Source organism: Neovison vison, chromosome 2, assembly GCF_020171115.1.
Source record: "Neovison vison isolate M4711 chromosome 2, ASM_NN_V1, whole genome shotgun sequence".
NCBI lineage: Eukaryota > Metazoa > Chordata > Mammalia > Carnivora > Mustelidae > Neogale > Neogale vison.
This window is the reverse complement of record NC_058092.1, coordinates 100,871,273-101,124,049: the sequence shown is the minus strand read 5'-3', so window position 1 is coordinate 101,124,049 and position 252,777 is coordinate 100,871,273. Positions and strand designations below refer to the sequence as shown.

General features: G+C 45.7%; 4 protein-coding genes across 7 annotated transcripts; 1 reads left to right on the top strand and 3 right to left on the bottom strand.

Moving 5' to 3' along the window:
• The first annotated feature begins 16,534 nt into the window (after positions 1 to 16,534).
• Positions 16,535 to 25,896, top strand: TRIM45 (tripartite motif containing 45). The gene is made up of 6 exons (XM_044239002.1): positions 16,535 to 17,337; positions 18,989 to 19,722; positions 21,281 to 21,410; positions 21,995 to 22,109; positions 23,970 to 24,096; positions 25,279 to 25,896. Exons 1-6 carry the CDS (start codon positions 16,850 to 16,852, stop codon positions 25,425 to 25,427), a joined length of 1,743 nt encoding a protein of 580 aa, XP_044094937.1. The 5' UTR covers positions 16,535 to 16,849; the 3' UTR covers positions 25,428 to 25,896.
• Positions 25,897 to 34,230: 8,334 nt separating this feature from the next.
• Positions 34,231 to 76,510, bottom strand: TTF2 (transcription termination factor 2). 4 transcript variants are annotated; one of them, XM_044238999.1, is made up of 23 exons: positions 76,473 to 76,510; positions 76,286 to 76,388; positions 73,590 to 73,676; positions 62,908 to 62,974; positions 61,088 to 62,053; positions 60,677 to 60,791; positions 60,193 to 60,375; positions 58,732 to 58,856; positions 57,266 to 57,347; positions 55,456 to 55,575; positions 54,371 to 54,521; positions 50,682 to 50,790; positions 48,109 to 48,293; positions 47,228 to 47,381; positions 46,857 to 46,948; positions 45,949 to 46,031; positions 45,422 to 45,558; positions 44,461 to 44,631; positions 41,836 to 41,894; positions 40,637 to 40,787; positions 39,856 to 39,938; positions 38,089 to 38,163; positions 34,231 to 35,666 (listed from the first exon to the last, which is right to left on the bottom strand). In XM_044238999.1, the coding sequence occupies exons 1-23, from the start codon at positions 76,498 to 76,500 to the stop codon at positions 35,522 to 35,524; spliced, it is 3,471 nt and encodes a 1,156-aa protein (XP_044094934.1). In that variant the 5' UTR covers positions 76,501 to 76,510; the 3' UTR covers positions 34,231 to 35,521. The 4 variants fall into 4 exon arrangements, 2 of the variants coding, with proteins under 2 accessions (XP_044094934.1, XP_044094936.1); XR_006383218.1 differs by lacking the exon at positions 39,856 to 39,938 and having other exon boundaries at positions 35,584 to 35,666; XR_006383219.1 differs by lacking the exons at positions 39,856 to 39,938; positions 40,637 to 40,787; positions 41,836 to 41,894 and having other exon boundaries at positions 35,584 to 35,666.
• Positions 76,511 to 95,842: 19,332 nt separating this feature from the next.
• On the bottom strand, positions 95,843 to 132,561 carry CD101 (CD101 molecule). The gene is made up of 9 exons (XM_044238998.1): positions 132,480 to 132,561; positions 123,181 to 123,561; positions 121,446 to 121,862; positions 117,091 to 117,477; positions 113,285 to 113,668; positions 112,175 to 112,579; positions 109,175 to 109,585; positions 105,532 to 105,927; positions 95,843 to 98,068 (listed from the first exon to the last, which is right to left on the bottom strand). The coding sequence occupies exons 1-9, from the start codon at positions 132,520 to 132,522 to the stop codon at positions 97,833 to 97,835; spliced, it is 3,060 nt and encodes a 1,019-aa protein (XP_044094933.1). The 5' UTR covers positions 132,523 to 132,561; the 3' UTR covers positions 95,843 to 97,832.
• Positions 132,562 to 142,918: 10,357 nt separating this feature from the next.
• Positions 142,919 to 226,566, bottom strand: PTGFRN (prostaglandin F2 receptor inhibitor). The gene is made up of 9 exons (XM_044238997.1): positions 226,324 to 226,566; positions 187,739 to 188,107; positions 183,651 to 184,064; positions 178,716 to 179,096; positions 166,387 to 166,812; positions 161,144 to 161,563; positions 152,482 to 152,589; positions 148,007 to 148,312; positions 142,919 to 146,509 (listed from the first exon to the last, which is right to left on the bottom strand). The coding sequence occupies exons 1-9, from the start codon at positions 226,370 to 226,372 to the stop codon at positions 146,343 to 146,345; spliced, it is 2,640 nt and encodes an 879-aa protein (XP_044094932.1). The 5' UTR covers positions 226,373 to 226,566; the 3' UTR covers positions 142,919 to 146,342.
• Positions 226,567 to 252,777: the final 26,211 nt, after the last annotated feature.

The window sequence follows — 252,777 nt, the reverse complement described above, 5'->3', positions numbered from 1 at the left end:
ATATCCAAAACAAGCTCATTTTTGTGAGAGACTATCTACTTAAGTCATTCAAGTTAGAGATTTCAGTCTTTGAAAGCTTTGACCCCTAAGTCTTAATTGGTCCTCAATTTTTATCAATTATACTGCCCAAATGCTTCTATATCCTTACTGTTCCACTGTTCTTTATCCATATTGTTCCTTAGTTCAGTATCTTTTCTCAAGTGAACAATTGCTCAGCCTCTAAACTAATCTTTCTGCCTACAGTTTCATTTTGATTTTTGAATTTTGATCTGAGAACCAACCCTTTGAGACATGGTAGATGGGAATACAAGCTTAACCTCTCCTGAACAAGAGGGAAAAAGCAAAACTTCTTTAGATCCAACTCACAGCAGAAGAGTGACAGAGCTGAGAAACAAAGGAACAAGTCTTTCCCGATCAATGTGGCATGCTGCTGGGGTTTGATCCAATGATTCTGGCAGAGTTCTAGGTATTTTCTTGAGAGGAGATGGGAAGATGTTCTTGATGAAAGATGGGAAGACAGAGGAAAAATGGCTACTCAACTGAGGGGTTAAATTAGCCAGGAATCTATTAGGACTCAAGATAGGTGACCCTCAGCTTTCCTTAATACGCAAAAGAACTTTCTTATGTACACACTCTAAAAATTATAGGCAAATTTTAATTTTTAAAGAAAAAAATTACTTCTAAATCTACCCCCTGGTAATGACTACCGTGTCTGTATATGCTCTTCTAGTCTCTTCCCACTGCATACGTACGTATTTTATCTAGCTGTAATCACAGTCTTTATCTAGGGTAAATATAAAAGAATTATGTATCTCAAGATGTGGTAAGTTGACCTGGGGCACCTGGCTGGCTCAGTCAGAAGAGCATGCCACCCTTGATCTCAGGGTGGTAAGCTCAAGCCCCACATTGGGTTTAGAGATTACTAAAATAAATAAACCTGACCTTACCTAATTTCATGCATTTCCCTTGAGGACTTTTCAATCTGGTGTATATTGCTCATTAGAGAGTAACTCCTAACTGTGAAGGGTGACGTTGGAGCCTGGTTATACCTACACAATTTTACTCAAAAAAAATAGTGCAGAATTTGGTCAAGTTCTAGCCACTTAATATCACTGGACCCCAGATATGGGGGAAAATGCCTAACATCTAGGATATAAACAAGAGAATCTCCTATCTTCATAGCACATTCTGGCTCTTACTGGCAGCATCTTTAAAATGGGGTTAATAATACCTACTTTCTGGGTATTTTGGTGGCTCAGTTGGTTAAACAACCACCTTCAGCTCAAGTCAAGATCCTGGAGTTCCAGGATCATGTCCCTCATCAGGCTCTCCGCTAAGCAGGGAGTCTGCTTTTCCCTTTGACCCTCCCCCGTGCTTCATGCTCTTTCTCTCTCAAATAAATAAAATCTTTTAAAAAATAATAATACCTATTTTCCAGGCTTTTGTGAAGAATTAATTATGTGAAATTACATTGTAAGCTATTAAAAAATGATAGAAATGTAAGGAAAAACTATTAGTATCACTCCTAAGTCTGTATCTCTCACTAAACTCCAAATTCCTTAAGAAATGATACCCTTACTTCCTATCTTTGTGTATCTCCCCTCTCCACCCCTCAGAATGCTATTGTAGCAGAAACTGAGCTCTATTGGGGCTCAGAGAAACAATTTTTCTCAGAATTCTCAGGGACATCTCACCAAGAGTTTTAAAGGGGTAATAATAGGGATCTGGAAGCTATTTTTAGTATTTATATAAGTCTAACCTGATATTATACTGTTATCAGCAGTAAAACTTTACAAGCTAAATAAAACATCAGTGTCTTCCCTAATTTTTCTTGTTTTCCCTTGTAAATGGAATTTTATAAAACAAATATGCATCTCATAGAAAAATTAATTGTTGCTTTATTTAATAAATATTGTGTGAGGCCCTGTGGTAACTGCCAAGGAAAAAAAGACGAATAAAAGAACCCTCACCTTTATGGACGTCACAATCCAGTGAGGGCAGACAAGTTCAATGTGCAAGTATATTATACAACAAGCACAATAACAAGGACAATCACAATAAAGGGAAATGCAGGACAGTCAACCTAAACTTAAGTGGGGCTGGGCAGTCACGAAAGGCTTTCTGGAGGAAGTAAAACCTTAAAAGACTTCTGGGAGTTATCCAGGCAAAGGCTGGGTGTAAAGGAAGAAACGGAGGCCACACAGTATTTCCAGGCAGAGGGAGCAATGTATGCACAAGATCAAAGGTGACAAACATGTCACCAAGAAATTTTGGTTCAACAGGGCCCCTTGTGTAGAATCAGAGTATAGGAGTGGGTAAAGATTAGGATGGCATTTTACCCTGGCTTTTATTTTGAAAATTTTCACACCTAGGGGCACCTGGGTGGCTCAGTGGGTTAAAGCCTCCGCCTTCGGCTTAGGTCAAGATCCCAGGGTCCTGGGATAGAGCCCCACATCGGGCTCTCTGCTCAGCAGGGAGCCTGCTTCCCTCTCTCTCTGCCTGCCTCTCTGCCTACTTGGGATCTCCATCTGTCAAATACATAAATAAAATCTTTAACCAAATAATAATAATAATAATAGTGCAGTGAATATCTATATACTTTCACCTAAATAATCCAGGGAGTGTTGAGGGTTGGTGGGGAGAAGGAGAGATTAAATGAATGAATGAATGAATGAACAAATGAAGAGGCAAAATGTTAATAATTGGTGATCAACTGGTGGTAGAGATTTCTAACACTCTTCAGATGCTCCCTCTCTCCCAATCTGTAAAGGTAAATCTTCCTACAGCTTTCCGCAGTTTTTTTCCTTCTCTCCCTACTTGGGAAACTTTGAAGACTAACTTAACTGTTAACTAACTTAACTGTTCATAAAAACATTCTGCTGTAATGTGAAAGCTACAGTAATTTCTTATCCAGATAAACCAGTATTTCTCAACATGTTTTATAACCAAACCCCTAAGGAACATTTTCAGACTTTTTTTCTAATTGCCTCTTAGGAAACTATATATGCAGATATACTGTATATTTGGCTTTGTAATGTGTGTGTGTGTGTGTGTGTGTGTGTTTATTATATACACATGCTACATATATTATGTATAAGTAATATATATGCTTATATACTTAAAAGAGTAAGATTTGGGGGGCACCTGGGTGCTCAGTTGGTTAAGTGTCTGGCAAGTGTCATGGTTTCAGCTCAGGTCATGATCTCAGGGTCTTGAAATCGAGCCCTGCTTTGGGCTCCCTGCTCAATGGTGAGTTTTCTTGAGATTCTCTCTCTCCCTCTTCTCCTGCCCCACCCACCCCTGCTCTCTCTCTCTAAAATAAATAAGTCTTAAAAAAAAAAAAAAAAAAAAAAAGGAGTAAGATATTTCCATACCTCAAGAACCAATTTTTGCCCACTTGTGGGCAATAACACTCCTACTGAGAATGCATGAGATAAAGAGATATAACATAGAGAGGCATAAATCAGATTATAATAGAATGAATTTCCATTCCAATTAGTTTTTGTAAACAATATTAATGTATTAGTCACTTACATACATGTAAAGCAAGATAAATTCAAAGATATCTAACAAAAAATAAGTTAATTCCTAAGGCTTTGTGTCAGGTCTTCTACAAAAACTTTTTTTATTATAAACCACAGACACCATAATTAATATGCTCCAAAGAACCTAGTGCAGTGATAAAGGACCTAATTCTTCAATTGTCACCTTCCTGACAAAATGAGTTAAATAGCGTAAGTCTCTGTTGGGAAAGGTAGGGGGAGGACCATGGCAATCCCAAGTAGCTTGGGGTCAGTGGAAGAACCAACCCAAAGCAGACAAGTCCTAGAGAAGGAGAATGCTCTTTGTAGGAGGCAGCAAAACTCAGGCAGATGTTGGAATAAGAAGACTGTTTTGGGGGCACCTGGGTGGCTCAGTGGGTTAAGCCGCTGCCTTCAGCTCAGGTCATGATCCCAGGGTCCTGGGATCGAGCCCCGCATCCGGCTCTCTGCTCTGTGGGGAGCCTGCTTCCTCCTCTCTCTCTGCCTGCCTCTCTACCTACTTGTGATCTCTGCCTGTCAAATAAATAAATAAAATCTTTAAAAAAAAAAAGAAGACTGTTTTGAAGATAAACTACCAACAGCATCATTTTACCAAGGTCACAGCAGCTCTGTCCAGTAGAAATCTAATGTAAACATTGTATACAATTTTATTTTAGAAACCATATTAAAAAAGTAAAAAGGAACAAGTAAAAATAATTTTAAAAGATTTTATTTTATAGATTTTTATTAAAATATTATCACTTTTAGATAAATAAACTGTAGCAGATTCACTTTGGAATAGCATCCAGTGTGAAAAAGAAATAGGCTATCAAGCCATGAAAAGATGTGAAGGAACCTTAAATGTCTATTTCTAAGTGAAAGAAGCCAATCTGAAAAGGCTACATACTGTATGATTCCAATGATATGACATTCTGGAAAGGACAAGATGATAGACAGTAAAAAGATCAGGGATTGCCAGGAGTTTGAGGAGAGGAAAAGGTAAGTAAGTAAAGCATGGGGGATTTTAGGAGAGTAAAACTATCCTAAAATGGTGGATACATGTCATTATATATTTGTCAAAACCTACAGAATTAACAACACCAAGAATGACCCTTAAAAACTGTGGACTTCGGTGATAATGATGTATCAGTACTGGTTAGATCATACCAAATCTAACTCCCTGGTGCAGGATGTTGATGGTGGGGAGGCCATGCATGTGTGTGGAGACAGGATATATGAGAACTCTCTGCACTTTCCACTCAGGTTTGATGTGAACCTAAGACTACTCTAAAAAATAAAGTCTGTATTTAAAAAAAAAAAAAATATATATATATATATATACACATATATACACACACACATATATTTATAATATGTATCATTTTAACATGCAACCAATATAAAATATTACTAATGAATTGATTTACCTTCCTTTTCGCATTACAAATCTTTTACAACCCACATGTATTTTACATTTCACCATTTCTACTTTGGATTAACCGCATTTCAAGTGCTCAAAAGCCACACGTGGGACAGCACAAGTCTAGAGCAGGGGCAGCACCAAGCCCCACTGGATACTTACACAATACTTAGATTTGCTCTGCAAGTACAGTTTCCAATGAAGCCTCTGAATCCTCTTTCCACCCCAACTGCCCCCTCACAGCTCACCTCTTATAGCTATTTACAAGCACCCTCCCTACAAGCCCTTTCCCCAGGCCAGCCCTCCAGATATTATCACTCTAGAGATCTTCCTGATTGGACTCTGTCTAAAAGAGAGACACTGAACACTGAAGAATATAAAGGATTTATCACATCAGAGTTGCCTGAAAACACCATGTACTCCTCTCATTAGTAAAAGGAGAAAAAGCTTTCAGGTTCTGCACACTGTGCAAAAAAAAAAAGAATTTATTAAAATGCAGTGCAGATTTAAGTGCTACCTAGAAAATAGGTACTTAAGAAAGAAAGAGTTGCTATCAATGTAGAAATAAAGAACTTGGCTTTGTCATCTGGTGGGGATTATATATATTTCTATACAACTAGGAGCATTAATGTATAGACTTCTCTATAAGCCATGATATATTATAAACTGCTCATGCTCTAAATGCTATTACCAAGATGTGGGTGCACTTCAGCTCAGAAAAGTTAGCTGTCATTTGAATTAAAAAGGCACTACATTAAATCACAGTCTGCCCTTTTATATTCATCATTTTCAGGTTCTGTCTCTCAGAGAAGGGAGAAAAAAAGGCATTTATTTGCTTATCATTTTGAACAGCTCTTCCAAAAGAGGGGAAAAGAAAAAAAAAACCAGAAAGTGGCCTGTGTGGTCCCACAGAATCCTGAGAAGCAAACCAAGTGCTATAACACGGGCTGCATATGTATACGTTTTATTTATAGTCACAGAAGTCATTATTAAATGCCCAGCTCCCATCTCAGTCCTCTTTGAAATGAAAGAGGGAATTTTATTTTTATTTTTATTTTTTTAAATATTTATTTATTTATTTATCTGACAGAGAGAGATCACAAGTAGGCAGGCAGAGAGAGAGAAAGAGAGGAGGAGACAGGCTCCCTGCTGAGCAGAGAGCCCGATGCGGGACTCAATCCCAGGACCCTGGGATCATGACCTGAGCTGAAGGCAGAGGCTTTAACCCACTGAGCCACCCAGGTGCCCCAAAAGAGGGAATTTTAAAATAAAACAAATAAAATCGGTATTGCACTGTGTATGGTATTCTTCTTTTTTTTTTTTTTTTTTTTTTTTTTTAGTATTTTGTTTATTTATTTGACAGACAGAGATCACAAGTAGGCAGAGAAGCAGGCGGTGGGGGGGGCAGGCTCTCTGCTGAGCAGCGAGCCGGATGTAGGGCTCGATGCCAGGACCCCAAGACCATGACCCAAGTTGAAAGCAGAGGCTTTAACCCACTGAGCCACCCAGGTGCCCCTGTGTGTGGTATTCTTAAAATTAAGACTTCTATATGAAAAGTAAAAATATTTTCTATCGTGACAGCTAAATGTTTTCAAATAGGTATCAAAATAATCTTAATAAAATTTAATAAAAGGACATGATATCTGGGATTCAATTGGAAATATTCTAACAAAGAAAAATGATAATTAAAGTTGGGGGAGGGAGGCCTGGGTGGCTCAGTCAGCTGAACAACTGCCTTTGGCTCAGGTCATGATCTCAGGGTCCTGGGATCGAGTCCCACATTGGGCTCCTTGCTTAGCAGGGAGCCTGCTTCTCCCTCTGCCTGCTCTGCCAGCTCTGCCTGTTCTGCCTGCAGCTTTCCATGCTTCTGTTCTCTCTCTGACAAATAAATAAAATCTTTAAATAAATAAATAAAAGTTGGGGGAAATACCTGATAAAAAATGATACTGAATGAGAGATAAGTGGAGGTTCATTATACTCTCTGCACTGTGTATGGCTTATGTCTAAAGTTTTCCAAATAAAAAAGTTCAAAATTATTGGTGATAAGTTTTAAAATATGTAAATATCTTTTTTTTTTTAAAGATTTTATTTATTTATTTGAGAGAGAGAAAGAGAGACAGCAAGAGGCGGAATACAAGAGGGGGACTGGTAGAAGCAGGCTTCCTGCTGAGTGGGGAGAGTCCAAAGAGGGGCTCGATCCCAGGACCCTGGAGACATGACCTGAGCCAAAGGCAGATGCTTAATGACTGAACTACCCAGGGGTCCCAAATATGTAGATACCTTTAACAAAAGAAATTGTTATCTGGTTATTTCTGACTCAGGGCATGGCATAGGAGATTTACTATTTACTTATGTTCTTTTAAATTAGTCACCTTTTTATCAAACATTATTTTCTCAATTAAAAAACCTATATAAACTCATATGCACACACACACATTCACACACACATTAGTGTTTTGTTAAGTGTAGAGTACTCTACACTTCCTGAAGAAACTGGTTATGCATTTAGCTTTGCACCTGATTAGTTGTGGGTCCTTAAGCAAGTTACTTCTGAGACTTATTAAGAATAAATTTAAATGAGAAAATATATTTGAAAATACCCAGCACAGTGTCAGGTACAATATTGGTGTTTAAACATTTAACACATAGGGAGAACTAGATTTACTATGGAGATATGGCCACGCCTAACGTTTGAGGGGCCATGAGCAAAAGGAAAAAAAGAGTCATATGCCCATATTGTTTTTCTTTTCTTTTCCACCCAAGAGAGGACACCCCAACAAACTCCATCAAGCTCCACCACCCCCAACAGCTGCCCTTTGACCACTTCTGAGGCCAAAGTGAAGGGGGTGGAGTGGGATAATGTACTTAGTATTCCTTGTCCCTGGGTGAGGATATGACTGGAGAGGGGCCTAAGTAGGTCCTTCCAAAACAAAGAGCTCAGGGCAGTGGCCAGGACTAAAACCTGTACTGATTAGAGACCAGGTGTTACACCAAACCACTCAACAGAATAGCAGACAGAACACATGGGTTCATGCCCCAGTTCTTCCAGAAATTTCATGTGACCTCAGGCCATGTCTCTACCTAGCTGTGCCTCAATTTTCTCATATATCCATTCAATAAATATTTATTGGGCTCCAACTATGGGCTAGGCATGCATCTAGATACCATGAATACATAGAGTATACAAGAGACAATAGGCCTTGCCTTCAGAGACTTACCATATGAACAAGCTAAGATATCTGAGGCAAATGTATTCCAGACAAAGGGTCTCCTCTAAATTAAATTTTCCTGATTAATCTTGCAAGTTGACATGTTCATTAAGCACAAATAAGAAGAAATAAGAAAATACAAATCAGAAAAACATAGCATAAGTTCAATTATAATGCAATATTATAAAGAGTGCAAAACATCTTTTTTCTTCCTTTTTATTAACCTTTTTTAAAAAATTTTTTTAAGATTTTATTTATTTACGAGAGAGAGGGGGCAGGAGAGCTAGTGAGAGAGCAAGCACAAGTGGGAGGGAAAGGACAGAGGGAGAAGCAGACTCCCCACTGGGCAGGGAGCCCAAAGTGGGGCTCTACTCCAGGACCCTGGGATTATAACCTGAGCTGAAGACAGACGCTTGGCTGAGTCACCCAGAAGCCCCGTTTTTGTTGTTGTTGTTTTTAAATTTTTTTAGTGTAATTGACACATACTGTTATGCTAGTTTGGGGTACAACATAGCCATTTGATAAATTTAACTATTAAGCTGTGCTCACCACAAGTGTAGCTACCATCTGTCACCATACAACACTATTACAATACCATTGACTACATTCCTTATGTTGTGCCTTTTATTGCCGAGACTTATTCCCTCCATGACTGGAAGCCTGTATCTCCCACTCCCCTTCCCCTATTTTGCCTACCTCCTACCCCCTACTCTTCTGGCAATCACCAGTTTGTTCTGTGTGTGTACAAGTGTGATTCTGCTTTTTGCTTATTTATTCATTTAAAACATGCCTTTTAATATCTGTTCTCTAATACACCAGTATGAGCACTCCACAACTGCTGCTCTAATTTTAATCACAAGAATTATCACCATATGCCATACAAAATCCAATCTCTGAATGTGCCATTTTCTTTATATTACCCAGCTTATGTATATTTTATGTGGAAGATAAATTTATATAAAAGATAATGTAATCACAAAGCATTTATCCACATTAATTTTTTAGTAAATACGTTAATATATCAGGCGCTTTATGAAACATCTATTTCAAAAAAATTAATAATGAGCTTTATTATTTGATAAACATAAAAAGGGAATTCACAGAAAAAGATAAATAAAATATGTAATAAAGTATGGCCTAAGAATAGCTTATATTTAGGCTAAACTAGCTAATATTGAGTGCAGCTTTTTGACTCTATCAATTCTGGAATGTTTGGGGTCAGGACAGAGCCTCTGGTCAGACAAGGAGTCGTCAAGTGAGAAGAGCTAGAAGATCTTAAAGAAAGAATTCTTTCTGAAAGCGTGAGGAGTTAAGTAATAATGGAACTTATATCTTATTTAGTTCCAGTTTGACCTGAAAGAAGTTATACAAGGAGAGTTCCAAACCTCAGATCAGTCTAGCCGTTTCATCCTACACCTTCTCAAGGCTGAAGAGTTGCCCACTTAACATAAAATACCACTTCTGAGGAGCTACTTATACTTGTTAGATCTCACAATTAGAAACATCTCAAGGTACAGTGAATTCCTAGATAAAACGCAAAGCAGCCATAATGCAACATAACCAAGTTTTCTCCTGCCCATCTCAGTTCAACACAAGCAAAATAGAAGTGTGCACGGTCCTAGCTCTCTAAGTAGTATAGCAGCTATACTATACTGATATATACACTTCTATTTTGCAGCTACTTCCGTGCACACTTCTATTTTGCAGCTACTTCCACTAGATGGCACTAAAGAATCTTTTAGGAATCCGGCTCTTTCAAAAAAAAAAAAAAAAAACCTGGATGGGGCAGTCAAAAAAAAAAGTGTGGGTGGAGCAGTAGAAGAAAGGAGGTTGAGTAGGCCTGCAGAGGTAGAGCGCTAAGGGAAGTCGCTATTAGAACACAGCTTCCATAAAAGGAGGGATTTTTGCTTGTTCTACACAATGATATATCCTGGCAATCAAAAGTCCCTGCCCTCACTACTATTCTAGGAGGGAGCTAGCCACGAAGGCATTCTGGGAAAACACATTCCAGGTGCTTAAAGAATATGTGATAAACAAATGAAGGTCCTGAAGTGCCACGGAAGATGATGATCAAATTGGGAGTTTCAGAAAGATCTCTGACAGGATTATCGAGAATGGACTAGAAACAGAGACACCAGTTAGTAATCTAAACAAAATATGGTAAGGACTTGAACTTGACTTGAAAGCAGGAATAGTGGGGATGGATGGGAAGGAGTCAATTCAGAGATATGGTGTGGATAATAATGATAACAGTAAAAAGAGCCCTTTATATCAAACGCGGGCTCTAGAAACACCACCTTCAAATCTCACAACAATCAAGGGAGGATGAAGATTTTTATTAAATAGGGCTGAGGAGCCTGGGAAATACCAACATTTCAGAGCTGGGTGAAAGAAGTCATGCTCTGCAGGGAGAAAGACAAGGAGTCGTCAGAGGGACAGGAAGTGGAAGGAAAAATCAAGAATAGTGTTATAGCAACCAAGGAAAGAGAAAGTTTGGTTGTTGTTGTTGTTTTTAAGATTTTATTTATTTGACAGAGAGATCACAAGTAGGCAGAGAGGCAGGCGGGGTGGGGGGGTGGAGCAGACTCCCCACTGAGCAGAGAGTCCGATGTGGGGCTCAATCCAAGGACCCTGAGATCATGACTTGAGCTGAAGGCAGAGGCTTAATCCTCTGAGCCTTCCAGGCACCCTGGGAAGAGAAAGTTTTAAGAAGAAATCTGTCAAGGTCACAAGCAGGGGTGACTGGCTGGTTTGGTTGGTAGGGCCATTTGGTGTGACTCTTGATCTCCAGGTTGTGAATTCCAGCCCCCGCTGGGCACAGAACTTACTTAAAACAAAATATAACCACAGCCAATTCTGTTTGATAACAACTGAAAATTTTTGAAGTAAGGAAGCAAGAGGGATGGTGAGTGAGAAAGAGGTGCAATGGTGACACAGCTCTCTGGTTCACTTTCTATGTACTCACTCCGTCTCTGGTGGGGCTAATCGATACGCTTCATTCTTTTTTTTTTTTTTTTAATATTTTTATTTATTTATTTGACAGACAGATCACAAGTAGGCAGAGAGGCAGGCAGAGAGAGAGGATCTCTCCACTGAGAGAGATCCCCACTGAGCAGAGAGCCCGATGCGGGGCTCAATCCCAGGACCCTGGGATCATGACCTGAGCTGAAGGCAGAGGCTTTAACCCACTGAGCCACCCAGGTGCCCCGATCACTCTTCATTCTTCACAGGTCCTCCTGCCTTCCCATCCTTCCTGCCTTTGGTGCTTTTCACTATCTTGGGCTACGAGGGTGGGCTGAAACTCTTTAGACACCCTGATGGACCTGATCACATTCATCAGTCCCATTCCTCTGATCCTGCGACTTCGGTACTTCCCTATACTATTTGCCACCTGCGGTCCCCAGAAAGATGAAGCAGTATGTGAGCACGGGAACACTGAACTGATTCTGGGACAGGAGAATCCTTAACTAATGCTCTCCTGTGGCTTCACTCTGTTTCACCTATGGTCTGCACAGCCCATAAAACTCTGGTTTATTCTCCTTTATTTGCAATCATCATTCCCTGCCTCATCAACAATAAGCCTTTATTACAGGGCATTAGGTTCATCGCTAAGTGTTTCTCATCTTCATACAGAGACAATGTGTTTGTGCACATGTGTGTATACATACATATATGCACCCATATAAACATACATATACATGTATGTACATACATATATGCACCCATATGTTCATATACATATATACAAACTAAATAAACATGCTTAACACTATCACACAAACTGAAAAGAAAAACATATAGCAAAAGAGTTCCTGGAGCTCAAGTCTGGAGCCCTGAAGTAACAGGGAGTTTCAAAGAGGTAGTGTAAATCAGGCCTGACATCAAAGGAGGGGTAGGTTTAAATAATATAGGTGGAAGGATTCTGCAGACAAAACTGGCAACAAAAGAAGTCTGTTTGGCAATATTTAGGGGACAACTAAAAGGCCAGTTTTGGGATATATTAGGGAATCAATATTCTATCCTGTGGAGATAAGGAGCTAACGAAACTTTTAGAATGAAGCCTGCCTTGTAAGCACATTTTTCCAATTAATTTGGGCAAAACTGTAGGATTGATTGAAAAAAAAAAAAAAAGGGAGGGCAGGGATAATTCGGAGACTACTACAATACCGGAGGTGAGGGTGTAATACTACAGGTAAGGGTCCTGTATCATTGAAAATTCTATGCAGTGAGATGTTGGCAGTACGGATGGAAAGAAATTGGCACCTGCCTGGATATGGGAAAAAGAGAAGGGAAGCCAGGAGCACTGTAAGGTTTCAAGCTGGAGCAAAGGGGGAAAAATGATATCCTTGAGAGAATAAAATAGGAAAATTCAGAGCACACAGTTTAGTGAGCAAAAAAGTTCAATCAAGTTTAAGGTAGGTGGGCCTGAAGATGATGGGGACACACTTGGGTGCAGATTTAAAATAGATAGTTGTCATTGGGGAGGGTATGTGCTTTTGGGTAAATTGGAAGGGGAGATGAACCATGAGAGACTATGGACTCTGAAAAACAATCTGAGGGGTTTGAAGTGGCGGGGGGGGTGGGAGGTTGGGGGTACCAGGTGGTGGGTATTATAGAGGGCACAGCTTGCATGGAGCACTGGGTGTGGTGAAAAAATAATGAATACTGTTTTTCTGAAAATAAATAAATTGGAAAAAAAAATAATAATAAAATAAGTAAATAAAATAGATAGTTGTGACCAAAGCTCAGGGGAGAAAGTGTGGATCTGGGAATCATCTGTGTAAGAGGGCATGTAGAGAGAAAAGGTAGGGTATAAAAAGGATGAAAGGGAACCAGTGAGGAAGGAGAGTATAAGAAGCAGCCCAAGAGATCAGAAGGCCAGGAGAGTAGAGCATTTCAGAAGTCAAGAAGGAAGCAAGCCTGAAGGATGAGGAAGTATGTAACAATGGTGACTACTAGAGACTGTATATTGAGAAAAGGCCAGTGACTTGGTCACTTGTAATCTATAAGGAAAACTTTCAATAGAAAAGAGGAGTTGGAAGTTAGTTTATTTGAGGGAGGAAAAAAATGGGTGATTGATGGTGATGACCACAGAAAGCAGGACTACTCTTCTGAGAAATGTAAGGGTGAGAGTCACAAAAGTCAGTAAGTGGAAAGCCAGCTCAGTCAAGGGAGGATCTGCTTCCTCCTTTAGGATTTGATCGTAACTCTTGGCAGAAAGAACATGCTAGTAAAGGAGTGATTAAAAATGTAGGAGCAAAAAAAAAAAAGGTAGGAGCAGGGGCGCCTGGGTGGCTCAGTGGGTTAAAGCCTCTGCCTTCAGCTCAGGTCATGATCTCAGGGTCCTGGGATTAAGCCCCACATTGAGCCCCGCATTGGGAGCCTGCTTCCCCTCTCTCTCTGCCTGCTGCCCTGCCTACTTGTGATCTCTCTCTCTGTCAAGTAAATAAATAAAATCTTTAAAAAAAAAGAAAGAAAGAAAATGTAAGAGCAGCAAGGTTTTGAAGAGCCACGAGAGGCTGGAATAGAGTTGAGGAATGGAAGAAAGGCAGTCAGGATGGGTATGAGAGGAGGTGTGACAAACCACAGATTTGTGGGGGCGGAGAGGAAGGGCAGAGGGAGAGCCCCAACAGCCAGACTTGGATCTCACAACCCTGAGATTATGACCTGAGCCAAAATCAAGAGTCAGATGCTTAATCCACCCATGCCCCCTGATAAACCATAGATTTTTAAGTAGAAAGTGAGAGAGTTCTCCAGATAGCCCTGTTTTTCTCACTCCATTAAAGGCAGTTATCTGCTGAGTATATAAGTGATTAGATGCTCAAGAAGAAAGGAAAGGAAGGTCAGGGTCAAATCTTAAACATGGCATCCCAAATAGGAGTTCAAGTCTCAGAGGTGTTACCTTGGGCTGCCCACCAGACCTCTCTGCGACTCCATTTCCTCACAGAGTTGTTAAAAGATTAAGTGAAATAATGCACATGTAAATTCTAAAGCACTTCGTAAACAAGAGAATCTTGGAACATCTACCATGGGAAATGTGACAGAGCATGAATAAGAGATGAAGCCAAGCATCACCCAGCATCAGGTGAAGCTGAGAGCAAGAATATATAGCAAACACAAGTCTGCACAGTTTTTGTGACTTACTCTGGCACACCCGAGTGTAGAAAGCAGATTCTGAGTCAGGGTAGGTGAGGAAAAGGAGGAGGAGGAGAAGCTGAAGAAACCTAGGTAAGGAGTATTTTAAGACCTTGGTAGGCATATTTATTCTGGGGAATCACATGTAATTTTTATATAAAAGTGGCATTTGGGAGCACCTAGGGGCTCAGTCAGTTGGGCGGCCAACTCCATGACTTCGCTGGGGTTGTGATCTTGGGGTCCTGGATTAGAGCCCTACACTGGGCTCTGCGCTTGGTGGAGAGTCAACTTAAGGATTCTCTCTCTCTCCCTCTGCCCCTTGCCCCTCAAGCTTGCCAGTGCATGCTTGCACACACGAGCGCACGCACAGTCTCTCTCTCATAAATAAGTGAATCTTAAAAATAAATTTTAGGGGCATCTCGGTGGCTCAGTCAGTTAGGCATCTGCCTCCAACTCAGGTCATGATCCCAGGGTCCCGGGATTCACCCCCATATGGGCTCCCTGCTCAGCAAGGAGCCTGCTTCTCCCTCTCCAGCTCCCCTGCACTTGTGTTCCCTCTCTTTCTCTCTGTCATAAATAAATAAAGTCTTTAAAAAATTTAAAAATAATAAATTTTTTAAAGCATTTGACTTCATTGACATGTGCATTTTGGAAATGGCCAAACATTTCAATTCCTGAAAGCTTTTAGAGCTTTCGTATTTTAGAGTCATGTTCTACCTTGTTTTGTGTTTTGGAACTCCCTGTATTTGTAAGCTTAGGCTCCAGGCCCTGGGCCTATGGCAGGAGATGAGTAATGGGAGACCCATCGGGTCCAAATCAAGGAAGGAAGGTGACAAAACCAGCAGGGAGAGAATCAGGCATACTAGACAGGCTGAAGCAACCGGAAATCATAGGAACAGTGGAGGATAAGGAGCTAGAGTGTTACCATTTCTGGAAATTTCTGGAAATTGACACCCGGGTCCCAGGTGTGGCCAAGCCCCCACAGGGCCGAACGAGGAGACTCCTGGTACGGACACTTAGAGAAGGAGACAAAGAAACTGTCAAGGCTGCCTGACGCGTTCATCTTCGCCATCCAGTCTGTGAGCCCACAAAGCGTTCATCCCTCGTCGGCATCCTCCACTCTCCCACGGTGACCAGTCACGGGCCCTCCGCCATGATCAAAACGGCAGGACAAATGTGCTCCGTTTCCGGTATACAGAACTGTAGCGTTCTGGGGGACCAACCCTTACGCCCTCAGAACTTCCGCGCCCCTGGCCCCGAAGGGAAACAACGGCTTCTCCAGCCCCAGCCACCGAGGAGCCGAGCTCCCCAACCACCATGCCTCGGTTCAACGGTCAACCAGACGGGGCCCCAGAACCAGGGCCTCAGGGCCCTTGCCCCGGGAAACGAAGCTCTTGTAGCCGGCACTCTAGGCTTGAGGGATTCCTGAACTAAAATAAGCTGGGTAGGCCCCGAGGGGAGCTCCGGGATCACGCCGGCTGAGCAGAAACGTCGGTCCTCACGTCGGAAGCCTCCGGCACTAAGAAGACGCCTGGTCCTACAACTCCCGGCAAGCTGTGCGCTGAGCTCGGGGCGCCAGCCACCAATGGGAAAGCCCAGGCTGGTTCGTGGGCCCAATCCGAAGGCGCGAAGGAGGTCGTCCCCGGGGCTTATCAGAGCGGATTTTTAAGGGGTCCTCTGGCCTCTCTGGTCGCTACAGCGATAGAGAGAGAGTCCCCGTAAAAGGGTGACGCTGGCTATACTGTGCCGCTCACTGCCAGCCCTGCTCTTCTCCTCCCCTCCGCCCGAGCTCTCAACATCCCGACCCTGGCCCTCAGTTTGGTCCCTCCCCTCCCGGTCGTAGTGGATAGGCGAAGATGTGGAATTTCCAAGCCTTATTGGGTGCTGCTGGTGTCACTCTGGTGGGGGGCAGGGCCCCCGGCGGCGAGGGCCGCCCTTCTCGGACGGTGATTGGACTTCCCTATGTAGACCCGGACTGGGATTGGTGCGAAGAGGCCAGAGCCTCCGGGCACCTTGGGCCCGGGTGTTGGGGAGGCGGCGGCCACCGAGAAGCCGGCGGGACTCGCAGCTCCCATGCACGCCGTCTGCGGTCCGCGCAGGGCCGGGTCGAGGGAAGGAGGAGGAGGCCCCCCCACCTCATCACGCAGAGGCGGGGGAGGCGCTTGTCGCGTGTCGGGCGCGGGGCCAGTAGGGCGGGCGGCGGGAGGGGGGTGGTAGTGGAGGGAGTGAGAGGCGCGGGGGTCCGGGAATTGGCGGCGGCAAGACCAGCTCAAGACTAGACCTGGAAGCGCTTCCGGGGAGGAGGACTTGGGGGGCACCGAAGGGCGTGGGCGCGTCTGGTATGGGATGCCATGGAAAGGAGGGGGCCCTCCTAAGTAGATCTGCGGGTGGTTCCTTTGACGACTCCTCTTCTACCATTTTGCCCTGTGAATTGCTGAAGAGAGAGTCCCCATGGTCTCTGTTCAAATTCTGGGAACTTTCTCTTTGGGTGGGCTTAACCACCTACTACTTCATTATAGAGCTCTCCACCGCCTTTTCTGATACTGGGCACAAACGTGGGGATTATGTCAGAAAAGAGGAAGCCGCTGCTGGGTTTCCTAGGCAAACTCCCCAGGGGGACCGCATTGGGGAACTCAGGCAAGACTCACTGCCCTCTGTGCATGGGGCTTTTCAAAGCCCCCAGGCTCTTGCCTTGTTTGCACACAGTTTGCACCACGTGTCTGGAGCAGCTGGAACCCTTTTCAGTAGTGGACCTCAGAGGGGGAGACTCTGACACAAGCTCTGAGGGGTCAATATTCCAGGAACTCAAGCCACCCAGTCTGCAGCCACAGATCGGCATCCTCTGTCCGGTATGTGATGCTCAGGTGGACCTGCCCATGGGTGGAGTGAAGGCTTTAACCATAGACCACCTGGCCATGAATGATGTGATGCTGGAGAGTCTTCATGGGGAAGGCCAGGGCCTGGTGTGTGACCTGTGCAGCGACAGAGAGGTGGAGAAGAGATGTCAGACCTGCAAAGCCAATCTCTGCCACTTCTGCTGCCAGGCTCATAGGTAAAGATGGGATACCCCTCCCCACCCCACCCCCCAGGTGTGGCTTAAGAGCAGAATACAAAGAGGTATCAAACCAGAAATCCCCTGGTGAGCAGATGAGATGGAAAACTCTCTCAAATGCCGTGTAAGGTCAAAGACCAGTATATGCTGTCATAAATATTCTGGAATGGTAGTTAACTCCTGCAGTCTTACATAATACATCTCGGAATAATAGAAGCAAAGGTTTGCATAGTCCTTTTCAGTTTGCAAAGCACAGTCGCAGTTTCCTTGGATCATCAATCGTTTGTATGGTGAAAATTGTAGTGGGTGCTGGATAAACAGAGAAGAATGCACAGCCTCTGGCCCCAATCGCATTTGATGCCTTGCAACTCTTACAGAAAAGCAGGCGCTGTTTTCCCTCCCATTTATTATTTGGGGAAACTGAAGCTCAGCAAAATGTGATTTGCCAAGGCACCACAGCCAGTAAGTAGCATATAACAGAATCCAGTTTTTAAATCCAGGTCTTCTGACCACATTCTGTGCTCTTTCTAGTAATCCGTGCTGCCTTCCCAGTATAAGGGCTGTTTGGCCGTACCCCATCACAGCCTTGCCTTGGACCCTAGAGTGATTCTGGAGCTGGGAGCTGGACTTATCATCGGGGTGCAGATTTTTGTCTTTTATGGCATTTGGTGAACAGCTGGTCACATGAATCACTCTCTGTCCCTTCTCCACCCCCACCCCCATTCCAGGACATCAGATTATAAAATAGCCAAGATTTTAGGATTATCTTAAAATAGTTTTTGAATTCTGCCTTCCATTTGTTTTCTGGTCTCACCAACAGAACAAGTTAGTAATCTTCAGTCTTTCTATTTTTAACTTGTAATTATGACTGCCTTGCTACCAGCTACATGGCTGACCCTGTTTTCTCCACAGCCACTCTTCTGGTACCAGAATAGTCATGTGAGCTCCGAGTTGCTATCATGCTACCGGGGCATCTTCCCACAGTCATCGGGTTTCCTGGGGATTCCCCTGAATCTCTAGAGGGTCACCGGAAAGGGGAATTAAAAGAGAACTGTGAAGACTGACCATTGATTTCAGTCTTTCTAATAATGCCAGTGACTTGGGGAAAATTCTAGCGTGCTGCTTTGGGTGATGCAGGCACTGGTCAAAGGTAATGCTTTACCAAAATCTCAAGTGAAAGTGGAGGGAGACTCTGTCGGGGCCAGCTGGACACTTTAATTGCTGGGTCTTATTGCTGTGCCACGTGGCACAGTTTCTGTCTCTTGGTGCTGGGTTCCCACCATGCTCTCACCTCTAGCTTGCTGAAGGAGTAGGCCATGGCTCTTGTCTCAGCTTGCCAAACTAATGCTTCGGAGAAAGTTCCAGGCCATAGGCTTTAGTGTTGCAACCTTTGGCAAAGTCCCGTCCCAGGTCAGAGAGCCATAGTCTACTATCATTTTATTCAACATAATAGTCTTTTTTGAATAGGTGTTATTATTTCCTCCCCGCACAGATGAGGAGGAACTGGAATCAGAGGATTACATGGTTAAGTAAGAGGTCAGAGCAAGGGACTGAACTCTAATCTGTTTGACTTCCAAGCCATGCTCTGAAAACTGCCAGACTTGCCCAGCAGAACCAGCCCCTAATTGCCTGTCCCTGACTCTGTCCCTAGGCGGCAGAAGAAAACAACTTACCATACGATGGTGGACCTAAAAGACTTGAAAGGTTACAGCAGGATCGGAAAGCCCATTCTGTGTCCTGCACACCCCGCAGAGGAGCTGAGGCTGTTCTGTGAGCTCTGCGACCGGCCCGTGTGTCGGGACTGCGTGGTGGGGGAGCACCGGGAGCACCCCTACGACTTCACGAGCAATGTTATCCACAAGCATGGGGACTCTGTGCGGGAACTCCTGAAAGGCACCCAGCCCCACGTGGAGGCGCTGGAGGAAGCTCTCCTACAGATCAAAGGGGTGAACACTGCCCTCCAGGAGCGGGTGGAGGCTGTGGCTGCCGACGTGCGAACGTTCTCTGAAGGCTACATCAAGGCCATCGAGGAGCACCGGGACAAGCTGCTGAAGCAGCTGGAAGACATACGGGTCCAGAAGGAGAACTCCCTGCAGCTGCAGAAAGCCCAGCTAGAGCAGCTGCTGGCAGACATGCGGACTGGCGTGGAGTTCACGGAGCACCTGCTGACCAGTGGCTCAGACTTGGAGATCCTCATCACCAAGGGGGTGGTAGTAGAACGGCTCACAAAGCTGAACAAAGTCGAATACAGTGTCCATCCTGGAGTAAACGATAAGATATGCTTCTCTCCTCAGCAGAAAGCAGGCCGGTGCCGTGGCTACGAAGTTTATGGGGCCATCAATACCAAAGAGGTCGATCCGAGCAAATGTGTCCTTCAAGGAGAAGGTAGGAAGGCATTTCCCGCTGGCCTGGAGAGGGCGGTGGCGAGGACATGGTGTTTAAGGAGGTGTGGCTTTTTCAGCTGGGGTCCTCATCCAGCTAGGAAGAGTTTCCTACCAGCCAGTTTACTGAGGGCAAGAACCATAGTGATTGAAAGGACAGTGACACCCCCCCCCCCGCCCTTTCTTTCTGTTTCGTTCTGGCCAGGGTACAGTTAGTATCCCATACAGCAGTGAAGGGTGACCCTTTTCCAGTTGAGCGAAGCAGTTACTAGCAAGGACCTCCAGGAGCATGCTGTTTCTTTTTTTTTCTTTCTTTCTTTTCTTTTCTTTTTTTTTTTTAAAGATTTTTCTTTATTTATTCAACAGACAAGGATCACAAGTAGGCAGAGAGGCAGGCAGAGAGAGGGGGAAGCAGGCTCCCCGCCGCGCAGAGAGCCTGATGCGGGGCTCGATCCCAGGACCCTGAGACCATGACCTGAGCCGAAGGCAGAGGCTCAACCCACTGAGCCACCCAGGTGCCCAGAGCATGCTGTTTCTATCAGATGGTAGAACAGAGACAGTGCCCAAAGACGGTAACAGGATAGGCCGGGGTGAAGTCCTGCCTGCCTACAGAGGAGCATGGCAGGGCCGCAGGGGGCTTGGATCATTCTGAAGAGTTTCAGAGGAATGGGGAAGACAGGGTTGGAGCATACTTTCATCTGTGCCCTTCTTGGTTTATGCAAGCCACATCTTGACATTTGAAAGATTATGGTAGGCATTTCATTTGGTAGGGGGAGAAATAATTTCCTTTGACTCTCCTGTCCCGAAAGGACCCTTCTGTTCCTAAAAGCAGTTATTCAAACACAGATATGTCGGAGATCGGTTCTGATGGGCAGACTGGACCATGGATGCAGCCTGACTCTGGCACGGGAATTCTTAACCTTTTGGAGGTCTTAGGTCCCTTCGAGAATGATCTCTCCCCAAGAAACATCCACTAATTTGGGCACCCCACTTCAGGAGATTCTTTGACCCCTCATAAGCTTCTGCAGAGACCACATGGTAGTTTATGAGCCCCTCGTTAAGAAGCCCTGTTGCAACTGCTGGGCCGGAAGCTGCACCTAGTGACTATTTTCCCAGCAGCTTGGCCCAAGTGCTTCCCAGCAGCTTGGCCAAGCCGATCAGCTGTACCCCCCGACCAATTCAAGCATGATCTGCAGCTCGGACGAGATAGCTTTGGGCTTACAAGCTTCCCTCACAGGGTCTAGAGGTTTTCTGCTCTGACTACAGAGGACCATCCCAAGTCTTTTCAAAGCTCCCTTAGGGCTGCAGTTAAGGTTCAGGATCCTGGGTGATCCAAGAGCAGCAACTGGCTGAGAGACAACCAGGCTTGCCAGGAGGGACTCCCAAGAGGTATGCTCTGGGGGCAGGAGCGGGAAGAAAAAAGAAAGGGAGCAGGATGATTACAATAAACAGGAAGCAGGACCTTTTGTTCTAAAGAGAAGAAGGAAGATGGTGTCTGATCTGCAGAGGCAGGCACCCTGTCTGGCCTTTCAGGTGAGGACTGAGTGTTTGATCTTCCGCAGATCTCCACCGAGCCCGGGAGAAACAGACAGCCTCTTTCACTCTGCTGTGTAAGGATGCAGCTGGAGAGAGCATGGGTCGGGGAGGAGACAGCGTGCAAGTCGCAGTCATCCCTAAAGATAAAAAAGACAGGTGTGTATTACATAGCCAGGTGTCAAGGGTAATAAGCAGTGATGAAACTGGACACTTAAGGCCCCTTTGTAGCTGGGGAGGTGTGCCTGCAGTAGTTACATCCAACTCCCCCTTCCGTGCCCCCCAGATGCTATTAAAATATGTGATATGACCAGTTGGAGCAGAAGTGTTTTCTTCTGCGGTTTTTATGCCAATGCTCCACTCTCTCCCAAAAGTCTGCTCCCTGACCCAACAGGCCCCTTCTCAAAGTTCAGCCCCACTCTGCTACTCCATTGGGCTGGGAGTATATTCGTGTGTCTCCTGGAATCAGAGGAGGGAGGACAGCAGGAGGGTACAGCAAGTCCATTAAGGAGAACACAGTGATGCTTTCATGGAATTCCTCTGTACGTCAGATTAAAGCAGCATTTATATTGCTTCCTTCCTGTTGTGAAACTAGTTTTTGAGACCAGTGGAAGGGACGTCCTGTTTGGAGGACATTTCAGATGAATGTGGGGCAGAATGGTGTAGGGCTTGCACCTCAAGTGGCAGGTGGCTGCAGCAGGCCTGTGAGAGTGAGTGGTTTTTTGAACCCCATCTGCATTCAGTCCGGTCAGAGCGCTGGTGCGAGATAACAAGGACGGGACATACTACGTCTCCTATACCCCCAAGGAGCCGGGTGTCTATACCGTGGTGGTCTGCATCAAGGAGCAGCATGTGCAGGTGAGTAGGACCTATGCCTGGCCCTGGCCTCCCTTCTCCCTGCTTCCTCTGGCTTCTACCATCTCAGGTTGTGGAGACATGACTTGGGGGATCGGCTGTGTGGAGGGATTGCATGGGATCCTCTTTCTTCCTTCTCTTCACTTGAGAAATGATGCAGATTTTGCTGGTGACCATAAGAACCCTGTGCCTATTCCTCCTCCTGGCTGTTGGGCTTGTATTTTGTCATTCTTCCCGTTGGAAAATTCTTTCTTTGGGAAAGATACCTTCATCCCAGGGGGCATTCTGCCAAGGGACAAGCATACACATTCAAGTGATATCCTTTAGCTCAGGATTGTTCAGACTGTAACCAGACAGACTGGAACGCACTGGAACACAACTGGGGAGACTTATGCCCTCTCCCCTCAACTGACCAGTCGTCTCTCTGCATGACCATCTACCCTCGTAACTCTTTCACCTATTTCCGTATGTGCTCAGCTCTTAACACCTCCTCAGACAAGGATGACACTTTCTGGTCTAAAGATTGTGAATTTTTTTAAAAATTGGGCCATACTCAGCAGGTCCAACAGAATCCTTAGTACTCATAGGTTTTCCCCAACCAGAAAGCAGCACTGACAGGGATGATGAAATATCATAGTGTCATGACGTGTTGGGCTTGTGGTGTGTGCAGGAAGGGAGGGGAAGACTCCTATTCAGCAGCCACTTGCCGCCCATCTAACTACATTGGCCGGAGTGGGCTACTTGCCTCTGCCTACATTCTTGGGCCTTTGTTCCAGGCTGTTCAGGCCTAGGGATCATCATGCAGTTGGACTAAGGAACAAACGTGCTGAGGTACACAGTCCCTATAGAGCAAAACCAGAACTTAAACCCATTTCCTTGAACTCCAAGGTGTTTTTAAAATGGATCGTAAATTCTTGGAAGGAGAGATGGAACACTTGAAAGGCTTCTGAGGTACCAGATTCTGAGTTTTGTGCTTCTGCAGACAGCATGTTTCTCAGCCAGGGAAAGGCCTATGAGCTCCCTTCTTAGCTACTGATTGTCTAACACAGGACAGAAAGTGGAGAATGGAAGTTGTCCTGGAAGGAGAGGGTCAGGTAGGAGAGTTTTGAGTTTGAGGATTATTAAGCTCTTCACCTTTCTGCCTGTGTCCTCACAGAATGAGACTAGGTGGATGGGGAAACAAATGTCCAGGATGGAGGGGAGGGAGGAAGGGAGGGAGGCTCAGTGTGCGAGAGGAGGAGGTGTGTGACAAGGCATTGGAGAGAGGATCACGGAAACGGCGTAGCCTTGTGGTTGTGGCATTCTACTAACGAGCCCCAAGACTTCCCTAGAATGGAGAAGATGGTGACACCAGTGACACAAAACACAGCTTTTTGGGCACCTGGGTGGCTCAGGTGGTTGAGCAACTGCCTTCGGCTCAGGTCATGATCCCAGACATCCAGGATCAAGTCCTGCATCGGGATCCCAGCTCCTTGGGGAGTCTGCTCCTCCCTCTGACCTTCTCCTCTCTCATGCTCTCTCTCACTCCTCTCTCAAATAAATAAATAAAATCTTTAAAAAAAAAAAAACACAGCTTTTTAAAAAATTTATAAATTATATTTATTTATATGGGCTTATTCATGTATCAGGCGTGCTCCATGCTAGAGGGGCCACACAGAGCTCTTGGCTCTCATGCATTTGTACATGGCGTCACACAGCTTAAGCACCCAGCCAGGCACTGGTCCCTCATCCGTTTCCCTCCTGCTGTCCTCAACTCTCCAGAGCCAGGCCCTGTGACTGACACTGCATTTAAGCAAATGGGATGCTCAGCACATCCCTGTTGACTCATAACGTGCTGTTCTTTGCTCTTCCTCAACTTTGAAGGGCTCACCGTTCACCGTGACCGTAAGGAAAAGGCATCGTCCACACCCGGGCGTGTTTCACTGCTGCACATTCTGCTCCAGCGGAGGCCAGAAGACGGCTCGCTGTGCCTGTGGAGGCACCATGCCAGGTGAGGAGGAACACTCTCGAAAGTCTCGCGGCAGTGCGGGGTCAACTACCACACAGCCACTGGGTTTAGGAGACTCAGACTTAGGCTCTCTTGCTAGGAATATAATCCATGCATATCAATACACCACAGTTCTAAAAGTTTGCTTAAAGCTTCTCTGTTCTGAAAAGTGAAATAATAAGCTTTAAAGTTCTGAGTTCTTGCAGTTCTAATCTAGTTCACCAGTCTTATGAGCCCTGTGCTTCTCCCTGGGATGTTCGATTTCCATCTATACCCTTTCCAACAGCCTGGCAGGGTAAAAAAAAAAAATCTAAACCCACTCTGCTTAGAAATGCTAAGCAAGTCAAGGATGGGGAAGTGGGTGATTACATCAGTTGACCAGGTCTGGCTCTTTTCTTAGGGGAAGGAGGGTCGACTCGGGCAAGAGACCTTTTTTTTTTTTTTTTAATTTTTAAAATTTTTTTTATTTTTATGATTTTATTTATTTATTTGACAAACACAGTGAGAGAGGGAACACAAGCAGGGGGAGTGGGAGAGGGAGAAGCAAGCTTCCCGCTGAGCAGGGAGCCCAACTTGAGGCTCGATCCCAGGACCCTGAGATCATGACCTGACCTGAAGGCAGACACTTAATGACTGAGCCACCCAGGCGCCCCTCTAATTTTTTGTGTAGCCCAACACAGGGCTTGAACTTAGGACCCTGAGATCAAGACCTGAGCTAAGGTTAAGTCGGATGCTTAAACGACTAAGCCACCCAGGTGCCCCCCTAATAATTTTTTAAATAGTATCCTATTGTGTCCTTACTCTCGTGGTGGGCCTTAAGATAGGCTCATGCACCCTTTTGCATAAACACTTTAGGAACTATCTTCTTTATTTTAGGAACTATCTTCCCATGTCTTTTATTTCAATTACTTTACAGTTAAAACCTAAACCGGTTCATCTCGAGTTAGCAGAATGTTAAAACTACGCTCTCAGAACTTCAGCAAACCTTAATTGATGCGCTGTCTTCAGTCCTCAGGAGGCCTCCTCCTAGACAAGGCGCCAGACAGCTTGTTTCTCTTGCCGGGTTTTTATTACATGTTTTCACATCCATGAGTCCACGTGTTGCCAGAAACGTTAAGTTTCCATGGAAAACTGCTGGACTTTATTCTTAATGGTTGTCTTCTGTCTCCTCTTGGTACCACATAGGTGGGTACCTAGGCTGCGGCCATGGACACAAAGGCCACCCAGGGCGCCCGCACTGGTCATGCTGTGGGAAGTTTGCCGAGAAGTCAGAATGCACGTGGATGGGTGGGCAGAACGCACCGAGGAGTCTACTCAGGACTGTGGCCCTCTGATGCCTTCCTGAGCACGTGGTCGACCCGTTAGCTGCAGTCAGCACAACTTCCAATTACCAGAGGACCCCAGACCTTGATTAATTCTGAAGAAACGGATAGAATTAAAAACAAAGTGCCTTATCTAACACTCTTGAGTTCCAGTCCTTTCTTGTGAGTCACTCGCTGATGGTATGTACGGACGGTTGAGCACCAGAGACCACGCTTCTCTCCTCGTGATGGTCGGCAGTGTTCATTCTACACCGAGGCCCCCTTCTCTTGCGCAGGAATGGAGCACTCTATGCCATTGGAATTTTGCGATCATGCAGGGCATCTAGTTCCTAACTTTTGGATATGTAACTCGTTTATTTCTCCCAGAGCCACATGTTTGCTGTTTCCCTCAAAGAATTAAGACTGCCTTTCATTGGGGGCGCCTGGGTGGCTCCGTGGGTTAGGCCGCTGCCTTCGGCTCAGGTCATGATCTCGGGGTCCTGGGATCGAGTCCCGCATCGGGCTCTCTGCTCAGCAGGGAGCCTGCTTCCCTCTCTCTCTCTCTCTCTCTCTCTGTCTGCCTCTCCATCTCCTTATGATTTCTCTCTGTCAAATAAATAAATAAAATCTTAAAAAAAAAAAAAAAAGACTGCCTTTCATTGTATCTACTTTTTCCTAGCACACTTTAAATGGTTCATAATGAGATCTTGCCATTGGGGTGGAGGTTCCCAGCTTCACCCCAGGCCACGTCCATCTCATACTCTTCAGGCTAGGTTAGTATTTAATCAAGGGCAAACAAGCAGAAAGTAAATAAAGGGAAACAGTATGAAATACCACCTCAGAAATTGGTTACGGTTCTACTCTTGCCAGGCAGTCTAGCTACTTTCATCCTCCTCACATCTCCCCACCTGCTGTTATTTACAGAGGAGTCTTTACTCTGGTCTGTAAAGCTAGGAAGTTCTGTCGAAGCTCCGAGTCCTGGAGCGAGCCTGCTTAGCTGTTAGAGGCCACAGAGAACTGTGGGAAGAGGAAGCACACAGCGTTGGTGCGTCAGGCCTGCCAACGGCTTCACTGTATATACTTGGTGTGACCTTCTAGGACTCTGGATTTCAGCATGTATTAGATATAATTACTGAAATCTGCATTTCAGGAGCCATTAAAAAGCAGGTGACTCGTTTGAGCAGTGAGTTGGGTCAGGCAAAGGAAGTGAAGCAAGCAGACGAAACACAAGGACTGTCCGTCATCGCGGGATGCATTTCTTTCCTCCTCAGGGCTGCGAGATAGCTACATCACAGCCGTAATCCTGAAATAGTGACGGTATTCCCACCCTTGTCCAGGAAGATTCTCTTCGGTGTTCTCTAACCCAAATCTGATCTTCCCACAAGACCGTGATAGCCCTGTGACCCTCTCAAAGTGTTAGCTACTTGCTTTTCCTCGCTTCTTATAACCACTGGGCCCCACATCAGGAGGGTGGCCCGTGAGCTGATCATTGCTGCTTTAGGATCAGTGCTGCTTAGCCAGGAGGCATCTTTCCCCACAAGGGATATTTAGTCAAGACTTAGGGACATTTTTCCTTGTCTAGCTGGAGGCTGGTGCCGCTAGCATCTGTTGTGTAGAAGTCTGGAACACTGCTCAGCTCAAGGCAGCCTTCTGCAGCAAGGAATGACCCAGTCCAAAAGGTGCACCGTGCCTCTGTTGAGCAGCTCTGTTCCAGATCATTACCTCTCTTTTTTCAAAATCTGGCCAGCCTTGAGCCTCATACCTTTCTACAACTTGCTGCCCCTCCATGGTCCCCCCTCATTCCTTGATGATTCTAGCCTGAGCTTGCTGCCACAGCAGAACCATGCCTCATAGTCTCAGATTAATTCAGTATTCACATAGGCTTCTTAATTCCGTGTTCCTTTTCCCCTGCCTTAGCTATACAGTCAGTCATCCCCTCCACCTGGCTGGGTTCCAAACTGCACCCTCTTTATCGATTCCATTTCAAGCATCCCATGACCACAAGCTGCCCCATCTTTACGGCTCACCCACGAGAAGAACCCAACCCTCTTCTGGAACACAATGCAGTGATTCTACCACCTTCTCATGGTTCCCCTCACGCCTGCATGTGCTTTCCTTCATTCTCTCTCAGATTCTACAGACCCAGCATCATAATCACTCTCTTGCATGTGGTCTCCCTATCATTTTTGGTAAAACCCCCGGTTAGATCCAACACTCTATCTAACCCAACTGGATGATCCTGGAGAAAAACACGAGCACGAGGACTTAGCCTTGCTTTAAATCTACGACCACAAATTTCAGTGGGCACCTAGTTGTCTGACATCTCCCTTGTCAGTTGGCTCCCCCCTCTGCTAGACAATTAGTTCATACTCCGCTCACAAACTCCACTTTCTACCCCACTTCTCCCCACTTATGACCTTGCCTCCTATCTCACCTAGAAAATAAAAGGATTCAGAAGAGAATTCTCCTACCTTCCCACCACATCTACGGATCTGCCTATATCCTTATCAAAAGCAAAACTCTGGGGCACCTGGGTGGCTCAGTGGGTTAAGGGTCTACCTTCGACTCAGGTCATGATCCTGGGGTCCTGGGATTGAGTCCCTCGTCGGGCTCCCTGCTCAGTGGAGTATCTGCTTCTCCCTCTGCCTGTTCCTCCCACTGCCTGTGCACACATGTTCTCTCTTTCTCTCAAATAAATAAAATCCCAAAAAACAAAACAACGAAACAAAAAACAAACCTCTATACTTGTATGCTAGACCTCATTGCATCTCCACAACCCAGGAACATTGCTCCAGGAATACCTCAGGAACATGCTACAATATTTCCCCCTCTTAAAAAAAACAGATTGCCCTTGATTTTTGTACTAGTCTGCTAGGGCTACCATGACCAAACACCACAGAAATTGATTTCGCTCAGTTCTAGAGGCTGGAAGCCCAAGATGAATGTTTCTCTTGAGGCCTGTCTCTCAGCTTACAGGCAGCTGCTGCCTCCTGTGCCCTCATGTGGCCTTTCCTCCGTGCAGACACTTCCCTGGTAGCTCTTCTCATAAGGACACCAGTCCTACTGAGTTAGGGCCCACACCCATGACCTCATTTGACTTCAGTTACCTCCTTATAGGCCCTGTTTCCAAATACTGTCACACTGGGGATTAGGGCTTCAGTCTATGAATTTGGGAGGAACAAAATTCAATCCATAACATGTTTCAATGCTCCATTTTCTGCTTCCCTTTAAAAAAACTTCAAAAATAATTGTTTACTAGCTCTACTTCTCCTTGCATCCTCTTAGGTCTAACCCCATCAGGTTTTCTTCCTCACCCCTCCACCGCTTCCTCACCTCTACCTCTCGTCAAGGTCCCCAGTAATGCCCACATTATGGAACCCAGTGATCTGTTCCCAATGTTTCCATCAACTGTATTTAACACAACTGATCACTTTCCCTTCCTTGAAACATTCCCTTCGCTTGGTTCGCATGGCATCACTCTCCTTCATTCTGTCTCTGACTTTTCCTGACTCTTCATCTTTGCTAGTTCCTCTTCCTTTCTCCCAATCCAACGTGTTGGGCTGCCCTAAGGAACCATTCCTGCATTTCTATGTCCTCCCCCTCCCTAGATGATCTCCTCCTCTCCCGACTCTAACTACCACTTAGACATGAAAACTCTTACGTTTATCTCCCACTCCAAATTCCAAAGGATTATATCCGATAGCTTAACACCTCCACTTGGAGTCATCCCAGGTGCCTCAAATTTCAGATGTCCACAACATAACTCCCAGTTTCCCATTCCCACCTGCCTACCCTAGCAAACTGCTTCTCCCGCAGTCGGCTCCACCTCTTTCAGAGCTAAGTCCAAATCTATTCTTACAGGTGGTAGGTGGAGTCAATGGCCTGGCAAACATGTTTGACTCCCTCCTCACGTACACATCCAGTCCACGGGTGAGTCCACTTGGCTTTCCCTTCGAAATACATCTGCTGAACTCTGCTCTCTACCTCCACGGCCACTGTTCTGGTATAAGACACCCAGATCTCTCCCCCACCTCCTACCTGGTCTCCCTGCTTCCACCCTTCCCCTCCTGTGTCCTCTTCTCCAATCAGGAGTTGGAGAGATCCTTCTGAAATACCTCAGATCACGTCACTCTCCCACTCCACACCCAACATCTTCCCATTGTACTCAGAAAAAAGCCAGCGTTTGCATTAGCATGTAAGAGCCTGCACCCTGGCTCCCTGTTCTCTCATTTCCTCCCCTCTCACCCCTAGTCACTCTGTTCCAGCCCAACCTGCCTCCCTGGGCTCCACAAACCCTCCACGGCTCTGTGTAGCAGCCTTTACAATCACTGCCTCACCATCTGGAATGCTCTTCTCACAGATATTTAATAATTGTCTCTCTTTCTCCTCAGGTTTCCACTCCTACATCAAACATCATCTGTCAAACATCATCCTATCAGAGGGTCCCTAACTACCCTGTATAAAATATCAACTCGTCACCTCAGGGCTCCATATCCCCCTTCACTCGGCTTCATCCCCACCTCACATACATTTCTATTTGTTTAATGTTTGTTCTCTGTCAGCTCCATGAAGACAAGGATTTGGCATTTATTGACTACATTGTTCCTGGCACATAGTAGAGGCTTAATCAATATTTTGTGGAATGAAAAAAAAGATCTCATTTGGCACAAGTTTCAGTTTGGCTGTCCTTGGTATCTGTTTCTATATGCAAGACTTTGCTTCCCCCAAACGCCAGATTTGTCATTTAACCAAATACCACTTGAGGAAAAAAAAAATATCAGCCTTTCTCTCAAACCTACTGGATAAATTGTACACACTTTAGGGACCAGCCTTGAATTTTCCAATTACCTCAGACATCCAGGGAATTGCTTTGCCGTGGAGAAGCTTATTGTATTACATCATTTTCCCCATGTGTCTTTTAACAAATCATGTTTCAGAACCAAGGATAAAAAGATTTTCATGTATTTCAGTTGGAAAAAGGTTTTGGTAATTGTAGAACTCTACTGTAGATGAAGCTCTGTGCAAAAGAAAATTTCTGTCAGACATCCACGTTCTGGCAAATGCCCTAGCCTTGAAGCAGTATTCATGGTAGCAATTCCTTTACAAACACTAAGATAGTTTGTGTGGGAGGAGGTGGGTGGCTTGCTCATTGGCCTGCCGTACAGTGGGGTCCAAATTCAATTCTAATGTCCTACCAGCTGACAGACCTGGCAAAGTTAAGAGTGATCTGCAGAGATTCCTGAGGTGAGGGGAAAAAAAAAGAGAGAGAGAGAGATCTGCAAAGTGTTCCCAGCGTCACAAAGTGCTTCAGAAATCACCCTTGAGCTGTGAGCAGTGAAGCATCAACATCAACAAGGTACAGTGTCATGAGGTAAGTTTTGTCTCTGGTGTTACAGGTAAAACAAGAGAGCCACAGATTATCGCCTCTGTCCTCTGGGATGTTGTCAAGGGATAAACACCTTGGCTGTCTTGGATAACAAACACACACATCCACCAGGTGGCCCGCCCACTCTGATCTCTGAAATGCAGTCCTCACTCCGCTTTACCCCAGAGGATGCATGCCTGCTGAGTTTGTCTCCAGGGGAGGTTGGGTGAAGTGACTGCTAATAGAAGCAGGATGTAGAAAGGCATTTCCGTCTGCCTGGTTAGCCTTTCGGTACTGACTTCAATTCCCTCACCGCTTTCCCCGTCTTCCCTAACTAGTTCTTGTTCAAGCTCCTTGTTCCAAGCCATCCCAGCGACCACGCCTCTCCCAGCAGCCCTTGACACCTCCACAGCCATTCGGGAGACTTTAAGCCTCAGGGAGGACAGGGATGATTCCAGGTTTCGCTTTGACCCTTTGGCTTTCAGTGCCCAGCAATGCCTGGCATGTTTAATATCAATTTTTGAACTGATGTACAGATGATTTAGCAGTGCAAGTATTCTCCCCATCCTACCTTGCATACATCATCTCTACCCTCCCTCAGATTAGCTAAGGATTCTGGGTAAAAGGACTCAGGCCAGGACAGAGGTGTGTAGCTGTGCCGGGTTCCCTCCCTGGGGGTGAGGTTCTTCCTTACTTCAATCCCCACCTACTGACTCTGGGGGGTACTTGGTGCACTCACTGACCCTAATTTCATTTTTATTTCTGAAAATATTTTCATCTAGGTGACATGCTTAGGAATTCTAAGTTCTTATTATAATTCTTGGCGTTGCCAGCTATTTTTAAAATTCTTTCTGCCTTTTCTTAGGACAAGATGCTAGACAGCAAAGAGCAGAACAATCTCCCCCTTTGTAAACCCAATTCTCTCAAGGCATCACGGTCAGTATCAAGATTCCCAGTGACCACGGAGGTCATACTGAGCACTGATGGCTCTACGACTGTCCTACTAGCGCAGAAGAGTCTGGCTTCACCTCTGAGCCCGGCTGAAATCCGCTTCATTAGGCAACAGAGACAACCACAGAGTAAACAAGCTGGAGGTCCCACACAGCTGTTTGCAGTCCCGCACACAGCCGCTAGAGAAAAGGGTCATACTCCACGCAGATGGCATCCTACCTGCTGCTGTTCGTGACTGCATGGAAACAGGAGTCCTTGGCGGGATTTTTAAAGGGCTCGGTTTTCTGTCCAGCCATGACATGCACTGCACACCCTCTGTGATCAACACTGCTAACGAGAAGTCAAACCGTAAACCTGCCACGGAGGCAGATTTGTCACACGAGAAATCCCTGGTAAATTGGGTGCTCCGTGGGGTTGTGCTTCTGGATGGATGCTTGCCAGCTGGCTTTCAGCTGCACCCAGGCTGCTGTCTTCCTCTCATATGCCCAGACCCGGTCCCACAGCAGTAATACACGTAATACACTTCTAAAGCCTCAGTGACATCCTGTCCCCACCCGAGTCTGGTCCAGTAGGCAGGCAGCTGTAAGAAAATCCTCCAAGTTAACAGTGTTTCTCTCCTAAACAGTGCGTGGGATGCACATGTTCATCGAATATGCCTTCTGACGTGACCAATGTCCATCCCCTCAAACGGGCTGCAGTGTATAGAGCAGTTACCACATTCCCAGTGGAGCCTGATGGGATATATACTAATCCATACACCTTACAGATCAAAGAGCTGAGCCTCGTGGGGAACCTGTAGCTAGCCTAGTATCAGACAGTCATTCCAGGGCAGAGACAGGCTTTGTACATCCTTGCTGGCCTAGGAGCCACTGTTTTCCAGGGACTGTACCTTTGCCCTGTGTGTTCATCTTAAAACCTGCAAGAAAGGGCAATCTTACTTCTTTGTTTCCTGATCTCATCACGGACCTTATTATAGTTGCTGGGTTCTAAAAACAATGCCCACCTTACAAATGGGGCAACCAAAGTGCAGAGAAGTTAATGATCTTTGTCAGGTCTACATCCCCAGCTAAAACGAACCTGGAACTCAACTGAAGACTGAGTTCTACAGGAGAACTCTTCCTATGGGCCATATTGTCACCTTTGTCGGTCTTTAAACCTTGTCCTGAGAAAGGACCTTTTCTTACCCAGGCTCTGATGCCTCGGCCCACAGTGTGACTGGGTTAGCTTCAACTCCCACCCCTGACTCAAGGTTGGCACTCATAGTTCCATCAAGGAGAACTACAATCCTTTCTCACAGAAATTAGCAGATGTGTTTTGGAAATGATTGCTAAGGGGACGAAGGAAAGAGGAACAGCTTCCCAAAGCATACAAGTCCCAAGAGCTTTTATCAGAGTACCAACTGCTATCTGACCAACCCTAAAATCTCAGTGGCTTAAAACAATATTATTTCTTGATCATGTGATAACGCCCTGGGTGAGCGGAGGTGAGGAGGGAGGCACACATGCAAGCTTTATTCCAGTCATTTGGAAACTGAGGCTTACTAGTCTGGCAAAAGGTCCATGACCCCAAAGGAGGTTAAGAATCCCTGATCTAGGGACACCTGGGTGGCTCAGTTGGTTAAGCAGCTGCCTTTGGCTCAGGTCATGATCCCAGCGTCCTGGGATCGAGTCCCACATCGGGCTCCTTGCTCAGCAGGGAGCCTGCTTCTCCCTCTGCCTCTGCCTGCCATTCTGTCTGCCTGTGCTTGCTCTCTCCTCCTCTCTCTCTCTGATAAATAAATAAAATCTTAAAAAAAAAAAAAAAAGAATCCCTGATCTAGTGGTTTCTCTAGGGCCTTGTAGGTTTCCATTAGTTCCCTGGCATGTAGTGGGCTGATGAGGGAAGAAACAGTGTGAAGAATCACTCGTAAAGTTGGAGGGGAGGTTAAGAAATGACTTACATTACCTCTCTCCTTATCCCATTGACTAGAACTCAGTAATACGGACCCATGTAACTGCAGTGAACGCTGGGAAATGTAGTCTCTCTGGGTGCCCAAGAAGAAAAGGAGATGGGGTTAGCAAACACTCATTATCTCTGTTACACTGTCAAGCACACATTTATTGGATTATACCAACCATAATGCAAATACTAAATGATACAATGCTAAATGAGAGAATGACACTACATGCCAGAAATACTGTCAATTTGTAAAAATGCAAATACAGGCATACCTTGGCTACTGCAGGTTCAGCTGCAGACTAATACAGTGAATATCATAGTAAAGTGAGTCAAAAGAGTCTCTTGATTTCCCAGGCATATAAAAATATTTACACTATATTGTGGTCCATTAAGTGTCCAATAGTAGAATGTCTAAAAAACTATCTATCTTAATTTAAAAATCTTCTATTGCTGGGGTGCCTGGGTGGCTCAGTTGGTTGGATGTCTGACTCTTGGTTTCAGCTTGGGTTGTGATCTCAGGGTTGTGGGATCAAGCCCCGCATTCGGCTCCATGCTGAGTGGAGTCTGCCTGAAATTCTTTCCCTTCCTTCTGGCCCTCACCGTGCTCGTGTGTGTTCTCTCTCTAAACAAACACATAAATTTTTTGAAGAAATTCTTTTATTGTGAAAAATACTATCATCTGAGCTTTTAATGAGTCGGTGGAGGGTTTTGCCCCAGTGTCAGTGGCGGCTTACTGGTCAGGGTGCTGGCTGCGGTAATCTCTTAAACGATGATGATGGTGAAGTCTGCCACATCGAAGGACTCTTCCTTTCATGAATGATTTCTCTGTAGCATGGAATGCAGTTTGATAACACTTTCCCCACAATGGAAGTTCTTTCAAAATCAGTCAGTCCTCTCAAACACTGCCGCTGCTCTGTCAATGAAATTTATGTGATGTTCTAAATCCTCTGGCATTATTTCAACAACCTTCACAGTGTCTTCACCAGGAGTAGGTTCCATCTCAAGAATCCACCGTCTTGGCTCATCCAAGAGCTCCTCATATGTTCAAGTTTTATCATGAGATCGTGGCAATTCAAATATAATGATGAAGAAGCCACAAACACTGTGAAAATTACCAGAATGGGACACAGCCACAAAGTGAGCCGGTGCTGTCGCAAAAAATGCGGTGTCAGCAAGGCGCGATGAAGGGAGGTCTGCCTGTACTGGAAAGGTGCCACGTAGTAAATTGTGTTTCACAAGCAGCACATGATACTCTAGCAACGGGAAATTATGGAACACCACGAATGAAACAAGAACAAACACTGGATGGTTCGAGAATACCCAAACCAGACATCTGTTCATGGATGACGCACCTCCTTGCCCCGAGGCTGGTGTGGCAGAACTGTCTGGCCAGAGACAGCTGCAGAGGCCCGGCCTCGGGGTCCACTCTCCGCCCTGCCCTGCCCTGAGACATGTTAGAAGGAGCAGCCTCACTGGTAAGAGAGAGGGAGGGCCAGCCCTGGAAAGGGCAGTGACAGTGGACTCCCAGGAACTGAGAAGAACAAGGCAACAGAGGGCTTTCTCAGTCTGTACTGAGGCTTTTGTAACAACTCCCCTGATGTTGTTTCCAAAATTATCTAACTCTAAGGCACATTCTTTTTTCTGAAGTAATTCTTTGGTTTCTACGTTACCCTTAAATAAGTTGACTCATCGACCTGACGACCCAAGTGCTTAATGTGATAACTAGCATCCAATTCCTTGGATAAGATGGCAGCTCCTACTGTGGAGGGCCTGGCACTTGCCAGTAAAATGAGAAGCCGAGGAGGGCTTATATCAGGTCACTGTTCCAGACTCTACCACAAACCTGCAGCGGTACAACCCTGAGCCCTAGAACTTAGATGCCAAAAAGGACTTTGAGGTCAGCCAGAGTGAGCTTCTTGACAGATGTGCCAGATCCTGATAGGACCTGTTTGGCCAAAGTTTTCTTCTTCTCTTGGAGGTGTAAGATCTTCTCTTCTACTGTTCCCTCACAAATAAATCTAAAAAAAAAAAAAGATAAATAATCAGAAACCCAAAAAAGCATATTTAATAACATAATCAAACTTGCATTTACGCTTGAGTTTTTACATGAGATTTCTTTCTTAAGTTGTCTTAAGGTTTAGTTAAAAACTCCACGTTTATGAGAGCCAAACAACCTTGACTGAACATGTGCCCATTTAAAATGATGTGGCTCAAATTATTTTTCATTTCTTTCTGAAGCTAAGGTAATTGGGAACGTGCCAAAATAGGCAAACGCTATCCCTATCCAAAAAAATGCAGAGATCCAGCTGTCACCCAAAAAGCTCAACCTTGATCAAGTCCGAAGGCCCTAGAGCTTATCAAGTTCCTGCCTTGTGTGCTGGTTTAAGTACAGTGTCTTATTTCTTGGCAAATTCATACTGAGAACAAGTTTTACCCCCTGAAGAAATGCCACTATACACATTCCCTCATTCAGCAAGTACTGATTGCGCATTTACACTATTGCCAGGCGCTGTGCTAGGTGCAAGGATGGAGAGATGCATGCAGTCCAGTCTTGTGCTCTCAAAGAGAACACAGGAAGACAGGCATGAAAATACACAATCACATAAGTTGGAAGTGCTACAGTCATACGTCCAGTGTGCACAGAGTAAAAGGAAACATCTCCAGAGTTCAGGGAAGTCTCTGTTGAAGACCGAGTTCGTAATGTGTGGCCTGTAGGATGAGCAAGGGTTTGCCAGACGCAGCATAGAGTGGGCGTCCCAGGGAACAGGAATGGAAAAACCACGCCAAATTTAGAACAGGATTATGTCAGAGGAAGATCAGGTGGTCCAGTCTGGCCAGGGCAAAAGTCAAAAGGACTCCACCATGTTACAGAGCAATGACAGAAGCTCTGGAGGATGGTGGGAGTCAGATCATGAAAGGCTCTGCACTTCATGCGAAGAAATTCAGACTTGAAAGAAGGAGACAGCAGTGTGGATAGGAAAGAGGAGATGGTTTTGAGACATTTCAAAAATAAAATGAATGGACTTGGTTATGTGAAAAGGGAGAAAAAGGGAGGGACCCCATCTGTGGCTCTAGGATTGGATTCAGGGATCCTATTCATGTAGAGGCAGTCTTCAGAAGCATCGAGAGATCGGAGGTGGTATCTCACTTCAGTCTGTGACATTCTGAGTTCCTGGAACGTGTCATAGTACTTGCTCCATAGTGAACACTCGGCAGGTATCAGATTTAGAAGCTGAATGAGATGAGTGCACGAGTGAATGGATAATGGATACACACTCAGATTCAGAGGGTTAGCAGGGATTTGAGTATCGAGGTCTGATGCTGTAGGCCTTGGGGATGCAGGTTCAGACTTTTGGACTTCCTGGAGCAGATAGGATTACTAGGGGAGGACCATACAGGGTGAGGAGAGAGCTAAGGACAGGGTAACCAGCAGGATCGCTGTGGAATTCACGGGTGATCTGTAACAAGAGTGGCTTCAGTGGAGCAACAGGGGTGAGAGGCTGAGGAATGAATCTGAGAGGTAAGGAAGACAAGACAGTCCGCGATTGCGAATTCTTCAGGAAACCCAGCCCTGAAAAGGAAGGAGAAAAAGGGGTCCGTTGCTAAAATGGATTATTGCATTAACTCTGGTTGTGGTTCTTAAAGGAAAAAGTCCTGAAGAGTGGAACATTCTATAAAAATCGCTGGCTTGTGCTCTTTGAAAATGTCAATGTCATAAGACACAAAGAAAGACTGACGTATGGTCCCAAATTAAAGGAGACAGAAGACTCATGACAACTTAATACTACACAGCCTCTAGGATTTTCCTTTGCTGCAAGGGACCTCACTGGGACAAGTGGCAAAATAGAATAGTCCACAGCTCAGATAACAGCACTCTATCAGTGTTAATGTTCTGATTTTGAGCCTTTTACTGTGGTTATGTAAGAGAATGTTCTAATTTAAAACCGCACCCTGCAGTATTTAAGGGTAAAGGAGCACCACGGCTGCAACCAACTCTCAAGTGGTCAAGAAAGAAGTCTACATGCATACAGACACGTGCTACAACACAAGAGCAGTTTCTGGTATTATTTTTACAAACAAGATTTTGGGGGATATTATTCTTTTAAGAACTCTTACATCCTTTTCTGCATGCCCGAAGTTACCTCAATATAAAAGTTAAAAGCAAAAAACTAATAAACAAAGGGTGGGGAGGAGGGTACTTTCCCTAACCCTAACATACAAGCCTTTTCTTCTCTTGCAGGGACCAACCAACCCCAAGGTCACCCCCAAATCGCTTGTGTTCCCTTCTGGACTGTGAATACCAAGGGCGCCGTCACTCAGGAGCATCACTAGTCAAGCGATTGCCAAATATTTTACATTCTGTTAAAACAGGACCCAAGAAAGACTGGCACAAAGGGAAAGCCTGTGAAGGGGCCTAAGCCCCAGCAGGTCTTCACTTACTTATGCACAACAACATCTTTCTGCTGCCCGACACGGTAAATTCGGTCACAGGCCTGGTCTTCAAGTGATGGATTCCTATGAAAAGAGAGGCAAGACTCAAAGGGGCTGCCACCCTGGACTGGGTGGTCAAGGGCCCTGGGCAGAGGCGGCCTGCAGCTGTTTCTGGATGGTTCTGCACCTACAAATGGGGTTCACAGTTTTCAAGGGTCAGAAAAAAACCAAATAAACAAAAAGCGCACAGTGTAGAATGCGGGACAGAGACCCATGGGGCCTGGGAGGTCTAAAACAGTTACCATCTGGCCTAAAATATTTACAGAGAGCTTGCAAATCCCCGTCCTTGGCTATGCTGGCCCCAGAAAGGTTAGTGTCAGATACCTTCTTGCCCTCAAATGAGGAACTCAGGTCAGTTTGCCAACAGAAACTCAGCACCACCACCAGCTGACTTTAAGTAATACAGGTGAACCAGTGCTCCAAGTCAGTCACTAACCAGTTGGATGAACTTGGGCACCTCACCTCAACCCTCTGTACTTGAGATTGCCGCTTGGAAACATGATGGCTACCTAATGAGAGGAAACAGCTTTCTCTTTTTTTCTGTAAAGATTTTATTTATTTGAGAGAGTGAGAGACAGAGAGAGCAAAAGCTGGCGGGAGGGGTAAAGGGAGAAGCACTCTCCCTGCACTACGTAGGGAGTCGATGTGGGGCTCAATCCCAGGACCCTGAGATCATGACCTGAGCCGAAGGCAGATGCTTAACCGACTAAGCCACTCAGGTACCCCGGAACACCTTTTTGATATTCTGGGATTCAACTAAAGAGACTTAATTTCTTTCCTTCTTTATAGATGCTATCAACACTAAATTAGTTTCTCATCTTATCTCTTTAAAACCTTGGACAACATTCCTCCATTTCAGAAAACAGCATTTCTTTATTTTTTGAAGATTTTAAGTAATCTCCATACCCAACAGGGGGGCTTAAACTCACTACCCTGAGATCAAGAGTCGCACGCTCTACTGACTGAGCCAGCCAGGTGCCCCCAGAAATCAGCATTTAACTCCCACTCTGCTCTCCTCCCTCAAAAATATCAGGGAGTCCTAAGACCTAAACACATTCTCCCAGAAGATGGTACTGGGTTGGCCTGAATGTGCCAATCTGGGCCGCCTGGAAAACCAGACGAATATGCAGCGATCTCTGCTTGGCATAACTGGAAAACCCCAAACTGAGACTAATTAGGACATTTTTCTCCTACCAACACATACACTCATTTATCTTATTTCCAGGAAATTTGCGGTTACACTCCCAATGTTGATACAACTCATGCAGCCAAGGGCCTTGTGTTAAGCATATTCCTAACATGACTAGAAAATTCCTTCTCCTTTTCCTTTTGGAGTAAAGCTTCTCCTTCTTTTCCAGGGCTGAGATTTCCTTGGATGTCCACAAATGGCGTGAAATATGGTATTCTGAAGAGGTAAAACTGAGAGATGTGGCTCTTAGCCAGGAGAAAAAGACTTCTTCCCAGTTTCCATGGAAACAGATGTAAGATTAACAGTAAGGTAAATGCTATTTTAAGCAGTCATTTGAAGCCTGGCTTGCTCAGGAATTCAGGGCCATCAACAGCCCCACACCCTGTACAGACCAGGAATTGTGCACAGGTGTGCAGCCGAGGCAATGGCCCAATACAAAAAGGACAGCCTCTCCATAAGAAGTCAGCAACCCCCCTGCCCCCACCCAGCTATGCTAAGACAAGGCAAGATAAATCCAGAGTCATTACCAGTGCATGTCCAGAAGAAAAAGGTGGTTTCCTCCAGTCAGGTTTAGACCCACACCTCCAGCCGAGAGAGATATTAGCATAACCTTCAAAAGAAAGCATGGCATTCCCTTGACACAGATCTGATCTAATACACCTCTCCCTCTGTCTCTGGTTCAAACCCAAGATCAATACAGATAAGTACGACGTTCCTATCAAATTTCCCTCTGCTGTCAAAAAAACCTTAGAGATGCACTCCCCTCACCCTGAAGAAAACTGTTCACTTCTGATGTCTTTGTGACTCAACCGCAAAACATGAATTGTACGCCTGCCAAAATACACAAACGCTGCAATTCAGAGCACGAGGGGTGCCTGGCTCAAGGCACTTTCATGGAACTTTCCATTCATCAGATTCTGTCCACTCCCACGGTTTCTGCACCCTCCACTCTCCTGCCGCTGCTGCTCTTCCTGCCTCCCCAGGCCACCAGTGCTTTCCATATTCCCTCTGCCCTCCAGATCTCCCCACACTTCCTTGTATCCAACTCCCACCTACCCTTCAAGGCTGGCCTCATCCACAGAGATCGCTTGAGCCAACGAGCTCTGCTCTTCCTCTGCTTTTAGCCCTGGTATTTTATTTTCTTCCAAGTACCTGTATACTTCGATACGTACCCCAGTAAATGTCTAATAAATTAAAAGTACGGGGAAGGATCAAGGCAACAAATGTGTTTACACTGCAGTTCTCGCCACGTAACAGAACAAGGTGCTCTCTGTGCTCTGACGGAGCTCTGGTGTGACCAATTCATACCTGGGGGCCCCTGGAGCTGTTAAAGGCCTCCACCAAGTCCATCCTCTGTTTGGGGCTGACAGAGCCATCAATGGTGGCGTAAGTCAGGCCGTGCCTCTGAAGGTGCCTCGCTACGACCTGCAGCATGCTGGTCCACTGGGAGACCACGACGCTGGAAGGAAGGAGAACACAACATCAGCACGCTGCCCACCCCCCACCCCAAAGAGATGAAACAAATTCATCGGCAGGGTCTCAACGCCCCTGTTACTCAGTCATCAAATGTGGATCCAGAAAGGCCTTCTGTCCCCTGCGGGGCAAAGGCACATGTTTAGGTCACATCTCAAGGTGAGGATGCTTCCAGTTGTTTCCAGATCCAGGTTGTCATTTGTCTCATGCTGGATGAGATCAGAATACAGTGGTGGTCAGTCTAAAATAAGAGCTGCAGGGGCACCTGGGTGGCTCAGTGGGTTGAGGCCTCTGCCTTCGGCTCAGGTCATGATCCCAGGGTCCTGGGATCAAGCCCCGCATCGGGCTCTCTGCTCAGCAGAGAGCCTGCTTCCTTTCCTCTCTCTCTCTGCCTGCCTCTCTGCCTAGTTGTGATCTCTGTCAAATAAATAAATAAATAAATAAAATATTAAAAAAAAAAAAATAAGGGCTGCAGCTTCCTATCATCTGGAGATCTGGGGTCCTGCAGGAAGGGATGCACGGGCCGCCCTCCCTTTGCCAGCCCCTGTAAGCTACTGGCACGTCTCTACCCTCACACCTTGTGCTGTGTTTCAATTAGGGTTGTAAGTTTTAAAAATCAAAATACTCCACATATACAAATGCAGATCCCTAACACACATGTGAGGCTAACAACGAATGGATCCATGCACCCAGCTCGAGAACATTCCCAGCACCTTGGGGCTCCCTGCTGACCACACACCTCACCCTGCCTTTTGCACCTGTCAGTCCCCTGCTTTTCTTTGGGGGCTTCGCTACTTTTAAATACTTCTCCAGATGCTTCGCTCACTCTGATCCTCTAGGGACTTCCTTCTCAATCAGTGCCACAAGTAATTTAACTAGGAATCATAGAGAATGTGTGCTGTAACCTCAGTGCTTTCTGCTGAGGAGGATTCAAGGTTCTGGATTTATAAAAAGCTGAGAGTCAGAACTACCAGCAATATCAGAGTTTCTGGACTCATCACAAACAATAACTTGGATAATAAAATAACATTTACCTCTTCTGGGACCCTGAATTTCCTCGGATTGCCTCCAATTCCACCAACAGAGATGTAATCTGGGAAATGTTATTCAGTATATGTTAAGTTGCAGCAAATTCGCTTTTCTCCAGCATCCCTCATCTGAACTTCTGAATGGCCTGCCTCCGGTCTGACCCCACTCTAGGCCACTCTCCTCTCTGCAGCCCAAGGACTGTTTCTAAAATGCCAGTATGTCACTTTCCTCCCCTCCCGCAGGGCCTTCCCACCGAGGACCGAACCCAAGCTCCTGATAATGACCTACCAGCTCCGTGCTGCTCTGGCCTCAGCTTAGCCCCTCCTCAAATGATGCTCCTGTTATACCAGAGTTCCTCCTCTGCTAAGCCATGCTTTGTCTCATCTTTGTCCACTCTGTTCCCTCTGCCTGGAACACCCTTCCATGTCAGATCAACATCACTTCTTAGGGGTCCTCACTAATCCCAAAGTAGGGTTAGGTGCCTACTGCCTCCCTGCTACTAGGGCTCCCTTTGTTTCTAGCACTGTCTTTTCCACACTACCCACTGCGTCTTAATCATCTCTTGCCCTCATGGCCTGAGGTGCTGCAAGGAAGCAGAGCAACAGAGGACTGGTTCATTTTGGTTCGTTCTCCTAGCGGCCAGCACAGAGCCAGAGCAGAGAAGGTACTCTCCTAACATTTGCAGGAAGAGAAAATCCAAGAGCTTTACCCAGTTTAAGGCCCACTCCAAAGGCTATTAAAGAAGAGACCCACCCACCAGTCTGAGCGACACTTGCTAAGGTTTCCCCCAAAGGCTCTCCGGGTATTTATCAAACCCCCTCAGTGCCCATCTGAGTCCACAGAGAGCGGTCAATAAGAACCGTGCACATGAGCATGAGCTGGGAAAGCAGCTGGATTCATCCCTCCCAGCTGCTAATGCAAAGGACCTTTTGAAAGCCTCTAGGGTCCCTGGAGTTTGTCCCTGGGATGGTGGAGGAAGAAGAAAATGACCAGGAATCGGGAGATGAAGAGAGCTCTTCTGCTGTACTCCTTCGGGGCTCCTGGTGAAGAGCGGAAACAAGGGGCCACCCCAGATGAACTCTGAGGCACCCTCAGCGCTTATGTCTTGTACTGCCCTTGTTTGGGCGCTCACCTCTAGAGGCCCCTACTACCTACAAGGCTGCCTTCCAATCTCAAAAAATGTGCTGGACAGGAAGTGAGGACAACACTGGACCATTCTGAATTCACAGGGAGAAAGAAAGCAGGTACATGAGGTGCCCAGCATCTTGGCAACCTGAGGTTGTGGTAAGTGCTTGGACTGCCTCATAAAAAAGCTAGTGACAGGTATTTTGAGAAAACTTCAGTGGGAGAACTGAACTGATGGTCCATGAGCAGGGGTCCAACTCCAGGAACATTCTACATGAGGTTAGGTGTGCGCTGCCAAAACTCCCTTCCCTGAGTAAAACAACCTTAAATGGTTAAGGGGCTCACATTAAAACACCCTGTGAATAAATACTACCCAAGTATTAGAAGAAGCACACAAATTATGAAGACTGGAAGTTTTAACCCGGAAATTTACTCTGAAGGTGCTACGACAGGAAGTTTGTCCACATACGGTGTCCTTCCTGTGTTTCTCTCAGTTACTAGTGGTAAAGACCTCAGCAGATATTGTGAAAGTTTAATCAAAAGTAATTCTTAAGTAACACCATTCCCTGGGCAGTAACCTCATTTCTAGTTACATTTAAAAAAAAAAAAAAAAAAAAGAACCTCTTGGGGCGCCTGGGTGGCTCAGTGGGTTAAAGCCTCTGACTTCAGCTCAGGTCATGATCTCAGGATCCTGGGATCGAACCCCAAATCAGGCTCTCTGCTCGGTGGGAAGCCTGCTTCCCCCTCTGTCTCTCTGCCTGCTTGTGATCTCTGTCAAATAAATAAATAAAATCTTTAAAAAAAAAAAAACTAAACTAAAAAAAAAAGCCTTTGACGAGAAGCTGAGGCTGGGAATGGCAGCTTCAGACAGCAGCCGAGAGAGAGGGCCTCGCCCCACTCTCAGGATACGCAGACTAATGGTGCATACTCCAAACCAGCCAACAGAAAGGCAGCCCTCAAGTTACAGCACATCTCAGCCTCCCTCTACTACAATGCTTCAGCCTCGAAAAGCTTTAATGAAAATAGAACAAAATGACTAATGAAGATAGAAGGCAATTTAGGAAATAATACTCACAGATGGATGGATGCCTTTCAACAAGTCTAAGCAATTGGTGCTCAGATGTATTACACAGTCTCTGGGGTCAAGCCTTTGTTGTTTTCCTTTAAAGCTTTCCCGCAACAAATTGCTCACTCACTGAGGCCCTGTCACTGGTGTAAACCTGATAGGCAACCTTCCCAGTGATCCATGACAGAAAATGTGCCTTGCTGCCAGGGCTGGCCCAAATCACTCTCTGAGAGCCCACGAGGTAATAAGACTTGTTATACTCGTGAAATAAAATAAGAACTTAAGACTGGAGGGGCAACTGGACCAGCTCACATCTAATAGTTCTAGCCTCGCCATTCAATGGCTGTGCACACTTGGACAAATGTGTCGCTCTCACAAATGGAAAAAAATGTGTGAGAAAATCCAAGTTTTTCTATCAGAACAGAGGTGACAAAAGTACCTTGCTGCTCGCTCTTGTGTTCTCAAAAAGCTCTGCCTTGAACTGTTCACCGTTAAGGGAAATGATGGGAGATGCCTCCCTGTCACAGAGTTCAGACAATGTCATGGCACCGAGCTGCTCTTCCAGAGAAAGGGCGAGGTCCTCGCTTTTCAGTTCTGCCGGGTCCAGGGCCTGAGGAGAATACAGGAAGGGGACAGGGTGGGGGGTGCAGATGGACAGTTGAGAAAGCAAGCCACATTATTTGCCAACAAAGTGAGGACTGTTTAACATTTCACACAGCAAAATGTCTCGTAATTTATCACTGGTATTTCCTCAGAGAAACCCTGATTAAAATATAATCTTGCAAGTTTTTCACAAGATGAAAGATAAATCAAATGATGGAACTTCTTAGAGATTTGCCAGACAGATTACATGATCATTCTGTTTTCCCAGCTAAAGCAGTATAGTTAATTAAGCTATTGATAATCAAAACACATTACCACAGCTCCTCTGAAAGAGTAACAGACTCATCTTAATTATGGATGTGCCTCTAGCCAATGTTAAGGCAACTTTTCCAACTGTATTTTTTCCAACTTGAGTTTTCATGACTAGCCTTAAAAGCCCCTGTGCTGCCTGAAGGCAGAAAAAACTAGTAGCTAAACTGGCTTTATGACATCCTAAAATACCAAAGTATCCATGAATGGTTTAGCAGAATGACATTTTCCATTCTAAAATTAAGTTTATTTACAAAAACAAAACCAATACAAGCTGTTCTCAACACTATGGGAATAATCTCAAAATCAATAAAAACTAATATAAAGTAAAATAAAGAAGCTTCCACTTCTCTGTCCCACCAGAAAAACAGAAACACCCCAAAATGCCATTCCCCTTGATCCGGCAGGCTGGACCCCAGTTACAGAGGCCTGAAACGGACCTCTCCGGCAGCCGCTGGGGAGGGGAGCAGATGAAGAGCTCTTCTTACCGACTTCAGCAGAGACAGGTGACAGCAACACTGGCGAAGTCTCAGCAACTGGGTCAACAGTACGTGGGGGGTGCTGGATCTTGGCAAGCTTGCCGCCACCTGGGGCCCAGGCCCAGTGGATGCAAACTCCTGGGCCACTTCCAAGAAGGGACACAAAGCACATGGAATAGGACAGGGTTTACAACGGAAAAGCGGGGAAGAATCACAAACTGAAGGAAGCTGTTTTGATCTGCGATTCAGTAACAGAGCTATAACTGACCTCTCTACCAAGGAAGCCACACAAAATACTGGTTTTCTTTATGGACCTAGGTGCATTATAATCACGTGGATTTCAAGAGTAACTTTAAAAAAGTTGGATCAGCAGGTCTGGCGATAGCAGATCGGCTTATTTAGCTTTGGTCTGAGTTCCTAGCTAAGGTCAAGTCTCTGATACCGGGCATTCATAATGTCCCACAGCCGTGATTTTTACCAGATCTAAATCCACATCTCTGTTACTTGTGTGTACTTATGAGTGTCCCACCGCTTACCTTTACTGAATGGATTATCAGGGCTTCTTCCAGACTGGCTGCCCACACCTTCCTGTCCTCTTAGATAGGATCGCAGAGCTGACCTGCCTCAGATCGAAAGAGAAAATGCACATGGAATGTTTGCTAAGACCAAAGAGGTTTACTAGTGGTCACTGCTTAACCGTGCTTGAAGCAGGATCTTGACTAAGACTTGTTTAAATAAAGTCAGGCTTGTGGCAAGCACTGGCAAAGGTAATAAAAATTAATTATTTTAAAAGCCAAATCATTTTTTAAAATAAGTGTCAATAAACACATTAATATTATAAATATTATGTCTGATGATAACTATTAATTTATAACATATTATAATGTTAATATTAATTATATTGGTTTATATTTATCAATAAATACAATAATATTACATCAGGTATACAAGGAGAAGAAAAAATTCACATTGGAAATGAAAGGCATCAAGCAGGAAAGGGTAAATCTGGAATTTCGGGAAGGACAAGAGATTTAGAGGAAGTACAAAGACACATGACAAGAAGGATTACAGAGTCGTTTGTTGTTTTTAAGTTCCAATGAGATGCTGAGTAACAGGTCGAAGGTCAAAGAGATGTTCTTTCCCAACATAGCCCCACAGAACCAGACACACCTGGTGTAGAGAGACCACACTGTTTGGCTTCTATGCAAGGAAGCCAATGAAGAACAGGTTCAGTGTGTATACAAGACAGAGGTAAGCCAGGGAACAGGTGAAGGGAGAGAAAGGGAGATTTAAAAACCCAAACAAACAGAAAAAGAAAGGTAAACATCCAAGTCATCAACAACACTATAAATGCAGTCTGAAGAAAGTGGACCCTTAACTCACACCCAAGCAAGGACAGGAATCACACAACAATAAATGTGAGGTACTTCCTCTATGCACACACCTTGATCTTGCCAAAAGGACACTGTAAACATTCTCTTCATCTTCAGAAAGCTTTAAATGGTGCACTTGAAATTTACGCTGGGGCAGCATCACCTGAAGGAGAAGAATTCAGCTACAGAAGTCCTACAAATGACCTGGGCATTACAGAGTACATTCCCCATGGCGGACCCTGGAAACCTAGTCAAGCCCTAGGTAGCTCTCTCACCTGCCCTAAAAACAGGATGACTATGATACATGACCACTAAGGCCCCCTCACAGGGAGACAGGACACTCAGAGGCTCCGGAGCAAAGCAGATGGCTGTTCAAGCCAAGGCAAGGACAGGGCAGCCTCCTTCCCTGGCCTTCCCCAGGGACAGGGACAAATGAGATTACCAAGGGCTGGCCAGTGGAGTCCAGCTGGTCTTTTGTTCTCCTCAGCAAAAGGCTCTTGGTTAAAATACTTAACCGTTCTCCTCCTTTCTTTGAACCATTGTCAACCTGGCTCTTCCACAGTCGGAAATCATCGAATGGAGAACAACGGAGAAATCTTTTTTTGTTAAGGAATAAGAGGGACAGTAGGAAAAAAGAATTAGCGAATGGTTTAAGGAGTAAATAAGGGTCCAAGTAAATAAGGGTCCAATGAGAAACAAATCCAATTTTCTGTTATATCTGTCATCCAATCATTTTTTAATAGTGAATTTCATACTAAAGCTCTGCAAGACACATCAAAAGAATCTAAGTTGATAACAAAACCACATTATAAAATGTGAATTTTCCCATTAACGATATCTGTATCATCACAAAAGGACATACAACCAATAGCTGGAATTTATTCCTAAAGCTTCAAAGGCCAGCAAAGAAATTCCGTATTCTCTTATGGGCTGACTTGAATAAAAGCAAGGGCTTTAAAATCAGCATTCTTTTCGGTTTGCTTCAAATAAATAGCAGGCCTGACCCTAGGCCATACATTTTAAAACAGAAAAAGCCCAAAACATTCACTGGTCTGAAGAAAGAGGGCTTCTGTCTCCTTTTAATCCATCCTATATTTTTCCATATATAGGGCCTGGATAGAATCTTAGTCCTGCATCTGCCAGGCCATCAGCCGATTATCTTCTCATAATATGAATTCATTTGCCTTTTAAAGGCCGAGAAGCTTGCCATCCCCTACGTGAGATAATCTGGCATGTTCTGGAGCATTATCGTGAGATATGCAATAATGACCAAGGGTTAACTGACTGGTTCGCATTTACAGAATCCCGAGGAGTTTTACTCACTTCAGTAGTGAATACATGTCCAACAAGGTGTTCTGAATGGGGGTTCCAGTGACAGCCCAACGGGCCCGGGCCTGGAGCCTGCACACAGCCATGGAAGTCTGAATTCGTGGATTCTTCACACAGTGAGCTTCATCTAGTATGATTCGAGCCCAGACTATTCGAAGCAAAGGTGTTTTTGCAGTATCCTGGAAGAAACCCAAGTGACATCATCAACAGTATGGAAAAATGTACATGTCTTCAAGGAGAGGAGGGGGAACAATGAACGAGTAGTGAGGGTTCACTCTCGCCGTCCAGTTTGAGGGCTCAGATTGGGTATACTGAAATGAGAATTAAGCTGAAGAAACCAAAAGTGGAGACTCTCAGTGGGTAGAAATAAACAAGTTGACTCAAGGGCTCCAATCCTTGAGTTTAAGATGCTTGAGAGTAGGGGCACCTGGGTGGCACAGTCAGTTAAGCCTTCAACTCTTGGTTTCGGCTCAGGTTGTGATCTCAGGGTTATAAAATTGAGCCCCACATCAGGAGTCTGCTTGAAATTCTCTCTCTTTCTCTGTCTGCCCCTTGTGCTCACTCTCTTTCTCCCTCCCTCTTTCAAATAAACAAATCTTCAATTTAAAAAAAGATGCCTGGGGCTCCTGGGTGGCCCAGTGGGGTAAAGCCTCTGCCTTTGGCTCGGCTCGGCTCATGATCTTAGGGTCCTGGAATCGAGCCCCAAATCAGGCTCTCTGCTCAGCAGGGAGCCTGCTTCCCTCTCTCTCTGCCTGCCTCTCTGCCTACTTGTGATCTCTGTCAAATAAGTAAATAAAATCTTTTAAAAAAAAATACTTAAGAGTAAAAATCTTTTAACTTGAGTTTTCAAGTTACAACTCCAAAGTGAGCAACAGCTGTGGGTCAGGACTGCTCTAGGTGTCGAGCCTGGAAATTCACCCATTTGAATCAAATATTTACTAAACTGACAAAAAAGTCACTATAAAAAAATTCACTGCCAAGTCTACTTTATAACGTAGGGTATGAAATCAGCCATAAAGGACAGTTCCTAGCCTTAAGGAGTTCACAATGGAGCGGGAAGAAAAACAAGCAGAAAGATTAATCACAGGCGATGTTTATGTATGAAGCCCCACTGGGTAACCCAGTAGATCCTGGAGGACTCTCGTCAGTGTGGGTCACTGTTGTATCCCTAACACCTGAAACAGCAGCTGGCACATAGCGGATACTCAGTATCCCCTGACTGTGTGGAGGGCGAGGACATAAATAAGCTCAAGGTGCTAAGAGAGGCATTTAAACAAAGGATTAAAGGATTCTTGAAGGTGAAAAAAACAAGCCAAATTAACCTGGAAAAGGCATGGAGGCAAAGCCTTCCATTCAGAGAGAAGGAAAAGGTACAGAAGCCATGACAGAGCAGGGCAGACACACATCCCGGGGTACTGAGCATGTGAGGATGCAGGGAGGGCTGGGCCGTAGGAGATGAGGGACCCGCAAGCAGGGCAAGGTCATCAAAAGCCTCATACATCACGTACAGGAACTAGGGTCTTATCCTGAAAGCCGTGAGGAACCACTAAGGGATGGGAATAGTTAATTATCAACCAGAAGTCAGAGTTGCTGTGCTGAAGAAGCATTCTTAGAGACTTCTGCAAATATGGAGATCAGACAAAAAATAAGAACATGCAAAAGATTTGTTCTGGGAACAGCGCTGTATTTTCAGGAGAAAAACGCCCCACAGTAACTGCGCAAAAAAGCCTCCATGCTGAGTAACTGAGAGGACCCTGGGCGTCCTTGGGAACAATCAATCAGGGTTTTGGCCTGGTTATCATTTAGCCTCAGGCCCCTTTGTGGCCTTACCGTTTGCAACCTCTTTCCCTGGGAGGCAGAAGAGAGGCAGGCAATTACAGTTTAATACAAAAATACTCGTCCTAAAATACTGGTCTTTGGGGGGCCTGGGTGGCTCAGTGGGTTAAGTCTCCGCCTTCAGCTCAGGTCATGATCCCAGGGTCCTGGGATCGAGCCCCACATCGGGCTCTCTGCTCGGCAGGGAGCCTGCTTCCCTCCTCTCTCTCTGCCTGCCTCTTCGCCTCCTTGTGATCTGTCAAATAAATAAATAAAATCTTTAAAAAAAAAATAAAATACTAGTCTTCACAGTAAATATAAAAAATATCCTACGAGTACACCCCAGAAGACTCTACGATATACAGTGCAACAGGTGGGGCTCCCACAGTCAAGTGATGGCTAGAATAAAAGGAAAGGAAGAGAGGAAAGAACTTTCCCCTTCCATAGATGGAATGTTTAGACCACTCCTGACCTCATAGGAAGGTACCTTTGCTGTGTGTGATGCTATGGAAAGACTGGTTAAACTATGAGGTATGGGAGAGCCTGAGTGGCTCATTCGGTTAAGCATCTGCCTTCGGCTTGGGTTGTGATCTCAGGGTCCTGGGACTGAGCCCCACGTTGGGCTACTTGCTCAGCGGGGAGCCTGTTTCTCCCTCTCCCTCTGCTCCCCTTGCTTGTGCTCGCTCTCTCTCAAGTGAATAAATAAAATCTTATTAAAAAAAAAAATTATGAGGTGTGGCTCCCAGACTCACCTTCCCCACACTTGGGTTTGCAGTGGGGTTCACTCCCTCTTCTTTCTGCGTAGGAATCTCCTTGGCCAGAAGGTTATAGGTAGTGATCACGATGTCGTATGTAGAGAGGCTGCACAGATAGGACACAAAGCAAAAGGTAAACAATCGGGCGCCTGGGTGGCGCAGTGGGTTAAGCCGCTGCCTTCGGCTCAGGTCATGATCTCAGGGTCCTGGGATCGAGTCCCGCATCGGGCTCTCTGCTCAGCAGGGAGCCTGCTTCCCTCTCTCTCTCTCTGCCTGCCTCTCTGCCTACTTGTGATTTCTCTCTGTCAAATAAATAAATAAAATCTTTAAAAAAAAAAAAAAGGTAAACAATCCCTCCATGACTGACAGGAGAGGTGGAGAGGATCCCTTTATGAAAATGCCCATGGCTGGAGGCACATCGGCAGAATTCATTAATTCATGTCCTTAATCCACATATACATGGTTCAGGAGAGGTAAATTTTACTCATTGCCTCATGTTTTATCTCTGATCATTTTTATAGTCTGCTTACTATAGCTAAATGGCCTACCTATTCCCATCACATGAGTCAGAAAGAAAAATCTCTAGCTGGAGTCATATAAAGCTGGTTAGGATCTGGCAACAACAGGAGTAGGGTAGGGTTAGGAATTAACATTTAGTAATGCTTTGAGCTAGATCGATGCTGAAGTCCCAAGGAAGCAAGAAACCCTCAAAGCACTGTTCATCTAGATCTGATCTTTTGCCTTATCATCCTATAACGGATTTCTGAAAACCCATTAATCCAGCCTTGACATTTGGGTAAAAAAATACATGCTGTAAACTTTGGGTTTACCTTGCCTATGCTCTTTACATGTAAAGATTCTTATCAAAAGGCACAATCTTCTTTCCAATGAAACTTAATACTGTGCACCTGGGAGAATGTCCATAAATACTTTGATAAAAATGATCTGCCTAATTCAGAGGGAGCACTGTTTACACGCTGGCTTAGCATAACATAGAGAAGAAGAATTACGAATGACTCTAATCAGTCAACTGGTACATTCTGAATACAAATGACGTATGACTAAGTGCAAATCAAGTAAGGTACAATTTATTTTTAACAACTATCTATTACAGCGTCGTCTGTGTAAGGGTCTGCCCCTCCCAGAGGAACTTGCTTGTGGACCCTGAATGTAAGGGTGGGGCAGACTGAGTGGAGACATCCAATCAGTGAGGCGTATGTATAGCCACTGGGAAATTGGAATTCAAATGGCCGCCTGTGTGGGGGCGGGGCTCAGCCACCCTCATAAAGGTTGCTCTGCCAGGCTGTCAGCTGCTGCTGCAGGAGAGCGATGGAGTTGGCGGAGAGCAGTGAAGTCAGCGGAGAGCGGTGGAAGTCGGCAGAGAGCAGGGGAGTCAACGGAGAATAGAAGAGCTGTAACAGCTCTTCTAAGAGCTACAACCGCGTTTGCAGTCTCCAGCCTCCCGCGGCCCCGAGCCGCCGCCTGCAGTCTCCAGCCGCCTGCAGCTTCCAGCTTCCGGTGGTCCTGCCTCCTGCGGCCCCAAGCCGCCGCCCGCAGCTTCCAGCCTCCGGCGGCCCCGAGTCGCCGCCTGTAGCCTGTAGCCTCCGGCAGCCCTGCCTTCAGCAGCCCGGCAAGCTGCCGAGACCCCAGCAGTCCAGCGGTCCTGATGCCTACAGCCCCTGGACGCCAGCGGTCGGCGGTCCTGACACCTGCAGCCCCTAGACGCCAGCGGTCCCGAGGCGCAAGCAGCCCTGAGATGCCAACGGCCCCTAGACACCAGCAGCCTCGCCGCAAAATGCCTCGCCACCCCGAACCACAAGTGACCTTGTCCGCAGTGGTGGCTTCCTCCGGGTGGAAGCCTGGTCAGAGTAGCATCGTGGGGAGCAGAGTCTGTGTCATCCAGGTTGTCCTCCTTGTCATTGTTGCTTCTTCGTCATTGGGAGTGGCCTCATCCAGGAAGTGGTCTTGTCCAGAACAGCCTCTTCTTGGGAGCGGCCTTGTCCGGGGAGCAACTTCATTGAGCAGTTGCCTTGTCTTGGGAGTGGCCTCTTCTTGGGAACAGCTCCAATCATGGAGCAGCCTCATCTGTGGAGCAGCAGCGTCATCTAGAGTGGCCTCGTCCAGAGTGGCCTTCTTGGAAGTGACCTTGTTGGGATCATCGTCACCGCCTTTTCGTAAGAGGTAGCTCTGACCGGTCGTTTGATTCCTGATGCTTGGCGCGAAATAAAGTTTTGCTTGACCTTCGCTTTGTATCAGTCTCGTTCCTTTGATCACGGACCCTAACAGTCTGGGTGGCTCAGTCGGTTACGCATCTGTCTTGGGCTCACGTCATGATCCAGGGGTCCTGGAATTGAGTTCTGCATCAAGCTCCCTCCTTGGCAGGGAGTTGGCCTCCCCCTCTCCTTCTGTCACTCCACCCTGCTCATTCTCTCTCTCTCTCTCTCAAATAAATAAATAAATAAAATCTTTAAAAAAAAAAAAAACTATCTAGAACAAAGGCCAGCCACTGACAGTACTCTGCTGGAGAAGGGACACAGGCCTATCATTGATGCCCTGACACCTTCCGTCTGCTAGAGTGACCCTCACTCGTGAGAGTGGGTGTAAGACCTAAGGCCCCAGCTTTTGCAACTCACCTCTAAAAGACTACCGCTCTGTTCTTTGGGAGATAAAATAATCTGATAGGACAGGCTGGGGAGATTATTTAGAAGCAGAAACAACTCCGTTCTTGATTAGATCAACAAGTATGCAACCCAGACCATCATATTATAATTAAGAACAAAAAACAATTCCTTTAGGGGTTCCTGGCTGGCTCAGTTAGTGAAACATGTGACTCTTGGTCTTGGGGTTGATGTTCTTGGGGTTGAAGTTCGAGCCCTACATTGGGTGTACAGATTACTTAAAAATGAAACCTTATATTTAGACCAAAAAAAAAAAAAAAAAAAAAAAAAGAAACCTTAAGGGGGGGGGTTATGGACATTGGGGAGGGTGTGTGCTATGGTGAGTGCTGTGAAGTGTGTAAACCTGGCGATTCACAGACCTGTACCCCGGGGATAAAAATACATTATATGTTTAAAAAAAATTTTAAATTTAAAATTAAAAAAAAAAAAAAACACCTTAAAAAACAAATCCTTTAAAGCCAAAAGGCAAAGACTAGGACTAAAATTATCATCTGGGGAAACATTTTCCTTCCTCCTCCCCAATCCTCCTCCTTGAGGAGTTCAGTTGGGCCTAATTCTAAACTCTTCAATCTAAAACTTCTTAAGATGATTCCAGCCAGTCTACACCAACTAATCATTGATATTCTACCACGATGCTCTGTAAGACTGGGCTGGTTGCACTCACATGAACGGAAAAAGAATATGAATTTGGAATCAGAAATTCCACAAGAATGCAGTCAGTGTGGCAGACCCCTGTTCCAGGGCTCGCTGGCCGAGAGCTCAGCAGCTCAGGCTACCTCGCACAGCCGCTCTTGCTGAGGAGGGTGACAAGAACAAAAGAACACCATTCTCTTCAAAGATGCATCTCGTAGCACAGGTGACAGACGCTGGGTGGTGCCAGTGCCTTCGGTCTTCACAAGAACCATGAGTCCTGACTATCTGAGAGCTTGGGGGGACCAGGAAGGCCAATAGGGCCGCTCAAGCCAAGAGGCTGAGGGCTCGCACCCACTGCCGTGTTTCTGCACTTACACTTTTGCACGTTGATCCCGATTGGGCCCGTGATAGAGATAGACTCTTAGCATGTTGTTGCTCACACGTTTCATCACCTCATTTTTCCAGTGATGGATCAGGGAGGCAGGACAGATGATCAGCGTTCCACGGGAAGTGAACTCACAGGAGTCTTGAGGGGAAAAAAAAAAATCAACACCTCATTGCTCTCACTAAATAGTCTTAAACTCCTTCAGGGTACCTCCTCTTCCTCTTGACTTTTATTCCTTCAATCAGTATTTTGAACAGACTGGTGCTCTTATTTCCACACACAGCGCAGAACAGAATGGGAAATGACTCAAACCGCTTCTTTATTTTCCCTTGTACAAAGGTTAGACAGAGAGTAGCTAGAGGGAGAGGAAAGGGTGTGGTCCGTAGCCTCGGTCTAAAAAACCCAATGTGCTTCCACGGTAGTTAAGAGATAGAAGTGGGATCTTTTCCTACCTTGTCCTGAGTTGATGCGTTACAGGGGCTATTATTACTTTTTTCTGGAAAGCATAACTTAATTACATCCATGCTATAACACAAGTACAAAACCCCTAGGACAGGCCATGTGTGATGTGGGGTTGCTGACATGTTACACATAGGACCTTGAAAGTACTCAGACAGTTATTTTATCTTAACAGCAGCAGCTGTGGTAAGACAGAAATTGTCTACAATTGGGAAACTTACGGAATTTCAGAAAACTTGGAAACAGTTTCTGCTAAAATCAGAGGTTGTGACGGACCTTCCTTTAAAAAATTATGTATTAACTCATTTGACCCGGTCCTGTACCTATGTCCTTAATGTTAACAAGAATCATCATCGGAGCCATTCCAGAGGCTTGGCTTTCTCTATACACTTTTTTTGAATCACAGGTCAGGTTATATTTATGGCAAAAGAGGAAATGATCACTGGTAACGAGCAAATTCAGCCTCAGAAATAATGCCAGAGGACAGAGTCTAATACTGGTTTTCTGATCGATTAATGACACAGGACCAAAAGTATTCTTTCACAGCTAAAACATGCCCACTCACCGCTGGCTCAGACAATTTAGGAAAGAAGAAGCTATGAAGACATTTGTATACCATCTCTGGAAAGCCAAGTCAAGGCTGTGTTTTTGTCCTCTTCTTTGTTCTTCTCTTGATTCTTCTGGGACAGGATGAGTGCAATCATGGTCAGGGTTTTCCCTAATCCCATATCATCCGCTGGAAAAACAAAACCGAAGTCAGAAAGTTTATAACTTAGAGCAAAGAATCACATCCACTTCCACAGAAGAAACCAACTGGTAGACCTGAGTCCTTGATGAGCAGCCGCTGCTGGTTCAGGCACTATTATTTCTGACCCTAACAAATCCTTGACCTTGGGAACAAGGAGGAACCCTCGCCCCTCTTCCTCATTATCAAAATCAAAGACATTTACCATGACCTTTGCAAAACTCAAAGTTTATTATTTAGACCTCACTCCTGTGTGCGTTGTACTGTTACTTACCTAACATATTCACTGGCTGGCTGTCTCAGTCTGCTGACACTGCCCTGTCTTTTTTCACTCCACAAATCAGAAAGATCCAGCAGATGGAGTTAATTCAAAACAGTCCTCCATTTCCTTAACTTATTCATCAAAGAGGAGCATAAACTAACATTTCTCAGACACTGTCATTGTGCCCATCACTGAACCTCTCTCTTTGAATTTGCTGTATATACCCTAAAAAATATTCTCACCCTCACTGTAACAGTTTAAATAATCATTCTGACATATGCAGAAGTAAAATGTCCCAGCAAGGGTTCTGGCTCACATTCTGGCTTCGAACTCCAATGCAAGCAGGGTTCCCACGACTCCCAGAACTTCTTAGGGCAGCTCACTGTGCCTACACTCCGTGCACAAACACTGTGGTTTAAGCCGAACACCTGCTTTCCTTCGGGAAGCCTGGCATTTCAGGACGGACGAGGCCCGAAGTTACCGGTGTGACCAGCTCCCAGCAAACACCTGGGGCCCAAACTCCCATGCTTAGCAACATCTTATGCATGTCATCACCCTGTGTGACTTCACTGGGAAAGGCCTCTGGAAGCTTCCACCTGGTGTTCCCTGAACTTTGCCCTGTGGTTTTCCCTTTGCAGATTTCAAGTCATAGCACATCAAAATAATTTTATTTTTTTATTTTGCAAGAAATCCTAGCCATGCGTATGACTATATGCTGTGCCTCCTCCTTGCACCCTGGAGGTGGTCCTGAGGAGCCCTGTCACAGCCACTTACTTCCTAGCCACTATGGCCACCTGTCATGTTTTCTAGAAGCTGAGCACCTTGGAAATTTTTAGTTTGATGAGTCTCCAAAGCAGAGCATGGAAAACTTGCTTTTGAGGGTTCCCTGCACCTAAGTCCCTGGCAGTGTGTCTTGCCTTGGGAGAACACACGTACTCCCACAAGAGCTCAATTTAGATGCAAGCGACTTGAGAAAAGAGGCTCCTGTGAATCCCTTTCTGCAGGAAGGGGTGGAGACGGGAGTCTCTGACTTTGGAGTGGCAATGCTTTCCTTTAGAGTCTAACGGAGCAAAGCAACCATGAGAGTTCCCACAAGACACACAGGTTTGTACTTGGCTTTGGCCATGCTCCTAGACATCTGGCCTCCAGCCTGCCTCCCCACACGTCCTCGAAACTCTCTGTGCCACCAGAGAATGAATTCCCCCTCTGCTTAATTAGCCACGTCAGCTTCTACCGCCTGCAGCCACGACCTGCCTGATCCTCCAGCCGCGTACTCTTGACCATGTTGCTTTACGATCCTGCACTTCAGTTTCTTCACCTGTAAAAGGGAGGCAGCATAGTGCCCACCCCGGAGTTGTCGAAAGGATCAAATGAAACCATACCATACACATGTTGCTCTTAGCGTAACACCAGACTCACCCAGAATTCCTCCGTGTGGCTTCTGACTTTCCCGCCATGACAACCAGGCCAATGCCTGCTTCTGGTGCGGTAGCAAAGGGACCTGACAAAGGAAGAACCAAAAGCTGAGTATAAATTCCTAAGGAGGGGCTGGATCCCGACTCCACTGACTCCATGCTCTCCTCTCCTCTTTTCTGTAAGCGATCCTACCAATAATCCAGCTGTCATGGGCTGCCCACAGCATCTTGGAGGTCCCTGACTCCACCTCTCACCTCCAGTGGCCAAATGTCCTGGGCTGCCCAGGACAGACTTGCCCCTACTGGCCAGCATGTCTATCAAGAGTGTCCCCAACCCTCTCAAGTGAGTCTCCCTCTGTCTGCTTTAATCAGCCAGGCAGTTTCTACTGCTTGCAATCAAGACCTCTGACCGGCCACCTTCCTTTCACTGATGAAGCCATTCTGATGGTTCTTCCTCATTTTCTCTCTTAAAATATGACTCTCCTGGGGCGCCTGGGTGGCTCAGTGGGTTAAAGCCTCTGCCTTTGGCTCAGGTCATGATCCCAGGGTCTTGGGATCAAGCCCTGCATTGGGCTCTCTGCTCAGCAAGGAGCCTGCCTCCCCCACCCTCTCTCTGCCTGCCTCTTTGCCTATTTGTGATCTCTGTCAAATAAATAAATAGAATCTTAAAAAAAAAAAAAAGTGACTCTCCTCTCTGCAGGCAAGGTTCCCCTTGCACCATGAGTTGTAAATTTCAATAGCCTTTCGGCGAACACCCACTTCCAGTCTTTTCTTAACTCCAGTTCATCTTGCACTCTGTGACAAAAACCACCTGGCTTGAGATTCTAGATGATTTCGTCCCATCTCTGGAGCAAGTCTCTCTGAGCTGCTTCCCTGTGCCACACCACACTGCCAGGGAGACCCCCACTCAAGGACGTCACCCGCTCCCCACCTTCAATTGCTGGTCCTGCTCCCGGCACCTTCTCTCTACCCAGAGTGTTTGGCTTCTACCCTCTCTGCTTCCTTTGGGCTTGCACCTCTGTGAAGGCACAGGGCAGGCAGCAACAAAGAATGCTTGACCTACAGAGATTTCTTCCTTATTCAGTACACTGTCTGTGGTCCAGTACAGTGCACACTTTACCTATGTTCCTGTGTCCTTTTCTGTTTCACGGATGTTGTAGATGCACTTCCCCCCCACCAACCAGTTAAGAGCAGCAAATCCTCTGTATCAATAAAGGGGTCTTCTATTGCTACTGACCTACAGAACCTTATGGTTAAAAAAAAAAAAAAAAAAAAGTGGGTGTTGTTCTTTTTTTTCTCAGTGCTAAACAGAAGGAGAAAACACTCCAAGGGAAGCTACGAAAGCATTATGTGTAGGAAAGATCCATCAGGAGGGCGCTCCACCAGGCAGCCCCCAGGGTCTCCCTATCCATAGTGCAGGGACACTCTTGGAGGAAGGACATGCTGCGCCTCGAGTCTCCCCCAGCTCACCTTCAGCCCGGCTGGGTCCTCCGCCATGGCTGTCTCTCCGGGCCGGGACTCAAGTGACGCATGCAGCTCATCGATGGCTTTACTGATGATTCTCCACGTAGCATGAGGGCCATCCTGTGCAGGGCCTGCAGACAGACAGGTGGTATGGAAAGGTGTCACAAGTGCTGCAATCTCGCAACTCACGATTCGCCAGGGAACCGATCTGCACAAACTACAAATTCTCACTCCCAGATTTTCCTTTCTCACAGGCTCCACAACCCCATTTTCCATTTGTTTAACCACACGCTTCCAAAAATCAAGAGCAAAATAACAGAAAACAGATGAAAAAGAGAGCTTGGAGTATTTTTGGCGGGCTTTTTCTTCCCCCTCCAGTTTTGAAGAGGTGGCAGAGGAAAACGTAACGCCACCATTATTTTAGGAAGAAAAGCTCCTTGGGGCTGGATGTAAAGAAGGGAAGCCAGCAACAGGGAAGGCTGGGCTAGTGGAAGTCTGTGGACTTTTAGGGAGACAGAGGGACACCCCCTGATGTGCACGTCACACGCTGACTGCGCCGTGCCAGGATTTTGAGAGAAAACGAGCGTGCACATGTGAGCATGCAAAGTAGGGGCGGCCTACCCCCAGAGAGACAGAGACAAGCAGACTCCCTGCAGAGCACAGAGCCCAATGCAGGGTTCGAGCTCACGAACCTGACGCTCAAGAGTCTGACACTCAACCGACTGAGCCCCCAAGCGCCCGAAACAAGCGCATTTTCTGTTTTTTAGGCCACCCTCAGTTGTATCCAGCTCCTAGTCTATTTCTTACCCCCGTTAACGATCGCTCTTCCACTTTCTCCCTTTCCTTCCCTTTTCGGTTTCCTTGCTTCCTTCCTTTTCCCCTTCTAGATCGCTAGGGCCCCTCAGCTGGGAGAGAACTAGCCTTTAGCTTTTCCAGTCACTGACAGCCAACCAGACCAGCAAGCTTGGGTACTGTCTCCTCATCAGCAAACCAACCCATCCTAAGACATACAACCTAGTTACTTCTGAGCCACAGTTTTCTGGAAAGTTCAGGACAGAAACTCATTTAAATAGGGTATCACTGCTCTTGGTGGGTCTTTGGTCATCAGGTTGACTTCTGCTGCTTCTCCACTTGGCCTTTATACACGGGGTGCAAATGTGCCCACTGGTGTGCCTACCTCACTGTGGAGTAAGTCTGAGTTTTCATTCACAAAACATTTACGAGAGGATTCCCACATGCCAGCCCCTGGGTTAACTGATTACGGCTCGTGACCAAAGTCAGTGAACACAGCAGGCACAGAAATCTCAACATTGTGCAAGCTCAGCTAAGCATCACAATCTGTATCACGTGGGCAACTTAAATCTCCAGAACGGCTTCTCCCTTCACACAGGCAAAGAGACCTCTCCTAGGCAGCATTAAACTTGTAGGAGTAGCCATTCACACTGGGCCCAGGCCCTTGGATCTTACCACCATAGCCATGACTGGATCCCCCAGCAGCTGCTGGGCAGGCAGCCTTCCATCCTTGAGAACCCAGAGGCTCGAGATCCTGACCCTGCAGGGGCTGGGGAGGCACCCAGGGAAGGGACTCAGTGGTAGATTTGCTGAAGTTTCTCTGTTGCGGCACTGGAGTGTTACTCTTCTCATTGGTGTCTGCTCAAAAATCAAGGAAAGAACAGGCTATAATTCAGGAAAGCAAAGGAACTGTATGTGGGAGCGGAGGTCAAGAGGGGGTGGGATCACTACCACTCCTATAAGCTGGGGAAGACCTCAAGGGCACAGCACTGAAAAGTTCTTAAACGATGGAAAAGAGCTGAGTCCACAGGAAATGAAGGAAGCTTTCATAAATCACAGGGGTCATTTTGAAAAGCTCAGAAGTAGATAATCAAATGGACAGGTAAACGGAGCAACAGATTCTTTACCCCACTGAGTTCTGGGGTGTAACCCATTTTACCTGGCTCTGGGGAGAGGGCAAGAGCACCAAGGGCTTCCTCTAACTCCTGAATTTGCTTGAGCAACTTCTGACCCTTGTCTGGAAGAGCCTGGATGTTCACTGACTTCAGTGTGCTCTGAAAAACAGATCCTGTAAGATGATCTCTTGTCTCAATTTGTTAGAAAAGTAGTTTCAGAATAAAGTAATCTAAAATGTGTAAACACTGCAATTAGGGTCCTTTGAGTATATGTGTGAAAACCTGGGTTTGGTTTTGTTTCTTTAAATCCACAAATATAAACCCAGGAAAAGACAGAACCTAACTATCCACCTATAAAACCTTTCTCACACTGACACAGTTGACTTGCCTGTAGCCCCCACCAACCACTGCTCAGACCTTAAACACAACGGCCACGGTGGGTCAGGAGTAATTACCTTCTTTTGCTTCAGTTGTGTTGTGAGGTACACACGCTGGGCTGCTGGATCTGAAGACTCCGCCTTCCTGGAAACACCTGAGGCAGACGTTTTTGTTTGCACACTCTGGCCAGGAAACGGGAGGCTCTCCTCCTTCTGTGAGTCCAGAGTCAAGTCAAAGAACAAGGGAGGCTTAGAGGAAGTGAAAACGGCATTATTCTCCTCACGGTCACCACAACTGGAGGCCGCCTCTGGCCTCTGTCCTGGGGAGTGGACCGTGGCCAGTGGTGCACACCGTGCAGCTGGTCCTCCCAGAGCAGGCCCATGCCCAGGCTCCGACTGTCGGGTGGTCTGAGAGCATGAACCATCCCTTGCCTTTGTTTCTCTCACCTCCTGGCTCTTGGGGTGCTCTTTGCTGACCTGTTCTTCTTTCTGGGGCTTGCTTACTGGGTTCTGACTGTGAATAATCTCAGGCAAAGGATTGGTTCCTTTTTCCCTCAGAGGCTCTGACGTTTTTTGGACATGATGACTCTCAACATGTGATTTCTCCCGAAGAGACCCACATGGTTTTCTCGGCTCCTCACCATGGCACTGCTTGGATTTAACCTCAGAAAGGTTTCTTGTGTGAGTCCCTTCCCTCTCCTTGGCTTCATGCTGAAACTCCGTCTTCTCCCCTTGCTGCTGCTCTTGAGGTATAGGCTGCTTCTTCATTCCCTCCACCAGGCCAGAAGAGAGATCTTTCTTCATCCAGCAGTTGGATTCAGGCTTCCGTTCTTTCTTTTGATCCACGAGCCCATCTCCCTTTTCCTTTGGCTTATTAGCCACCTTTTCCTCACATTCGCCTTTGCTGAACTGCTTCCAGAGAGATGGTGCTTGATTCTTGTCCAGCACCTTGAAAGGGTTTCTCTGCTGGGTGGAAAGACAATGAAGAGGCTCCGAGGCATGCTGAGACTTGTTGGTTACAGAATGTTCTCTGGAACAAGGCTCCTAAAAGAAAAAAATAATAATAACTTTAATATAAAAACATTAATGCAAGCATCGTATCTAGAATGCCTTTTTTTTTTTCCAGAGGAAATGGAAACAGTAGTCCGATATTTCTGAACATTCCTGGGACCATTTTTAGCTCTCAGAAGGACTATGTGCCTAACTCATGAAGTATTCGTTCCTGAACAGTACTTTTGAAGCCTGGTTCCTTCTCTGTCCGTGACCACTGCTTTCCTGGGTCTCAAGGACAAGCACTGACGCAATCAAGTGCTTTTGCAGTTCCAATAGCCACAATGTATAACTTTCACAAAAAATTATTCTCTCGAGATGAACTGATCCTCAAACGTATACAATGTCCTATGCTTGGAGTTTGGCTTTAGGACAATTTCACTATAGGAAGCCAGAGTGACAAGACTGAGCTACATTTCGACCAACGAAAGTCTTGCTGCTTCCCTGCATTGAGCCTCTCATGCTCTGGGCATCTCTCAGTCTCTCACGTTCTAGGAGCTTACGAATAACACGCTATTTATACCAACATCAAGAGATACAGTCTATAACAAGATGCTGAAGTCGATCAAGTAAATCCAAATTTTTTCCTAAATAGAACAGTGACTCCATTTAAGACCTTGATTATTTAAGTGAAACAGGAGGCAAATGAGTAAATCTCCAGTATAACTAAGAAGTCCTTTGAATTCGAAGACCCAATAGAGTCTATGTTGCTTAAAGAAAGGAACTATTTTTCAGAGACAGTATGATGAAGACCAACCAGTTTATACTGGACTTCAAGGTCTTTTCCGGTGACACCACAGATTAATCAGTCTTGGGAGAGCAGGCTGGAAGACGGGAATAACACCTACCTGCCACGGGATACTTCCGCACCATTGCTTCCCCGCCGCCTTACTTCTAACGCACTGGAAGAACAATCTAGTGAAATATAAAACACAATCAATCAAGCTGTGGAAATCCATCACAATGAGACAAACTACTTTTTCATCCAAAAAACATCTTACAACTATTTGGTGCTGGTTTTGAAAGGTCACTTGAAACCAATTACTCCTATATTTACATTTAGAAATTCTCTACTGCACGAGGTATGTAGACTAAGAAATGGAAGAAAAGAAGCGTCATGGAAACCAGGTTTATCCTTTTTACTCTGCAAAGAATGACTAAAATAGAAACATGATCAGCAGTGGCTGCTAAAATCAGAAAAAAAGAGAGAACCAGACATTAGGTATCCCTGATGGGAAACCATGATACGACCTATACAGTAAAACAAAACAAAACTAAGCCAAACCAAAACAAACAAAAATTAACCCAAATCAGGTCAAACCCCCAGATTCAATTACCAATTTACGGAAAATACAAACAACAGGAACACACAGAGCTCGGGATGTGACCTGTAAGATCCTGACCATGAGAAATGATCTATGACAAACAACTGCCTTCCTTCAAAACATAAATTACAAGGGAAGGGAAAAAATGGAGAGAGAACTTCGGAGACTTCACAGACACATCAATCAATTCCAACTGTGAACCTTATTTATTGATTTAAACATATAAACAGATAATCATTAAAAATAAACTATGACATCTATGAAGCTCCTGGAAATCTGCACTCCAACTGGTTAAAAAGAGAGAGAATCCCTGTTTTAGAGCCATACAGTGAAACATCTACAGAATAAATGATGTTATCTGGGACCTGTTTGAAAATATGGCAGGAGATGGCAGGGAGGAGTGGGTAGAGTATACACAGAACAAGACTGGCATGAGTTGGTAACTGTTGGAGCTCATATGTTGTAACAGTCTATCTTGTCTACTTGTATATATTTGCAATTTCCCATAAAAAAAAAAAAAAGACTGTACTCAGACATACATTCCAATACAAGACTGTCCCCTATACCAGTAAACACAGCCTACAAACCCCTCCACAGAAATGGTTATGCTGCTCCATTCACAAATGAAACCATGAATGTGCTCTCTGGCATGCCAGATTTTGCATGTGATTCTCCCTCCATCCAAAGAATGTCGTCTTCATTCCTATTTGCCCACCACATCCCCCATCACCAGTTCTCAAAGTCCTACATGTCCCTCAGAGCCCAGTTCAAGCCATACCTCCTTTGCAAGGTTTTCCCATATTGCTTTCCCTGTTCATCCACTGTATTGTTTCTGTATTTCTATTGTATTGAGTTGTATTATACTCGTATCTGCCTGTCTGCCCGACATTTTCAGCAACCAGAAGGCTATAACCATATGTGATCTCTTTATTCGCAACTATGCCTTGCCTTTTGTACATACCTGTTAAGTATCGTGGAATTAAATAGAGTGAGCTGATTTTTTCCTTACCCAAAATGAGTCTTCAAACACATTTAATAATCAGTCAAAGAAAAGCAACTTTTAAATATCATTTTACTTAATTGTTTAACTAGGCAACAAACTCAACCAGAAAGTATAAAGCCATGAAAAGGATCATCTCACAGTAACCTATTCCCAGTTCCCATCCTTTCCAAGTACCCATTCCTATTAGCTTTCTGTTTACCTTTCCAGAGATTTTAATATATTCAGATCAATATAAATATATGAATCATAATTTCCTTTTCCACACAAATGGATAGCATTGGTATACATTATACTAAATACACGGCATTTTTTAACAATGTAGTCAAGATTTTTCTAGAACACATAAAGGGTTCACACATATATATGTGCATATATTTTATGTGTATATATATATACATATATATAATATGTATGCACACATATATATATATTTTTTCCTACAGCTGCACAGTTTCCCCCTATTTAGAGCTCCATTATTTATTTATTAAGAACCCTCTTGATAGATGTTTGGTTGTTTCCAATATTATGCTACTAAAACAATGTCACAATGAATCTTAATGTATCTGTAGGGTAACTGCTTATTTCTCATATTGTATACTAGGGCCTTCTCGGTTTTTCTTGATCAATTACCTTCTGGATTTTATTTACTGCTGTAATCTGACTCATTAAATTCCATTTTTACCTACATTAATCCTTTCTTTCTTCTTTCTTTCACCTTAATCTCTTGCTCTTTTTCTAACCTCTTAAATTAGTCACATGATATACAACATGAATCATGACAGTCCAAGTCCCAATTCAAAATCCCCAGATGTCATTACCTCACCTGGACATAAAAGCAAAGATAAGCCTCAAATGAACAAGTGTTCCAATCAAACTGAAAAGAAAATAGGTCCAGCCCCCCCAGTATAAACTCAACAATTTTCCTGTTCAAGCTCACAATTCTCTGAAAAAAATTTGCTGGTCTCTTTCTTTAGTTTTTCTCAGTGCAATAGGATATTATATTGAACATGTGTAATAAAATTTCCGAGATGCTTCAAATGCATAACAATTTAAAGTACTGGCAACTATCGGACAATGCCACTCCTTATCTAAGTGAATCAGGAATAAATTTCTGCTGTTATTTTAAGTGTATCAAGTACTTGAAATCTTCACTGACTAGAACATTTCATAAATCGTATCTATTTGAAAGCCCAAGTGACTGCAGACTTTCAAAAGGGCAGGACTTAAGAGACCAAGAAGGAACAAAACAACACATCTCTGATTTAACAACTAAGCATCTACTATGTTCTAGGCATGGTGCTAAAAATGCCTGTACTTGTATTTTTATTAAAACCAATCTGGGTGGGCTTCTCTGTTTTTAGGATAAAAAGTTTGTTATCTTTATTAAATTGCAAATCAACAAAGAAAGCAACGGAAATATATTCTCAGAGAAAGCAAATATTGATTCTGCCACAAAGAAGAATGTAATTTCTGCAGTATATTCATTATCTCCCAGGATGTAAGCAATAAACAATAATAATGAACACAGCTAGAGGACACCAGACCTCTTCAATGCTCCACGAGAAGGCATATCCTCCCTTCCTCCTACAGGTTGATTGTCCAACCCAGATTTACACTGTCAGGCACATTCACTTTAGTCAGGCCAGGATTTCCTTGGGCCCCAGAGTCTTCTCCCATTGGTCAGAATCCCAGCCTCACTACATTTAGCTCTGAATCCTCAGATAATTCATTTGATTAGCCTCTGTGCCAGTTTACTTTTCTCTAAAATGGCAAAAAAAAAAAAAAAAAAAAAAGTACCTACCTTTTATGATCACTGTGAAGACCACATGCATTAATACATGTAAAGATAAGGTTTAGACCAACGCCTTTTCTAAGTAGGACCTAAAGCCCTGCAGCTGAGGGGTGAAGGATTTGGCAATTCTGGCCACATCAAAGTTTTAAACTTCCGCCTGCGGGAACCACTAAGGAGCATGGCTCTCCTCTACCCTACGGCCATGAAAATAAAGTTTTAAACTTCCATGTGGTGAAAATACCATTAGCAAGATTATAACACAAAAGGCAAAGTGGGAAAAGTGTGACACTTAGAGCTAACAGCCTTCACATATGAGGATTCCTTCCATTACACAGCACAGTGTATGATACTCTACCATATAAATACACTACAAGATGTACTAGCTTTAATGAAGGGGGCTCTTCGTGGGGGTGGAACTTCATGTGCTTCTGCACGGCCCTGGCTTAGACCCAAATTTCTATCATCTGCCCAGAAAATCATCACTGGGCTACATCGTCTGCACCCCAATCTTACCCAATAACCAACCACACAAGGAATCTGCTAGACAAAGACTCAAATGATATTAAAAATAAAATAGATTTTTTCAATTTAAATTTTAAATTTATTTGAGAGAGAGAGAGTAGAGAGTGAGAGTGTGCACGAGTGGGGTCGGGGGGCAGAAGCCGATTCCCCACTGAACAGCAGGCCCATCCATGGGGCTCAATGCTAGGCTCGATCCCAGAACTCAGAGCTCATGACCTGAGCTGAAGGCAGCCACTTAACCAACAGCCACCCAGGCATCCCTAAAAATAAAATATTTTGAACATCCCACAACAATCAGTTATTTAAAGAATTAAAACTTATTTTACCTAGTTACAGATAAAGAATACTTCCTTTTATTTTGATTCTAGATCTTTGAGAAGTTGAAAGACAAAGGAGAGGAGGGGGAAATGGAAAAGGAGCAAACAGAAACTCAGGAAGCTCAATGAAATGTCCACACTTGATTTGTAAATCAAAGTGTGTGTATCACATCATTCAAGTCAGGGCAAGAGTTCCTTCCTCTGGTTCTACTGAAGTGACTGTTTCCTGTCCCTAAACAGATGGCCAAGGCTGAAGGGCCAGTCAAATGCTGGTGAGTGCCACCATCTGGTGTTTAAGTTAGAGAACTGCACACAAATGCAGCTACATGCCAAGGAATGAAAAATGGGCATCTTTGCCTCATCTGGGCTTATACCTCCTTCCCATTACTTGGCTACACCTGTCACCTAGTTGGGTTAAGCTTCAAACGTGCTGGAATTAAGTCAAAGACACAAAGTACTTTAAGTTCAGTTTTCAGAACAAAAGGTTGTATTCCCTGAGGTTATTCTCCAGAGTACAGGGGTCCTGGCCAAAAGCCCTTACTGTCTGCTAGGGAAGTCATCTACTGACGTACTAGACGTATCTAATTCTGTTAAAATTTCCAGTCTGGACTATGTATCAGGGTATTTGACTGTTTCTTGTTTTTTATTTATTGTGTGTTGTTGAACTGTATTTTACTATGCTAAAACAACCTCTTAAAACCTCCAGTAAGTACCTCCTAGTAATAATGTTCTAGACTTGGGCTAAAAAAAAACACTGACATACTTTACTTTTCCATTTTATTTTTTTTAGAGGGGGGAGGGGCAAGAGAGGGAGAAAGAGAATCTTAAGCAGGCTCCACGCCTAGCAAGAAGCCTGACACAGCACTCCGTCTCACAAGTCTGAGATCATGACCTGGGCCAAAATCAAGAGTCAGATGCTTAATCAACTAAGCCACCCCAGTGCCCCTTTACTTTTCTATCTTAAAATAATGATCACGTCTCAGCCTCAACTACCTAGTATGAAGACTATTCACGGTAACTTCTCAGAATTCCATCTTGAGCCTAGACCTTTCTTTGGAGCTGCACTTCCTTCTCTAGCTGGTCTCCTATATATGTAAGACGTGACTAGTTCAAAGCTGTCTGTGTTGTCCACACATCCCAGTCCTCCACTGATACTACCTTTCTTTCCTTGTCTTGCTTAATGGTAAACTCAGCACCCATAGATCCCAACTTGAGCAGCATTCACTGAGCACTCACAGTGAGCCAAATGCCGACTGCATGCATCAGACCCACGACCTCACCGAATCCTCAAACCCAGGGAAGTCGGGACCGCCAGGGTCACTGCTCCTGAGGGGAAAATGAAGGACACAGGTACAAGCTTAAATGCCCTACCAAAGCTTTTCACAATCTAAGTACACCCAACTCCACTGCCAGTGCCTCAATCCAAGCACACCTCTCACTCAGAGACTAAAGGGGATGGATGCACCTAGAACGGGCAAGACCAAGGTCTGAATCTCAGCAATGCCACTTCACAACCCTGGGACCTGCTTCCTTTCCTAACCTCTCTAAATGTTAGTTGTTGCATTTTCCTATCACAGAAGAGTCTATGGTGGTAAGTGATACTGACTATGCCATTTACTAGACATTTAATAGCACCCCTATACCGTAAGTCTCCTTGCCTCCACCATCTTCCTTTCTGACCAACCTTCTTCAACCATCTGTCTTTTATTAATGCAATTGGAGCAAACATTCTTCAGCGGCTTCCTACAACCTCAGTCTTCGCATATGGTAGAGGGGCACCCCCAGCAGCATGTAAATGGTTTTAGGTGTCAAGACATCCTGACTTCATGCTCTAGAGGCTTACCAGCCCCACTGTACCAACAACAACAACAACAACAAACAGTCAAAAGGAGAAAATTTCAGAGCACCTGGGTGGCTCAGTTGGTTGAGCATCTGACTCTTGGTTTCAGCTCAGGTCATGATCTCAAGGTCATGAAATTGTCCCTGTGTGGGGCTCTGTGCTCAGCGGGTAGTCTGGTTGAGGTCTTCTCCTTCCACCCCTTCCCCCACTCCCTCTCTCTCTCAGATAAATATATCTTTAAAAAGAAGTAAACAATTTAAAAATACCATTTATAATAGCATCAAAAACCGTAACACTCTCTGAGGATTAAATTTAACAAAAGGAGTAGAGTACTCTACAATGAAAACTATTCAACAATGCTGTGGGGAAAGAAAGCCATAAATATACCATGCTCATAGACTGGAAAATCAACTTTAATGTCAGTTCTTCCCAAAAGGATCTATACAGATTCGGTATAATACCGACCTAAGGAAATGCAGAAGTTGATGCTACATTTTATATGGAAATGACTCAGAAGAGCCAATCTTGGAAAAGAATGATGGAAGACTCACACTATCTTACCTGCTTGTGTCACGATAGGCAAAAGGACCAACAGAACAGGTTAACAAGTTCAAAAAACAGATCTGTAACATGGTGGTCACTGATTTTTTACAAAGTGCCAAGTACTTCTATGGGGAAAGGGAAGTCTTCCACAACGGTGCCAAGACAACCAAATAGTATATTCACTCAGTAACATATGGAAAAATAAATGAACTATTCCTATCTCATAAAATAGCCAAAATTATTTGGAATAGATCACAAATGAAAAAAAAAAGCCATTAAAAAAATAAACTATAAAGTCTCTGTATCATTGCAAATAGAAGGAGAGATAAAAAGGTTCCAGGACAGGCACCTGGGTGACTCCGTGGGTTAAAGCCTCTGCCTTCGGCTCAGGCCATAATTCTGGAGTCCTGGGATCAAGCCCTGCATCAGGCTCTCTGCTCAGCAGGGAGCCTGCTTCCCCCTCTCTCTCTGCCTACTTGTGATCTCTCTCTCTCTCTCTCTTTCTCAGATAAATAAATAAATTTTTTTAAAAAAAGTCTAAAATTTTTTAAAAAGCTTCCAGGACAAACAAAAACTAAAAGAGTTTGTAAACACCAACCCAGCTCTACAGGAAATATTGAAAGGAGTCCTCTAAGCAAAGAGAGAACCTAAAAATAGTAGACCAGAAAGGAAAGAGACAATATACAGTAACAGTCACCTTACAGGCAATACAATGGCACTAAATTCGTATCTCTCAATAGTTACCCTGAATGTAAATGGGCTAAATGCCCTAATCAAAAGACACAGATATCAGAATGGATTAAAAAAAAAAAAACCATCAATATGCTGTCTATAAGAAACTCATTTTAGACCCAAAGACACCTCCAGATTTAAAGTGAGGGGGTTGAAAAACAATTTGCCATGCTAATGGACATCAAAAGAAAGCTAGGGTGGCAATCCTTATATCAGATAAATTAGATTTTAAGCCAAAGACTATAATAAGAGATGAGGAAGGACACTATATTATACTCAAAGCATCTGTCCAACAAAAAGATCTAACAATTTTAAATATCTATGCCCCAACATGGGAGCAGCCAACTACACAAACCAGTTAATAACAAAATCAAAGAAACATATCGACAATAATACAATAATAGTAGGGGACTTTAACACCCCCCTCACTGAAATGGACAGATCATCCAAACAAAAGAAAGGCCTTTAATGACACACTGGACCAGATGGACACCACAGATATATTCAGAACATTCCATCCCAAAGCAACAGAATACACATTCTTCTCTAGGGCACATGGAACATTCTCCAGAATAGCTCACATCCTGGGTCACAAATCAGGTCTCAACCAGTACCAAAAGATTGGGATCATTTCCTGCATATTTTCAGACCACAGTGCTCTGAAGCTAGAACTCAATCATAAGAGGAAATTTGGAAAGAACCCAAATACATGGAAGCTAAAGAGCATCCTACTAAAGAACGAATGGGTCAACCAGGAAATTAAAGAACTGAAAAAATTCAGGGAAACAAATGATAACGAAAACACAACTGTTCAAAATCTGCGGGACACAGCAAAGGCAGTCCTGAGAGGAAAACAGTGTTTAGTAGTGTTTATAGCAGCAATGTCCACAATAGGCAAACTATGGAAAGAACCTAGATGTCCATCAACAGATGAATGGATAAAGATGTGATACACACACACACACACACACACACACACACACACACACACACGAATACTATGCAGCCATCAAAAGAAATGAAATCTTTCCATTTATGACGACGTGGATGGAACTAGAGGGTATTATGCTGAGCGAAATAATCAGAGAAAGATAATTATCATACGATCTCCCTGATATGAGGAAGTTGAGAGGCAAAGTGGGGGGTCTGGGGAGTAGGGAAGGAAAAAATAGAACAAGATGGGATCGGGAGAGAGACAAACCATAACAGACTCTTAATCTCACAAAACAAACTGAGGGCTGCTGCGGGGGGCAGGTAGGGAGAGGGTGGTTGGGTTATGGACATATGTGCTATGATGAGTGCTGTAAAGTATGTAAACCTGGAGATTCACAGACCTGTACCCCTGGGGCTGATAATACATTATATGTTAATAAAAAAATTTTTTTTAATTTTTAAAAATACCAAAACTATAAAACCTCTAGAAGAAACCCTTGGAGAAATTTGTGATCTTTGGGCAGGCAAAGATTTCTCAGAGAGAACACATAAAGCACAAAGGACAAAAAAAAATGATAAAATGGACTTTATAAAAATGAGAAACTTCTACTTTTCAAAAGGGAGTTAATGAAAACCAAAGACTTGGAGAAAATATTTATTATACATGTATTTGCCAAAGAACTCGTATAGGGAATATATAAAGAATTCTTCCAATTCCATAATAAAAAGACAACACAATTTTTTTAATTAACTAATTTATTTATTTTAATAAACATATTATGTATTTTTATTCCCAGGGGTACAGATATGTGAATCAGCAGCTTTACACACTTCACAGCACTCACCATAGCACATACCCTCCCCAATGTCCATAACCCAACCACCTCTCCCAACCCCCCTCCCCCCAGCAACCCTCAGTTTGTTTTGTGAGATTAAGAGTCACTTACAGTTAAGACAACACAACTTTTAAAATAAGCAAAAAATCCCCCAAAGTTACCCTTTATGACTCCATTGATGTAACATTTCTGAAGGAACAAACTTTAGAAATGGACATCAGATTCCTGGTTGCCAGAGACAAGGTGGAGGGAGTGAGAGGCAGGGTAGAGGAATTTAGTGATGAAGGAACTGTCCCATATCTGGACTGTGGTGGTGCATACAAAAAACCACATATGATTAACTGTATAGAACTAAATCTACACACACACACACACACACACACACACACACTACTACAGGGAAAACTACCTTCACAAATAAGATCAGTGGACTGAATAACATCCTAATTGTAATATTATATACTATTTATGTATACTTTGCAAAATGTTACCATGAGGTAAGAAGTCTACAGGGGCTCTTTTTGTACTATTTCTTATAAATGCATGAGAATCTACAATTATCTCAATAAAATTCTGAACGCGCCCGATCTCGTCAATAAAATTTTCAATGAAAAAAAAATGACCAAAAGATTTAAACTGGTACTTCACCAAAGAAGATATACAGAAACTGTGATAATCACAAAATAGAGCTCAACTCAGCAATAATGAAGAATTATTGATACACACAACCATGTGGATGAATTTCACAGATACTGTTACATAAAAGAAGCCAGACATAGAAGAGTAACAGTGGTTGCCTATGGTGGAAGGGGAGGATTAACTAGAAGGGAGTCCAATGGCACTTAATGGGGTAATGGAAATATTTTTCTATTTTGACTGAGGCTTGGTTATATCAATTACTCAAACTCAACTGTTGAACACTTAAAATCTATGCATCCTACTGTATCTACAACCCAATTAAGAAAAACAGCAGTACTGGCATTTAAGTGCCATATGAAGATGGTACTTAAATGCCAATATGGGGGGGGGTTGATCTGGAATATATACATTCTGAACTGCAGAGTATCATATAGTGAACATCATACCTGGCCTCTGCCTCCTGACCAGCCTTATCTTCTGAAATCTCTATTCAAACACACGCTAAATTATTACCCAACCAAATGCTTGCAATTCCCGGTTCCTACCTAAATCTGTGCCCTAATGGAAGGTATTGATCCTTCTCTTGCCCCTACTGAATTGCTACTAACCTTTCAATACTCATGATAAATATCATATATATATACAGATTTCCCTGCCTTACCTCGGAGTTTTCATAAAATAGAAGGGAAACTAACATTTATTGATTACTTAACATAGTTGAGACATTTTTAGACATTACTTCATTCTATGACTAAATAGGTAAGTTGACAAGTCACAGCAAGTTAATGACTGTTGGAAGGCTGACAGCACTGGCTACTGAAGAGCTGGAGAGGGAGGAAGGAAAACCAATTGATCTGAAACTAACCAGATCAACCACTAGCTCAGCAGTGAGGAAAGACAAGCTCAGAAGGTATTCAATACACACAGAAATCCTCTTTGTTAAAACTCGTTTTTACAGAATAGTCAGTTCTAGAAAACATACCTGGCTGTAACTCTTCCAGGGAAAGAAAGAAGTAAATACATGAAGATTTTCCCTTTGGATACTTACCTATATTCTTCCTTGCCTGGCAGTAGAAGCAAACCCTGAAGCCCTACGACACAGTCCTCATGCAATAAACAATGAGAAACAGGAATACTAGAGGGGAGGGAGGGAAAAAAAAAAGGAAATTTTGTTTTAGGAGATAATAGAAATTAGCATTCTAAAATTCAATCCAATCTATGGGTTTTCTTTCTTTATTTTTGAGAATGTGGTGTGTGTGTGCGTGCGCGCGTGTGTGTGCGGGCCCTCGCAGGCATGCACAAGGGGGAAGGGCAGTGGGAGAGAGAGAATCTCAAGCAGGCTCTACACCTAGTGTGGACACCGACCCAGGACTCATTCACATGATCCTGAGAGCATGACCTGAGCCAAAATCAATAGCCCAATGTTTAACTGACTGAACCACCCAGGCACCCTTAAGCCATCGGTTTTAAACATAAGAATGCATGTATGACCTCCACTAGGTTTGTAAATCCCGTACATTTGTACATCTATGCACATCCCTCTGGGGAAAGGCTCCACAGCTTTCAATTTCCTTCCCTCTCCCCTAGACAGGATGACGATAAATACACCTTTCTCCTGATGACTCAACAGCTCAAAACTACATTGTGTTTGTGACCTCTATGTTGTGAGACACTCACAGCTGAAGCATCTAAGACTGGCTGTGAATTTCCCCAAGTTCTTCCATCATCTCTCATCCTAGAACAATCTGTTTAGGGGCAGGCTCTCCTAACCTGCTTCATGCCTGGCCTAAGTTTTCTAACTCTCCTTTTCCAGTTTATCATGAGCGAATGTATATAGAACATTTGAGGCGACACAGTTTTGAGTGAAGACCTAAAGTGCTCTCATATGTGGGGCGCTTGTTTCTTCCTTTGCTTTGCTTATATTGTGGTTATCAGACATATTCCAAATTGGTCAAGTTTATTAAGTAACTGTCAAGTCAGATATTATATTGTACTAGTTTGATAGCAGTGCATTTGCATAAATGATATTCTATATAAAGGTATCTTTTTTTAAATGATTCTATTTTCAAGTTACCTCTGCACCCGACATGGGGCTCGAACTCTCAACTCTGAGATCACATGCTCCACCAACTGAGCCAGCCAGGCGCCCGAAAGGTATGTTTCTTTTAACATAAAGCTTATTCTTACGCTACGATTAATGCTTAGTTCCTTCAAGTCTGAACATGCTTCCATGTTTCATGAGACTTGAACAAGGTACAGGGCCTAAGGAATTTGGTATAGAAATTAGAAATAAATAGTAAATCCTGACTTAATGATATGTTGTTGATAGCTTAACTGGCTTATCCCTTCTATCTTAAGATCTGACACTGCTTTTTTCAAAACCATTTCGTATTTAAGTAAATTGGGTCCCAGTAATTTTTTTCCAATAAAATGACAACTAACTAGAAGACTAAGAAAGTATTTTTTCTGAAAATTTATCTGCCAAATCTGAAGACAGATTCAAATTCCTTCGCTTAGTTTCAAAGCACAACAAAGACACAAATCATCTACTCATGTAAGGGAAACATAAGTTAATACATACAAACTAAAAAATAATTTATTTTCTAGTATTGATATCCACTTTATGCATTACAGCAGATGGAGAGAATTCATGTTTTTCTACCAAATTGAGTAGAGAGCAAGAAAAATGTTTAATGTGATTAGGTTTAAAAATTCACATAAGCTGTGGACCTTATTAACACTTTATGACAACAGTATTACTTTCCTCACTTTAAGGAGATGCTTAACATTTCTGGGCCTCGGCTTCCAATTTTGTAAAACCAGAATGCTGATCAGATATCTGATTTTCTTTCAGCATTAATCCCGAAAGTAACCTGTTTCTTTGGATTATCAATCTTACACCTTAAATGCAGAGAATCCTTTTTTTTTTTTTTTGAGAGAGAGAGAGAAACAGATAATCTTAAGCAGGCTCCACACCCGATGCACGGCTCCAAGCGGGACTCTACCTCAGGACCCTAAAATTATGACCCCAGCGGAAATCAAGAGTCAGATGCTTAACCAACTGAGCTACTCAGGCACCCCCAGAGATCCCTCTTTTAAAAAGGAGTTGACAGGGGCGCCTGGGTGGCTCAGTGGGTTAAGCCTCTGCCTTCGGCTCAGGTCATGATCTCAGGGTCCTGGGATGGAGCCCCACATTGGGCTCTCTGCTCAGCAGGGAGCCTGCTTGCCCCTCTCTCTGCCTACTTGTGATCTTTCTCTCTCTGTCAAATAAAATAAACAAAATCTTAAAAAAAAAAAAAAAGGAGTTGACAATCTGACCACCAGCGAGTTTTAACCTCAAACATTTAAAAACAAATTCGGCCTGAAACTAGTGCAAAACAAGAACCACTTATTTTCTACTACGTCTGCATGTCCTCACGTAGCAAGGAGCAGCAATGTCCTAGCAGAAGGCCTGGCAAACAAGAAGAAACCCAGAGCGGGAAAGGACCAGAAGGTTCCAGATGTAGTCGAACCTCCATTTTACATGTGGGCGAAATGGAGGCCCAGAGAGGGTGATTAAGCTGCCCAGAGCCAAAGAGCAAGCAGGAACGGAGCGCCTCCTGAAGACGCCACGCTGTCCCGGGACCACCAACTACTTAAAGGCCCTGGCTGCAGAGACCAGGGTCCCCACCTCTCCTAGTGCCAGTGGCGCAGGGCGGAGGGGAGCTGGCGGTGGCGGGCAGTCATGCCCAGATCGAGACTTACTCGGCGGCCAGCACGTAGCTGCAGGTATTAGCCGGGCACACATAGAAGCTCTTTCCTTTATTCGGGCCATCACGGACGCCGGTCTTGAGAAAGCAGACGCTCCCTGAAAAGAGGAGGAGGTTGACAACGATTACGCCAAGCTACACCGACACACCCCGGGAGCCCTTAAAAGACCCGGGCCCCTTACCATGCTCCGAGCACCTAACCACTTCCATGAGCGCTCGGGTCTCCAAATCCACGGAGCCAGCCCCCAACGCCTGCTTCCGCCTTTTACCCCGCCCTCCTCGCTCAGGAGCCAATCAGCATCCACCTTTTGCAGGCTCAGCCCCCATAATTCACCGCGCGGGACCTTCACCAACCACTTTCGCGGGCGCCCTGAGTTTAAATAGTGGGGCGTGGCTTGGGTGGCGGGATGGTATTTTGGAGGATGGGGGGGCGTTCCCGGCGAGGGGCTTTCCGGGGGAGGGGCTTCGCTTGGCAGGTGCGGGGAGCGGACCGGGCGAGGCAGAGGCCAGGGAAGACCCCGGTTTATAATTGAGACCCGGAGGCGGCACTAGAAGGAGCGCGCGTTACACCCGCAGAGGGGCCCTCTGCAAGGAAGGCTCCCTTCTCCCGGTGGCGGACGGTGCCCGGAGCTTCGCGGTGGTCTCCGAGCCCCAGCCTGGGGCTCCGTCCCTTGGGAGGCAAGCCGGGAGAAGCTGCTGCCGCGAGAAGAACCTGTGAACTTGCAGGGCTGGGGTGCGGTGGTGTGCGGGCTCCTGGGCGTGTCCCTTCAAGCTGCACGGTGAACCGAGAAGTCTGGGGGAGAGCAGGCGTGAACACTTCCGCAGGGAACCCCCCGCCCCAGCAGTCCTTTAAGTTTGGCTTGGGCTTTAGACTTAACACAGTGCTCACGCATCCCCCTCTCTCTTGACTTGACGGCCTGGTGAGATGGGCAACATGATAAGGAAGGCCTCGAGAGGTTCATAGAAATTTGAGTGACTCAACCAAGGTCACAGAATTAGTGAGTGGGCGATTCACGGGTGCCCAGGGGACTGCGCAGCTGCTTCCTGTGTGTACTGAAGGTTCTCTAGGCCCTCCTGGTGCAGGAACCCTGAGTTGTACAAGTCAAAGTAGAAACAGCAGGGAAGAAATAGATAACCTTTAATGAAAAGTATTCTGTATTTTTTGTATTGTTAAACTTGTCTTATTAGTATGCTTTTGTGTTAAAAATCGAGGCTGAAGATAAATAAAAGGGAACTGTATTTGAAATGGTAATCAGAGCTATTAGTAAAAAGGGAGGAATAGAAATCAGAGACTTATTGCAACAGAGATGGATTCATATTACAGCTATTGAGGACCATATGCCCAGACATCTGGTGTGGCACATGCAACTGTTCTTAAGGGACAGTAGGACAGAAAATCTGTAATGTCTAGGAAATCTGGGTTATATGATAAATATAAGTGGTGGGGAGACAGGAGGCAGAGGCTCCTGGAAGGGAGATAAACCCGAGGTGTCATTATTAATTAAACAAGTACTTATCAAACAGCTTTTCCTGTGCCCAATGTGAGCGAGGTGCTTGGGAAACAGAATTCATTTATTCACCCACAAAGTCTGAAACAGTTCCTCTAACCACAAGGAACTCAATATATGAGGGAGGCTGAGTGAACGCATAGGGAACACTTAAACAATAAAGTAAAATAGTATTTAAATGTCAGGATGAGTGGAGTTGTAAACTCTGTAAGGCTAGGTAAAGGTGTGTTTGGAACCAAAGTGGAGGTAGTTTGTACATAACTACCTCTCTGAAACACCTATAAACTTAGAGATAAGGCAGGAACAAAAAACAAATAAATAAAGGCATTTTCTTTTCTTTAAACCCAGATTACAATTCTGCATTGAGAGATTTTTGTGTACATATCTTCTCAATGCTGTACTGGGAGACGTAGAGCGTGAGTACTGGAGCTGCAGGATGAGGAGCGTGGTAATTTCATTATTTCTTGAGTAAATAAGCCTGGAACAAAGGAGACAAAATCAGAGTCTCTTAAATATCCCGTTTTCTTCTGCAGGATGTAAAGCAGTGTTTCACATCCAACCCCACGGAAGTGTGCACAGCCAAATTACAGAAAGGGGGAATATTTCTTCCATAAATTTGGGATATGCCAGATGAAAATGTTCAGGTTCCAGGCAGTTTATCCCACCTAACGATATCTGTAAAGAGTGAGAAAACAAATAAGCTGATCCTTGGGTGAAATGCGGCCGTAATGTTGGCATAAACTGTAATGAATTATGTAATATACGCTTTTCAAAATATACATTAGTGTACATGTATTAACTTTTATTCTTAACATATAGGTTTAATTTATATTCTAATTAGCCTGTAGACCCCTGGAGAGAATGTGTTTCATTGACCTCTCTTTGGAGAGAGAGTTTCACTTTGTTTTCCTTTAAAGCTTGATTTATTCAAAAGGAATGCCTCTGCTAGGTTCTAGAGCCAGATGGTTTAAATCCACAAGGTAATGATCCAGTAAATTCTTTCCCTGTGGGTCTGGTCAGATGGAAAGTATATGATGGAATTGTTCTAAAACTGAATTGTAGTAATTGCTGCGTAACTGTAATAAAGTTACCAAAACTTCGACAACTGTATATGTTAGGGAATTCTATGGTATCTAAATTATCCCTCAATAAAGCTGTTAAAAACAAACAAAAAACTTAATGTATGAGTCATGCCAGAACATCTGCCTGGAAAACAAAAGCTAAGATCATCTCGGTATTTTGTCATCCTAAGGAAATAGAATAGGTGAAGGAGTAAAATAGTAGACACTCATTAGTTTCGGATAGTGTGCTCCTTATGCAGCCTAGTCCTCTGACCTATGGAATAAAATATCAAATGATGCAAACACTCATTGGAAATCTTGTGAAAATGAAAGAATTCTGTTTCCCTCTGGTCAGCATTGTGCTGGCTGGCATACAGTAAACAGAGCAGGCCCCTGTAAGGTACTAGAAGTGAGAGGATCAGCTCCAAGTCACCTTTTGATGTCCTTGTCACTCTCTGTATTGTTTAAAAATAATCAGTGAGGGACACCTGGGTGGCTCAGTCAGTCAAGCCTCTGCCTTCAGCTCAGGTCATGATCCCAGGGTCCTAGGATCGAGCCCCGCATGGGGCTCCCTGCTCAGTGGGGAGTCTGCTTCTCCTTTTCCCACTCCCCACTTTGTGTTCCCTCTCACTATCTCTCTGTCAAACAAATAAAATCTTTAAAAAAAAATAATCAGCGATCCCGAGTTATTTGTAAAATTCCAGCTTTTTTGCAGTCTTTGGCTTTACTCGGTATTTTAGTAATTAAATTGTTCAAATGTGTTTTTCCAATCAGCTGGTAATTCTAAGAAATATATTTTGTTTTCTGAACTTCTTTCAGGGGTTTGGCTTAATTTGGGGGATGGGGTGGGTTAGGGAGAAGTAAGTACTTTGGAATGTCAGATAAAGGATATTTGTCCAGGAGGCACACAATTACTGGTGCGAACCATCACAGCACACTCTTTTCTGACACGTATTCTGAGATAAGTGTTTTCACATGCATTTTCACACTTGGTTCTCACACTGACCTTGGCAGTGAGTATTCTTTGATCCCCATTTTAAAGAGTAGAACCTCAACACCACGCTCCTAACGGCTAACTTACAGAGAGCCTCTGCTTGAACTTCGGGACCATGTGGGCCCATACATTAATCTCATTTGGGCTCAAAGTCACAAAGCTGACTGACACCAGGCAGATCAGGGGCTGGAAGCTATTTCTTGAGATTCCCAATCCAGTTCTGGCCCCTACAGTTTGTGTTTGTTTGTTTGTTTTTTTGAAGCATAAATTATTCAGCGATCCATTCAGATATTTAACCTACACACAGCAAGCATTGAGATATTTGTGGTATACAGACAGGGCTCAACAAATCCAATGTTTAAAAAAAGGGGGTCGCGGGGGGGCAGGCGTTGGGCAAGCCAAGTGGCTCCATTTTGTAAAATGACCACGAGGTGGCGGCATAGGAACATAAAAACTAAACACAAAGCTCTCTTCCTGTGCTGTTTCATTCTTTTTGTCTAAGGGTATGTAATGGTAACTCAATCTCCTTCCATATTGTGCCTTTCAAAGATATGACCGTTTTAAATCCATCCTTTGACATAGGCACCGTTGCGATGACATTATGTTAAGGATAAATCTGGTTATCATCTGAAAAGCCAAGAGACTTTACAAATTCTTTTGTTGTGCCCTATTTCTTCTTAGGCTCCAAATTTCACTCATCTTAAAATAGTGTCCCCAAAATGTTCAAAGCACCCTCTCCTTCATCTACTTTCTGTGTGTTTGGTAAGTGTACAATTCAATACTTTTTCAGTAAACTTATGAAGTTGTGTAGTCATCATCACAACCCAGTTTTAGGACTTTTCTATTGTTATGCCCCAATAATGGGTCCGTGATTAAAGGAGCGAGACTGATACAAAGCGAAGGTCAAGCAAAGATTTATTTCGCGCCAAGCTTCAAGAATCTCACCGAACACTCAGGGATGCACCTCTTACAAGAAAGGGCAACCCTTCTCTGGTTCACAGATTAGCTTTTAAGGGCAAAGGCCATGCGGTCGGGCCTGGCCACACACAGGTGGCCAATGAGATTGTAACACACACAGGGAACTCCACAGTGATGCTAGGTGACCAATTGAGTTACCATTTACCCTAGTAGACATTTGAACCAGCCTATCACACCTTGATTGGGATTGGCGCCCAAAGGGCGGGGCCCATACTCCTTGGTAACCAGGGAGAGAGTATGCATCCCCCCACTGATCCGATGTCTCCACCTGGCCTGACCCACCTTTGTATCTGGGCTTTGTTACCTGGAGCTGGTTTCCGGGACTTGTCTCCAAGTAAATCCCCTGGGGGAAGGAGAGCAGGGACAGTTTCTAAATAAGTCCTTACACTATCACCCCCAATATGTCCCGCAAACCTGTGCATAGGAATCCTCACTAACACTTGCAGCACCAAGCAACCACTGATCTGCTGGGTCTTTATAAATCGCCTTTTCTGGACATTTCCTGTAAATGGAGTATACAGCGTGTGAACTACCGCCTTGTCTTCTTTCATGAAACACAAAGCATTTGAGTTTCCTCCGTGTTGTGGCACGTATCCATACTTTATTCTTTTTATTGCAGAAGAGTATTCCATGGTATTCATTCATCAGCTGATAAACATTTGGGTTGTTTTCCCTTTGGGGTCATTAGGAATAACGTTGTTATGAACGTTAACAAGTGTCTGTGTGGGCATTTGCTTTCATTCCTCTCAAGCGCATACCAATGGCCAGAATTTCTGGTCATGTGGTAAATTTAGGTTTTTTTAAGATTTTACTCATTTATTTGACAGATAGAGATCACAAGTAGGCAGAGAGAGGGGGTTGGGAAGCAGGCTTCCCGCAGAACAGAGAGCCTGATGCAGGGATCCAGAGCCAAAGGCAGAGGCTTTAACCCACTGAGCCACCCAGGCGCCCCTAGGTTTCACTTTTTAAGAAATCGCCCAACTCTTTTCCAAAGTGGTTGAACCACTTTATTTTCCCCCAAGTAGGGTATAAGCATGCCGCCTCTGCACACCCTCACCAGCACTTGTTATTGTCTGCCTTTTTTTGTGATAGTCATTCTGCGGGTTGTGAAGCGGTATCTCCTTGGGGTTTTGATTTGCATTTCTTAATGACTTTTGACCATTGAGCTCCTTTTCATGTGCTTATTAAGCCATCATCTTCCTCTTTTTTAGTGGTTTTGAAAGGCTTTTTCCTTTAAAGGTTTTTGTAGGAAAGTTAAACTAAAACCCAAGTAAAAATGACATCAATCTCCTAATCCTAGGAGATCAAAGAAAGAGTTATAGTTTGTATAATGCTAAGTAACACAATTACATATATTATGATCATAGTCATGTGAAAATGCTTGACTACAACAAACTCTTAGCTTTTTCTTTTCTTTTCTCCCCCCCCCCCAAAGGGATGGAGAACCCCTGAGCATGGGATGGGAAAGGGGAAAAGGGAGAGGGAGCAAGAGAGTCTTAAGCAGGATTCCTGGCCAGCACAGGACTGCACAAGGGTTACATGCAGGGCTTGAAGGGGGGTGAAGGCGGGAGTAAAGGATTGCTGGATCTCAAGACCCTAAAATCATGACCTGAGCAGAAACCAATAGTCAGATGCTTCACCGACTGAGCCAGCCAGGTGCCCCACAACAAACTATTAACTTTTTTTTTTTTTAAGGTTTTATTTATTTATTTGACAGAGAGAGATCACAAGCAGGCAGAGAGGCGGGCAGAGAGAGAGGATGAAGCAGGCTCCCTGCTGAGCAGAGAGCCTGATGCGGGCCTCGATCTCAGGACCCTGAGATCGTGACCTGAGCCGAAGGCAGAGGCTTAACCCACTGAGCCACCCAGGTGCCCCAAACTATTAACTTTTAAGGCTATACACTGTATGGCTCTGTTCCTACGGCTTTGAGAGTTTGGGTTGGATAGGATTTTTATTTCATGCAACTCACATGTAGGATTGGAAAAAAAAATTCCAAATGTCTTTACATTAAAAGCAGATGGATAGGAAAAAATAAGGAGGGAATGACCCAAGCAATAATCGTGCTAATTTAAGATGGTAGGATTATCGGTGTCTCTTCTCTTTTGTCCCATTTTTCTGGGCAGCATGTGATGCTGTTAGCCTGCCCACGGAAAAGCGGCTGGAGAACCCACATCTCCACACCTCAACGCAGCTCCTCTTAAAAACTCCTTCACTTCTCAGTCTTGCTAATTAGTCCTGACTTTCCTATAATCCTTTCTTTTTTTACTTTCTTTTTTTCCTCTCGCCCACATTTTGGTATCTTGCTTCAAACCTTACAGCATAATTATCTTTTCCCCAATTCCCTTCATTCTATATTAGTTATCTTGCTGCTTAATTCCAGCTTTATCCTCAACCCAGATTCCAAATAACATTAGAAAGCAACGACACTTCTTACTTGTTCCCTAAGACCCTTAACGCTTCACAAGTTACAGACATCCTAGTCCCAGGACCTCGGTGACTGTGCCCTGGTGTCACCTTGAGCTGTGTTTCTTCACGAATAACAAATGGCACTGGAGTAGATTCCAGGTTCTTCAAGTGGAGAAGGAGAGCAAAGAATCCACTCTGAAGACTTTTGCCATGAAGTTTTGAGCCTCCCCAGGTGCTGGGATCTTCAGGCTTGAGCAACTCTAGCAGAGTCCTGGCAAGCTCCCCCTCCACTTCCTTGTTGAGCTGACCTAGGGGCTGGGGCAGAACAGCCTCTGTTTCCTGCTGCTGTTCTTGTGTACTAGATTGTTCTTACAGAACTTATCAACCTCTTTTTTTTTTTTAAAGATTTTATTTATTTATTTGACAGACAGAGATCATAAGTAGGCAGAGAGGCAGGCAGAGAGAGAGAGGAGGAAGCAGGCTCCTCGCTGAGCAGAGAGCCTGATGAGAGGCTTGATCCCAGGACCCTGGGATCATGACCCAAGTCGAAGGCAGAGGCTTTAACCAACTGAGCCACCCAGGCGCCCCACTTATCAACCTTTTAAAAACGTGAATCTGATTCCATTACTCTTTGCTTAAAACAATTCAGTGGCTCTCCACTGAACTTAGAAAAATCTTTAAATCCTCATCCTGTCTCATGTGCGGGGGGGGGGGGGGGATGTGACCTTGACCCTGTCTGCTTCTCTCTCTCTCTCTCACCCTCTGCCATTCTTTTCCGTGCCCCCTAGGTTCCAGCCATCCCAACCAGCTCTGCTTGCCTCACTGTGACCAGCTTTGTCTTATATTAAGGCTATTGTTCATGTTGTACTTTCTGCCTGGACTGTTTTTCTAGTTCTTTCAAAACCTAGCCCCTAGGTCTTCAGGTCTCAGCTGAAGTATCACCTCAGAGAGAGTTTCCATGACTACTTAATCTAAGAAGATCCTTCCTGGCTCTTCCCCACCTCAGTACCATTTGCTTTCTGCATAACATTGAGTTAGCTTTCTGCTGTTTCCTGGTTGATGGTCTGTCTCTTCCTCATAGATTATATACTTATGTGCCAAGAAAGCAGGGACAAGTTAGGTTTTGTTCCCCCACAGTATGCAGAAATTCAATACATACCTGGTAAGTGAAATTAACTATGCCATAGAGCAGAAGGGACCTCGGGACACCTTGCGTGCCCCCCCAATCTTCTCCCACATCACCCCTAATGGCTTTAGCGAAGGAACTTCGCGTCGCAGCAAATTCTTTCTTAGAGTATATCAAAATGACAGTTAATTCTAATGTATACGGAGGAGGACTCTGTCTTTCCATCTGAACCTTCCACTTACTAGTAATCCGGAGTTACATATCATACACTTAATTCTTCTCAATGTCACTTTCAAATATCTGAATACGGCTCTCTGCTCCTCCCCGCATCCCTCCTATTTCTAGTCCTCAGAGAGTCTGCTCCAACTGCTGCAATCATTTCTCTCCCCTCTGGACCCCTTGCCTGCACTTTTCAATGAATGTTTGCTTCATTTGAGACATCGCAGGTAGAATTCAATATGAAGAATCCTGTGGGATAATTATCTCCTTTATTTTGGATATGACCATGATACACATGCAATATAAAGCAGCAAAAAAAAAAAAAAATTCTCTCTCCTTTCTAACAAATATGTCATGCTAGTAATTCATATCAAATGTGCAGTCAACCAGAACCACAGCTTTCATTTTTCACGCATGAACTCGCATCTCCGTTACCTGGCGCATCTAATTGCCTGAACTTAACTCTGGGTTCTATCTTTCATCCTGTTAGTGTGGCTCCATCATTCTAAGCTGTCTAGATCTCTTTGAATCTTGCTTCCATCAGCTGACCTATTGGTGCCATCTCCTGACTCCGTGTCAACCGAACAGTTGACAAGCCAATTCCCTTGGACGCCATCTGAGTTGCCAAGAGAAATGCTGAACTAGGCAGAGCACTTGAGCACAACCCGGAGAGCTCTCCTCCGGGCAAACACAGCGCCCGAGGTGCCCTGCCTTGGGGGTGGTCCTACCGGCCTGCATGGAGCAGAGCGCCAGGCTGTTCTCGCGCCGAGAGCCTTGCAGCAGCTCGCGCATGCTCTGTACCTGTCCCTTGACTCACCAGCGTGCAAAGCGGAGCGGAAAAGGAAATGAGGTTAATGTGGGCGATTTTTTTCTCGGTGAGCGGCACCGGAAGCAGCCTGGAAGCTGCCGGAGGTTGTGGTTCTTCAGGACAGAGGCCCTCGCCGGGCACCAGTCTAGTGATTCGTTCAGCCGCACCATCTCCCGTCCTGTCGACTTGCCTGACAGCATCTGTCACTTCCCACTTCTTATCTAATCTGCCACCTCCCTGCTGGTCCTCTCTCCAGTTTCCATGCATTTGGATGAGGGCCAGCCGGTTCTGGGTGGTGGATTTGCTCCCGTCCCACTATGAGGAGAAGGAGAGTTGGTAACCCTTTTGATGGAGATCTGAAGCTGGCCTTCCTGGGTAGCCCAGGGCATCGCCTTCAAAAGATGGAGCTCTTCCTCGCTCTTCGTTTCTCCTTTAGAGCTTTCCCACGCTTCCTTTCCTGGACCAGCTTCCACCTTACTCTAAGCAGAAGTCCTCTGCACAGCAAACAGAGCGTCTTGTCCTCTAGGGTAGCAGGGAGACAGCGAGGCCTGTTCTCTGTGCCGAGGGGCTTGCTGACTCTCCTGGCATCTGGAAGATTCTTCCTGTAAGCAGGCAGCCTCCTTCCTTCTCCCAGTCAGCAGGTGCCTTCAGACCCTGCTGGTGCCCCATGGTGGGGATGTGACCCACCCACCTGAGCCCCAGAGAAGAGCTTGGGTGGGGCTGGGGGCTGTGAAGTTGTGCTTTCAGTGGTTTCTTGTCTTTTATTTCCACTTTCCCACTCCTAAGCTAATTGCCTCGTTCTCTCCAATTCCTCTTTTGCTCCTGCTTTTCCCACTACCCCTCCTGCCAACCCTCAACACTTCTCCTTCAGTCCAGAGGAGACAAAAACAGCATTAAAGAGGGGCTGCGGAAGAGGACTCACCCAGGCTCTGCGTATGCCAGCCCGGAGCTCTGTATGCATGTTTAAGCATCTCTTTCCAACCTCACGCTTTTTTCCCAGATGACACATTTCCTGCCCCTTTCCTACTTGCCTACATCTGACAGGACAGCTGGAGCATGGCGAAGTGGAAGGTGGGGGAAATTCTGCCCACTTGAACAGCTTTGCTGTTAAGCTGTATACCTTACCTGAGTGTGTGCATGTGCAAAAAACAACAAAAAGAAAAAAACAAAAACAAAACCAAATAACTTACTCCCTCTGAACCCTCTGAACCATGCTAACAGGCATGGAGACCACGGTTCAACTCATTAATTACACCATCAGTCCCTCTATGGACTGAGTTGTGTCTCCCCAAATTCATGTGACAAAGCTCTATTTCCCAGTGTTGATGGTATTTGGAGGTGGGACCATTGGGAGATAATCAGGTTAAATCATGTCCTGAGGATGAGGCCCTCAGGACTAGGATTAGTGCCCTTATAAGAGATAGCAGAGAGACTCTCTTTGTGTGTGTGTGTGTGTGTGTTCTCTGTTTCTCTTTCTCTGTCATATGAGGACGTAGCAAGAAGTTGGCAGTCTACAATCTGGGAAGAGAGCCCTTGCCAGCTGGCTGGCATCTTGATCTGAGACTTTTAGTCTCCAGAATGGTGAGAAACTAAAGTTCTGTTGTTTAAGCCGCCCAGTGGATGGTATTTTGTTATGGCAGTCTGTGCTGACGAAAACAAATTCCCAAGCTAATTATTGCTACCTACCATAACATTTGTTTTCCAAATGTGCCATTTGCACTCAAATCTACATGCAAATTGAATTAGTTAATTAATACAGGTATAAAGTACCTCAGGATAGGAGTCTCTAGTGACTCCATTCCCCATTAATTCCCATATATTTATATATCTTCACTTGGAACTGCTGGATTAAACTATCCTGGCTCTTCATTTAACTATAAAGCACTCAGACTATTTTGTCCAAATGCTCCTTTTTCCTGAAACTTCATACTTATCTTTCTCTAAATTAGGCTCTTGGGCTGTGGACCCAAATAATGATCCCGTTTTGTAGCAAAGCCCATGCTTGCATTCCATGTCCATACCCAGTTCTGTCCACTATCGTGTTAAGAATTAGAATGTCAAATGCAGGTATCTGGTTTCCTTCTTAGGGGTAGAAAGGATTAGAATGTCCAGCTTGTCAGTGATGATAATGGTGATACCTAAGATTCAAGAATTCCAACCCTCATACATGCAGATCTCTTTAACCCTTGCAACAGGCTCCATGAAGTAATGGGCTTCACCTTGTATGGATGAGGGAAGTGGGGCAAAGGAAGATTAATTGGCAAAGATGACACAGCCAGTGATGGATGTCAGGCAGTCTAAATCCGGAGCTCACTGTCCTGACTTAAAAACTGGATATTTTCATTGAGCATACTATCTAAAAGGAGCAAAGAGTCAAAGTGGAGAACCCCAAGAAGGAGAAGTTTAGCAGCCTCAATTTTATCTCGATGCCTCTTACTTCCCAAAAGGGTCCATGTACTGATGATTTCTTTTGTGTGAGACAATTACTAAATATCACAGTCCTCATTTAGCCTGCTGTTGCCAGAGGAGGAGTCTCTTGGTTTACTGTGTTTGAATGACCCATACCCTGAATACCTTCCCTCCATCAAGAAAAGTTTCAAGCGAGGAATTTAGACCTGAAACTTAGACTTTAGAGTTTGGTATGTGTGTGTTAGGACCCAAAGTTGGACAGAGCCAAAACTCTTCAGTATCAAAGCCAAGTCTAGCCATTCCAGACTCCTGTACTATTGTTCCAGCTTTGCTTTAATAGTGATAGTTTTTTTTTAAGATTTTATTTATTTATTTGACAGAGAGAGATCACAAGTAGGCAGAGAGGCAGGCAGAGAGAGAAGGAGGAGGAAGCAGGCTCCCTGCTGAGCAGAGAGCCCGATGCGGGACTCGATCCCAGGACCCAGAGATCATGACCTGAGCTGAAGGCAGCGGCTTAACCCACTGAGCCACCCAGGTGCCCTAATAGTGATAGTTTTTGAGCAGCATCCCCATTTGTCAGCTCTAGGACTAGAAGGTGTTTGGTCCACATACAGTAATAAAGGCCATTCTGACATCAGCGCCATCTTATTGGGCTGGTCCTATCTTGGGTACTGGGAATAGAAGATCCTCAAAGAATTTTCTGCTGCCAGCAGGGCAGTACAAATAGCTGCCATCAGACTATTAAATACAAGTTTCCCTAAAGACAGACTCAAGAACTTGTAGCATTTGCCTTCAATCATGGGAGCCCATAACAAAAACATGCATTGGGTTGAATGGACACCTGTGGGAACCAGGGAGGAACCAAATTCCTCCTCGCGTTTTTTAGAGCAAATGGGCACTTAGCATGTGATAAAGCAAGCACCGATCATTATTTTTTCTATGCCAGTGGTCCTCCTGTTTCACCTTGTGTGTACAGATCTTTGCTCAAAATGAGACGGTAGAGTCCTTACAACTAGAGGAAGCACACTGCGATAGATTTGCTTTTGGAGTTAATGCACCTGGGTTTAAATACTAGCTCTGCCACTCATACTTAAAGGCACGATGTTTAACTGCTTTCTCTGGTTTATGGTTTAATCTCAGCTTCACAAGTTTGTCATAAAGATCCAGTCCTCATAACTCGTGATGGTTGCTCAGTATAGAGAACATGAACTCCTTTCTTCTTTCCTCTTCGAGGGAGTGGATGATTCCCGTTGTTTCTGCATTCCTAGCTCCTACCATATGTCTTGGCACCTGCAGAATATCAGAAGATGTTTGTGGAATAAATAAATCTTATAGCCCTCTATATTAAAATCCCTCACTCTGGTTGGTCATCTAGTTGGTTCTCAAATACTTTTTTTTTTTTTAAGATTTTATTTACTTATTTGTCAGAGAGAGAGGGAGAGAGAAAGGGAGAGAGAGAAGGGGGAGTGCAGGCAAAGAGAGAAGCAGGCTCTCTGCTGAGCAAGAAGCCTGACGACTCAGGACTCGATCCCAGGACCCCGGGATCATGATCTGAGCCAAAGGCAGACGCTTCACTGACTGAGCCACCTAGGTGTTCCTCAAATACTTTTTGAAAGAGAGACGTTATTTTAAAAATGTAGGTTTAAGTTATTTACACACAGTAAGTTATATATTATTATATTTATGTAAGTTGTATATTATATATAGATATTCTTCAATCTTAAGAAAATAGCTTTGTAAATTTTTATATGGGTATACACCCATGAAACCACTACCTAGATAAAGATAAAAAACATTTCAGTTGCCCCAGAAGTTCTTCATGCTACTTCCCAGCCAATACCCGTCCCGCCAGGGGAGCTGATTGTTCAGACTTATGTCACCATAGACTCCTTTGCTGGTTCTTGGACTTCAAATAAATGGAATAATAGAGTGCATACCCTTTCATGTCTGGCTTCTTTTACTAAAAAAATATGTTGTGCTATTCATCTATGGTGTTATGTATGTCAGTAGTTTATTTTATTTATATATTATTTATTTATACTGTAGAATACTGTATTATAGAATATAATACAGAATGTTATACTGTATTATAGAATACTGTGTAGTATTCTACAGTATAAATAAATTCTGTATCCATTCACCTATTGATGGACAATGGGTTGTTTCCAGGTTTTAGGAATGATGGCTAAAGCTGTGAGTATTTTTATATGCATCTTTTAGTGGATGTAGGTATTCATTTCTCTTGGGTAAATGCAAGGAGCAGAATTGCTAGATCATAGGGCAGGTATATGTTTACCTTTATCAAAAACTACCAATCTATTTTACAAAATAGTTGAACTATTACACTGTTACCAGCAACATATGAAGTTCTGGTAACTCTAAGCTTTTATCTGTGTTTGATATTTGATATTATCTTTTACATTTTAATTATCCTGATGAGAGAGAGGTCTCATTGGTGTCTTTGCAGGTTGCTGATGAATGATGATGCTGACCATCTTTTCAGATGCTGTGTCCTTGGAGCTGCACAACTCAAATCTCCCTTCAAGAGAACCTTCTGCAGGAAACATAGCTGACTGACAGCTTCCAGCAGCTAGATCTTGACATCCGTCACCATGCTCATGCCTACGCCACATTTTCCCAGTTCTGCTTTCCGTCAAAGACTAAGCATGGCCAGGATACTAGAGCTAGGCCATTTCTGCCCAGTGGAGCACTCCTCCAACAGCCAAACTTTGTTCAACAGACTCCCATCAATGGCCCAGATTATCTCAAGATTACACTGAATCCAAAGTTCTTCCTACCTAATCCTTCTTCCTTCCCTCTTTCTTTTTATAGATGTCCAACCTGCCCCAGTCCGGCTCTCCCTACCTTCTCCTGCTCCACCCTCTTTTCCTTCATAAGCATTTCCCTCAGTAGACCCCCTGCATTTCTAATCCCATCTTGGCAGATGTTTCCTGAAGCCTGAACTGATACATATGATTACTGACAGTTCTGAAAACTCTCTCTTGTAAAATCCCTTGTTCAAGTCCTTTACTTATTTTTAAATTGAATTTCAGACCCCTACTCCTTTAAAAAAAAAAAAAGGGATGTATAGGAGTTCTGTATGTATTCTGGATGTAAGTCTTCATTAGGTATGTTTGGTGACTATCTTGCCCCCATCTATGCCTTGTATAATCACTGTATTAATGATGTCTTTGATGAACAGAGATATTTTATTTTAGTGATGTCCAATTAATTTTTTTCTTTTGTAGTATGAAACATGAGGTAGATGTCAAGGTTCATTTTTTTTCATACAATTATCCAATTGTATTGGCACCACTTACTGGAAGAATGATTTCCCTACTGCAATGGCACCCATAATGGAAATTAGGTAAATGTACATATGTAAGTATATTTCTGGATTCCATTCTCCTCCGTTGCTGTTTATACCTGTACCTATAACACACTGGTTTTTTTTAATACTATCACACTTTATTTATTTATTTATTTTAAAGATTTTATTTATTTATTTGACAGAGAGAGATCACAAGCAGACAGAGAGGCAGGCAGAGAGAGAGGGAAGCAGGCTCCCCGCTGAGCAGAGAGCCCGATGTGGGACTCGATCCCAGGACCTTGAGATCACGACCTGAGCCGAAGGCAGCGGCTTAACCCACTGAGCCACCCAATTTATTTTTAAAGTAATCTCCATGCCCAACATGGGGCTCAAACTCATCACCCCGAGATCAAGAATGTTCCACCAAAAGAACCAGCCAGGTGTCCCATAACAGACTTTTTTAAATTATTATAGCTTCATAGAACTTCTTGGAATTTGAGAGCGTAATTCCTCCAACTTTTTCTTTTTAAATATTGTCTATCCTAGATTATTTATATTTTTGTTTATTATTAGAATGAGCTAGCCAATTTCTAAAAATTACCTGGGATTTTCATTAGGATTCCATTAAATCAGGGTTTCTTTTTTTTTTTTTTTTAAGATTTTATTTGTTTATTTGACAGACAGAGATTACAAGTAGACAGAGAGGCAGGCAGAGAGAGAGAGAGGGAAGCAGGCTCCCTGCTGAGCAGAGAGCCCGATGCGGGACTCGATCCCAGGACCCTGGGATCATGACCTGAGCTGAAGGCAGCGGCTTAACCCACTGAGCCACCCAGGTGCCCTAAATCAGGGTTTCTTATCCTCAACACTATTGAGATTTGGGGCCAGGCAATTCTTTGCTATGGGGAAAGGTGTCTGTCCTGTGCACTGGGGGAAGTAAGCAGCATCCCTGGCTTCTACCCACTAGGTACCAGTAGCAATCCCCTACCCCAGGCTGTGCCACACAAAAACATGCTTCCATAAATTGCCCAAGGTCCTTCGGAGAGCCACAACTGCCATGCCCTCCCTCCCCCACTGATAACCACCACATCAACTCTATAGAACAGTTTGGAGAAAATGGACCTCTTAACAGTATTGAGACTTTCAATCCACAAGAATGGATTATCGCTCCATATAAAATTGAAGCACACACTTTCAACACCCTGTACCATTGTGACCTTAAAGGCATAATGAATTTGGATTTTCATTTACTGGTTGTTTAATGACATATGAACTTATTCATACCTCCTATCCAAAGTGGTCTTCCATCTCTGCAAATGGTTTAATGTGATAATTAAGCTTCTAGTCAAAATACCACTATTTGAAAGTCAGAGCTGATCCAGAAGGAGCCTTGGATTTAAAGATGACATGGTAGAAACTGCAAATATCTAACAAGTAAAATAAACATAAAAGCAAGGATCAAAAAAGTAAGGTAAGGGTGCCTGGCTGGTTCAGTCAGTGGAGCACATGACTCTTGATCTTGGGGTTGTGAGTTCGAGCCCCACATTGGGTATAGAGATTACTTAAAAATAAAATCATAAAAAAAAAAAAAAAAAAGATAAGGCAGGGGCACCTGGGTGGCTCAGTCTGTTAAGCATCTGCCTTGGGCTCAGGTCATGATCTCAGGGTCCTGGGATGGAGCCCCGTGTAAGCCTCTCATGGGGCTCCAGTTCAGTGGGGAGTCTGCTTCTCCCTCTCCTTCTGCCCCTCCCCCTGTTCATGCTCGCTCTCTCTCTCTCGCTCTCTCTTGCTCTCACAGACTCTTTCTCAAATAAACAAAATCTTTTCTTAAAAGAAAGATAAGACAAAGGGAAAGCCAGGTAAGTGAAAAGATATTAACTCTCTTACCAATAGAAAATCAGGTAAACAAATATTTACTAAACAGAAAAAGAATCCCATGTTATCATTATATTTATTTATTTATTTTTTTAAAGATTTTATTTATTTATTTATTTGTCAGGGAGAGAGAGGGAGAGAGAGCAAGCACAGGCAGACACAGAGGCAGGCAGAGTCAGAGGGAGAAGCAGGCTCCCTGCGGAGCAAGGAGCCCGATGTGGGACTCGATCCCAGGATGCTGGGATCATGACCTGAGTTGAAGGCAGCTGCTTAACCATCTGAGCCACCCAGGCGTCCCTTATCATTATATTTAAAACATATACATTAGCTACCTCTATGAACTTGATGTGATACTTGAATCTTTCTGATAATTTTTTTCAGTCCTCAAACCTCACAAAATTGATTTTATTTCTGTTAAAAGAATTAGGAAAATGGAGATTATTTCCTGAGGTTGGCTGCCCTGCTTCGCCTTGGTACTGTCCCAGGCCTCCCTCAACCCCTACCCATCATCTATGCTGCTGCTCTTTCAATTCTCCTAAAGGAGAGCTGCTCCTTCCATGCTAAATAACATTCAAGACCACCACTGTCCACCAAATAAAGTCCAAGTTTTGATGCATGTTCAAGATCTGTTCTCTTGCCCCTCCTCACTCTAACCTTTCCGTATGTACTATCTCTCCTTGCTCCATACATCTGACACTTAAATCAAACCAAAGCTATTCTACATACTTTGCTTTTCATGGAGCTCTCTCTGCCTCCAGACTACTATTTATCCCAACTTCTCCCCTGTCAAAATATTTCCCGACTTGAAAGCCTAGTTCAAACGACATCTTCTTTGTGAAGTTGTGTCTGATTTCTCAATTGCCACAGCACTCTACTGCATTAGGGGTAAAAAATTAATAGCCAGTCCAAGTCCCAGCTGAGCCGGCAGGGAATGCAAACTTCCCCCTGGCCAGTCTGATGAGTGGGCGGACTCCCCAGAAGTACAATTTGCATGACTCAGCAGCAGGGGAGACCGGAGGCCTGGGAGGAAGATGTGCTAACAGGTTCCCAGGAGCTGAGTGGGGGCGGGGAATGGAAAACAGTGTGATGTCTCTCTCTCCCAAACTGGGCCCAGACTGGGTGGGGTCTGGACCCTGTGGAGCAAGGAGGTACTGGGCAAAAGCTACAGGACCTGTTTTTACAGTCTCTGGAGACATGGGGGCACAAGCAATTTTGAATTCGTTTGCAATCCTGAGTGCGACATGAGGACAGAGTGAGAGGTGCTTTTCCTTGCTTACCATGGAACACCGACCAGCTTTGATACCTCGTACACTCCAGCATCCTAACCGCAGTGGGAGCCCAGAGATATGAAGAGAGCAGCAGGAAACCATGCGGGAATGGACTTGTTTGTGAGCTCATATGAATTCCCAGAATGCTATGGAATCCCCAGAAATACTAGAAGAACGCTTTATAGATGGCCAACAACCTGTGTAAGTAGCTTGGGGGCCAAAGTCTATAGAATTTGATTATCTTTTATTTAATTGCTTTTATGTGCAGACAGGTGAGGCCTGAAAAAAACTTGGCTATGCCCATATGCACTTATGACTTGAAACGTTTTAAAACTTATCTCCATGTAAGTGTCCGATTCTATGCTCCACCACCATGCAAGGTGGATATTATCATCACCAGATGTTCCCCATCGCTGTGACTTTGAGCATAGTGTCTACTGTGGGAAGACTCTAGGATTGGGTACCAGCAGACCTACATCAGGGCTCTTTCTCTTCTACACATGGCTGGATGATCCTGGATCAACCCAGACCCTCTAAGCATCCCTGTCTCTCCTGTAGGACATGGTAACAGTCCCTTTTGCATGGGGGTGCCCTGAAACTCTGAGACGATGAACAGCTTCTATGCAACTGTAAGAATGTATTATGGCCTTGACTTTCTACCATTGTATCCATATTCTGCCATACATCAGCTATTTCCTATACATTATCCATAGACTAAAAAGAATGAAAACAGCCTACATATGCCTTATACACCACGTCATCTCGTCCTGCACAGAGCAGGAGGGCCTCCAGGGTAATGAGTTTTCCATCTCTAGGAGGAGTGTAACAGAGGATTCGAACTTCACAACAGCTTGCACCAGACACCAATCTGGAGGGCCTCAGATTATTCTTCAGTTAACTGGGTATATAACAGATACCCGTAAAATAGGCCAAGGGTCCCAGGAACACAGTGCATGGTTAAGACAGACCATAGCCACTAAAACAGGGCAGGGTTGGAAAACTTTTTCTGCAAAGGGCCAGAAAGTAAACATTTTAGGCATAGAGTCTCTATGGCAACGACTCACCTCTCCTGTTTTATGATGACAGCAGCCTGGGGTAATATGCAGGCAAACGGGAGAGGCTGTCTTCCAGCAGCTCCTGTTTTACAAAAAGGGTGGTAGGCTGCTCAGCCTGCGGGCCATAGGTAGCCAACTCCTGAGACGGTTTTGTTCTGTTGCCGAGGAGTACTGAAAACCCAAGACGCTGAAAGGAAAACCAGGTGCTTACATAGAATGGAAAAGTTGAAATCAGTGAATAAAAGTCAAGTTCTCCACTGAGTGTTAGAGAGTAAAATGGAACAAGTACATCATTGGAAAGAGAAGAGGTTTCGCGTAAAAACGTCGATTGAGGGACGCCTGAGTGGCTCAGTTGGTTAAGCGGCTGCCTTCGGCTCAGGTCGTGATCCCGGCGTCCTGGGCTCGAGTCCCACATCGGGCTCCTTGCTCGGCAGGGAGCCTGCTTCTCCCTCTGCCTCTGCCTGTGCTTGCTCTCTCTCCCTCTCTCTCTGACGAATAAATAAATAAAATCTTTAAAAAAAAAAAAAAAAAAACGTCGATTGATTTGGGTGAACACAAATTTTATTCAGTTTGGAAAAGAGAGAAGACGACTTTGGGGTTTAGTTGCCTAAAAATTCGTGATGGGCCAAAGAGTGCAACGTGGCTTCTGAGAACACGTAGCGTGCTGTATGAAGGCACAGGATCCAGAAGACACAAGATGATGATCCCAGGGGACTAGAGCTGTGTCTGGCTGCATCCCCACTGGATTCCTCACACCTATCCCAGGCCGGGCACAAGGTGGTGCTCCCTGGGTGCCAAGCTTGGCTCTGGGTGGCACAGTTGGACATCTGCGTGTCTGCTCTAGTGCCTTGTCTGGGCTGGATCCAAAGGTGAAGAAACAGCTGGTGAGCTCTGAGCCGAAAGGCAGGACCCAGGTGAGCAGAGACGGAAGGAGTCAGGGGAGAGAGGACTCCAGGCAGAGGGCAGCACTAGAATCCGTTCTCATTATCTGATGGGTTTCGATTCTGCTCCCTTTTCCTTCAAAATCCCAATTAAAATACAGGTTTCGGGGGGGGGCAGGGCGCATCACACTTTCGAAGAAGTCTTACCTTTAGCTTTGTTTTCTGAAAAATATGCCACCCTCCCTTTGAGAAAAGAGACAAATGCATTGACACATTTAAGGAAACACTTGGGATATTTTAAATGAGCCAATAAAGGGAGATGAGCAGAAGGGACATAGAGGTCTACACTGGGAGTTCTCATAGCCTCCGATGCTCCCCTTGCAAAGGAACTAATTATGTTTGGAGAAGACGTGTGCTTGATAAAATAATTAAAAATAAATTGCTCTCCTTGGAAATGCAAATTAGCGAGTGTTAAAGCAACCCTGTTGGTCATATAGATAATAAATAGATGGGTTTTCTCAAGTCTGTTAGGCTGCACTGATTGATTTCCAGTTCTGGCTCCAACAGGCCCAGAGCGGCTTCTGAAACAAAGGTGAGGAGATCTCAGGCCCACTGGGAACCGGTGTTGTATCCTGAGGGCCGATGTTGAAAATCTTAAGCCAGGACACTCCCGAACCGACTATGCCTGGCCTAGAATAGGGGACCCCTGAAGAACCACACTTGACCCATTGCTTCCCACGAGCTCCTAGCCGCTGCTGGGGGGTGGGGAGGGACGGGGCAGGGGCACTGTTCCTCCTGCTCCCTCGATAACTACCACAATGCCCTGAGCTACTACTAATGCTGTCTGGTCACAGAAAATAAGGCCTTGGCTCAGAGCCAGGACCCAGATGGATCTTTTGGCATGGGGAGGAAGGGGAGGTATGAGGCCTTGGGGGCTGATCAGACCACTGTTACTAAAATAGAAACTCAGACTACAAAATGCTTTACAGCTTCATGGAAGGACCAATATTGATCAGGGATCCTCTACACAGAGTTTGTTCTTGCAAAGCATTCATAGATGGGATGAGGGAATGATGGGCGTTCTGCTTTGAGGGAAGTCACACTCACCTTGCAAGACAGATGGGATATGAATGAAGGGCACATCCCTAATACCCTTTTGCCTTGCTGACATCAGGGCCCTTCCTACACCTGTAATCTGGGGGCAAAGGATGCCCAAGGGTCAGCGTGACTGGACCACTTGGAGTGCTCTCCTGGGAGTCAGTGACATAAGGGAGGGAAAGGTAGAGGGTACTCTCACCGAGGCTTTACTGTAGGATCTCACCGAATACCCAAGAGGCTGTGTGAGGGAGGTTCTCTCCTTACAGACAGGGACCCTGAATCTCTGTGAGGTACTTCCAGTGAAAAACAGGGTAAATTGTCTAACTCCTGGGAGGATACAAGGGGTAGATGAGGGCAACACGCAAAGAAACACTTCGTGGTGTGGGTCCCACAAACACGCTCAGTAAACATTCCCTATGATTCCTAGGTAACTTGCCCAAGGTCATAGACACCAAGAAGGACCCAACCTGGATTCATTCACATTCACAAGTGGCTCAGTTCAATTCCAAAGCCCACACTTTCCCTGGGGCCGATGGGAGCTTTCTGGATTCAATGGTCTTCGTCTTCCTCGTCCCTCTGGTTTATTGTCCAGTCTCCAGTCCCTTTCAAGTTCATCCAAAGGGACTTTTCTTTCTGTGCTTTTAGACTCATTGCCGACAACTTCCTGGCCTTGTGGCAGTAGCAGAAGAGAGAAATAAGCAGAAGAATCAACAGAATGCAGGGGACCGTCAACAGGAAATAGAGGAAAGATGTCGATGAGCAGATCCTGGAAGGAAGTGTGGGCTCTGCAAGAAAAGGAGAACGACCAAGAAGATAATCAGTCTCCAACTTCCCTGCAACAATCAACCATAAACACCTGGGGGATTTATTGTTACAGGCACATACGGGCAAGAACCGCGGCCCCCTCAAATCATAGGAGGGCAGAAAGAGGGAAGCAGTGGGGAGAGGAGAAGCCCAGAATGGTGCTTTTCCAGCCTCGCCGCCTTCACCCAGCAAGTTCCAACCACTGGGGTTCCAATGACCTACTTAAAACCAACAGCCTCGAAGAAAAAGCCAAACAAAAAAAGAAAACCTCTCCTTTAATCTTCTATCCTCAGAAAAGAGATCTATAATTCAGCCCTCGTTCTCAACTCTGTTGCTGGTCCTGAATTTTTAACTGAGTTATTCCCGCTGCTGCTTCTTGCGTGCGCGTGCACACACTCTCACAACGTCTTGTCTTCACACGACAGCACCCAGGGTGAGCAGCTCCCTCCCTTCCTGACCCTCCAGATGGGTCTCCCCTGGGACACCCTCCTTTGGGCTCCTTTCCTGCATTGCTCTCATGATCGCCTCCCTTCGGCGCACGCACACACACACTCTATACCCGAATCCTCTGGGTCCTTCTAACCCAGCTCATATGACCCTCTTCTTCCCCAGGGTTATCTTCCTGCCTCAGGCATGGTCTTCCAAGGTCCTCTTCTCACATATCCCTTGGTGTAGACCTCTTTTGTTCCCCCTTAACCATCTCCTTGGGTTCATCCACCGTGATTGGAGTCTGCCTGAGAGTGTCATTTGTCCCCGTGTCCCCTGCAGTGTCCCACACACGTGCAAGAGAGCTTTCGCTGATCTGAACTGAATGGGACTGACGGCAACCGGGGGCAAAGGATACTATATAAAGGCAGCCCGAAGCACATGACCGTCAGGCAGCTGCAGCCCGTGGGGAAGCCCCATCACACACAGACACACAGCACGCACGTGCCTCCCCAGAGTGATTCCCGGCCACGTGCCCAGGGAAGCAGAGGGACAGGACTGCAGACTTTCCCAGATTCCAGGAAGCAGCTCCCGGAGTTCCTAGTCCAAGGACTGGGTTTACAGACCCTCCATGCAAAGAGACACAGGCTCAGAGAGATACTAGCTGCTAGATGTAGTCTTCCATCTACATGTATTTACGACAGGATATTTGAAATCCGGGCTCTTCCGGAAAATCGGATGCTAATAGTAGTTGTGTTTTTATTGGAAAATTGTAACGACTATAAACACATTCTTCTTCAAAGGTGAAGTTACAGGATTCAAGGGATTATAGATTCTTAGAGATGTAAACAGCTTTACAGGTCATTTCCACCAACCTCTGCTGCAAGAAAATCCCTGTTTCCCGCATTGCTGATGCATCTTGCACCAAGAAGAATGTCTCTTTGGTGGAAGTCAAGAAAGAATCTAAACATTTGTCCAGCTCCTGCACTGTGAGCTCCTGAAGGACGGGGCCTACATCTGATGCATCTTTTTACCTTGTACAGCACTTGGTCTGTGGGTCATCAATGGAAACTGATGAATGAATTAATTGCATGAGTACATGGCACCCACAAAAACGCAGGGGTGGCAGCCATCATGTTGCACAGAGTAAAGATCATCACTGAACATTAGACCGGCCGCAGCGCTCGGGACTCACAGGTTGCTACGGGGTTTGTGGCCTGGATTTTCTCTGGTCTCATTTATATTCTCCAGCCTAATTTTGGTTTTCCTTTTTGAAAGGATGGACAATGATAAAGCTGGATTTTTAAATCCTTATCACCCCCTCTCTCTGTAGCCTACCTGACCCTTCTTTCCAAGGCCCTGCTTGCCTACAATAATTCTCCCAGCTCTTATGTGAATGTATTTGAAGGCACTGGGATAAGGAGGAGTTATAGATAGAGATGCTGAAAGAAAATGGAGCTGCAGGCAACGGTGGGTAGGAGTACGGGGTTTGACACTTCGCACTACTCATACACAGGGTAGGGACTGACTACCATCCCCAAGAGACCTGGGTTCACATTCTAGCTCTTCAACTTACTGATATTGACATTAGACAAATTACTTATCCTCAACAGTGATTAGTTTCCTCATCGATCCAATGGGGATAATAATTTCTAGAGTTGTGATGAGATAATGCATAATAAGTTATTTAACAGACTGCCCAGCACACTTGTTGAGTCAGCAAGAAGTAAATGTTAGTTGGAAGGCTAGTGAGGATGCTAGGATGTTAGGAAAAATCATGGGCAACTTCTCTCAGGAGATGGGACAGAAAACAGGGCTGGACCAACTGAGTCCTCACCCGGGTCACCCACCTGGTCATGTTCTCCCACAGGCCAAGACTCTCCCTTAAATCTCTGGTCCCTCTATCTCCACGACTGGGTGACAGTCCACTGAGAGTCTAAGGACTACTTAGTAGGAGACTCTGACTTCTCTTCCCAGTCATGGGTGTCAGAGAACTGGAAGGTGAGAGTCTACCTTGGTCTCACCGTTGTTAGACGATGGTATGATCAGGAGGGCTGGCATACAGAAGGGGGAAAGAAATCTGGTACTTGTTTTTTTCTGCCACTGAGACTCTAACCTTCAGCATGAAGGCACTGCCAGAGGGCTTGACTGTCTTAATGGGGAGGAGGCTACTCTGTTTGGAGCAATCTGCCATCAAAGGATGGTAAAGTGTGCTCTTCACAGTGCAGAATTGGCCAACAGCTAGCGACTGTCCGCTCCAGTGCTTCTAAATTACCTCTCCTGGGAAGGCAGGGTTTGCTCTGGATCCCACGATCACCATTTCGAACCATCTGCCTCTTACCCCTATTGGGATTGGAATTAGTGACATTCTAAACCGTTAAGGTTCGGCATTTTTAATCAATCCAAGTAAGTGCCCCATGCTCAAAGTACAAGTTCTGCAAGGCAGGGCCAAAAATGGAATGAGACTCCTTCATCACCGGCTCTAGTTTATAACTGTCTTCCACCCACGGCCAAACATGCCACGAGGAGCACTCCTTTTTGCTAGCACTTCAGAAATATGCACTTCAGCAGAAGAAAGATACAAGATAATGATGGGGGCTATCAACTCCTCCCCCACCTCCCACCAAGACTTTGGCAACTGTCTATGCCAAGTGTAGCCATATGAGAGAGTTGGCTCCTGTCCAACAATAAAAGTAGGGTTAGGGAACCTGATGCGAGTGCATCCCGGAACCAGTGGTGCCTGACAGCATCCTGTTTCCTTTGAAGACTTGCTTGCTCCTTCTTTCATCAAGCATTTGTGAAGTGCTACATGCCAGACATTGTTGGAGGCATTAGGGTAGCATGGGTAAATCCTATGGTCATTCCAGAAGCTTCAGTGCAGTAGGGGCACATATCTCCTTTGAAGGTTCACTTTCTAAGTATATCCTTACACAAATAGAAGTTGGGGAATAGGAACAAACACCATATAATTACAACTAATCCAGTCCCCAGGAAGCCTTATAGTCTTGCCTGTTAATTAATCCCAGCAAATTCTGTAGAATAAGACATTTATGTCTGGGTTCTGAGGGTGAGATAAAAAGATGAAGATATCTCCAGCCCCTACCTTGGCATGGTCAAAGAGAAGAAAGTAAGATGGAGAAGAAGATGAGAGGTCCATTTCCCCAGGGAATTCCTCTTAATTTTTTTCTGACTTCATTTGAGCCACATGCCCCACAGTTTCATTAGGTGGTCCTAAACTAACCAACCTGACATTGTCACATAGAGGTGGTGGAAAACCACCAGAGAAGTGAGAATTGCTAGCATGTTAGATCTGACCTGGACTTTATTAATACATAAGCAGGTCCTTAAAGGAGTGTGATTACACAGTGATTCGGTAAGACCTTGAGCATCTCTACTTGCCAGGCATTGCGCTGTGTTAGGAATGAGACACTCAGTCTGTGCCTTCTCAGAATGTACAGTCTGACGGTGCGGATAGATGTTAGCCAGGTGTGATGACTGAGAGAACAAGGCAAGTCACAGATCGTGGCAGTTATACTCGGAGGTAGAGGATTCATGGATGTTGACCAGAGAAAGATGACATGGGAGAACATTCCAGACAGGAGGTGGTCTGTGTTGATGCAAGTGTTGGACTATTGGTCTATTCTGTTCTGATCTTTCCCTTTGTCCTTGCCACTGCCTCTTTCCCCTCCAGAATGTAAAGGTTCTCAAGTCTCTACCACCTCCAAACCAACACGGAACAAAGTAAAAGTTCATTGACACCTCTCGCCACTTGTTATTTCCTTTCTTGTCCTTTACATCAAAGTTCTTGAAAGTGTAATCGGTATCTGCTGTGTCCACTTTCTCACTGCAGTCTGAATTTTCTCATTACTTGTCTACAATGGTCCTATAGTGTGAAATCCAAAGGATATTTCCCCATTCTTATCTTCATTGATTTCTCTGAAATAGTTGAGTCTGTTGGCTTTCCCTTCCTTCGTGATACCCTCTCTGCTTTTGGTTTCTACAGTACCACTCCTACCTCTTGGCTACTCCTTTCATTCCCCTTTACAGGCTCCTCTTCTGCACTGATCAACAGTGATAGATCTCAGGAGTCCCTCATGGGACACCATTATTGGCTATAAGTTGATGCCTTCTAATCTACAACTCTGGCAAAGATCTCACTTGGAAGTCCCCATGTCTATTGGGTAGAACTCTTCTGATAATTTACTCGTACTCCAAACTCAATTCCAGCCCAGTTTATTAAAAATTGAACTAATTTCCCCTTCAAACTTTTCTCCTATACCCACTAGAAATTTGATATTCATCCTTGGTTCTCCCCTTCTGTTCATGTACCCTCCACATATATCTAATCAGTGTCTAAGTCCTGAAGATGATGCCTCCCAACACTGAATGCCTGCCCTTCTCTCAACCCTTGTGTGTACTGCCTTAATTTGGCCTTCATCTTGTCTCACCTGGGTTCCTACAATCAATTTCAAATGGTTCTCCCTTCTCTGTGTCTGCCTCCCTTCCAGTTCATCTTTAACACAGCTCCAAATGGGAGCTTTCTAAAATGCAAATCTCATGCTGTCCCTCCCCTGCCTGAACTTGTTTGCTGACACTCTATAACGTTCATGAATAAGTTCACCCTCCCCTTTGATATCCATACCCTCTCCATCTCACTAACTTCATCTCTGTCCCTTGTGCAACAGCTTTTAATATCATCTTGCATAGTTTTTCCTTTTCCTAAAATATCTTCTCTTCCTTTTTCTTGCATACCCCCAAGGAACTTCCTGGAGCTCCTCCCCACACAGCCCTTTATCCCAGCCCTGCCTCTGTTCCTTCAGCCCGAGGCTGCTGCTTTGATGACTGCTATCATTGTGGACTTCAAGTCCCCCATCGGAATCTGAGCTCCTTGGGAAAAGACTCTGTAATACACATTTTTGTATTTTCAGATCCTCACATAGTTACTTATTGAACAACTTAAAATATTTTGTCACATATATGGATATATCCATACGTGTGTGTGTGTGTGTGTGTGTGTGTGTGTGTGTGTGTGTATAGCATGTTTGGTGGCATAAGGGGATAGAGAGTTAACATTTCTTGACCACTTACAATATTTATTCTAGGAACCATATTACTTTATACACATTTGTATTATTATCCTCACTTTATGAGTAAGCTGAGGTTCACAGAGGTTAAATAACCAGGGTATGAGTTTGTAGGTAGGTGGCAGGGCTGTGATCTGAGCCTAGGCTTGTCTGATTCTGAACCCCAAGATTTTTCATACCCGCTCCTCCACTGCCTCCACAACTCTGTAACTCCCAGAAAGGAACAGCCAGGTAGAGGAAGCGAGATACTGTAATTGAGGATTTACTTGGGAACCCTTAAATGTGGTTATAAAAAACCCTCAGCTGATTGTGGCACAGGCTTTCAAGCTTCTTCAACTGTAAGGAATACAAAGATGACCTAATTTTTAACATTTTCTTTCCAGAGTTCATCTTTTTTAAAACCTTTCACCTGATTTATAAGGATTCCACAAAGATTAACAGTATATATACATATACTGTGAAGGATCCCATCTGTCTCAGAGGAGATGTGCTTTTTAGTCACAGAATAGGTACATTTTATACTTGTTATCTATTTATGCTGCTACCAAAACCCGCTGATGCTATAGGGTCTGCGGATTCCAGTGAGAAAACAGGTATGGAATGTGCTCAGGGTTGTGGGACTTCCCACAATTGTTAGACTAGAAGAAAAGCCAAGAGGAAGAAAAATTCTCTCTGGACACTTGGGAGAAAAGTTCTGCTGAAGAATGGTCAGGGGAAAGGATGACGGAGCCCCAGGGAACAAATCAGGTAATTGGCTTCCTCTCCAGAAGCTTGGCCGGGGCTGGGTTCCAACTAACCCTACTTCAAAGAAGTTGACACCTTTCTGGGCAGCACATTTTCTCCATGCTAAGGAGCGTCACCCAAGCTAGCTGGTGTTTTAGGAATTGACCTTTCATTGATCTTTCTTACCCTTCTTGGTGTAGGACACCGAGACCACATCTCTATGTCTCCAGTGTCCCTTTCCCAGTGTAAGTTCAGCTAATAGCTCACTTCTCAGCCTCACCTTAAACCCTGACATAAAGGAGCGGCTCAGAGATGAGCTTGGCTACATCAGGCAGCGCAGTGATCACCAGGGAAGATTCACGGGTCTGGCTGGCAAAACTGTTGCTTTCACGAACAAATGCTTCGTGAATGTCTATTACATGCTCGGCACCAGGTTGGCTAAAAGGATGCTCTCCTCTCTTTCACAACCACCTATTCCACATCCCACCTGAAGCTGTGCACTGAGTAGGATGGTCTTCCTACATAGAGAATGGCCATGCTGTGGCCAAGGTCTTTCAGGAGCCACCCTCCTTGTTGACCCTGTAAATGAGTTCTATGGGGCACACTTCCTCCTTCGATGCCTTGCAAGCTGTCATTAGGAGACACACATCAAGTGACTATCATTATCAAAATCCTGCTAATCTGTTGAACATATAGAGTGATAAGAAGCTTGGCACTTATTCATTGAGAAAGGTTTCGTTTTGTTTTTGAGGTGGGGAGCATTTAGATTAGTTGACTTGGGTTCAACCCAATGAAACCTCAAGTCACTATACCCCAATCCCTCACTCTGACTCCCACTGCAGATCTGAGCCTTCTGAGAGTGGAGAATCAGCCAAGGGGTAAGGGTGTCTACTGCGAACATTATTTTGTTCTTTGAAAGGGTACGAAGTTGATGGCTTTTTTGTGTGTTTGTTTGTTTGTTTGTTTGTTCGGGAGGGTAAGGGGGGGAGTGGGCCAGATGCCCCTGACATTTAAATGTCAATGCCAAAAACTCTCATAGACCTTGTCGGTCCAAATGAAGAATGGAAATTGGCACTGAGAGAAATGGCAGAGTCACTTCATTTAGGGAATCTGTAAATGGTTTTCAGCAAAACATAACTGAGAGGGAAAGCATAAGAGAGGAGACAAAGATTCTCCTGACCACGGACCAGGACAGATTAGCCCCTTGTTACCTGAAGGCAGCACTGTGAGCACCATATGCTGTGACTCGTCTGAGGCTTGCTTGACCCACTTGCTTGGGTTGCCGTGCAACTGCCACTCGGCCACTCTGCACCAGTAGAGTCCAGCATCCTCCATCTCTACCCAATGAAGCTGCAGGACAAACTCTGTGGAGGATAAACGGTAACAGACCAGAGGCCTCCTGAGCTCCTCTTCGCCGTACTCCAGCAAGCCATCATGCTGCAGGTGCACCAGCATTTTCGTTCCAGAATTTTCCCTGTTCCGGTACCACATCACAGAGAACAGGGAAGCTGAGCTGCCAGGACTCTCCAAGCTGCAGCGGATGGCCACCTTGCTGTGCTCAGTAGCATTCTCTGTTCTGTACTCTTTGGACACACGTACTTTACTTCCTAGGAAATAAAACGGCAATATGTTCGAGAAGAATCCAGATATTTTGTTCGGAGACTGCGTCTGAAAAATGTAGTTTTCACTGAGGAGATGCCGTCTTACAATCCTTAGACATCAGGTCATTCATCTGTAACATGTTTTTCCTTGACCTCTGTTCCTCCTCCACATTTGCTAGAACATTCTGTGCTATGACTCAAACAGGCCATTTTCCTTCTTCAGCCTTATCTCTTGTCTGCTGAAAACCTGCCCCGGAAACCTCCTAGCTTCAGTGGGTGTTCTGCCCTGCTGCTTTTACCCCTCCCCGGTCAACTCTTTCCTCTGCTTCCCAGAGGGATCCTTCAAAACTTCCAGCCATCCTCTCGAGCTGTGTATGGCACCAGTGCCCCTCGTTCTTAGCAGATTACCCTCCTCCCATACGCCCACATATCATCTCAGTTCTAGACGCAAGGAAAGAGGAGGCTATCAGAGAGAATGAACATGTTTATACAAGTGTTAGACTCCCATTCAAGGAGACACTAAATTACTGGATTAGACTAAGCTGTTTTTTTTATTATGTTCAATTAGCCAACATAGCATTAGTTTTTGACATAGTGTCCAACGATTCACCAGTTGACTAAGTTTTAAACAGATTTTGACGTTTACTTTTTTAAACGTTCCCCTCCTAACCAGCAGGTGAGAACTTTGAAGGCCAGAATAGTCACAAACAAAATATATAAATTATAGTACATACTAAATTTTCGACTCTACTACAAACATATTTATTAAACTGTCTTTAAAAGAATGACTTCAGGGGCACCTGGGTGGCTCAGTGGGTTAGGCCTCTGCCCTTGGCTCAGTTCATGATCTCAGGGTCCTGGGATTGAGCCCCACATTGGGCTCTCTGCTCGGTGGGGAACCTGCTTCCCCCCTGCCTCTCTGCCTACTTATGATCTCTCTCTCTGTCAAATAAATGAATAAAATCTTAAAAAAAAAAAAAAAAGAGTAACTTAAAGAATGACTTCAGGGTACCTGAGTGGCTTAGTCAGTTAAGCATCTGCCTTTGGCTCGGATCATGATCCCAGGGTCCTGGGATCGAGTCCCCCATCGGGGATCCCTGCTCAGCGGGAAGTCTGCTTGTCTCTCTTCCTTGGTCCCTCCCCCTGCCCATGCTCTCTCTCTTTCAAATAAATAAATAAATATCTTTTAAAAAATAAAATAGGGGTGCGTGGGTGGCTCAGTGGGTTAAGCCGCTGCCTTCGGCTCAGGTCATGATCTCAGGGTCCTGGGATCGAGCCCCGCATCGGGTTCTCTGCTCGGCAGGGAGCCTGCTTCCTCCTCTCTCTCTCTGCCTGCATCTCTGCCTACTTGTAATCTTTCCCTGTCAAATAAATAAATAAAATCTTTAAAAAATAAAATAAATAAAAGAATAACTTTATCTGATCCTGGATTTGTTGCTGTTATTATTACCACCTTGACTCTCTCCTTCCCTTCATGGCAAAGTATGTGATATATTAGTTTATATGATACTGTCTCTGCTTCATCATCTCTAATTCCTCCCTACTGGACTACAATCAGTCTTCCAGTCATGCTCTGGCTAAGATCCTCACTATGGGCCCAATTTCTTAGCTCAAGACACTTTGTTTTGTTGTCCTCTCTGTGTATTTTATCCCTGAAGTCCATTTTCTTCTTAAGTCCTCTCCTCTTTTGATTTCAGAGAAAATGTCTCTCCTACAATTCTGACCACTCCTTCGCAGTATCTTTCCCTGGGGCCTCTTCCTTAACTCACACCCCACACCAGGGTGCACAGTTGGCCACCCCCACCCACAGATATGTTTTGTTTGACACCCTCAGAATTTGAAAAGAACTCGGATTCGTTGCGTACATTCTCAAATCGAGCGATGTCACACGAGAAAGATTTTAGGTATTTCTTGATACACTAAAAGATCAGACAACACTGAGCCCACATTTATGGATGGGACGTGTTTGCTAGCTTGAGCTAAGGAGTGGCTGCCTCCTTAAAAAGGGTGCGCATACACTGTCAAGATCTGGCTTGGGCAAATGGGAGAAAGGGCTGCCAGCCATACAGATGGAGAGTGTAAAAGTATGCACGGGTCTTGTGGGATGGCAAGGATGATAATGCAATTTGGGAGCTGCTGAGTGTAAGAGTCTCAAGGGCATCCAAGTAGAAATGTACAATAGCCAGCTGGGTAGAAAGATTTGGAGCTAAACATCAAGACTGAGAGCAATTTCATCGAAGGTGGTAGTTGAAACCAAGGAAGAATTGAAGAAGTTCTGAAGCAAGCAGAGAATAAGAAGACAAAGGGGCCCAGGATCTGTCCCTGAGGAACACATTTAGCAGGGAGAAGAAGGGCCTGAAGAACATGGAGAAGAGGAAGCAGAGCAGCCGGAAGAGATCCCAACGCTAAGCTATTGTCTTGCTCTGCTGCCCCCAACAGAGAGTAAGCTCCTTAAGGCAAGAGCTGTGCCTTATTCCTCTTTGTATCTCTAAACGTTCATTATAATCTTATTTTTGGATGTTACGTTGCAAATAAAATTTTAAGCACCACTTATTTGCATTGTGCTGTTGGATCTCAGCCAGTTCCCAAACCTTCGCTGTGACATTCATTTAATTTTAATAAACATTGGAGGTGACCTAACTAACACCGAGTGATCTAATGAACCCTGCCCACATTTCAACCACAGCACTCCTAGACCAATGCAAATGGATGGAACTTCTATTACATCTTTAAAGATCTCCTGAGGAAGAGGAGACTCCCTCAGTAAGCCATTCCAACAGTTAACTACTCTTATTCGCCTTATGTTTAGGCAGCCAAATGTTGAAAAGCAATTTCTCCACACATCCCTATAGAGTTGTACAGTTTCTGTTCACAGTGGGAGAAATATGCTTCGTATTACTCTTTCTTTGCCAAATTACAGTAGAGCCCCACTGGAATGACACAGCTTGTTATTACAGAGATCTAGAGATAGGACACGCTAGGTAGCTCCAGAGACCAGGCTGCCAGGCTGATAAGCAAACCAAAGGGATCTAGTCCCCATCCAAGCACCTTGAAGCCACAGACTGATTCATCTTAAGTGATACCTGCTTTCTCTGCTGGGCTACCAGGTCCTGCATTCATTGTGTAGGTGGACACTCTTCCTATGACCCTGGGTCATAGTTCTACCTTCACATAACCACTCTAGAGAAAAGCTGCCCAAGAAAAGATGGAAATCCTATAGAAAGACATGTAAGAATACACTTGCAAGGTTTACCTGTAGGCCTGAGTTTCAATTCTGTCAGACCCGACTTCTTTTCTCCAAGCTTGTGCCAAGTGCCATTTGTAGACAAGAGCCATTCCTCCACAGTGCAGTGGTACTTGCCCTGATCGCTGTCTTCCACATTCAAAATGTGTAGCTGAAACAAGTCTTGGGAAACTTTTTCGGGGTAGAATTTTTGTTTTCTCCTTTGGGTGTGAAATTCATCCCCATATTTTACAACATTGGTTTGGTCCATTTGCAGGATCCTCAGCCAGATTGCGTTAGTGGAACTGGGAAAGAAGTACCAAATGACGGCTAACTGAACGTCTCCAGTGGACTGGGACAAGATGCTACATTCTATGTTGGTGTTGTAGTTGATGAGGATCTCTCGGACTTGACTGCTTGAGTTCACTTGCAGCTTGCTCTCTAAATTAAAAGAATGGTGACAGTAACTTTTGTTACTTCACTAGAAAATAGAATTTTAAGGTAGAAGGGACATTAGAGGTCAACTAAGGCAATGCATCCTACATTCATTGGATATAGGCATTCCCTCCTACACAGTCCCACTAAATGCCCACAAAGCCTCTGGATAGCTCACCAACTAACAAAGCAGCTTGTTCCATCTTTGGACATCACTGCCACTAGAGAATTCTTTCTGATGTCAACTTGGATTTTACCACTCTGTACCTTCCAGTCACTGGTCCTGGTTCTACCCTTAGCTGGCAGAGTAGGATAGGGAACATGGGGCAGGATGGAGTGTCATACAGAAAACCAAGCTCTTCCACATGGTAATGCCTCACTAACAAAGCCTAGACATTTTCTCTTCTGTCGCATTTTATAAATCAGTGAGAAAAAGTGGCCCTATTAATGCTTTGTTTGTGTACTCACTCTCCAGAATACTCCTGGATTTACAATTTGCTGACATGTCCTTGCTTGTTTTTGCCTTCAAACATGGGTAAACAAGAGGTAGTTGTAGGTGGGCTATTAAAATTGTATGTCTCTTTGAAGCCAGTTAATGGGAATCTCATACAGATATGGAGTCAGCTATCCTTTTACTCTAGCAGTTTTTCTGCTCTATCAGAAAGAAGATTGCTACAACTTGCTTTCCAAACCTTATTCTAACTTCTTGCTGTTATCGCTAATTCTACTTTTGTAATGGCTTCTTGAAGTTGCCAGGAGGTCTCTTTCCTCTTCCTTCAACAAATACGTATTAAGCACACACTGGGTTATGTGCCAGACCATTCCAAGCTCTGTGGATACCTCCCATCAGCAGGTTCACAGTCTAGGGAGAAACTAGTACAGGCACAGAGGTTTACAGATTACAACACTGTGTCAGCCAAATGTGACACAGGTATGCAGAAATGGCTGTCAGAGCCCAGGGCAGGACTATCTAACTCAAATATGGCAGTGGGGAGAGGCTTCCTGGAGCAGAGATCTCCAGGCTAAGTCTTAAGAGTTAATAGGAATTCGTCTGGTGGAGAAAAGTTTAAAGAGTTCACACAAAACCCATGACTTGAACAAAGACTAAAAGTGAGGGAGAACATAGAGTATTTGAAAACCTGCAAGCTCAAATTCAAGATGGAAAGTAGAAGATGATGCTGGAAAATCATAATGTAAAGACATAAATGTGCCAGGTTATAAAGGATCTTGCAAGCTGTGCTATGGGAGTTTGGATAAGGTGGATATGGAGGCGTTGTGGTTTCTCACCTGGGCCACTGGTGGATTGTGTATACATGGAGAACAGTGTAGGAGGAGTAGCTTTGGAAGAATAAAAATAGTGCATTTATGTTTGGACTTACTAAGTGTAGATATGCCTCAGAGCTAGCTGCATAACGAGTCTGGGGATCAAGAGGAGACTTTCAGGATAATGGATTTGAGAGACGTCACTATATAGGTTGAACCAGGGGGAGGAATAAGCCCACTTCAGGAAACTGTATAGACTGAGAAGAAAACAAGCTAAAGCTGAAACACAAAGGAATGGATCTGTGAAGGAGAAGAACTCTGCAAAAGAGAATGAGAAGAAACAGAGTGTTAGGAAAGAAACCAAGAAAATCTTGTGTCATGAGGCCAAGGAAAAAGAAAGTTTCAAGAAGAAGGGATTGGGTTGACAATTTTAAATACCACGGGAAGGAGAAAGCAATTAAGGCAAGAGTTAATTAACAAGGAGATTATTAAATGTCACTCAGCAGCAGAGAAAATAATGGCTGCCACCATGTCTGACCATCCTCTTGGTACATCAGGCACTGTCCTGGGCACATTACATATATCACCACCTTTACAGTGCACAGCTGCAATTTAGGGATGAAGTACCTAGACTAGGACAGACTGAGTGACTTGCTCAACGCTAAGCCACTCACTGGTGCCTGTCAAGTGGCAATGACTTCAAAGTCTCTTGAACACAATGTCTTTAGAGAACAGAAGTCATAAAAGAAGATACGTTAACCCAGCGTGACTTTGCCCAAGGTTGTGTCTTACTTTTTTACCTCTGCTGTTTTACCAGCTGATGAGGTAAATTCTATTTGACAATAATCAGATATTCTCTCTTTACATTAACATGTTAAATCAAGAGGATAAATGTATTCTAGTGGAATTGACATTATCCTTACCAGTAGGGGAGACATTGCAAACATTTAATGATCAGTAAGGCACAGGCAGTGACCAATCCAAAGAATGCCTCCCTCCCCATCAGAGCTGGTCCAAGAAGCCCCCTGTTGTGCCACATGATACCTTTCACTTGCTGGGTAGTGGGGACTTAAGGAAAGAGGGGGATGGTGCCTGGAGCAACAGTAACTAGTAGTCGGTGTGGAGGTATGTCAATGTTTTAACAACAAGTATGGCTGTCCCATGTGTATTAACTTCATGTTAGCCTGGATATCGGTTTTATTCAGTGCTAACTTATACAGTCAAAACATGGGGGAGGAAGGTATTTTATGTTTTAATTCTGTAACTTGCCCCAAATAAGAGAAATGTGTTTGTTTGATTTTAAAGCAAGGATTAATTTCCAGTGGTGTTTACCTGGTAAAGCGATGGCTATCATCAGTGAGTGAGAGAAGGCAGAAGCTCTTGCGGAGCTGCTTGTGCATAGGGAATTTCTGACATAAACTTCGACTTTACACTGATAAACTCCTGCTTCTTCCTCAGTGGCATCATGGATTAGGAGTTGAGAATGAATCGAGGACTGGAGAACTTTTGTCTTCTTTTGGAACTGAGCTAGGTCTTCCCCCCACTCAATAGTGCCATTATGGGTGACTCGAACAAGTAGATGAAAGACTTGAGATCTCGATGGCTGGAACAGCCACGTCACAGTGAGTGGCACCCTGAGGTTAGCGTAGTCAGCCTCCACTACGCAGGACAAGCCAAAGGTCTTGCCTAATTCTACTTTGGGCTGACGGCTCATCAGCTTAACCCGTAAACTTGACTCTGTGGGCAGAAACACACGGGAAACACCAATGCCAATATGTTTATCAAATCAAAGTTCTCCTACCTACCACCTCTTCATATGGAACCATGCATTCATACATGGGGAGTTCCAAATATTTGGGGCTAAAAGTTGACTCACGGTACAATCTGTCCTGAATTCTGGCTTCAATTTTCCAAAGTTGATCCTATTCTGAGAGCGTTCCCAGCAGGAACAACAAACAGGCAGTGTTTCTCCAGCCTGCCGCTTAGACAGCTGCTACCAAGTAGGTGGAGTGCTCTCCCCTCCCCAGCCCTACCCCTGGATGGTGGGCCTCCCCTGATTTCCACTCGTGGGCTCAGCGTCTCTCTGGCGCACAGGCTTGAAGAGATTCTGCAAGCCCAGAGCTGCAGCTATAGAAGCCTGGATGTACAAAACTCACGTCCACGGGCACAGGTCCTCTATACGTCCACTCTAGCTCATAGGCTTTTGTGTTTAGCTCCGACCAACAACCAACAAGTGGCACCCTACACATGATCCTTATAAAGAGGAGTAAACTTTAGAGACTGGTGGACAGACAAGGCAGCCAGAGACTATGCTCTGTGTCCTGGGGTGCACGTGCCACAAGGAGGGGTTTCGGGATGACGCACAAATTCCACTGCATCCCACCGTCAAGGAAGGTACTGCTGATATATTTAAGTTTAGAACAGGATTTCTTCGACACTTACCCAGAGACTTGACAGTGACTGCCAACTTCTGAGTCCAGCTCCGACCTCCGGAGTGGCTCTGGGTGTCCTCAGACACTCGGCACTCATACACACCGCTATCTGTGATGCTGGTGGGGCTGATCTCCAGCTGGAAGGTGGCCCAGTCCATTTTCTCCAGCCTCCTGGGGCCCCGGTTGTTGAGTTGCTTGTAGGAGGCCCCCAGCTGCACGGTACCATCTTGTTGCATACTGGCCACCAACTCCGGCTGCGCCTGGCCTTGTGGGAGGTGCCACCATTCCACGGACAGGAGACTCACAGCCCCATCTGCCTTGCAAAGAAGCATTAATGCCTCTCCTTCCCACGTGGCTTCCTGCTTGTTCTTGGTGGATAAGACCACATTTCTTGCTATGGGTTACAGATTTGAGAGGAAAAAGAAGTATTTCAAGTAAATGAAAATTTTACTAAAACACAGTGAAATCTCTTTAATTAGGCTTTGACTGGTTTGTGACAAATCAGATCAGGCTGTTGACTGTTCTTACCACCCCCAGAAAAGAGATTTGCTAACCACTTAACTAGTGGCAATAAGACAGCAGAAAGAATATCAGGAGCACTTATTTACACTTAAACAATTTATAACTTGCCTTTATTTTTAGTGCTTTGTTAAATCAGCCCTTCATTAAGAACATCTAGTTGGGAAAACATCTGATAATATTTCGTTAGATTAATTAGGGTGGGTGTACGAGCCTAAAAGTAACAAAGCTGTGTTTATTTAAATTTTTCGTCTTTTAGAATTTTATATTTCATAGATCAAAATGACATTGCTCTCCCTACTTATTTTTCCCCTAATTAGTATGTGTTGTGAATAGGAAAGGAGTATTGGTAATTAGATTTCTTTTCAAAAACTACCATTAGGGGTACCCGGCTGGCTCAGTCCATAAAGCGTGGGACTTTTGATTCCAGGTTCATGAGTTCGAGTTCTACCCTGGTTGTAGAGTTTATTTAGACAACAACAGCAAACAAAATACTGCCATTAAAAACAATTACTAGAAAAGAAAAAACAACTACTTGGGGGAAAATACACAGATAGATACATTTCCCTTCTTCAAATCACATGTTCTCATACATACACTATTGGTTGAAAGGAGATCCTTCTTTTATCTGAACTATAATGTTAAATTACAAAATATAAATGGCTCCCAGATGGGAAACTCAGAATGTATAGAAATGCAAACACTCATTCAACAGATACTTCCCGTGCAAGGCTTTGTCCTGGGTGCTTTGTGGGCAAAGCAAAGAGACCTCAGTAGCTCATGCATCTCAGGTTTAAGGCCAAGGTCCTGGGAGTCAGAATTTATCTTGGGCAACACAGTTGTCCTCCCGGACCCTTGATTTTCTTTCCTGTATATACAAATGTAATAGTAGCACCTACCTTATCGTACTGCTGGGATGACTAAAAGTGGTACACACCCAAGGGTTTAGCCTGGCTGGCAAGGGTAAATACCCAGTAAAGGGAGCTATTAGCATTGAGAGGTACTTAGTGAAAGTGAGGTAGTTCAAAGCCAAAAGATAGAAAACAAAATAGAATTGGGATGAGAAATCTCAATAGGATCTAAATGAATTTGCAAATTGTTTTTCCCTGCTGGGGAAGAAGCTGGGTCTTCTCTGGCTCTATGTATATACGTAGATAAGGTACAAAGGCAGAATGAAGCCTGATGTCCACAAGTACATCCAATACATGTATTTAATATTTTAATTATCTAATAATACAATTAAATAATTAAATGATAATTATTTAATAATTATTAGTTAAATAATATTTAATATTCTATATCTATATCTATATCTGTATCTGTATCTATATATGCAAACCTACTTCCAGATTTTGGGTAGTGAGGGCAGGATTATACTTAAAGTTCTTTTCAAGTTAAAAGTAGACTCAAACTGAAGTTTAGAAAATAAAGAGGAAATTATTACTCATAATCTCACTACTTGAATGTAACCATTATGGTTAGTTTCAACTAACATCAATTTTTTTTTAAAGAAAAAAAATGAGGTCTCCTTAGTTCTTTACAGTCATTACTGCCTCTTGGTAAGAAGTAATAATCTTATCAAGTACATGTAAGTTACACATTCACAGTGGTAGTGAGTACCCCCTTCTGTTTAAAATATTCATAAAATATGAGTTTCATGATAAAACTGCTCAGACTTTGGTTTGACTTTCAAAACCGAATGCTCAACAGAATCTTTAATAAATTTGCTAATAACTTTTTCTGTTTCCCCATACGAGGCCCAGTTTGGACTCCAGCCTACACAAAGAACTATATTTCGCTTTGGAAGACCATCCTACGGACAGGCTTATGATCTGAGGACCACAAAGCACACCTTCAGGTCCCCTCTGGCACAGATTCCCATATGCCAAATTTAAGAAAGGTTTACAGATACGTTTCAGCAGAGACTGAGATGAATGAAGCAAAGATTACGCTTCATGTAAATATGTAAACCCACCCACACGGATCTTCCTGAATCCTAGAAAGTCAGACCAAATGTTTAGTGTGAAAACTAACACCAACACACTTCCTGGCGTGCCATCCTAGGCCAAGGCTTGTGCTTCTTCGTTGCTCGCAAACGGGGCAACAGAGAAGAGCATGAAAGGGAAATTGATCTATCTTTGGAGATGCCACCAATGAGCAAGTGAAAACGAGAGTATCTTTATTTTTAGCTGGGTTTTGTTTTGTGCTCTTGGGCAGTGGATGCTTCTAGGCTTTGAGTATCACACCCAGCCCCGAGCATCCTAACATATGTTGTAGATTTGTCTGTTTTCTCTGCACACAATAAACACGGAGCGTTCACCACGTTTAAGGTTGTCCAATCTTCATAAACTTGAAACAAGAGCGGAGTGGCCTTCCATGTCCATGCCTATGGTAGCTACGTGGACCTGTTTGGACAGGCACCTCGCATGATAGCAAAATGCAGGGAATTGAGTCTGCCTGCTATCATTTACCTCTTCATTTCTTATTCTGAGTCAGGCTTTGATGCAGAATTAAGACATACTCTCATTCCCTCTATCAGGTTTAAGCAAACCGAGGATGGACAAAAGACATCTAAAAGATGATTGCGGGGCGGGGGGGGCACAACGCAGGTGCTTCATCCACAGGAAGGAGGCAAAGTGTCATTCTTTCCTCTCACCATACTCGCGTCACACAGACGACAAAGAGAAGACGGGGGTTTCATTAACGCTGGTGCTTTCCGCGTGGAGAAAAACCCAACATACATAAATGAGGACTGATGGCAAATAGAATCAAAGAATCTAAGACAGCAAGAGGGGACTTCAGGGCAATCTAAATGTATGTCATTATTTTATATTTAAGGAAGCTGAGATTTAAAGAAGTTAAGCCTTGGATCTGTGGTCACAGCCTGTTTAACGGTCCCGGAATAAGACCTAGGTCTTCAGCCAGTTTGATGTCTTCTCTTTTTAAAAAAAATTTTTTTAAAAGATTTTATTTATTTATTCGACAGACAGAGATCACAAGTGGGCAAAGAGGCAGGCAGAGACAGAGAGAGGGAAGCAGGCTCCCTGCTGAGCAGAAAGCCCCATGCGGGGCTCCATCCCAGGACGCTGGGATCATGACCTGAGCTGAAGACAGAGGCTTTAACCCACTGAGCCACCCAGGCGCCCCTTGGTGACTTCTCTTAACTCCACCTCAGAGTGATGGGACTGACACTGGACTCTCCAAGGGTGTGTCTGCTGTGTCCAGGGAGGCAGCCTGGCCTCACCAAGGGCGGAAGCAGAGAGCAGTCCGGGCAGTCCTGGCTCTGACTTCACATACCTGCTGGCTTCCTCAGATGCACGTGGCTGTCTGGGGACTGCTTGCTCTGAAGCACCTGCCAGGAGCCCATCGGAGCTCTTGCCACCTCTGCCACGGCGCAGCTGTAGGTGCCTTCGTCCGCGGGTCCCACGGAGAAGATCTTGAGATAGAAAGCTTTGGGGCTTAACTTTGAAACCAGGAGCTGTCCTTGACTTGCTCTCTCTCTGTAGTCGCCTTTCAGGTCCAGAACACCCCCAGCGTCCATGCGGGCCATCTCATTACCATTGAAGAACCAAATGCTCTGAAGCCATGGGTCCCGGCCACCACCTACGACGAGGCAGACCAGTTCTAAGGAATTCCCTGCGGTCCACACGCTCTCAGCTGAAATGTCGATGTGAAAATCTCTCACTAGGAAACAAAAGCAACACAGGTGTTTAGAGAAGCCTCGGCATCCATCCTTTCAGGACCACAGAGCGATAATACCCCCTGTAAGGGTAGTGTGGGGATTGCATTTCATGTGGGAGTCAAGCTCTGAAGAGGAAGTCAGCCAAAGCAATGCCTAGAATCAAAAATGTCCTTGCCTATTCCTTCAGTCTTTCAGGAAGAGCAGCGCACATAGCTTTTCTGATTGCAATCCTATTAAGCAAGATGTATGCATAGAAGTATAAAAAGTAGAGTATCTTTTTTGAATAAAAAAATATAAAATATTTTATAATATGTTGAACTGCTATAAACTGTGACTGCTTTGCTCTCTTTTTTGGGGGGGCTAAGACTATCCAGTGGAATTTTCCTAAGTTAAAGTCATGTGACGTGACGTATGATAAATCCACAACTAACTTAACACCTAATGATGAAAAGCTAAAAGTCTTTCCTCAGGAAAAGACATGGACGTCCACTCTCACTAGTTCGATCAGACATAGTACAGGAAGCCCTAGCCAGAGCAGTTCGTCAGGAAAAAATAAATAAAGAACATTCAAGTCCAAAAAATAAAGAAAAATCATCTGTTTGCAGATGATGTGATCTTATATATAGAAATCCCAAAAGCCTCCACCAAAAAACGGTTAAAACTAATGATTTCAGTAAAGTTGCAATATACAAAATCAATATACAAAAAAAAAAAATCAGTTGCATTTCTATGCACTAGTGACACAGTATTGGAAAAAGACATTGAGAAAACCATTTCTGCAGATGGCCAATAAACACAATGAAAAGATACTCAACATCACTCATCGTCAGGGAAATGCAGATCAAAACCATAATGAGACATCATCTCACACCTGTCAGAATGGCTATTCTCAAAAAAGACAAGAAATACCAAGTATTGGAGAGGATGTGGCAATAAGGGAACACTTTTATATTGCCGATAAGAATGTAAATTGATGCAGCCAATTTGAAAAGAGTAGAGAGATTTCTCAGAAAATTAAAAATAGGGGGCCTGAGTGGCTCAGTAGGTTAATGGCCAACTCTTGGTTTTGACTCAGGTGTGATCTCAGGCTCTGTGCTCAGCACTGAGTCTGCTTGTCCCTCTCCCTCCCCCTCTTCTCCTGTCCATGAGATCTCTCTCCTTGCCTCTCTCCTAAATAAATAAATAAAATATAAAAAAAAATTAAAAATACAATTACCTTATGATCCAGCTATCCCTCTTCTGGATATTTATTCAAAGAACATAAAAACACCAAAAAGATATATGCACCCCTATATTCATTGCAGCATTATTTATATTAGTCAAGATATGGAAGCAGCCCAAGTATCCATCAATGGATGAATGGATAAAGAAAATGTGGTATATATATACACACACACAAAGAATACTATTTAGCCATAAAGAAGAAGGAGCTCTTGCTATTTGCAATAACACGGATGGACCATGAGGATATCATTCTAAGTGAAATAAAGACAGAGGAAGACAAATACTACATGATTTCACTTATATGTGGACTCTAAAAACCAAAACAAATGAACAAACAAAACAAAAATAAACTCTGTATAGAGACAGAGAACAGGTTTGCGGTTCCCAGAGGGGAAGGGGGTTGGGGAGTGGGCAAAATGGGTAAAGGGGATCAACTATATGGTAATGGATTGTAACTAGACTTATGGTAGTGATCACATGGAGTGTATACAAGTATTGGATTAGTATTGCACACCTGAAACTTATATACTGTCTTATACTAATTTTATCTCATTTTTTAAAAAAAATCTCACTTGCAATAATGTCAAAAAGAAGAAAATACTTAGGAATAAATTTAACCAAGGAGATGAAAGACATGTGCTCTGAAAACTGTAAAATATTGATGAAAGAAATTAAAGGTACAGGTAAATGGAAAGATGTCCTGTGTTCCTGGGTTGGGAGAATTAATAACACGTGTTGGTGAGGATGTGGAGAAATGGGTGTGGAGGACATGCTCCGCTTTCGGGGAGGTAACGTTATAGAAATGGTGTGGAGGTTCTTCAAAAACTAAAAATAGAACTACCATATAATCCAGCCATCCCTCTTCTGGGTATATAGCCAAAGGAAATGAAGTCAGGATCTCAAAGAGACATCTGCATTGCCATGTTTATTATTCGTGATAGCAAAGATATGGAAACAACCTAAGTGTCCACTGATGGATAGATGAATGAAGATAATATAGCAAATATATACACATTGAAATATTATTCAGCCATGAGAGAAAAGGAAAGCCTGCCATTGTCAACAACCTGGATCACCCTGGAGGACATTAGGCTAACTGAAATAAGCCAGACACAGAAAGACAGATACTGCAGGGACTCCCTTATATGTGGCGTCTGAGACTGCTGAACTCATAAAAGCAGAGAATAGAATGGTGGTTGCCAGGATCTATCTATTGGTCAAAGGGTACAGAGTTTCCATTACACAAGATAAGGTCTATAGATCTATTGTACAGCATGGTGACTGAAGTTAATAATACTATGTTGCATACTTGAAATTTGCCAAGAATAGATATCTTAAGTGTTCTCACCATACAGCACAAGCACACGCCCACTACACACAGAAAGTAACAAGGTGAGATGGTGGATATGTTAATTAGCTTGATCGTGGTAATCATTTCAAAATGCATATGTGTATCAAAACATGCACACCTTAAATACATACAATTTTTGTGAAAATAAATAAGAAAAATAAGACTGTTTTACATAAAAAACTGTTCTCAAAGAAAGAGGAAAAGCACATGTGATAGGTCCTCACAGAACTCACTGAGTGTAACTTGGACCCTTAAGAGCAATAGGACAATTTCTTTTTTTTTTTTTTTAATTTTATTTATTTATTTGACAGAGAGAGATTACAAGTAGGCAGAGAGGCAGGTAGAGAGAGAAGGAGGAGGAAGCAGGCTCCCCGCTGAGCAGAGAGCCCGATGCGGGACTCGATCCCAGGACCCCGAGATCATGACCCGAGCCGAAGGCAGCGGCTTAACCCACTGAGCCACCCAGGTGCCCCAATAGGACAATTTCTTAATGAAAGAGAGTAACTCTCCTCCTAGGAAGGAAGGGAGAAGGAAGGAAAAGGAAAGGAAGGGAAAGGAAGGGGGAAGGGGAAGGGGGAAGAGGAGAGGAGAGGAGAGGGGAAGAGAGAGAAGAAAAGAAAAAAGAAAAGAGAAGAAAAAATGAAAGGAAAAAGAAAAGAAGCCTTGAGTGATCCACCATTGGATAACTGCTTTTAGTCTGGATATATATGGCTTTTGCAACCTCTTCCTGTTGGACCATAGCCCATGTAGAGAAACCAGAAATGACAGCTGAGCCTTCCCGCTTGCTTTGATGAAAATGCCAGTGGATCATGAAAAGTAACACTATCCCAAACAGGAAATAGGTCAGATGGAAGGAAGTCCTGGCAGTGACTAAGACAAGGCTCCACGATGGAAACTGCTAGAGCTACTCTGAGGCCCAGGGGTCTGTGGTGTGGAGGCTTCCGAGAGACACACCTGCTTCGAGCACCAGCTCCACCTCTCACCAGCAATTTGCCTGTCTGAGGCTCAGGTTCCTTGTTTTAAAAATGGGGAGTCAACCGCTTGTCCCATAGGGCGAGGACTAAATTAGATAATATAGATAAAGTAGGAAATGTAGAAAAAGTGCTTATACAGGGCTTGGCAAGGGTGGTAACAAAACCATTTTCAGGCATGCCTTGCAGAACCTACCTAACCATTCAACCATCTTATCCCATAGAAAACCTGCTATGGACAGACCCAACACCAAATGTCCCTCTTCTTACTTATGCTTCCCAGATGCCAAAACCCAAATGTATTCAAACTTTCTAAATGTTTTTTTTTTTTTAAGGCATGACTGAAGATCAGAAAAACACCAAAAAGATACCCCATCAATACCCACTATCAACATACTAACGAGTTTCTTGAGAAGATCATTACCTATGGGTTGGATCCTCAGAGCGGTGTGAGCTGTCCGCTTTCTCGCGATTGAAGTCCAGGTTTCATCTGGATCCTGAATCCATTCGGTGGCCTCACAGAACAGCTGGCCTTGATCTGAGGGCTGGAGGCTCCCTATGGACAGCCTGAAGGTGGCAACCCCAAGCTTGCTGAGCCGGACGTCACCAGCCGCAAACCTCTCTGTGTACGAGGGCCCAGGTATCAACAGGAAATCTTTGGAGAGGGAAATAATCTCAGTGGTTTGGTTTCTTTCTCCGTCCTGCATCAGGTACCAGGTGACAGAGAGATGAGTGTGCTGAGCTGAGGCTTTGGCTGCTTCGCAGGTCAGTTCTAATGATTCACCTTCCTCCTTACTGAGAGTCTGGGAACTCATGGTGGCAGAGAGGGTATCTGGAATAACTGGAAGCAAAGGAACAATGATAACTGACTGGCCCAGTATCCTGCCAGACAAGCCTGCTCGGAAGGAGATGGCGCCCTACCCACCATCCGTAAAGCACCTACTTGGAGTTGCTTTTCCACTAGCCACAGGCTTTCCCTATGGCCAAGGGGAACATCGGCATCTGTATACACAGTCTGTGGAACTTGGCGAAACTAATGGCTTAGTGATGTACTGACCCTGACTTTACGTTTTTAGCTTAGGCAGTGACCAAATTAGCTACTCAGACACAGAGTATTTAAAAGGGAAGAGCACTGGGAGCCAGAAGACCTAGATTCTGGACCTAAATCTGTCCCTATTTGACTACAGGAATTGGAGCAAGTTGCTTCATTTCCTGATGCCTTAACCTGCTTCTTTGTGAAGTTCTGAAATAATCTCTTATAACCGCTCAGAGCTCAAATGCAGCTCTTACCAAAGTTTTGATAACCATCCTACTACCCTCTAACTGTGTTCTTCCTCAGAGGAAATCACACAGCCTAAGCTTATGGGAAAGCAACACTTAGATTCGATCAATGAGTATTTACTGAGCAGCTTCCCAGTGCTACCCACCGTGCTAGGGGTTGAGATCATGATTCTGCCAGAGCTCGAGGTGAGGAAGGAGTCGTATAAGCAGCCAAATACCACATACACTGGGGGAGTGCTAATAATAGTGATGTGAATAGAGCATCAGGAGGAAACAAAGATGGGAATATATTGCCTGAGACAGGACGGATTTCACAGAAGAGGTAAGAGCTAAACTGGGTCCACAAGTACATGTGGGTTGGCTAGATTGTAAAAGGGACGCCAAGGTATTCTAGGCAAAGGGGCAAAATGGTAATTGCAAGGACTATGAACCTCTCTATGTAAATCTGCTTGAGATGACTAGCTTGGGAATATTCATTTCCAACTGAATGACTTATCACTTGACCTTATTAACTCCAGCTCTCTTACCAAGTTAACGTCCTGCCCCCAAGAAGAGACAGGACATGGGAAGAACTCTCAGAATTTTGTTTGATGCTGTTGCTACGATCACCCCATGGCTAGCTATGGACCAAACCTTCGGAAGATCACATGCTATCTAAATCTTGGCAGTGGGCCAAGTTGACCAGAAAGACGAACTGAGTGTTTGAGAGAAGGGGAGATGCCAATGTGTGACCCATCTGCAAAATACCCAGAGGGCTTCCAGGTTTCTCTTGCCAAAGCGAGGACATGACTCAAAGCCACGTCACATGGCACAAGGTATTGTGATGGTGGGGCTCTGGCTTCTGGGGGCTGCTGGATGCAGGCGGGCCCATAGCTTACCAATTAGCCTAGTCTTCGCGCTGTAATTGCCATAGTATCTTTCATCCGTGTTCGGTGTATGACACTCATACTCGCCAGAATCCTTCAGCTGGGGCTCTGAGATGTGCAAGAAGACTGAGTTGCCCCGGACCCTCTCCACATAGATCTCCCCGCTTCGCACCCGCTGTGCGTACACCACATAAGAGAAGCTGGCATCCTTGGTGCTCACGATCTGGATTTCTTGTTTCGGGGTTTTAGGCAGGTAAACAGACCACTGGAAATTCTGCTCAGCAGGTCCCTGGTGGCCCGTGACATTGCAGCCAATGCTGATAGGGTAGCCCGCGACCCGAAACAGTGGTCCTTTCTGGATGGTTACCTCCCTCTGGCCAAGGCTGAGCTTAGCTTGCAAGGAAGAGAAAGAACGGGGAATAAAAATAGATTAGCGCTCCAGTCCCCAGTGTGCCACCTTAATTGCAGCGCCCTGTATTAGAGTTCTAGCAAATGAGATCACAGGTTATTAGCTATAATCAACTCAAATGTTCATACACCTCCTTCAGGTTGAGAAGCAGTGGAATGGCTTGATGAGTTCCTGTTCTTTCATAACTTCAACTTCCATAGTTAAGTCCTAATCACGTTAAAAAAAAAAAAAAGGTGAGCTTCAACCGAATGATAACTATTATAACTAGTATAACACCTAGTGCCTGGTGTTATCTAAGGGCACTTATTTCAAAGTCAGTATGAGGGGCACCTGGTGGCTCAGTCGTTAAACATCTTGCCTTCAGCTCAGGTCATGATCCCAGAGTCCTGGGATCGAGCCCCACCTCGGGCTCCATGCTCGGCGGGAAGCCTGCTTCTCCCTCTGCCACTCCCCCTGTTTGTATTCTCTCTCTCACTATCTCTGTCAAATAAATAAATTAAAAAATCTTAAAGTCAATACGATGCACAGTAATTCACCTTTTACATTATTTTATGGGACAATTCAGCAAATTCTTCCTTCTGACTCTCATTCCTGGCCACCTGTCGGGCCGTTCTCTCCGAGATGGCTGGAGAGGGGAAATCTACCCACAGCCTGTGGTGCCACACTTTCTCGGTCTTGCTAGTTCGTTGGAACTATTTGTAGCTCCTGGCCACGTCTGATGCAGGACTAGCTAAAATTAGCAGCAGAAGAGGCAGCAGCACTTCCTTTCTATACTGTGGAGGGTTTTTTGTTTTGTCATTTTTAAAAGAACCACTACAGCTTTATTGAAAAGCTTCATAAAAGACGGCCTGTCAAGTCTGCCAGAATCTGGGCTCAAAGGCACCTTAGTTCTTCTCTCACCAAAAGCATTCAGTTGGGATGACGATGAAGTGTTTCCTGTTGAGACAAATCTCAAGTATTCAGTTGCAAGGAGAAAACATTCACAAATGACAAAATTTTCTTTTGACGTGCATGTGTTCAAAATCAGACACTTTGCAGAAATGAAAAATGCATGTGTTTATGGATTAGGCTAATATTAAAGGCTAGTTTGTGTGACAGAAAGAGCAAAGAGCAAATGACAGAGTTGCCCAAGGGTGAGCACGATCTTTCACTAGGGGCCTGGGTCCCAGTGGAAGGGGAAGAGGAGGGGAAAGACCTCAGAAGAGTCCCACACGGAGCAATTGCTGGCATTGTGGGATGAACAGAACAGAGCTCCCAAGAAGACATGGGGAGAGGGTGCCTGGGTGGTTCAGTCGGTTAAGCATCTGCCGTCAGCTCAGGTCATGATCCCAGGATCCTGGCATCGAGTCTCAATTCGGGCTCCCTGCTCAGCAGGGAGTCTGCTTCTCCCTTGCCCTCTACCCCTCCCCCATGCTTGTGCTGCCTCTCTCTTTCAAATAAATGAATAAAAATCTCAAAAAAAAAAAAAAGAAGGTAGGGAGAAAGCAGAATATCTGCTGAATTTTGCAAATCCACAAGAACAGCAAGTAAAGGAAACCAGGGTGGAAAAAAAGTGAAAGAAAGGAAAAATGACCTTAGAGAGATCATGTAAGGCTAAGGAGAGGAATTTTGGAATGGAAACAATTCTGAGAGAAGAGGGACTACACAAAAACCAGGGAGAAAGTTTGAGTGGTCATTTGAGGCAGTGCACTAAAAATTGCCTATTGAATGCTTCATGCAAAACTGGAAAACAAACATACATCCAACCAACCACACACATTTCCAGTAACAATTAAAGTATACCAATTTATTCGTAATTCCCAGTTCATGTGATATATTGATATTATGCTCTTTTTGTAATAAATCCTGAGGGATAGAAGGAAAAAATGTAACTTACTACTTACCAATTATTGAACAGAGAACTTAAAACATTTTCAGCAATGCCAGTTAGACATATATCTCAGAGAAATGTGTGTGTTGGGCACCAGGCTACGTATGGAAAAATACCCATGTCAACACTGTTCATTGTAGCCCCACTGTTCATCGTAGTAGTCTCATCTTGAGACTACTGGTATGTCCACCAGCAAGAATAGACCTACTGTGGCATATCCATAAAATGAAATATTACACAGAAATGAAAGCGAAAGAATCATAACGGGTTATAACATGGATGATTGGGTTTAATGAAAGAGACCATATGTTGAGATTTTTTTTGACGCACTACAGAATGATTCCAGGATTTATCAACTTAAAAACAGGCAAAACCACACTGTATCATTTAGTAAATGTGAACAGAAAACCACTTAAAAAAAGAACAAAAGCTAGGAAGTGGTTATCAGGGGAGGCAGGACAGTGATTGTGTGTAGGGGGCATGGTAGAGATCTGGAGGGGGCTCATGGCACAGTGAGTGGGTACTTCTAGGGTCCTAGCGATCTTCTGTTTCTTGACCTGGATAGTGATGACATGGTTTTTATTTTTTTAACTTATTTCCTACACTCCATGTTTATGTTTCACTAACTTTTATTATGTGTTATATTCCACAACAAAAATGTTTTTAGAAATAGGGTTTCTGAGGTACCACTTTAGTGGTATGTTACCACAGTGTTATTCTGGTCGCTAGGCAACACTTTTCAGTATCTTCCATGGCATCAGGAGATGGGTACCATATCTGAAACATTTTACTGTGTAAACTAGCACCCTATCTTCTACTGCCTTATTTGCCAATTCAATAAATACTTATTCAACAACTTATAGTATTTCTGATGCTTCAGGAGCTAAGACACAAAGATGAGTTAGGGATCGTCTTTGACTTTGTGATTTTATAATTTAGTCAGATAGGATGGTAGTCCTCTCTCTGTAACAGGGAGATGATAAGAGTGCTTTAAGGAATTTGAGGGAAGGAGAGATTGCATTTTGAGGGGAGGGAAACAGGAGAGATTTAAGCAAGAGACCGTTTGAGAAGTGGAATTTTAAGAATTGGAAAGATTATGATAATTCATGACAAGACTGTATGAGTAGGAATCAAAAGAATTGTTTAGGAATTAGGGAGTGATAAAATGGATTGGGGGGGTGGTGCCTGGGTGTCTCAGTTGGTTAAGTGACTGCCTTCAGCTCAGGTCATGATCGTGGACCGAGGATCGAGTCCCACGTCGGGCTCCCTGCTGAGCAGGGAGTCTGCTTCTCCCTCTGACCTCCTCCCCTCTCACGCTCTCTCTCTTTCTCATTCTCTCTCTCACATAAATAAATAAAGTTTTAACAAATGGATTAAGTTTACACACATGAAGATGAATAGAAGGAGGTAAGGCTGGACAGGAATTTGGGGCCCAAAGCATGACGTTCTTGACTAGCACATCTTAAAGTTTGGATTTGACTCATCAAGTGATGGAGGATCCACTGGAAATGTTGGAAAGGTCTTAGGAAAATCAATCTGACAGCTGTGTAGGATGATGGAAGTTAGAAATAAACATTAGGGGGGCGCCCAGGTGGCTCCGTTGGTTAAGCAGCTGCCTTCAGCTTGGGTCATGATTCCAGGGTCCTGGGATCGAGCCCCACATCAGGCTCCCTGCTCAGCAGAGAGCCTGCTTCTCTCTCTCTCTCCCCCTCTCCCTGACGCTCTGCTTACTTGTGCTCTCTCTCTCTGTCAAATAAGTAAAATATTAAAAAAAGAAAGAAAGAAACATTAGGAAATCATGGTAGCCTAGGAGAGAAATGATTGCTGCAATCGGAATGCAAAGAAAGCGACTAGAAGAGCTACTACGGAGATAAAATCTAGAGAGTTTTTTAGTGACTTGGATGCTCGGAGGTAGAAGAGGTGGATGGAGGGATGGAAGGCTGTTAGAAATCGAAAATGATGGCAAGTTTTGTGAGGCTGACTGAGAGAATAATGATTCTCTTAATAAAAGTAAGGGTATCACAGGGCACCTGGGTGGCTCAGTCAGTTAAGCGTCTGACTCTTGCTTTCTGCTCAAGTTATGATATCAGGGTTGTGAGATCAAGCCCTATATTGGGCTCCGTGCTCAGCACAGAGTCTGCTTGGGATTTTCTCTCTCCCTCTGCCCCTACCCCCTGTTCTCTCTATAAGGAAATAAATAAACAAACAAAGAAATAAATAAAATCTTTAGAAAAATAGAAATAAGGGTATCAAGAAGAGACTGTTGTGTTCAAGGGTAAGGGAGAAGATACTGCATTTGATTTTGAAAATACTAAATTTGAATACCATAAATTACATAGGAAGGATATCCAGCAAACATTGGGAAATAACATTGAAATAACATATATTCTATATATGTGTTTATAGATATAGAAAAGTATAAATAAATAAATTTTTTTAAAAAAATTTTTTAAAGATTTATTTATTTATTTGACAGAGATCACAAGTAGGCAGAAAGGCAGGCAGACAGAGTGGAGGAAGCGGGCTCCCTGTTGAGCAGAGAGCCTGATGCGGGGCTCGATCCAGGACCCTGGGATCATGATCTGAGCCAAAGGCAGGGGCCTTAACCCACTGAGCCACCCAGGTGCCTCAATAAATATGTATTTTTACTTTGAGGTCTACTCAACCCTTTGAAAATCTTTGTAATCTAGTCCTTTTAAGAAGTCTGTGATATTCCCACATTTAGCAAAGTCAAACTTGTAAATGGCTGAGCCTGACTTGAAACTAGATTTGCAAATGTGAAATCCCTGGCTGTCTCCATCGCTTCTCACCGCTTCCTGTGAATGCCTGTTTATAACCACAGAAGGTTCTGGGCCACAAGCGCAGATTAGGTCAGTTATAGCACTAGGCAGTGTGAGGGAATAGAAGGAGGAGGGCTAAAGAGAGATTCCTAGAGGGTCTCTCTATTTAGGGGATAGGATGAGGAACACACCTACAGAAGGAAAAGTGAGGGAGATAGGAGAGCAGACAGGACATAGTAGCTTGGAAACCAGAGGACGGAAAAATGTTCCACAAAAGGGTTTGTCTGGGGGTCACCTGAGTGGCTCAGGCAGCTAAGCAGCTGCCTTTGGCTCAGATCATGTCGCAAGATCCAGGGATCAGCCTCACTTTGGGCTCTTGCTCAGCAGGCAGCCTGCTTCTCCCTCCCCCTTCCCCTGCTTGTGTTCTCTCTCCCTCTCCCTCTCTCTCTCTCAAATAAATAAATAAGTAAATCTTAAAAAAAAAAAAAAAGAAAAAGAAAAAGAAAAAAGGTCTTGTCTGCTTGCTGAAAAGCTGCTGTGAGGGCTAGGACCCTAAAGTCAGGGCACAGTCCTTTTAGTTTGATGAGGACGGTATCAGGGGAGATCTTTGTAATAGAGATTTCAACAGAGCGGAGGCCGAGGATTTCAAGGATAAGAAGCGACTGCAAGAGGTGGGAACTACTTCGAGAAGTTTTGTGGAGGCAGGAAACAGAAGAATAAGGTGGCAGCGGGCAGTGGCAGCTGAGAAGGGAGAAGCAGGGTGGGCCGGCCAGGTGTGCTTAAGGGCAGAGGAGCTGCAGAGGGGAGATGGACCGTGAATGGAGGAAGGCCCCACGGAGGCACGAGGTCACGAACACGAGCGGGAAGGTACCGCTTTCTCAGAAAGGTGAAGCAACAGCACGGAAGTATCACAGGTATTTTTGAATGGTCGACAGAGGTCACTCAAATGGCTGTGCACTGGGGCCATTCGCTGAAGCAACTATTTTTATAAAGACATTCTCTGTGGGAGATGTTGTCCCTATCTCTCCTCCTCAGCAGTAAAATACTTCAGAGAACTGTTCTGTTGCTTTCTCTTCCTAATGGAACCCTTTGCGTAAGCAGCTCCAATTCTCACTGACTGACGGATATACAGCTGAGCCCTGACACACAACACCGGGGCCAGGCTTTTGAAACCCAAACAATTCTTGGATGATAATGGGATTTTCTTTTTTTCCAAAAAGATCACTGGGATTGCCAAATTTACCATTACAATATTATTTAAAGGGAGGATGTTAGGTTGATCATATAAAATGGCCCATAAATGACCACTTTTTGAAAGGATTTGTTTATTTTGACAACGAGAGAGAGAGAGAGAGAGAGAGAGAGCACAAGCAGGGAAAGTGGCAGAGGGAGAAGCAGACTCCCTGCGGAGCAAGGAGCTCAATGTGGGGCTCGATCCCAGGACCTTGGGATCATGGCCTGAGCCGAATCCAGACACTTAACCGACTGAGCCACCCGGGTGCCCCTATAATTTACCATTTTTGATACACAGAAATAGCAACTTCAAATGATTCCGCATTATACAAAACCTACCCAGAGAATATCAAACACAACAAGCAACATCTTACACATACACATACAAAAACCTTATGCCCTTGAAGGCAGAGAACTTCCAACCCCAAACAATTTCTTCTATGAATACAGTCTCTGTAAGATGAGAAAAAAATGGGTCTCTCCCTAGGTCCCTCCCATATTAGTGGTTTTTCTATGGAAGGAAGCTAGTCAGGGTGAGGGGAGACAGGTCTAGATCAGGGAGGCCACGCTGAGGTGCTAAGTCCATGAGCTCGTTCACTGATAACATTAATTCATTGAGTGCTGTATTCTGGCAGAACTAATCAGTCTTTATGTTTATTAAAAAATTAATCCAGGGGGCACCTGGGTGGCTCAGTGGGTTAAAGCCTCTGCCTTCGGCTCAGGTCATGATCTCAGGGTCCTGGGATCGAGCCCCGCATTGGGCTCTCTGCTCAGCAGGGAGCCTGCTTCCCCCTCTCTCTCTGCCTGCCTCTCTGCCTACTTGTGCTCTCTCCGTGTGTCAAATAAATTAAAAAATAAATAAAAAAAATAATAATAAAAAAAAATCCAGGGGTGCCTGAGTGGCTCAGTGGGTTAAGCCTCTGCCTTCGGCTCAGGTCATGATCTCAGGGTCCTGGGATTGAGCCCCGCATGGGTGGGGGGGCAGGTCTCTGCTCAGCAGGGAGCCTGCTTCCTCTCCCTCTGCCTGCCTCTCTGCCTGCTTGTGATCTATGTCTGTCAAATAGATAAATAAAATCTTTAAAAAAAATTAATCCAGACAAAGTATACCTTTGCTAAATAGTGCAACCATTCAATTGATCAGCATTCAACTTCTTCCCTTATTTATAATTTTGCCTCCATAATTGTCAGGACAAAGAGCAGGCTTCCAAAGTTCTTTCAAGTTGCTTCCTGATTCATATGCCCTTCACATAAAAACCATGGTTCTATAAAAAATGAGTGCTTTAAAGGGAGTCAGCACTTAGAAGCAAGAAATACAGGTCCAGTTTGGATAATTGTCTATGTGGGTTAAAGAAAAGCTTCCAGCTTCCCTTTTTTGAACTTGGTTACTACTTGCCTTCACCCTGGGCTTCCAGTCTGCTCACCAGAATTAAAAAAAAAAAAAAAAAAAAGAAGTGTGTGAAGGAGAGAATTTGCAATGTCTGACTTGTTGCACAATACACACCCTGTTTTCTACTCTACACAAGCCAAACACACAGTCCAAATACACAAAGCATGTTTACTTAAGAATCACCCTCTAAATACATACATACATACATACATAAAATTTAAAAATAAACAAATAATCATACTAAACAACTGAACAGGACAAATTGGAACGTACCAGCCACCGGACCTGCCCAGCCAAGCCAGTCTGGTGAGCATCCATCCACCCGGCCACTAACCTAGTCTCATAACTAGCCCCACAGGCCCCCTCTCACCCCATCAGGTCCCAGACCTGATCCGTGCCTCACACGATCTACCGTCTGCTGAGACATGAGCCCCATTCGGCTCAAGCCGATGTTTACGAAGCACACCATTGTGCTGAAGGCTGTCACTTCTTCATGTGTTAGCCACAGCTCTGGCCACACTGCTGATTAAGTTCACTTAGTTCCCCTAACTTCCCACTCAGGTCCCCGTATGAACTCCGTCTAGTCTCCACATCAGTTCTTAGCCTGAGTCCACACTCAGGATTCAAGGTCCATAAAGTCAAATTGGGAAAAAAAAAAAAAAAAAAACCCTACATCTTTATTTTTCACTCGTCTTAATGAAAATTTAGCATTTCCTTCCATCATGAAGGTAGACAACAAAGCAGAGATATGTTCATGTTACATTACTGTTGTTGAAAACATCTTGAAACATGATTCACATTCATTACGCCTTCAAAGTTTGGTGGTTAACAGACCACCTCTAGATCTTGAGATGGAACCGCCAAGAAGCCAGTAAATGACTACATCATCATTTAAAACGATACCGATAATTGCATTTAAGTATGATGGATTTCCCTTATAATCCTATGCATTTTATTTTAAGCATTTTAAAAATTATCCTAAGGTGGGATTTATAGGCCTCGCCACTAAAGGAACCCATAACACAGGAACCCATAACCCATTCCCAGCACAGGTCATCTGTTGTATTCCAAATCTCCCCATTCCTCCACGGTTATATGTTTAAGTGCTCCTGGGCCAGCTAAGACCCTCCATGTGCCCTTTAGCAGAGCCCGGTGAATCTTTCAGCCCCTTCTCAGTCCTCAGATCAATTCCCACTTCTCCCAGGGATATCCAGAACCTTCTTTTAGCTTTGCCTAAAATTTCTAAGTGCTCTCATAACTTTCCCTTCCATCCATCCACATTCCCAAAGCAAATACATCAGACAAGACATGAGGTCACCTCTCAGTCTGGGCAGCCTAGGCCTCCACAGATGGGTCCAGGAGGATAAGGTAAACTCAGGGCAGCATAGACAAATGTGAACATCGGTGGGCCCAGGTTCACGAACTCAACCAAGCACCGCATCTCTCTAGAACTCAAGTGCGCTGAGGTAAACCAGGACACTGTTCTTGGTTAAGTCAAAAATTAGTGCCTAAACTCAAAATGTGTGGCACAATTTTTGCCTTTAAATACCAAATTGTCCTCCTCCACCACCCAACAGCCTCCTGTTGACAAGCTCCTGGGACGACAGAGACATGCAGAATTATGACACTTACTCAGAAAGAGAAAGAAAGATGCCACATGTGGGATGTGTGCCATTTGGCCCAGTACAGACCTTTCCTCGTGGTGTCACTGAAGTTGCTCAGACACTGAGTGACAAACGCTGTGCTCTCGCTACAAAGGTAAAGAGGAAGCCAATGGTGTGGTTTGCAGCACAATGGGAAACACAGATGGCTTGCAAAGAGCAAAACCGTTTGCATCATATGGTTCTTTGCTAATCATTCGAATCTGGGTGAGAAAAGTGAGTGATCTTTATGGGTAAGTAAGTGTATACGGATGAAAATAAGAAAAGATGGGCCTCATCCTGGCTAAATGTGCATCATTAGGTCATGTAGTAAACCGGATAAATAAAAAAAATCAAGCAGAAATGTTCTCTTCTTAATGCCTCCCTCTCCTTTCCCTTGGGAAAAAGGGTCAACATGAATGTGGGGAGATACAAGGTGGTAGTAATGACGATGGCCTCTTGAGCCAGGCTGCCCAGGTGGGTATGCAGGTTCTGTTTTCAATAGCTGGGTGATCTTAGAGAAGTTACTGACCCTCCTCTGTAAAACGGAGATACTAATAATATGTACCCCATCAGGCTGTGTGGGTTGAATGAACTCATTCACATCAAGCACTTAGAACAATACCTGGTACATAATAAGTGCTCAAGGAGTATCAGCAGCCATCATGTGACATTTAAGTGTGTCTTCATCTGCCCAAGATGGGCCTGGCACCAAGGATGGCGAGTAAATACCTAAATCTAACAGGTGCCACTGAACCCAGCCCAACTCAATCCTACCTAATCCTGGAAGACAAGACCATACAAAGAGGAGCTCATCGAAGACAACAGATTTCTAGGTCAAGGCTACATCTAGATGGGCCAATAATAAACTGGTGTGCTTTGGGCCACAGTTTCAGGCATATTCCCACTCCATCCACCCACCGAATCATTTTTTTAGTACTGCTATGTGCTGGGCACTTCGGTAAATTCTGCACCTGTGAAGATGTTAACAACCCAGTCTTTGTTCTCAGGAAGCTTCCACTTCATCAGAGACCCACAGTGCAATGTTGCAAGCACAACCATCAATGTAGCTCCTAAAAGGAGTGAGAAAGGTTGGGGGAGAGGAGGGAAGGGCAGGATGGGCTGGGTTGGGCCAAATGAGACAACTAGGGAGGAAGAGAGGCAGTTACAGCTGGGGAGAAGCAGCCTAGTGTGAATAATGATGCACAAGCCACTCCCTCCTGTTTGAGTGAAGTTTGAGGTTGGTCTACAAGGTTAAGCTGGGGCAGATCTTACTGGGCCATGCATGCCAAGCCTAGGACCTTGGCCTTTATCCCACAGAAAAGGGGAGATCTGAGATCTTCTTCTTCTTCTCCTCCTTCTTCTTTTTCTTCTTTAGGAGGAGAATGGCCTGATTGGATTTTTCCTTTTGAATTGAATTCCATGTTGTGTATTGCTAACTAGTTGAAAGATGAGGGAGAGAAGCAAGGCTGGAAGCAGGAAGGCCAGTTACAGGATTTTTGTAGTTTCCCATATAAGCAATGATGAGGTCCTGAGTTAAGTCATTTAAGATATTGCAAATATCGATGCATTTGGAATTACAGGGTAGCCTCTCCGATCTTCTATATGGGATGGTGAAGGCAATCAGGAGCATGACTGGCTCTCACACAAGGTAAGTTAGGTGAGGTGGCCTAGGAGAAATACGAGTGAAGAGGGACGGACATTTGAAGGAGGGAGAGAGCACAGCTGATTCGAGGAGAAAGGGAAATCAGGCCAGTCTTCAGGGGAAAGGTAACATTTTGAGACAGTTCTTACTTTCCCCATGGCCATTATAGTAGAGTAGGGTGACATTCAACAAATTCAGGTCTGGAAGCCTCTAACTTTTACCCCTTTTCAAGTTTTCACTTCCTTCCCTTTTGGTTTTATTTATTAGTGATGATACCTAAAAATTAACCCTCCATGGTCAGTGAAACTACAAATACTAATGTCTTTAGTGAAAAGCTCTGTACTTCCCTTGTCAAGGTACTATGCAAGACTTAGTGGAAGATGAGCCATTCCTTCCAGAAACTTGAAAATTAGCTTAATAAACAACCACAGATCAGAAACAGTAGCCAGTTGGCATGAGCTCTCTCATGTGGGCCTCTCCACAGTAACACTTGAGTGCCCTCACAACATGGCGGCTGGCTTCCCCCCAGATGGAGTGATCCAAGAGACAGACCAAGGAGGAAGATGCAGAGCCTTTTATGGACTAGTATCAAAGTTACACACTATCACTTCCGCCTATTCCATCTGCTAAAAGCCCAGCCCACATTCAAGGAGAGGGAAATTAGGCCATGCCTTTTGAGAGGAGGAGTGTCAAGAATTCATGGATGTATTTTAAAACCACCACAAACCTAACTTATGATTTTTAAACATTTTCCATATGTCCTTTATCATGTGTGTGTCTGTGAATATGTATGTATTTGTTCAAGACAAAGAGAAAGAAAGGAAGGAAGGAAGAGAGAAAGAGAGAGAGGAAGAGAGAGGGAAAGGGAGGGAGGGAAAGGAAGGAAGAGTAACCAAATAAGGCAGCATGTGTTGAATCCCCCATTTATGGCTCAAACAAGAAATATCCTAAGAGTTAATAGGCTGGAGGGGCTGCTGTAGGCAGGGAGCAGCCATAGGTCATTCAGAAAACACTGGTTTTAAGTAGGTCCTTGGGGGTCTGGTATGATTCAAATAGGCAAAGGAGTGAGGGGAGGAAATTCCAGTAGGGAGAAATGAAATGTACAAAGATACAGAAGCACGAGGTGCAGGTTATACTCAGGGAACAAGTAAAGGGTAGTTTACCTTGAATGGGCACTTCACACTACCTCTACAGGCTGCCGACTATAATATCAGTGGGACCTAAGGTATGGTAATTGGTCCATCGTTTCAGTTGAAGAAATCATGGGTCATCCCCAGGCACCGAAATTTTAGGCAAATACACTGAATCATTTAGTTATTGTTGTAACAGTACACATTATTTTTGTTCCTAAGCCTGTGGGTCACCTGTCCTGGACCAGCCTTGGCTGGCATCCCTCTCCCATCCCTCCAATAGGCTAGCCTGAGCAGGTTTTCATGGTGCTGTGAGGGGTCCAAAAGGACTTGTGGAAATACAACAGCACTTTTTAAAGCTTTTCCTTTTATCATGGCTGCTAACACCTCATAGATAAAAGAGAGTCACCCGGCCAAGTCCAAATGCAAAAGATGGGTTAACAGGCTGCATCTTTTTAGTGAGGGGAACGGCAAAGCGACAGAGCAAAAGGAGAGAGAGAGAACTAGAACGATGGACGCAGTCACTGCGCTACGTGCACCGGAAAGAGAATTCTTCTAGAAGTGAGCATTGACCACAGAGACGGTCATTGTCAATAATACGTCATAATCAGTATTCCTGAAAAACGTGCAACCAAATTAATGCTAGACAACTTCTCATTTCTATAGCTTTGCCCCCCCCAAAAAGAAATTTTTTCCCCTTTTTCCATTTTAAATGACTCAATTTCTGCCAAAATTAACATTGACAGAGTGATGTTGCTTATTTTCTGGGGCAAAAAAACAAAAAAGCAAACAACAACAACAAAAAAACAAGCAGTTTTCTGTTGTCAAGGGGGAAAAAAGAAGAAAGAAAAATAAAGCCAGAGAAAGAGTGTTATTCTATTACCTTGGCAATCACTGCATTGTAATTGTATCAGCTGAAAAGAATGTAAAAACGCACTTCCTGAGTCAGGCGGAGGGAGAGAGCCAGGAATGGACAAAACGACACAGGAATGTACTAATGAAAAAATTCTGTCCCAGTTCCTGGAAGATTAAGAAAAAAGAAATGTATTTTCTTTTCCTTCAGATTTGACATGCACAAGTATTCCACAGAAATCCCAGGTATTTTAGCCTCCTCTCCGAAGCATGTAGGCTGAAAACTTATTTCGACAGGGACCTTTCCACAGAGGCAATTTTTTTTCATTTTTTTTTTTTTAAGATTTTATTTATTTATTTGACAGACAGAGATCACAAGTAGGCAGAGAGGCAGGCAGAGAGAGAGGAGGAAGCAGGCTCCCTGCTGAGCAGAGAGCCCGATGCGGGACTGGATCCCAGGACCCTGGGATCATAACCTGAGCTGAAGGCAGAGGTTTTAACCCACTGAGCCACCCAGGCACCCCTTCACATAGGCAATTTTATGGAAGAGCTCACACCACCATGTGATGGGTATCACAAATCCCATTTACAGAAGAAGAAACTGAGGCTCAGAAGAATCAACTGGCCAGGACTGTAAGGATACGAAATGGCTGCCTTCTTGCTCTTGGCTCAGTGCTTTTATATATATATATTCATTCCAGTATAATAAGTATACAGTGTTATATTAGTTTCAGGTGTAGAAATATAGTGATTCAACAATTCCACACATCACCCAGTGCTTACCATGAGAAGTATACTTCTTAATCCCCATCCTGTCTCACCCATCCCCCGCCCACCCTCCCTCCGGTGACCATCAGTGTGTTCTCTAGAGTTCAGAGTCTGTGTTTCAGTTTGTTTTTTCCTTTTTTCTTAAATTCCACACAAGCGAGATCTTATGGTATTTGTTTTTCTCCGACTTATTTCACTTAGCATTATACCCTCTAGAGCTATCCATGCTGTTGAAAATGGTAAGATTTCTTTCTTTTTTATGGCTGAGTGATATTCCATGGTGCATACATACCACATCTTCTTTATCCATTCATCTACCGATGGACGCTTGGGCTACTTCTGTAATTCGGCTATTGTAAGTAATGAAGTAAACATAGGAAGGCATGTATCTTTTTCAATTTGTGTTTTCAGATTCTTTGGGTAAACACCCAGTAGTGGAAATTGCTAGATCATAACGCAATTCTATTTTTAACTTTCGAGGAACGCCTATACTGTTTTCGGTAGTGGCTGCACCAGTCTGCGTTCCCGCCAACATTGAAGAGGGTTCCCCTTTCTCCACATCCTCGGTAACATTTGTTTCTTGGGTTGTTGATTTTAACCATTCTGACAGGTGAAGTGATAGTGCTCTTCCCATTGTACCTTCTAGCTTGCCATTCATGAATTCAGAAGGCAGAATGTGTGTGGGATAGAGTGTGACTGGAGGTTGGCAAAGAAAAACCCCAAGGGGTAAGCAGGAAGCTGGGCATGATTCCCCCTGCTTGAGCTCTTCCAATTCAGGGTAAATTGAGAGTCACTCAACAAGTGCTGAACTTGCCAAGATACAGGAAGCCCAGGGACTGAGCCCACATTCATGGAACATCAAGCAGTGACCCCACAGGAAGGGATCGCGGTGACCTCAGTCAACGCCCTTGTGGAACAGAGGAAGAAACAGGCCTTCAGCGGGCCCAGCTGTGAGCTGACCCTGGGCTGTGACCTTGCCCCTGAGCTGTGACCTTGCCTCCATAATGGGAGAATGATACCTAGGTCTTTTCCCACTTGCTCAGCTCCACCAAGAGTTAGCAGCTAATTAACCTTGGCTGAAGAGGTTTTCGAGGTGTGTGGCAACCCCTCCTATCTGTGGGGGAAAAGCCTGAACTGGACTTCTGTGGGCAGAAGAAAAGGCCAGGGTGATGGGTAGGGGTGGGGATGGAGTTTGAGGGTATAAGATGGGGAACAGGGGCACTAGCGGAAGAGAAAGAGCAACAGACGGGATTCCTAGGCCATTGGCTGTTTCCAGATATTCCCTTGGTAAAGGCTATTCCTTCAATTTCCTACCAGGGATTAAGTAACAGCCAGCCCTGACTTTTGAAAAAGAGAGTGCGGGTGGGGGGCACCTGGTTGGCTCTGCTGGTAGAACATGCGACTCTTGATCTCAGGGTTGTGAGCTCCAGCCCCATGCTGGGGGAAGAATTTACTTTAGAAAAACACAGAGTGAGGCTCACAATAGGTCCCAAAGAGAGGAGAAAGGGAGAGGAGACAGGAAGCTGGCTTTGCCTGGGCTCTGGGTCCCTCCTACACCCTCAGATACAGATGCCCATAAAGTAGCTCAGGTGTCTCCTACCCTATTCAATAGCCACATTTTCTCCCTAGCTTCATACTACCTTGTCTTTCCCCTCCTCTTCAGACTTCTGACGGTTTCCCAGTGTCCTGTTTTCTGTTTAATTTCCTAACTCACCGCCGCTTCGGCCCACTGCCATCAGGGGCGGTTCACACAAACATCCACGATCACAACAGTGGACAGGGCTCAGTTCTCCCCTACACTCCATCTTTGGGGGCACCAGATATGTGCCCCCACTGGCAAACCTGCTTGCAATTCTTTCCATCCTCCTCTGATGGCACTCTCTCTAGGATCCTTCCTCAGCCCCGTTGGGCCCCTTCTCACTGGATCCTCCTCCCAGCCCACCCCAACACTGTGGTCTTCTCCTGGGCTCTCAGCAGCCCTTTGCTCCACAAACTGCTCTCATCCCCCATCTGTCTGCTGACAACCACAGATACACATCCAACCCTGTCTTCTCCCTTCAGTGCCGGACCAGCCACCTAGCTGTTCCTGACCTAGTATAAGTGTGGAACATCTCCATTCGAAGGTCCCCCAGGAAACTCAAACTGGAGTCTGACCCTGAAAGCTTTGTCTTCTCTCATTGGTGGTGTCCATCGTGGTTGGCTGAACCAATATCTTCCCAGATCCACGCTTGGCCTCCACACTCTACATCCACTTCTTCCTCAAATCTTTTATGAACTCATCCTACCTGTTGCAGTCATAACCAAAGGTCTCAATTTTATTGCTGGATTAACACAGTTCAACTCATCCTTTGGCCTTGCTTACACACCCTAGTCCCTACTACCAGAAAAATCAAACATGTCAACATTGCCATGCATTCTCCTGATTAAGGTGTTCCAGTGGCTCCCCAGATATTTCTAGAAGATTGAGTCGAAACTCCTTGACTTGACCTTTACATGTTGGCCCTTATAAACTCTCCCACCACCTCGCCCTTCAGACATAGAACCACTTGTACTCCTCCCAAACTGTGCAAAAGCTATCCCCACTGTTTCGAACCTTGTCCCCTTCTTACCTGGGAAATGCCTGTTCATTCAAGAAACTTAAAAATCTAGGTTTGTAGATTGTATAATTGTTATATGGTAATAACATAATTATTTCGTGCCTCCTTCTCCTACAAGACCATCAATTTCATAATGACAGGGTCCAGTGCTTACTCATCTTCCTATCTGTTCAACAAATACTTGCTGAAAGCTTGAAATACTCGGGCACTGACGCTGGTGTACTGATTTAGAATACATACAGTCATTCCCCCCTGCCTCGTCCACAGCTTCACTTCGTGCAGTCAACTGTGGCCTTCTGGAAGCAGATGATCCTCCTTCTGTCATGTCATCAAGAGGTCAGGAACAGCCCAACACTACGCCCCAATGTTTACATCATTCACCTCACTTCGCCTCATCACACAGGCCTGGTACCATCTCACGTCATCACAAGAAGGGGGAGTACAGGACAGTAAGATATTGTAAGAGACAGAAAAACCACGTTTTCTAGTTCTATTATTGTATATTGCTGTAATTGTTCTATTTTATTAGTAGTTATTATTGTTAACTTCTTACCCTGCCTAATTTATAAGTAAAACTGTATCTAGGTACTTACAGGAGAAAAACATAGTAAATAGTAAATACAGGGTTTGGTCCTATCTGGGTTTTTGGGGCATCCACTGGGGGCCCTGGAATATGTCCTCTGCAAGAAAGAAGGGGGGCACTAGTGTGCAGACTTTGGAGTCAGACAGGTCCGCGTTCAAATCTTACTTCATTTGAGCAAATTAATGCCGTCTTAATCTCCTTATCTCTGAGAATGGGAACTGTAAGAGTAGGAACTCCATTATCTGAGGTAATTAGAGCTGTTCATCAATTAACAGAAAATGTCAGGTGAAGCCGAGAACTGTAGGAGGATTCCTGTGTAGCTGACATACGTATTCTCACCTCAACCAACACACTCATTCACCTATCTCTGGGCATAGGCCTAGGTCTTTCCTTTGGGTGGGGGTCTGCTGTCCCGAGGCTCCTGTCCCATCCCTGCGTAAATCAAACCTATCATGTCTTGTCTAAAATGTTCAGCTTTGGGCACCTGGGTGGCTCAGTCTTTAAGTGTTGCCTTCAGCTCGGGTCATGGTCCCAAGGCCCTGGGATGGAGTCCCTCATCAGGCTCCTTGCTCAGCGGGGAGCCTGCTTCTCTCTCCCTCCCCCTCTGCTATCCCCCCAACTTGTGCTGTCAAATAAATAAAAGCTTAAAAAAAAAGAAAGAAAAGAAAAGGCAATTTGCCTCAATATTGAGTCTTTCCAGAAAATTCTTCTCACATTTACCAACACCTGGTTAGGAAGCGGAGCTAGTGTGCTGAATCAAGAATACATAGGGTATGACCTGCTACAGGAGAGGGCACAAGCCATGCACATGGGCTCAGCAGGGAGCTTCCTCAGCACGCATGTTCCCCAGGGCCGTTCTGATGGAAGGTGTAGTTTCAGCGCGCTTACACAGAGGAAGTCAAGTCACAGGATTTATTGCTTACACATCCCAGCAACAGGGCCAGGGGCAATGAACTGGGGTGAGGGTAGCCCCCATGCCAGTCATGAGAGAGCAGGAGACAGAGAGCAGGGTGGCAAGCACCTATTATTTTTAAGGAGCGTGGGGGAGAGGTCACTAATGTTTCGAGGGTCACTAACTTTTCGAATAAAATAAGTGGTTATTTTATCTTTATTTTTGTTTAAAGATTATATTTATTTATTTGAGAGAGAGAATGAGCATGAGAATTGGGAGGGTCAGAGGGAGAAGCAGACTCCCTGCCGAGCAGGGAGCCCGATATGGGACTCGATCCCGGGACTCCAGGATCATGACCCGAGCCAAAGGCAGTCGCTTAACCAACTGAGCCATCCAGGTGTCCCTAAGTGGTTATTTTAAAACGTACCTGGGGAAAAGCAAAGTAGGAACTCATAGCAGGATCCCTAAACAACAGTCCTTAGCTAAGAGTCCAGATTCTGGGCGTGGGTGGTGGTGTCCCCCATAAAATGCCCAGGCATCTCCTCACAACACCTGTTTGGCACTCACATCTCAATGGAGCACATGCTACGGAGTGGGTCTGTGTAAATCACAGTCAGCAGGACCGCTGGCGAATCCCAAGAACAGAGAGGACTCAGGCGAACACCAGCTCCGCGGGTGGAGCTCAGGTGTGCCCGAGCAGCCAACAAGCCTCGGGGTGGTGAGCACATCCATCATGTCATTCTGTACTGTTTTTTGAGGCTTTGATATCTAGGGCCTCGTTGATCCGGGGGACTGCCTCTCCCGGAGCTAGCCAGTTCCTAGAGAGAGGAACTGACGGACCGTGAGCACGCCTTTCATGCCACCGATCCAGAGTCCACAGTTCTGCTACCCTCTCCATCGGGGCTCCCACTCAGGACCACTGTCCCCCGCCCTGCTCACCTCAGGACCAGGTACCAGAAAACTAAGGACAACCTCTGCATCCCAGAACCCACTGAAATGACCCAATTGAATCATCCCTAAGCCTGAGGACTCTGACTCACCTGTCCTTCCCGTGAAAACCACAAAAAAGGCTGCTGTCCATCCTTTACCCTCCCTCTGCCTCCTGATGGCCACTGGCCTTTCCTGGGTGGCCTCCAGGACTGTGGTACGGTGTGCTCCCTCCTCTTGGAATCTATGAGGAGAACACTTTCTTTGTTCTGCTATCCCTGAGTTACCCAATAACAACAAAACTGTATTTTAAAAAACAGGGTGCCACACGCCCTGGGCTGTGGGTCTGAGGAACGAAGCAGCTTCTCTCTGAAGATCCAGCTGCACGGAGAGTGGTGCACAGATTGGCCGCGTGGACCTTCTCCGTGTCCGGAACTGCCAATCTCTCAGCCAGGTTAGAAACTAGGACACAGCCCCAGCCCGTGCAGACCTCACCATGCGAGATGCTCCCTTCCCAGGACACATATGGGGCCCACAGTGGAGGGGGGCAGCCAGCAGGGAATTGGGGTTCTCGGTGTTCTCTCCTGTCTGGACTCTGGAAGCTGGTGGCCCGGGAAGGAACACTGTCCTTACATCACAGGGGCTGGCACCTTCTGGACCAGTTTGGCTCCAGACTGGGTCATGAGTCAGAAAAGCCACTGTGCTCCAGTCATGATACGGTCACAGAGCCTTGGGTGTCTGTTTCCTCAGCCATAGACAGGAACAACATCTAACTTCCCGCTTTCGTGATGAAAGACCTGTAAGGTCATGAGAATTCACCGAAGAACAAGGAAACTGTGCTAGGTAACAGGACCCTGGCCCACAGCTTTCTGCTCGACAGGGATCCAGTGCGGCTCCTGTTAAATCCACTCAGGGAGAACCTCCAGCGTGATGCCAGCATTCAGAGAGCCTGGAGATGTCCCCTGGAATTCAGCCATGGTCCCTCACGCAGAGGAGAAAAAAGGGCAAGGAGACCAAGATCAAGTTCCTCACACAACTTCAATTTAAATTAAACTTCCTTTAATGAAATAAAAAACAGATGGTGCATTGCATAATATTTGTGGTCACAGTATAAAACAATACAATTAGTTCATATAACATCGGATATGGACAAAAATACACAAGACCCTTTCTTTGTCTACGCGAAATCCGGCAGATCCTTATGTGCCACGCTAAGAAAGACAGAAAGTCACCTTTTTTTTTTTTTTTAATCTTAGTGATCTGCACACAGTATTTATCACTGAGAATTTGTTCCAACAGCAGAGGAGAACTTACCCAAATTCTAGTTCCCTTCTTCCTCTGTTGTCCTCGGTGAAGCTAAAAAAAGAAAAAGTTTTCTGAAAGTAGCAAGTTGTGTAGTATTGCTTATTATTCCTGCCAAAAAGGCTCAGTCTTTGGCTCACAGATGTCAGTGACAAAATCATGGCTGCAGACGGTCTGCAAAGCAAGAAGCAAGAGCCACGGGGGAAAACAGACAAGGGTCTGGGTGGCAGGGGCGTCCTTTGCCAGGATCTTAGGGGAAAAGCCACATGGGTGGGGAGGGGAAAAATACACAAATAAATAAATTTCTAAATTAAGATTTAAATCCAGTTGGTGAATCAAGAGTTCCACCGTCCCATGAAAAAAATCTGAAAAGTTGTTAAAAAGTCAGAGTTTGCTTTTTTTGTTTTTTTTTTGTTTTTTTTTTTTAAAGCGAAAAGTGTATGTAAACATTACAAAGTAAACAATTTAAAGTAATTTCAAGGCTTCTATCTGAACATAGCTTAGGCTCTTTCTGGGGGTATTTTTGTGATTAGGAAAAAAAAACAAAACAAAACAACCCAAACTTTTTTAAAGTTTCTTTTTGTTAACAAGTGCAATCTCATCCGTGTGAACTGTGGCTAGGTTCTTCCATTCCTATGAGTGCTTCTGCAGGAACTACTTCCAGAAGAGCACTTTGTGGGGAGCCCTATTTGGTCCAGTGACAGAGTGTATCTAAGACTTTTAAAAGGACACACATTCCAGGCCCTGGGATCTCTTCCTCCTCTGGACCAGCCCCTCCAGGCGACTTGCTGTTGGACCCGATGATCAGAGGATGGGGTTGGGGCTGTGCCTGAACAACCCCAGCCTTGAGCTACAAGGTCAGTTTGCAAGGAGAAGGTAGAGTGCATGAGCACAGGTTACTTCTCCTCCTGCCAAGTGTCTGCTGTGGCCCATCGATGGTCTCACGTCGACCTGGGGCCACCTGGTCACATGCACGGCTAGGTACCCTTTCCTCTACCAACGAGGGCTTGCACTACACTAATCCTGAACCTTCTTATAGGACTGATAACTGTGTGGGCTCAAAGGGCACTGGTGTCACTAACATAGCACCTGTGAATAAGTGTTCTCTCTTAATTCCCGTACATACAATCACCTGTGACCCACCTCCTCTGACTTCGCATAGGCAAGAAATGACAGGTGGACAAGACCCGAACCTAGTGCGGTCAAGGCCTCCCCCTCTTTCTCTGGTCGTCTGTGCTCTGGTGGGGCAGATGCTGGGCCTGGAGTGCATCTGTGCCATTACTCTTAGCACAGTGTCCACCACGAGGGGTCCCCTAGGTGGACAGAACCAAAAGGGGAAGCTGGGTGGTGATCTGCACCTCCCCCCTTCCTGGGGTGGGGGGAGGGGAGACTTGGTGACAAGGATAGAATGGATTTCGGGCAGCACAGTGAGGGAAGCGGAGGGGGACGATGGTGAGCTGGGGTGGGGGCGTGGGGGAGTGTGGCTCGTCCGGCCCATTGTGACAAAGAGCCACACATGAATGGCCATCATTTTGTATGACTTTATTGCTCAAAACAAACGAATCTTTTTTCCCTTGGGAAGACAGAGCAGTGTTAGACCCGTCAGAGCCGGGATAAAAGCAGAGAGGATTGCAATGCGGGCCGTGAGTCACCAGTGGGCCTCAGAAAACCCCACAGGGATGCTTCTGAGAGGCCAGTGCTGTGCAGGGGCAGAGGCCTTGGGGAGCGGAGGATCTCTTTTGGTCTGTGTCCTACTCCTGGTACGAGCAATCGGGCAAAACAGATTGCTCTCAGATCTACTTTGTAGGCTGTTCACACAGCAGTAAATTGCTGGTTTCCTCCGTGCTCCTAACAGGAAAGCAAACCTATCACAAAGCATACCCTTCCTCGCTAACCCCCTGCAGGGGATCTTACAAAGACTTGAAGGACTGAAAAGGTCATGGAAAATGCATGGTTTTCTTCCAGGTAATTTCTGATTCTGTGAAGGCAGACAGTCTTGCAAACAGCAACACACCTTCACGTGAAGGAGCCCAAGCAGCCCGTGAAGGACATTGGGCATCTGTGGGGGCCACAGGCGGTCCCTGGGTGGCCAAGGCCTCTGCCGCCCACAAAGGGCGGGAAGGGGGGACAGGGACGGCTCCCTCTCTCCGGACACAGCCCCGGCACCACCACCCCGCCCGGCACGAGCTGTGGACATCTAACTCCCGGGACCCTGTTCCGCTCTCCCTGGGGCCCCCTGAGGCACAGTGGCCTTGGAACCACTGCAGTGAGTGCCTCCTTCCCTCGTTCCCCAACCTCCCCCCCTCCTTGAGGACCTCCTTACTGCCCTGGACAGAGGTGGCTGTGTATTTTTCTTCATATTCATACTCATTCTTAAGGCTAAGGTGGCAAGATAAGGTGCTTGGTGGAGAGCCAAATTCTAGATTCCAGGGCCATGCCAGGGCCATGTCAGCACGCTCGCATAAAAGCAAATACCAAAGAAATGGAAAGGGGGCAGAGAAGCATTAAAAATTTTAAAAAATTAAAAAAGAAAGAAAAAAAAGGAAAAGCATTTGGGCTCAGTAAGAAGTTACATACTGCAAGTTTAGATTTCAAATGTCGTCTAAACCCCTGAAAATCCGGGGTGGGTAGGGTGGTAATAGCCACCCGTCAGCCTTCTGCACAGGCCCGTGTGGGGCAGAGGGCGGCGTTGGCAGCGCTCCGAACACAGGCCCCCCGCGTGGAAGCTGGCTCCCGGCGGGCGACTCCGTCCTCCCCCCGCCCCAAGACCAAGAACTCTGAGAACCATCATCCTTCCTCCCCGCAACCCCTCGAAACCAAACAGACGAACACACACAGGTCAGAGATCTATAAACCGGCAGGAGAAAAAAATTAGACGAAAGGGGTAACCATTAAAAAGCCGCAGCTGGGAAAACACACACGCGATTGTTCTACCAGAAAGTGCCGTGGGGAGAAGAGCCGGGTGCTGGTAAACGTGTCCGCGCTCAGGACTGGACATGCAGAGAAGAGAGCGCGCCAGGTCCCACCTGAGATTAGAGAGGACTGGGTTTGAGTGTCACACACTGCACGTGAAAAGCCTGCTGTCCTCTTCCTGCCCCGAGGGCTCCGACGCCGGGCCGGTGGCCGCTCCCTGGCCGGTGGCCGCTCCCTGGCCGGGCCCTAGTCCATCTCCATGGACATGAGCCGGCGGCGCTCACGCCTCGTCTCCTGGACCTCCTTCTTGCAGCACCAGTGCGAGCTGCAGTACCCGATGAGGCAGGACAGGAGCCCGATGACGGTGGACAGGCCCACGCCGATCAGCAGCGGGTACTTGAAGGCATTCAGCACTGGGAGGGGCGGAGCAAGGGGATGCGAGGTCAGTGGTGCTGGAGGCAGACACCAGACGCCCACTGCCTGCCCCCCTCCCTCCCCACAGGACAGGTAACCACCCCCCAAATACCCACCCCCCAGGGGACTCGGGCTCCACCCAGCACCTAGCACAGTGCTCTAGGAGATGGAAGCACCCTTATCTATGCACAAAGTGAATAGATTACACCCCACCCAGATCTGTGGGGGAGAAACAAAAAACCAGGAAAAAGAATTCATTTGATGTCTTTGAATGTCAACTTGCTTTTTAGGGTTTTGGCAGGAGATGGATTTTTAAAAGTCAGGATAAGGGCATCGCGCATACAGCAGCAGATGAAGCCTTAAAAAAAGTTCATAAATCAATTCTCTGCATCAAATAACTGAAGTGTACTCGGGGAGCTATTTTAAGTAACACTACAGTAAATTATCTAGCAAAGTGAATAATCGCTCCCTTGTTTGGGAATCTGGGTTTTCGTATGGAGCTACTCCATGCGAGGAATTTCTAAGATGCAAATAGGGTCTAAGTGATGAAGTTTCAGGAAGGCACAAACACCGTACAGATCGCATGCATTCAAATCCCGTCTCTTCTCCCCGACACACCAGCCCTCCTTGGGCGGATGCTGGCACGCCGACGGCTGCCTGACATTTCACGCGGCTTTCGGAGCACCTTTCGGAACAGCCCGACGCAAGATGGTTACCCCATTGTATGAGAGAGGAAACAAAGGACCACAAAAGTGAAGTCATCTGTGGACGAGCTGGGGTTTCGATTTCAGTCTCCCCCAAGCTGACAGCCCATCAGGGAAACACACTCTAAGGCCCCTCCCAACCCTCGGAGGCGCTGGGGCTTTAACGTTCTCCATGGAATTTCCCTATTAACTTGGACTCTGAAGCTTTTCACAGAGCAGACCGGTTTCTCACTAGCCAAGGAACAACTGGCCCCACTCTGGGATGTTTGGGGAACAGAGGGGTGGGAAGGGGGCCCTCTGACAACTGAGTTAGAATGAGTCTGGTGGCAAAGCCCCTTTCCCATCTCAGGGATTTGGAGAAAACCCCATCTATGCTAATGACAACAGGCGGAGCCTCCCTTGTCCAAGAAGCAAAACTAGGAGGAGGACAGGAGGGGCAGGAAGCCACTCACTGCCTCCGCTGCGGACCTAAACCCACTCTCTTGATGATGTTCTCTGCCTCTGCCTGGCAGAATCCAGACCAACCCTCTGACAAGGAAAGTGGGTTTGCACAGAATTTAGAGAAAGCATCAGAAATCTCTCCGGGAGGTCTCAAAATCATTTCCCAGGGGTGCCTCCTGTGGGCGATACCACAGCTGGGGATATAGCACGGCCTGTGTGTGCTCCCTTGGGGTCCAGGTCCGGGCCAGGTCTGGAGCAAGCAGGCCGTGTGGTGGCATGGTCTCAGATGGTGGCCACCTGATCCCATGAGCTGCGGCCCAGCCCACAGATTTCGCTGCATATCATTCTTACCATCCATCTTCACAGTTACAAAGATGGGCTTGGAGTAGATCTCAGCCTCCTTCTGCCAGGAACCCGTCGGGGACTTGACCCACGGAGTCACAGAGCAGTAGTAGTTGCCAAAGTCCTGATCCTCAGAGCCGTGAACTTGCAGCAAGAATTCCAGCACGCTCACACGCTCCAGGCTGAGCTCGCTCTTCCCGTCTCTCTCCGCCGTGGTCACGATCCCCTTCCGATCGAGAGAAGACAGGAGGACGGGAGCCTTGTCCAGACCGAAGGAGTGCACCGCAAACCAGGACACATCAAAGGCCATGTCGTCTGTGGATGACAGACCAAGCCGGAACCCTGGGTCAGTGCAACCGGCAGAAATTGCACGTGTGGCTAACACACGCATCACATCACTGGGGGCCAGCATGGCTCACCATGCCTTAGGCCAGGCCAGCCCCACGATGAAGGTACTGCCACAATCCCCCCCATGGTGGGGCCCAACACCTGTTCCAGGTCACAGAGCCAGGAGCAGCACGACATGCAGCTTCACCCAGGGACGGAAGCTCCAGAGTCCTCCCTCTTAACCACGTGCCACCACCACCCAGCCTAAGACACACCCAAAACCATCCCCCGCAAGGAACACAGGACATAAAGGGGCTAGGTGGTGAGAGTCCCAAAGCAGGGTCCTCTGACATGTCAGGCAGAAGAGCCCAAGACTGGAGGACACTAATGTAGTCAAGAACGAAAGGTACAGAGTGAACCAGACAAAATTTAGAGTCATAGCAGTTTCGGGATTTCTTATTTGTTTTGGGGTCTTGGGTTTTTGTTTCTTTGTTGTTGTTTTTTTTTTTTAAGATTTTATTTACTTACTTATCGGAGAGAGAGAGAGAATGAGTGCGCACAAGCAGGGGGAGCAGCAGAGGGAGAGGGAGAAGCAGGCTTCCCGCTGAGCAGGGAGCCCAATACAGGGCTACATCCCAGGACCCTAGGATCACGACCTGAGCCAAAGGCAGATGCTTAACTGACTGAGCCACCCAGGCGCCCCAACAGTTTGGGTTTTATTGTTCATTGTGTTTTTCCCCCTGCAGATGTGCTGAAGTTCAAAACAAGAGGAAAACACGTCCAGCTGAGAAAGTGGAACACCGTTAACAGCCCAGAAAGGAGGCTGCTGCATCTCCAAAGGACTCTGCGAAGTTAAGGTTCTAACAGCTTCAAACAAATGAACATGGGCGCAGGAGAGGGAAGTCTCTGGCATATGAAGACGGAGGACACACCGTAAGCCCCTGACCTCTTCTCTTAGCCATTCCCTGCCATGGTGGGCCTGGGGCGCGTTCAGCAGGCAAGGAAGGACGGCAAGGCCACACACACTTTCTATCTTAAATTTACCTGAGAAGGCTTTTTATATAAATGTTAAATGATACCATTTTTGTTACACAAAAAGTAATATTTATTCAGTTTGTGAAAATACACTAACATCCTCAAAATCACTATACACCCTCACACCCTCAGGGTGTGCTGCCTTCACGGGCAGGGGCTGCGTGGATCCGGAAGGCAAGAAGTCACAACTGTGTCGCCAATACTCAGGCGCAGAGTCTAGCCCCAGTCCTGCCAGGTGTCATGGAGCTGTGGTCAGTTTGCAGGGCCAGGCTAGGGCGCTGGACTCCTGGCACCAGCCCCGGCTGGTCCAGGTGGTGGCCTGGACGAGTGACTTAATGCTCTGTGACGTAGTGTCCTCAGCTGGAAAAGGAATACTAACACCTTCGCCCATGGTGAAGTGAGTCATCTCTGCGAAATGCTTAGAACCACACATGCCTGGCACACAGCGCTCACTGCCTGCCCACCACGAGCATCCTTATCTCCATACTACAACACACCCAGTCCACAACGCTGACAAGGAGGGCCTTCCCGCCAGCAGCAGAGGCTCTTGGTGCCTCGAACATTCTCACACCCCTACCCCCTTCCAGAGGACTGGCTTCCATGGATGGGAGCCACTTCCCAGAGATTAAGAAACACCCCTGCTCCCCAACCATCTGGACTGTGTGCAGCGACTGCGGAATGGTGGGGATCTAAAAGCCCAGTGCCTTACCTCCCGGAGGCTGTCCTCTGCGGTACCACCGACGCTCCAGAGCTCCCCGGGGGAGTCAGACTTGCTCTGAATTCACATCTTTGCCTGGCTTCTTTCCCTGCTCTGTCTCGACTCCCTCGCTCCCTGGGAGCACATCATCAATTAACCACCTGCACGCTTGTTTCAGGCTTTGCTTCTGGAGAACCTGACCTAAGACACGGCCTCTAAAGGGCAGTGATATGCCCTGCCCCTCCCCCCCAGCACAGGAGTGCCCTGACGCTCGGCCCACTTGCACGGTATGCCCTTTCCAAAAGCGATTTCCTTCACAACCCAGCAGGTGCGTGAGGAAAAACTAAATTATAGCGTGTGCTTCATTATTCAGAATCTTCTACCCACATAGTCCAAGAGGGCAAAGTTCTGGAAAACTGTGATCTGCATGATAACAGCCACCTATACCTTCTGTAATCCCCCAGGAGGAAGACTTTTATATTAAGGCCCAAACCGGTGACCCATTAATTTACCGAGAAAGAACATTTAAGTGATTTATTTTTGTATATACCATCCATGAGCTTCAAGGGTAAACATGGTTTCAATTTTTGAACACGATCCCCTCCCCCGTTTTCTGGCAGCCTGTTCTACTCTCATTTTCGTTTTCTCTTCCTAACCCCACTCTGTGTCCCCGATCCTCCACACCCCAGCGTCCTCAAGACCTGAGCTACCCACCTTTTACCCTTGAGAACACAGCTCACCAGTGGATGGCTTGGATGGATGGATTCCTTCTCTTTTTCTTCTACCTTCTCTTCCCTACCTCTGTAGCTCAGCCACGTTTGGGTTCCCTGAGAGAGCCAGTTTGGAACCATCAGCTCGTGCAGGGCTCAGCAGCCTAGAGCCCGCAGGCCGAATCCAGCCCACCAGCTGTGTGTGTCAAAAAAGGTTCATGGAGGGGCTCCTGGGTGGCTCAGTGGGTTAAAGCTGCTGCCTTCAGCTCAGGTCATGATCCCAGCGTCCTGGGATCAAGTCCCGCATCGGACTCTCCCCTCAGCAGGGAGCCTGCTTCCTCCTCTCTCTCTGCCTACTTGTGTTCTCTGTCAAATAAATAAATAAATATCTTTAAAAAAATAAAAATTAAAAAAAAAAAAAAAGGCTTCATGGGAACACGGTCAAGCCCATTTGCTTACATCCCGTCTATGGCTGCTTTCACACCAACAGCCACAAAGCCGGGTAGTTGCTGCGGAGACCATCTGGCCCATGAGGCCAAGACATCCTACTGGAGTAACTGCCAACCCAGAACTAGTTACTACCTACACCTCTGATCCGAGGTCCCGAAGAAGCTGGATCTCGGCTGGTGGCCACCCGGGCCTCTGTTCCTTGACGCCAGCTCTACCCAGTCCCCTACTCCTGCTGTCCACTCTGGTTTCACTGTGGGCCGTCCTCCCTTTGCTTACAACCTGCCCTTGCTACAGAATGAACACCCGCTTCCGCTTTCCACCCCAGGGCCACAGGCCCAGTGGTCTCTGCACAGAACGCTGAGAGCCTCGTATACTTTGGCCTTTGCAAGCTGCTGATCGGTGGGAGGCACAGGCTCTGCTCGTGCTGGGGTGGGCAGTACGAAGACACCCAAGGACAAAGCGTATGGGAGAGAGTGCAGGTCCCACGCAGCAGATCAGGTTCTACACGGTCTCATGAGGAGAAGGCAGCAGTGGGTACTGTCCTGCTCGGCAACAGACACCTTATGTGCCTTTAATGTCCTTTCAAACCCCAAGGGTCTACAAGCAAGATGGGGATACCAACTGGTCACTGAAGAAAAGGTGTAAGATTGACAGCCCAGAGCTCTTAGGCATCCCATGGGCAATGCTAACATTTTTTGCAAAGAAAAGGTCCACAAAGATTTCCCAAGAATTTAAACTACCAAAGTACCATCTGGTCACTTGCTGCTCGTTTACTCTGCTCCATCCTTCACCAGAGAGTTAACACCATCTGATAGTATATTACATGAGGATTGCTTTCTTGTTTATCTCCTTAACCAGGCTGCGAGCTCCACAATATAGGGCGTCTGGCCCCTCCTCTAGAACAGTGCCTGTTACTAGAAGCAGCTCAATAAATATCTGAATGAATCAAGGCTTAAAAGACAAACTAACGGAGCTGGACCCTGCTGATAGGTTTCAAACCAGCCTGAACTTGAATCAGCCCTGGAAGAGGCCTTGGACAACTATGATTCCAATACCTGGATGGGTTTCCAAATCATCTAACAGACAGAGGCGTTCATCAGCAAGGATTTACTCAACACCTACTGAGTACCAGGTACGGAGCAGGGCAGTTCGGGGATTCGCACCATCTAATCCGTGACCTCGGCGTCTGGGTCACACAGTGGGGATGACACGAGAGGCATTTACAGAAAGTGACATGGGCAAAGGGAGAAGACAGAGCGAAATACCTGGATCCAGGGCTGCTCCTTCAACAGTGATGATACAAAACAATTTGATCAGATCTCCCCGGATGACTGACGGTGTGTCTGAGTGCACGGAGGCATTAAACACTGGCCCTGGAAGAGAGTGAGAGCCCCTCATTATTTCCGCTCACGCTTCTGTTTCAGTTCCACTCCTGGCACTCTCATGAGCATGTGTGGGCGGCCCCCCTTCCTTGGACCTGGGCGAGATGGTGTTCTCAGGCTACTTTTCTTCTCTTCAGAGAGACAAGTGTGTCAGGCACAGCCAAATGAGCAATCACCTGAATTACAACCACAACAGAACTCTTTGTTTCTGGCTTTTCCTTTACCCCTTCTCTGATGACAACCACGGACCCCTTGGAAGGCCACCCCTACCTGCTGCCTGGGTGCCGCTTCTGGTTCTGTGTGGTTCACTTCCAGACCAAGGTGGCAGGAGAGCAAAAGGCACGGGACTGAACCAGTGACACTTCTGGCCCCAACGGAGTGAGAGGCCTCACTGTGCTGGGGACAGGGGCTCTGCCACTGGGAGGCTGAAATGCAGTCAGGAGACAGACATGCCAACCATGACAACATTCTGTAGGGGACACTGGGAGCACCATAGGCCCGGCTCCAATCTGTCAGGGGAAATTGAGGCAGCACGGGTTTTGCTTCAAAACACTACTCAGACTCACACACCTGCCCAAGAACATCCCCTTGATATTCAGTTCGTTTTAAAAGAGACTCTTTCGGGGCACTGGCTGGCTCAGTGGGTTAAAGCCTCTGCCTTCGGCTCAGATCATGATCTCAGGGTCCTGGAATCAAGCCCTGCATCGGGCTCTCTGTTCAGTGTGGAGCCTGCTTCCACCCATCTCTCTGCCTGCCTCTCTGCATACTTGTGATCTCTGTCTGTCAAATAAATAAGTAAATAAACTTAAAAAAAATAAAAATAAAAAATAAAAAAGGCTCTTTCCTTCTTCCAGAGACCAAAAGATGTGTCTACCCATACTAAGCTAACTGTGCAAGGCAGAGATGTTCCCACTGTTTTGAGTTGTGAGCACAAAAATGAGCAACAAAATAGGAAGTATAAAGGTCAAACACACAGAGAGAATTTAGTGCCAGAATTTAATAATATTTACCATAGAGTCTGCTGGATGCATTTGACTGTGGGTACGATTATTGTTATGCTATTTGAGGATGAGGCATAAATAAGTGAATTTATTAAATTTTTAAAAAAGTATACCTTGGATGGAAGGAATCTAGCTCCTATCCCCTTCTTAGAGAGAGGGGCTACATACTACCTTTCTTTTTTTTTTTTTTTTAAAGATTTTATTTGTTCATTTCACAGACAGAGATCACAAGTAGGCAGAGAGGCAGGCAGAGAGAGTGGGGGAAGCAGGCTCCCCGCCGAGCAGAGAGCCCGAAGCGGGGCTCGATCCCAGGACCCTGGGATCATGACCTGAGCCGAAGGAAGAGGCTTTAACCCACTGAGCCACCCAGGCGCCCCCACTTTTTTTTTTCTTAAAAAACTTTTTACTTCTCAGTTTCAGGCGACAGCATCGCATAACTTTAAGTCAACCCGATCCTAAGAGCCCAAAATTCACCTTATCCTAATAAGAACAGGCAAACCTGTAGAAGGTTCCAGAATACCAGTGCCATGGGATGCTCCTTGGGTTCCCCGGGAAGCAAAAAGAGATGGCCCTGGACACTGATTCTGAAAATCATTAGATGCTAACAACACAAGTATTACTACCTTTTAAATCAGATCACCAAAAAGGAAAAATAAGTGGACTTTAACATACACAAAAATGACTAAGAAAGTGTGTAAAAGGTCATGCAAACCAATGAGGCAAAGAGCTAGAAAGGCTGTGTTTTTACTTCACTGTGATCGGTAAGATGAACTCATCAGACTCTTTCCTCAAACCAAGAGTGGGAGCAGTTGGTGTTTTGCTGGGAGAAAGGCAAAGGGTGAATGGAGGAGATGGCAACCTAGGGAGGTGGGACAGCCCTGAGCAGGTTGTGGTGAGAGTTCAGACTAACCAGAGAGCAGCAGAAGGGCACCAACTCCGGGCTCAGGGGAGAACGTAACAGGACGGTGGGCACAGAGCAAGGGGAAAGGAAGGAAAACAGAGGAGACAAGGAAACCTGACCTACTTGTGGGTAGCCTGCCCTTCAATCAACCCCTCTCCCAGCCACAGTTCCCACAGGTCCTGACCACCCTGGATTTGCTCTGCTTACTGGAGTGAGGTAGGACAGGATTAAGCCAGTGGCTCTGACTTGGCCCAGTGTTCATGACTGCGGAGCACCTCATACCACATATGGCCACCTGGGAGTACAAGCCAGTAGCGACCCAGGTGAGCAACAAGGACCATGTTTTTTTTCTCTTACTAAAAATTTTGCAGTCATAAACAGAGCTACACCAACAGGTTTCTTCCAAGTGTTCAAGGGCCCTTCTAAGACCCCACAAAATGATAAAACATAAGGACCCTTAAAATGGATTTAGGTTCCTAAATTTGAAACAGCACACAAAGACTTACCAATTTAAAAACATTTCAGTTTCTTTTCTTTATATTTCCAAAGAAAACCCCAAATGCCTTCTAGGTCACAAATTATGGTTCTCATTTCCCCTAGTAGCTGTGGCTGTAGGAACAAGAGAGCATCTATGCTATGGCTTGCCATGTGGACATGGGTCTGGGAAAAGGCCTTCGCTGTAAAATATTCACAGCAGTGGATTTCCTTCTAATGAAATCAATAACTCACTGTTAATGTGGGTCATTATCCCAGGCTTGGAAATATTTTTATTATGGTCAATTTCTGTGTTAATGCTCTTTTTGTGAGGGAATTTGTCTGGTTAACTTCATGGATGACAGACTACGGCACGGAGAATTTAAGTGAACCAGAGTCACTAGATGTCCCCCGATTCCTAGCCTCCGGAGAATAGGTGGACCACATTCAGCTTTCTAAATACAAACGTTGACAGAACATGTTCTAACTCCAGCCCCTAAAAAGGGCTGTAAACAGCAGTCCTCTTGTGAGAGCCAAAATTGCAGACCATCTGCATGACCATCAATAGGGTTAAATGACTGACTAAATTCTAGGAGGTGTAGTCATTAAAATTATTTACCTAGAATTTGTTTTAATACGAAAACTACTGATCTTAGAAGGTTAAAGAGGGGAAAGCAGGTCACAAAATTGTATAGACAGCCTGATCTCACAGCCATGAAGAAAACATGCAAGGGAAGATTTCTAGGAACAAAAACAACACAAATGAACAGTGTCCGGTAGGTTATGGCTAATTCTTTTCCTTCTTTCTACTCTACCATATTTTCAAGCTTTTATCCATTAAGGAGAAAAACTTTGTTCTTATTCTTCTTTAAAGCCCAACACCCTGAACACCATAACATTTTATTTGTATTTTCCCCCTGACACTTTGGGTCAGTGAAATTCGTGACTCAGCTGCGCTCCTTTGGAAACACAGTCTGCATACCAAGAGGCAAGCACCCCAATACCGGGGGAAAGAGAGGCAGATACCAGGAAGGACCTCTCTGTTATGGGTATCTTATGGTGCTGTTGCTGATTTTTAGGAAGTGAAGACTTTTCAGTATCAAGTCAGTATTTGCTGGGAGCCATTCAGGGCGAGGGAGCAGAGCTGGATGGATCGGACAGCCGCTTCTAATGAAACTGTGAACTGACCATGACAACTCCGTGGACTAAAGAAAATAAAAAAAACTCAGCCAGTCTATTCAACCTGGAAGCTCTAGTCATTTTATCTGTTATGCAGAGATGTAAAGAATTGAGAAATAGACTCAATGCCCATTCCTCACCCAGAAATACCAAAGATTTTATGTCTCCCCTGTTTCTCATAACAGTTCTAGTGAAACATCAAATAACAAATGTAAAACAAGATGGAATAAACTCCTACAGAGAATAAAACAGCGACACAAATAAAAGACAAAAACCCCATAATCATCTGACTCTCAAAAGACACAGACAAAGCATTTAATAACATCCAACATCTCTTCATGGTGAAAACACTCAACAAACCAGTAAGGAAGGGAAACTTCCCCAGCTCAGTAAAGGGCATCTATGGAAAAAAACAAAAATCCAAAAAAACAGTTACAATGATTTTTAATGGGAAAAGGTGGAAAACCTTCCCCATAAGATTAGGAACAAGACAAGGATGTCCACTTATGCCACCACTATTCTACATTCTACTAGAGGCGCCAGCCAGGGCAATTCGGCAAGAAAAAGAATTAGAAGGTATTCACTCTAGAAAGGAAAAAGTAAAATTGTCTTTATTCACAGATGTCATTTTATTATATTTAAAACACCCTAAGGAATCAACCAAAAAACAATTAAAACTAATAGTAAGTCCAGCAAGGTTGCAGAATCCAACATCAATATAGAAAAATCAGCTGTGCTTCTATATATTTGCAAAGAACAAAGGGAACAGGAGACTGAGAACAATTCCATTTACAGCAACAACAAAAAGTAAAATACTCAGGGGAAATTTAATGAAAGACGTTCAAGATTTGTGCATGGACAACTACCAAACACCACTCACAGAAATTAAAGAAGATCCAACTAAACAGAAAGATGTTCCATGTTGACACATTAGAAGGCAATACTGTGAAACGGCAATACTCTCTAAACTTATCTACAGATTCAACACAATTCCTAGCAAAGCTCCTGTGGTCATCTTTGCAGAAGTTAATGGGTGATCCTAAAATTCATATAGAAATGCAAGGGACCCAGCATAGCCAAGACAATTTCGAAAAAGAACAAAGTTGGAACTCTCATACTTGCTGATTTCAAAATTTACTACAAAGCTACAGTAATCAATCAAATGTGGTCCTGGTATAGGAAAAGACATACAGAGCAATGTAACAAAACTGTGAGTCTATAAAAATCCTTACATTCATGGTTAAAGGATTCTTGACAAGTGTGCCAAGAAAGTCAAGGGGAAAGGAAGAGGCTGGTCCACAAATGGTTGACTAGAAGAACCAATGGGTGTTCACATGTGAAAGAACAAAGCTAAATTCCCATCCTCTGCTACACAAAAATCAGGGCACCTGGATTGCTCAGTGGGTTAAGTGTCTGCCTTCAGCTCAGGTCATGATCCCAGGGTCCTGGGATAGAGCCTCATGTCAGGCTCCCTGCTCAGCAGGGAGATCTCCCTCGGCCCTTACCCACCCTCTCCCCGTGTTCACGCACTCTTCTCTCTCGGTCTCAAATAAATAAAATCTTAAAAAAAAAATTAACTAGAATGGGTCATAGCACTAAAAGTAAGAGCTGAAAACTGTAAAGTTCCTTAGAAGAAAAGAGGCATAAATCTTCACAACCTGTGATCAGGCAATGTTTTCTTAGCTAAGACAGCAAAAACACAAGCAACAAAAAGAAAAATAAACTGGACTTCATCAAAATTACAAGCTTGAGTGCTTCACGGGATACCATGAGTAAAGTGAAAAAACTACCCACAGAGTGGGAGAAGATATTTTTAAACCATGTGTCTGTTAATGGGCTTGTATCCAGACTCTCTGAAAAACTTGACTACTCAACAATGAAAAAGATGAATAACACAATTTAAAAATGGGCCAACAATCTGTATAGACATTTCTCCACAGAAGATACACATACGAACAACAGCCACATGAAAAGATGCTCAACATCAATAGTCATTAGGAAAATGCACACTAAAACCACAATAAAATACAACTTCACACCTACTGGGTCGCCTACGATAAAAAAGATGGAGAATAACAGGGTTAGTGAGGATGTGGCATACGTAGAAGCCTCACACATTGCTGGTGGGAATATAAAAAGGGGGTAGCTGCTTCTGAACACAGTTTGGCAGTTCCTCAGACTTAAACAGAGCTCGTATGAACCAGTGTCACTCCTGGGTGAGAAATGAACTCTGATGTCCACCCCCAAGACTTGTACACTAATGTTTACGTCAGCATTACCGACCGTCGCCATGAGGGTGGAAACAACCCCATGTCTGTCAGCACATGAATGGATAAACAAAATGTGGTCCATCCACACCACAGATACTGCTCAGCCATAAAAAAGAACGGAGTACTGACACGTGCCATCACGTGGATGGACCTAGAAAATGGTACAACAGATAGAAGAAGCCAGCCAGAAAGTCCGCATATATGGTTCAATTTATGTGAAACATCCAGAAGACAAATCTCCAGCGACAGAAAGATTAGTGGTTGCCAGGGGCTGGGGATGGGAAGGCAGTATTAATGGGTACAGAGTTTCTTTCTGGAGTGGTTAAAAACTCTGGGATAAGATCGTGGTAATGGCTGCATGACTCTGTGAATATACCAAAAGCTACTCAATTGTACACTTGACATGGGTGAATTTTATATGTTAACTATAATTCAGTGAAGCCGTTTTTAAAAAAACAAATAAGCGGGTACACAATAAAAGAAACCTGTGCTTTCTCTGCTCTTTCCAAATCTAAGGGTTTAAATCTCCAGTATTTTTTCCTTATTCAGCTAAATGTTAACAGACTTAGAGCATGCTAGAAGATATTGAAGTTTATATTAATACAAAATAATACTAATAAAAACTTCAATGGAAAAAATACACTTTAAGGTCTAGTTTACCTGTACTCTAAAAAGTAACCACGTAATTCAACAAATATCTTGTATTCATTATGCTGATTCAATTAATACCTGAATTTTTACAAGTGAGTATAAATTTACATAGTCAGAAACTTCTAATTGGAATCCGTGGCAGATTTAGTGAAAACATTCATTATTAAACTCATGAATGATGATCCTTCACCTTGATAGCCTAAATAAAATTGGGGGATCAAAAACTTTTAACTATCGGGGCGCCTGGGTGGCTCAGAGGGTTAAAGCCTCTGCCTTTGGCTCAGGTCATGATCCCAGGGTCCTGGGATCAAGCCCCGCATCGGGCTCTCAGCTCAGCAGGGAGCCTGCTTCCTCCTCTCTCTGCCTGCCTCTCTGCCTCCTTGTGATCTCTGTCAAATAAATAAATAAATACAATCAAAAAAAAAAAAAAAAACTTTTAACTATCTACCTGCTGAAACACACACACACACAGATTGTTTCAGAGGAGTTTAATGAATTACACAGACAAATAAGAAATATTTCTATTTAAGAATATGTATCCATACTGGGCGCCTGGGTGGCTCAGTGGGTTAAGCCGCTGCCTTTGGCTCAGGTCATGATCTCAGGGTCCTGGGATCGAGTCCCGCATTGGGCTCTCTGCTCGGCGGGGAGCCTGCTTCCGTCTCTCTCTCTCTGCCTGCCTCTCTGCCTACTTGTGATTTCTGTCAAATAAATAAATAAAATCTTTAAAAAAAAAAAAAAAAAGGATATGTATCCATACCATTAAAAAAAGTTGACCTTTCTGTCTTACGGCATAAAAATGTTTTACTTAGCCAAAAACAAAATCAATTAAGAATAGACATAAAAATGCCCATTTTAATTAACCTTGCCATACATGACCACCACCAGGAACTAGACTTAACAAGTTGGTTGACAGATATATTCAACCATACCAGCACAGCTCTGGCAACTCGACTAATTGACGGGAAATCTTTTTCCAGTCCTAAAGCAAGATGAGGCACAGGGATGGGATACTCAACCCCTGTGTGGAAATACCACTCTGTAAGTCAGGCGAAAAGTAGTGCCCATCACCTTCAGTCCTAGGGACCCCTGATGAACTTGGCTTGAACCTTGCACATGCAGCAAATCACGTAACCCCTGTGGAGGTGCAGCGCCCTTTTCTCTTTATTTATACTCCACAGTGTTCTCTAAAGAAGCTAAACTGCTGAGTTTTGGTTCATCTATTAAAAAAAGGTAATGAGGGTAGTATGTGCATACAAAAATTTGTACAGAAGAGCTCCTAATGGTCCAAGAAATGGAAACACCTAAATGGCCATTGTTTATCCAAACAAAATGTAGTGTCCCCACACCGTGGAGTACTATTTGGTCATAGAAAGGAATGAAGTACTGATACATGCTATAACACAGACGAGCCTCGAAAACACTGTACAACAATGAAGAACAAAGACCAAGAGGGGCGCCTGGGTGGCTCAGTGGGTTAAGCCTCTGCCTTCGGCTCAGGTCATGATCTCGGGGTCCTGGGATCGAGCCCCACATCGGGCTCTCTGCTCAGCGGGGAGCCTGCTTCCCCCTCTCTCTCTGCCTGCCTCTCTGCCTACTTGTGATCTTTGTCTGTCAAATAAATAAATAAAGTCTTTTAAAAAATTAAAAACAAAAGACCAAGAGAGAAAGAAAGAAAGAAAATGCTGGGTCACAGTGACAGAAGACAGATGTGAGGACCACGTAGTACATTCCATGAATGCAATGTCAAATGTCCAGCACAGGCACGCTGACAGAGACAGAGAGGAGATAAGTGGTTGCCGGAGGGCTGGGAACTGAAGGGTGTCCGCTCAAGGAGACAGGATTTCTTCGGGGGAGAATGAAAATGTCTACACATCAAATGTGGTGATGGTCTGCACAACTCTGTGAATATACCGGAAGCCACTGAACGATACCCTTGTAATGAGTAAACTGCACGGCTCGTGAATTCCGTCGCACAAAGAATGCTGGTGAAGAGAAACGAAGCCACGGGCTCAAACTCCTGGGGTCAAGTTCTAGTTCAGTCTGTGTTCAACAGGGGCCCCGCTCACCTGCAGTTTGGAAGTCAATCTCGATAGGATTGGAGAGACCGGTGGCTGCTTCTCGCCACAGGCTGCCCCTGACGGGAGACCAGGCTGTCACCATGCAGCGGTACAGCCCCGCGTCGGAGACCTGCGTCTGGTACATTCGGTATCGAAATTCATCTTCCTGCACTTTCTCTAACACGACGCCGTCCGCCCGTGACGCATCCGTCCAATTCTCCAGCTTCACCACAGAGTCCTGGTCCAGGGAGATGATGTACTTGGTTTCATTGGGACTGGAGAGGTCCCCCACAGGCTTCTCCGCGGTGATGAGAACAGAGTAGCGTGGTGACTTAATATTCTGGGAAGACACTTTGCAAGTCATCTCGAATGTATTTCCTGCGGCAAAGAAAGGCTTCGGCTGCCTTGCCTTCACCACGAGCACAGAATCTGGAAGGAAGTACCAGAAAGAGGTGATTCCCAACAGGACTAGCGAAAATGGATAGGCATCTGAAAGCACAATGACACGGAAATTGGAATTTATTTGCAAATTGCCGCACAATAGCACTTAAGAAAATCTGGAGACTCGGAAAGAAAATCACGTGTATCTGTAAGCAGGCTACAAACCACCCCGCTGGATGAAGCAGAACAGTCTGAAATGATTTAATGGGTGTGAGAGAATCTGGCAGACTGCTGGGATCCTTAAGGATGTGAGGCAGCACTCACAGTTCATGACTAGGACGAGATGTGCCGGAACCTAACTCCCAAGTCCGGCCCTAGACCATGCCAAGACCTCTCCCTGATGTTCTGCTGGGGAAAGTGCAGGGAAAGTCTGCTTGGAAGATCAGGAGAGGGAGATATGGGTTCTTTCTGTTAAATCTATATGACGGTCACAATACAGAACAGATTGTGGGTCAGGGGAATGGAACACACACCTGTCCGTCAAGTGATTTCCACAGAGAGGACATTTTAACATTTTGAGCAAGTGTCCATGGCTACGTTAACTTTAGGTTTAAGTATGTTACCCCCTGCTTCTCTGTGAAAAAAGAAATCCCTAAGCATATACACATTAGAAGCCATCTATATTCTAATGGCTCACTGTCAGGCACTTGGAAGGTACTTAAATATTTGTTGAATGGATGAATAAATGAATTAAACACAGGCTTTTTATCCTTTAATAAGATTATTAACTCTATAATCTGTCTCATTATAAAACAAAATTTTTACATTAGGTTTGGTAGGAATAGCTGTTCTGCCAAACCTATTAAGCAGAACATGTATGTCAGAGTGTCTCTCCATGCTCATGGATGCCTGAGGTTCCACTGAGCCCCCTACATTCTTTCCTGATTCTCCTGTGAGTTTGGTAATCCATCCATTCACTGAACAAGTACTTAGTGAGAGCCTCCCATATTCCAGGCACTGGGAATGCCACAGTAAACAAAGCATACAGAAGTCCCTCCCTTTATATGCTAGTGAAGGAAGATGAACACAATAAGGAACATAAATGGCATGGTTAGATGGTGATATGCTTGAGAGAATAAAGCAGGGAAAGAGGAGAAAAAGAATGTGTGTGTGTGGGCAGGGAGAGACATCATAATTTTACACAGAGTGGCCAGGGATGGCATCCCTTGTGAGGCATCAAGCAGCTGCGAAGGTGAGGGAACGAGCCCTGTACCCATGTGGGGAACAATAATCTAGGCAGAGGGAAGAACAGGCAGAAAGCCGAAAGGCGGAGGTATGCCCAGCATGCTGGAGGCACCATGGGCAAGGCGGAGGGGCTGAAGAGGAGTGAGCATGGGGGAGAGTTATGCATGAGGTCAGAAGATAAGGGGAGCGAGATGCCACAGGGCATGCAAGGATACCAAGAGGACCCTGGGTTTTGCTTTGAGTGAGATGCGAAGTCTTGAAGGTTAGGGCAGAGGAGTTTCATCATCTGACATTTTAAGAGGCTGCCCCAGCTGCCATGTGCATGGGCAGGAGTAAGGAGAACAGTCAGGAGGGCAGTGATGTAATCCAGGCAGGAGGTGGTGGTGGCTGGCTAACAGGGAAGCATGGCAGGGGCAAGACTCAGTCCCGGGGAAGGAAGAGGAATTGAGGATGAAGGTTTTGGACTGAACAAATACAATGAAGGTGCCAGAGAAGGCCAAAAGAAGACCAGAAGCGCCATTCTGAACAGGAGTTGGAGATGCCCATTAGACAAGCGGAGGTGTCAACAAGGCAACAGAGTGCTGAATCTGGCATTCTGGGAAGGAGTCTGGGTTAGAAATAGACACTTGGGAGTTCTGGGTGTGTAAGCAGTGTTTCAATTCATGAGGTTAGAAGACATCACCAAGAGAGGGAAGTCAACTAGAGAAGAAGTCCGACAACTATGTCTTGAGGCAGTCCCACGTCTCAGGCTCAGGAAATGAAAGATCCAGCAAAGAATGTGGAGAAGGAGGTGCTGTGAGGTGGGAGGAAAGCTCGGGGAAGGGGCGCCCCACAGCCAAGGTATTTCTGGGAGGAGGGAACGACCACCTGCATTAAATCCCGCTAAGTAAGATAATGAGCAACGGGATTTTGCAGGATGTCAGTCACTACTGAAGATAAGGGGAGTGAGGTGATCTTAACACGGGGACCAGGGGCAGAAGTCTGATCAGAAGCAGGTGCCAGAAAGAAAAGGAAGAGAGAAAGTGGAGACGCCAAGTATAGACAAATCAAACGCTTTGGCTATAAAAGGAAAGAAAGAGCAATGGCTGGGGGCAAACGGCTTTGGGGAAGGGGAAGACAGAGGGAGAAGTAAAGTGAACATTACTTAACAAAATACAAAAGCAGGAACAGGTGTTTAGAGGCCAACAGGAAAGGTCCAGAGAAGACAGGAATATTGATGACCTAAGAGAGACAGACAGGCCTCGTGCTCGACCAGTGTGAGGGCCTGGCCTTTGCTAGGACACAGGCTGCGGGCAACCCTGTAGAAATTCTCTTTAGGGAGAGAGAACCCAGGACCAACAGCTGAGGGTAAGGCTGGGAGAGAAGGGTTTCAGTCAGGGAAGGTGGTATGCAATAATCGTTTTGGAGAGCAGGGAAGTAAACAGATTATGGAAATGCAGAACGATTGCCAGGCAGCGAGGAGAACCCATTGACAGAAACAATCACAGACTTAAAGTGAAGCCAGTCAACACGTTTAAGTGTTTTTATCCAACTACAAATGTAGGTAGGGAGGTAACAGAAGGTTGGCTTTGGACTGCCTTGTGGTCTGGCCAGAGTATAATGCAAAATTAAGTGAGGCAAGGGAGACTGGGGTGCAGGGGGTTGTTATGGCCAGGAATCTAAGCGGCATGACTGCCTGTCTAGTCCTCTCTTCCACCCCCGGACATAATCTAAGAACGAAAGAGGGTGCTAGAAATGACACGGGGAACAGTGCCTGGGTGGCTCAGTCATAAACCGTCTGCCTTTGGCTGAGGTCATGATCCCAGGGTCCAGAGACTGAGCCCTACATCAGGATCGCTGCTTGGTGGGAAGCCTGCTTCTCCCTCTCCCACTCCCCTGCTTGTTGTTCCCTCTCACTGTGTTTCCCTGTGTCAAATAAATAAATAAAATAAGTCTTTGAGAAAGAAAAGAAATGACACGGGGCAGCAGACACAGACTGGACTTCCCTGGGCAGCCGATCCAGCTACATGAGAGAGAAATGGAGGCCAACACAAGGTGGTAGGGCTCATGGGGGCTGCAGGAGTGAAGCTGGAGGCGTACAGGAGTGATCTAGAAAAACAGACGGTATGTTTAGAGAAGAGGATGCATGGAATTGAGAGCATGGAGGGCTTTCAGCTGTCACAACTGAAATGGTCTACTACAGGGTGTGAGGCGGGAGAAAATGACCAAACCAGAGGGAAGACAAGAGGACTCAAGCGGAGGATGGGGGACCGAGAAGGAGACATTGATCTTCACCAGGGTTCCCAGCCCTGACTGCTCAGGAGAACTGGCTTAAAAATTCCAAAGCCCAGGGGCGTCTGGATGGCTCAGTCAGGTAAGCGTCCAACTTTTAGTTTCTGCTCAGGTCACGATCTCAGGATTGTGGGATAGAGCCTCGAACAGGGATCCGCACTTGGCTGGAGTCTGCTGGAGATTCTCTCTCACCCCCTCCTCTCCCCATCTGAGTGCACCTGCTCACTCACTCACAGACACACATACATGCGTATGTCCATAAAATGTTAAAAAGAAAAAAATCCCAACGCCCAAAGCTGTATACACCCTCAGACCAACTAAGATAGACCCTCTGGTGGGACTCAAGCATCAGTGTTTTTTTTAAAGCTCCTCAGATAATCATGAGGTGCGTGGTCCCAAATGTGGGCCAGCATTGCGCGTGGAGAGAAGCTACGAGTCAGCGAGAGCACCAGAGAGCACGGCTGTGACACAGAAGTTAACCACTTCCCCGAGGGAATGAGGAGGACCCAGGAGTCCAGTGAGTGGAGAGGGGCACGAGCTGATGAACAGGTCCTGCTGTATGAGGAGAGTGGGAAGGAAACCCCTCCGCTCAGGAGACCCCAGGGCCAACAGTGGCCTCCGCGGGGGAGCGAGGTTGGTCATGTTTACTGTGGGAAAGAGCAAGGAAGGTTCCAAACTGAGTGTCAGACAACAGGAGATTCTGCTGAGTCCCAGAGAGCCCTGTTTGGGGTTGGGGACAAGAAGAGGGTGGCAATCAGTCAACTGAGGCATGTTAAGGGGCATGTGGTACTTCACATCCAGGGGCACAAGGGGGACCTAGGAGGCTTGGGCTTCCTGTCGTGCTGGACTTAACAAGTCTGATGTCCCAACACAGTGCTCCGAGGATCAAGAGGAGATATAGCAAAGAAACCGTTTCCCTTGAGTTCTTAATCACCCCTCTCCAGAAACAATTTTTCTGACGGGGTGACTGGCACCTCAGGGGTATGTGCAATAGTCTGGGCCCCCCAGCCTTACCCCCTACCCCCCGTTTGTGGCACTGCACCCAGCAGGAACTCCGAGACATGAACACACCCCCAAGGCCCAAGAGCACCCGGCAGAGCAACAGTGACAAGGGCTGCGGGCACCGTCGAGATGATCGTCTACCAGCCACCAAGCCCCAGCTCTCTCCCTGGGACTGAGCCTTCTCTGGCGTCAGCATCTCAAAGGGGTTCATGCTGTTTTTAGAGCAGTAGTCACCTGAGCTCGCATTTTCTTGGATTCCTAGCCAGGAGACCCAGCACATAAAACCACGCAGTGGGGCGACGTGGGCCACAACAAAAACCCCGAACCTCAGCCAACAAGAATAAAGCGCCCACCTTCAGATGCCCAAAATATGGTGACGGGTTTGGAGAAGACATCTTTGCTCTTCACCCAGCTGTCGTTACGCTGTCTGGTCCACGCAGACACAACACAGTAATAATTGCCTCTGTCTTCCTCTGTAGTCCTTTGGATTCGGAAACTGAACGTGTCCGTGTGCTCCTTAGAAAAAATGAAGTCTCCGTCCTGGGCGCGCTGCTTACTCCGGTCCCCATACTTGAGTGTCCAGTCCCCGTTCATGACCGCCAGGAGCTCGCTGGCCACCACGTCGTCACTGCGCCGGTTCACCCTGTAGTACCAGGACACGGCGAAGCGGACGCTGGCCTCCGAGCTCTTCACGTCCACTATCCGGCACTCCAGCTCCGTGAGGTCGTCTGAAAACTCAGGGACTTTCGAAGCATTCAGGTACACTTGGTAGTCTGGTTCTGAACGAGAGAGGTGCCAGGATTAAAACAAAACAAAACAAAAAACCCAAAAAATCAGACAGCAGCACACTAAGAATGAGCAGAAGGAACAAGGCAAGCGCTACTCTTGTCCAGACAATCAAATCCTGTCCTACTAACTACAGTGATGGAAACGGAAGTCTTCACCCTGGATAGGAAGGTTCCAGGAAGAGTCTGGTATGGAAAAACTCATACAACACGGCACCACCATGGTCCCCAGGACACCTTCCAAGGCCAAAGCCAAATATCTGCAATCAGAGTCTGGTCCTTTCCATAGGGTTGGGAGCTGCCGTCAGTGACCCTGGGGGTTAGTCCTCTGAGAAGGATCTAAGATGCTCAGTGCTCACACTCCACCAAGGTTTTGCGTAGAATGCCAAGCAGAGTCCACAGACCTTCAAAGCCACCTGCTGGGGCAGCACAGGAAAACCCCATCCCAGAGTACATACCAGCACTTGAGGCCAGTCCCCACCCAGTGGTATGCAACAATCGTTTTGGAGAGCAGGGAAGTAAACAGATTACGGAAATGATCTGAGCTCCCGGCATCCCTGGCCAGGCTCCAAAGACAAGGCCCCCGGGTCATCATTCCCCCTGACGATTCTCATTCTCACCTTCCTGGTCCTCTGACTTTTTTGGCTCCGTCTGTGCTCAGTGGTCAATAAACAGCCATCCTCACACTCCCGAGATGACATCTCTTCACGGCCACACGTAACCCTCTCACGCAATTCTCCTACCCTGAAGCTGGCTCCCGCGGATGCCGGCTCCAGTAAAGCCCGCTCCCTTAGAACCACCCCACTCCCCTGCCCAGGACAAATTCTGACAGCGGTGCAAGGAAAGCCAGCCCTCTCCTGGCGTGCCCTGCCCCCGTCACAGCCCGCTGCTCTTCACTTGTGTGGAAACCCCTTCTTCCTCTGACATTCCCTGCACCCGTTTCATCCGTTTTGGGGACTCTACATTTCTGTCTTTGCAGACCCCTAGGCCTTCCCCCATGCTTGCCAAGAACTGATGTTGGAACCTCTCTGTCGCCTTCCTCCCTCTGTCCCCACCCCCTCCCCAGGTCATTTCCAATGACCTGAGGAACTCCAGCCCCCATACCGTGTTACACCGCTGTGTTCACCTACCAGCAGTGGCCTTCTCCTCTTGACCACCCTGCAAACTTCCACTCATTCTTCGATGTAACCTCCTCTGGGGTCCCCTCCTAGGTCCCCAGAGCATGGCCCCCTTTCTCCATGCTCCCACAAGCCGTGGAGGGACACTTGGTCAGCATCAGCCCCTCCCTGTTATTACAGGTCGGGTCCCCAAGCTGCAAATACACAGCCATGTATGCAGTAGGCACTCGGTCAATGTGTGCTGCCTGGCTTTTAGGGAAAGCTACATTTTTCTCTTGCGGCACATGACCTACTAGAACACGATTTCTCCCTGAACAGAACTTTCCATCTGCCACCACTATCTTTATTCCCAACCCCTCAACCAGTTTTGTTTTATTTAACATTGCTTTTATTTATGACTCATTTGGATTATAAACTGCTGAGGTCAAGGAACGGTTCTTTTGTGATTTACGCTTCTAATAAAATGTGTAACATCGTGACTTCTCTAAGAGTGATTCAGTGGCCAGGAAATGGAGAGAACTCAAAATCCCAACTCCTTCAAATGTCGTCCTCAGGAGCATTTAGTGCCCCGGGGGTGGTCCCCGCGGCACATATGATAGTCAAACCAGCAGGCCCCAGCCGCTGCCAGGAGCCCGCAGAGTCATGAGGTGGACACTGCGCAGGGACACCACGCACTGCTGGAATGTCACCCTGCCTTCTCCTCCAGCAGGCGAGCGTGCCAAGGTTGTACAGCTTGGGGGTGTCCTGCCTCCTGGCCAGAGGGCTAGCACCCCACACTGCTTCTGAGGTGACACCGTCTACGGGATAAATACCACTGAAATGCCCTGACGCCATCACGTGCAGAAGACAAGGTGCTCCCCGTGACCCCGCATCTCAGGCGTTAGACCCTTCTCTCCCGGAGAGCAACCCAAGGGCAGGCAGGACACCCAGGTTCCTCCCACGTGGCAGGGACAGCTCCGCGGGCTGGCTGTGCACGGGGCACAATGGCACCCCTCCATCAGGGCTGGCCAGGGACGCCACACCATCCCAGGTGCTCAGGACACAGCGGCGGCTGCCGCTGCCACTCACGGAGCCCCCCTCCCGAGCGGAGCATCATACGGAGACCCTTCCCGTGCTCCCCTGTTTCCCTGAACGACAACCCGAGGCCGTTAAGAACAATGGTGAAGAGCCAGGGACCCGGAGCCAGATTGTTGGGATCCGGCTCAGCCGACCACTTGCTGCGTACTCAGGCACATTCCCTCACCTCTCTGGTGCGTCACTTGTAAAAACAGAGGGAGTAACAGTAACCAGCTCACAATGCGGCTGTGAGGATTAGGAGTCAAAACATACAGGGGTGCCCAGCCGGCTCAGTCAGGAGACCATGTGCCTCTTCATCTCGGGGCTGTAAATTTGAGCCCCATGCTGGGTGTAGAGATTATTCAAAAAGAAAGTACTTACACATGAAAGTGCTTAAACTAGTGCCTGGTACATGTCTGCATGTGTATATTCACACACGTATACACACACATACGTACATATCTGTGAACTGCTGTTCATTATCCGAAGCCTCGGAGAGTCAGTCACGTGCCCATACAGCTCAAAAGTGGCAAATCTGAACCCGGTGCCATGCGCCTCCTATCACCTTTCAGGCATAGCTGCACCTCACAGATGGGCCAAGCTCCCTGTCTTCTGAATTCCTTATTTTCTCCCACCACTGACTGGCTCATGACCTGGAGCAACACAGAATGCCATGACTGGCAGTGACAGGGCTGTGGTCTGCCACCAGGGATTGGACCCAGGAAGACCACGCCCCAGAGGCCATCCTCTCAGCCTGGATGACCAGCACCATCTAAACGGCCAGGAGGCAACCTACAAGATTTCCCTTCTGTCTCATCGGTCACCAGTTCTTAGGAAGAAACCCCTCGGTCCTTCAGGGTTTACTTCCTTCCCCTGAGCATAATCCTCTGAAGTGGCACTTTGAAAATTAAGGCTGTCCAAGTTAGCACTAAAGATGGTAGAGAAGCGGTGACCTCAGTGGTCAGACCATGGGACACACGGAGGAGGCGGGCAAACTAGCTCCCGCACCATCCACCTGAGCAGCCCTCTCCCTCTCCTCCCATACCCTGGCCTGGAAACACCCAGGGTGCACTCCCTGGACCAGAACCCAGATGCTCCCCTCGGTTCTTCCTTAGGCTCAGACCCTAACACAGGCACAGAGTGGACTTCTAGGCATCTCGGTTTCATGCTTCCTTGGCATCACCAGCACAACTGTACCCTAATCCCCTCGCTCCCCACCTGCCTCTCCAATGCACATGTGCATGCACACATGTGTGCAGGTATACAAACATGTGCACACATCCACACACTCACACATGCATGTATGCACACACGTGCACACATTCACACTCATTCATGCATGCACACGTGCGCAATTCATACATGCATGCACACGTGTGCATGTATACATGCGAGCACACATTCACACACTCATACATGCATGCACACACACACAAACACATATTCCTACACAGGCACACTGGTTCACACACGCACACACACACACACACACACACACAAGCACACATCCATACACACGCACACAGCTGACTCCCACTCCAAACAGACATGGCCAACTCCTCCTCCTAACTCCTCAGCCACTGTTCCTGCTGCCACACCCAGCACTCACTCTGGCGGTCACTTCTGCTAGAAATGGGTGCCATCCCCAACTCTCCACTCTGAGGGTCCCTAGCTCTCACACGGCTCCCATTCCAAGACTTGTGCACAGGAGATGATTTATAAATAATCAGTGAACAGAAGTGGGAACTTCATGAACACCATCCTCATCTGGGCTCTCTCTGCCTCCAGCCAAGACAATGATAACCGCCCAACACAAATCTAGGCAGACACAGTTGTCAGGTCACCTGCACAATAAACCTCCCATGGCTTTTCTTCCCACCTCCTGAGTAAGAACACACTCCCCAGTCTGGCCCACAAAGTGCTCCTCAGTGTGAGTCTAACTCATCTGCCCAGCCTCACCGCCTCCTGCCTTCTGATACATACTCTATGCCCCACTGAGACCACAGCTCTCACCATTCCCTCACTACCCCTATGGTTCCTGGTTTTCTGCTTCCCTTCCCGACATTCCTCCTGCCTCAGCACCTGGGACACCCGCCCAGTTCGTTGCTGAACAGAAGACTGAACAGACTCTCCCATTCTACTCCAGCCTCTCTTCCTCCAAGTGAGTCCGTTTAAACCCTATGGTTCCAAATACAGAGAAAGGTGAGCACAGCGGAGTCATGGTATATGCGCATCTAGTGATAGGAACCACAGCCTGGCAGGAGAGGAGAAGCCCTTCGCTGACTGATGGTCTTATTTTCTGTTCAGTCAGTATAGACTGAATCCCAGGCCCCCCAAAGGGAGGATTTTTTTTGTTTGTTTGCCTTAATGCAAAGGCAAACAAAAATCAGTGGGTTCTTGGCTTGGGAACTCATAACGCATAGGTTCCAGGGATTTAAAATAAGTTCAAAGGTCATCTGGACCACCCACCAGCCTTCCAGGTCGACTTTGGACTTGTACTCCTGGAGAAGCTGTGGCTCCACTATGTCCCAATGGCAGGAGTACAGGGGGGTTCTTTGGTTTTTGTTTTACTGCACGTGTAGACATTTTCCCTTATTGTTGTTTTACAATTTTAAAAAGATTCTGTTTGGAAACTGTGCCTGTTCCTTGAAATCCATCAGGCACGGACGTCTCTATAGGATATAGTGTTTCCTACTTAACGGAGAATGCCTGCTTCGAATTTACCTGTCATTATCTCTACTGTGTGCTCAACAAATCTTCACCCTACCACCTACCAGGCTTCCTGCTCTCTAAGGATTTTATCTGAATGCTGCCTTGAACTTTGATGATTAGTGTATATATGTCTTATGGACCTTCTATAGGACTCTTCCTGGGGTCAGGGACCCCCTACTTAAGTCATCTGTATGTGCTATGCCTGCAGTGCCTTGTACGTAAAAGACATTAACACGCTTGCTGAATTGGAGTAAATTTAATATTTTGCATAAAAATGCTCATTTTTGGCATAAGCATTTCATCACTACTGATTACCGCTATATCCTGCTTGATCTCATCAAGAAATCAGCTAAGAATGCAATGGTAGTTAGATTCAAAAAATGCTTATCAGTTAAGGATGCATACTAAAGTACTTAATGTCCAGATGACATGTGTCTGGGATATGCTTTAAATTCTTCCAGAAGAAGAAAAAAGAAAATATGGTGTGTGTGTGTGTGTGTGTGTGTGCGCGCGAGCGCGCACGCGTGCGTGTTTATGTGTGTGTGCAGGAGGGAAGACAAATGAAATAAGATCCACACAACACTGGTAATGACTGAAGCTGGTGCTTCTTCCTACTTCTGTGTTAGTTTTTTTTTTTTTTAAATTTATATTCCAAAAAGTAAAAAACAAACAAAACAAAAACCAAAACACAAACAACTCACCCACATTGCAAGCCCTTTCACAGAATACTGGGACCAGTCTAACCATGACATCATCATTTCTACTCTTAGAAATAAGGGTCTACTCCCTAATGTGGCTCCAGGACACTGTCTGCTCACATCTATGCCACCTCCTGAAGCTACAGCCTCCAACACTACAGCCCTCTCCCCACACCCTGCCCAAAGAAAGACTTGGTTTTTCTAATACGGGTCATCACATTCCCATGTTACAACTTTCAAAAACAGTGAAAAGCTGTCAGAATCCTTAGCTAATTTAGTAAAGCAGATACTTTGTGCCTACTGTGTGCACAGACCTGCACTGGAGATTTTCACATAGATTGCCTCCTTCTTCTCTCACAATAATTCCACAAGGATGGTATTAGCATCATTCCTGTTTGACAATGACAATGACAGCAGCTGGCATTGACTTGGGGGCTTCCTACATGCCAGGGGCCGTGCTGTACACTTTCCTTGCTTCTCACTTAACCACCATTTGACAGAGGCACCTGGGTGGCTCAGTCAGGTAAGCATCTGGATTTGGCTCAGGTCACGATCCCAGTGTCCTGGGATCGAGTCCCGCATCGGGCTCCTTGCTCAGTAGGCAGCCTGCTTCTCCCTCTACCTGCTGCTCCCCCTGCTTGTGCTCATTCTCTCTCTGACAAATAAATAAAATCTTAAAAACAAACAAAACAACAACAACAAAAAAACCAACCTTATGACACAGGTATGATTTTCATGTACGTTTCTTAAATGGGGGGAAAAAAAAAACAACAACAACAAAGCAAAACAAAACCCAAAACCCAGAGGTGTCAGGTCGGAAGCCTAGCATCTTGCACAGCGCATGTGAGCAGAATGATGGCCTGGGTCCCACCAGCACCAAACTGCACAACCCTCTTACACACCCAGTTATTAACGCTTTCTCAAAGCCGACTCCATCCCAGAAGGCGAGAGTGGTAATCACAGCCGAGGCACTAATCCTGAACTGTGTACAACAGGGCCCTGTTCTAACACCCGCTTTGAAGCTTCGTTAACTTGGGAGAGCTCATCAGAGGAGCAGGCTGCATGCCCAACTTAGAGGAAACCAGGAGAGGGCAGGCCCTTGTCTCTGCTGATCCCGGTTCTACTGTCTTGAACCAGGCGGGTACGCTCCACAGCTGAGCAAGTGGCCTCGCTGTCAGAGTTGCTTCTCTCATCATGTGTAGAACAATTAAGTGTTCTCTCCAGCTTAAACAGACAAGACTATAAAAGCCTGTTGTTTGGGGGAGACACTTTTCCCCACCTGAGTTGAGCCTTTCTTACGAGGTTGTTTTCAGCGTTCACCATTTCGGAGGAAACAGCAGTATCATTCGGACAACCCTAGTGCCGTTCTTCTCTCTTCATCCTCACGCAGTGCTCCCAGAGGAGGAGGAGTGAATTCCCAGGTCAGGGAGCGGGGGCAGAAACGGGGCTGGGTGTGGTCAGCCCAGCCCCTTCTCCTTGGGAGAAGCTGCTTCCAGAACACACACCCCTAGTCCTTCCGTGCCTTGAGACAGACTTGCATGTCTTAGGTAAGAACTTGGTGCAGAAGGATATGCTACATCCAGACCCTGCCTTCCCCCAAATGCCAATGTCATTATCACCCTGCGAAAGTACAGAGACCTCGGGTGCCAGACACTGTGCTAAGCACTTCATATGCATTCTCCCATGGAACCAAGGAAACCAAAGCAACACACCCAAGCTAACACGCCCAGAAAGCAGTAGGCCAGGACCCCAAAACTTGCCCACTGCTACTACTCTGCCTTCCGAGATAACTGCGGACAGAGAGTTGATAAGAGCTGCTGGTAAGGTTCTGCAGATCTGAACCTTATCTCCTATGGATGGCACAGGACTCTGACGTCTCTACCAAGTACTGAGCAGATTAGCAGCTCCTTTTAAAGAAAAATAATTACCTTCCTCACTGGTACACTGCTGGAAGAGGGGACAGTCCTCTAGTGGGGAAGAATGCAAATCAGGTTCTTAAGACTAAAAAGCCCAACTCAGCTCTGCCTCCTCCTGCTCCTGTAGCTGAAACCCTGGAACGCCCTCCAATTAACACCACAGAAGCCTGGTACTTTGGGCAGAGAGCTCAACCATAAACTGATTAGGATCCAACTCGTGCCAAAGACTCATTTGAGACATCTGATTGCAGAGAGAGATGGCCTACTATGCAGATTAGGTAGCCCTGCCTCCTTAGATTCTCTAGTTTTAGCCCTAGACTAAATTGGATCGACACAATGCAACGTTTGTCCTCCATGGTAACTCAGCTTCTTACAGAAACTCCTTCACACACTCAAGATTTACGCCCTCAGCTTTTACAGAGAGTGGATATGAGAAACGTCCATTTAAACAATCACTCAGAGCCTTTCATAAAAGAACAGTTGAAAGCACTGTCCATTATGTTACCCAATGCCCTTAAATAAAAAAAAGCGCATGATAAATTCGGTGCCAACACAAAGTTTGGCTCTCCCGGTTTCCTTCATCAGAGGTGAACCGTGCAACCATGTTTCTCTTTGCCCCAACCCTTCAGAACTTCAGAGGCAAATTCAGCGCTCCAGTGGGGCTAACTAAACGCACCCCAGCCACCTTGCGATATCTCCTCTTTGATTTGGTTTTATCCCCTTTGATCTTGATTTTATTTTTATGTCTCTTACTTTAAATCGGGCTTCATTTTGCAAGCCAACTGAATTTTTTTTTTTTCCTCCTGCAAAAGTAGGACATAAATCCTAGTAAAAGCAGCTTTTTCTTACCCTCTACAAAACCGACACCGTCATCCCAGCTGCTGCAAGTGCTCTTGGACTCGCTGGACCCGTGCATATCGCTGCCCTGATCTCTGTCTGGTTAACACGATGGAACGTACGTGAAGACCCCAATTAGCTTCGGCTCCCTCATCTGTTCTCTGCATCAACCCCAAGCAAATGAGGACAAGAAAGCCCCCTCTGGGGCTTTGGGGACTCTACGCTCTAGCATTTCAGGAATAAAGTTGATTCCCAAAGCCAAAATGTTTCCACACAAGAGGACAACACTTGGGACAGACTTGACTTTGGGGCATCATTTTCTAAGTCACTATAAACATTTCTTATGAAATAAAAGAAACAAGCATTCACCATCTGGTATATTCTATTTTCCAAAGACATCTGCAGTTCTGTTTCCAATCCCTCATGCCCTTTTGCTGTGTGACCTTGCCACTCCGGTCACCACCTAAGAAGTGTGACTATTCTGAGCACAGCATGCTGGGAGAAGCCCAAACCATGTGGAAAGGGCCCGAATGACATGCCATGTGGAGAAGGGGAGAGGGCGGTGGACATGGCATCATGCACATGAGAATGCCATGCGGAAGAGGATCCCCAGCCGTCCCTGTGTGCCTGAGAGAGGAACCCTATTGCGTCCTTCCCTAAATCCTGTCAAAATCATAAGCAAAATAAAAATCAGTGGTTTTCAGATGGGAATAGGGGCAGTACCTCACTCATAAGGTTATTGTGGGGATCAGATATTTAACGTGTGTGCAGCCCTTAGTCCAGGGCCCAGTGTACAGCAAATGTTTGATAAGCAGTAATTATGATTTTTAATCTATCAAGCAGCAAAACTGAAAGTTCTGGATAACACCTGCACAGGAAACTTTCTCCAGAACTCTTTTGTGCCAACATCCCATAATCACATCAGGAAGATGACCAAATAAGCAGAGTCCTTGGTCAGTCATCTGTCTTCCCGTCTCTTTAGGAAACTTCTCAGTCACCTTCAACAGGCCCCAAGACACAGGCGGTAATGTACCCACATCCATGTGTATCTGGAGACAATCATGTGGCATCAGGCCAGGCCCACCCATCTTGGCACAGAATTCAGACCGGAGGTCCTGGAGAAAGTTCAGCTGCTGGACTCACGCCCGACTCACCTCCTGAACAAGTGTCTGAGCAGCTGTAACAGTGTGAGGCGCAGGGAAGGAGGAGGAAATTTAAGAGGAAGAAAGAAGAACGCGGGCGGTTTCTCTACCGCTTCCACGCCCAGGAGGCTTACCCAGGTGCAAACATCTCTGCACAGTCTGTAAGTTGAATGTGATTGCTTTCTCTGCAGTTCTCATCTTCCTATGCACACACTTGCACACTATCCAGGTTTATCTACCCATTCAGCCAACGTTTACGGAGGGCTCATCACGTGCAAAACAGCCGTGCAAGGTGCGGGTTCTGCACCCCTTCCAGCGGCCAAGGTAAAACCCGCTGTGGACTTTCGCGACAGGGGTGATGGCACTCCACAGGAAAACCAGCAACTGGGTCCTCGGGATCATAATGGAGCCTTTCCCCACAATTTAGTCCCTTTATGTCTTCTCACTCTCTGAAGAACAGAGCCACCAACAAATTCTTTCCGGTGAAAAGAGCCCCATTCCCTCCCGGAGTAACCCTCCCGCTTTCTGACAGTCCCCGCGTCTCCCCCGGGCGACGCCAGGATCAGTGCACCAGCACTTCAAAGAGGCCCTCACCCTGGAGTGCAGGCAGCGCTTTCTAAAAAAAAAAAAAATCCACGGGAGCTGTGATTCTACGTTGGGGGCTGGGGGCGGGGAGGGGGTACCGGGAGCCGACGCTGGGATTTGACGGCACCGCACAATGCACCGAGCATCAGAGCCGAGAGACAAATTCAGCTCCAGAGATGAAAAATCTTCTTTCGGTGCTGACAACATCTGTTTTATTTTGAAGGTTGCTAAGGAGAGTTCTAGCTGGGCCAGCATTGTTCCAGTTCAGTACTCCATAGCGAGACTCTCGCACAGGGTTCAGACGGCAGGAATAAAAGCTCGCCAGATAAATCCTGCTCCCTTTACTGTGCAGATAGCAAAAAATCACTTTGCTACCAGGGATGATTAACACCCTGCCTGGGCTCACTCGGAATTGGCCATACCTTCTGCTCACTCTCTTTTTCCTCCTCTTCTCCCTGCCCCCTCTGTCCCCACACTTGCCAACTCCCCCTCTCTGCCAAATAAAGGCTCATTAGGAAGAAACAGACAGCGAAAGGGCCACTAACCCAGGAGTTTATGATGCAGGAATGAGGAAGAGTGACCTGAGAGATTGGCGGCGGGGGGTGGGGGGGGTGTCATGGTGGGAGGACACTCAGCACCAGATGATGGAGGAAATGATTTCCTGGCCTTTAAAGGTCTGGGTTACCTACTAACGTCAGAGCGTTGCCAAATACCCACATTGGGGCTCAGAACAGCCACGGGACAGCAGAGAGGTCAAGCTCAAAACAGAGGAGTCTCCACCTTTGTAATGGCGTGGGAGGTGAAGCACCCCATTCTCCACTCACCCCTATCCTGCTTAAGCTTACCATTATAAGACAGTAACAGAAAATATGGGCGCCTGGGTGGCTCAGTGGGTTAAGCCTCTGCCTTTGGCCCAGGTCATGATCTCAGGGTCCTGGGATCGAGTCCCGCATCGGCCTTTCTGCTCAGCAGGGAGCCTGCTTCCTCCTCTCTCTCTCACTGCCTGCCTCTCTGCCTGCTTGTGATCTCTCTCTGTCAAATAAATAAATAAAATCTTAAAAAAAAAAAAAAAAAAAAAGACAGAGTAACAGAAATTAGAAAGTTGGGCGTTAAGGGCGAGTACTTAGGAAAATAAGGGCCAGGGAAGATGAAAAGGAAAGAAAGGCTCGATAGTTTCACATCCAGACCAAGTTGTTCTAAAGTGAGGCCACAGTACGAACAGCTGAGGGCCGCTCTGCTCCCCCAACTGGGGACTCGCAGGTGACTGAAGAAGCCCACCAGGACAGCCTGGGGTGGCAGGAAGGCCTTTCCATTTAACTGGTATCTGCATATAAAATCATTTTGGGATTCCAGGGCCCTCAGGAAAAGAAAAAAACAACAACAAACCACTAAAAACACCACATTCTGTTAACAGAAGGAATTCTCTTTTCTGTTCTGGGCTCTAGGAAAGCACCAGCTCCTGCCAGAGAGCACCTCAGAGTCCAGGAAAAGGAAAGGAAGAATGGAAGTGTTCTCACTCCAACAAAGATCCATTTCAAAGAACCATTCAGCAGGGCCGACCCTGCAAATCTTGACAACAAAAGGAAACTATATCCTCTCAAATGAGGGCATTGAGACAACTGAGTCCACATTATCTAAACATTTCCCTTGCCTGCCAGATTCTATTTCAGCCTGCTTTGCTCTCCCCACCCCCCGCCCCCCAAGCTTGGGATCTCTCCAGGCTGAAGCATGCTTGTCCTGATGTAAAGAAGGCCAAGATGATGCAAAAAGGCGCAGTGCCCAGAGGAGGGAGGAAAGCCCCAGAGGCTAAGGGCCATCTTCCCAGCCACTCACCTAGCCAGGTCACATCCACACTGGCGGGGGCAGACCTGGCCTCTGCCACCTTGTGCCAGCTCCTGTTGTGTCCGGGTGCCCAGAGTGCCACGTGGCAGAAATAGTAGCCGGAGTTTTCTTTGCTAACATCTCGGACCAGTAAATGGTAGGAGCGTGCGTCCGCATGGCTCATAGCAATGTGGGGAGAGCTGTGCACCAGGGAATCCCGGTCCAGCCGTGCCAACACGGGCGAGCCAGGCAAGATGCTGTCGGGGGACCTGCTGAAGTACCACGTGACCTCGGGTCGGACATCATCTGCTCGGTCGGTTGTGATGTTGCAGGTCAGATCCAGTTCCTTTCCCTCGGCCACAGACACACTCCTGGCCACAGCCGCTCGCAGAACTTGAAGAAAAAAAAAATACATCTAGAGCATCTGGGTTACGTTTGCCCCTCCCCTCCTTTAGATTATCTCCTTCTATGTTCTTATTTATGGCATTAGAGTTAGAAGGCTTTGTGCAATTCTAAGTGCTTGAGAAATATTTACTGAATAAATTAAGGAAATTATAACACATTTCTTTTCATTCCATGGAAATACTAACAGCAGCAAATGCTTACATACACTTACTAAATGCCAGGCACTGCTCTAGAGTGCCTTGGAAATGTTAACCTTCAAAACAACCCTAGGAGTTAAGTACCATTATTATCTTCATGTTACTGATAAGGAAACTGAAGCACAGAGAAGTTAAGTAACTTGCCCAAGATCACACAGGTAATACATGGCAGAGCAGGGATTCAAACATAGGCTCTCTGCCTCCAGGGACTCAGCTCAGAACTGCTAACATTTGTTTGAGAAGAAGTCAGAACATCACAAACTAGCATTATATTTTTTCTCCACGTGTACGGTTAAGCCTTGGGTGATTTTAAGGAGAAAGGACAGCTCAGTGCTGACTGGCATGGGGGTTGCAGGGGTTGGGGGTTGAAGGCTGGACTGCAGGAGGTGAGGGTGAAACCATCTTCTGGGTAAAGAGGAGAAAATCCTAAACAGAAGGACCAGGAGGACGAAACCAGACAATATGCTTTATGAGTCAAGCCTTCAAAGTGCAATGTAATGGAATAAATGCGAAGCATCATTTATTCCATTAGACACACCCACCTTAAAGCCAAACATCAAGCAGATATTCTAAAACCAAACCACAGTGACTTTCGGGTTATCCACGCCCCTGCCTGCTTGCAAGAGTGTGGATAATTAAAAGTAGAATATATTTAGAGGAAGCATTGAAGTCTTTGGTGTTACAGTCTCAAGGCAGATCTGGTTTCAGCATTCCCCTGTCAAAGCTTTTTACATGGAAACATTTTACTTTATTCGAGTGTTTGTTGCTTTTTTTTTTTTTTTTTTTAAAGAAGTTGAACATCTGTAATCAGAGTAGAAAAACATTCAATTCGTGGTAATGCTCTGGGAACCACTGCTTAGATGAGGAACAGCTAACCCCTCCCAGGGGATTCGAGTGGAAGCACAGCCCTCGTCTTCCAAGACTGGCTCAGCAACAAAGGCTGGTGCCTGGCTCAGAAAAGGCCCAACCCCAAAGCCCATGCCCTTTGGAGCAAGTTGCTTTCCTAGGAGTATTTCCAAAGCCTGACAACATCTCCAACACGCATTTCAGGCCAAGGTCAAGATCCACCTTGACGGAGACAGAAAATCAGATGGGTACAGTATTATAAAAGATAATTTAAAAGTCTGATTTCTTATCTATACCCACCCTCCAAATTCTTCCTCCTCCTCCACCCCTTAAAAGGGCCCAAGAGGAACTTGAGGGCCTCTTGTGAGAGTAGTCAGTATGGAAACCGCTGCTCTGAGCCTGCCCTGGGGTTCAAACCGCCCCACGAGCACTGCCTGTGATCAGAGACTCTGGAATCCTGCTGGAGTCCCTGTGTGCCGGCTAGAGGTAAAAGAAGGCTCAGGAGGGAAGCAGGTTGAGTGAAGAAGGGGTAAAGACACAGCTGTGGACTGCATGTATGGAGAAAATGGATTCTTAGTTCAAGGAGTATCGGCAGAAATGTCTCTTCAACTGAATAGTTCACTCTATAATCGTCTCTCTGCAAATTGCTAAAAAGCTTGCCACAGCACTAACCATTGCTCCCATATGTTCTGGACTGGGGAGCAATTCACAGCTGGGAGAGAGGATAGAGCAGGTGGAAGGGGGGAAAAAAAAAGAATAATTTCTAAGGACTCGTAATACAAGGGGAGACCCTGGACAAAGCCTATAGTGGGGAAGCTTTCTCTGGTTGGGTCAAACTGAAGCCATAAATTGGACACCAAGATCTGCATGAAGCAGACCACTCCTAACATGAGGGGAGTGGGTTACTGCTACATCCACCACACAGCCCCAAGTTTAAGTAGCTCTGGGCTGTTCATAATAACAAGACAGTAAGAGTATTTAAGAAGCTAGCTGTGGATAGTGCAGGTATTGACAAAAAGAGAGAGGCCAGCATCCAGGGTGGTGGTTCTTAACCTGGGGTCCAAGAAGATAATTTAGGAAGTCCGTGACTTGGGTGAGAAAAAAAAAAATCTAATCTTTGTTTTTACTAATCTCTACCTGAAACACAGCATCTCCTCTCATGATGAAACTAAGCAACAAATCACTATAGTATTATCTGTCCCTGGGACTTTGGCCCCATAGAAGTCAGGGATATTTTCAAATCTCATTGTAAGTAATTGCAGTTATCTTCAAATATCATGTGCACTCATTGCTACTTGGGAATTACAGTGGTTAAGCCTGCCAGTCTATATTATTTAATGCATTAATAAAGCATAATATTACTATGTAACAAATTTGTCTTAAAATACTTCAGTAACTATTTTAATAGAATCACTTTCCTTTGTCATCTTATGTATATTTTTTTTTAAAGATTTTATTTATTTATTTGACAGAGAGAGATTACAAGTAGGCAGAGAAGCAGGCAGAGAGAGAGGAGGAAGCAGGCTCCCTGCTGAGCAGAGAGCCCGATGCGGGACTCGATCCCAGGACCCTGAGATCATGACCTGAGCCGAAGGCAGCGGCTTAACCCACTGAGCCACCCAGGCGCCCCATCTTATGTACATTTTTAATGAATTAAAACACGTTAATTCCGAGAAGGGTTCTGCGGGCTTCAAAGCTGTCAAAGAGGTCCATGGCAACAAAATGGTTATGAAGCCCAGGCTCAGGAGAGAGCCCGATATTATTACATGCCTAAGAGGTTCAGTTTCCGACTCTTACACTCAATATTATGGGTTTTGTGGCTTGTCTGAAATAAAAAAAATACCTTTACAATTAAAATTCCTCAGAAAAAGATAACTTGTTGCAAATTTGAACCTCTTAATCATTCTGTCCCCAGGGAATAGTTGTGTGATGCAAACTGAACACCCTGGTTTCTTAGGACAGATTGCAGGCAGATCACATCCTTAAAGGAAGGTGACCTGAGTCCACTTAGAAAGTGAGCACCTGGGGGCACCTGGGTGGCTCAGTGGGTTAAGCTTCTGCCTTTGGCTCAGGTCATGATCTCAGGGTCCTGGGATAGAGCCCCGCATTGGGCTCTCTGCTCAGCGGGAAGCCTGTTCCCCCCACCCCCGCCCCCACCTGCCTCTCTGCCTGCTTGTGATTTCTCTCTCTCTGTCAAATAAATAAAATCTTTAAAAAAAAAAAAAGAAAGAAAGAAAAAAGAAAAGAAAGAAAGCGATTTCTGCAGCCACTGCAAGACTGACCAAGATGGGTAGCTACTCCTTTCCTCGGCAAGAGCACCTCCCACCTCACTGATGGCCACAGTCGCTCAGGAACCTTAGTCCTGCTTTTTACCAAACCCAACTCCTGTGCAGTGACACAAATGCACAGTAAAGTGCCCAGGACCATGCTGCCTACAGGGGAAAAATACTCCCCGTGAGGACTGTCTCCTGTTTTCCGTCCCATCCAAGCAACAGAGCGGCCACACATTCACATTGACACTCAGGAAATGAGTCTGCCCAAGGTCCTCCCAGTTTACAAAGCAGGAGGCGGCAGCAACAGATCTGAAGATGTTAGCCTCCCAGAAAACCTAGGACAGCCATCCATCTACAGCAATGACCTCATCCTGAGATAGTCTCTTTATACTGTTTCTGCCAAAGCCCAAGGCTCTACGGGGCCCGGGAACGTTTCTCAAGCACCTCTGACCCCAGGGCCCAGACAGAGCTGATTACCCAGTAGGTTCTTAACCAATACTTGTTGGACACTGAATCAGTAATAGCTTACTTTTGATGGGTTTTTTTAAATGTATGTTGTTTTTTCTTACTTTCTAGGAGGAGTAGGAAAGTACGTTATGTGGTTTTTTTTCAAAAACAAAGGCTGGTTCCAAGTGAGTGGACAGAGAACTTCTCGCAGGGAGACCCCAGGGCTGGAGGCACAGTCCTGGGGAATGTGTCATACACAGCCCGAGAAGAGGCCCAGGCCTAGAGAAGTCTCACCTAGCTGGGACCGCACAGCTAGAGGATCTACAGTACCCCACACGCCGCGTGGTGAGCCAGATGCACTCCAACGGTTGTGCAGAAGAGCCAAGCCAGAAATTCGGAAACACCCAAATAAAATAAAACCAAAACAAAATAAAGAGAGCAGCGTGGGGGCAGCTCGGCCCCAAAGTCTCAGGAACACCAGGTCAGACCTCATTCTGGCACCTGAGGGGACTTAATCTTGCCATCAACAACTGTCTTAGTTATTTTATGCAACCTGCAACGTCTCAGGAGTAGGAATCTAGAGGAGAAGCCGCTGTAAAGCAAAGCCGTAGGCACCCGGCACAAAAGGCATACACACATCTTCCTCAAACTCACCGCCACCCCACTCCCCCAGGCCCTCGACAGGAGGCCTCACGCGGCCAGCTCCAACAACCCTGTCCGCAGAGGGCCGGGCTCCCGCCTGGGCCTATGTGTAAGCCAGACACGTTCCAGAAGCTCACCTGTGGGCTGGATCAGCACGGTGGCCACTTCCACGGCTTTCTCTTGAATCTCTTGCCAGCTGCCCTGCTCTCCGATCCACTCGCTCACCACGCACCGGTAGGAGCCCTGGTCCGAGGCCAGGGCGCGGGCCACCGACAAGCGGTAGCCGTCGCTGCCCACGGTGTCCAGGCGCACGTCGCCGGCGCGGTAGCGCTGCTCGTAGCCGGGCCCCGGGTGGAAGCGGCCCTCGTGGGTCAGGGCCAGCACGCTCCGCCGGGCCGTGCCACGCTGCAGCTCCCACAGCAGCGCCAGGTGCGTGTGCAGCGGCGACGCCGTGGAGGCCGCGCAGCGCAGCTCGAACGGCTCACCCAGGCGCAGGCTCAGGCCCGAGGCGGGCGACGGGGCGGCGGCCACGTGCAGGGCATCGGCCAGCACTGCGGGAGGAAGCACAGCGGTCAGCGTGCCGCGCCATGCCCCCTCCCCCGCCGATCCCCGCCTCTTCTGGGGGGGTTCTCCGCAGGGGGTTGTGTGGCGTGGTGCCCTTGCCCTGTTCTAATGCCCACGTGGGAACACTCTCCCATTTTAATTCGTGCGTAACCCCAACTGACTTTCTGACCCAGAAAATAAGAAAGAAAAGGTTAAAAGCAAAGGGGTGGGGGGGATAAAAAAAGAAAAGGCACTAAAGACCACCCTCCCACCCCCACCCCCACCCCCACCTCACCCCCAGTCTAGAACTGAGTGGAGAATACTCCCTAACTCCTTCGGAAGCTGTGTCTGGGGGATGGGTTTCTGCCACCCCTGAGCAAGTTACTTCACTCCTCTGAGCCTCAGTTTCCTCATCTCTAAAAAGGGATGACAACTGGACCCATAGCAGGGAGGCGACAGAGTTGAAGGAATGATAAGCCAAGGTGAATGGTGCTCAGCAATAGGGGTAAAATTCCTGTTAGGGTACCAGGCTCCAGAATCTAATACCAGTTAAAGCAACATGATCCAAGGAGGGCAGAAGCTGGCATGAGCTGCCTGTGCCCCGAGGCCCGGGAAATGCTTACAAACAACGAGTGAGAGTAGAATGTACAGGCAGAAAAGAAACTGGTCAAGGAAAACGGAACCCTCAGCTATGTACCCTATCAGGGCCATTTGGGAAAAGGTGGGCTCTTTACAAAGTCTGGAATGAGGGGGCCAGAAAGCCAGAAAGTATTGGTAAGTGCTAATTAGGAAGGGAAGCGATAATCAAAATAATCAGAGAAGAGGCCTCTACGAAGGGGCATGGACCATCTCTGAGGCAGGTCTACACAGCTGGATAAAAGAACCCTCCAATGCTACTATTCGTGACGTCTTTCGTTTTTCTCGAAATTTCACACTTGGAAACTAATTAAGTGTCCTTGAGGAAAAAAAACTGCTCAGTCCTCAGAAAGACCTATCCCAAAGACCCATCTCTACAGCAAAATGAATATAATAACCTTCTAGTATATCCATCAGTCTGGGAGTCCAGTTAACAGGACTTGGTTCTCATGGCCAGATATCTGTCAGCACATGGCTGAATGGTTTCAAGACCCACAAAGCTGAAGGCCAGAAAGACCCCGGACCCCACAGAGGCCCCACCTGGGCAGCCAGCCAGTCTCATTCATGGCCATCTATCTGCTTTCCTCACCCAAGAAAAGCCTCTCCTTGCTCCTTCCTTCCAAAGACTGGAGAAAAAACAGGAAGACACTGGGGGACACGGTCGAGGGAATTCTCCAGCTGCCCCTAGTCCTCAAGATGAGAATTACAGGGGAGGTAAGTGTGCACCTAACCTAATGAAGGTACAGCATGGGTGTGATAACTAAAAGCAACACATTATTTAACTTCAGTGCAAGAATGTCTTGCAGGACTTTTTTCTAAAAGACATCTTTAGGGGGCGCCTGGGTGGCACAGTGGTTAAGTGTCTGCCTTCGGCTCAGGTCATGGTCCCAGAATTCTGGGATGGAGCCCAGCATCAGGCTCCCTGCTCGGTGGGAAGCCTGCTTCTCCCTCTCCCACTCCCCCTGCTTGTGTTCCCTCTCTCACTGTGTCTCTCACTGTCGAATAAATATATAAAATCTTTTAAAAAAAAAAAAAGACATCTTTAGGATTTCCTACAAAGACGTAGATTTGATGTTTTGATACCTACATAATGGATATGGCTGTTTTATTCCCTCCTGAGTTGAATGGAGGGAACAGCCCCTAAGACATGCCGGGGTTCTGTACATCATTACAGAGGGGGATAAACACCAGGATCATCCCCTTCTTTTTATTTTTTTCTTAATACATAATGTATTATTTGTTTCAGGGGTACAGGTCTGTGAATCATCAGTCTTACAAAATTCACAGTGTTCACCATAGCACATACCTCCCCCATGTCCACCACCCAGCCACCTTATCCTCCCCCACCCCCTCCACTCCAGCAACCTCAGTTTGTTTCCTGAGATTGAGTCTCTTATGGTTTGTCTCCCTCTCTGGTTTCGTCTTTTTTCATTTTTCCCTCCCTTCCCCTATAATCCTCTGTCTTATTTCTCAAATTCTTCCTGTCACTGAGATCATATGATAATTGTCTTTCTCTGATTCTCTTAATTGGCTTACCATAAAACCCTCTAGTTCTAGTCACATGGTTGAAAAAAGCAAGATTTCACTGTTTGATGGCTGCATAGTATTCCATTGTATATCTATACCACCTCTTCTTTACCCATTCATCTGTTGATGGACATCTGGGCTTTTCCCATAGTTTGGCAATTGTGCACATTGCTGCTATAAACATCCGGGTGCACGTGCCCCTTCGGATCACTACATTTGTACCTTTGGGTAAATATCCAGTAGTGTGATCACTGAGTCATAGGGTAGCTCTATTTTCAAATTTTTGAGTAGCCTCCCTACTGTTTTCCAGAGTTGCTGCACCAGCTTGCATTCCCACCAACAGTGTAGGGGTGTTCCTTACCAACATCTGTCGTTTCCTGACTTGTTAATTTTAGCCATTCTGACTGGTGTGAGGTGGTATATCACTGAGGTTTTGATTTGTATTTCTCTGATGCTGAGTGATGTTGAACACTTCTTCATGTGTCTGGTGATCAGCTCCTTCTTTTTAGATCATCACGTACATCTTCTATTGTCCCAATCTTTACCTACACTCCCTATTCTGATATAAATGCTTTTTGGAATAAGGCAGGATACAAAGAAATGCATCATTAAGTAATAATAACAACAATCAGGCTTCTATTTTATTGACCCCAAATTACTTTGTTCTTGCTCATTTACCAATTAGCTATATGATTTTTAGCCAAGTAATTAACCTATGCTCTTTCATTTTCTCATTTGTAAATCAGGGAAATAGTCTGCCTGATCTTCTTCATTGGTTTAGAGAACTGAATGTGGGAATAAATCTAATAGGACTTAGAAAATGGAAAAAACAAAAACAAAAACAAAAAACAAAAAAACCCCACAAAACCCCAAACCTTCCATATATATAAGGCGAGATTCTCTGCAGAATCAGGCCAATAGGCTAGTAGGGTTCCATCATAAGCTAGCAGTGACCACGTCGTTCTTTCTCTACCTATAACCCCCCCCCCAAATTCCAGAACAAACTGCCCTTTGTGAAGCGCACAAAGACAGACATGAGCTTCAAAGCATCTGATATCCCCATAAAAGTAAACATCATCATGACCATCACCTTCTGAGTGCAAACCTTACGAATGCTTACTATGGAACTGCTCTGAGGCCTGACACACGCTAACTCACGTTGTCCTCATAACCTTTAAGGGAAGCCCTGTTTCACAGAGGAGGAAGCTGAGGCACGTAACATGCCCGCGGCCAGTTGGTGAGAAGCGGTAGAGCCAGCAATCAGACTGAGTGCAGGCAACCTGGCTCAGAGCTGGGGCTCTGCCACCACGCCAGCCACGGTTAGTTCAGAATCACAGGGAAGAGAAAGGGCCCTCAGAGGGAACCTGGCCTATCCTCTCCTTTCAATCAAGTAAGACACTTCTGTTCACTGGACAGAGGAGGGGGGCAGAGACCCAGAAGATTAGTAAGTTTCTTGACAAAGCAGAGTGGCCGAGAAAAGTCTGGCCCCTGATGTGATGACCCCTCCATGAGGACATACCTTTGACCTGCACTGTATCCTCATAGTTGCCCTGCACGGTGGCGTCTGTGCTGGGGGTCGAACATTTGTAGTGGCCCTCGTCTGAGGTCTGGACGTTCTTGATGTGGAGCTCCACAGCATCGTTGGCAGTCCTCCTCAGGGCGATCTCGCCCCGCTGCAGGCGTTCACGGTACAGCTGGGCTGCAAAGCCCGCCTCCCAGGTGCTGGCAAGCTCCACGAAGCTGCTCCCCGAAGACGAGAAGCTCCAGTCAAAGTTCTGCTCGCTGGGGCCGTCATAGTCACTGACGTTGCAGGGGATGACCAGCTCAGTGCCCAGCACCCGCACCAGGCTCCCTGTGGGGACTCTCACCACGCGTCCTCGGCAAAGAGCTGCAATGACAAGAGATAAGAGGTGGGACCTGAGTCATGGAAGGTCATCCTGCTACCAATGTGTCAAACCCGTGAGTGTTCCTGCTCACAGGCTCATTGCAAAAAAAAAAAAAAAAAAAAAAAAGGGACATCTGGTCAGCTGGGGAAAAAAAGGCTCATTGCAAAAAAAAAAGGGACATCTGGTCAGCTGGGGAAAAAAGGGTGTGCTTTCTGGGGCTCAGTAGAAATAGGGTAAGCCCCTCCCTGGAACCATGAGCCAGGAATACAACCCTGAACTGAGTGCCTCTCGCACAACAGTTTCCTAGGATTGACAGGGAAGAAGACAAGTATTAAAAGTAGGCTAACCATGAACCTGAATAGCTTCTTCCCTCCCGTTACTATTTAACATACCATTGTCACTCAGTGTGATGTAGAAGTATTTTAGGGTTGGTGTGAAAGAAAAGGACACAGCTAATCAAGTATTTACATTTCTGCCCACCCTAGATCAACCCTCATCCCTAGAGACCATTCCCCGGGCTCCTGAGACCTGATTTACAATGATGGATGCCAATTTTTAAACCCTAGAGCAGCCCGCTGATAAAAAGATTTAACTCTGGTTATCTGACATTGCCTATAAATTAATATTAAAATATGACGACTCCACCAAGTATTAATTTTCTATTTTCTGGCTCATTTCCTTCTCTCTACTCTTCGCCCTGATCTAAATTCAGAATGAGGATAGGGAAGCACAAAGGGAGACAGCGCCTTGTCTGGCTGGTTGCTGGGCGTTGTTAGGAATGCGGTAGTTTGTGGGGAAGATGAGTTCAGGGGACAAAGCCAGGAGTTTACTGGCACTCCCTGCCCCAAGAGCACATACCTCCCAGGCCTCCGATAGGGCCCTAGGGACCCTCACCTGTGCGTCCTTTAAGGGGTCATCTTTGCCATGAACTTCAGTGAGATTTTGTAGTATATTTATTACCTGTGCATAACATTTCAATTTGGACCAAATGAGCTTGTCTGGCTCCTGCATGATGTTCTATGAAGAAGTACAGCATGAAGGCAAACAAGGGAAAGCATGGGTTCTTAAATCCAGAAGACTCAAGTTGGTTTTACTTTCTTAAGTCAAAAATTCATTTTATTTTGTATTTGAGTAACATAACACAAAATAGAACACCCACATTCCATACATATTCCTTGTACTGGGATAAGGGTACATTCACGAAGTTCCTCTAAATTAATGTCTTCAATATGAACATCAGGCATAAGCTATGTCAAAAGAAGTATCACTCAGGGAGCCTGGGTGGCTCAGTCGGTTGAGCATCTGACTCTGGAGTTCAGCTCAGATTATGATCTCAGGGTTGTGAGATCCAGCTGACATCAGGCTCTGCACTCAGCATGGAGTCAGCTTGAGTTTTCTCTCTTCCTCTTCCTATGCCCCTCTCCTGCGCCTGTGTGCTCTCTCGCTCCCTCTCTCTCAAGATAAATAAATTTTAAAAGAAAATTTTTTTAAGATTTAAAAAAAATCTATCTGAAGGGCGCCAGGGTGGTTCAGTTGGTTAAGCAACCGCCTTCCGCTCAGGTCACGGTCCCGGGAGTCCCAGGATCGAGTCCCGCATCGGGCTCCCAGCTCCATGGGGAGTCTGCTTCTCCCTCTGACCTTCTCGCCTCTCATGCTCTCTCTCGCTCTCTCTCTCTCAAATAAATAAATAAAAATCTTTAAAAAAAAAAAAATCTATCTGAAAAATGGGGCACCTGGGTGGCTCAGTGGGTTAAAGCCTCTGCCTTTGGCTCAGATCATGATCCCGGGGTCCTGGGATCGAGCCCCACATCGGGCTCTCTGCTCAGCAGGGAGCCTGCTTCCCCCTCTCTCTCTGCCTGCCTCTCTGCCTACTTGTGATCTCTCTCTCTCTCTCTCTCTCTCTCTGTTAAATAAATAAATATAATCTTTTAAAAAAAATTTTTTTTTTTAATCTGAAAGAGTCGGAGAGGGAGCACAAGCAGGAGGGAGGGGCAGAGGGAGAAGCAGACTCTACAGTGACCAGGAAGCCCAACATGGGGCTCAATCCCAGGACTCTGGGATCGTGACTTGAGCTGAAGGCAGATGTTTAACCGACTAAGCCACCCAGGCACCCCTAAAAAAAAAAAAAACAAATCTTTAAAAAGTTTTCAAGGGGCGTCTGGGTGGCTCAGTTGGTTGAGCATCTGACTCTTGGTTTTAGCTCAGGTCATGATCTCAGACTCAGACATCCTAAGATGGAGCCCTGCCTTGACTCTATACACAGCACAGAGTCTGCTTGAGATTCTCTCTCTGCCTATCCCGAGCACACCCATGCTCTCTCTCTCTGTCTCGAATAAAATCTTTAAAAAAAAAAAAACAAAAACTCAAAAATTATAGGAATTTTGAAAAATACTCACTGCTTACAAAAACTGAACAAAATCAACACTATGCTAACAATTATAACGAAAGGAAAAGCAAGCATGAAGTCGTTAGAACGACTGGGAAGCACTCATTCCTGATATGAAGAGGTTATATTTTTATAAGGGAATCAGTTATGTTTTATACAGAAATCACACACAAAATCGATGCATTTGCCCAAAAAGTTTAGTTGCAAGAGCAAGTACCATGTCAGATTTACCCTCAAGGATACCCTCTGAAGGAGAGATTAAATCTGGGAGACTGACCTCTCTCAGCTTTGGCTTCCTCAACTATCGTATGGGGCAAGGAAAATTTACTGAGTTCATAGAATAAAATGCCTGGCAGAGAGTCTGCCATGTTGTAAGAGCTCAGTAAGTTGGGAACTTCTATTATGACTTTTCAATTTTGTATTTTTATCATTTCTTATGGGTTGAGTTCTGCTCCCCCTGCCCCAAAACAAAACTCATATGGAGAAGTCCTAGCCCCTAGTACCTAAACATGTGACCTGACTGGGGAACGGGGTCCCTGCAGATGTTATCAGTGGTTATTAGACACCATTGGGTCAGGTTATACGAGAAGAGGGTGGGACCCTAATTCAATGACTGGTATCCTTAAAAGGGGGGAATCCTGCACACAGACAAGCATGCAGGGAGAATGCCATGTGAAGATGAAGGCAGGAATGGGGGTGAAGTCTCTACAAGCTAAGGAACATCAAAGACGGCTCACAAACGACCAGGAGCTGGCAGGAAGGCCTGCAGCGGACTCCCCCTCCCCCTCTGAAGGAAGCCACCCCGCCGACAAGTGGACTGCTCGTCCTTGGAGCTCTGAGAAAGCACATTTCTGCTGCTGAGGACACCCAGTCAGTGGGTCTTTGTTACAGCAGCCCAAGCAAACGAATATACCATTGTTGCTTGTTTTTCAATGATTTAATTCATTTCTTTTTCAAAGTCTGAGCTGCCATTTAGTGGTTGTGAAATGAATTTAGAGCTGTTGTGACCAGCATGTGTGTGTGTGTTAATACAATGAAAAAGAAGAGGAAATATTAGAGCCCACCGCATTTTGTAAGGAGTAAATACTCTTTCATTAAATCTTAAGTACACAAAGGGGTGTGTGTACCAGAATATGGTGAAAACATTTATCATAATTTGGGTTGGCATAGAAAAGAAAAAGGAAGGTGAACACTTTTTAAAAGCCATCTCTTGTTTCCTCCACCCATTATCACTTCCCTGAAAAAGGGAAAGCATCCACAGAAGAGAAAGGGTAATAAGGCCAGCATGTGCTCTGAGCATGGGGCTATGGGCCAGCCTGGCCAGGGGCAGTTCTAAGAAAAGATGCTGCACCTGGGGTGCCTGGATAGCTCAGTGGGTTAAGCCTCTGCCTTCAGCACAGGTCATGAACTCAGTGTCGTGGGATCAAGCCCCACCTGGGTCTCTCTGCTCAGCGGGGAGCCTGCTTCCCCCTTTCTCTCTCTGCCTGCCTCTCTGCCTACTTATGATCTCTGTCTGTCAAATAAGTAAATAAAAAATCTTCAAAACAAAACAAAAGATATTGTACCTGAAAGCACTCTCCTTAAAACAAGAGTGACAACTCAGGCCTGGGGTCACATCTCTTCCTGCAGACAACAGAACCAACCCCAAATATTCTTGCAGAGTAGGGCTGAAACATGCTGCTTTTTTCTTCCTAAGGCAGCTCGGTGCCAACAGGAAAATGCCCATGACCTCACACCTACTACTTCTGACAAACGTGCGGCATATGCATCCTCAACCGCTCCTCAGCTGGGGCTGACCCTGAATGCCCCAGCCCCAGGGATGGACATGGCTAAAACCAGGTCACTCAGGGTCCTCTGGGCTCATTTTTGCTGAAGCTACTGAGAAATTTTCAATTCCTCCCGAATCAGGGTACTATAAAGATGATTTGCAAAAAAAGAGTCCAAGATGGTTGTGTAGGAAAGTACTGACCTCCCCTCCTGCCAAGGACACGTGAAATCAACAGATACATACGGATCATCTCCCTCTGGAAAAAAGATTTGAAAACTAGATGAACTGCTCCCCACAACAAAAGATAAAAAGGACTGCACTGAGATGGATGGGAGAGGCAGGGACAAGGTCTTGCCAACCACCCCCTCAACTGCAGTGACCCACCAGAGGGAAGGATCTCACTGGACAGACACTTCTCCTGGAGGAGTGAGGGGTCATAGTGCCCCATCTCAGGCCCTCCAGCCCTTGGGATCTGCATCAGAGAGACGAGCTCCCAAAAACATCTGGCTTAGAAACCCAACAGAGTTGACATCCAAGGAACCCAACTGCCATAGGAAACTGAGATCCTCCTTTTAAACGGATCACCTGCAGTCTCACTTTCTGCAGAACCTAGCAAAAAAACACCAATTTCAAAAGCACCTGGACTATACGTAAAGGAGATTCATCTGCTGGTCTGGGGGCATTTGCTGGAGGGGCAGGGGACAGTCTGTGCTCTCTCCAGAGCTGGAGGCGCTGGGGGGCACCATCTGTAGCTCTCCACCTACCCTGCTAGTGCAGACCAGGTGCTTGGGCACAAGCACCCTCCCACTGCCTCGCCAGGTCTGGCAGGGTTATGGTTATGGCACCATCCTGCCACCTTGCTGAGGCTGCATATCTTGGGAGGCTGCAGCAATTCCTGGCTTCCTGGCAGGGGCAAACTTGAGCATGGACAACCACAGCATTCTCTCCCTAGCCTTGCTACTCCAGTCCGTGAGTGTAGGTGGCAGTTATGACACCCCCTCACCCCCCTGGCTGGGGCTGGTGAGCACTCATGGTCATGGCATTCCCCCATCCCGAACGTGGGCCAAAGCAGGCATGCAGACAGGGCCCGCTCCTGCTGCACTGCTAAACCCCATAGGCATGCACGGTGAGGGCATTTTTCCACTGCCTTTCTGGGGTTATTGAGTGCGCCCCTCCCCTACATGTCCAGTTGCCCTGCTAAAGTCAGCAGAGAGGCAGAAACCACACAGCCCCTGGCCCTGGTGGCCATGGAGGCTGGCGTTCCTGAGCTCCAAGGGACTGTAAGAATCAGAAAAACAGTTCTTAGAAGGCCAACACCTGCAGGGCACTGTACAAACAGCAGACTGAAACACACATACCATCTTCCTATGAAAAAGGCCTATTTACTTATCCAGAAGCTTCAGCCTGAGGGACAACCCCTCTGGTTTTCAACACATCTAGAGGCTACGAAGGTACTCCCTGGGAATTACCTGTGTATCTCCCAAAGAGATACCATCCCCATGTACCCCACTGGCCTCACTACAGCCTGATGAGATTATATGCTCCTTTAGAGTCCCAATTTTTGCAACTGTTGCCCAGAGAACACCTGCAATTCTCCTGGTCTGGAGGCCAGCAGGGTCTACAACTGCAGTCCCACAGGGCGTATATATTTGCATACTTTAAAAACTGCTGCCTAAGGGTCTGGCTTCTAATCAACCTAAAACTAGGTGATAGATGAGATTCGTCCCCTTGGAACACTGACAGGTCTTGGCATGCCCTCAACAACAGGGACATATCAAGAATAAATCAGGCTACTTAGACAATCACAAAGGTTCCAGAGACAACCAAGAGCTGGGGCAAGGTTGAACAAGAAGGATCATTATCCACAAAGCCACTCCTTCAAGACTGAGAGAGGTAACCATTTCACCTAATACAGAGAAACAAACAGAAAGTCAAGCAAAATAAAGAAACAGAGAAATATTTTCCAAACACACACACACACACACACACACACACATCCTCAAAAAACCTTGGAAAGAGACCTTAATGATATGGAGATAGTCATCTACCTGATAAAGTATTCAAAGTAATGGTCATAAAGCTGCTTGCCAAACTTGGGAGAAGAATGTATGAAACCAGTGAGAAGTTCAACAAAGATAAGAGTTAAGAAAATACCAAGCAAGGTGCCTGGGTAAGTTGGCTAAGTATGGAACTCTTGATCTCAGCTCAGGTCTTGATCTGAGGGTCATGGGTTCAAGCCCAATGTTGGCCCAGTGTGGAATCCACTTAAAAAATAAGAAAAAAGAAAAGAAAAGAGAAGAAACCAAGCAAAAGTCACAGAGCTGAAGAATACATTAACTGAAATGAAATATACACTATACGGGCTTAAGAGCAAACTGGATGACACAGAAGAATGAATCAATGAACTGGAAGACAAAGCACTGGAAATCACCCAGACAGAGTAGCAAAAAAAAAAAAAAAACACCCCAACAACTAAAAAATTTTTAAAAATGAAGACAAGAGATCTATAGGACACGATAAAGTGGAGTAACATTCACATCTTAGCGGTTCCAGAAGGAGGAGAAGCAGAAAACTTACTTTAAGAAATAATGGCAGAAAACTTCCCTAACCTGGAGACAGAAACAGACATTCAGGTCCAAAAAGTCCAGAGAATTTCAAATAAAATAAACCCAAAGAGAGCCACACCAAGACATATTATAATTAAGATGTCAAAAGTTAAAGAGAGAACCTTAAAAGCAGTAAGAGAAAAGCAACTTATCACATAAAAGGGAAACCTCATAAAGCTATCAGAAGTTTTCAGCAGAAATTTTGCAGGCCAGAAGAGAGTGGAGGGACATATTCAAAATGCTGAAAAAACTTCCGACCAAGAATATTCTCCCTGGCATGGTTATTGTTCAGAACTGAAGGAGATGTAGAGTTTCCCAGATAAGCAAAAGCCAAAGGAGTTTATCACATAAATGAGCCTCACACGAAATGTTAAAGGGACTTCTTTAAACTGAAAAGATATGTCACTAATTAACAACAAGAAAACATACAAAAGTAAAAAATCTCACTAGAAAAGGCAAATGTATAATAAAAGTAGTGGATTAACCACTTATAAAGCTACCACAAAAGTTGAAAGACTGAAGTAGTAAAATTAAAATTATGATAATTAGTTAATAAATGCATAAAATAAAAAGAGGTAAAATATGACATCAAAACCAAAACATGGGCCCTGGGGGTAGTAAAAGTGTCGAGTTTTGGAATGTGTTCATATTTAAGTTGCTGTCAATCCAAATAGACTGTTTTATACATAGGACAGGAAATATACACCTCAAAGTAACTACAAAGCAGAAAATTACAGTAAATACACAAAAGAAAATGAGAAAGGAATGTAACACTAAATAAAGTAATCATACCACAAGGGAAGAGAAAAACAGAGCAGAGGAACTACAAAAACAGCCAGAAAACAATGAACGAAATGGGAAAAAGTACATGCCTCTCTATAAATGTAAATGTAAATGGACTAAATTATCCAATCAAAACACACAGAGTGGTTGAGTGAATTTTTAAAAACAAGTCTCATCTATACACTGCCTACAAGAGACACGCTTTAGGGCACAGACAGACTAAAGGTAAAGGGATGGGAAAAGGTATTCTATGCAAATGGAAATTAAAAGAAAGCTGGTATAGCTATACTCATATCACACAAAATAAACTTTAAAACAACGACTGTAATAAACAAAAAGGGCCACTACATAATGATAAATGGTTCAAGCCAACAATAAGATGTAACACTTATATATTTTTATGCAATCAACATAGGAGCACCAAAATATTTAAAGCAAATATTAACAGATGTAAAGAGGGAAACTGACAGCAATACAATCAGAGGAGAGGACTCTAACACCCACTTACATCAGTAGATAGATTTCCTAGGCTGATAATCAGTAAGGAACATCAGCTTTAAACAACAGATTATTGGGCCAGTTGGACTTAACAGATATACAGAACATTCCACCCAAAAGCAGTAAAATACACATTTTTCTCTTGTGCAAGTGGAATATTCTCCAGGACAGCTCGTATGTTAGGCCATGCAACAAGTCTCAATAAATTCAGAAAGACTGAAATAAATCATATTGAGCATCTTTCCCAACCACAATGCTATGAAACTAGAAATTAATTACAAAAAGAAAACTAAAAAAAACCCCACAAATACATGGAGATTAAACAACATGCTACTGAACATCACTGGGTCAACAAAGATATCAAAAGAGAAAAAAAAAAAATACCTAGAGAAAAACAAATAGAAATGGTATACCAAAATCGACAGGATACAACAAAGTGGTTCTAAGAGGTAAATTCATAGCAATGCAGGCCTGCCTCAAGAAATAGGAGAAATGTCAAATAAGCAATCTAACTTTATGCCTAAAGCACCTAGAAAAAGGAGAACAAAAGAAGCCCAAAATTAGTAGATGGAAGGAAATAATGAAGATCGTAAGTGGAAATAAATGGAATAAAGACAAAAAAGAGAAAAAAATCAATGAAGCTAAGAACTTTGAGAAGATAAACAAAATTCTTTAATAAACAATGCTGACAAGTCTTCAGCTGGACTCACCAAGAAAAAAAGAGGAATCAAATAAAGAGAAATGAAAGAGAAGTTACAACTGATACCATAGAACAAAGGATAATGAGGCTATTGTGAGCAAATATATGCCAACGAATTGGACAACCTAGAAGAAATGGATCAAGTCCTAGAAATAGTCAATCTTCTAAGATTGAATCAGGAGGAAATAGAAAATCTCAAAGGACTGATTACTAGTATGGAGACTAAATCAGTAATCAAAAACTTCCTAACAAATTAAAGTCCATGACCAGATGGCTTCTCTGGTCAAAGAAGCTTTAATACCTACCCTTCACAAACTCTTCCAAAAAACTGAAGAGGAGGGAATCCTTCTAAATTCATTTGATGAGGCTAACATTCCCCTGACACCAAAACCAGACACCACCGCAATAAAAAACAATGAAAACTACAGGCAAATATCCCGATGAACACAGATGCTAAAATCCTCAATAAAACATTAGCCAACTAAATTCAACAATATATTAAATGGATCGCACAGCATTCACACACACACCCCATTATATACTACCAACAATACGTTAAATGGATCCCCACCGTCAAGTGGAATTTATTCCAGGGAGCAAGGCTAGTTCAACACCCACAAATCAATCAATATGATACACTGTGTTAATAAAATGAAACATAAAAAATCATATGATCATCCCAATATATGCAGATAAAGCATTTGACAAAATTCAACATCCATTTATGTAAGCATTAAACCACCAAGCTCCTGGAAGAAAACATAGGTGGTAAGCTTCTTGACATTGGTCTTAGTGATGTTTTTTGGAGATTTGACTTCAAAGGCATGGGCCACAAAGCAAAAATACACAAATGGGACTACATCAAAATAAAATTCTCCTGCACAACAAAGATAACCACTAACAAGATGGAAAGGCAACATACTGAACAGAAGATACTTGCAAATCACATATCCAATAAGGAGTTAATATCAAAAACATAAAAAAAGACTCATAAAATAACAAAAAAAAAGCCCAAACAATCTGATTTAAAAAGGGGTACAAAATCTGCATAGACATTTTTCTAAAGAAAATCATATAGATAGATAGATGGTCAAGATCCCTGATGATCAGGGAAATGCAAATCAAAACCACAATCAGGTATCATCTTAAATATGTCAGAATGGGTATTATCAAAAAGAGAAGAAATAAGTTTTGGCAAGGATGTGCAGAAAAGGACCCTTCGTGCACTGTTGGTGGGAATGTAAATTGCTTCAGCCACTGTGGGAAACAGTACTGAGGTCCCTCAAAAAAATTAAACAGAGAACTACCATATGATCCAGCAGTTTCACTTCTGGGTACCTACCTGACCTTGAGGGATAGTATCCTGCTAAATCAAAGAAATCAGACAGAAAAAGACAAATAACCATATGATTTCACTTATATGTGGAATTTAAAAAACAAAGCAATCAAACAAAAGCCAGACTCCAAGACACAGAGAACAGACTGGTGGTTGCCCAGAGGGGAGTTGGGGGAGGTGAAATGGCTGAAGGGGATCAAGAAGCACAAACTTCCAGTTATAAAATAAAAATGTCATGGGGATCTACATGTGGGGAATACAGTCAATAGTATTACATTAACTCTTTGTGTTAACAGACGGTAACTAGACTTACTGAGGTGATCATTTTACAACATACACAAAGGTTGAATCACCACACCATACACCCCCGAAACAAATCTGACACTTTCTGTCAATCACACGTCAATTTAAAAAAAGAGAGAGCGATGATCTGCTCTGAAGCTGCACTTGGGCAGCCCTCCTGACTAGGCGAGGATGCCATCTAGAGCGAAGAGAGCCAGGCCAGCACCTGGACCAGAGAGGTGGAAGGAACGTGACCTAGTGACCCAACAGCGTCACACGTGCCACTGGATCCAGCCACACCATTTTATCATTCCACTCACACACACACAGGGGCACACATTTCGGTTTCTTGCAACTTCTCTCCTGCCCACTTACATCTCTTGGGTGAATTTCTGTCACTGGCAACCCAGGGCCTGAAATAACACAGCTCTCTGGCCCTGAAGCCGACCTCACCAGAGTTCACAAAGGAAATACGCAATCTCTTTTTTCCGTTTAATTTTAGCCATGAGCAGACAATTCTGCATCTCCCTGAGAGACCTTTCAGAAGGAACTGTCGTGGGGGGGAGACCCTTCAGAAGCAGTGTGGCCTGCTGCTTAACCTCCTTGGGGCCCATGCGCCTCATCTGTGAAGCGGAGACAGCAGTAACCCCCACCCCCAGACTGTGCACCCTCACCACAGAACCCTGCGCCGGAACGAGCTGTAGCTAGCTATCTGCTTTGCAGACGGTACCAGAATAACCTGATCACAAGCCCTGCACTCTGCTTTCTTGGCAAGGTTGACAAAGGAATTCCCTAATGTGTAAATCTTGTCGATTCCTGTCCCCTTGTCAGGAAGTCGACGGGGGTTAACAAGCTGCTCACAGCACCCTGAGGCGGGAGCCTATGGCCTTCATAAGGTCTCTCTCTCTCTTCTTAGTGATCCGAGCTTTGGAACCTGACCCAGCCCCTAGTCTCAGCCCCATAATCCTTTCTCCAAATGGCTGCCAAAATCATCTTTTTAACACACAAATCATAGGTCAGTTCCCTGGTCAAGGTCTGTAATGGCTCCTCATCACCTCCAGGATACAATCAATCTTCCCAGCAGCCCCCCACGTGACCACCCCAGTTCGAGCCAACATCCCTCTCACCTGAATGATTACAGCCTCCCAACCGGCCTCTGGCTCCCGCTCGCGCCCTTCACTCCCAACATGGCAGCCAGTGCACTATTTTAAACACTTAAGCTCCATTATGTCATCACCCTGCTGCACACTCGCCAATAACTGCCCACCTCAGGAAAAAGCCCAAGCCCACAGAGGCCTCACAGGACCCGGCCCTCTGTTTCCAGAACCTCCTGCTCCTCTATCCCCTAGCCAGCCATGCTTTCCCCCTATTTCTGGAACAAACCAGATCCACTTCCCTCTCGGGGCCCTTACACATTCCCTGAGTCGGAGCACACTCCCCCTGCAGCCCCTCACCCCACCTTTATTCCTGGGTCAGCCTCCTACACGCATGCGTGTGCGTGCGCAAGTGTGTTCTTGCACGGCCAAATTTTCTTATCCCATATCACTAATACACTTGATGGGTTATTTGTTTATTTTTACTATTATTGTCCATCTCTGTGCTCGCTTCGGCAGCACATATACTAAAATATTGTCCATCTCTCCTTACTAGAATGTGAGTTCTACAAGAGCAGTGTTTTTTTTTTTTTTTTAAAGATTTTATTTATTTATTTGACAGAGAGAAATCACAAGTAGTCGGAGAGGCAGGCAGAGAGAGAGCGAAGCAGGCTCCCTGCTGAGCAGAGAGCCCGATGCGGGACTCGATCCCAGGACCCTGAGACCATGACCTGAGCCGAAGGCAGCGGCTTAACCCACTGAGCCACCCAGGCGCCCCAAGAGCAGTGCTTTTGATTTGCTTTGTTCATGGCTGAATGCCAGTGCCTAGAACGGGGCCTGGTACATAGCATTTGTTCGGTAAATATTTGCTTAATGACGGAATAAGAGACCTACAAGATCATTCACAGTCTGGCCCACAGCGACCCCCTCACCTCCTCTCATTCCCCCACCCTCTAAAGTTTACCCTCCAACAAAACAAATGGCCCTTCACATTCTGGAAATGCCCTGCTTTCTTTCCCACGCCCCCTGCTTCTGTGTCTCCTTCACCGGAGATGCCCCTCATGCCCCCACAAGGAACTGCTCCAGTACCACCTCCTCTATGAAGCCTTCCACATCTCTCCTGGGATCATCTGAGCGCTCCTGCCTCCATGTTCCAACTCAACCTGCAAAAATCCCTCCAAAACTGACTATGTTATCGTGCCACTGGGAAAAGTAAAGCAGGTAGGAACAGATGCTTGAAAGATCAAATTCTAATCTAAAAAGATATAAACCCAAGTAGTGTCTTGCATGCAGAACAGAGATGTCTCCTTATCTGTACAAATCAAGATTTTAAATTTTGGGAACAGAATTTCAACTTGCCATGAGCAGTCTGGTATTCAGCACAGATTTCCCTTAATATTGTTAAATAACAGCTAATAATATTTTCAAGTAAATAGAACTTGTAAAATATTAAAGCATATGGCTCTTTTCAAATCAAAAAGAGTATCTGCATAGCCACCCATTGCCAATTTTGGTCAAAACCTCTTGTAACAGTTGATAACTGAGGGGAACAAGAACGAAATTTTCCTCTGGTTTTCCAAATCATACCAGTATTTCAAATTAGGAGCTCCAGACCCTTAAAGGTAAGCGAACTGTATTAATTTAGCTCTCCATAAATATGTCTTTTCTAAGTAACAATTTTAAATTGTGGTTTCATTTGTTTTTAGGGGTCAATATAAGAAAACTTCGTATGAAAAGCATTTTTTTTTTTTAAGATTTCATTTATTTACTTGACAAGAGAGAGCCACAGCAGAGAGGCAACACAGCAGGGGGAGTGGGAGAAGGAGAAGCAGGCTTCCTACTGAGCAGGGAGCCTGATGCAGGGCTTGATCCCAGGACCCTGGGATCATGACCTGAGCTGAAGGCAGACCCTTAACAACTGAGCCTCCCGGGCGCTCCATGAAAAGCATTTCTTTATCAGCCTTAGAAGTACTATTGGGGACACAAGAATCCATATGATAAAATACCCTCAAAATTTTAGTACCAGAAAAAAAAAGTACCTATTGAAGGACCACTGTACATCCTTTCCCCAGAAAACAAGAAGTACGTGGGTATCTCCTACATTCATGCCAGTTAGCATAGCCCCAGAGTACCTCTGAAACTCAAGACAAAATAAGGACACTCTAATATCACATCTGTGCAGTGGTATGAAGGCTTCTAGGCCAAATGCATTAGCACTCCCAACTCCTAAGTGGCCCAGCACCACATCCCAATGCCCTGATTAGACCCTTATAGATAAGTCTCAGCATCTTCTACAGTCTCCAACTCCTGTTTTTTTAAAAAAAATTCCCTAAGCCTACCAAAAAAACCCCAGAACAGGGGCACCTGGGTGACTCAGTGGGTTAAGCCTCTGCCTTCGGCTCAGGTCATGATCTCAGGGTCCTGGGATGGAGACCCGCATCAGGCTCCCTGCTCAGCAGGGAGCCTAATCCCCTACTCCCCACCCCCCACCCCCGTCCACCTTCCTCTCTGCCTACTTGTGATCTCTGTCTGTCAAATGAATAAATAAAATCTTAAAAAAAAAAAAAAAACTAAACTAAACAAACAAAAAACCCATGTAATCATTACTGCTAACTTTATCTCCTTTTTCTATCCCAACTTCCAACTCCTGTTCCCCAACTTAATAAAATTCATGAGTCATTTGTATCTTAGCTTCAAGACTAGTACTAAAGATGATGGTCAACTATGGAAACCATACATAGTCTAAATTTCTAATAATTTCCTTTCTCTATTTCTATATTATACCTTCCTCTGTCTTCCCTGCTACCCTTACACTTTTTTTTTTACCATTATTTTAAGGTTTTTCTTGCATGTGTATGTGTATTTCATTGCAAATTGCCTCAAATATTTTTTTGGAAGGAGGAGAGGTAAGTAGGTATAAATTTCAAGAGCTCACTAATTCAGCTTTCCTCTTCCAGGAGACTTTTGCCTTCTGCTATGATGGAGTGGCTTGCATCAGATCAACTTCAGCCCTGAAAACAACTAAAAAAGATGAACAAAATACAAGAAACAGCTAATTGAATGCACTGTGAGTAATTAAGATTGCAGGCTCAAGGTGCCAAGATCACAGAAAAACACCAAGGTGGGCCCCACTGCTTTTTCTCTTGAAATATTTGCCAATTTTTAAGTGATGGAGGCCAGAGAAGTTAGCGTAGCTCCAGAGCCTTCCAACACCTCATGGGGTCCAGAAGACAAGTAAAGTTTAGAAAGTCATAGTTTGAGAAGTCAGGACTCCAGAGAAAAAGGCAACAGCAGAGAAGCAAGCCTGACATGCTGCACTGCTTTCTCCTGAAGGCAAACTGATATTATGAAAGTTACACTGGGAGGGAATGGACTGGGATTGGGTAAGTGGTCAAGAAGCTAAGAAGAAAGTAAATAGTAAAAGGTTAAAAGGTTAAGAATTTTAAACCATCTCCCAGTACTGGGGAAACAAAAATTGGAATTCTGACATTACAAAGGAAGGTAGATGATAGTAAACACCCCAGGCTTTTGGTTACAACCTTGGTAGGGCCATGCCCTTGGAATGAGAGCAAAGCTGAAAACACTAGCTCTCATCGACACTGAAGTCCAGGCTCAAAACATCTTAGTTCCTCATTGGATCATGGTAAGCGTCTCTTATTCTATTGGACCATCAAAAAATAAGCAAATCTTTTTAGGAAAAAGAGGACATCATGCAGAGTCTCCACAGTTTTTCAGTATCCAACCAAAACTTACCAACATTGCAGATGACAGGACAAAATGGCTGAATACAAAAGAGAGAAAAAAAAAACAGACAATAGATGTTGGTGTTATCAGTATGGACTTTAAAATAACTATGATTAATTTACTAAAGAAACAGGTAACGGGATTTCACGCCTTAATTAAAATCTCTTGAAATAATCAAACTGAAACATAAATATATTGAGTCTCTGAAATTAAGAGCTCAAATTGGTTGGAGAGCAGATTAGATGTAGTAGAAAAAAAGTCAGCACAAATTATTCAAACTGAAGTCCAGGGTGCAAAAAAAAAAAACGAAAGAAAAGTACAGAAAATAGCATACAAGACACATAGAAACGGTTAAAAGGTTAAATATATGTGTGAGAGAATCCTCCAGGACAAAGAAAGAATGTGGTAGAATTAGGAAAATTAACTTTTGAAGAAATAATGACCAAGATATTAAACTGACTAAAGATATCATGCCACAGATCCCAGAAGTCCTACGTACCCTACGCAAGGTACATACAGGTACATACAGAGAAAACCACACCTAGGAACATCATGGAACTCTAATAGGACAGAGAAGGGAGAAACAACACAACTGACAACTGATTTTTTTAACAGACTCTGCTCGTAAGACAACGGAATGACATCTTTAAAGTAATGAAAGAACAGAACTGCCAACCTACAATTCTACACAGAAAAAAAAATTCCTTAAAAGGCAAGCAAAATAAATATGCGTTCAACCAACTCTGAACAAGGGAAAGAGAATTAATTTTAAAAGTACTAAAGAAATGGGACGCCTGGGTGGCTCAGTTGGTTGGACGACTGCCTTCGGCTCAGGGCGTGATCCTGGAGTCCCGGGATCGAGTCCCACATCGGGCTCCCAGCTCCATGGGGAGTCTGCTTCGCTCTCTGACCTTCTCCTCGCTCATGCTCTCTCTCACTGTCTCTCTCTCTCAAATAAATAAATAAAATCTTTAAAAAAAAAAAAAAAAAGTACTAAAGAAATACCAAAAAGGAATACTAAAGGGAACTATTCAAATGGAAGGAAAATGATCCCAGATGGGATCATGGAAATGTAAGGAAGCATAAAGAGCAAGAGAAAGGATAATGGGGTGGGGGGGGGGGGCGGTGGTGGTAAAGGATAACTCTGTGGTAAATCTACTGGATACTGACTGCATAGTTCAATATTACTAATGCCTTCTGGAACTTAAAATAGAGGCATAATTAAAATATATGACATCAACGGCACAAAAAAGTGAGAGAAGGGAGTGGAATAAATGGAGTTTCAATGTTCTAAGTTCTTGCAAGATTCTAGAAGTGGTAAAAGGACCACCAGTAGACACATTACTAAGTCAACAATGCATACTCAAATCTCTAAAATAACCACAAAAATGAAAGAATGTGTAACAAACTAATGGAGGGAGGGGAATAATACAAAATACCTAATTAATCAAAGAATCCATAACGGCAGCTAAAATCATGTAAGCATTTCTCATTTATTTTGTGACCGTTCACTTTGATTCATCAGCAACTATCTCTCAACAATAACGTTGGGACAGAGTATAAGCAAGAATAATATACCGCGTGTCTCTTATACCATGCACTGAGCTAGTGTTCCTGAGTGTTCGAAACTCACTTCAGAGCAGGATACTACCTCCCCTATCATAGACCTAACGAGACTAGGAACTGAAACAGAAAACTGAGATTCAGAGAAGTTACAAGAGCTAGCAAATGAGGGACCAGACCTCAGATGCCTCTGGTCTCTATGATGCCGAGTCAAGGCAAAGGTGGGCTAGGCTGGTCTGCTCTCAATTGCACTGTTGATGTTACCACCTTCTATTGGTTTTGCCCTTGCTCTTAGTAGGAAGAAGAAACAGCTTCAAATTCCCTAACTAGAGGGTATAGATGCTACGTGAAATAAGTCAATCAGAGAAAGACAATCATCATCTGATCTCACTGATAGGAGGAATTTGAGAAACCAGACAGAGGATCCGAGGGGAAAATGAAACCAGATGAAAACAGGGAGAGAGACAAACCATTAGAGACTCTTAATCTCAGGAAACAAACTGAGGGTTGCTGGAGGGGAGGGAGGGAGGTGGGGTGGGGTGGGGTGGGGTGGCTGGGTGATGGACATTAGGGAGGGTATGTGCTATGGTGAGTGCTGTGAATTGTGTATGATGAGTCACAGAACTGTACCCCTGAAACAAATAACACATATGTCAATGAAAAAATAAATAAATAAATAAATAAATAGCAAAAAACAAAATTCAAATTCTCCAAGGACAACATGAACCAGACAGGCAGCAAAGTAAAAACAATGAGAGCCTAACAGAGGAAATAGTATACATCCTCAGTATGAAGCGGAGAGACCAGAGAAACAGAATTATTAAAGATCATTTCCAGTTTCTTCAAAACCTTTTCTGACCTAGAGCCTTTACTATTTTAAGTGAGACCAACTCTAACATCTCACACATTCGTATTCAAAAAAGGTGAAAGGAACTTCAACCCAAAATCCAAAGAGGAAGTGCTTTTGGAATGCTACTGCTGTGACTTTTTAGCAGCAGGAGTAAGAAAGCAAGAGGTAATCGTTTCCAGATTCCCACTTCCCTCCCTTTTAAGTACTCAAGAAAATAAGTGAATGCCTTCAACTTTCTTCTATCACGTAGAGTGTGGATGGGGACAGGAAAGAAAGGCAGGCAAGTTTTTCCAGGTAAGCTATTCCTGCAAAGCTTATTTCAATAAGTGCTTACTGGCAACCATGAGGAATCATTAAGAGAGACAAGCTAATGAAGACTAAACTGTATTTATCTACCCTCTTCCACCCCTTCATGATATCCATGGGAAATATGTAGATTTTATTTCTTGGGTTATCATCAACATTATTCTAAATCAAGACCCGCAGAGTACAGCCTATCTGAGAAGGATTTTTCGCAACTGTTTCTATTATGGCTCAAATTTTATCATCTCGCGGAGCTGCCTAGAAGCAAACAATCCGACTCTCCAACCTGAGCCATTTGTAAGATAAATATTGGCAGTTCCTGAATCCATTGGTACAGATAGAAATACTGCAACAGAGAGCTTATGGTATTTCAGCTTGCCTTGTCAAAGGACACCAAAACCCTCTTTGTGAGTCCTTGTGAGGCCATTAAGAGACTGGGGGGGGGGGCTGTGGATTTCCACACGCGGTCCCGTCCACAGGCAAGCTAGAGATGAGCGCACGGAAGGTCAAACTTGTAAGCTCTCACAGAGCCTTAACTGGAGTATTGGACGCAACAAATGAAAAACCTTGTCTCTTCACGTCTGCCATTGAGAGGTCTGGCAGGAAGAGATCGTGCCAGCTTTCCCTAAGTGAGGAAAATGCAGCAATGTACACATTAAACAAGTCCCAGCCAGCAGAGAATGTGTAATGAAGTCACATATGGCCATGCTTCAAAATCCCATCTGAACGCAAGTAAGGTTCTACTAGAGCAGGCCGTATAAGCATTACAAAGAAAAAAAGAAGGTTCAGCTAAGACCTCACGGAGGTACACTGGACGAATATAAGACGGTATTACTCATTCAACAAAGAGCTATGGAGCAGGAAGCCCATGCACTGGAGGATGGGGGAGAGAAAGGTTAATCAGCCTCCTGATCTTCTTTTACGAAATTTAGAGTACCTTAAGGGCCACGTGGGCCACGTGAGAACGGCAATTAAAGGAAGCACAGAAGAAACCAAAGAGAGGTACCGACAAGTGCCATGGGGTTCGAGAGTGATGTTGTGTTCGTCCAAAGGGATTGGTGGAATGCTTCATGCAGCGCCAACATTTGAATGAGGCCTTTGAGAAATGACTGAGGGGGAGCACTGGACAGGGGACACTGAGGACAAAGGTGACTAGAGCTGAAGGGAGGAGCACGAGCAAAGACCTGGAGTCTGGGGGGAGGGGGGCCTGTGGGGAGCACGGGGTGGGTGAGGGCAGTGTACCAAAGGCAGACTGGAACAGACACCTGGGAGGTCCATTGGGAGCCCTCTACAAGAGGACAGGGGACACGTAATAAGGACCCAAACTGGAGCAACGTGGGAATGGAAGACAGCAGCTCTGAGGTCCATGCTAGATGCAGCCCCAGTTGACAGACCCGAGGCATGAGAGAGACAGCGAGGGAAAGCTGACAGCTGGGGGGAAAAGAGCCAGTGACATTTAGGCAAGTTGAAAGGTCCACCAGGCCATGGGAATGGAGACCCCCAAAAGGTATCTGAGCCCAAAGTGAATGTGGAGTCACACGCATGGAGGGAGGTGGGTAAAGAGGAGATCTGCCTAAAGGCAAAGATGTGGGATCGCGGTGGTCACTGAGGGACAGGGTGCAGAGATGAGCTGGAGGGACAAGCCTTCATGAGCTCCTGTATTTCAGACACAAGCAGAAGGAAAAGACTTAGCAAAGAAAAAAAAAAGAATCTCAGGCAGTTAAGAAGAAAACCAGAAAAGGTTTATATCCTAGAAGCCATGGGATGCAAGGATCTCAAAAAGGAAGGGCTGAGAATACATCTGCCATTCGCTCCTGGACATACCCACTTACTTGCTCCCGGTAGCCCGCAAACTCATCAGGCAAGACCTGCTTCCTACCCCCGTGACATCTAGAGCCGACTCCTGTGTTCAGGTTGGAGGAAGGAAGGAAGGGAGGGAGGGAGAGAGGAAGGAAGGAAGGAAGGAAAACGAACAGCAATGTCAAACCTGCAGAAAAGTCAAGGGAAAGAACTGCGGAGAAAAGACGATGGAATTGATGACCACTGATGATCGGTAACCACAGCGGGCGTGCGCTTGCAGTGACGAGGCCAGGTGGAATTCGCAGATAAAGAGTCAGGGGAAAGGCACCAATCAAGGAGGTAATGAAGACAGGGCACAAGCATGAAAAAGATCCAAAGCAAGGAAGAGGAGATGAAGGGCGCAAGTGGGAAGTTTATTCCGTAAAGTCAGCCCATCGGTTCCCTAAGCACATTCTAGGCCCTGCAGACATACAGCTCAGGGTCCTTGCTTATCAGAAGCTGGGGTTCTAAGAAGGAGGAAGCCAGGAACGGACCCATAGGACTGATAAATGCTATCAAGATAAATAACCTGATGTGAGAGTGACTGGGGGGTTTAGGCTGCTTTAGCCAGCATGGTCTGCAAAGGGGACCCTCTCACAAGGTCACCTTGAATTTGAGTTCATACCAGAATGAGGAGGAGGCAGGGGGGCGGGGATCTCTGGGGCAAGAGTGCTCTAGGCACAGAGAACAGCTAATATAAAGGCACAAAGATGGTGCAAGCTTGGTGTGTTCACACCATAGGAAAAAAAGATCAGCATGACGGATTATGAATGAGGGGCAAAGGCCTTGGACTCTGGCTGAAATGGGAAGCCTATGAGTGAGGGAATAACAGATACTGCTTTTTTGCAGAAAGTTCACCCCAGCTGCTGTGTGAAAGATGGATTATGGCGGGGCCAATTTGGAAGCAAGGACATCGGTATGGAGGAAGTTACCATAGACCAAGTACGAGACGCCGGACCTCAGGCTGTAGTGGTGGTGATTGTCAGGAGGGGCTGGAGTCAGGATACAGCTTGTACAGTGGATCCTTAAACTACACGGGGATTAGGGGCACTGACCCGCCCCACACACAGCCAAAATGCACATATAATTTTTGACCCTCCAGAAACTTAGCTACTAATTAGCCTACTCTTGACTGAAAATCTTACTAATAACATAAAGTTGATTAACACATATTTTGTGTGTTTTATGGATGATATATTATATTCTTATAATAAAGTAAGCTAGAGGAAAGGAAATATAAAGGAAATTGTAAGAAAGAGAAAATATGTTTATAGTACTGTAAAAAAAATCCCCATGTGAGAGAATCCGCATATATAGTTCAAACCCATGTTGTTCAAGGTCAACTGTGTGTGTCTGGAGCTAGGGGGATGCCCAAGCAGAGACCTTCATTAAAGAGTCATCAATACATAGACGGTGTTTAAAGCCACGGGTCACATGGGTTCACACAGGGAGAGAGTATGTACATAAAGAGGAAAAAGGAGCCAAAAATAGGCCCTTACTTTTGTTAGAATTTAGGAGAAAAGGATAGATAAAATTATAGAAAAGTTTTGAGGCAAAAGCTTGAGGCACATTAGGTTTGTCTCCAATGTCTCAGTAAAGTAGCAGAGAGGGGTCATGACCCTTATCACAGAAAAGGTTCAGAACAAGCATCAGAAGGAAGGTAATCGGAAACCATCACAGAACGAACACGAGGGAGGGCTGACATGCAGCAAACACACCCTGACTTTTGGGCAACTCATGTGGGCAGGGTTTGAGACTTTCCCAAGCAAGATGAGACAGCTCAGGCTCAGAGACAATGGTCGGTGGGGATCACTCAACCACAGTGTGACCACAGTGTAAGGACTGGGAAAGGAGCACAGGAGAAGATCCTGGGATGCTACAAGCCCCCTGCTGAAACGCACACTGAGAGTAGAGCCTGGACCGTGAGAGTGGCCTGGGAAGCTGGACAAAGGAACCTTCAAGATCAAGGGATCCCAGGGGGGATGAGGAGTAGGTCTCACAAACACGGGGGAATTTGAAAAAAGTAAAGGGAAAAGACTGTGGTCACAGAGGAAAATATCAGAGATGACAAAAAGGTGAAGGACTTCTGAGTGACAAGGTCCAGGTATGGCCATTAAATCTCACAAACTGTATTCTTTTCCCAGGGGCTAAGATTACCATAGTAGGCACTCGCTGGGTCCTTGCTGGCCCCGGCTGGCTGCGGAAGCACGAGGGAGGGCTGGTGTGCCTAAGAGACCACGGCGTGGAGAAGGGTAATCCAAAGATCGAACCCTGGTTCTCACCTAACCTCTACATGACAGCTTCTGCTCTAGTCTGCAGCCATTCATACCTGGAAACCTTGGGGCCTTCTTACAGGGTGAGGAGCAGTAAGTATCTGTATTTCCTGAGTCAAACAAGAGCTCCGTAATAGAAAGGAGACTGATTCCACCAGAAGAGACAGGCTCTCCCGGACCTAGCCACCTTTACTTAGCTTTTGGTGCCGAGATAACCATTGCCTCCCACACCATAGACAGGATGGCAAGGAAGACAGGAGAGGTGCAGAGCCACCAGCAACTGAGCAACACAACTGCAAGTCACCTCTGAAAAGACTGGATCATTAACTGACCTTCTCACTGGTAAAATGCTGCATCACACAACCATGACATTGCGTCCAGTTCTGTGGGCTCTGAGAGATCCTGGGAGGCTGGAATCTTTAATTCTCTATTAGGAAATTGTGAGGCTGGGTACCACGTCAGCTTGGCCAAGTTGGAACTACATTTCCCAGAATCCTCCTCCCTGAGCCGTTCGGTGTTAAGAGTCAGACTAAATAGAAGTACACTTGAGATTTGGGAGGTGGAAGCAAGGAAGCCTGCAGCCATTGTGCTCTGCTGGTTGCCATGGTCAACGGTGGTGAGACGGAGGCACAGGTGCTGGTGGGCACTCGTTTGTCCTCATGCTTCTTTCTGCTCCATGTTTCTTCCTAAGAACTATCTTTACTGGCCAAGGATAGTGACCCCAAGACCACCAGATGCTTGGCTGGAGAGTTGGATGGTAGCTCTAAAGAGCTCTGAAGAGGCGGTAGCTTTCCACGGACTCCTATGCCATCCCCCATTCCCTGCCCTACTCTGCGTGGCCCCCAGCTCCTCTGCAAGCCCTAACCTGTCCACCCGTACTTCTGGAGGGCTACCTAGTGGTTTTCCTCGGATCCTCCAGCGTGCCTTCCCAAGCTATCACCTCCCCAACTCCTCCCATAACTGTGTAAAAATTAATTCCTCTAACACATGCTTTATTCTGTAATATTTATGGCAGCTCTGCTTCCCTGATGGAACCCTAACCGATACAGTAAGCCAAGTATTGAGCAGACGGCTTTGCCCTCAAGGACCCAATAATTGACAGAAACCACCTTACATTTATAGCACAGCTTTACAGTTTGAAAATCCTGTTCACATGATTGAATACTCAACCTTGAGAGGATTAAATAAGGAAACTGAGGTTCATAGAAGTCAGGTGACCAAAGGACAGATGTGAAAACCACTTGGCAGCAATCCGTGCTGACCAGTCACCAAAATAACTCAAAATGCATGGAATGACTTAAACAATTCTCTGTCCGAGGACCAGAGACCGAAAAGGCTGAGACACGATCTACCCACAAGGATTACTCTAGAGCGTTCTATGAAATTAACAGCTGCTAACGGACCAACCACTGCCCACCATCCCTCACTACTCAGCCATTTTTAATTCTCCCCATGTTCGAATTAGCCTACGTCGTCTGCCAAGTTCTGTGTGAACACCTGGTCCTCCTTTCAGCCTCTAGTTTAGAGAGAATGGGGGATTCATACTGGGTTTAAACTTGCATGTGGGCCTGAAAGGCACCTGAAGTAGTAGTTGAAATTTCCCCCCACTCCCTACCATGGGCAGCTTTGTCCTGTCTCCCTATTTTACTATTTCCTGTACCCTTTTCCTGTTCTTCCCTTGCCTTGACCACCCTCCCTCCCCAACAAGGCCTTAAGTCCACCCTCCACATCTCCAGGCATGTTGCCAGACACCACAGGTGGTGTGGAGGTCTCTGCCCAGCTTCCCCTCTAAGGCCCAGTGAGGAATAGTGTGGTAATCTGGCTTGAACAGATGACTCTGGATTTACATGCCCTTCAGAGAGAAGGCTTTGGCTTCATCAACCTGACATTTCATTCCTCCATTCAGCACTCCTTTACTGCACACCTAGCCTGTGCTGAACCACATCACCAGGAGAGCTCCTGAGCATACGCCCAGCCCAGTGTCAGAGCTGAGGAAGGAACAGTGTGGCAGCTATGCAGAAAGGCCAGGAGGAGATGAGTTCTCCAACAATGGGAATCTTAAAATATAACTAAATAAAGGACATGAAAGGTTAGGGTCATTCTTGGGAAGACAGACCCCAAAAAATAAAACAAAACAAATTCACCTATGCCATCAGGTTTAAAGTCCTCCAGGTGACATTCAAAGAGCTTCCCAATCTCACAACTTTCTCTCCAGTCCCAACCCTTTCCCTCTGAAGGACCTGCAACACAACGCTCCACTCCAACCACAAAAAGTTCTCCTCATGCAAGACCAGCATGCTCTTATAAATAGGTCTATTTCTTTACCCATATTCTTCCTTCTGTCTGAAACAAATAACCCTACCCCTTCTCTGGCAGATAAAACCCCACTGATTGATAAGACTTAGGGAGCTCACATGAGTCCACAGGAAGTCTCCTGCTCCTCCACCTCCCTCTGTCCCCGGCCAGAATTCTGAATGTGTCTGCTGGGGATCAACTTGGCTCCGCCACTGCTAACAGTCTGAGCTTACTTGCTTACCTGCCTCCCTCACGGGATTGTGAGCCCTTTGAAGGAGCAGATCATTCCCTACTCAACATCACATTCCCAGCCCCGCAACATGCCTGGTGGTAGAATGATGTGATCACTGCAATCTCAAGGAGCTTCTGCAAACTGGAATTTTAGAACCAAAACTGACCTTTGGGTCATTGTCTAGGTGGGTTAACGGGCATGACTTCATCTCATTTATATGAGAAAGGACCCCCCAATCAACCATTTTCAAAAAAGCTCTTTGCTAATAAGGTCATCACAGGAAGAGAAACACCGACAGCTAGAGCCACCATGAACACATAGCATCAGCCAAGAGACCCCAGGGTAGGGGACCTCAGCACCTTGGGATGGGACACAATCACAGTATTCCAAACCCCAAAGTCTGACGCATCAGTTTTATTATCACTCTTCACTGGGGCTAGAAAAACCAACATATCTCGGTGCTTTGGAAACTTCTAGAAGGGATTCATTCCAGACATGGCACCAAAGACTAAAAAAATGTATAGACAGATACAGAGGAGACACGGGTAGTAATACAAACAAGTAGAGAGGATTATGTCAGTCATCTTACCTCTTCTGCAAGAGCACCTCTGTCTAAACTAGTCCGGGCACCTGGGTGGCTCAGTGGGTTAAGCCGCTGCCTTCGGCTCAGGTCATGATCTCAAGGTCCTGGGATCGAGTCCCACATCGGGCTCTCTGCTTGGCGGGGGGCCTGCTTCCCTCTCTCTCTCTCTCTGCCTGCCTCTCCTTCTACTTGTGATCTCTCTCTGTCAAATAAACAAATAAAATCTTAATAAATAAATAAATAAATAAACTAGTCCCTAATACTCTCCCTTTTCTCCCAATTTTCGACATTGTTCTGTCTCGAACCATCCTGGGCGCTTCTTCTATGCCACCTCTCCTCCTGTGCATGTGTCCTGCCTCCACCAATAGACTGGCAGCTACAGGAGTCGAGGGACTGTGTCTCGGTCCCTATGTGCCCAGAGCTCTAGAACAATGTTTGGCACAGTGTGGATAACGAGGAGTTGCGAAATCGGCAAACGGAGAGACGAGGCTTATGCTCCCTGCAGCACCATGGCTGTCCCTTCACTCAGACGTGGCCAGAGCTGGCTGCTGGCCGGCCGGAGCAGGGATGACAAGCTGAGTCTGCTAACACAGACTCAAGGCATCTGCAGTCTGTTCTGCAAGGAAGGATGGCTTCTCCACACTGGGAATGACCCAGACAAAGCTGCGGAAGCGAGGAGGATGTTGGTTTGGGTTGGGAGAGGTGGTTTCAACCCCACCAAGGGAGGAAAGGGTGGAGGGAGCACGGGCACAATAATGAGGACCTGTGAGTCCTGTGTCTCCCATACCAGCAGCCACGGGAGTAACTGGGGAAACGCTCATGAGGGGGACTGGACCCGTTCCCATCCCTTCGTTTCCGTGTGTGGACTCCCCTGCTCCACAAACCTCTGTCCTAGAAATGGAGTCACAAGCCAGTCTCTCAGAAATCGTGTGGGAGTAACAAAAGGAAAAAAAAGCGAGCAAGGACACATGGATAACCTCTGCCTCCTTTACAACTTATGGCCCCACAACATAGACTTTACATGTGCATTTCACGTGGGTGTTGTGGGTCACAGACCGCACAGACGCTGTATGTACCTGTATAGAGATCTACAGATGTCCTCTATGCACAAAAATGAACCTAATTATTCACAGACTCGAATTCCTAAGTACTGGGATCAACAAAAACGGACACTGTCGCATTTTCGTGGTGCTGGCATCTGGGATGAGATGAACAGCCCTCCTAATAAGCAGATCACTATCAATGGAAGGACTGTGCTCTCAGGGGACACCGCTCAATGAGAGCCCACGACAAAGGAATGGGCCACGGGCACCCTTGCTCCGGATCAGAATGTGCTGTCCTCTCGTCCTTTCAGGGCAGCGATGCTCCACCTGGGCTCCAGAGACTCAAACAAACGGAAATACTTGACAGATAAACAAAAGAGGGGCACTGCATACGGAGACTGGATAGTCGTCTCTAAGGGCAAGGAGAGAGGGTTACTTGGGAAAACTTCAGGAGGCGTCCCCGCAGCTCGATCATGCATCCCGTTTTCACACTTCTCTGGAGGGCCAGAAGCCTCCACGAACACGCTGGGTCGAACAAAGAGCTTGCCTTAGCACTGCTGTTTTCCTAGGACCAAACTCAGAGCCGGCTTTGTGGAATTCCCTTTAGGCCCATGGCTCCTGAGGCTACAAATGGGCAGCTCGCCTGGCCTCGCTACCTCTGTGAGAGTCCAGAGATGGGCCAGTTACTTACACGCCAGGTACGACGCTAAGCTTTCTGGAAACTTGTACTGCTGCTCTGAGCGCAGCGTCTTTGTGGGATAAACTGTTATTAAAGTGGGACTCTGACGAACAGGCCACATGATTGCATGGATCTTGTTTCCCCCAGAAACGCATCTACAATTCCCATCTTTCCTCTAAAACTTATCTGTGTCTCTTATCAGGTGTTAGTCCTTCGAAGAAATGCTCTGATCAGCTACCTGAGGGGAGTATCGGTAATTGTTTTGTGAGCCATTTTCCTTGTAAGAAACCACCCAAAATAGGATTATGGCCTGACTGATCACCTTAATTGAGCCCACTAGCTTCCTGTAAGCCCCAGCAGACCTCACCAGCCTTACACACGTGGGCTCTTAGCTGCTCTGTGGGCGCAGACAATGCTGCCAACACCTTTCAGGGTGACTTTGCTCACATTCTGCCTCTCCGCCAACCTCCCCTCCTCAGAGTTTAATATCCACATCCGCTGAGGTCTCCCTTACGGTTCCAGTTTAAGTCAGCTAATTCCCAAATGGAATGCCAACCTGCACACACTGATTTACTCCTACCTCTGAGAAACCGTGCTAGTCATTTCCTCCCTGAAGTGGTCTGCCTGCTCCAGGTTCAAACTGCTTTCTAGTCCTACTTGTTCCATGGGGCCTTTCCCCATTAACAGCTCCTGGCCTCCCTATGATTCTGACAGCCCCATATGCACAGCTACCTAATGATTCAGCCACTTCAACATTTAAAAAGCACCAATGATCCATTCTGTTATAACTGGTTCATTTCCTAATTCCTTTGTGATCTCCCAATGGTAGAAACACAGCAAACAATCCCTAAATGCTGCTGAAGTTCTAAAAGTTAAGATCATGAGAAAGAGCAAAAATTTCATAGATTGGAAAGTACGGTAAATGCTGCTGAAGTTCTAAAAGTTAAGATCATGAGAAAGAGCAAAAATTTCATAGATTGGAAAGTACGGTCGTAGTTGGGCATGAATTATTTATTCACAACTGTGTTCACTTTGCCCAAAGGAAGCGCCCACTGTGTGCCGGGCTCCAGGCAAGACACTATGGCCTGAACTTGAAACTTACTGGATAGATTTCTCAATCAAAGATGATGGACTATATATAATGTCTTCTAATAAATAAGAAAACATTTGGACATGCCAGCCTTTGGAAAATGGAAAAACGAATAGCTGTGCCAAAAGTGGTTTGGTTTTATTTGTTTTTTGTTTTAAAGTCCTCACTGCAACCTAAGCAAAGCAGTGGCACACTGGACAGACACCAAATCGGCTACTATTCTGCTCTCAGGACATCCTAGGGGGACAGTGCATTTATAAAAGGCTCTCCACCCCTTCACCTCCAGAACAGCGCAAGCCAGCACGGCACTTCGAACATTTGCAAGAACTCACTCCTACAAGGCTTTTTCAGGCATCCAAGATGAGTAAAAGAGAACATGTGGGGTCAGCACTAAGGGTTACATCCCAAAGTAGCCAGGCTACAGTGAAGAACAAGGCCATAAACACACGCCCTAGTAATAACACGGAGGTTCTCCAGGCTACACCCTTTTCTCTGGTGTTGCATCCCACATCATTCTTACCTTCCCTCTTCAGATGAAGAGAACGAAAAGGAAGGCAGTCCCCAAGCCCTGGAAACACATTTCTTAGCCAATTAAGGCTATTGATTAGAAATGTCTGAGTTTCGACTCTCCTATCCTTTAGGAAAGTGGAAAATCCAAACTCGTGTCAATATTTGGACACTTTTAAAGATGTCTTTGTCTCTTTTCATGGTAGCATGGAGAGTATTCAGGAAAGGAGAGCCTGTGCAGCATAATCACCTGCCAGGCGAAATGGGGAACAACACATAAGTCACATTTCTGGGGGCTGAGACTCAATTATCTCAACCCCAACTTACTTATGGCTGATTTCCTCAAACATAAGTTGTTGTTGTTGTTGTTTTAAATAATAGTAATAAGAAAAACTCTGCCATCTAGAAACGCCTATTGGTTTTACTGTTTCTGCAACTTCTCCCACAAGTCGGTCTGAAGGTGTAGTTAGCCTGGGGTGGGGGGCGCAGGGAACACCTCCATAACCTGAAGAACCACGGGGAAAATGCCCTGTTTCCCAGCAGGGGGAGCAGTCTGGAAGGAGGAAGTAATTGCCGATATGGAGACAAAACAACTTACTATTGCCAGAGCCCTCTGAGGCACCAACCGACCCTCTGTGGAGGGGTGTCAAGCAGGTGAGACGTGAGAGGGGCAGGCTGTGGACGATGGGCCAGCAGCCAGGGACTCCAGGGTTGGACCAAGCAGCCCATATGGCCACCAGCAGGGGTCAGCGTGGACTTAGTGAGTTCTGGAGATGGAAGGGAGCCTTCAGGAAACAACTAGCCCAGACCCCACTTGACTGAAGCTAAGAGCTAGTTCGCAACTTGTCCAAGGTCACAAAGCTAGTGAGTGAAAGGTCAAGGGCCAGAATCCAAGCCTCCTGATTTAAAAGACAAGGAAACAAATGTTACCACATTTTGGCTAATTGTATCAATTCCTCTCCTAAGTATTCAGACACATGTTTGCCTCTGAGTGTCTATACTGACACAGAGATGCAAAACAGCCTACTGTGGTAATGAGCCCAGACTCTGGAGCCAGGCCCTGTGGGTTTGAATGCTGGCAGTTCTGTCAGTTACAGTAACCTTGAGCAAGTCACTTCATGTCTCTGCAACTCAGTGTTCTCATCTGTCAAATGGGAGTAACCACCACCCACCTCATACGTTATGAGTTATGTGCTAAATGCAATTTCCAGCACAAATTAAGTGGTATGTAAAAGGCAGGAAGGAATTTCTTTGGGAGGAAATAATCCCCATACTAGTTTCTCCCCAGCCCCTAGCTCATCTTAGTCACAGGTTACTGCCTTTTCCCTACAACACCTTTTCCCTACATCCAGGTGTTGGATGCAACACTCTGTGTGCATCTAAAATCTCGCACCGCTGTCTCTTCCCCCTTTCAGGCCAAACCCAGTCAGTTATTAGAAGTAAACTAGCCAAAATGCCCCAAGAGGTACAAACTCTAGCTAAGGGTCTACTTTGGCTACTGCCTGCCCAACCTACTACACCCTCAGATTTCCACTTTCAAGATCATGAACACAAAAGTTACCTCTTCGGATCCTCGCCTCCTACCTTCTGAACCCACCCACTCCTGTGAGTCTTGGGGTCTGCTTTGTGACCCTCATGATACGCTCTAGTCCCTCAAACCTGCTGTAATCACAAGCCTTCCAACCTCACTTACTTGCCTGTCCTACCTTGGACTCCCTGGCCATCCTTCTCTGTGATGCTGTCACCGACTCCCTATAGATTCCTGCATCCCTCATCCCATGGAGAGATCACACCACACCCCTCCCAGGCTGCCAAACTGGGTGAAACAGTCCAGAAACCAGGCCAACTGCCTCCAGGACAGACTACGCTAACTTCACCCTTCATGGCTAACTGGAGGTCTGCCACATTTCCATGGAGCCCACCCTGGCCAACTCTCCTGTGACTCTGACCATGGCCTCTGCCTCAGAGTTCACCACGGAAGCCAAGGCCACCAGAGAACAGAGATGACAGGCTCTCTTTCAGACTAGGGCTTCTCAGACATTAGCAGGCATTCGAATCCCTTGGGGATCTAGTTAAAATGCAGACTCTGATTCAGCGGACTGGACTGGGCCCTGAGCTTCTCCCCAGTGCTGCCAATGCTGCGGGTCCCCAGATCCCACTCTGAGTGGCGAAGTTCAAGGGATCACTTAAAATTCAGTGGTTACAGGGCACCTGGGTGGCTCAGTGGGTTAAGCCTCTGCCTTCGGCTCGGGTCATGATCCCAGGGTCCTGGGATCGATCTCCACATCAGGCTCTCTGCTCAGCAGGAAGCCTGCTTCCTCCCTCTCTCTCTGCCTGCTTCTCTGCCTACTTGTGATCTCTGTCTGTTAAAAATAAATAAATAAAATCTTTTTTAAAAAATAAATAAATAAATAAAAATAAAAAATAAAATTCAGTGGTTACACTGTTGCAGATCTATTCTTTTTCATCTTCATGACAAACCTGCAAGATAGTCATCCCAGTTTACAGATGCAGAAAACTGAGGTTCGGAGAGATTAAGAAACCTGTCCACGGCCGGGGGGCTGCTGGAGAGAAGATTCCAAAACCTGACACCTACTTTTGCTCTACATAAGGGATTTCCACGAGCAGAAATCATTAAGAAAAGCACATGGAATGGTTTATCCGTAATACAAAATCTTCTTAGCTGATGAGGATGAGATAAAGATGGGTTATAAAACGGCCACAGCGTCCCCATGCTGGAGAGTCCATCTAACAGCTGAAGGCCTAAAAGCAGCTCTCAGAAAGTAGGTTAATTCTACCAGTCAACATGGAAGAAGACATCCAGGGGAACAGAAGGAAAACTTTCCATTTGTGCAGGGAATGTAAGGGAACGCACAGATAACCTCTAACTGGCATGTTGGGGGCTTTGTGGCCACTCTTTGGGCTAAAAATGGTGGGGACCATGTTTCCCACACCACAGTGCTCCCTGCACATTTGACCTCCACCTTGCCCTTCCCTCCTCTCTGGGAGACCGCCTAGCACTCTGACCTCCAAGGCCAGGGGTGCTCTGGGAGCCCCCCACCCCACACTGCTCTACTTTCCCCAGAAGGCAGACCCAGCAGTCATCCTCCCTGTGGGCACACTGGAGGCCCTGGGTACTGTCAGGTCCCTGACCCTGCCATGCTCTAAGCTACTCCCTTCATGGTGGTCCTACGTGGGACCACCTGAAAAGGTGGGCTGAGGGGTCTGATGGCAACCCCACTCAGCTCACTCCTCCCCATCTCCACGTTGGTGATCCTCAGCCTCCTCCCTCTGACTATTGAGTCCAACTCAGTCTCCCAGTCTGGGCCTTCTCCTCATCTTGATCTTCCTTCATTTCAGCAGCATCTGCCCAATCCCTTTAACGGGTCTCCTCAAAGCCCCTCTGTCTGCTTCTGACAGAGTGCTCTCCTGGGTCTTCCTCCGTCCCTGACTACACCTTCTAGAACTCCCTTTCCCGGCCCAGCCCCCTCACTGCCCTCATTCCCGAGAACATGCCCTTGACCCTCACCTCGTTCATCCAGGTGGTGCCACACTTTGTGCTGACACCACCCGCCACAGGTCCACCTGCCACACGTCCGTGACACACCCTGTCCCACCCGGGATGGGAGCCCTAAGTCAGCCTGGGTCACCGAGGAATCAGCACTCAGAACAATGCCGGGGCTGGAATAGTGTGCACTCTCTCAGGGCCGCTGGCTAAATAAATGACGTCCTCGCCAGATCACCAGGCTGCCCAACTTCCATCTTCCAACAGCTCATCCCAAGGCCAGGCCAGGGCCCATCCAGAGCAGGCTGTGGCTCACCGGGTAAAAGAAAAAACCAGCAATCTCCATCAAATCAGAGGATGCAGGGGAAGTGATAATAACAGTACAACTGTCTTCAGTAAACAGAGTTTCTGGTTTTAGGGGCAGCTCTGACCTGTGGGCTCCAGAGGCTGAGGGTCTCAGAGTCCTAGCACACCTCCTATCCACTTGGGTCCCCTTACTGAGGTCCACAAGCTGTGAAGTGCCGGCCCTGTCCAGGTTGAAGTAAGGATAAAGAAGAGCCATGTCAGGATGCTCTTGGCCTCGCATCCCTTTTGAGGTCTGAGGAGTAACCCAACTCTCTGCACACCACTTGTAGTTCATTAGGATTCAAAGGTAGCACCCATTCTAAATTGTGCCCCGAACCTTAATCATAATTCTGTTCTTTGCGGTGCTAAGTGAAAACTCCTCCCAGACACAGCAACACTGGCCAGTGTTTCTCACTTCCCCTGAAATACCCTTCGTGATGTAAATGCTCACGTCCCAGCTGCTTATAAAGGTGCGAAACAGGATGCAATTAAGGTCCCAGAACATCATACTTAAACTCGAATCATGCCGCTTAGCAACTCCATTATCTCACACAAACACTTAAGGAGTCTTGTAGAGGAATCAGCATTCGAAGAACACAAACGTGGACACAGTGCCATTATGTCTAGCCTCCTGAAAATCACACCGCTGGTCTGCAACAGTGTTAACTACTGGGTGTAATTCTGTTGCTCTGCGAAGACTATCCAGTTGGTGTGGGGGAAAAACAGTCCAAGATCTAAAAACCACTGACTGTGCCAACTGCAGCACTTTGCCTTTTCCAGAAGATAAATTATGAAGAATTTTTGCCAGTTCAAGTTATTTTTCCCAAAGCCGAGAGTCGAACGGCCTTGGTACCCTGCCTTGAAGACACAGATGCAATTACACTGAATAGCTATGAACAGCCCCGCCAGCTTCCCCCCAGCTTCATTTGATAAAGTGAGACGCAGACACACACTGACAGACAGGCACACACCTTCTTTAACTGCCAGATACAGCACCACCAGGAAAATATACATCCAATCTACGGGGTGAAAATCAGCTCTGCAGCTCGTCACTGAAGCAAAATAGCCATATACACGCCGACCAGCCCGACTGCCCTGTAAGGAACGATCGCTGACAACTAGGGTTCCTATTCAGCAGGCTAATAAGAATAATTATAGCCAGGGCAGGCATTAATCAGCTTGGCAGATATAGGAATTCTGTTAACAAGGCTAAAATGAGTGCCAAGGAATCTCTGAAGGCCACAGCACTTCAAAGACTGTTAAGCTGGGGGGATTCACTAAGGTTCCTCCTGCCAGCCTTTCCCCGCCTTCTGCCTTTGGGTCCCACCCCTCAGAGCAGGCGCAGGCGTGGGGACCTGATAGGAGTCAGGGGTCACCACATGTGGGAATAGGGGTCCTTGGTCCGCCCCCTCCAGGAATTGTGCCTGGATTGCGCTCACCCCAGACTCTCTTATTTGCAACTGCACTCTGGCTGTCAAAACACAACCATCCTTTTTTCTGCCAAAACTAGTCTCAGGCAACACACATCGTGAGGTTACGGAGAGCACCAGTCCACGCGTTCCTGAGTGCAGGCACAGTGGAGCCCCGTGATCACATCCTGGCTCGGCCTCGGAACAGCTGTAGGACTCTGGACACGTGATTTAACTTTTCTGGGCGTCGCTTTCCTCGCGTGCAATGGCAGGAAAGGAAACCTTTCTCAAAGGGTTGTGAGGATTAAATAAGAGAAGGCACAAAAAACCTGGTGCTTGGTATGTCATTTCCGTTCCATACAGAGCCCTCTATAGAAACTGAGAGAAAAGAAGAAACCAAACATTTGGTATCACGGACACGCGCACGTGATAGGAGCGGCTTCGCCTGGGCTAAGCTTTTTACCTGACCTCCTTCAGAGCTGACAAAGACACTGCTTAGCTCTCCCCACAAGTCCACTGTTTTCGCCCACGGATGTTGGTCCTCGGCAGCCGCCAGGCTACGTGGCATTCCTCGACCTTCCTTGCAGCTAGTGTGACGAGGCTAAGTTCTCTTGAATGGAATGTGTGCGGAAATGATGCATGCCCCTTCCAATCCTGGTCTATGAAACCTCCATGTGTTCTCCTCCAGGCTCTTTCCCTCTTTATGGGGCAGGAGCGGGGATGAGGACAACCAAAGTGATCTTAGATAGGCTGAAGACAGGGGAGTTGCTATCAGCCTGGGCACCAGGCTGGCTGCAAGGACCAGACATACCACGCACCCTAGTCATGTGAAGCCTCCCCTTGGCACTGTTGTGACAGACCTTTCTATTGTTTGAACCCTGATGCTTCTGAACTGTGAAGCTTTGAGTCTCTTCCTTTGTTAAAGCAGTTTGACCTACCTAATTAATACAAGTCTTCTATCTTATTTAAATTTGAAAATGCAGATATAATGCTTCCGTCACTTAAAAACCATTTCAGTGGATTTGAAAGTTGTTGTGTGTTTTTTTTAAAGACACAAATGAAGAAAAATTCCTCCCCCTTCCTACCTTTCACTAATTCATGGGGCACAATAGTGAGGACTGACCTCCTCCTGCACATTGCTGTGTTGTGTTAATTTCACCCAGAGCTTTTAATGGCTACCCAATACCCACAGAGAGAGGGATATATGCATCTATCTACTCAGTTGGCCAACATTTACCAAATACCTACTACATGCAGCCCACCAGGAACCCTATTAGTAACAGGACTACTACAGTGAACAGGATAAAGGTGATCCCTACCCCTGGGGATATCCCTGCCCCTGGGGATATAATCAGTGTGGGGATTCAGACCAGAAACAGACAAATACTATATACAGTGAGATAAGTGACATGACAGGAAAAGTACGGGCTGCCTGGCAGCACCCCCAAAACCAATGAACCCACCCCTCACAGCCCAGACTGCTCAGCCCAACAAGAAAAGCCTTTAGGAGATACCCCAATTAGCTTCTATTCCAGCTTGCTCTCCCATTCCAGCTTGCTCTCCCATTAGAACCTCCCTGTCCCACCTCCAGCTCCATGGACCTCACATGTCCTTCTTGAAAGAGTCTAGCACTTTCACACGGCCCCACTCAATACCCTTCCACAAACGTGCTTTTCCTGGAACGCTCTTCCACTCCTTCTTTCAAAATTCTAATCATCCTCAAGGCTCAGCCCAAATGTCACCTCTTCAGCAAAATCAACCCCAACCCCAAGTCAAAATTAATCATTCTCTTCCCTACTTCCTACTTGTTGTCTCTGTCAGGTATCTCATTTGGTCTTGTAGTTATCTGTTTTATTTATTATCTGTCCATCTACCTGCACTGGCCACTCAGGGAGGTATGTGTCTGCGATATTCTGTGGACTCTGATGGATTTTCAAGAAATGCCGTAGTGAATGGGTGGACAAGACAGGTCAGACACAGGGACCTGCTCTGTGAAGCTGAGTGAGTTCTGATGTGATTGCGACCTTTGAGAGGGAGACTTAGGAAAATGTTGTGGAAGAAGCGAGTTTTGGGGGAAACGGGAATACGTAGGTGAGAGAAGAGAAGCAGGAGGGACATTCCCAGGCCATGGAAAAGGGAAAGGCCAGAAGGTTCACACAATTCTCTGTAAAGACAGCAAACAGATTCCTTAGAATGAAGTATTTGATTCAGAGGGAAGCGAACACAAGGGGCAGAATATCCTCGGAAGAAAAACCACAAAGAACCAATGAGCAAAGGTGAGACACTCCCCGAAACTGATCCTTCTGGAAAATGATGAACTAAGAAGGGAGGATAGAGGAAAAGATCAGCCAGGAAGATGTCCAAAGTTAATCTGTGCAGGGAATTATCAGAACCTGGGCTAGGATAGTAGCTGTAGAAACAGGAAGAATGGGAAGATGCCTGAGTCTGTGCTCGGAGAAAAGCCACAGAACTGAGGGACTATGTGAACGTGGAGGTCACAGAGGTCAGTGATGGCAAGATTATGCCCAGGATGCAATACAAGAGGAAAGATGAGCTTGTTTATTGACATATTAAGTTTCAGGAGCCAGTAGAACATGGAGGGCTTCCCAGAGGTCACAAAGAAGCCACACTGGGTGAGTGCTGGAGGGCAGAGCTGTCATCTGGAACACCAAGTTCAGAAGCTGTTAGGTGGAAAGGCATTGGCTGGGGACTCCTCAGATATTTATGTGTAGTTAACATGAAATGCCCTGCCAACATACAACCAAGACTTCTCCGAGCTGTGCTTTTCCCACTTCAGTTTTTTTCCCTTTGTCCATCTCTTTGCCCCCGATCCCTTTTTCTCCCTCATCATAATTACTCAAGGGCATCTTTTTCAGACTTCTTCATGAGCCCACCATCTGAGCTGATACAAGGGTTGTCAAGAGCACAACTCTAGGGAGTCATTCATCTTGGCTCCAAAGTGAAGAGCAGCTCCTGGAGTAGTGCAGTGCACAATCTGTGTGACTATAGGGCATGGCCTGGTGTGACCCAGACACATTAGCCAATTAATGTGTATAGACTATCACAACAAACGGAGAACTTCAAGGGTCCCGGCATGAAAGGGAAAGCTCTGGGACCTGAGACCATACAAAACATGCTACAAAACCAAGTGAAAGATCTGGAAGCTTTCTGCATGTGGTTGCAGCTAAAGCAGCGTGGCTGGATGAGCTCTCTTGGGGAGTGAATTCCAGAAAACCCTTCAAAGAAAGAAAACACAGTATCGGCTAGAAAGGGCAGCGGCAATCATGGGGGTGGGGACAATGTGGGCCCTGGTGTGGGCAGGATGGCAATGGATGTGGAAGGCTTCCACTGGGACCCTCTGACTGTAAGTCCAGAGTGGTCATTTGCCCTGTGTGCAGCTGGGTCCTGGCTGGGACAAACGCCACACACCATGCATTCTGCAAAAGATTCAGATCTGCCTTCTCTAGGGGCTTGGAAGAGAACCCTGGGTCAGGTCACAGGGCTCCTTCTGTTCCGGCTGACACAGACCAAAGGGATCCAAGAATATGAAAGAATATCAAAGCACTGGGGTCAGTCCTCCAGCACCTCAGAGGGCACTTAACAAACATACGTATTTCTATGGCTGATAACTGCATAGTTATGTTAAATAACCATATTACCATAATCATGTGTATCTACACGAAAATGGTGTCTGTGTGTATGGGGTAAAAGGAAAATGGAGAGGAGGGGAAAAAAAAAAAACCCCACCAAAGATTCCTTGGGTAGGGGGGACCCCGCTGGGTCAAATGATCAAGAGGCACCCAGGTTTGGGGAGGGTGGAAGACGGGGGCCGTAAAGGGAAGAAAAGTAACAGGTAGGAAAAGTTGGAGAAGCCAAGGCGCCCGGGTCTTTGTGTGCAAATGTGCAGCTAGGCAGCTTCAAGAAGAGCTCAAGGAAAAGACTGAGGAGGCAGAATATCGAGCCATCGCCAACATGACGAAGGACGCGCACACCGATTTTTTCCTTTAGCGCTCTGGGCCACCCCGTGACCTTCGTAGAAGGAAGTTGGCGGATTGTCTCCCTTCCCTGGAAAGGCAGCTCGGCGTGGGCTGGCATGTGCCAGGGACGACTCGGCCGGTCTCGCTACGGCGGGCCACATCAAAGGCGCATATTTCCGCCCCCGTGCTGGGGACGCGGCCGGGGACCGCCGGCACCTTCCGGGCCCGGAGTTCAAGGTGAGCCGGGCTCCCGGCGGCCAACAGGTAGGGAGGGCTGGGGGAAGCCGGTCACCGGCCACTCCCCCCCAGCACAGGTGGGGCGAGGCGCGGCCTGGCTAGGCGGCCCGGCCGGATTCGCGCCCGGCTCCCCGATACCGCGCCGTTCCCCGCCGGCCCGCGCCGCCCGAGGACCCCGCCGCCTCTCCCGGGAGCCGCCCGGCACCTCGGCGCCCCAGGCCGCGCGCCGCAGCTGCGCCCCGCCGAGCCTCCCCCGGCCCCCGCGCCCCGCCGAGCCCGGCGCGCACTCACCCAGCCCCAGGAGCGCCAGCAGCAGCGGCCTCGGCGCCAGGCGCCCCATGCTCGCCGGGCGGGAGCGACTCTCCCCCGCCTCCTGCGTCCCCGCCGCCTCTCCTCCTCCTCCTCCTCCAGCTCCGGCTGCTCCAGAGTCCGCGCTCCCCCGCCTGGGCCGCGCGCCTGCTCCGCTCTCCTCGCGAGCCGAGAAATCCCAGCGCTGGGCCGTACGTGCGCCCCTCGCTCCGCGCCGCCCGCCCGCCTGCCCCCGCCCGCCGCCCGCCTCCCGCCTCCCGCCGGCCGGGCACCGGGAGCCGGGCGCCGGAGCCGCCCCGCCGAGCCGAGCGCGCAGTCCCGACCGCTTCCCGAAAGCAAAAGGGAAGAGCCGCAGCGCCCGCCCGCCCGCGCCTCCCATCCGGCGCTCTGCCAGCTACAAACACAAACTTTCCCAAGCCCCTCCCCGCTCCAGGTAACGGCGGCAGCGCCCGGCCACCCGCTTAAAGGGGAGGAGGCGTCGGAGCCCACCCCGCTCTCCCCTCGGGCCCCCGCCCCACGACAAACTTTCCTCCGACCTTTAAAAGTTGGCCTGGGAAGGACTCGTCTGGAAACCTCATCGCCTGTGCTCCATTCCGGGACACCCCGTGTTCCCGTCCCTCTGGAGTCACCCACGCGTGTCTGCTCTTCCCTCGGCTACCTCCCCGCCGTTCACCCCACTCGTCTCAGGCTCCGCACCCCACCCACCAGCCTCTAGGCTCTTGCTACAAATTGCTCTGGTAGGACTTTCCCCGGAGGTGAAAGGACTTTAAAGGTCATGAGTTCCAGCCTCTTCGCGGTGCAAGGCCAGAAGTGACCTACCCAAGGGCTCACAGCGAAGTGGCAAGAGCAGAACGCCGATCTCACAGGCTCTGCTCCCTGCCCTGCGGCTGATGGGCCTCCCTTCCCTCTCCAGGGTGCCTATGGCATTGATTAGAACGCGTCCCACAAGTACACCCACGGGGAAACAAACAAACAAACCAAGTGTATTAATAGCTACAGTTCTTCATATGGAATGTACTCTTAAGTCTAAATATGTGTTGCTTTGAGTGGACACAACTAGTTCCAATAAAGACCCCTTTTTTCCCCACAATAGGGTTTTGTGCTTCTAATTTGAATACAAAGGGCCCAGTATTGGAAAAAAAAATTAGAGTTCATTGTTTAAAACTTCACAAGGGTGCTTCACAAGGTGCTCCCATAGGGAGCCATCCTGATGCCCAGTGACTGCCCACCCACACCCCCTGGGACCACAGCCTTTCATTAATACATGCAAAACACATTGCAGATGTGAATGGCCAAACTGTCCAGACTGGGGAGAGGAGCACTGCTTGAACTCTGATGCATCATTGCTTCCACTAACAAGCATTTCTTATTTCTTCAAAAAAAAAAAAAACGTGTGATTAGGGGCACCTGGGTGGCTCAGATGGTTGGACATCTACCTTCGGCTTGGGTGGTGGTCCACAGGGTCCTGGGTTCCGGCCGGAATCCAGCTCCCTGCTCAATGGGAAGCCTGCTTCTCCCTCTCCCACTCCCACTCCCACTGCTTGTGTTCCCTCTCTTGGTGCATCTCTCTCTGTCATATAAATAAAATCTTTAAAAAACAAACAGGGGCACCTGGGTGGCTCAGTGGGTTAAGCCACTGCCTTCGGTTCAGGTCGTGATCTCAGGGTCCTGGGATTGAGCCCCGCATCGGGCTCTCTACTCTGCAGGGAGCCTGCTTCCCTCTCTCTCTCTGCCTGCCTCTCTGCCTACTTGTGATCTCTGTCTGTCAAATAAATAAATAAAAATTTTAAAACAAAAACAAAAACGAGTGATTGGCCAGATATGGACCCCTTTGAAAGGGACTCAAAAACTCTTGGTGGCACAACAATGGGAATGTCTTAATGCTACTGAACCATTCACATAAAAGCAGTTAAAATGGTAAATTCTGTCTTAACACAATAAAGAAACAATTTATTTTTAGAAACAATTTTTATTTCATGTTTGCCATGAGCCTTTCTTCATACTGTTCACCCACCCTGAAATCTCTTTCTGCTTCCCATCTCATGGAACACTCTAGAATTTTTCTGGAAAGTGTTTAATTTAATTCAATTGACCTCAAATGCCAGGCCTAACGTTAGGCCTTGGGAGATGCTGGAACTACAGAGAAGGGTAGGGCCTGGCCCCTCTGGAAACTCAGAAGTTTTCCTTTCTTAACTACCCACAGCCCTTAATGTCTGGACCACACGTTTTGGCTCTTCAAGGTTACTCATGCTTGGACCGAATGTTTGATTGCCCCCCCATTCGTATATTAAAACCCTAATCCCTAATGGCATTTGGAGGTGGGGACTTTGCAGGGGGCGGTAATTAGGTCCTGAGGATGAGATGGAACCCTCATGAATGGGATCAGTGCTTTTATAGGGAGAGGTACCAAATAGATGATCTCTCCACTGTGTAAGGATACAGCTAGACAGTATCTGTCTGCAAACCAGGAGGAAGGCCCTCACCAGGAACTAAATCTTGGGCTTTGTTTAAAGAACTATGATAAATAGTTTTTGTTGTTTTTTGTTTTTTTTTTTTTGCTCCAGAACTATGATAAATAAATGTTTCTTGTTTAAGCTACCTAGTCTATGACATTCGCCATGGCAACTTGAGCCGAAACAGCACAACATACATACCACTCCCATTTTTGTCTAATATAGAAATGAGGCAATGCTACGGGACGCCTGGGTGGCTCAGTTGGTTAAGCAGCTGCCTTCGGTTCAGGTCATGATCCCAGCATCCTGGGATCGAGTCCCACATGGGGCTCCTTGCTCGGCAGGGAGCCTGCTTCTCCCTCTGCCTCTGCCTGCCTCTCTGTCTGCCTGTGCTCGCTCTCTCTCCCTCTCTCTCTGACAAATAAATAAATAAAATCTTTAAAAAAAAAAAAAAAGAAATGAGGCAATGCTAAAAGCTCTTTTATTAACAGATAAGTACAAGTCTGGCGGTGTGCCTAGCACATGATAGGTCTTCAATAAATATTTATAGGCTGAATGCATGCCAGGTGCTGGGCTGGACCCTGGGAATACAGAGATGGGTAAGACAGTTCCTGCCCTTAAGGCACTCACAATCTGCTTCATGACTTGGTAGGTGTGACAGCATATGCAAGGTACAGGTGTGACACAGGGAGTGGTCAGTCCTGGGAAGGTTGCCCAGAAAAGCTGCTCAGAGAGGAGGATGTCCATGAAATGAGTTTGGAATGACTGCGAGGTCTTTAGCTGTAAGGTGGAGGGATGTGCTTCCTGTCGATGTTGTATATTTAATATGATAGGGATTCTTCTCCCCTCCCCTCCTCACCCCCAGGTGTTATTAAATTAATGGTGCATTTTCAATCATGGAAGTAACAGTGGATAGTAGTTGAAATGGAAATAATAAATAAGACTGTCCAGGCAGGGCAAGCAGAATGAGGACTAAAGTGGATAGCCTATTGGCGGTAGGCAGTCAGCTGTGTCGTGAGAGTCAGCCCAAGACAGCCGTTTTGTAGCAAAAAATGAGTGTCAATTAATAACTCAACTCTAGACACTTGCTCATAACCACCACCTTTTGCATAGCCCTGACTACCAAAGGATAAAATCCTAAAGAAACATAGTACCTGCAAGCAGACCAGCACACTTTGTTAATTCACGACTCTGGAATCTGATGATGCTTTTATTATGAAAGATATTTATTTGTCAGAGTGAGTAACCTCCTACACAGGTAAGGCTTTTGCCCCAACCAATTGTTCTCAGTTTGGTTAGTCTTCGGGCTTGCCTGGGGCAGAAGGGCTCATTTTTCGAGCAACTCTGACCCACGCCCATTCCTAGGGAGGTGAGCCCTACCCTGGGTTTCCTTTGCCAGATCACAGGGACCCTGGGAGGCTCTGGTCTCAACAGCCAAGCCTTGTCTCTTAATGACACATAACTGCCTACACACACTGCTCCTGAAAACCCCAGGAAGGTCCTCATACTCTCACTCCCGACAGATTTTCCTGCTGAGATCAGGAAAGTCACCTATTATTTAAAATCGAGAATGGAAATATTAGAAGGTCCCAATGAATGAATGTGCTGATTGGTCTAAGATTCACCAGGGCCCGGTGCGTTAGTTCTCCCATCCCACCAACCCGTGCACACACGTACACACACACACACACACACATACAGTCTTCAGATGACCCTGACCCTATTTCAGCAGAGTGGGGAGGCGAGTATTCAACCTTTCATTCCATTAATCATTTTCATTAAAATAAGTCCTTGTGGTTTTTTTTTTCAAGTGTCTTTTCCCTATGGAAATTAAGGGGATTACTAATTAAAAAGAAATGTAAGATTTAATCATAGAATTAGAAGTTGGAATTAAGAGTTAAAAGTGGGGGAGGGGGGAACCTGGGTGGCTCAGTGGGTTAAGCCGCTGCCTTCGGCTCAGGTTATGATCTCAGGGTCCTGGGATCGAGTCCCGCATCGGGCTCTCTGCTCAGCAGGGAGCCTGCTTCCCCCTCTCTCTCTGCCTGCCTCTCTGCCTACTTGTGATCTCTCTCTCTGTCAAATAAATAAATAAAATCTTTAAAAAAAAAAAAAAAGTGGGGGAGGGGGTACACGTGGGTGGCTCAGTGATTCTGAGCAACCGACTCTTGATTTCAGCTCAGGTCATGGTCTCAGGAGATGGAGCCCCTGGTCCTCCAGCTCTGTGCTCCGAGTTTTGTCTGCTGAAGAGTCTCTCCCTTTTCCTCTGTTCCTCCCCCTGCTCGCTCCTCTGTCTCTCTCTCTCTCTCTCTCTCTCTCTTGCTCTCTCTCAAATAAATACAATCTTTTTGTAAAAAGTTACTAGGGAAGAGTGAGGAGAGGAGGCTTTCATTTTCTGATGAGTGATAATCACTCACCGTTGCCGGGGAGCCCACAGGGAAAGTTATGACATGCCCAACTGACCAACTTAGAAGACAGTAAGGGCCTTACTTGTTCGCACTGTGTCAAACAGGGTCCTGCTGAGGGCTGTGCTCTGTGACCTCCGGCCTCAGGCTGGCACAGAAGCGAAAGGTGGCCTGTCCTGGGAGAGGCAGCAGGGTCTGAGGGTGCTGTGGGGTCTCTGGGAGCTGGGCTTCAGGATGTCAGCGGAGACTCTTTACCCAAGGCCAAAGGTGCCCCGCCAGGCCTAACCTTGTACCTGGCAGCCGGGGTGGTGGCCAGTGGGTGCAGAGAGGACTTCATGCCCTCCTGGGAAGGCACCACACCGTAACATTCACGCATGCACTTGGAGGGGCAGGAGGTGAAGGGGGGATGTCCTCCATTCTCTTACGGCTTCCCCCGACCAGCTTTTCTCATCCCACTTGAGCTCTGCTTTGGGGTTCAACCTGGAACATGAACACTACACATTTAAAATATTTGCAACCTAAAAGGCATTCGGAATAGGGCTGCTAGCTAAAATACAGGAGGGCCCGTTAAATCAAATTTCGGATAAACAAGGAATGCTTTTCAGGATAAGTATGTCCCAAGAGTGCACAGAGCACCCTCCTACTTAAAAGTATTCCTCATTCATCCGAATCAAAGTCAACCAGGCATCCTGCATTTTTATTTGCTGAATCTGGCAACCCTTGACCAGAGAGGAGTTTCCATATATGGAAATAGGTTCTTTCTAGATGACAACGGGGAGCTCTAAGTAGTTATCTTCCAATTATTTTGGAGTTTTGCATTTCAAAGGAGGAATAGACTTGCTTCGGGGTGTTACGTTGAGTCACTGGGTAAAAATTGCCAAGAGACAGAATCGGCCTCATTTGTCATAACCAGACTGAGCTCGATGATGAGGGGACCTACGGGATTTGTTAGAATCCTCTCCTCTCTAAAAATTATTCGGCGAGACACTAAATGCACTACCTCTGTAAGCAGAGCCTCGGGAGAATTACTGCATTGGGTAGGGGGTTACAGAGAAGCTGATCTCAGAGGCAATGCTTTCCAACCTCAAGATCCTGTGAATTGTCCAAGGCCAGGCAACTCTTTCCTAGTTCCTCTTCCAAAGCCAAATCTTTGTCCATGCCACTTCTCCCTTTTCTGGAACATCTACCCCTTGGGGCTAAGCTGTCTGTCTGTCCTACAGCGTAGAGCACATTGCAAATTCATGCAGATGCCAAACCTACCACCTCTCTACTGGAGAGTACTCAGGTGAGTTCTTCTAAAACCCAGCCACCATTTTTGGGAGACATCTCCCATTTTTATCCACTCCGTAGCCCATAATCCCCCTCGGCAAGTCACCTAGCAGAGGGGTCCGTCTGGCAATTTTGTCTATCTTGGAAGGTGCGTAGGGAATGGCATTTTGCCAGCCAGCGACTTCATGGAACTTTACCCTATGACTTTTGTCCCCTATACCCGAGCAGCTTTGTAGCACCTGCTTCAGTATTTTATTCTGGCCTGAAACTGTATCCACGCTTTGGGACCTAAAGCTTGTGGGGGTCTTAATCAACAGTTTGCCTCCAAGGTAGGAAGAAGGCAAAGTTACTTTCTGAGGAGACCCTTGGGCACCTTGCTCATGAAAACACTGGAGGGCCACTTCTGAACCACGGCGACTGTCCTGGCGTGGCTCCAGCATCTTCACGAGGGGATGTCAGACCTGCCCCGAGAGGGCTGATGGATTGGAGGGTAAGTGTGTCTGGGCTTAACCAGCCACCCAGAACAGTCACCATCCAGGTCATGATTGCAAACTTAACTACTCCTCGATATTTTTAAAAGCCCAGCTGAGAGCAACAATATTTATGGAAGATTACCTGAAGTAAATGCAGCCTGTACATTCTTCTAGATACCCTAAGATCCCCCTGAATTATGAATTAAGGAGCCCATCAGTAAGCTTGATACCTAGTTATATCATATTGGCACCCGCATAAAGTTGCTTTTACTGAATTCCATTTTGTCATGATGCCATCAGTTTCTATTGAGGGATGAACTAACAAACAGTCCTGTGCACTTTGTCACTGTCTTCCCCGGAAGGACAGGTTTACAGATGCTCTTCTTGACATCAGGCAGCAGCCTCTCTACTTGGGATCCATGGAACGTTTTTACTCCGTTCTCAGTACTACAAATGACTGCACTTTTCCTTAGCAACTGGTTTCATTTTACCGTACGGACTCTGTAAATGTTATAAGTAGCGGTGTTTTCTTTTCATGTCAGTGATTAGAAAGCTTCTGGTCGGGGCACCTGGGTGGCTCAGTGGGTTAAAGCCTCAGCCTTTGGCTTGAGTCATGATCCCAGAGTCCTGGGATCAAGCCCCACATAGGGCTCTTTGCTCAGTGGGGAGCCTGCTTCCTCCTCTCTGCCTACTTATGATCTCTGTCTGTCCGATAAATAAATAAAATCTTTTTTTTCTCTTTTTTTTTCAAAGATTTTATTTATTTGACAGACAGAGATCACAAGTAAGTGGAGAGGCAGGCAGAGAGAGAGGGGAAGCAGGCTCCCTGCTGAGCAGAGAGCCTGACATGGGGCTCGATCCCAGGACCTTGGGATCACGACCTGAGCCAAAGGCAGAGGCTTAACCCACTGAGCCACTCAGGTGCCCCAATAAATAAAATCTTAAAAAAAAAAAAAAAAGAAAGAAAGAAAGAAAGAAGCTTCTGCTCAGATCTCTGACTCCGTCCCTCCGTACCCCCCTACCCCCAGGAAATGAATAGGTCAAAAAGCCCAAATTTTAAATAACCTTACTTGCTGCTGTTATTTTCCCTTTCCCTCATTTGACTCTTGTCATTTTCCTTTCTTTTAGGTTCATGCGTATGCACAATATGGGAACCCGTTTCCCATATTCCTACTACTGCCCTATTCTATTCCACACCTCCTGCCCTTCAAGAGACATTTTACGTTCTCAGTCCTCATTTGCAGATTAAATGCAATAAGGTAATAATCACAATGAACTCTGCTTCCAGGGAAAGGCTGGAATAGGATGAAGCTGAGCCTGGGGCTGCCCTGGAACTTGAGGAGACACAGGGAGTCCCATCAGGTGCTCCTGAAAAAGGACATCGTTTCTGAGAGCAGCAGACTCTCTTCCCCTCACCCTAGCACGGAGGCACTGGGTCTCTGTCCACACTGGCTGGCAAATACTAGAATTCACTTGCTTTCTCTAAGCACACGATGGGTGCAGGGTTGAGGGGGTCCGAGCAAGTCCTGAGCGGATGGATGGTAACTCACCACGAGTACTACAGAGTCCAAGGCTCAACCGTGAAGGTCCAGCCAGCCCTGAACTCTTGCGGTTCCCCACACTCTGCGGCTTCGCACTTCCATTTGCTGCCACCTGGCCCAACTTCTGAAACACTCTTCCTACTCCTCCATTCCTCTGGTCGGCACCTGTCCTCGCCTAGAGCAGGCAGGTTGAAAGACACGGGTGTGCGTGAGGTGGGTCACTGATGACATGGGCTGGACAGTCCCCCACAGCTTGTGGAAACCCCAGGAGAGGCCAAGGGATGTGACTCGGGGCATCACTCCTCTCTCTAGGCTTGTGTCCTCCTTCCCGAGATGCCCTGCGGGTAGCTCCCGCTCTTCATTTAATATGTGTCTTAGGGTTCTACAACAGTTGGGCAAGCGTCTGTCTCCCCCACTAATGAGAGCAGAGGCTGCATTCTACTCAGCTTTGGACCCCAGCACCCAGCACAGCGCCTGACACAGAGTAGGTTGACTCCGTAAATGTATCATTTCTGGCTAGTGTGGTTTGTGTCTCTCTCAAATGTTGGAGTGTCAGTAACAGTTTATTTGGGAAAAAAATAATCCAAAACCACTTATTTAGTCCAACCCCCTTGTTTTACAGATGAGACAGTGGAAGCCCAGAGAGCCGGAGTAACTTGTCTGAGATTACACAGTATATAAAAGTGATTATGGAATATTAAAATGATTCCAAAAGTATGACAAATGCAGACAAGGGAGACAGCGGGAGTTACAATGTAAATTATTAGCACTTCAAATGGAGGGTATGACCACTCTGTGCTGGATTTCTAACAGGAAATTGCTTAAAATAAATTAACTTGGAAAGTTCCTGAGCTCCGATTAAAGAGGTGAATGGCTTGAATGGGGCTCTCTCTTGGAGAAGAAATTCACCCTTTGTAAACACATTTTCAAGTACTGTACCCAGGACTTTGAATCAAAATGAATTTACTTAGCATTCTCTTCCTCCAGCCCATTCATCCGACAGGGGCAGCTATAGGGAGAGGCGTTTTCGTTTTTAATTTAAAAAGAAAAAAAAAACGGTATGTGGATAGTACTACTTAATAAATGAAAAACGCTCTGAAGGCCCCCTCTTCACCTGTCCTCCCTCCTACCCCAGAAAACCTTCTGCTGCAGTCTTCAGCACATGTGTGAGGTACAGAATGCCAGGGATGGTCAAAGATTATGATGAAAACCAAGAAAAATAACAGTTTACCACTCCTCATTGCATGCTAAAAAACAAACAAACAAAAAATACAAAACCAACAAAACAGTGAAAAACTTTAACTTGAGCGGGCAGGAGGGAGATTGTGAGTCATGGGAACTCCGTCTTCTTGCCAAATGAGAGAGCGAGGACTCATTTGAACAAACAGACTTGTACTAAACTTCTCATTGGCCCAGACATGGGCCAACATTAGTCTAGAAAAAAAGGGGCTCATTTAGTGTTTTCAGAGTCCATAATACCGGGACAAACCCCCTCCCCCGCAAAAAAAAAACAAAAAAACTCAATTGGATGAGTGTAAAGCAGATTCCTGCTTCTTATCTGCATGGCCCATTTCTAAAGTCTTCCTTCTGACACTCCCCTCGCTCAGAAGCTCCAAAAGTCAAGGGATAAAGGAGTAGGGACACTTTCCTTCAGGCAGTGTAGAAATGAAGGTTAACAGGACTGAAGTCACACAGTGTAGGTGAGCATTCAACCTCGGCCACTTACAAAAGCCCTCCAACCTGGCACCAGTTATTTAACCTCTCTGGCTCTCAGTCTCCTGATCCGTAAAATGGGGACAATAATAATATTTATGGCAAAGTGTTATTTTGGGAACTGAAAAAGGGTTCATTACATATTCATGAGGTAGAAGCTATAGGTTTGTCACTCAACAGTGAGTGGCCCCGCCTCCACCATGACTGCCTACCAAAATGTGTGCCCCATTCTCCATTGTGGGACCATCACTGGAAATTCATCCTGCCGTGGAGAACTGCATTTCCAGCTTCCTTTCTGCCTAGATGACATGACAGAAATGACACATGTAACTGGAGGGGAGCAGGTTAAAAAGCAGTTATGTGGCTTTTCCATACTCTCTTCCCATCTGCTAGTTGGAAGCAGAGGCTTAAGATGGTAGAGACTCAAGATGGGAAAGAAACAAGAGTCCCCAAACCGCGACATGGAGGAAAGCTGCCCCCAGCCAGGAGCACCGGCATTGTCCTGTTAGGTGGGGAAGAAATAGGCTTCGATGGTGTTAAGTCACTGGAACGTGGGCCGTACTTGTTCCAGCTGTTCAAGTTACCCCAAGTAGTACATCTCCCTCCTTTTTTTCCAAGAAGCTTCTCTGTTGCTGAGTCTGGCCTCCGCTGTTGAACCATATGCACCAAGGGAGGCTGGCTCCTTCCCCAGGGGAATTCTTGATTACTCTACAACTCCAGGTCTCTAAAGCTCTACACTCCAAGATTTCTAAGTTTAATTCCCTGGTCAGTGATTGATTTAAGCATGACAGGTGAGAAACGAGATGTAAGGCGAGGTCGTCTAGAGGAGTCTTGGAAAGATCTCTTCCTCACATCAGTGTTACTTCAGCTTTCTTGTGATTATCGCTTTTTCTTTTTCTGTTTTCCTCTTATCATTTTTAATCTTTATTGAGATATAATAACATTATTCAGTTTGAGGAGTGTTTACAAAGTCATGCAACTACCACCACAATCATGATAAAAAGTATTTCCAGAGCACCTGTCTAGCTCATTGGAAATAGCATGTGACTCTTGATCTCAGGATTGTGAGTTCAAGCCCCATGTTGGGTGTAGAGTTTACTTAAAGAAATAAATTCGTTAAAAGAGGGGGGAACATTTCCATTTCCCACTAAAGATTCCTATGCCCCTTTGTAGTCATTCCCCTCCCTTCACAAACCCAGGCCCTGGCAGCCACTGATCAGTTTTCTACCTCTATATTTTTTTTGTGTTTTTTTTTTTAATTTTTATTTAAAAGATTTTATTTATTCATTTTGACAGAGAGAAATCACAAGTAGACAGAGAGGCAGGCAGAGAGAGAGAGGGAAGCAGGCTCCCTGCTGAGCAGAGAGCCCGATGCGGGACTCGATCCCAGGACCCTGAGATCATGACCCGAGCCGAGCGGCTTAACCCACTGAGCCACCCAGGCGCCCTCTACCTCTATAGTTTAACCCTTCTAAAATTTTCTTTTTTTTTTTTTTTTTTAAAGATTTTATTTATTTATTTGACAGACAGAGATCACAAGTAGGCAGAGAGGCAGGCAGGGAGAGCGAGGAGGAAGCAGGCTCTCTGCGGAGCAGAGAGCCCGATGTGGGGCTCGATCCCAGGACCCTGGGATCATGACCTGAGCCGAAGGCAGAGGCTTTAACCCACTGAGCCACCCAGGCGCCCCTACCCTTCTAAAATTTCCTATAAGTCAAATCATACAGGTATAGTCTTATATGTCTGGCTTCTTTCACACCACATAATGCTTTTAAGATTCATCCGTGTTGTTGTACAGATCACAGTTGTATGGATAAGTTCACTTACTACTATTTATTGCTGACTATACCATTATGCAGTTATAACCCAATTTGCTTATCCATTTACCAGTTGATGTGTATTTAGGTTCTTTCCAGTTTTTGCTTATTATGAATAAAGAGGTACTATAAACGCTTGCAGGAAAGTGTATGGATATTCATTCCTTTTTGTTTCTCTTGAGAAAATACCTGGAAATGGTATTATTGGATCCTATGATAAGTTTTATGTTTAAATTTATAAGACACTGCCCAACTGTTTCCAGAGTCGCATTTTGGACTATATTCCAAATTTGGGCATCTCTACCCAAAACATATGAGAGTTTCAGTTCCTCTGTGCCCTCGTCAACACTTGATATTGTCAGATGCGTTTAACTTAAGCTATCCCAGTGGGTCTGTAGTAGAATCTCATTGTGTTTTTGTTTTTGTTTTTGTTTTTCTAAAGATTTTAAAAATTTATTTATTTGAGAGAGAGAACATGAGAGCTGAGAAGGTCAGAGGGAGAAGCAGACTCCCTGTGGAGCTGGGAGCCGGATGCAGGACTCGATCCCGAGACTCCAAGATTATGACCTCAGCCAAAAGCAGTCACCCAACCAACTGAGCCGTCCAGGCACCCCTCATTGTGGTTTTAATTTGCATTTCCTTAGTGACTAACAATGTGGAGTATCTTTCCATTCACTTATCTTCCAACTGTATATTTTCTTTGGTAAAATACCTATTGAAATACTTCACCCATTTTTAATTGGGATGTTTGTCTTCTTATTCGTGAGTTATAAGAGTTCATTATATATCCTTATAATCAGGATATCTGAAACGTAATTGAGGTTAAGCTGTAATCTTTTTTTTTTTTTAAGATTTTATTTATTTTTTGAGAGAAATCTAGAGACAGAGAGCCTGAGCAGGGGGCAGGAAGAGGGAGAGGGAGAAGCAGACCCCTGCTGAGCAGGGAGCCCAATGTGACACTTGATCCCAGGACTCCGGGCTCATGATCTGAGCCAAAGGCAGATACTTAATTGACTGAGTGACCCAGGAACCCTGCTATTTGTTTTCTATTTGTCTCATCCATTCTGTTCTGTTCTTTTTCTGCCTTTATTTAGTCTGAGTTTCGTTTTGTTTTTTAGTATTCTTTTTTATGCCTTCTTTTGGCTTTTAGCTATACCTCTTTGCTACTCTTTTTTAAAGTAGTTTCTGAGTTTCCAATATGGGTCTTCAACTTGTCATGATCTACCTCATGTAAACATGAAAATCTTTTTTTTTTTTTTAAAGATTTTATTTATTTATTTGACACAGAGAGATCACAAGTAGACAGAGAGGCAGGCAGAGAGAGAAAGAGGGAAGCAGACTCTCCCCTGAGCAGAGAGCCCAATGTGGGACTTGATCCCAGGACCCTGAGATCATACCTGAGACAATGGCAGTGGCTCAACCCACTGAGTCACCCAGGCGCCCCTAAAGTATGAAAGTCTTACAACACTGCACTTCCATTTCTTTTTCTCCTCCTTTGTACTATTTTTCCCCATTAATTTTGTGTGATATATGTTATAAATCTCAGACTACCTCACTGTTATTTTTGCTTCAGACAATTACTTTAAAATTTTTTTAAAATAAGAAAAATATCTCGTATTTGTTCACATCCTTACATTTCCAGAGCTCTTCATTTCTTTGTGTGGTTCCCAGTTTCCATCTGGTATTGCTTTCATTTCACTTCAAAAACTTTCTTAACATTTCTTGTAGTGTAAGTCTTCTGGTGATAAATCCTCTCAGCTTTTGTTTACCTAAAAATGTTGTCTTCATTTTTTAATTTTTATTTTATTTTATTTTATTTTTTATTTTAAAGATTTTTATTTATTTATTTGACAGAGAGAGAGAGAGATCACAAGTAGGCAGAGAGGCAGGCAGAGAGAGAGAGGGAAGCAGGCTCCCTGCCGAGCAGAGAGCCCGACGCGGGGCTCAATCCCAGGACCCCGAGATCATGACCCGAGCTGAAGGCAGAGGCTCAAACCACTGAGCCACCCAGGCGCCCCTGTTGTCTTCATTTTTGAAGGATATTATTTCTCTCAAATAAAGAGTTCTAGGTTGTAAGCTTTCTTTTTCTCTCAGAACTTTAGAGATGTTATTTCATTGTCTCTGGCTTACAGGATTTTTGACAAGAAGTCCGCGTTACTCTTATCTTCGTTTGCTTATTTACAACGTATCTCTCTCTCTTTAGGTTTTTCTCTTTAGCACTGATTTTCAGCAATTTTATTATGATGTGTTCTGCTGTGATTTTCCTTGTGTTTGTCCTGTCAGGAGTTTATAAAAATCTTAAGATCTGTGCTTTTATAGTTTTTAGTAAATTTTGAAAAATTTTGGCTACTATTTCTTCAAATACATTTTTGGCTCTCATTGTCCTTTTTTTTTTTTCTCTTTCTGAACTCCATTTATATGTATATTAGTCACCTGGTATTATTCCATGGGTCACTGTGGCTCTGCCCATTGTTTGAAGAGATTTTCCTGCCTGTGCTTCAGTTTTGATAGCTTTTATTGCTATGTCTCCAAGTTCATCCCTCTTTTCTTCTGCAATGTTGATTATTCTGGTAAGCCCATCCAGTGAATTTTTTATTTCAGATATTGTATTTTCAGTTCCAAAAGTTCTATTTCATTATTTTTATAGTAGTTTCCATTTCCATCTTTATTATTTTCATGTTTTGGTCTTGAATTCTTGGACATGTTTATAATAGCCATTTAAATTCTTTTTTTGATAATTCCACCATGACTATCACCTTTAAGTCTGATTTTTCTTCTGGTTAAGAGTCACATTTCTTGGGTACCTGGGTGGCTCAGAGGGTTAAATCTCTGCCTTCAGCTCAGGTCATGGTCTCAGGGTCTTGGGATCGAGACCCACATAGGGCCCCCCCTCCCTGCCTGCCCCCCCTCCCTGCCTGCCTCTCTTCCTACTTGTGATTTCTCTGTGTGTGTGTATCAAATAAATAAAATCTTAAAAAAAAAAAAAGTCACAATTCTTGGAGGTGGCTCAATCATTTAAGAGTCTAACTTCAGCTCAGGTCATGATCCCAGTGTCATGGGATCGAATCCCCCATTGGGCTCCCTGCTTAGTGGGAAGTCTGCTTCTCCCTCTCCCTCTGCCCGCTGTGCTCTTTTTCTCTCTCTCTCTGTCTGTCAATAAATAAATAAAATCTTAAAAAGAAAAAAAGAGTCACTTTTCTCTGCATCTTTGCATGTTTAGTAACTATTGGATGCTAGGTATTGTGAGTGTTATGTTAAGTATCTGGATTTTGCTGTCTTCCTTGAAAGAGTGATAGGCTTTGCATGAGGAAGCAATTAGGTTACCTGAAGATCAGCTCAGTTCTTTTTAACTACTTTAAATGTTTTTATTATTAGAAGTAATGTTTCCTTTTTACACAAGAGTTGGAAATCTGGAAAGTATAAAAAAATCAAATAAAGCAGTCCAGAATATAATTATCCAGCAATAACCACTGTTAATATTTATATATTTCTTTTCAATTTTTTTCCCCTAAGGATACATTTTATTTTAAAAAATACATAGATAGGGCGCCTGGGTGGCTCAGTGGGTTAAGCCGCTGCCTTCGGCTCAAGTCATGATCTCAGGGTCCTGGGATCGAGTCCCGCATCGGGCTCTCTGCTCAGCAGGGAGCCTGCTTCCTCCTCTCTCTCTCTCTGCCTGCCTCTCTGCCTACTTGTGATCTCTGTCTGTCAAATAAATAAATAAAATCTTTTTAAAAAATAAAATAAAATAAAAATAAAAACTATTATTAAGCAAGTTGCTTTTAATCTGGGGTTAGTTTAGCCTTACTATTAAGGCATGACCCTTCCGGAGTCCTTAGCCAATGCCCAGGTAGCCAGAGAAGATTCCACTCCAGCCAGCTAGAATACAAACAACTGTCTTTCCTGTGTGAACACAGAATTAGGAAGCTTCAAGAGTTGTTTTATTGGCCAGCCCCTGCAGTTTTACTCTGAATTTATGCAACTTAGTTTCAAGCAAAGACTCAAAGTTTCCCCTCAAGCGGATCGCTGTGCAGTTCTTTCTGTGTGGCTTTCATCTCTCTGGGGCTCTGACTCCCCCATCCTAAACTCCATGGCCCCAAACGCTGATCTCTGTCTCCCGTACTTGGAGAGGTTGTCATGTTCCATGTATGTCCCCCTCCTGCTCTGGGATCCAGAAATGTCTGCAGGAAGAAAACCAGGGCGATTGTAGTGGTCATCTAATTTTTCCACTTCTCTTGAGAATCATCCTGGACTGCCTGTGTATAATGATGGAAAACAGTTTTTTTTAATATATTTTGTCCAGTTTTGTAATTCTTTATGGCAAAAGGTAATTCCATTATGGCCAGAAATGGAAAAGTCTCTTTTTTAACAAAACAGCATTGTGTAAGACTGATGAATCACAGACCTGTACCTCTGAAACAAATAATACACTATATGTTAATAAAAAATAAATAAAATAAAATAAATTTGGGACACATTAAAAAAAAAAAAACCTGGGGCACCTGGGTGGCTCAGTGGGTTAGGCCGCTGCCTTCAGCTCAGGTCATGATCTCAGGGTCCTGGGATCGAGTCCCGCATCGGGCTCTCTGCTCAGCAGGGAGCCTGCTTCCTCCTCTCTCTCTCTGCCTGCCTCTCTGCCTACTGTGATCTCTCTCTGTCAAATAAATAAATAAAATCTTTTTTTTTTTTTTTTAAAGATTTTTATGTATTTATTTGACCAAGAGAAATCACAAGTAGATGGAGAGGCAGGCAGAGAGAGAGAGGGAAGCAGGCTCCCTGCTGAGCAGAGAGCCCGATGCGGGACTCGATCCCAGGACCCTGAGATCATGACCTGAGCCGAAGGTAGCAGCTTAACCCACTGAGCCACCCAGGCGCCCCTAAATAAAATCTTTAAAAAAAAAAAAAAAACCACCTCATATACACATATGATCTTCTCTTGAGTGGATGCTGCTGTGCCCGACTGTGAGGTGAGCTACGTGTAAGCCAATTTAGAGACATGATGAGAGCTGGCCACACACAAAGCCAACAAGACAAGAATGGCAGGAACAGAAGTAGAAATTACCTGGGTCCTTGGTGACATTGTTGATCCGCTGATCCAATTAACCCCGGAGCCCCTGCCCCCCCACCACTTTGGAGACTTACCCCTATGTGAACAAATTTTTTTTTCTTCAATTTTAAGCCAGTTGGGTTGGGGTTTTTGTGACTTGACATTAAAAGTACCCTCATTAATACAAGTTAGTGATTGCTTAGTAATTGCCAGGGGGTAATTTTTTTTTTTTTAAAGATTTTATTTATTTATTTGACAGAGAGAAATCACAAGTAGATGGAGAGGCAGGCAGAGAGAGAGAGGGAAGCAGGCTACCTGCTGAGCAGAGAGCCCGATGCGGGACTCGATCCCAGGACCCCGAGATCATGACCTGAGCCGAAGGCAGCGGCTTAACCACTGAGCCACCCAGGCGCCCGCCAGGAGGTAATTTTTAAAATAGGATTGTCTAGCACTGTGTGCCAACTCGGTGGAGTGCTAAGAGTCTCGTACATGTTATCTCACCTACTATCATACCAAACCTAGGAGGTAGTTAGGGGTAACCCCATTTTGCATGTGCAGAATCTGAGGCTAAGAGAGCAGTACATTTTTCAAGCTTACATGTTTAGTCTACAGCATGGCCAGGATCCAATCACGGCCTCTCTGCTTTCAAAGTTACATTATTTAGTCTTCCAACATTGGTTTTTGGGTCCTTGAACTTAATCTAGACCACAGTTCTTTTCACTAAAAAGGAGAAAGCTAATCAATGAAAACAAAAAAACAAAAAAACCCTTTGAGACAGGGATCAGGACAACAAGTGTTAGTCCAGACTCAGTGGATGGAAAGTTCCAGATGGAGTCCTGTGTCCTAACTTCCCCTGCCTGCTGGTTTCTGAGATACTGGTTTGCACATCTTCTGCTAAGCTATGACAGGTAGGGGAATCATAATACAAAATACCCCAAGAGGGGCGCCTGGGTGGCTCAGTGGGTTAAGCCACTGCCTTTGGCTCAGGTCATGATCTCAGGGTCCTGGGATCGAGTCCCGCATCGGGCTCTCTGCTCAGCAGGGAGCCTGCTTCCCTCTCTCTCTCTGCCTGCCTCTCCATCTACTTGTGATTTCTCTCTGTCAAATAAATAAATAAAAATCTTTAAAAAAAAAAAAAACAAAACAAAATACCCCAAGAGAAACCCTAAGCAAGCCAACACCCAGGAAATAACTAGACCCCCCTGAAACAAGAGGCCCGGATGTGCAGCGAGGTTGGAAGGAGCAGCGGGGGAGCATCATTGGGGGTCTCAGAATTGAAGGAAGGACTGGAAGTGAGCGACACAGGAAGTGGGAGACAGAAGTTGTGGGGGTAGGGAGGGGCAGAAAGCCCCCAAGGCCTGTGTCATGGTCCTATTATGGGCAGGAACCTGAATGGTGTTAGTTTAGAGGTACTGCAAAGAGCCACAATCCTTAATCATACCCAGTGCCTGCTAGGAATACCAAAGTCATAGTTTTAAGACTTTGAGAAATGAAAAAGATGGGCTGCATTATGATGGTGTACAAACACTATAAATCCTTTCGAAAACCCTTCCCATAGTCACTTAATGTAAGCACAGGCTCTGAGAGCTGTTATCAGTGGAGAGTGAGAGAGAACTCTGGAGCAAGAGCCTGAGGGGCAATCTTGGCCCAGGGCCACATGCCCAGGCTGGGCTCCAGGAGGTCAACTGTACTGACACATCCTTCTGCAATGACACGCTTTGGGCAGGCTCACAACCAGACGGGGCAGGAGGCTGAAAAAGCTCATTTCTGTTCCTAACAAGTGCCTTTCCCAAAGAAGGTGGGCAAAGTTCCGGAGTCAGCTAGTCATTGGAGACACATCCCCAACAGAAAGGAGGCACCTAGAGGAAAGACGGGAAGGAGAGAAGGAGAGAGAGTGTGTGTGTGTGTGTGTGTGTGTGTGTGTTGGGGGAATGAGCCAAGAGACACAGAGAAGGAAGGAGAGCCATTGCTCTTTCCCCCTCTGATCCCAGAAACGTGCAAATGACAACATTTAGGGTAGAACTGCCTTTAGAGGTGGGGAGGAGAAAGAGAAATCCAGGCATGACTGATGGAGTTAAAAGAGCAATAAAAATTGCATTAGCTGAGGAGGAGAATATGGAAAAATGAAAACAGTGAATTTGCTGGGGGGGGGGGTGGGACTGTGCACAATTTTCAGTCTGTTATTTCAAAAGAAGAGCTTTTTAAAAACGATATCCTGTGTTTGAGTCAGGATTCTGCCTGGAGAGCCCTGAGTCCCTGTTCCTGGAATTGAAGTCCCTGCCCAAGAGGCTGGTAGCACTTTAAATCGATCCTGAGAACAAAGAAGAGAGCCTTTGCCACATTTTAATGGCCTCCAGCTGTTGGACCAGCCCTTCCCTGGGGCCTTAGCCACACCCTCAGTGCGCTCTCTTTTTGGGCCGGCTGTGCTTCCCGAGGTTTGGCCGTCTCTGAGTTAGACTGGCTCCCTGGAAAATGTTACAGCTAGAGTCACCAGTTGCAGAAACCATCCTGCCTTTGGCATAAAGAACCTTGCTGGCTTTGCCTTCCTTAGGCTCTCCCGTGGGAGGAAAGCCACGCAGCACTGACATGGGGCGATCTCTCTTCTCTGCGCTGGTGGGTGGGCAGAGGGACTTCCCAAAAGGCATGGGCTGGTCTGTCAAGAAATGCAAAGGCCTGACAGTCCCCTTGCTAAATGGTCCAGGCTGGGTGAGCTGATGTGACCTACAGCCCTCCTTCCAGCTCTCCCCTCAGGGTATCTTATAGGGGATGTGAAGCAAAGCTGTCATTTTATAAATCACCAGATTTGAAGGTCATTCCTCCTTTCCCCCAACCAGGAGAACCTAGATGTTTAAATTGCTTATCTCCTGTACTACTTAATTAAGGTTTTAAAATTTAAAATGAAATGAAATGGGATGGAGCCTCCTCAAAAAAGTTAACCAGAGAAATACCATATGACCCAGGAATTCCACTTCCGAATCTGTATTTACCCTGAGGAATTGAAAGTAGGGGCTCAGACAGAAATCTGCACACCCATGCTCAGAGCAGCACTATTCACTTAGCCGAAAAGATGGAAACAACCCAAATGTCCATGGACAGGTGGGCGGACAAGCATAATGTAGTATAAATACACAGTAGAATATTATCCAGCCTTCAAAAGGAAGGAAATTCGGTACGACACGCTATGACACGGATAGACCTTAAAGATACTATGCTCAGGAAACAAGCCAAACACAAAATCCACACATGTCTTATGACTTCACTTTCCTGGGGTACCTAGAATAATAAACTGAGAGGGACAGACAACAGAGTGGTGGTTGCAGGAGAGACGGGGAGAATGGAGAGTTATCGGTAAGGAGTATGGTGTGTCATCTTGGGACGAGGAGAAGCTTCCAGAGATGGATACTGCTGTTGGTTGCACACCAGAGGTGAGTATACTTCATGCCACTGAAATTGTTCACCTAAAAAGGGTTAAAATGGCACATTTATGTTTTATATATTTGACCCAATTAAAAAAAAGAAATGAAGTGGAATGAGTAACTGAGTCATTCATTCATTCAGTCAGCGTTTATGAAGACCTCGGACATCGGTGCTGTACTAAACGGAATATGAAAGTGAGGACAAAATAACTACAGTCCCTGGGGCGCCTGGGTGGCTCAGTGGGCTAAACCTCTGCCTTCAGCTCAGGTCATGATCCCAGAGTCCTGGAATCGAGTCCCGCATCGGGCTCTCTGCTCAGCGGGGAGCCTGCTTCCTCCTCTCTCTCTCTCTGCCTGCCTCTCTGCCTACTTGTGATCTCTCTCTGTCATAAAATAAATAAAATCTTAAAAAAAAAAAATACTACCACCCCTTTCCAAGGTGCCAAATACAGCCATGCCCAACTGGCCTGCTCTCCTTCCTTGACCCAGTCCGGAGAATCCGTGGATAGAAATCCATCTAATTCTGCCTGACCTTTTCTTTTTTTGTTGTTTCCAAGTCTTTGTGCCCTTCTACTCTGTTTCTTTCTCCCCTCTACTTGCATGCACTTACATGACCCTTTGTTAACACTCATTACATTATAAAGTAGACAATGGCTTGTGTATTTACCGGCTGGCTGCTGTAGGCTCTCATTTCCCTGACTTGCCCCTGTGCCTAGATTCTCCTGCCGTGAATGCTGTTTTCCTGTGTCAGAGGTTCGGGGACCTCCCTCCTCAAAGTGTGGTCTGAAGACCAGCAGCCCCAGCAGCCCTGGGCAATTTATTGACCATGCCAACTCTCACACCCACCCCTCCCAGACTGATTTAGTCGGAATCTGCCTTTTCTAGAATCCCCAGGCGATCTGTAGGCATGTTCCAGTTTGAAAAGGCCTGGCTTGGAGGCTGATGGAGGTGAATGGTGAGCCTGTGGTTTTGAATTCACAGGCACATTTTACGGGTCTGACTACCCCCAAAGGAGGCTTTGATTGGCAGCCTCTAGAAGCATCTCCTCTGATCACTCAAGCTGGCTCTTGCCCACAACTTTCCTTGTATAAGAAGTAGCGAAAAATGAGCTGCCGTGGAGAGGAATCCAGCCGACCTGGGTGGGGCTCCATTTGCCACTATGAACGTCACTCCTCCCTCAGACCAAATCTTACTACCGCAGCAAAACCGGCGTGGCAGAATCCCTAGAACCGGCATGGTTTCTCCATTCCAGCTGACTGTCAACTTCTCCTAAGGAAGAACCTCAAAGATCCATGTGTTTTTTGTTTTACTTTAAAAAAATATTTTATTTATTTATTTGAGAGAGAGAGAGAGAGAGTGCCAAGCAGGTGGGGAGGGGCAGAGGAAGAGAGAAGCAGACTCCCTGTCAAGGAGGGAGCCCATTTCGGGGCTCGATCCCAGGACCGCAGGATCATGACCCCCGCTGAAGGCAGCCGCTTAACCGAGTGAGCCAGCCAGGCACCCGATTCCTATGATTTTTAAAGGTACTCAATTAACCAACATTTGTTAGGCTTCGACTTTCATTCCTTCCTTTCACAGGACAGCAAACCAGAGGCCAGCCAAGGCTGGAGAGGCCTGAGCTGATTTGCCCCGCAGGATCAGTGCTCGACCAAAATTGTCGTCACCTGGCAGGCTAATGAGCTGTTTTGAAATATTTGTTCAACATTTATTTAGTGACTCAAGGAATAAACTGATCCTTCTATTAATAAAAATTGCATCTAGAAACAGATTCTCTTGTTCATTTACACCCACTGGCCAAAACAGACTTGATGTTTTTGCAAAAAAAAAATAAAAAAAAAAGAACTTGGCAAAATATTTTCCTCTCTTCTGATGTTCTTGTTCTCGATTCAGTTTTCTTTCACAATTTTCTAAACGAGGCAGCTTCATGATAGGAATACGAAAGGGTTTAAAATTGAATCAAAAAAGAATTCAATCCTTCAGTCTCAGTAAGTAGCGCTATGTTGCCCCATTTCAGTTCAGAATTCGCTTAGTGGTGACTTTTGGCTTCAGGTTTGGTTGCATCAAGCACATGGAGGTGGCTTATCTGAGTGTAGTCCACAGAGACAGGTCAATCTGGCAGGGTTTTTCAATTTATCACTCAAGCATGCTGTGTGTTTTCAGCAAAGAGACCAATATTCGCATGACTTCGGTGGGGGGGATATCTGAATTAAGTGGCAATCATTCCCATTTATAACAGTGGTGTTCTGCTACCCTGAGTAGTTGCTTGGCTGGATCATCTTAATCTATCTCTGATTGAAATTCAGATGTGTCTGGGCATATCTGGAGGATTAAAAGCACAAGCTGTCAGCAGACGATTTGCATGAGGGGCCGGGAGTGTTTAGACTATTAGAAAAAAGAGTCATCCCAAAAAGCGAGATCTACAATCTTGTGTCAAGACCTCCCATTCTCTAGCGGTGCCCCTCTGCCCCAGGAGAAGACTAGGGGCTGTTGGGTTGTTCCCTGGCTTCTCCCCTTCCTCTTTGACTCCAGAATGGTAGACTTGACCCAGAATGGCAGCTCTGGCTCTGGCATTGAGGACTGGCTCCAGGGCTCCTCACCGCCCACACCAGCAGCCGAGCACCATGGGACTGATCGAAGAGCAGAGAAGAGGAGAATGGAAGGTGTCACGTGACAGCTGAAAGAGCTTGTGCAGGAGCACACACAAGTCTTCCAGGGGCTCCCAAACAGAAGGACTAGAGACTTCACGGTTGACTAGAGAGCCAGCTAGCACTTATGAGGGTAATTCTGTTTGCATCCTAAAGCTCCTTTGTCTGATGGGGTAAACAATAAACAAGGAGTCAAGAACTCACTTTTCCTGGGTGGGGTGACCTTTAGTGAGTCAATGACCTCTGAGACTGTCCTCAGTAACTGCCTGACCCCTTCAAAAGAGTATTGAGTTTCTAGAGATACAAAGTACTTGAAAGTTTTTTCTTAACTATAAGTGAAATTAAGTAAGCTATATTTCTAAGCAGAAGAAATGTCAACACCCAAGGTCACAGCCTAGGGGAAGGGACTGTAAGACGAGAGAGACGCCTAGGAATCCAATGTTAGAGGTATTGTATTTGTACCAAGAGAACTAAGAAATGACATAGGAGAGCCAGCTCCAAGTTGTTGGCAGAATAATGTGCAAACAGCGCCCCCTGGAGTTGTGCAACCCAGCCGCTCAGGTTCTTTGGATCCCCACTTTTTTTCATATTTTACTAAAATTGATGTGTGTTTGAATCACCTATCCTAGACTTCATGGGGCAGAACTGTCAGGACGGTACCTGAATGGGGGTGGGGACAACCTGAGGAAGGTTTAGAAATGATGGACCCAGTGTGAGTGGACATACCGACCTCCATATTTCCCCGGGATGGTGGCAGAAAAATTTAACCCTAGATCTCCCAGACCAATATGTCCTATGCTGTCTGGAAGAGGGCTTTCCCAGGCAGAGAGGAGACTCATTCAGCGTTCTGTGGAGTACTGCCATTATGTCACAGTCTTGGGCTTTCTGATAAGAGGTAACAGACTGATGAGCACAGGTCAGGGCATGGAGTGCTCCAACAGGTTCTGGCCCCGCAAACCAAGGTGGAGCCTTAGGTGGGTAGTAGAAACCTTTCCGTGGGAGATTTCAATGGCCCGAGTTATGTCCATAATTGAAGTTAACCTCACCCTGGTGGATCCCATCACAATGGAAATTTGGGGTGTTTTCCCAGCCTAAGTAGGGTGTGCTTTTCTTGGGAAGGAACATTGCAGAATGCTGTGTTAATCACATTTGGACAAAAGGTATTGCAGAGATTTCCTCATTCCATATAGAAAGCTGTAGCAGTTCAACCAGAAAATGCAGTCTTGGCAGGGACTGCTGGGGTTCCTGGAAAGCTCCCCAGTGCAGAGACACCTGAGGCCAGATCTCAGAGCAACAGAGGTGTTCCCTTCTTCTGGGCAGTGACAGCTGCTCTGTGGTCCACTCCCAGGCTTCTAATCGGTTCAATTTTCAATCAAAGAATCTTCCATCATCTATCAAGGTCCCTTTCAGCTTTAAATGTCTACAAGTCCGTCATCAAATATTGATTGTGCAACTAAGTGTTCAGCGCTCCATCCCTGGCACTGTGGAAATTATGTGCTTTTTTTTCTTCCCAACACCCCCCTCCCCACCCCACCCCCCTCCCAAGAGCTTCGCTATCTGAGAAGCCAATGAAAAAACTAGAGAACACTCGCGTTTACTTAACATCTTCCGTTAAAACATTGTGAGCAAATTATTTTTCCAGATAACTGAAGCTTACTCCATTAGGTGCCAAGATCTGATCTGAATCTGTTTTGATGGAAATCATTTGAAAATGTATTACACAGGCCTCTGTTTTCTTAAAGTGATGGTGCTGAATATTATGTAGCTATTGGGGGTTTTATATTTTCAGGTTCCTATTCATTTGCAATCATTTGTTCAACAAATGTTTATTAAGTAACTATTACTCTGTGGAGAATGTCCTGGTGAACAGGACCCAAATCCTGCCCTCCCAGAGCTTTCAGGTGTTCGAGACAGAGAAATCAGCAAGCAATTGCCATATGGTGAGCTCCTGTCACAACAGAGGAAGCAGAGTGAGGACTTGATCTAATCTTGAGGTCAGCAAAGGCTTCTGAAGAGGTGCCCTCAAGGCCGAGAATGGAAGTCCCGGTAAAAATTAGTTGAAAGAGGAATGAGGAGCTAAAGGGAATCCCTCAGGAAAAGCGAACTGTGAAAGCCAATGCCAAGAGCCAACATGGAGTTTTGAGGGAAGGCACCGAGGAGCATGGGGGAGGGGCGCAGCAGTGGAATGCTGTGTAGGTGGGGTGCTCCGCCAGGGGCTTGAGCCTGGAGGCATTACCAGAGCTAGGACGCAAAGAGCCTCCCAGTGCCTTTGGATACAAATTGGATCTTTATCTTCTTTTCAGTCAGTGGATAGCACAATTTGATTAATTAGTGCACAAATGTTAGTTGGCCACTTACCAATTGGCAGGTGGTGATCATAAGGATTGCTAACCATGAACGCTTACTATATGCCAGACATTACACAAAGCAGTCGCGTGAATCGCCGTATTTCATCCTCATGGTGCAGGCGTTAGTATCATCCCCATTCTACGGATGGGGAAATGAAGGTTCTCAGAATTTAGGCAGCTTGCCCACAGTCACACAGCTTGGCTGGTGCATACCATGGGAGGTGCCACAGACCATGAAATGTCTGGGGAGATCCTCGTAGAAGTGCATGGCATGTTTATGACCTAGCTTCAGAGGTCCCATGTCCTTTCCGCCATCCTCTGTTGATCGAAGCAATCACAAAGATCTACCCATGTTTTTTGTTTTGTTTTTAAGATTTTGTTTTATTTATTGGACAGACAGAGATCACAAGCAGGCAGAGAGGCAGGCAGAGAGAGAGGAAGGGAAGCAGGCTCCCTCCCAAGCAGAGAGAGAGCCCAACTCGGGGCTTGATCCCTGGGACCATGACCAGATCCGAAGGCAGAGGCTTTAAGCCACTGAGCCACCCAGGAGCCCCAGAGCTACCCATGTTTAAAAGGAGTGGATTTCAGCCTCACCACTAGATGGGAGGAGTGTCCAGATCACGTTGTCAGAAGAACAAGACAGGAGATATTGAGGCTGCCATTTGGAAAATGCAGTCTGCCAGTGCGGACCTTGGGAAAAGGTAGCAGATTGAAAGCTGATCTACCACCTCACTGAGCAGCGTTGTGCCATGTACCTGTTGTAGAAACATACATGACACCCTTGGCCTCAGGGAAGACCCCTGACTGCGTGAATTGAAGGAGATGAAAAGTTTTCCAGATCCCCATACTATACCTCCTGGAATTATTTTTACTTCATGATGCCAAGGTCTCATCATCAAGGCTGGTGTGGCTAGGTACACGGCTGGTAGTCGTTCCTGTGATGCTGATGCTGGGCAGTCTACCAAGCACTGGGGGCAGCTGTGAGTAGGGGAGGCAGTAACCATAGCATTTGTCCATGAGAGTTGATTATATCTGAGTCACCGCCTCCCTGGACGACGGTGGGCTCTGTTTTGTTCCTCTCTGAGCATCTTAGCTACCCTTGGGGAGCTTATTTAGGACAGGCTATTCTAGAAAGGACTGGAGTCTCTGCTGGTAAAGCAGTCGGAGGGTCATTGGATCCAAGCGAACACAATCTCATTTGAGAGTGTTTGAGCCGCCAAGACACAAGAGCAAGAAAGTGTTAAAAATGAACGCAGACAAAAAACTCCGGAATCTCTGGTTGATCAGATCCACTTTACTGTAGTGGGTGCACTGA

What these genes read in the sequence shown, in the direction of transcription:
- TRIM45 (XM_044239002.1), top strand. Translation starts at nt 16,850, where the DNA reads ATGTCAGAAAAGAGGAAGCCGCTGCTGGGTTTCCTAGGCAAACTCCCC. An exon ending in TTCTGCTGCCAGGCTCATAG is followed by an intron (nt 17,338 to 18,988) that starts GTAAAGATGGGA and finishes CTCTGTCCCTAG; the next exon opens with GCGGCAGAAGAAAACAACTT. An exon ending in ATGTGTCCTTCAAGGAGAAG is followed by an intron (nt 19,723 to 21,280) that starts GTAGGAAGGCAT and finishes GATCTTCCGCAG; the next exon opens with ATCTCCACCGAGCCCGGGAG.
- TTF2 (XM_044238999.1), bottom strand. Translation starts at nt 76,500, where the DNA reads ATGGAAGTGGTTAGGTGCTCGGAGCATG. An exon ending in CCAGGCAAGGAAGAATATAG is followed by an intron (nt 62,975 to 73,589) that starts GTAAGTATCCAA and finishes ATATTTCACTAG; the next exon opens with ATTGTTCTTCCAGTGCGTTA. An exon ending in ACAGCTCCAGGGGCCCCCAG is followed by an intron (nt 39,939 to 40,636) that starts GTATGAATTGGT and finishes TTTCTTTTGAAG; the next exon opens with GTTATGCTAATATCTCTCTC.
- CD101 (XM_044238998.1), bottom strand. Translation starts at nt 132,522, where the DNA reads ATGGCACACATCCCACATGTGGCATCTTTCTTTCTCTTTCTGA. An exon ending in GATAGCCATCGCTTTACCAG is followed by an intron (nt 109,586 to 112,174) that starts GTAAACACCACT and finishes CTTTTAATTTAG; the next exon opens with AGAGCAAGCTGCAAGTGAAC. An exon ending in ATTGAAACTCAGGCCTACAG is followed by an intron (nt 105,928 to 109,174) that starts GTAAACCTTGCA and finishes TTTATTTCCTAG; the next exon opens with GAAGTAAAGTACGTGTGTCC.
- PTGFRN (XM_044238997.1), bottom strand. Translation starts at nt 226,372, where the DNA reads ATGGGGCGCCTGGCGCCGAGGCCGCTGCTGCTGGCGCTCCTGGGGCTG. An exon ending in GCTGGCGCTCCTGGGGCTGG is followed by an intron (nt 188,108 to 226,323) that starts GTGAGTGCGCGC and finishes TTGTCATTGCAG; the next exon opens with CTCTTTGCCGAGGACGCGTG. An exon ending in TGTGGATGTGACCTGGCTAG is followed by an intron (nt 166,813 to 178,715) that starts GTGAGTGGCTGG and finishes TCTCTCGTTCAG; the next exon opens with AACCAGACTACCAAGTGTAC.